The sequence below is a fragment of the Callospermophilus lateralis genome, chromosome 13 (assembly GCF_048772815.1).
Source record: "Callospermophilus lateralis isolate mCalLat2 chromosome 13, mCalLat2.hap1, whole genome shotgun sequence".
Classification (NCBI taxonomy): Eukaryota; Metazoa; Chordata; class Mammalia; order Rodentia; family Sciuridae; genus Callospermophilus; species Callospermophilus lateralis.
In genome coordinates, this window is record NC_135317.1 from 24,699,741 (window position 1) to 24,988,098 (window position 288,358).

The following is a 288,358-nucleotide window of genomic DNA, read 5'->3' on the forward strand; positions in this document are numbered from 1 at the left end:
TTAAAGCCCTTAATTTTAGTTAAACTCCATTTAACTAAATTGGAAAGTATACGACGTGTAATTCATTAAGTTGCTTAAACATTTATTAAGGGCTAAGAGCAGGCAAAATGCTAGAACTTAGAGATTCAACACAGAACCAGATACAGTGCTTTGAGGAAATTCACAGAGTAGAGAGAAAGGTGAGTCAGGAACCAGAACTTGAGATATTGTGGATAGAGAGAGGCCTGGGTAATCCCTCCAGGTGTTCTGAGTGAATGAAGGAGAGGGAAACAGACTTCATGTCTCTCAGGGTGGTGGTCAGGACTGGATGATGTAATAAAACGTCGAGAGGTAATCAATAAAAGAATCTGGCCCACATGCCCGCTTCATGAATTCTAGTTCACGTGAATCCTCCTTCCTTTTCTCCAGTCCCTGCTGCAAGGCACTCTGTTGCTGGAAGATAACGAGGTTCCCGTCAGGGACCCTGGTAGAAATGAATGATCAGTATTTTAGGACCAGAGCAGGCCCTGTGTTGCATTAACCTCATAGCTTCCCTCCTGACCCCGTCCGATCATTCTGAAAGAGGAGTCACAGTCTCTCTCTACAAAGGGTCTGTGTGATGATCCTGACATGTGCTCCTGTTCCCCTATGTCACAGCTTCCAGAGGGGCAACTAAGAATATTCTGGACTTGGAGACACTTGAGTTCTAATCCCGATTCTCTAATCTTTCTGATCATGGTAAATTACTTTTCTAAACCTTGTTTTCCCTCCATTGTAAGTGGGGGAAACGGTGGCCCCCTCCAGGAATTGTCATGGTGGTTCAAGGCGGTGATGCATGGGAAGAGCTCACTGTTAGCTGAACACCTACTCCATGCTGGATGCCAAAGATACAGGAGAAGAGGGGAAAAACAGACAGAATCACCTCCACAATTTATGGTATGTTAGTGATGAGAGCCTGGAAGGAAAGAGGAGAGGAAGCAGGGCTGATGAAGAGCGAGGAAGGCGTTGTCTGTCTGAGTAAAGACCCGAATAGGAGTGCTTGGCACCGGCAAGCCCGGGCTAAATTTCAGCTCCTTTATTTTTTATTTTATTTTTTTTGGGGGGGGGGTACTCCCTAGTACATCCCTTGAACTCAGGGATGCTCAACCACTGAGCCACATCCCCCACCCTAGTTTGTGTTTTATTGAGAGACAGCGTCTCATTGAGTTGCTTAATGCCTCGCTCTTGCTGAGGCTGGCTTTGAACCTGCGATCCTCCTGCCTCAGCCTCCTGAGCCGCTGGGATTACAGACATGTGCCATCACCTCTAGGTCAGCTCCTTTATTAGTGTGCATTTTATCCTGGGTTTCTGGAGGTGGAGCACCTGTAGCCAACACATCACAGAGAATGCTGATTTGAGATGACTTGGATTTGTCACACTTTGCTCTTGTGATGAAATGTAATTGTCATCTGCCTCACCTGCGTCATTGGCTGCTCTGATTTCTTTTCCTTGTTCCTTAAGCAGGTCTGTCTGAATTTTCTTTTCTAAAAGCAAACGTACATCGTGCCCTCTGGGGTGATCTTGCCCAGAGGACCGACTAAACCTTTGCACGTTTCATAAGGGACTGTCCCCATAAAGGGATTACTTTGTTTCCCACAGTTAATTTCTCATCAAATGCTAAATTACATTAAAAGGGTGCTGTGTTCCGAGCGGGGCACGGGAAGTCACTTGCTCAAATATGGTTAGTGTTGCTAATGGGATTTGCAGGGCTTGCTTGGAGGGTGAGACCCTTAGACTGTCATAAAAGTTGACATTCTAAATGACAACAGATCCCAGGTAGAAACATTCAGTGTCAGCATTCTTGTTTAGTGAGCTCACATTAAGCCACAGTCGGGGGGCCAGGGGCACAGTGGTGACAGTTGTCCATGGTGGCCTAGGAGATGAGAAGACAAGAAGTATTCTCTCCCATCTCTCCAGCCAAACAAGTTCCCTGAATCCCTAAGAAGAAATCATTTGATCTGCTCTTCTCTTCTGTGTTCTTTGCTCCCCTTTATTTTTCATGCCCCTCCTGCTTCAGTTAATAATTGTGAAACCCCCAGGCACTGAGGATGGGACCAAGCTGGGTGAGGCTGACAAGTCACTCCACTCATTCAGGTCTCAGTGAATGGGAATGAGAACTCCTCCCTGGATGGAGATCATGGGCTGAGCAAAGTTTGACGATACCAGGCATCAGCTCTCAAAGGCTTCTTGGAAAGCTGAAGAGACAATTTGAACACACAGATGTGGAGAAAGACCACACAACCAGTTGCTAAGGTGTAGAGAACAATGATTTCAAAACAGATGATGGTTCCACAGCCTCTTCCCTCCCTGACACTGAATTAGCATAAGAAGGTTAGTACCTGGCCCATGGGGCAGGGGGTAAGCTTCTTTTGTATCTTTTAAAAATAGAAATATATTTGTTATCTCTTTGGACAATAAATGACTATAATAATTTTGTAATTACAAAGGCAAATTATACCGTGGCAATTTATTTTATGTTTTAGGGTTTTTAATGCAAACATCAATACACATTGCTTGTGTGCATGCATATGTATTCCTTACAATATTATAATATTATTTGACAACCTAGTCTTTGTATATAATAATATCTCACAGTTTTAGGAAACGGCTACAGAAAAACCTTTCCCGTCTGGGTGTGGTGGTGTGCTCCTGAAATCCCAGTAGGGTGAGGAAAGGTTGGCAAGTTCAAGGCCAGCCTGGGCAACTCAGCAAGACCCTATTTCAACAAATAAAAAAGGATGGGTATGTAGGGTGTGTAGCTCAGATGTAGAGACCATTGGGTTCAATCTCTAGCACTGCAAAAAAAAAAAAAAGAAAGAAAAAAAATCTATCCCTTTGGTTTTAATAGTTGCATAACGTTTTAAATTTCAAGGTTAAAAAAATGAATATTTACAATTCTAACACCTTTTAGAAGGTTATAGGATGACAATTTCACCAACAGTTCATTGAAGTGTGACTCTATAGAGTCTCACTGCCAACAGGTGAGGGACCCTTTCATCTTTGACAGTTGGCTAGAGAAATAAAATCAAAGCTCATCAATTCTAATTTGAAAATTTTGAATATTAAAGCTGTTTCATGTTTACTGGCTTCTTAAATTTCCCCTTTGAATTACTGGTCCATGTTCTTTAACAATATTTTTCTTTCAGGAGTCAATGTTTTTTATGCATTAAGAATGACCTGTAGCCAGGCACAGTGACTCATGCCTATGATCCCAATTAGTTGGGAGGCTGAGGCAGGAGGATCTCAAGCTCTAGGCCAGCCTGGGCAACTTAGTAAGAACCTGTCTCAAAATAAAAAGGGCTGGGGATATAGCTCTGTGGGAGAGTGCCCCAGGGTTTAAGCCCCAGAACCACAAAGAAAAAAGAATGATTTCTTAGGTTGGATGCAGAGGAGTATGACTATAGTCGACTTAGTACTTGGGAGGTTGAGGCAGGAAGATCGCTTGAGCCCAGGAGACACTGTCTCAAGAAAAAAGAAAGAAAAATTTGGTTATTAATTACATTTAATCTTTGTCATAATAGCACAAATACTTTTAAAACTTTTAAAAATTTGTTTATTGTGCCTTTCAAAGCTACTCTTATTTTATTCTCCCTTCCTGTTATATAAAGAGTACCTTTTATGAAAATATTATCTTGTTTTGGTAACCATTAATTACTTTAACTTTCCAGTCTTTAATTATTCTTGAATTTATTTTGGCTGTTGTTATAAGTGTGAAAAGTGGATACAGTGTCTTAGATAAATAAAAATGTAAGCATTTATTAGCATTTAATTATTTTAAAACATCTGCACATTTTCTGTCAATCTCACAACAGTGTGAGATTTAAACAGGCTCAAAATGATAAAAAAGAAAATGTACTTTCGCTTCCAGCCATAAAAGAGGAGGGGCATGAAATCAGTCTCCCTTCCAAGCCAATAGAAAAGAGGGCAAAAAATCCAGGGCACACTTAGGACCTCCACACGCAGTCGCCATCATAGTTGATTCATGAGGTGGTGCCTGTGATACCTGAATTTCTGTCTGAAGGCTTCCAGCTAGTTCCAGTTGGTAGCTTGAGTTCAGGAACACCAAGATGGCAGAAGTGGGGTATTAGAAGGATGCTGCTGGAGGACAAGACAGGGAGATAAGTCATATTCCTGTTTATGACAAGTCCCATCACCATGACTGTGGAGGGCCACAACCAGGTTAAGATGGCGCCTGGCAGTATGCCAGGAGGAGTGGTTTGTGAGTCAACGCCAGCGATCCATTAAGATGATGAGGATTCCTCAATGACTGACTGCTGTGTCTAGATGATGTCAATTAAGTTAAGCTGTGTGTAATTAGTTGGGTATATGTGCCTCTGCGGTCCGGCAGAGAAGTGGCTCCTGCTACTTTGGGTGCCCGCTACTTTGAGTTCTCAGTTCCTGCTGAGTTCACTCGCAATAAAGTAAGTTCCTGCTTCAACCTTCAAGTTGCTTGTCACCTCTCGGTTATTTTGCCCAGCCGGACTGCGACACATGACAACTCCCACCCCTGATGACTTCTCACCCTGACAACTCCCAACACAGGTTCACTATGTTAAAATGACCACTGGGGGTGAAGTGGACAGTATTCTAATTCGATTTTCTAAGGTAACCAGTGGGGGAAAATTGGACAATATTCTAATCAGGTACCAAAAGGTAAACACTGGGGACAATTGGGGTAAGGTCTTCAATCAGATAGGGAAGAGAAGGCCTCACAGCTTAGTTTGTAAGATACTCATTTCTAGACCCAGGAGCCTTGAGCTCTCTCTCTTGCTCAGCCCACTCAGCTCTACCTGGCAGACAGCTACCTCCGCCTTCACTTTCTGTAAATCCTGACTTTGCCCGTTGCTTTGTGTGTCTTCCTCTATTCTTTATTCAGACACCAAGGACTTGGACCTCAACGGGACACCCGGATGATCACCTGGTCTGGTTTCAGCATTTGGAGAGTCTGTGACCAGGGACTCACTTAAGTACCAGGGAAGCTGGGATGGTTGGTCCCTTCAAAAAAAAAAGGAATTCAGAGTCCAATGACCTCACTAAGTCAGAATCCAGAGGTCTGAGTTCCAGGGAGACCTAGAAGCTAGGATTTATGGAGTAGAGGAACTGAGAGACAGAGCTACGCAATCCCTGAGTCTTGATGGTCTCCAGGCTGCAAAAAAACGTGTGCAATTGTTAGTTGCTGCCACTCAGGGTAGAGAGCTGTCTATGTCAAGGTGCAGCATTCAGCAGAGACCACAGAAAGGCCGAGACTTGGGAGTGGAGCAAAAACTGCCCAAGAGCCCCAATTCACCCTGCAAGAGCTGGGACAGGAGCTTCAAAAGCATCAGGAAGCACCTCCAAGGAGAAAGGAAAACCTTCCAGAACACAGGGCCCTGCTTTGCCTTCCAGAAACCCCCCTCCCTTGCTGACGGCATCACCTGCAGCCCAGGTAGCTACTGAACCCGTCTGCATCCCCACCTCCCCACCTCCGCCTCCCCCGCTCCTTGCACTCCTCCATACCTTAGTAAGGTTCTGTGTTGTCTTGGCCTGGAAGCTCTTGTTCTCTGAGAATACAAACACCTGGGTTCAGGTCCCATCCAAGGTCCAAGAAATTTCTCCAACAGCTCCTGCCAACTCACTCCTCCTTTCTCAGTAACTTCTACTTCTTACCAATTCTAATGGACTACTTTTGTGTATTGATTCATAAGCTCATCTTTATACATTTGCCCTTCACTAAAACATGTGGTTAAATTTTGCCTGTCTTTTTTTTTAAAACGTTATAGAAGTAGGATCATAAAGAATCTATTTTGTTGTATGTGGCACCTTTTACTCAGTATTATTTTTAAAATATCCATTCAGAGTTTTGCAGGCAGCTGCAGTTCATTCATTTTTATTGTTCCAAGGCACCCTATTGTAGGAATAGGCCACAACTGACTTATGGGTTCTGCTAATGATGGATGTATGGGTTATCGGCAGCTATTACAGACAATGAAACTATGAACACCTCTGTTCACTGCTGTCTAGAACAATGTGTTTCTGAGGGTGTACAACTGAAAGTGGATTATCTTATTTAATCTTTATCTCAACCAAATGATCCAAATGCTATTATTATCCCAAAGAGGCAGACAATGAAGTAGGGTCACAGAAATGTTAAATCACTTGCCCACGTTATAGAATGGGGTATCAAATCCAGCCCCGCTGACTTGAGGGCCTACTGCTTCATAACACTACCACCCAGTGTCCCATGTACCCCCGCCACAAGACTGATTCTACTAGAGAGTGATTGATCCATAGGAAGCTTTGTATTTAGGACAGTGCTTTGCACCACCTATAGTATTTCACATATACTAATTAAAAGAGTGAATGGCGCTCCCTAGATATTTTAGAAAACACTATCTTCTTGTCCTTTTGCCTTAAACAAAATATACATGGGGGTGGGGCAGGGGAGTAGAAACCATTCAGAACTAAATTATTTGCTATTTTTAAACTTGGAACAATGAAAATGCTATGTTTTTCCAGCCTCTTACCAGATGCTGTGGTCCAGTCTATCTTATTACTAGAAAAAATATGTAATGTTTTTAAATACAAGGGGCACTCTTAAGAGATTTAAAAAATAAATAAATAAAACTTGTGCAACAATCAGCAGAGAATTCTAGAGCCTGAAATTTTATATTAGAATTCTCCAAATATATGACCCAGAGAGAAGATATATAATGCCCTTATTATGTACTGTCATTTTTTTCTAATTGATCATAAAATTCTTGAACATAAGAACACAGTATCCTTTAATTACTTTTTTTCCAAATTGTACCTAATATGTAGTAGATGCTCAATTAATGCTTACCAGGCTCAAGGGAATTCCAACTCAAGTGGGATTTATGTTGGTTCCTTAATAGAAGCTGGCCCACAGTATCATTGTATGACAGTTCAGATTTTGTTCCAAGAATTATTACATTCCTTTTGTGGAGGTTTAAGTCCCAGCTCTGTCCTATAATCATGAATTATTTACCCTCTATGAGCCTTAGTTTTCACATCTATAAAATGTTATTCTATAATGCTTGACTCATTGTGAAATTTTAAGGGTTAAATAAGGTAGTATATGTAAAGTTCTCAGAATAAAGTCTAGTATACCCTGGATGTTAAATCATCAGATCATTATAATTCTCATTTTACAGCTGAAAAAAAAAGGGGGGGGGAGAAAGTAGTGAGTTTAGTGTTCCTGACCTAGGTCATGTAGTTGGAAGCAAAACAAACCAAATATTAGATCTCCTTGATTTACAGCCTCTTCTCTCTGATGAATTAAGGGAGACATAGCTATCTGTACCCTCATCAGGGACCCCTGTCCCAAAAGCAAAAACGTGGTGTGTGTGTGTGTATACGCACACACAATTTTATTGTTATAAAATAAAATAATATTGAGATATTGACTATAAACAAGCCTTAAATTAGGTATAAATTAAATATAATTAATTTTAACCACTATCAAAATTTGTCTGCTTTGAAAAGAGTAATCAAACACCTAGGTGAATGTTCGTACTGAGTACTGACTGTGTTTCCAGGTAGCTGCCTCTGGATGAAGGATTTCAGGGCCTTGAGCAAGTTGGAGGTCCTGCCCTGGTGTTCTGAAACCTGTCTGAAGACACTGTCTTTGGTCATCATCACTTTTAAAATGCTTGAGTTTGGTGCCAGCACTTAATAATTTTGAGATTTCATGTAAACACCGGGATTTCTGGTCCCTCTTTGAAAAATCAGAAGTAAGGCACCAACTGGTCGCGTTCTTGCTGAGAGCTGGCTGGAGGACATCCGTGTAGATGTGTCCTCAGGTCCCCAGGTCAGGAACACTAAACTCACTACTTTTTCCTGCCTGGCCCCTGGAGGCAACTGAGCTTGGATCCTAGCTTCCAGGCAAATAACAGGGTTGGGACCTTGCGCAGGCAACTGAAAAGAATCCTGAACGCCACTTCCCTCCTCTGGCACCGCTGGAACCCTCACTGCAAGTTGCTGGGCTTCTGTTGTCCTTGTCAGCTGTTTCGGGGCCTGGTCTGCTTCCTTCTCCAGGACTTCTGCCCTGGACACTGGTGTTCTTTCCCCCCACGTTAGCATAGCACACCACACTTTGTAGGTACAGAATGTTTTCACTGCTTGAATTCAAATTATTTTTAGGTTTATTATAAGATGGGTTAGCTTCACTTATGGTTATTAAATGTTTCATAAAATGTTTTCTTTTCAGTTCATTTGGATAGACTATCTGGGACTCTTGGGACTAATTGGACTAATCTAATCATCGGCCCATTCACCTGTTAAAGCTGCCTGTTTCAAGTGACTCCGGTGGACAGGTGGCACACAGAACACGTGCCTCAATTATACAGTTATGACTCAATCAATCATAACAAACAGAGAGTGGACCAATTTGCTGTAACAGTTCTCACTCTAAGCACTATTAGTGTGTGGCCTAGGACAAAACAGACCTCACATTTACACCTCTCCAAATTCACATCTCTCTTAGCAGCAGGGGTTTATGACAAGAAGTCCAAGGGGATAATATGCAAAACATTTTTTTCAAGCCATTTGTAAAAAAAAAAAAAATAACCTAAGGTTTCACTAGAGACTATGCAGAAGAGACATTTAGATATGTCAACTAACAGCATTTTGGGAATTGTAGCTTAAAGGAACCCCATGCCAATATGAATTTTGACATAAGCTAAAAAATCTCATTTCTAAATAGTCTGAGTTATGCAAAATTCAGTTCCATTCTCGGAACATTTATACCACCTGCTGCCTGGAAGAATGTTCTAAAAGGTAACAAGGAAAGACTTTAATGAGAATGGCTCTGTATGTTGAAATTTAAGCACATCTCTATTCTCAACACACAAGAGCCACAGATTAAAAAAAAAACATAAGTAAGATATGGATGAATAAAAAATTGAAAACATCTCCAAGAACCAGAAATGGTACAGAAGGACCAAGTGAAGAATGTGAGTGGGGCCAGAGGCCAGAGACCCCAAACAGTTGTAAATGGAAGCCCACTTCTTATGGAAGAAAGTGGTCCATGAAAGATGGCATGGAAGCCAGGCTCAGAGCTGGAAGTCAAAGGCTGAGGTAGCCATAAAACTGAAAAGGATGACTGTCACAGACAGGGACCCCAGTGGAACAGGCTTGGGGAAGCAGGTGAATGAAGATAAAGTTTAACTACTGGAAAGTGAACCAGGCTGACCCTTTGCTTGGTGACTGGATAATCAATAGCCCCAATGTTAACCCTGTTTCCCTCCCAGACAATGTAAAGATCTGACTGTTTACTTGGCCTATGGGATGAATAGAAGAACAACAAGACCATCAATTAAGCAAACAGGAAGGAAAGAGAAAGAAAAACAAGTCTAAAATAGCATCTCCCAGTAAAAGTTATCTTGCAAACCCAAATTCTAAAAGCATAAAAAATCATTTCATCCTAAGGAAAACAAACAAACAAAAAGACCAAAAAATTTAGGTTGAAAATCCCTTTTAGCTGAAATCATTAGTGTTTCCAGATAGAATATTAGCATATAAAAATGAAGGAGCCCCAATAATAGTGAACGAAATATAATAGAAAAAGAGACAGTCAAAATTATAAATGTTTAGGAAATATATTTAGCCAAATGCACATAAGCTTCATTCAGAAAATATCACCACCTTATTTAAGGATATATAAAAGACATAAATAAATAAAAAATTATACTGGGCTTCCATTTACAACTATTTGGGTCCCTGGCCTCTTCCAGATAGATTCAACAGGATAAAGAAAGTCAATTCTCCCAAAGTTTTCTATATACTTAATGTGATCCCAGTCAATATCCTTACAGAGTGTTCTATGGAATTGAACAAGTTGAGTCTACAAACTGTAACAAAGAATAAAAGAGCAGAATGGCCAGGAATAATAAGGGAGGATTTCCCTTATCGTGTTTCTCGGGTTGTTATAAAGCCATAATCGTTAGTTAGGGACAGACAAACAGAAGAAGGCAACAGAGCACAGAGCCACACACAAACCTACATGACATGTAAACTGGAAATGTGACACAGTAGGGAAAGGCCAGGCCTAGGACCTGGCACAGGTGGGAGGGGAAGGCCAGGCTTGGGCAATTGAAATAGAGCTGAGCAATCTCACTACCTTGCATCATACCACTTCTGTAGTCATCAGATTGACAATAAATAAAACCACTGCCAAGTGTCAGCGAGGACGCAGAGCAGGGATGATTCTCCCATGGTAGGGATATGAACTGGCACCACCATCCAGGGTAACACTGGCAACGCAAGAAAAAAAAACAACAACAAAAAAAAAAAAAAAAAAAAAAAAAACCTACAGAAATTGAGAAATCTTTAAACTTTTACAATAATAAAGAATATCTTTTTTCTAAGAGTAAAGAAGATTTCTTAAATTTTTTTAAAAAAGCAAAAACCACAAAGAGATTGATACATAGAAATACATTAAATTAAAAATAAAACTTCTAAATTGCAAAGGACAAAATAAAGAAAAAAGACAAAAAGAGATGGGAGAAACCAAATTGCCATCATTAATAATTAATATGGGATTGAGGCCAACACGTGATTTTTAAAATATCCCTTATGAATCAGAAAGAGGAGACACACGGTGAGAATCAATAAAATTTATGGAAAGGTAATTTACTAAAAATAAAACCTGAGTGGCTGATAAGCAGATGAAAAGATGCTGAACATACCTAATGGTCAGGGAGATACAAATCAAAATTACATTGAGTTACCATCCCCACTGGACAGACTAACAATAACTGAAAATTCCGCTGATTATGGACAAGGACATGTGGTAGGGACAACTCTCATGCAAGACTGGCAAGGGTGTAAACTTGTACCCCAACTGGAACTAATGCTGGCCACACCCAGTAAAGTTGGAAAAGTATCTGTTCCCAGGTCCAGCAATCCCACCTGGGGAGGTGTCCTGCAGAGACACTGCTAACTGTCTTCAGAAGACATACATAAAATGTTCATGGCAACAGTCTCTGAAATGTGAAAACCTGGGAAAGGTTTACCAATAGAAGAATGAATAAATAAATCGTGATGTATCATTGAAATTTATGCAACAGTGAAAACTCAGTGAATTAGAGATATGTATATTAATATGTATTAATGTCATAACCATAATATCGAGCAAAAAGAGCAAGTTCCAATAGGAAGCAAGAACAATAAGATGTAACACTAACCCAAAATGTAAAAACCCATGAAGATAGTGTAACATTATGATGTTTATATTCAAATGCAGCAATATAAAAATCACAGGAAGCTGAAGAATCAAAATCAGAACAGTGTTTATTTCAAAATATAAGGGAGAGAAACAGAATCCAGGAGATCAGTGAGAGAAAGATATAGAAATGTGAAGCAAAACTGGCAAAATGTCAATGTTTTTAGAAGCTGAGTGAGCAATATATATGCATTGTCATATCACATGAATTATTTAAGTTTATTTAAACATTTAAAATAAAAAATGCTAATACATAAAAATATTAACTCCACCTCATGGAACATGGTTGCAAAACAATAGTGAAAATTTTTCAAATGGTATAAACAACTTGATTTCACTATTGTGTTATAAATGTAGATGAAAAGATGATAAAAGTGTAATTGAACATAATGAGATAATGGGCAATTTAATAACATCTTTTACTTCCCAAATTTTCTCTAATGCACACATATTACTTTAATAATCAGAAAGAACATTTTTTATTTTAACCTCTAACCCATTCCAGAAAGGCCTCATGTTAGGAGCATCCCAACTGCAGAAGGCTGGGAGGTTTCCCAGGCTCCAGCTGACCTGTTGAATGACACCAAAATATTCTGTCATTATTACTTGTACATTGTGTATATAAGTAATAATAGCTACTTTCAAAGGCCTACTGTTTCTGTTGAGTTCCCTAGAAAACTGACCCCAAGAAAAAGTTTACAAACTTATGTTTCATTGGAGGGGAGGAAGCTCTCCCAAGCTAACAAAAGTTAGGCATGGAAGGAGGGAATCCAAATGCCAATTATGCATCATGGAGTTGGCCCTGATTCTGTCAGAAAGCACAAGTACCTGCTCAGACCCATGGGATGTCTCTGGACAGACTGCAGACAAAGTCCATCTGGGAGAGTATAGAGAGGAATTTATTTACTGGCTGCATCCTGCATATCAATGACCGGTTTGTCCCATGAGACAGTAACTCCTTAGCACTTCCAAATTCTGTCACCTGAAGCAGCCACAGGGTATACCACCTTGCTTCAACTGGGTCCGTAAATGACGGGGCAGGGGTGGGGGAACCTAAGCTTGGATAGATCAGGTACGGTGGGTTCTGAGCACCACAGTATGGTCCACAGGAGAGAGGCTAAGCGGGAGCTGAAAATGATCTGGGGGGAAACTAATACAGCTACCAGAACTGGGACAGGAGGTAACAGAGGCTGGGTCTGGGCTCATAAAGCTGCAGTTGATGCTAAGGGAAGCTGGAGAAGTGCAGGCATCAACACAATATCGCCAGTCCCTAGGCACTCAAATGTATTGAAACTCTCTTGTCCTTTGGAAAGATGCCCTCAGTCTCCCCACCCCAAGAAGGGAAGCACAAGTCCAGTTCTTCAACGTGTTAGCCAGTCATCCTCTCTAAAAGGACATACAGGTTAGGAAGCCAAGTTCCTCTTTGTCACTGCAAGTCTCATGACTGTAATTAAAACTCATCAGTTCTTTCTTCTACCAAGCATTTGGGATTCACCCTTGGTCAGTTCACTGACCCGTCTGGATTCTAGTTTGGTGGAATGATCCAGACCTTTATACTACCAAAGATTCTAGGCTGTCTTGCCTGTCTTTGTTCAGCCCTGTGTCTCAATTCCCTATTCAAAATTACTAGTGACAACATGAACATATGATATGCCCCAGGGAATCCCCTGCTTCTGACATTCTCTTCCCTGTCTCCATGTGTAGCACCAACCTTAGCTCCTCATAGTAAATCAGGTGCATGACTGTATTCTTTGCTTGATGATCCACTTGTCTGAGAAAGTCAAAGAAGCCAGGGGTAGTGCCTCAGCTTGCAGTTCAATGGTACCTTGTATCCCACATGGCAAACAGTCAACAAGTGAGTCACTCAATGGTGATAGGAGCCAATCCTATTTCCACTTTTTGGGTCCATCTGCACCATTAAGCTTTGGGGAGCATAGGACTATACAGGAACCAATAGTTCAGTGCAAATGTTAAAAGCTGGGAAGATGGCACCCGACACCTACAGCAGTTAGCCACTGCACTTCCCAACTGATACCATAGCTGTTCTCTTGGTCAATCAGGCTGACCACTTCTGGGTGATGGAGTACATGTTGAGACCAGCTAATCCCATAGGCATGTGAATTATCATAAAATCCCATAATTATGCAAATTTATTATGAATAGGATTAAATAATTACTGTAATATTTTTGCCATAAAATGGGTCTCTTGACTTAATGCAACACTGTGTAACCTTGTGGATGAATTGGGCATTGTGATCCTCAAGCAGCGAAGACAGGGGTGCTGAAGTCAGAGAATGCAAACCTTAGCAGAATCTGTATTAGTCCCAATAAAGACAAATTACTCTCCTTTCTAGGGTGAAAGAAGTTCATTGCAACAAGAGGCGACTGACTGGCTTCTTCAAAGAATGATTCCATGATAAGGTCCTAGATTTTGGAAAATGGGATGGTGAGCTGAGGCAGTGGCTAACTCAACCTTTTTGAAAAGCTCATGCGATTGGGCCCATGTAGAGCGTTCATTCCCATCACAATGGGTCCTCTCTCTTTGGGAATTCATGCACAAGCAGTGAATGATCCCTGAAAGACACTGGCCGACAGCCTCAGAACAGATTATCCCAACCACCTAGTTGTTGAGATCTGCTCTGTAGCAGATTCTCTCTTGGGAACGTCAACATCAACACCACACACAAAGTTACAAAAAGATTTTTCTCATTCCCATTGGTACACTCACTTATCTATTTTGAAGCCTTCTTGTCCCAGTTTTCTAGTCTTCACTTCCAGACCCCACGGATCAGCCATCATGTCATGGCCCAGGAGTCAGTGTTACTTCCGTACTTTAAGCCACCTCCCCTTTTTCATGAAGTGAATGATTGAAGCTATTGCTTAAACCTGTACCTGCCATTATCCTTTAGGTCTTTCAATATATTGGTAATTACCAACATATCCCATGGACCCACCCATGAACCATACCCTAGTCCTTTCTCTCGCCCTCCACTGATTGGTTGAAGAGGCTCCCTCATGAAGCCATGGGGTGAGTTGAGGAATAGACAGTAGTTGGCACTGGTTCATAACTACGGGAACCTCTCAAGCCTGGTGTCTAATGCACAACTGCCATCACACCTGGAATGCCCTTGTTCTTGTTTCTTGTCTTTTAACTTGATAGATCCTAGAGCCCATAGATCGTGGTGAGTATTTCAGGTTGAAAACTCATGTGGTGTTTTCAGTCAGAGCCTCTCAGGGCCCTGAAGTATCCCAGAGCTTTCAAACATAAGAGTGTTTGTCTTTTTCTTTTCCTTTTCTTGCCACGGAAGGCTTGAACTTATTCCAGAAGTCTAGAAGTCTTCTATCCAGCCCTACTAGGGATGTCATACGTAATCCTTACCCACTGTGGACAAATACTGCTCCTTTGACTCTGCTGGGTTACAGGTTTGGCAGTGCAACCTGAACTTGCCCGAGTCCACCTTCCCCCAGACCCCACTTGATTGGCAGCCTTCCAAATCATGCAATAAATATTTCAAGCCATTATATTTAGGTGCATATGTGCTGTCTCCAAACTGTGCCACCAAGCATTATACCCTTCTTACAAGTAAAAATTTGAAAGTATAACCCATTCTTCACCTTAGAGGGAATTTCTTGGGGTGCCCCTAACTATAGGACTTCTAAAATCTTCATCAATGGGACAGATCCCTAAGTTTTGGTGATGTTTACCTTCCACCCTCTGAAATGTGTGTGTTTTGCCAAGATTCCTGCTCACCAAGTCCAATTGGCATGCTGTCATTGGTACCATGGACCAGCCAAATGTGAAGATGGTCAACGGGTGAGCCTACTCCTAAATCATACGGCATATTCATTGTACTTCTAGCCTTTGCCCCTTTCCTCAATAATATAAGGACAGGCTGGCATTTCCATCTCATTTACTGCAGGCCCAACATCTGGAAGTCATCTGAGGTAACCATTAGACTGGCCCCAAGTCCTTCTTAGAATGCTGAATTCCAGGTCACAGGTGAGTGCTCAGTATTACAAATGTTCCCACACTCAGTCTCACATCCTGTCCTACTGGTTCTAGCACCCTCATCAACACCCACAGTGTACATTAGCCACATCCTGTAGTTCTGTGGCCTTTGGACTATCGTCTTAGATCAGGGTTTGCATTTCTCCACCTGGCTCTGCTGAGACCTAAATCTGGTTGCTGTAGAAGCAATAAGGAGTTAAAGGGAAACACACCTTGAGAAGAATATCATTTTGCAAAAGCATCTGTGTCCGGTGGAGCTGTTCTATGGTGCAGTCAAAGGGAGTGTTTCTGTCCAGAGAAAGTGGTTGTTTCTTCCAACCAGGAGGGTTTAGAGAACTTGAAGTTCAAGATTCTTGACTTATGTAGTAAGTGACCCATTTGGGTTTCGAGTTTTTAATTTTTATTATTTCCCTAGCAGGGCTTTGACTATGGATACCTGTCAAGGAAACATGTTTTTGTTTGTTTTGTTTTTGCAACTCTGCTGTTCTATAACCAGGTCCTGGGCCTGGTTTTCAGTGGGTCTTCCTTCTGGCTTCATAAGATGAAAGAGTCTTTGAAAACTGCCTTTGAGACTCTTGAGGTGATAAATTGCTTCCCTAAGCCTCTCATTTTCCTTTTTGAGGATGCCAAATACCATTTCCTACACATCACCCTTATTAACATTACACACCCCCCACCATAAGCAGTGGCATGTAATCTCCCACAGCCCTGCTTTCCACCTGCTACTTATTCAAATTTGCCAGAAGCAAAAGCTTTAGTGATCATGACACCACTCAGTGTCTGACTGTGCTATTCATTACTTATAAAGAACAAAGGTGTCCGTCCCTGTGACTTTCAGACCGGTGGCAATGATTCCAGATTTCCATCCTCATGGACTGTTCTCTAGAAAACTTTTAGTATCAACTCTCTCCTCTGGAATTCAAAAGATAACCCAGTCTCAGGCAAAGTCTTTATTGTTGTATTTTTGGGGGGAACAAAATACCGAGGCAGCAGAAATAAGGCAAAGTGGAAATTGAGGCAAGGTCAAAGGAGTGCAAATACAAGGTGGTATACTACAGTGTTGGCCTCCGCTTGTGCAAACACAGGTAGCTTCTCCATCAAGTGAGATGTCGCAGGACAGCCATACACAAGCACCGTCCAGGGGAGACAGGAGGGTTCTCTCGTCCTTCTGGATCCAGGTGGATACTCCAGAACTTTAAGTGCCTCTTACCTATGAGTCGTCACCCACCCTGCTGGTCAGTTGCTGGAGAAGTCCATCCTGTTCCCAATGGTGTATATTTCAGAAATGATGGGTAGTAACCAACTCTCAAGGGTTGGATGGAGTGTGGGTGTCTTGGGTGGCCCAGGCTCCTGCTGAGGTGGGCATGAAAGACACAGTGGCCAGGATTTTCTGATGAGCAAGCGGCCAAGGAGTTGATGGTGCCTGATGAAGCTGGACACCTGACTTGGCTACCCTACCATGTGCTAACACTGCTTAGAATCATGCAGTATTTATTCAATATCTAGTCTTGCTATCAACCACGCATGGAGGTGTAAATATCTACCTTTTCCAGAAAAACTGAGGTTTGTGTTACATACCCAGAAAGTGGTAAAAAGTATTCAAGCCCAGCAATAAGTGCAATATTTGCAGTCTTCCTCCTCGCCATTATCCTGTTCACTCTCTACACAAACTTACAATGTACACCTAACTGTAGTATATCCACCATTCCAAAAATTCTCCCCCCCCACAAGAAAAATATGGCATTATTGTCACAAAATAAATACTTGGGGCTGGCTGGGGAGGCATGGTGGCAGTGGTCATCGTGTGTTGGCCTCATTTCAGAATAACGAAATAAAGCTTTATGTTTATTACTACAAATTGTCATTTAGTTCTATCAGCGAAAGAACACTGAGCAATATACTCTGACGCAATAGATGAGTTAGGTTATATGGGCTGTGCTGGGGCTGACATCACAAAAACCTCTCGGTAAAATTATTCCCTAATAAACCTTCTTGGCTCATCTATTATTTTGATGTAGAATTTTCATCTCACTGATAAACAGCCTGGTCTCATGTGGACTCACCCAAGGTCATGTCCTCCTAAACAATATTATCTCAGTGTTGTCTCTGGACCTCCAGCAAGGATTATGTTCCCTCAAACTTAAAATAGACACATCACAAACCCTAGGGTAAAGGGGAAGTAACCCTAGTGAACTGAAGGTTGTACAAAGCCAGGCCAGATGGCAGAATTTAAAAGTAGGTTTTTGCTTGCAACATGGAAAGGTAGTTTGTTTTGTTTTGACTCATTCAATTTAGGATCTGGAAAGGTGAAAGTTGCATTTTCTTTTATTACATAGTCCGTGCTTAAACTTCTGTTCTCAAATATCTCCAAGTACAAATAGAAATGCAAGGACCACACTGGGCTATACAATCCTTTATCTATCTGCTCTGGTACATTTGAGAAAATGAACAATACTTTCCTATTTGCCTTCCTTAACTCTTCACTATTTAAAAATGATTTCATAATTAAAACAAAATAAAAACTTCCATATGCACAACTTGATTGTGAGCAGGGAAAAATAACACATTTAAAGGGAGCTGGCGCCATGGCACATGTCTATAATCCCCGCAGCTCTGGAGGCTGAGGCAAGAGGATCAAACCAGCCTCAGCGACTTAAGGAGGCCCTAAACAACTCAGTGAGACCCTGTCTCTAAATAAAATATAGAAAGAGCTGAGGATGTGGCTCAGTGGTTAAAGCACCTTGAGTTCAATCCCTGGTACAAAAAACAAAAACAAGTAAAACAAATAAGAAAACCCAATATGTAGTTAAAGGGAAAAGTGAAGTAAAATTTTGGAGACTGTCTGGACTGAAGAAAGGAGAAGTGACTTGGCTCTCGTACCTGCACCACCTGGGTGCCTCAACTCCCTCCCTCCTTCCTTCTGTCCCTGGGTGGTGTCCCCCTAGTGGTGAGAGGAAGGAGTGCACTCCACCACAACAGAACCCCGGCAATGGGGCTCAGGGGCAAAGGGATCTCTTTCCTTTCCCACTTGGATGCCAAGACCTCATTTGACAGGAAGAAGAAAAGATAAAGGTAAACACAGCTATTTAATTATGGCTTTTGTAAAAAAAAAATCAATACTTCTACTAAAGCACCAGACAATTATAGGGAAAACGATATCACTGAAATCCGGATGGCCAGGGGTTGTCATGTGAGGATATACAGTAATGTCTGAACAACAAAAAAGAATAAATAACCAGTTGCTAAGAAGTGTCTTTGCAAGGTCACACAGGACTCTGAGAGCCACGGTTGCTGACAGCCTAAAGACAGATGTTTATTTCATGGCAAAAACAAAACTTCAGAACAAAACAACTGTGACACAGACTCTGAACATAATATTCAATAACCTTCAACATGAAGACACAAACACAATCACCGAATTTATTTTTACTTTATTAACAATGTGGCTTACAATTTTTTCAAGTAAAAAGGGTTTATTTTTCATTTAGAATAAAAATTAAAATATAACTCTGATATAGATTTTCATTTATTTACATGAAAACATATATACAGAATACAATCTTACAGCAAACTAACAGCATGCCCTTCGTCCTGCAAATCTCAAAAGTAAAGACACCGATTCTTCCCTTTTATGCACCAAAACATACACAAGATAGAAATCAAACCCCAATACAAACTATTCGAACGGGAATGCAGAAAAGTTAACAGGGCTTTCGACATTCACGATGAGGGAGTTTATGCTTCTAGATATATCATGCTAGCTTCCACTGCGAACAACACATGGGATGACTATCCTTGCTATTATTTAAAACATTTGCCTCACACTCTCCATCCAAAGGGAATTTGTCCTGGAATGTTCCTTATTCTTCAGTGAGTCTCTCCAGCCCACGTGAAGCGCTCACCTGCCTTGGTGACGGGAAGCGATCTGCATGCTCACTGGTGCTGATCCCTCGCCACCAAAACACAAACACACACACACACACACACACACACAAAAAAAAAAAAACCCCAGAAGACTACAGCTCTGGAAGCTGCTTGAGTTATTGTCTATCATTTAAACTAGAGCCAACACCCAAAATGGCAACCAAGCATTAGCAATTATCATTTTTAGATAATTTTTTGTTGTTGTTGTTGTTAAAAACAGTTAAAAAACAGTACAACTTGATTTTATCATCCCATAGTTTGGATAATTGGAAATCACTTTAGTGATGAAAGCTACAAGAATTAATCAAACTTGGAATTTTCACCAAATTAAAGGGAGTAATTTTCAGAAAACGCTGAAACAGAGATGAACAGTGAATTAAAAAAGACAACCACTGAACTGTATGTAATAGGTGCCAACACAGCTTTCCCTTGCTGTTGCTATATCACAGAGACACGGGCAGGATGGACCTCTCTACAGACTTGTTCCTTACACACTACAGACATCTGAATTTACTATTTTTCCTTCCAAATAACTGCACACCCCATCACAGCTTTCAAGGACAGAATACAGAGTAACTGAAGCCTAGCAGTTACCATCCTAACCCAAAAGCAGCCATAATGTTCAACCCACAATGAGGAACCTTAACCCTACTGTGCTTTGCTTTAGTTCTATATACAGAAATAAATATAAATGGGTATTCTAGAAAATAAGTATGAAAACCCCTAGTGTTTCCAAAACTTAGAAAGGGGTGTTTTGTATAAGAAGGCAAATCCAGCACTTGCCTTATACAACACTCAAAATTCTATGAGATAAATTAGCAAATAGACCAATCTTCAAAAGGGCTGATCAAAATCAACCTAGAGATTGTACTAAAGGTCAGAGGTGGCAGTATTGGGGTGTGAATCATTTTTAATTTATGGAGCAACAAATCAAAGTGAACACAGGAAATGATCTTTCAAATATGATCAAAGAAGGTAGAAGAATCTAAATTGCTGTACAGCTCAAATACTCTGTTGACTCAAACTTGGATCAAAGGACAGATGACTTCTCGGAGCCCAGGAGCTCCGTGGTGAAAAAAACTGCTGCTGAGAACCAAAGCAGCTCCATCATGCCGGTGGTACCCTGCTCTTTTCAGGTTGGTAGGTTTTTTTTACAACATCGTACAAATGAGTCAAGAAGTCAGGGTCTGAAACAAGTGCCCTTAGCTTCAGGGTGGGATTGAGCGATGGACTCTCATCACTACAGCTGAGGTGGCGTTTGTTTCTTGGGTTGCTTACGCGGTACAGCCTGTGAGGGGTCTGCTGGGCCCGCCTAGGAGGTAATGAGTGGCGTGATGTACACACAGCCCAGGTGCATACAGGAAAGGATTTGGTCCCAAAGGATGATCAAAGAGAGATAAAGAAACAGTGCCATCCAGGGAAGGAGCAGGGTTCATCGTCTACTGTTGTTTAGACCAAGACATTTTTGGCTTCTGGGCAGTGGTGGCATGGGGGTATATGAGTAAAATCCATTTTTGTTTATTTTGGGGTTTTTTCCTGCCATAAGAATCAAGGACACAACACAGCAAAATACTCCTTGGAAATTGGTCCTATCTTTAAGAAAGAAGCTGGTGAGAGGTGAATCCAGACAGAAATGAAAACCACGTTACAATTCTGTGACAGAATTGCTGCTGATATGAAACACGGCACCCACCATGGTGGAATCCCTAGAGAATCCAAATTCATAGGGACACGGTCACTCTCAGAGGAAAAGCACCTCCTTGGTCCTCAATGTTTCCCAGCTCTCCTGGAGGGCTGGGAGATGGCACACAGACACCTCCATGATGGCTCCAGGGTGACTGAGCTCGCTTCTGCTTTGGTCACAGCCGTCTCCTCAGCATGTGGACACAAAACTGAAGTACCACAAAGAGAGAACGAAGTTAATCTCCAGGTCAAAGGGATAAGGAGAGTCTTGGATGGTGAGCTCCTGGGAAGCAAGAAGTTTCCCCCAAAGCAATGGTGGCTGCTTCCACCTTGAGCTTCCTGATGGGTGGTCCTCTGGCTCTCTGGGTGAGCTCAGGAGACTCCAGAAGATCTCCTTACTCTGATGTAGCACCTCTTCTTCCATGTCACTACTGGAAAGGGCACAAGAAGGTGACTTTTGTTCTCAAAGTACAATATGATGCTGTAGCCACGTGTCTTCATCCCCATTTCAAATGCAATAGAAACAACTCAGCTTGAAAGGGCCCCAGTTAAGGATCATAAAGGAGCGAGCACAGAGAAAATGTCACAGATCTTGAAATAGACACCCTTTCCAATCACCGGACCAAGTTTGACTCCACAGGACTGAGCTCTTAAGGCCACAATAAGGTGGCTGAGAAGGCAGGAGTGGGAAACTGAAGAGAGGTCAAGGCTTTAGAAGTCAGATATCCTACTGCAAACTGACCATCAATCACCAAGGACATGTCCATCCTCCAACACCACATGGGACTCCTTCCATCAGAGGTCCCCAGGCAGGTCCATTCACCAAACGTTTAAAACTGGAGGGTAGAAATCAGCTACAGGGGAGGCTAAAATATGTGTCTTCCATTTTCATCTGTAACTGTTACAGAATATCAATAAAGGTTAGCAGGAGTAATTGAAGTTCAACCAATAATCACACCTTATAAATGTCACTGAAATCATGAGTAGCTAATGAGCCCACCGTGCCAAAGGGAAAATATCAACACAGTTATTTTAAAACAAAACAACAACAAAGTAAAACAAACAAAAAACCTAGAAAGGGACAAAGCCTCTGTTCACTTCGGGACAACATGAAGATATGGTTTCCTTGCGTAAGTTTAAAAAGGCAGCAGGCAGCCACATCAGAGCAGTAGTCCCTTTGGGTTGCATGAACATATTGAATCATCCATGAGAACGCACAGAGGTGCTGGGTATAAAAGGACAGCCAGCTCTAAGAGCCATCAATTTATCTGCAAGCAACTTAGCTGATTTAACCAAACTGCTCAAGGGACTCCATCCTCCTCATGCCTGAAAAAGTCAGCGTGGAGTGAGCAGAAGAAATGCTCCGAATGACCTGCTGCAGTAATCCTTCTAAGTGGAGGTAACTAGTTCACCAAATGCTTCCTTCAGACCTCTTCCCATTCTTGCTCTCTGAAATTGTTTCCTTCAATATACATTTTCACATTTCCCTAAAGCAGTCACTCACAGACCTTTTTAACATTAAATCAGGATGATGGTGATAGTGTGGCTCTGCTTGCCTTCACAGATGTTCTAGGCTTCAGTCATTCAAGGATGTCTTTTGATGAGATGCCAGCCTCCTTTTGTCCCCCCCTAGACTTTCTAAAAGGCACCTCTGATAGAGATTTGGATGTGGAGGTTTAGCATGTCTTTTTAGATCGATATCCTGAAACATCTGTGTCCACAGCTGTAATGGAGAAGGGAGTTATCACCAAGATCAATCCACAGTGCCATACATGACACTAAACCAGGGCCACATGTATCGACAGGAAGCATCTGAGAACAAGTACAGCAAAAACTACTGGCAAGGTGTTAGGAATCCTCCTTGGCCACATATGCACCCAGCCCAGCTTTCAAAGAACATGGGCCTTGGGTTAGGAAAATGTGATCCCAGGAAGCTGCCTGGTTTGGGGTGGGAGAAAGGCCAAACGTGGATATCCAGAGCAGTTCTTCCATATCCTGGCAGGGTCTGATGCAGAACTGTAATTATGCTCTGTAGAAGTTACTCCCGTGGGACATCAGTGTGCTTTCAAAACACGGAAACATCAAATAGGCTGGTGGATGAGGGAGGTGCCAGGCTCTGGCTTCTTGGTAATCCTTAGTGAGTGTACCACTTTATATATCCTAGAAAAAAATCAAAGTCTCAGTCCTGAAAACCTTCACAAAGCATCACAAAAGATCACAGGCCAGGTCCCCAAAGGTGGAGTCAGTTGGCATACTGGGCGTAGAAAGCCACTTTCACTCTCTCGATCTGATGGCATAATTTGATGGCGGGTCCCAGCTTCAGCTCCATGCACTCCTGCACTGTAGGGAGAGTCAGCAGGAGGAGCGCTTGGCCGTCAATGTCCTGCCAGAAAATAAAGCCAGGTTAGAGAAGTGGCATCCCGCACCTGGGGCGCACTGGTCACATCAGGCTTCTGCCTGGGGCCAACTATGGGAAGGTGCTACTCTTGTTCCATCAAATTCTGGAGAGATGACTGTTTAACCTTTGTGTCAGTAAAATACTGTTTTTGCTAAGAACATTTTCGTTGCTCTGAAATTCACATGCCCACCCTGGTGGGTATAAAGAGCTCAAGTGGGTAGGCTGCTTCACACATTGCTTCCAAAGCAACCTCTCTCTTGTCCGGGCCAGGTCCTTCCTCTACCAATTTGAACACTAGAAAAGGGCTCTCTATCAAAAATGAAAGCTCTCTAACTTTCCTGCCAAGCTCTGACATTTCACCATCAGGATGGCTGAGAAGATGTTAAAGATAGATATGCCAACCTCACAGCATGGACCGCCACAGAGGACAACACACCCACACTGCTCTGTGTGACACACCCACCCAAGCCACCAGAGCCCATGGAAACAGACAGGCTCTATGCCCCCACAGCCATAACACTACACCCAAAGCCATCACATAGCCAAAGAAGCTATAAAGAGATGACTATGGTACTCAACTGGAACCAAAGCCAATGAAGTGTGCCAATCTGACACCTGGAGAAAGTCTTTTAATGTACAAGCCACCAAGCTGGTAGAGTTAATGGACCTACAGATGCACAAATATCACCATAGGGACACAGGAAGCATGAAAAAGCCAATGCTTCCAGAGGAGCACAGTAACTCTAGCAACAGACACCAGAGAAAAGGAAAGTGATGAAATGCCTGAAAGAGAATTAGAAGGAAACTCAATGAGATACAAGCACAAACAGACAAGCAATTCAATGGATTAGGAGAACAGTTCACAATATGAATGAGAAACTCAACAAAGGGATACAGTTCATGAAAAAAAGTCAAGTCTTCAAGCTGAACAACTCAGTAAATTATATTAAAAATACTATTGAGAGCTGGGCGTAGTGGCCCATGCCTGTAATCCCAGAGGCTGAAGCAGGAGAATTGCAAGTTCAAAGCCACCCTCAGCAACTTAGTGAGACCCTGTCTCAAAGTACAAAATAAAAAGGGCAGGGGATGTGGCTCAGTGGCTAAGCACCCTTGGATTCAATTCTCATTACCCAAAACAAAACAAAACTGTTGAGAGCTCCAACAACAGACTAGATCATGCAGAAGAAAGGACTTATGAACTTGAAGATTTGTCTTTTGAAATAACTGACAGACAAGGGTGGCGGGGGAGAGAGGGAGGGAGGGATGGAGGGAAAAGGAAAGCCTCTAAAACTGATGGACATCATTAAATGAATAAATATTCAAATAATGTGTATTCTAGAAGGAGAAGAGAAGGAAAAATACATAAATAGTCTATTCAATGAAATATGAGCTAAAAATGTCCCAAATCTTAGGAAACATATAAACTTTCATCCAGGAGGCTCAAAATACATCAAAAATCCAAACAGACAGAATTCTAAAAAGAGTGAAAGTACATTCCTTTATTACATTTAAAGAATCCCCCACTAGAGAACAGATTTCTAGGCAGAAACCTTATAGATCAGGAGGTAAAGAGATGACGTTTCAAAATTCTTCCAGAAAAAAAAAAAAAACCCTGCCAACCACAAACACTATAATAAGTTATCTTTCACAAATATAGAAAAAGGGGCTTCCAAGACAAGAAAAAATGGAGGACTTCACCACCACCTTACAAAAGATGCTCAAGGGAATCCTATGTCTGGAAGTAAAAGGAAGATGCACACACACTCACATTTACATACAACCAACTGTCCAGAGTAAGCTGCTACTTGTACACAGGACCATTTGTTCATCGATTTTATTTACCTCTCCTGTATCTACACACAGGGTCCCATACCATGAAGATATTCATGAAGTCATCGTTAAATGTAATTTGCTACAGGAAGAGGGGCATGGAGACTCACTCCAAAGCCCTGACCTCTACTGGGGGAACATCTCTGTCTCTTAGCCAGCTTGCTTCCTATGATACATAGATGCCGTTTGATTGGACTATTGTGCTTAAACTGCAATCTGCTCTGCCTATCAACCAAGAGAGTCTACAAATTCTGGGGGAGGGAAGTAATCTCAAAAAGACTGCAGGCCTGAGGTGTTGATATAAATCAGTGGAAGTAAACTGAGCTCAGCATACCAGAATTTCTGTCACGTGGAGAAGTTTTATGCCCAGGGCTTCCATAAACCACAAGGACTTAACAGTCATTTAACAGTACATGAGCATGAGATTCAGACATCACCTATCAGTGAATTTCATACCAGAGTTGTTTTCCTAAGCTAATGTTTTATTTGACTGTCTTGAAAATATCTAAGGCAAAAACAGAAGTGTGTATAAATGGCAGCCTGAGAAGACTGATGTCAAGAGTAAGCATAATTTATCATCCAATCAGGTTCAAAGGACTAACAGTAAGAGCAAAAATAATTTGTCATCTGATTAGATTCAAAAGCCAAAATACTCCCTAATAAGTACAACAGCAAAAAGATTAAACATTAACTTAAAAAAAGTATCAACATGAGAGTAATTTGGTATTTTAAAATCACAGATGAACACTAGTTATGAGGTATGGTGCTAGGCACCATGTCTCAACAAAGAGCCCCTGCCCAGCCAGCAGCAGAGAGGCAACACTGTTGGTTTCAAAAGGTCTCTGCTCTGCTGCTGCAGGAAGAGGGTGAGGGAGAGGCCACACACCCTGGTGTGAACTTCAAGCTGAAACAGAAGTGTAGGGAGGCCATGCCTTTGAGTACAGGCCCACCCCTGGCCCCCCAAAGAAGCCAATTTACCACATGGAAAATCTGGTGCATGTGGTACTAAGAAGTGAGGAGAAAACAAGAACTGAATGGAATTCCTATCTGCAGGAAGGAGATTCCTATCTGGAGGGATTCCTATCTGGCGGGGGGCTAAGGCCAAACCACCTTGTTTGTTACAGAGTTCCTTCATCCTGGCTCCGTCTGGGAAGAATTAACTAAAAATTGGACCAATTATAAACAGGGGGAAAGTGGTTAAAATGCAACTTGTCCCTATTGAGCCACCTAAGGGCCCAACCGCTGTCACCTCTAGGTTTTCAACTCATTTTCTGTCCTCACTAAATGACGCAAAATAGAACTCCTGGGTATTACCACTTTGAAAAGACCATGCCACCGAGAATAAGCTCATGTTCCTGATTTCCACACTGCCTGCTGGAAGAAGCCAGGTTTTTTGTTTGTTTGTTTAAATATCTATTTTTTAGTTGTAGATGAACACAATACCTTTATTTATTTGTTTTTATGTGGAGCTGAGGATCGAACTCAGGGCCTTGCACGTGCTAGGCGAGCGCTCTACCGCTAAGCCACAACACCAACTTTGAAGTCAGGTTCAATGGCTGACTGTCAGTGGTTCCCTGCTGGGGTTGTGGAGAGGACCCTGGAAGGCCTCGGGGACCTCAGAATCGTGGCTGACAGACATGCCTACCCTGTGTCAGACCTGCTCATGCTGTGGACTACATGTGCCCCACTTAGTCCACCTCACAATGGGCAGGAAGGGAAACGGGTGAATGGAAATAAAACTGGGCAGAAGAGAATACAGGTGTGACATCCCCAGCCATCAAGGAACGAGGGAGGGATCCCCCTACACTCCCCTTTACCTAGCCTTTGTGATGGTTTGGAAGAAGTTGTTTTTTCCTCAAAGATTACACAAATACCCCAGATTTCACACTTGACTTAATTCTTACAAATACACTCCTATAGAATTCAGAATTGCTAGCAGAACACTCATTACGTTACACTGGACTACTAATTTTAAAGACATAGAGTATAATAAATTAAACAACACGAAAGCCATGCTTAGCATGTGGCACATTCACATTTATTTTGATAGAGCACTTCATTTAGGACTTGGCAGTTCTTCAATGGAAGTGCTCAGGTCAAGAGAAGAAAAAAGAGGAGGAAACACTCTCAATCGCAAGGAGACTTATAAACAATCTTAAATTTTTTTTTTTAAAGTAAATCGCTAATTTTGTCAGTCTGCTTATTGTATGTGAGCAGACTAATTCACAAAAGGTGAACGAATAGGCAAAACACTATTTAGAGTTTTGTGTTGGATTTTTTTGTTTGTTTGTTTTAGTTATAGATGTGTGGATTTTTACTACATAATGTATATGTTTACAGCATAAAATTATAGAGTATAGATTTCCTAAGAGGTTGCCATAACGTTCCAGAAATAAAAGGCGTGTGTGCTGTTAATGGGGAGTTTCTAATTTTTGCAAACGCTCCTGGAGATTATAACAGTCTGTGAACTGACAGCACCCAGGGGAGGGAATGCACACAGCCGTCAGCATTTGCAGACTGTGATCTCTGCACACTGGCCAATCAAGCCTTCGGGCTCCTTCTAGTTCCTCTCAGAGCTCAGATAAATGCCCACAGTGACCCACCAGAGGCATCACCACATCAGAGCTGTGTCATCTGGGCTAAAAGATGATAGAACAAATTAGTAAAAATTAGTAATTAAAGGTCTGATGGTACAGAAAAGGACTCAAGTGCCCACGCACTTCACACAGCCCAGCGGGCAACAGCTTTTTATTATAACAGGTGAAACTGCCTAATGTGAAATGTAAAATTAAGTGGAAAGAAGACTCTTATCAACTGAAGCCTACCTATTTTTCTCTCTCAGAAGAGGAAGAGAGTCTGAATGAAGGACCAAGCTTTTCACTGACGCTAGAAGAGTAGCTGGAGGGAGGGGGCCGACTGCTTTAGTCGACAAGCAGGGATGTGCCTGGCACGTTCCATGTCTTTGAAATGTTCTGAGATACTATTTGAAACTGGGCTTAGGATTAGAAGAAGAGAGGACTTCATACCAGTGGCATCTTAGCCTTTCTCTCTAACCAGCTTTGCTTCACTTTCCTTTACTAGGATGTATGTATACAAGGTATGGATGAGCCAGCCTAGTAACCTCTCCTGGTACAAATGGTCTTGAGCTCCCAAAACTTGGAATCTAGAAGTGAGACAATCAGTCCTTTGTTCTGGCTCAACTGAAAAATATTTCTTAGTTAAACGTGGGCACTGGAAGCTAAATCAAGAAAAAACAAAAACGAAACTTAATACCAATACAGAATGGACCACATTCCAAAAACACTTGTAGGACATCATGAAGCATATAACAGGTGGTCAATATTGTTGAAAAAATAAGTGAGCCAACAGATACACATTAGCATATTAAAACTGTATAATTGGCATTTGTCACATATTTTAACAATGTTTTTTTTCCTTTCCTTTTTTTTTTTGCGATGCCATCATGAATCCTGTGAAAGTTGTGAACTTTGCTGATTTCATCAATTTAAATGGTATTAACCAGCCACAGGGAACTTATGTGAACAAATGGGGTTTTCAGTCTTCTTCATATGCAATAAAATATTCCCTAATATAAATAAATAAATAAATAAATGCCGGACAGGGAAATGTTGCACTAGGCAATGAATTTCACAGGATTTCACCTATTGCTTTATTTTTGATTTTAAGACTAAGGCAAAGCTTATCACAAAAACCCATTACCTAAACTCCAACACAAAATTCTCTATTTGAGTGATTTAATAAGGGACAAGATCATTATCCTGGGTTCTTTAGGTCAAAAAAAAAAAAAATCGCTCCCAGTTTATCCGCTCTCAGTGTCAGCAAGTATCAGCAGGCCAGGAGGGAACCAGCCCCATTCATTCCTTCAGCCCGAATTTATCACAAATCTGCAGAAGGTTCCAGGGTGGATCATATGGACTAGTCCACCTCCAGGACTTTTCTGGAGAAGTCTGAATGTCAAGAAATACCCTACTTGAGGGAGATGGGAACTGCATTAATTTGCTTTGTACAATTCATTACAACATTGATTTTGGAGAAAAGTGGGAAATTCCCTGGGTGCATGGGAAACCAGAGACCCTTCCTTATTTATTTTTCTGATTTAATGCTTGAAAAATTCTCTTTCTAGACTGTTGGTTTGTTAAATCTAAAAATAGACTGGATGAACATATCTTCAATTTATTATATGGAAAACAGTATTTTTTTAACACAAGTTCTGAAAAGACAGATATTGATTACACTGTGGAACAATGCAAGGATTTCAATCAATTGAGCCACAGGCTTACACTTGAACTTTTTAGACAAGGCCAGAGGCAGAAGGATGCGAGGTGGCTTGTGATTGGCAGTTTGCTTTCAGATTAACTTAAGGGAAAATGGAAATGAAAACCCTTTTCTTGTCAGGGCACACTGTCACCTATCTGGCTGTTTTAGCCAACTACAGCCATTTCATTTGCTAGGTTACAAACTCCTTTCAGGTCTAGACTGCACCAATGGATTGTACATTTGTCCATCATAATACTATAGGTTCTAAACTGTTTTGTGATGAAAGAAACGTAGAAAGTAAGCAAACAGTGATGAAAATAGAATTAACCTGAACACAATGGACAGAGGGCTTCCCCTCAGAAAAGGTCCAGCAGACACACATTTCCCTATTCTCTTGCCAAGCAGAACTAAGAGCACTGGCCATTATCTATAAACCAAATAGAAGGGATCTGAATGTTGGAAAGAACAGGGAAGACTGGCTGTGACCCCGGGGACCTGAGTTAATGACCCAGTGCTGAGTTTCTTGGGTTTTTTTTGTGTGTGTGTGTGGTTATCATTTGCTTCTGTGAGAGCCAAAGATGCTTGAAACCCAGATTTGCCAACAGGCACTGAAAAAATACTTGTAGAACTAATGGCTCTACTGCAGGAAAAGACCACGGGGAAATCTGGTCCAGCCCACTCCCCACCAGGTAAGGCCCAGCAATCAGCCTTGACTTCCAGTCCATCCAGGCTGCAACCAGGCCCCCAACACCCCAGCAAGGTGACATTTGAGAAGGACAAGCAGGAGTTGGATGTTTATCGCTGCTGGACAATAAAAGGCAAATCCACCATTGTGGGGTCAGTGTAGAATGAAGGTAGGGCCTGGACTGCCACAACTCACCTTCCCTCGCCCTTGCCCTGCTGGGTGCTATCAGAAGAGTCTCACCCCCACGGGGTCAGTGAGACAGTGAGGAGCAGGAACCAGGCTCTGGGGCCTGGGAACACCCTCACAGGGGTCAACTGCAGCTGAATGGGCACCTGAAACATCTGTCCCCGCCTAGCAGTCGTGAAGAAGCCAGGTAAGACAGGGTGTTCCTTTAAGATCTGGAGTCTCACATGAACCAATAACTACACAGCCAGCCGCCATACCTGTTCCTGAAAGATCTTAGCCAAGGGAGCACAGTCGGTCAGCTTAATGAACCTCACCACGTCGGTGACTGTCCACTCCAACGGGTTGCTCTCCAGGACGAGCCTTCCCTCCTCCTCCTGTTTGGTTTCCTGCAGGGAAAGCAGGGCGGGGACCGTCACTGCACACTGTGTGGCCGGTTGGGTCCTTCTAACGCTGTCCTGGACCTGAGTCATCACCGCCCTGGGTCTCTCCTGGGCACCTGAACGAGCCCAGAAACTGTCTCTGGGGAGTTTCCTCACAAGTGTCCCAGTGGTGACTTCCCCCGCACCTGCAATGATCCCTGTGCCTTCAGAGGTTAGATACAGAAAGGCCTTGACAGCCATCCTGAAGCCCCAGGTCGGGAAATCTTGGGCCTGCTTATGGACGAAGCATCTGTTTAGATAAGAGGATGCTAAGGGGACCCTGCTCCTTTCCTTCTCCTGGCTGGTTTAGGGTGCTGAACTCCCTGATCTTCCTTCTCTTTTCATAATCATAAGCTACAGAGAGAAAGTGCACAAGAAAGCCAGCTGTCCTTCAGGTGTCTGTGATGGGGGGGGGCCAATGACACATACCACCTGAACAGCTGCCATCTGCCTAGGGGAGGCCTGATACACGTTTTATGGCACCACAGAGGTGACCCCTCAACAAGCAGTGGGAAGCAAAAAGCAAGTTAGGAGCAGGAGACGTGGAGATGAGATTTGGGGCGCCCAGTGTTCAGAGGGACCTGGAGCACTAGACCCTGCCCTCTTCCTGACTAGAAGCCCTGGTGGAGCAAAAACCTTTCAGAAATGAGGGTGCTCCTCCAGTCCTTGCTCCCTTCTCTTGCTTCAGGACTCACTCTGCCGAGGTGACATCAAAGCCTTTGACCCCACCAACTTGGGAGTTTCACCAGAACAGCTGCTGCTATTCTGCCTGTTGTTTGGAATAACAGCAGATTGAACCCAGGGGCTCTAGCATGGAGCCACAGATCCAATCTTCTTTGGGACAGGGTCTCGCTACCTTGCCCAGTCTAGCCTTGAACTTGTGATCCTCCCAAATCGCCCCTGTGAACTCGTGTTCCAGGCTCTGGGGCTCACCTCAGGGCCCTCAGTCTTGGCGACAGGACCCTTGTCCTCCTCCTCTGCAGGGGTGGCCTGCACCACGCGGCCCCTGCGTGCCCTCTCCACTGGCCGCCGCGCGGGCTCTGGGCCGCTGCGCAGGGTGACCGCCCTCCGTGGCCGCGTCGAGGGGACCTCGGCCGACGAGGTGTCGGTCTGGTCGTCTCGGAGCTCCGAGCCGGTCTCCTCACTTGCGGTGTCTTCATCCAGCTGGTCTGCGTCCTCCTCTTCACTTTCCTGGGAATAAGAGGAAAGCTTTAAGTGTGGGTGTGGGTGGCATGGGACTCGCTGAGCACAGCAGGATGGCCTGCGCCATAGGCCACAGTGCAGGCTCAGATCCCAGCACAGTTTCCTCCCCAGGACAGCCCGTGCCAACCTGTGCCAGGTTTCTCCAGGGACACCTGACATTCCTCCCATAGTTTCGAGGTCAGTGTTTGGTGGCCCTTTCCTAGCCAAAGCAGCTAAGCTGTGTTCACCAAACAGGAAGGAGGGTACTTATTTTGCAGTTTTATCCATTCTGCCCCAAGGGGGGCCATACTTTAAAACCCAATGTTGGCAGGTGCTTCTAGTTAAGCAGACGGTACCTCCCCAGAGCCCGCAGTTAGGTCCACAGCCGAAGATCTCCGCTTCTTCTGCACAAAAATGGATTTTCGTCGTTTCCTTCTTCGGGCTGGTTTTGGGTGTCCACTCTCAATGCTGCTTTCCCCAATCGGGGGCTTAATGATCTTCCTTCTCTTTCCATAATAATAGGCTACGGGAAAGAAAATTTAAAACGTTTTAGGTTGCAGACACACACACCCACCCACACACACACACACCTGGACAAAGGAAGAGAAGAGGAGGGGAGGCAACTGCTCTGGAGAGGAGGTAGATGGGGGAGGAGGAGAGAGAGGAGAGAGAGGAGAGATGGGAAAGAGAAACCATTCTCACGTCCCAAATCCCAAGCAGGCATGGCAAGGCTGGTGCAGCCTCTTAGAAGCAGGTACAGAGGTCAGAACTGGTTTGACTGAATGTAACCAGAGGTCAGTACATTTTGGGGGGCCTGAGAATTAGACTGAACAACTCCTACTGTTCTGGATTCCATCAAAATACTGTTCTGCACTCCTCTGGCTAGAGCTCAGGTTCCGTCTGTAGCAATGTTCACTCTACGACCACGTAAGGAATCTCAGGACTTTGAAGTTTTATAAAACCAGATCCAGGATCATCTTCAAGTTCAGCTGCATTTAATTGAGTTGTAATAGCTGCTCCTTCCCTCCTGTTCCCTAGGTCATATGAGGAAGCTCATTTGTACGCTAAAATTCAAGACCAAGTTTCACCCTCATCATTCCTCATTCGGGAGTGGCTGCACCTAGTGAATCCTTGCCATAGAGAAGCTGTGGGGATGAGTTCTTCAGGAAGCAGAAGATATGAACCCACCTGGGTTCTCACCCAAGACTACGTGGGTACACTGAAATGGGGATCATTGCGACAGAGCATGGCTAACCTTTTGTAGAAACAGGAGTGGAAGGCAGATGCGTGTGCGTGCACAGGGAGAAAGGAGGACATCACACCCTGAACAGTGCCTCAGATACGTCCAGATTCCTGGTTCCCACACCCAACTGGACGAGTCACAGGTGGCTGTGGCTTACAGAGTACTGGCCACACTATGTGGGTCCCTGTCCTCTCCAGTGGGGGCTGGAATGTGGGCTAGCAGAGCCAACTGCCCCTGGGATGACAGAGAACTGAGGGGAGCTCAGAAGCTGTTTTGGGGGTTTGAGATATCAGAGAGGGAGACGTCTGGAGTGGCTATCAACATGGAGAAGGCCACCAAGACACAGGAAGCACAGGGCGGAGAGTGACTGTCAACTCACAGCAGGATCACTGAATGAGATGGGATTGGCAGAGGCACATGCTACCAGTCGGGAAAGTGGCACCAGGTTGAATCCTATATTACAGTGGAGAGGCAAAGGCAGCTGGGGACAAAGAAGCAGGGTACAGCTGCTCCAGAATCCTCTAGTTATGGTAGCCCTCAGAGAGTGCTGAGCATGTGTCTAACCAGAAGCTGCCACGACAAGGATTCGCAAGAAAAGCATCAAAAGACCTCTTTGTCTTCTCAGCATAAGGATAAGAGATGAATCTGGGTTCCTGAGCATCATAAATCACCAGTTTATTTTCCCAGCCACAGAGCTGTGGAGTAGGTGATCCATGGAAAATCCAAGACAGTACACACCCTCTCCTTTCTCCTTTTCCAAAGCCTGTAGATGACAATCCACCTTGTTTTGAACTGACCCCATCCCTCCCTCGATGCCAGGCTAAAAACACATAGGAATCTTCCAGAGCAAATCTTCAAACAATTTTCCAGAGCAGCTCCTATGAAACGCTACTCAGAAGGCTAAAAATAAATAAAAAACCAACTATATTATGCTGCAGTTCCGGCTTATGGACCAATGTTGTTAGGTTTTATCATCATTTGTACTTACTGTATTTGGTTTTGGTATGAATGGAACAGTTCTCTGGGCAGTTTCCAGAAATCAGCACAGGACTAAACAGATTTGGACAGCATTCTAGTTTGGCACAAACTCGTCGGCAGAAATTTGCTACTTGGTCAGATGTTCGTACGATCTTAACCACAGCCCTGTACGTTTTACCTCTGTACCTAGAAAATAAGGAAGGGAAAGCAATGGTAAAATCAAATGATTACTAGGACCAGCATATTCCAAAGCCACTTCGTTTTCTAATAACAAAGAATGCTGTGTGGTTTGCATTTTATTGACTTTTATATACTTCCTTATGATCTCACAAAAATATTTTTTAAAAATGCTCATGAGGGTACACAAAATTCGTGGCAATGGTGCTAAATCTGCAGTAAGGACTTCCTTATCGTTGTGCTATATATAACATCATGCCAAAGACCAGTAGTGTTTGATACATACCTAATCAGCATGGTCCTCAAAATGAAGTTCATGAAATCTAAAGGATATTTTGCTGTTGCTGTATTTCATTTTTGAACAGCACAAGTGCATATGGGATCATGATTCTGCTTTGAAACACCATGTAAATTCAGAACACTGAAGTGACATCTTTGCCAAGACTGCATATCACCTTGTTGAAACGGGGGACAATTTCCATTATTCATAAATGGCATCTGTGCGGAATGGTGATAGGTAAGCAAGGTCACATTTAAAAGGAGAGAAACACAATGGATTTTATGAGAACAAAACAAAAAACAAAATCCAGCAACTGCAGCACAGACACAAGATGAGGAGACCACACAAGGATTCCTGGCACTGCAGGCGCCCCACGGCGCATGGCTTTGGCGGTCACAGAACCAGAACAGACCTCAGGGGAATGACCAACAGGTACAGAAAAAGCTTCTGTGTGTCAGGAGCAAAAATGGGCACTGAAGTCTTTGGGAATTTAAGAGTCTTTATTTTGTATATCAGGAATAATGAAATTCATTTTTCCAGTTAAAGAGAGAGAACGAGAGGCAGTAAATTTAACAGAAGGACCTCACCTAAGACACCTCATTCTTGTTAAGGACTGAACTCCGTCCCCTCCAAATTCATGTTAAAGCCCTATCTCATGCTGCAATTGTATTTGGAGATGGGGCCTTCAAAAAAATTAAGGTTAAATCATATGAACAGGATGGACCCTAAAGCAACAGGACTGGTGTCCACAGGAGAAGAGGAGACTCTACAGACATGTGCACAGAACATGGCCATCCACAGTCAAGGAGAGGGCCTCAGGAGACACCTGCCTGGCTGACTCCTTGACCTTAGCCTCCCAGCCTTCAGGGTATGAGAAAATGAATGCCTGCTGCTTATAGCACTCAGCCTGAGCTTACTGTTATGGTGTCTGGGCTAATACAACCTCAAGAGGAAAGGGAGGAACAAGAACAGGGACCCCTAGACAGCTTGTCACCCACAAAGCTGCTTCTCCTCTGATCATGGCTGCTGCCTGCCATGCACTCTGCCCTTTCTTGGTTTATATATTCTACAACAATTCTCTAAGGGCTTCCTTAAGTATTTTTCTCTTCTCTTCAGGTGAAGAAGAGTCTAGAGTGTAAATACTGAAGTTTTCCCAAAACTTTTCTAAGGCACCAGAAAAATGAGACCCAGAAACTCAAACCCCTTTTTCCTTACAATGAACTGAATTAAGGGTATGAAAATCTTACCATCCAACTAACATGGCTTACAGAGATGCCATCTTTACTGTCCTGGTGTTTAAATATTCTCTTAGGGTCTTCCCTATGACCTGGTGGCAGCAGAGGAAAAGTGCAACAGATATTGTTTAACTACAATGACAAATCCAGGTTGACCTTCCTCCCTCCTCCCCACCCACAAACACAACAAAGGATTGGAGAGTGTAGATGCTTCTGAGATTTAGATACTGTCTTCATGAGCTAGCTGATCTTCACCTGCAGGAAGGAAACCTTTCTCCCAAGAAAAACATCAGCAATGACTAGCCACAGATCTATAGAAGGCTGGTTTACAAACAGTTCCTGGAGGCTTTACCCAGGATTTAACAGAATAAGAAGCACAGCTGGAGACACAAGCACTTGGAAACCAGTTTCGACCACCTTTCCGTACGTTTTTAAAGCTATTATGGGCACAGAATAATGGTAAACTTTCCCGTTGGCATGGGACCACTGGTCTTTTGATTGTTTCACACTCACTCAACACGGAGGCCACTGACATGGCTGCACCAGAAACAGCTGTGCCCATGAAACTGTCCTTGATGTGGATCCCAATTTTCAAATTGAAATCCTGAGCAATTTATTTTGCAGAAAAATAGTACATAGTGGTTGGTAGCTTTGGCAGATAAAACATTTGTGCTAATTTTGGGGAAAACAACCGGAATTGAGAGGGATCAACCTCCAAGGTAGGCCCTCAATGCCAAGCAGTAAGGTAAGGACCTCAAATCTTCACCTAACCTTCTGGTCTACCCTGGAAGTTGATTCCTCTTGATTTTGGTCGTTTTCCCCCAAATTAGTACAAATGTTATTTACCAAAGCTATCACGACATACTGTTTGTGGCATTTCTCACACTGGACAACTCAGGTACCCAGCAGTCTGTGACAGGACACAACAGGAAGAGCAGGAAGTTAATTTGTGCAAATCTGAGTCTAAAATAAGGAGACCGTCATTTCTGTGACTTGCTGGTCAAAAAAAAAAAATAAGTTCAAGAACCTTGATCCGGTTCACAAAGAACAATGTGGTAGTAGACATAAATAGAAAAAAACTGCTACTGAGTTGTATTTCAGCTTTTTTTTTTTTTTTTTTAATGTCTTTCTGGAGTCTGGAAAAACTCATTTTCCCCCAATAAATCACTTCTTAAAAGTTTCAACAGGAAAAAAAAATTAGATTCTAACTTGAAAAAACGTACTTTATATTTATTCAGTGGTCTTTCATATCCCAGTACCTCTGCCCTCCTTTTCCTTTAACTTCTCTGATGTGCCAAGCTTGACTTTCTATGGAGTAAGAACTAAAAAGCCATGCTTTGTAGATAAAATCATGCTTTAAATCCTCTGGCCTGGCACAACGGTTGATTTTTCTCGGACCTCTATCAATCCTACTGTAGAAACCTCCCCATCCCTATCCCTGAGGAGGGTCTCTAGGACTTGCTTTTGGGGAGGGGGAGTTTTTGCTTTTGATGCATTTCATTCCCCCTCCCCACAAAAACAGCACAACTGGGTGAACACTGTATATCCCCCCATGTTGTGGGAAATGAAGAACCAATGGGTATGTTTTCCCTTGCAGATTTATCCATGACGTGTTTGGCGGTCCAAGGGCTCTGTTTAAAAGAGCTCAATATCAAGATTCTTAAAGTCTCTTAGAGAAATAAAATAATAAGACATTAAAAAGCAGGAGAAATGTAAACACCAGGTCAGATGTCAAACTGTGGCAGGAGTGCTCACAGAGTATCAGATACTTGAGTTGGCCAAGCCTCTGGGTCACAAGGCCCTAACGGGTGCAGTCACCTGTGGGAAATAGGAAGAAGGTGGCTTTTTCCCTCCTTAATTTGGGGGATGGTTCAGCAGAAGTGTTTTAGAAAATGAGAATTAGAGCATGGCTTACAGATGACAGGTGACTTTCCTCTTCTGCGCCCTCCCTGCACAACAACACTGTCTAGGAGCCGTGGTGCCCCGGTGGTGCAGGACCCAGCTACGTGGCCAGGATCCCCTCCCATCAAGAGCGGTTGGCAGACAGCCTTCAGTGTAGCCCCTTTAGGGCCTGCCTCAGCTGACACTCCACCGGCCTAACCCTGCCGCCTCTTGTCCCTTTTCAAAGGTGTGGGTCCCAAGGGCCTCCTTAGGGCAGTGCAGCCTGTGTGGGAGACACCCAGCCTGTGACAGGTGGAAAGCAGGCCACAGATGGAGAGGAGGCCATCTGCAAGCAGGTAGAGTCCCCCTGAGCAGGGAGCAAAGTGGTGAGGACACTGGGGTGATCTGGGCCCGAGGAAGTAAAAACAAGTCCACTGAAGCTGGCCTGAGCCAGGTTCCCATCACCAGGAGCAGAGCTACAAATATGGAAAAAGAAAAGGCTAAGAGGAAGCTGGCGTGCTGGGCGGGGACTGGAACCTGGATGGGATCCTGACTCTAGCATGGGTTAGCAGGTACATGCACATCAACACCCTAACTCTGTTCCCAGAACCAGGCAGCAGCGACACCCGAAGAGCAGTGAGCATAGCTAATGCCAGGTCTTAGGTTCTAGAAGCCATTTCACACCCATCCCTTGACAATAACGCCCCCACCACAAGGCCACAAGAAAAACTCAGGCTCTTTGAAGAAATGGCTAATTCCAGGACTGGGGACAAGAAAGAAGATACATTCTGAACATCTTGTTGGGTCAGAAAGAAAATGCGTATCAAAGAATGACAGAGACACACTGAAGGGACAAAAAAGCCAGGTGAAGCTGGCTCCAACTGGGGCAAATCTAAGGCAATCTGAGAATCAAAATAAGACATGATAGTAATGGAGGATAATACGCTGGGTAAACAGCAATCCACCAATCACACCAAGGAAGTAACGAATGAGCTGGAAGTTTGCGGGGAATGGCATCACTGCATAGCATCAAGTATCTCCCCACAGATGAGCTCCAAGTTGGAGCAGTGTGTAGACATCACTAATTAAATGATGAAAGTAAACATCAGCAGGATGAGACAAATGTGGATGGTGTGCCACCAGGAAAGAGGCACCAAAGACTGCAGCCCTTCTTATGTGATATGCCTTGGTTAGTAAAGCATATGTGATGAGGTTTGGGGGGTTGATATGAAGGCCTAACACCATTTATTCTCAAGCTGATCAGGAGAAAGAACAGTACCTTTATTCTGTGTTTGTGATTTTTCTGTAAAATCCAAATGAACCCTTGTTTTTGTAAGCAGGACATGCGCAGAATACAACCCCAAACCACATGCTGATACCACCCGCATGCACTGTGGGTCCTGAGAGCAGCACACATGGGCCACCCACCACATGGCCCAGCGGGGCTCGGCAGCGTGCAGAGAAACATTCGCAGCACCAAGTCCTGAGAGGAGGAGGAGACAGAGGGAGAATATCAAGAGACCCGATCGATCAGAGGACTGCCTGGTGTGAAAATCATCTCCAAAGGAGGAAGGAAAACACAAGAAACAAAGGATCATGGGGCTGGGGATGATGCCTTTAGCAAGAGAACAGAAAGGACAGGAGGAGGGGAGGTGTCCCGCTAGGAGACTCTTTATGTCCGACAGTCCTCAGACAGGAGCTCCTGCCCGGATTGTTAGAAGATCCTCCACTCTCTCTTCTTAGCATGTTAGCATTCTGAGGTTCTGGAGGATTCTGGAAGCAGGAAAGTCATCTCCTTTCACTACAAACTGAGCACATAAGGAGATGTTGCGTCAGACTCTGGTCCGTGTGGGGACCCACTTGGATCCCCAGAGTAACTAGACAGATTATTTAAGCTGACAGATACAGAAAAAGAGGCCTTCTGGGAGCGTCTGTTATCTGATAGCAAAAACTTCTGAGGAATGAGGTCGGCCATAAATCCCCTCTTTGGGGCAGCTTCTACTCAGAGAGAGACAGCAGGAGTAGACCCACCACAACCCCGTCTGGAGGAACTCCATGGCCACAAAGATGAAGAGCCCACTCACACCTGCGGAAACAAGCATTATCTCGCACTTTCTTATCTCCCATTGGTTCTCTGACACAATTTCTCCTTCTCAAAGAACTCTGTTTCCTCTTGTAGGGAGAAGCCTTCTGTGTCCACTGCCTTGCCCTACCAAGGCAGCTCTTTGACCCGCTCCTGAGTGTCCCTGTGCATGAACACAGAACTGTGTTCATGATCCTGACTCCAGCAAGGGTTACCAGGAACATGCACATCAACACCCTAGCTCTGTTCCCAGAACCAGGCAGCGGCGACACCCGAAGAGCAGTGAGCATAGCTAATGTCAGGTCTTAATGCCCCTCCACCCTCCCCTGCCTCTGTTGCCAGTTTAATCCATGGGATTGCAGTGTCTGAACCTAACAGGGTATAGGAGGAGGTTTCCCCTCTCTGATATCAATAAGGATGTCCTAACCAAATTTTAGGGATTTATTTCCATGCAGGAGGGTACATGGCAGAAAAGAGGGGGCAGAGGAAGAGGGAGCTGGAGGAGTGGCAGGTTGAATAGTCTCCTCTCCTTCCTACCAATGTGGATGGGATAAGGATCCATTCATAAGTGACAGCACAGTCCAGGGGGACAACTGCAGTGCAGCCTGGGTTCCACCATTCGTCTTTAGGATGATCCCTTACCAGGAGCGATTGGCAAGACCTCCCAGGTAGTGATGGGGTGAGGGAGCGGAGGTCGAGGCCAGTTCTTCCACTGAGTTCACATCCTCCTAGGAGGAGGAGCTAAGGGACAAAGAGACCTCTACTGACCCTGCGGGAATGGGGAGAGGCCTGGTTGTGACTTCCTTCAGAACAGAGCTTTGACTTCATGGTCTCATCTTCTTAACCTTCCCACTCAGGGCTTCTGGTTTCTCAGCCTCATCATACAGAATAAGCTTAGAAATGTCTGCTTTGCTTCTCTTCCTTCTTCTCTGCTGCCTGCTTTTCAAGTACTGGGAACTCTGTGCCATAAATGGGGTACTGTGTTTATTTTAGGAGAGAGTCATTCAGATCTTCCTAAGCCGATCTGAGTTTGAACCCAGACATAATGTGCCACGACCAGAAGAATTTAAGGACACACACAGGGAACTGCCTGCTCTTCCATCAGACCGGTCCACCTGCTCACCTCACCTGAAGTTCACCACACACTTTTCCAGGGGAGCAAACCATACCATCTGAGCCAGCGGAGCTCACATGAACAGGTGAGGAATACTTTTCACACAAATCACTTTAAGGCCAATGTTACATCTCACTGTTCATATGATATAGGCCTGAGTAAAGGCCAAAGAAAGGGCAAATAAACAAAAGTACATACAAAATTTGCCATTATTCATGAAAAGAAAGAAACCAAATATTTCCAGAGCTGACCATGCCCCGTCTTGAGATGATTTTTAAGTAAAAAATCTGACCTTATCTCCTTGCCTAAGTGACAATAAAGTCTAATTTTCTTGAAATGATAACCAGCAAATTATCCCTTTAAATGGTCTGAATATCTGTAACAAAGGACTGGAAAAATCTGTGAGGCCTTTACCTGGCTTTCATGCTCAAAAGCATTTAAAGCACAGCTAACACGGTCTTCTTTTTTTCCTCAGAAGATTTTATAACATGTTGGAAAACACTAAAACGTCTCTAGATGCATGGAGTTGGAAGGGCTTTTTAAAATCCCCCTAAGGTATAGCCTAGATTTCTCCTAAATTCAAAACAATGTAGGCCAATTTAGAAAACCTAAATTCATCAGAAAGAAGGAAAATTTCTCCTTCAGAACTACACAGAACCCACTTTTCCCTTTGCACTACAGCTAGTACTTTTTGCTTTCTGATCCATGCTGAGGACTAATGATATGAGAAGAGTCCTTCCTTATAAGCTGTCATGGTTTGGAATGCGAGGTATCCCCCAAAAGCTCATGTGTGGGACAACACAGGAATATAGCAATAAGTGAAATGATCAGTCATGAGAGCTGTGACATAATCAGTAGGTTAACCTACTGATGGATTAATAATTTGAAGGACTACGGTACTGGGTGGTAAATGTAGGCAGTTAGGGTGTGGATGGAGGAAGTAGGTCACTGGGGGTTTGCCTTTGGGGTGTATATTTTGTCCCTGGCACCTTGCTCTCTCTCTGCTTCCTGGAGCTGAGCAGCCTTCCTGCTCCATGCCCTTCCACCATGATGCTCTGCCTCGCCTCATCCCCAGAGGGATGAAGTTAGCTGCCCATGGACTGAACCTCTGAAACCATGAGCCAAGATAAACTTCCCCCCTCTAAGGTGTTCCTTTCAGGTATTTTGGTCACAGCGAAGCAAAGCTAAAATGTATGACGTTCAAATACTGCAAGAGTTTCCTTTGTACCGTGGAAGGTATGGTTGCTTGGATAAATAGAAGCCAACCGCCAAAGACGACCATGACCATCCATGACAATGTTAGTTTTTATTACATTCGCAGGTCAAAACCTTTTCACAGGCACCTTGTCAAGTAATTTTTTTTTTTTTTAAGGAAAAATCCATCAGCAGTCCCAGACAGCAATCACGCTGCCCTGCAGACTGTCCTCAGCCCTGGCTTCCTGAAGACACTCCTTGTAACATTTCAGTTCAGCTCTCACGACCGACTAAGACAACAGCTGCCTTAAATGCAGGTCGCCCCTCTGCTCAGTTAATTTATTCATGACAGAAAACATCTCTGCCTCTCCGCTTGGAGGGGAAGAAGCCAGCTCGCTCTCCTCCCATTTGCACCAAAGAAAAGAGCAAAGTTGTCACGATCTAAAATGTTGTCATTTTCCATCAGAAGGAAAAAGGTGACTCAACATGCAGGGTTGTCACAGGAAGGCCCCTGCTGACTGTAAACCTGTCATCATTAGCAGCTGCTGGGAAACGCTGCTAGGATCACACAGTCGAAACCCCATTCAGACATCTCCTCATTATAAGTTGCTGCGTAAGATTCTGCTATGAAACTTCCTGTCATCTCCGATATGATAGGTAATACGTTGCCTTTACAATTCAGCAGAGCTGGATTTCACCGCGTCTGTTTTGATTGTATCAGGCTGGATTTAATAAAAGCTCTGATCGACCTGGTAACATAAAAATAAGTGCCAACACTTGCGAAATGAACTCTCCCTGTCACTATGGTGTCTGGAGCAAGTTTCTGGCTGATTCAGGAGCAGAGCTTCTCATGGGATGGAAGACCTTTGTGCTTTCACTATTTCCATATCCTTTAGGTGTGTCTGGACTGCACCGAACCATACAGAAAAGACTTGAAACAAGAAGAAAGGATATGTGTATAAACACTGGATTAAGATGTCCACCATCACCACTGACAAAGCCTTGGGAGAAAATGTGCTTCAATGGCTGGTGACCCCCTCAGAAAGTAGGAGAGAAAGGAATACTCAACAGGAAAGTACTTGGTTTTCTCTGAGCTATCGACAAGGCTCATGTGAGTCTCTCAGGAAGGAAGGGATGGTGACATGCAGTGACACCTTTCACTAGCAAAATCACACTTTATACAAATAAGCCCTCACCTTACTGACGCGTATCCTTGTAGCCTTTGTGATTTGGCAGAGTCCCACTAGCCCTTACCTGACTTTTGCAGAACCTAAAATAATTAGAGCTGTTCTACAAAGACACTGGGAATACAGAGTGGGTGACTGAGAAGGAATGGGGAGATATAGCGAGCTCACTATCAAGAAAACCATCTCTGGCTGTCCAAATTATGAAGAATTCCTCAGTTTTCGCTATGAATGTGGCAGGCACCTTGTTTAAACTTAGATAGATATACTAGAGCCATCAAAAAGTGGCTCATTCTTCCAAAGAAGCATCATTTCCTAAATGCTATATATCATTGATATTTTAGGATACTATTAAAAGAGAAATCAACCAGTAATATCTTCTTTATTGGAAAACCATAAATGATTATTAAACTCCAAGCAATTACTGAACATTAAGTTACCTTGAGAAATCAATCTTTTCTATGAACTTCTCAGTAACCAAGTTCAAGCACATTGATACAGTTTGTGCTCTTGTTTTCAGAGGTCAAGAAACTTTAAACAAAGCAAAATCTCACCTTTCCAATTAGCCTGCTTCCAAAGAAAGGAAAGTTACCCAACTACATGTCAACCCAGAGCCCACTGCCACTTTATTTAACTCAAACTAAATAGATACATCAGTTCCTTCTATTGTTAAAAATCCTCAAATCCCACTGTAGAGAACCCTTGCATTTCATACAAACTCTGCATAATATCAAAAAATATCAAGAGCTGTTAGTGAACATGACAAGAAGTATCCTTTCTTTATAATTGTTTTTCCTGTGAACAAATAATCTATTGGCTCAGAAATAAATATATAGTTTGAGTGTGTAACATTAAAAAAAATTATGTAAGCAAATTCCTGTTTCACTTTAGAAATCCTAAGCCGTAAGGCAACTATAAAATACAGCAAAATCACTAATAAATCTGTATGTAGCACATAGAACTACAGAATGATGGTCTTCGGGTTTGTTTTCAGTTCTATAAAATACATCAAAATGAGAAATGCCAGGTTTCACAACAGCAGGCAAAGTGGCAGCAAATTAGCAGAACCCTGTGCCCGAGGATTGAGAGCACTTACTTTGCTTTCAGCGTCTCCTCCTGGAAATTCCAGTGTGGATCTTCCACCAGTTGCAATTCCCTTAACACCCTTCCAGGCTTGTAGGCTGCGTTGATTATCATGCTAAGAACCTGTTGGGGAAAAGACATCCTCAATGAAGTGCAATCATGGCCATTCCTGTTGAAAAAAAAAAGGCCACACCCTGACACTTCAAAGGTGTTCACCCAACACCCCATTAAAGTGCTGTGACCAAGTCTGATAGAACACACAGAGATAGAAAGGGTGCCACATCCATTCATCTGCTGAAGGACACCTAGGTTGGTTTCATAGCTTAGCTATTGTGAATTGAGCTGCTATAAACACTGATGTGGCTGCATTACTGTAGTATGCTGACTTTACTTTGGATACATACCAAGGTGTCAAATGGTGGATCCATTCCTAGTTTTCTGAGGAATCTCCATACTGTTTCCCAGAGTGGATGCAACAATTTGCAGTCCTACCAACAATGTATAAGTGTACCTTTTTTCCCACATTCTCACCAACATTTATTGCTACTGTATTCTTGATAATTGCCATTTTGACTGGAGTGAGGTAAAATCTCAGTGTAGTTTTAATCTGCATTTCTCTAATGGCTGGAGATGTGAAAAAATCCAATCCCAAAAAGCCAAAGTTTAAATATTCTCTCCGATATGTGGATGCTAACACACAACAAGGGGGCGGGGAAAATAGAAGTTTGGTGGATTAAACAAAGGGAAGGGAGCTAGAAAAGGAATAGGAAAGACAGTGGAATGAATCTGACATAACTTTCCTATATACATATATGAACACACTACAATGAATCTCCACATCATGTACATCCACAAGACTGGGATCCTAATTAGAATAAGATATACTCCATTTTGTACAAATATGTCAAAATAGACTCTACTGTAATGTATAACTAAAAAGAAACATTTTTTTAAAGTCATTTCAATATTTATTAGCTATTCTTACTCTTTTTTTTCTCCCATTTTTTTATTGGTTGTTCAAGACATTACAAAGCTCTTGACATATTTCACACATTTGATTCAAGTGGGTTATGAAACAATTTTTTTAAAAAGGAAAATAAGGATGCTGCATCCATCTCCTCTGGCTAAGAAGGTGGGAAGGGCTCACGAGACGGGGGCAGGTGTTTATTAACTCTTCTGGCTGTGGAGAAATGGAACATCTTCTCCAAAAAGCAGTTCATTATTCTTCAACAGGAGTATCTTCAATGGGATAGGTTATGGAGATTTCATTTTATTTTTCAAAGACATATTTCATAAGGAACCAATGAAACTGAGACAATACGCTTAGGCCAACACTTCCAGAGAGACTTCAGACGCCCATAAGGAGGGTAAGAAATCATTTGAAATCCATTTAATCCTGGCCCAATCTGTACATCTAACACTAGGACAATTCTCTAGGAGAAGTGGGTGTTTTCAAAGGTAGTCTGAACTATCTAGTATCCTGCCTCCTCATTCCCCTTCATTATTTCCCTTCATTATCCTATTATCCTATTCCCCTCATTCCCAAGCTCCAAGTCCAAGGAAATAAGAATGTGGTCACTGCCCATTATGGGGGTCCCAGAAAGACCAGGCAGTTCCAGTCTCAGAGTCCCAACAGCAGGCTCTGGGGAGATAGATGTTCCCGTTAATCTTCAATGGGCTTCTTTAATGAAGAGAATGGGAACTCAGACCCCTTGGGCACTGTGCCCTATTCCAAGGGCTCCCGCATCTAAGGCAGGACTCTGCCAAGGCGCTGAAAAGCCATGAGGCAGTACAGGCAGTTTGGGTGAGTTTATGTCTTCTATATTAGAATAATCATCTGATTCTCTTCATTGTCTGTACAATTTAAGAAACTGAGTTTAAGATAAATTTAATTAGAACTGCCTGCAAGAATGCACAAAGTGTTTATCAACAGACAATAACATTTCCACAGATTCTTTTCATTGTGATTAGCAGAGAAAACCCCAGAGCTACATTTTATTTGCCGCATATCGCAATGTATTTTGTGACTATGAAAAGAACACGTCTGCCAGAATCCAATTCAGCCTGGGAACAGGCAGCAATTAAATTATAAAAAGCATTCGATATTGAATATTTTTTCCCACGGCTTTTCCTGACATCACATCACTCATCTCCAAATTCAACAAGGTCTCTATAAAACACGGGAATTGTGAGCTGTGTCGTTTGCAGGTTCGTGACACCTTGAGGGCATTGCAGTTATTCCACGAAAAGAACCAAGTGGGCAGTGGCTGTCATTACCTGGAGCTTGAGTGAACCACCGCACCTTGCAAAGCATGAGATACAATTCAACACGCTCTTGATCAGGGAGTCGCAGGGAGCCTGCCCGCAACTGACAGGGCCCTGGATGTGAGCATTGAAGAGTATACCCAATAAACCAAAGTGAACAAGTCAGAGAGGAAAGTCGAACTGAGCACAGGCTTCTCATTGACCCTTCCACCTGTATCTATGTTTCTAGTCCTGCATTTTTGGAAATAAACTCTCCTTAGAAGTTCCTTGAGGTTTTTATAACTCCCATTTTTAGAACAAAAATTTCTCAAAAAAAAAAAAAAATAGTCTGTATGGTAATTCTTCAATTCTCAACCTACCCAAATCCAGCTCCACACACCCACACAAAAAAAGGCTTTGGAAAATGGCCCCAAGAACTTCATTGAGCAAATCTGGGTAGTGGTCTCCATCTCTCTGGACCTGAGTAACCCCACAGTGTCTCCAGAGGGCCAGCCCTGCATACCCCTGGTTCTCCCGCCTTAGCTCAACCAGGCTCAGAAAAGTGGGTGGTGGTGAGGGTTTGGGGCAGAGGGCAGGATAATGAGGCGGAAGGAGGCCCAAGAGCACAGGCTTGGGTGCTGTTGCACCAATAAACCAGGGACTTCATACTGCTGGATTCAGAGCAGCCATAATACAAGTGGCAATAGGAGGTACCCAAGAGACTGTATTTTTGAATTTGTTCAATGAATTTCAACATGGTCCCAGAAATTAGATAAAACTATTCTGTTTACCTAAAAACTAATTCACTGCAAGAATTTACTTGATCCCATCTGACCTATGTGAATGGAGATGCCACTGATTTTCATCACTACAAAGTCCCATTCTGGGGGTGATGAGAAAGTTCAACAAGTCTAACTTGTCTTCTCCATGGGAGAATAATAAAGAGCCATAACAGTAAAAACTCTGCTGCCCTTTTCTTTCACCAATTTTGCAGACATTATCTGGCATGATCACAGACCACGCATGTGTTACCGTTGGCGTGCGCCCACGAGCATGGCACATTGTTCTTAATGGGTTAGCTAATGTCCAGCATAAACTTAAGACACCAGCAACAGAAACAACGGAAGACCTCCAAGAGGAAGACCTCCAAGAGGCATCTGTGTTGGATTCTGACTGAATGGGGTGTCAGCTAGGCAAGACTTTTCCTCCGTCCAGTATTCCCAGGAAAGTTCCCTGGTGTGAGACCACGACTCCTCCTGCCTCAGTACCAACTCCCTCCCTTCCACTGATAGACACATGGCTACCTTGAGGAGTGACAGCCATCCTCCTCCACATTTCCATACACACATTGCTGCTCTCTGGGTTCCCACATGAAGGGCTTTCCAGTTAAAAATAGAAGTTAAAAAGAGAGCCACCCTCCAAAAAAAAGTGCTCAGAGAAGTAAAACGAAAGAGAAACTAAACAAGCTATCTCAGAACTCAACCAAATGTGGGGGAAAAAACAATCAAAACAGAGAGATTGAAGGATATACCTTAAAGGATGAGCCATGTGGCAAAAATATGAGCTACAAACACCAACTGAAGCCAGATTCTAAACTGCTTAGGTCCACTAGAAGGTTCCAAGGTAGGGTAGCCAGAGCTGCAATCACTTTACCTCTTCAAAATGGCAGAGTGAGACCACCAGGTGTTAACACATTATGGTGTGGATATGAGGTGTTCACCAAAGTTCTTCTCAATACAGGAATATTCAGAGGTAAGTGATTAGATTACCAGAGCTGTAAGCCAATCGGTCCATCTTGGTTTGAACCGACTGAGTGGTAAATCTAGGCAGGTGGGATGTGGTGGAGGAGTAGGTCATTCGGGGTGGGTCCTAGAAGGGCGTATCTCCCCACCACCCTCCCCACCCTCTCTGCTTCCTGACCCCACCATGAGCTGAGCAGTTTTCCTCCTCTGGGCTGCCACATCTTGGACCCAGAGCATTGGAGTCAGCCATCTATGGACTGAGACCTCTGAAAACGTGAGCCCCAAATAAACTTTTCCCCCTAAGTTGTTCTAGTTGGGTATTTTGGTCACAGCAATGGAAAAGCTGACTAAATAAAAGCGTACAATTTGTTAGTTTTTTCGCCTAGAGATGTTCCTTTCTTAGACTCCAGAACCCAGGCTTCCCAAAAGCACACTTACAGGGCAGCTACCAGCTCAATACATGAAAAAGTACTGTGACCCACATGGAAAGGGATTCCTCAGACTCCCTGCTTGAATTAAAACGATACACATTCCCCGCCACACGCCCCCACTGTCACATGATGCAAAAATCTCATGATCCTACACAGGTATATAGTTTGTCCATCTTTTGGGGACCCTGACATCCTGGGCATGAGAGAAGAAGGATCTGGGATGGAAATGGATGGCAATGATCCCACTGAGCCTACAGGTTTGGTTTATGATAAACATCATTGCTGACATCTATACCTAAGAGGTCCCCACCCTCCATAAGCCTGGCCCCACACATCTCATTAAATGTCCCAACACTTGAGGGACAGTGCTCCAACCTGAGTCCACTCGGAGGAGAGGCTACAGCTGAATGGATGATCTACTGACTCTATTCCCACCTTCTACCTCTTCTTGAGGCACCCACTCTAGAATGGAGGCCAGACATGGACTGACCTCTGGCTCCATCCAGACACCACTCACACACATGAAGTGAGTGGAGAGACCTTGGCAATCATTCTGCCAGGAGCTTCCTCCTCTCCAGCACATGGCCTTCTCAGATGGAGCTAGGACCTCACTTCACAGCCTGCATCCAACCTCTCCAGGGAGCACTCCGCATCGCGCTCACAGACGTTATCTAGCTCTAGCAGGCCATGCAGAGGGGTAGGGAAACAAGCCTCACTTTACATTTTCCGAAGAAACAAAAGTGTTTAAATTTCTAATACCATCAATGGCCCAGAAAAACAATGTACTCTGACTTGGCTTCAATTACCTCATTTTCTTTAAACAAAATGGAATCTGAAGCTACGCAGAGGTTCTGGTGCTGAAGGAAGAGCATTAGCATAAATATTGGCTTAGTGGAACTTTTTCTTGCACTCACAGAACTGAAGCAAGCACTTGCTTTTTTCTTTCTTTCTTCTTGCTGCTTGCATTTTCTAAACATCAGCAAAAAACCACTTTTGTCATCAGAAAACTGCTCTGGCCTGGCTTTTAAGTTTGGTTGCTGGCACCCATCAGAGAATTGACGAGGGGTAACTATTTTTTGATTTGAAAAAAATCATTTATTAAATTAAAATGGCAAGCCCCTACAGAGAAGCTGAGGCCAAAGTCCTGTTGTTTGTTAGCACAGCTAGCAGATAACAGAGATCCTGTTAACAACTGGAATGTGCTACGCCAACCAGGCTTGCAGCCAACTTCGAAGAAACCCACCCATTCACTGTATTTTCCCCTTCTGTGCCCCTAACCTGTCACTCATAACCAACACAGGCAGACAGCATGGATCAGATAGCAGTCCATCCCCTGGCCATATCATATTGAGGCAGAAATTTTTATGCCTAATTCTGGCTTCATTTCTTTTTGGATGGAGTTTCCTAACTGCAGGGTTCTTCATTCTGTACCAATGTATACAGTTAGGGTTAACCAGTAGTCCAACCATTTTGGTACACCCAGAGCAGTGCCGGATATGCTGCCCTAGCCCACAATCACCATTCTCTCTCTCTCTCTTTTTTTTTTTTTTTTTTTTTTGGTGGTGGGGGAACAGCTGGGTACTGGGGATTGAACTCAGGGGTACCCACCACTGAGCCACATCCCCAGCCCTAGTTTGTATTTTATTTAGAGGCAGGGTCTCGCTGAGTTGCTTAGCGCCTCACTGTTGCTGAGGCTGGCTTTGAACTTGTGATCCTCCTGCCTCAGCCTCCCCAGACAGAGAAACTGAGGCCAAAGTCCTGTTGTTTGTTAGCACAGCTAACTGGGAATTACAGGCACCACTGGACCTGGCCACCATTTTTCTTCAGCTATGAATCTATTATCTATGGAGTCCACTTGCTACTCAGAATGAGCACAATCCACAATGCCTCGCTGTATTAAAATGAAAGTAGCTCCAACCTGCTGCTGAGTAAGTGTGGCCAGGGCTATACAGGACTCTCAGTGTAGATGTGGGCACTGCCTGTGTCGGCCCTTGGCGTTCCATTCAACCATGGTGCTGAAAGTGTCCTTCCCGCCTTTCCATTCCTTCATCCCCCAGACCCTTGATGCTCCAGCTTTCCCTACATCTGCAGCAGGTTACCGTGTCACTTTCCCACTCACTGGATGTGACCCCAATGCTATCTCAGCGTCTACGTCAGCCCTTGTCGCGGCACGTGGGACACACCAGTCACATTCCATTCATCTGCTCATCTTTCCCCTTGGCTGGAAGCTCACTCAGGGATGGGACCACCTGTCAAATATTCTCTGTGCAAAATGCTCCCACAGAAATAATCACAATAGCCCAAAAGGTCCATTTCTCACAGGTTTCCTCTAAACCACAGCCCCCACATTCTCCCTCAAACAGACATGTCTTCCAAATATATGGAAGTTTTTGACTACTAAGACCACCAATGGCCTCTGACCGTTTCTCTTTTAAGAAAATGACACTTGAAACCACAGAGACGTTCTTGGGCTAAGGGAGATGCTTCAGCATAGGGTCACTCTCAGGGGTCCCTGTCACCCAGAGCTTCAAGCCCATGTTGCCTAGAATGCTTCAGAAGGCCTCTCACAATGGGCCTCCTCTGATCTGCTCGGGCCTCACACTGAAGCACGGGGCTGGCCAGACTCCCTTGTTTTTCTCTTCAAATGTAACATACACTTTTGTATCTGTTACTTATCACCAGAGTTAAGTCCCTATCCTCCATACCTGACCTTCCTTTGCCAAAAGGTCACCCATGTGACCTTGCCTTTGCTGCACAATGAAGACTATATGTTCTCTGTCCAAGCCAGATCTAATGTCACCTGTCATATTTTTATCACTTCCTCCCCACTCTGCTCCCATCTCTCTCCAAAAAATCCCTTCCAGTTGGCGGCTTTGCTTCACATCATCTCTTAGTAATAACATGAAACCCAGAGAGAGACCAGAGGGGGTCTGTTGTTGAACCAGTAGCTCAGACAGCACCTGGCTCCTCAAAGTTGCTTAACAAACAACTGTCCCATAGATAAATGGACTGCTGCGGCCACAAAATTTAAACAAAACAAAAAAACATTCATTTGGGTGTAGTAACAATAAAGGGAGCCAATCTGACATCCTCTTTCTCAAGAGAAAGCACCAGTATGCAGGAATACAGAGAAGAGAGAGACTTGCAAGAAGAGTCCAGAAAACACCTGGGATTCCTAAAGCACCAAGGCGAGAAGACCTCTGACATCCTCAGGATCTGCCTCTATCTGCAGGTCACCTCCCAAGGTCAGGAGAGAAATGGGGAGCCCCTTCCCAGTGACGTGTGGCCCCAGTTTTGCTGGACAAAGCCATGGCACAAATGTCACTCATGTACCCAGAGACCCGTTAAAGTGCCGTGGAAGAAGGGGATAAAAAAGATCCCCATGAGCCATCCGAGGACCCGGCTGAGGAGCAATGTGCTCTCTGCTGCCTCCTGAGGTCCTTTGTGCCTTTCCAAGCTGGATCTTCCTTGAGAAGCCCTAGCTTCTCCGCTGAAGCCCTCGCTTTACTCCTTGTCCTGTCTTCCCAAAGCACTTTACTTAAACCTAGTGCCACATGTCCCCAAATGTCATGGGAAGAAAGGCAGTCTGCCAGGCTGTGCACCTTTCATGGGCAGGAACGTCATTTGTTTCTAGCTGTCAGGCCTCACCATGAAAGCCAGGAGGTGCTGGATAAATGCAAACTGAAGTGACTCAAATGTCTAGTGCCTCCTTACACCGCGCCTGGGGCCCACAGGTCCTGTACACATGAGCTGACCGAGATGGTGCCTGTGTTTTACCTCTTTAAGAACCAGCACACATTTGCCGGGCCCCACCGACTGAGGTAGCTCCGCGATCCTGCCTTTGTTCAGGTAGGGGCCTGAGAAACACCGGTGGTTGATGAACAGCTGCGGGCAGCAGTACTTCCCATTGACGGTTCCTGCAGGGGAGACAACACAGCAGAGGCTTTGGATCTCATCTCTGGGACTTGGGGGACAAGGAGGCACATGCTTGATCTGCTAGTCAGCAGAGTCACCTGGAGTTGCTGTCCGGGGTCTTGACTGATGGGACTCCAGAGTTATAAAAGAAAGGGGACTGTGAAGAATCAGGACCGCAGGGCCAACACTGTCGGAATCCTAATTAGGGAGCCTCACTCTGTTCCAAATTGTGACACAGTGGAGACAAACAGATGATTTTCTTCTTTGGAGAAAGGGGCAAGGTATCCTAACATCAGGACGTTTTATAATCATAATGATACCTTAAAAGTTACAATGATTTTTTCCACCATACACACAAACTTCACTATTGACTGGGCAGCATTCAAGACACCGAGAGATGCAAAGACTACGACAATGTCAACCCAGGCATCACGCAGCTCAAGCAGAAACACATGTCCCTCACTCTGGCTTCAATCTGCCCTGTCCTTAGTCTTCCAACTTCAACAGTGATCAGGGCACACTGTTGATCTTACTCTATCTAAAGATGCCATAGCAAAAAGTAGAGTGATCAATTGATAAGCTCTCACTCTAATGTTTCTTGATGTTTATAAACAGAATGAGGTTCTACTTTTGGCTAAGAGACTCCCTCTCACTCCAGCTCCTGCCCCAAGCTAAGCTACACCATTAGTGGTATTTCTGGACAAGTACTGCTATTAATTTGGGATGGCAATGTAACAGGAAGACCTGTTTTCATAAGACTCAATGGGTAGGAGGTAGAAATGCTATTCTTCTGGATATAAGAGGAAAGGGGTGAAATTACCATTGTAGAATATGAAAGCGTAGCTGGTATGGTTCCTTTAAAATCATTTTGAATTCAATATCACAGGCAAAATCAAATTCACAGGTGCATTTATACATAAATTTTTAGTAGAATTATGCTGTCCAATCCTTAAGAAAACAATTTTTAGTTAAGTCTACTCATAAAACTGTTCTGTCTACAAAGATAAGTTCAACTAATAGGACTCTTCCGGGGCATACAGCTTTTAATCCTGGAATTCAGAGTGGATTTCATTTTAGCATAGAAAACAAAATTCTTAATCAAATATGCAAAACCATGTCTACTGTCAAATAGTAGCTCACAGAAGACCTTACAACCAGCTCTTCAAACTCAAGGTTTTAACAAAGAATTCAAAAGCCAGTGGGGACTTAAGGAATAATCACTAAGGTGAAAATTCAAGTGATACTGTGACAAAATGTCAAAACAGGAGTGCCTACCGATGATATTTTCATCTCTTTCCTGTCCTGCATGGACATCCAAATACTACACAGTACTAAGCTGGCTCCTAATCCCAACTAGCATGTGGATCCTTTTCTGCAGATCGGGAGACCTCTCTAGGGCTATTGGCCAAGAAACAGAAGAAAAGAGGGAAAGCTACATTAGTTTAGAAATTTTAAAAAGGCAGCTACCTATTAATGAGTTGTACTAGAAAAAAGGAGAATAGACTCAAAGTTGAGAGATACTCATGGAGACCTAAAAATACACTCATGTCTCCATTCGCAGCTACAAACTGGAAGGGGCAGAAAGTCCTTGATGGGACCCACTTACCTGTGGAGTCCAGGTGAGGGAATAAGCAAAGGTCATGAGGTATTTTCTCAACAGGCACTGTGGATGGCGATCTGTGGATAAAAAGAGCAAACTACCATGGGTCACAAGCTTTTGAAGACACAAGTACATTCTAAAGTTCTCAGAATATAAAGTGAATATTCCAGAAATCTAAGACAAGAGCATCATAAGATAGGATGTGTACATAAGAGTGTTCCGGAAAGACCAGATAAAAAGAAAAGTTACTCTCAAATCCTTCTTACGACCCGAAAAAAGCAGAAGGCACATCTGCCTCTGAGTGGCCGTCACTGACCATGAGTTTCTTCTGGGTTGCTGCTGGGCATGTCTCTTGTCATAAAACTGTCATAACAGCTTCAATTTTATATTAGACAAGAGAAAAATACACTTACATTTAATTAAAGTCAGACTTTTCCTCTGTGATGACTAACTGAAAACCACTTTCTACTAACTTGAGTTTCCTGACTTCCGTGAATTATGGCCACACTAAAAAGAAGAACTTAGAAAAACCCTATAAACGGATGATTCCTAAAATGTGAAACAGGCTTACTCTAAAAGAGCTCTGTTATAGTTCAGTTTGTTTGTTTGTTTATGTACTCATTTTGCGGTCCTGGGGATTGAACCCAGGGGCCCTGTACCACTGAGCCACATTCCCAGCCCTTTTTACTTTGTGTTTTGAGTTAGGTTCTTGGTAAAAATTGTCCAGACTGGCCTTGAACTTGAGATTCTGCTGCCTCAGCTTCCTGAGTTGCTGGGATTACAGGCATGAGCCAACATGCCAGGCTGACAGTTCAGTTTAAAAGATGTCAAATAAATATATTTTTGAAACATCGCCTTTGGGGGAAAGAACTGAGACAGGTTTCACAGGGACCTTCAGGCTGGCCGCATGGAAACTACACAGTTGAAAAGCTTCATATAATCAAAGAGGACATCACAATCGATCCTAGAGTCATCTACAGCAATGATTCTCAAAGTATGGTCCCCAAACCCACAGTGTTGGCATCACCCTGGAACTTGTTAGAAATGCAGAACCTCAGGCTACCCTAGACATCCTGAATCAGAAACACTGGGGCTGGGACATAGCAACCTGTGTTTTCCCAAACTCTCCACATGACTGCCACACGTAAAGAGTGAGAGCCATTCATCCATAGACTGCAAATTTGGATTCAATTGTGGGTCTATCTATTATTAATCTCTTTACTTCATGTTAGGTGAATAAAATGGAGTCAGGTTATGAGCCTGATACACTATGTTTCAGAAATAAATGCATAAAAAATATCTACAAAACTGTTATTCAAATAACAATGCTGCTCTTGCTCAGTTTCACTGAATTTAAATTTAAACCTAAGTCTGTGAGAAACGCTGGTTGCAGTTAACTTTCTATCCGTATATTTTTATTGATCTAATAAAACACAATTACTTGCAATGGAATGGACATTTTGTTATATTTTAAATATTTCACAATATATATAATGGTCAGAAGCCAGTTACAACTTTTCAGAGACATACTGCTGCACATCTACTCTCGCCCAAACCCTCTTTCCTCCTAACAGTACAAGTGAAATGAGGTGAGGGGCAACCTACCTTTGTTCAATAATTCAAAGTCCAGGATCTTTTTTTCACATGGGAATCTAATTTAATCTTCACAAAACCCTGAGAAATAGGCATTTACAAGGGGGGCTACTGAGATATGGAGAACTATAGCAGCTGACTCATGTGCACCCAGTGGGGAAGCAGCAGAGTCGGGGTGACTGAGTCCGTCCTTTGTTTCCAGTCCTGGTCATGGCTGGAGAGGTGGGGAGGAAGCTCCACTTCAGGGAGAGAAGCTGTGCTTCCAAACTACACTGTCACACAGGTCCCTGAGGGTACCCAGAGTCAGTAAGTAGGTTTGGGATGATTTTCGGGTATGCTGAGGTGAAACAGAAAGTGAGCAATGACAATCTGGACCACAAGTTCCTCTGGGAGCTGACACTGCATTTTGCACACAGTAGGTGCACAATAAGTAATAGCAGCTACACTTTGACTGTCACTTTTACTCCACACCACTCTTAGCTACTCTCTAAGAACAAGACAAACTTCCTATCCTCTACAAAGAAACTTTACAATTTATCATACAGATTTGGAGAAAAATGAAAAAAAAATCAACATACTGTTTTTCTGGCTGCACAACTGCAATCTTTCTCTTCTTTTGGGCTATAAACAGACAAAATATAGGAAGAGAAAAAGAAAGTCACATTGTTAGTGGGACAGATGCATTTTTAAAAATGACAGTGTAAAGACATGCCCATTTTAAAGTAGCACTTTAAATACTGATGAGTTATTGTAGTCAAGCCACAATTTTATATTAATTTCTTCTAGCATAAAACAAGGAGTCATCAGACAAGAGATCTTAATAGAACCTGGTGCATTTAATCTTATCACTACGCTGGCTACTTTATTTTGAAAGGTGCTTTTAATAAGAAAGAAAAAAAGAGTACATCAGTGTACTTGTGAAGATAAACTGTTGCAAGCATGATGATCCAGAATGATTTCTCCCTCAGAAGCTGTGATAAGGCAAATAATGCTACACTGACAGTGTCCCCCAGATGAGCCCCAGAGGCCTGCATTTAAACTAGAATATTGAATTACTGGAAGAAGAAGTAGTGGTTAACAAATACATCTAGTCAAATATTGACATAAATCAGCAAATAATGATATTTTTGGATAAGAACACTTACAGTTTATATCTCTATCCAATTATATTTCTATATTACTACTATCACCTTAACAAAAATAGACCAGAGCTTTTGGCACCTATTAATCTTGGCTCAGATAATCCTGTGTCTTCCGATGTAAGCATAAATTAATTCCACCAATACTTCAAAAGCTGTGAGAGTCTGGCAGGATAGAGTCAGAGTTTGCCTGCTCACAGCAAAAATGTATGGTTAATAAATGAATGCAAAAATTCATTAAATACTCAATAATATCTTTACCTATTCTTGACTTTATTTGGCATTTGATTCTAGTTGTTACTATAAAAAGTATAAATTTTTATGTTCTCCAAGGTTAAAAAAAAGGAGTTATAGAATGACTTGTCTAACTCAGTCTGGGGCTGAGGGTGGGAAGCCTGATTATATGGTAGCCTGGTAAGGAGCCAAGCACAACAGAAAAATAAAGCAGAAACACTACAATGTTTCATCCAACATGTGATTTTGCTTCAGAAAAACTGAAAGCACTTGCAGCCCCCCACATCCATGTGCAAGAGGGAGGGAAAAGATACAAGATGCTATTAACTCTTATCTAAGGGTAAACAAGGACAAAAATGACTGAGTTCAACCCCCTAGCAGACCTCAGGGAAGATATTACTTGATAAGTTCGATCCAGTTAGAGTTTTATCTTCTCCTCACTTAAAAATATTTCTAATCAATGAATGTTCTCTGAATCTTAGGGACACACTCTCCCCACTTATGATGCAGATTCTTAACCAGCTCCGTAGTGAGTAAAGCACAGCATTCTATACTGCTCTTGGTGAATATGGGGGGAGGGAGACCCTTCCAAATCTGTGGACATCAGGGATGTGAAGCCCACTATGTGATGGAACTTTGTTCACAGCTATGTCTGGGGAAGAAATGGAAGTTACCATAGAACAGGGTGCTGGGGAGAAGTAGAGATGGCATGCAAATTCCATAAAGAAAATATCGGAAATGCAATCTCTTTAATGGAAAGGTGAAGCCCACAATCTTTGAGAATTCATAACCTTTGATGTGCTTTAGGGTGGGATAATAAATGCAAAGATTTATTAGGATTTTGAAGCAGTACCATCTGAAGATAATGACCTAAAATAACATTTTAAAACCACTGTTGTATGTATTAAAATGTACATGAGTGTTTGTGTGTTTGTGTGTCTATGTGTGCATACTGCTGTATTGTTCAACTATCAGCACTGGTTTTATTTGGTATTTCTGTGATCACAAGGATGTGAGTAACACACTTTTTAACATACAGTTGAAATCTCACTGACTAACTAGTGCTATGAGTAGGTTCAATATTTTTAAGTATTTCCGTAAATTATTGGACTATGTATGATTCCTTTACAGGAAATTGCAAGAGAAATATTAGATCTTGCTAAGAAATGATAATATAAAAACATGGTATCTAATTTAATTTTTATCCCATCAACATAATGGATTGCACACAAAACCGGAAGTAAAGATTTAAGATATATCTTTTTTTTTTCTATTTATCTCTCTGGGACTCTCAATGGCCTCCTTACTTGGATCGTAAACCTGTGGAATGCATCCAAATGTTAATCTCATGCACATACTTGAAGGATAACAGAGAAAAAACTGGTGTTATTTGGGCCATCTAAAATCTTCCTCTAATTTTTATGACTTTCCATACAAAATTACCTAGCTATTCACCAGATCACACATTATCCACCATCTATTTAGCTGGACAACACTCACAGACTGTTTTGTGTGGTGTCGTCAAAGGGTAAGAATTAGCTTCACACCAGCCCACTGGGAAGATATCCATGGATTCCACATCGACAATGACCTCTGGCACTGGAGTCTGCAGACCTGCAGGGAAGAAACAAAGACAATAAGTACAACAAAGAAACAGAGGAAAATCGGAGAGCATCCCTAGGACTGAGAAACATGGTCCTTCGAATGTTAAAAAAAAAAAAAAAAAAAAAAAACTATAGCATTTCAGACATGACTTTATGGAGTCTATAGTCTTGAGATAGATACAAATGTTCAAAATTATACAACAGAGAACAGATAAGGGAGTTCCAAAAAAGTGGGGGTTTGGAAAAGAGAGACACTTCCCTCTGAAAATTGGGAAGGAGAAGGACTTGGGAGAGACTGGATCTGAGCCAAGTGCTCTGGAAGGAATAGTGCCTCCTTCTCTAAGGGCAGCTATGAAATTGAGAAAATGAGGGAGCTTGGGGTGGGGGCCACAGGGCACACATGTAAGACACCATGCCATGTTTCCCCCAAGTCCAAGCAAAGATCACCTCAATAGTCCAACATGACAGCTCAAAGCGGCTGCTGATTGATTCCAGTGATTAGGAGCCCAGCCTGGTGAGGAGGCAGTGCCTCCAGGGAACTTGTTAACTTCCCAGCTTGACCTGAGATGCTGATTTTGAACTCCACTGATTTTGAACTCCGTTTGTGGTCTGCAGAGTCTGGCCAAGTCACACCAAAGTTGTTTATGCAGGAATGTCTTTTTAGGGGGATCTGCCCAACCACCATGTCCTGTCTCATAAACCCAATCATGCCTTGTGATAAACTGGCATCACAGCCAGGAAAATAAAAAGACCAGAAATCCGTATACAACAGCAGTGTACGTTTCAAGGAGGGCTGGCTACACAACAAATTTGGAACCCAGCCCACTCGTTATAAGAAGAAAATTCTATCCTGGATCAATAGTTCTTAAGGAAAAACATGGCTAGAGAGAAACTCCTGAACCAAGAATCAAAAGAGCTGTTTATAGAGAGCAATTCCTGGGCTCTGACCTCTTAATCTAGTATACTTTGGTTTCCTCACTGAGAACCAAGGTGAAAACACCACAGTAAACCCTGTTAGACTCCGTGTCACCACGCCTCACCTGATAAATGTGGAATCACCCCATCCCTCCCCCCATGAAATTATCATTTCAGGAAACTAACTATACAAGATGGTCCTAACAGCACTGTTACCACCACGACTCCTGTCTCCTAACTCCTCACCCTAAAGCAGACACCGTGAAAACCAAGTACGTTATTTGGTAAGGACAAGCTGCTAATTTAGTGTGAAAAATCAATGTACTGTTGAATATCTAGGACCCCAATACATACATGTTATCATACGTTATTCTGATTTTGACTGGTTCTCCAAGAAACCAACCAATTTTCTACATGCTTAATTCTATAATTTCAAGGATATATAAGTTAAAGGAATGGAAAAAGGTTTATAGGGCTTATTTCTTAATGAAGTGAACAGAAATCATTTCTGACTAATATCATAAGATTTGGTCAGTATTGAACCTAATTGCTAAAGGAATCATCAAGTCAACATCAAACAGTCGGTTCAAATAGACCAAAGGTGAAGATGCTCCCTGCAGCTTCCAATGTGGCTGTGACTGCCCCGTCCTGCAGGGCTCCCGAGTCTCCAGAGGACCAGCACAAGGGCCCAGCACCAGGTTGCTTCTTTCTTAGCTATGTGATCATTTTGCCAACAGGTTAAATTCATTCACCAAAAATGTTTGTATTTCCAGATTTGTGTTTAGTTACAAATAAGCTTTTCAATGACATTCGAAGCAGCACTTCAAAAGGAAGCATATGGTGAAATTCAACTTCAAGTTCCTCCTAAACTGTCTTTCATCTCTAATGTTCTTCTGGTACAAACATCACATCATATTAATGCTTTAGTACATACTTACATATGACGAATGCATTAACAAGGCCACTTACTACAGCTGTTTTACCATCTTTACAATTGTCTGATCACGCCTCCCATTCAATTGAGCTTAGAGAGGCCAGCCACCCTTTTCTCAAGAGACTTAATAGCCCTGCTTCCTTCCAACCCAATCTAGCCTATGAAGGCATCTGTTAAGTGAGAGTGGGTAGAAACATGGGTGATTTAACAACCAGGAAAGTTTTCCCAACCCCCAAACTTTTCAAATCCCATTCTTATTTCCTTGAATCAACCTTATAAACCTAGATAACTCTGACCAGATTCAGAATAATCTTTAAAAAAAATCATTATTTTCCAAGTTGGGGACCCAATAACTTACAAAATCATCCATTAAAATGAGCACAAAGCTCCTCCTTGCTCATTCCAGGATACATGCAAAGCACCTAGGCAAAACTGGATGTGTCACTAAAGATCAATTCATTTTTATCATTTTATAGGAAAAAAATCCCTTACGAATAACTCAAGATCATACTCAATCTTTGTCTAAGCTGCACCCTATCAGTACAGATTCCACATGTCCAATCTTATCCACAATATTCATCTCAAAATTAATTAGGGAACTGAAAATATTCTTCTATGGGAAAATGTATAAAAAAGTAGGGTCTGTCCAAATGATGGAATGTTCCCCAGATATAGAAAAGAATGAGAAACCTGTGTATAGACTTACATGTAAACATCTCCAAGATGTATTATGAAGTAAGAAAAAGTATGCAAGCAGAGTGTGCGCTTACCTATTTAGTAAGGGGGAAGTAACATATATTCATATGTCCATAAAACAAACCTGGAGGAAAATGCAAGATACTAACACTGGGAAAGGAACCATGTTGCCAGGGAATAGCGAATCACAGAGCAGGACGGAGAATATGACCAAAGATACTTTTACTATTTGTGTGCCTTTGCCACTTATCTATTTTACAGACACAACCTCACAACCTCCAAAATGACAACATCACAACAAAAGATATCCAGAGAAGAAAGGAAGAACCCTGCACATAAATGTGGTATTGCCACGGAGATCAGACTAATAAGATAAAGTTACCATTAAAGAAAATAAAACTAAACAACAACGAATCATTGCACTGCTACAAGATACTCTACACTCACAAAATAAATTGACAAGAATATGACTTTTGTGAGAATCACAGTGGAACTTTAAAATAATCCTGCTTTTTCCCATCTTCAGAGGATTTTGTTCTTAATTCAGCAAATGACAAAGTTCTCCTTGTCCTTGCTGTTGAAGAGGCTTTGTATGAGAGATCAACCCAACCAAAGACACAGAGCAGTGCCTTCAGGTCAGTGACCTATTCTAGACAGAAGGTTAGGATGAAAAGTGGAGATGACCTGGAAGGACACTTCAGTGTGTTCCCAGGAACACAATTCTAGCCGACTCCATGCAGTTATATAATTACCTCACTTTCAGCAAAATCACAGAGGAGAGGGCAAGCGGGGATGGGCTCCAGAGTAAGATACTACCAGGTGCCATGGGCAAGAGAAATCGGAGGGTAGAGTGGCCCAGAGTCAACCTCGAGGAAGGAAAATGATTTTCATTTACTTTGGTAATGGAATTGGAACAACCTCTTCATCTCGTTTAAAAGCCTGGATGGAAAGGAAAGTGAGAGTATCGAAGGGAACGAGCCAACTTGTAAACTTCCCACTGCAACTCACAGGGTACGCCAAATGCATGCAGGCTCAGGAGTGAACAAGAGAAGCCTGAGGAGAATGAAAAGTGGGTCTGACTGTCCCAGAGAAAGCAAGGACTGGGTGCTGGACACCCTGCATGCCGCTGCCAGGCTTGTTCCCTGTACAGATGCCAAATTACCAGTCAGCTTTCAGAGCACCCCCTTGTCAACCGTGGAGCCCAACTCCTAAGGAAGAAGACACGGGTAAAACTAACTGGCAAGATCAAGGTATCAGAGGAAAGATGGTCTGAGAGCAAACAAGAGAAGGGAATAAAAGGTGTCTATGTGGGGTGTGTGCATGTGTGTGCATGTGGGTGGAGAGAGCCAGAGACACTCCCACAATAGCAAACACTTAGAGCAGTTACTGCACACCAGACACATATTTCTCCATAGGTTTGAGCCTCACAACAATGCTTTTTTTTAAAAAAAATAAGGTCTGTTTTCATCTCCATTTTATAGATGAGCAAACTTGAACTACAGGAAAAGATGATCCAGTTGGTCAGTGGAAGATGCAAGATTTGAACCTGGACAATCTACCTGAGAGCCTTAGAAGGCATGAGGTGAGTAGTTCTAGTTTCTTACCCCTGAGTGGGGCTCTCCAGCATCTGTTTCCTTCCTAGGAGATCCCCATGTCTCATGTGTAGAATCCCCATATCAAGCAGAAGAAAGAGTCAGATAACCCTGTCTCTGCAGGAAGGTGCACAGGTTCAGATTCTCTCTTCAGGGCTCTGGAGTCTTGAGAACGTGGTCACCTAAAAGTCACATTCATCACAATGGCAGCTAGGAACCTCAAACTTTGTTTTGGTTCCTCTGTCAAACCTCTGGAGAGGTGAGGCCCCCAGCCTGTCATCCACAGCCTTACAAATAACTCATGTCCTGCTGAAGACAGCCAGAGCCAGCTCTGGTCCTGGCCACAACAAAACAAGTGTGGTCCTATTAACCATCTCTTCCCCAGTCAGCTCCTGCTCTGGGGTCACATTTTTCATCTGTCCACGTAATACTGCAACAGCCTAATCTGAGGAAGCAGTTTCTCCCACAAATGTTTCCCAGAGGCCATACCTCTTTTGAAAGATGTTAAAACCACCCACGCTGGCTTGAAATATAATTACTTTCCCTTGTCTCATTTTTGCAAATGTATGCAAAATGCTTATTAACTACCTAACTTCTTCACAAATTATGGGAAGGCTTAATAACAGGCCGTTGATTTTCCCTCCTCTCCTAAACACAAAAGATTGGGTCAAATAGGTATTTCTCAGCTGAAACACCTTGCCTGTTTGACCTATTAGAGTTGTTTAGAAACTCTACTGTGTGTAAAATTCATGAGGGAGGGTGGCTTGGAGGTGCTGATTCCTAGCCCTTGCTCCCAGGGACGTGGATGCCCCCTCAGGAATGTGTATTTTAGCAGGACCCCAGTGGATTCTGATGTAGAGGGTCTTTCATTGAAACCAAGCCAAACATAAGGAAAAACTGATCAAGCGGTTTTTGAATTTCAGCCTCAAAGTGTAAAATATCTCACCCTCTCAAAATTCAACTGGAAAAGCGGCATTTCTTCAGAGACTGCTATATCTTAAAACAGCATTTTGTTCAGAAACACACATTTACTTACTCCTCGTGTCTATTCAGTGAACATTTAGTAATCAAAGCGCACACGATGTCTTGTAGCGACACTGCTGTGTGAGATGCTAATACAGGAAGAGCCCTGTGTAATGGCTCAGAGCACTACACCAACCTCGTGGAGCTTAAAGGCACAATGAGAGGTCCTTCCTGATGGAGCACAGGTTCCTTCGGGGCAGGAGATTAAAAATGAGTTGAGCTCACTCCACTTCCACTGACTGAGGACTTACTATGACATGCCGACCATGACTTTCAACACACCCAGCCAATCTCACGACCGTCCTGGAAAGTAGGTCTTGTCATTATACACATTTTATAGAGCTGTACAAGTAAGAAGAGAGACTGGGTGAACTCAGAAAAAACTCAAGACCCTCCCCCCAACCCAGGACACATGGCAGTTAAATGCCATGCCATGGAATTTAGACTTGAATTTGTAAGAAATGTTCTCACTGAATATTACTAGGAAGGCATGAGTGTATTTCACAAAGATGACACTCAGAGCCCCAAGGAGATGGCAGAGGAAGCAGTTAGGATACCAAAGGGATTGTGAGGGCGAGGGGATAGAGACCTGAATTGCAGCGTGGTAGTGAAAAGACAACACACATGAGATCAGGACCAAGTAACAAATGTGTTATGAAGGGTCCTGGAAGAGCAACAGTCAAAAATCATTTTAGAGCTTCTAACTCGGAAGACTTCATGGTTTCTAACTCGGGTAGAATAATGGTCCCACTGAGCCAGGCAGGACGGTCAGGAGGAGCAGAGGCAGGGTTGTATTTAAACCGATGCCCACGTGGAGGCATCTGCAGGGGACACGATGGGGTGATGAATGTGCTCACTGTCAGTGTGGGGTACTCGGACTCGTTGACAGAGTGGCCATCTGAAGTCACGGAGAAAGTGAGGCTGTGCAGAGGGGTGAGGAAAAGGACTTTGAAGAGTCCTGAACTAAGAACGAAGGTGAAGCCAAGAAAACTCATCTAAGAAGGGGAGACTGAGGGAAGCTAAACCTGCCTGGCCCAGGATTCTTGAAAAACAGGAGGAGAGACTTTGAAAGAGGGCCAATGAAGATCAAATGCTGCTGAGAGGACAGGAAATATTCCAGAGATGATCACAATGACAACAGAGAGATTTAAAGAGAAAAAAGAGAGAAAAAGAAAGCATCACAGATTTAAAAAAAAAAAAAAAAAAAAGAGAACCAACCAACCAGAGCAAGAGATGGAGAACGCACTAACTCTCTTACATAGACGTAAGGAGGAAGCCCCAGCAGCCTCCCACCATCCCTACCAGGAACACAGGTGCAGAAACCCAGGCAGGGCAGGCATGTTCTCCTGCCTGGGGTCTTGCTGCATTCCAATCTTTAAGGGTGGAGAAAAGGAATGCGGCACCATCCCCAATACCCTACAGACTTAGAGAGCTCCAACATGCTCCTGATGGCACTGGAAGAAATCAGGGACCACACAGGCACTGGGCCATACATGTACTGTGCTCGCCAATGTGGAATGTGAAGTTCATGATACACCAATGCAATTCCTGGACTCTAAAAACGTATCGCCTAAAGCTATATGTAAGCATGAATTCATAGACTGAACTTTCTAGAATTGCTTTGCCAACATTGATCATGAAAATTTTTTATTTTCTCCAGATTTCATTTCATTTCACTCTGTCAACAAATTCTTTAACCCTGACTAAGCCACAAGCCTCCTACATGCTGATGAGGTGGCCAGGTTTTGAGAATCAAAAAGACCACATGACAGGTTATTATATAAACTAACAGTATGTAAACATAAAAGCGTCATTATTAGTAGCAAATCCTGCAAAGAGGTGTCCTCACACAAATGCTGTATGATTCCATCCATACAAGGTCCCTAGAGTAGTAACTTCGGAGAAACAAGAAGCAGAAATTAAACTCCACTTCCTTCACCCCAGTTCCTGGCAGGAAGGTTGCCAGGAACTGGGGTGAAGGAAGTGGAGTTTAGTTTCATGGGAGCAGCTTTAATTCTGTAAGAGGGAACCTCTGGAGGTGGGCGGTGGTGATGGCGGCCCAACAGCATGGACATACTTGATGCCACTGAATACACACTTGAAAAAGGTTAGAAGGTTAGTTAACATGAGGAACTTTACATCACGTATACTTTTACTATAATTATTTAAAAGTAAAATAATGGTGTTTGGGTTTTTTTTTCAATAAAATCTCTCTGTTGTGGAACTATGGATAAAAATCTGACCTAGTCAAAGGTCTTGTTGACCTACTGCATTAACCCCTGGAAATGCAGGCTGCAATCACTGGGTCTCCTTTGCAGTGTAAAACGAAGTTGTGCCTGTGTATGCACAGGCAGAGCATCCCTAATCTGAAACCCTGAGATCAGAAACCGTGTGAGTGTTGTCATGACACCATAAGTAGAAAATTCCACACCAGGAATCTCTATTTCTTGCACGAAATTATTTAAAAGAACATATAAAATTACCTTCAGGCTATGTGTACAAGAAACATAAATGAATTTCATGTTTGGATTTGAGTCCTATCCCTAAGATATCTCATAATGTACGTGGAAATATTTAAAAATTTTTTTAAAAACCCAAAGTCTGAAACACCTCTGGTCCCAGGCATAAGTGTTACACTCCATCTGTGTTTAGTTATGTGTCTGGTAAAGTGCAACTCACGAGAGAAGCTAAGGAAGGCAACACCGTGATGGGAACTCTCCTAATGGAAGAGAAAGAGCCTGTAGCATGAGGGAAACATTTGTGCCATGTCTGTCCCATGAGAGAACAACCTGGAACAAATCCGAAGTTACTTGGTTGAGAGAAGGTGGAGGCTCAGGTATGGGGGCCAGCATGCACTGCTGCAACATCCCTGACCCACGTTACACGATCACGTCCTGACGGTAGACATGAGTATCTACAGCGGAAGGCAAAAATAAGAGAACCGCCACCTTGTCCCTAAACACCAACCCCCAGCACCACACACTGCCCTTCCTATGCATGCTGTGTCAGAGCTTAAAGTTCCTCCATATGGACTTAAATAACACAACTTTAATCTCAGATCCTTTATTCCTTGCTTCCTTTTCAACAACAGATCCTTTATAGATACCTATGAATGAATGAACTTCAAGAAAAGTCAAATATGAATGAGAAATGATCATTTTAATTACCTAAAGTGTTAAGCCATGTGTTGAAAAGACCTCAATGTAATGCATAAAATAATGAATAAAATTGTTAAAAGTACATTTTAAATTTTAAGTGTCAAATAAATGGTCTATTATCAGAAAAATAATCATCATATAAAATAATTTAATAGTCACAAAGTGACCATAATGAATTCCTATCATTTTAGCCCCAGGATTGTTATTTTATATATTATAAATATATACATATATATAAATTATATACAATTTTATTATTTATATGTACCTATAAAATAATAATAAATAAATACACACATAAAATAACAAGAAATAACTACCATTAAGTTGTCACTTTAAAAGGCAAATTCTCAATAAAGGTGAAAAACAAAATAGAACCCAAAACGAAACTCAAGCGAGGCCAAGCAGTGAGACTGGAATTTTACCTTATCTGTGCATGTTTTTTTCAGTGATGAGACAGATGCAAGATTTTGACCAATAATTCCAGATGATATTCAATAAGCAATATATAATATTCAACAGATTGTTCAAAACCCTTTTTAAAAATATGAGTTAAGTTCTGAAACACGAATCATCTGTTTTCTGAACTGTTTCCTAATGTTAACTCCTTTTCATTACTGCACAAAGTACTCCAGAGAGTAAGAAGAACTGACGTGAGCTGACTTCCTTTTTTTTTTTGCTATAAACCAGAACTTTATATTCAAAAAGGAGAAATACTATCAAAAAATATTAAAAACATATTCAACATTGGCCAGCACTCTTTTTAAGAAGTGGGAAGCTCTATGGTCCTAGCGGATAAAACAACTGAGAAAATTACAGAGCAGCAGACATGAACCCCAGGCACATCTTAATGGCTTTGCTAGTTTCTCCATTTACAAAAATCAGGACACTCTCAGTGCTGTTTGTGTTAGGTAATTAACAGCTGTAATGCACACTGAAAGTAGAAACTGCTAAATAAATAAAGACTGCCAAAGAATTTGAACCATAATGTGCTAAGTAATAATGATGAAACATAGGCTTCTAACTTTATCGTTTTTGTTTTCAAATTAATAATGCAAATAAGACTGATCTTATTACCATGGCTCAGCACAGTGCTAGAGAGCAAGTTGGCTTTAGGGATCAGAAATCACAGAAGGGATCTTGTGTCTCCAACAGAAGATGACTCAACTCTACAGGCAGCAATGAAGACATTCACGTTCTGTTCCAGTTGCTACAGAAATACCACTATTTTGCCTGTGTCTATCTTTTTTGTTCATTCCAAATAGAAGCTGCTCTACTTGAAAAATCCACTAAGCAATCAATGTTTTGAGAATTACCATCTATTTCACATTGATTGTGAAACCCTAAACCACATCAGTGCTTTAAACTATGTTCTGGGAATTAACAACACAATCACATCTAAAATGACCATTCTCTACATTTTCCAATCTATTACAATATTTATAAGTTTGCAGGAGCATCTGAGAAGTTTCTGTGCATTTTTAGACTTGCTTACTAAGGAAATAAAGATGAGAAGAGATCAGGATCCATTTCTAGACCTTCCCTCCAAACTTCACTCTCCACTGGTGATATCAGCACTTATAAGAGTTAAACTATGCTTAGACAGGAAAGCTAAATATTTTACTACTCATTAGCTGTTCTTATCTTTTGCATATATATATTTGAAATAACTACTGAGTTTTGTGAAATTAAATTAAAAAGACCCCAAAATTACAGAAATCATGGAAAAGATGGGAGAACCTTAGATATTAAATATATTTTAATATATACCTGGAAAACATGGTCTTCTGCCTAAATCTAAAATCTGATCAAGGTTCTATTCACCAAAAAAAAAAAATAAAAAAATTTTGCTTTGTGAATTTTATGAACACTTATAAATAAACTGTGGCTATAAAGAACAATTTCAACATCACTGAAGAAATAAGAGTAAATCTTGTTTATTATCCATTTGGGGAGAAAGTCATCCCCCAATAATATTTTGAGAAAAAAAATTAAAGGTCCACAGAAGAAACTAAAGTAAAGGGTATTATTCACATTAAAATGCAAACATATAATTTTATTCTCATAATAACCAAGACCTCAAATACCATTTTTAGTGACTCATATTAATTTAATTGTGACATTAGCTTTTATAATCATAGATGTAAAAAGACCACTGTGTTCCAAACATAATTATCTCACCAGCATCTCATTTCACAAAATTATTAGTTAAGATGAGAGCCTCTGAGTGAATTTATATTTGATTTGTTTCACTTATTTAAGAACACTGAATAATTTAAGATCTGTTTAAATACAGGGGAAGCCACGCGCTATCCGCCACCCTCCTCCCTGAGAGTGAATGTCTGCACCCTGCTGTCTCCAGACAGGCCCCAGCTCTGCTGAATGCACACCAACCGGGCCTACCTTCCAGATGAAGCCACATCAACCGCCCCTTCACGCTGACCACAGAGGCCACACAGAGTTCTCCTGGATTCCGGGGGTTCACGGCTTCCAGTTTCATGTTCTTTGTGAAACCCCGACTGAAGGACGTCTGAAAGAGAAACAGAACCGGCACTGAGACCAGAGCTACCCCAGAAGATAAGGGCAGAGCACGTCGGGTGGGGATAGACTTGTGCCCTCCTCTCATCCCAGGACAGGAAGAGGGCTGGTCTGCACATTCACTGTTCCTCCCATTTGTGAAAAAAGAACCATGCATGTTTCATTCTGGCACTCCAGAAGCTAGAACTCTGCTTGGCAAACAGTGGGCACCTGATAAATGAATCAGGATATGAATACACTTTTCCCAGTTCTGCATGTGCCTTTACTTCTACGGGATCACGGATACACACATCATTTCTCCTGATTTCCTATATTCCTTGCTAAAAATCATACTTAGGCATATTTGAGGTTGTTGAAGTGGGCACATGGAGTATCCACCTGGCCTTGTTTTCTTTGAAGACTGTCCTTTAACATGTCTTACAATACAGTGGTGATGGATCTACACCCCACCCACCCATGGTTTTTAAAATCTGAAATTATTTTTATTCTCCCTCTGTTCTGTTTATTCATATTTGCTTCCTAAATTAATTTTTGAAATTTTACCTATGGTAAAATTCACTCTTTGGGGTGTGCTATTCCCTGAAGGTAGGGCTGTTAGACTAACACAAGGCACGTGTCTATAGCCACAATCAAAGGACAAAAAGAACAGTTCCTTCAACCCCCAAACTCCCTTGTGCTGACCCTTTGATAATCAGTCCCTCCTCAATGCTCAATCACCAAACTCTTTTTAGTTCCTATCAGTTTGTCTTTTTTTTCTTACAGTGTCATACAAATGGAACCATACTGTGTGGAGACTTTAAAACCTGGCTTCTGAGAAAAACTGCATTTGAGATCCACCCATGTCACTGCATGAGTCAATAGTCTGCTCCATTTTATGTCTGAGTAGTTTATATAGACATACCTTGCCAGTTAAGGCACACTGGAGCCCTTTCCAATATTCAGTGAATCTGAACAAAGTTGCTATAAACATTCAGATACAAGATTTTGTGGAAATGGAAGTACACTAAGCTGCTCGGGTTGCCATAACAAAACACCAGAGACTGAGTGGTTTAAACCACAGAGAATTATTTCTTCATGGTCCTGGAGACTGGAGGTTCTCAGCTTGTGGGTGCAGTCTTCTCCCTGTGTCCTCAGGGGTCTTCCCTCTCTGTAGGTCTGTCTCCCAACTTCTCTTCACTAAGTCATACTGGATTAAGGCTCAGCCATAGGACTTCATTTACACTGATTACTTGAAGATCCTGCCTCCACATTATGAGATACCCAAGGGTAAAAAATAATGAGTTGTGGGAGGATGCAATTAAACTATTAACATTAATTTTTCAATTCTCAAGAAATCAGATTGTGGACCACATGGTAGATGAATGTTTAATTATTTAAGGCACTGTCAAATTGTCTTCCAAACTGGCAGTGCTATTTTACATTCCCCCAGCAACATACTGCTACAAATACTCATTGGCACTTGGTGTTGCAGGCTTTTCACAATTTAGCCATTCTGCGGGATCTAGTGGCACCTCACTGTGGTTTTATACTTGGTTTATCCTATTGAGCAATGATGCTGGGCATTTTTCTCCCCATCTCTTTGTCTTCTGGATAGCTTCTTAGGTGATGTGCTGCTTTTTCTTATTCCACTGTGTCTCCAATTATACATGTCTTATTCCTCACACACCTGATATTTCACTTGTCATTTTTTCTCCTTGCCAATCTTTTTCTCTCTATTCTTCAGATAATTTCTACATTCAAGGTCATGGATTCTTTCCTTTATCATCTCCATTCTGCTATTAATTTTGATTATTGCAGGTACTGTATTTCTCAGTTACAGAATTTCTCTCTCTTTGCAATACCGAGGATTGAAATCAGGGTCACTCTACACTGAGTTAAATTCCCAGTCCATTTTTTTTTTTTTCTTATTTTGACACAGTGTCTCACTAAGTTGTTTAGGCTGACCTCAAATTTGCAATCCTTCTGCCTCAGCCTCGCAAGTCACTGGGATTACAGGTGTGTACCAGCACACCTGATTCAAAATTTCTCTTTTTTGTATTTTCTACTTTTTCTTTAGGAATTCCTATCTTTTTATTCATAATGAGGATATTTTCCTTTACATATATGGTTCTCAAACTTTAAGGTATATCACATAATCATGTTGACAGCTTTTGAAAAAGCGGACTACTGAGCCTTCTCCAGTTTCTGATGCAGTTGATTATAAGTGGAGGTAAAAAATTTGTATTTCCAACAAATACTCAGGTGACCCTGCAGCTACTGGTATAGGGACCACACTGAGAACCATGTTCCACATCACTGAGCTTAGATAGTCACAGGAAGGGTTTTCAATATTTATCTGCTACTTTCAACATCCGGATCATGCTGGGTTTGGTCTGTATATCTTTCCTATTGGAAATGAATCAATTTTCCAGTCTTTCCCTGTCTTGAGCAACTTTGGATTGAAACTTGTACATTATAAACATTATGGTATGGAGACAGTGGATTGTGTTATATTCTCACCAAGGATGCCAATTTTTCAAAGTCCGTCTTGAGAAGCAGAAAGCTCTCAGTCCTGTTCTCTTGCCCTCATCTAGGCTAGTGGGGTCTGAGGGATGATACCATATGTAATTGTCCTCATCCTGGCACAGATATGATTCAACCAAAGAGAAAAGGGGCACTACACACAGGATCTACACTTTCCCCTCTTGACCGTTCCCGTGGGAAACTCCTTTCAACTTCCAGTACCTATGATCACCCAAATTCAACAATATGCTTCACCAGTGCAAAAGACTGTGAGGTCTGCATCCCTCTGTAGCTATCCCGCACCTCACCAACTCTGGCTGTTCTCAGAATGGGACAAATGGCCACACTGCTGCTTCCTTCTGACCACTCCCCCTGACCACAATGGCCTATTCTGATTTGTCCTCCACTGCCCCCATATGGGGTTTTTGGTACAGTGTCCAGTTGCTACCTACAGGAGGGTCAATTCAGTATGAGCTCACTCAGCCAATACCCGAAGCAAAACTCCCTCCTAACATTATTTTTAAGTAAATATGAAAATTTTCCCAATCATTAGCTACTATAAATTCTAATAGGACTGGAGTTGTGGCTCAGTAGTAGAGCCTGGCATGTGTGAGACACTGGGTTGGGGTCTGAGCACCACACATAAATAAATAAAGGTCCACTGACAACTAAAAAAAATTATAGACAGGCAGAGTGGTGCATGTCTATAATCCCAGTGGCTCAGGAGGCTGAGACAGGAGGACGGCGAGTTCAAAGTCAGACTTGGCAATCTAGGAAGGCCCTAAGCAATGCAGTGAGACCCTGACTCTAAATAAAATACAAAATAGGGGTGGGGGTGTGGCTCAGTGGTCAAATGCCCCTAAATTCAATCCCCAGCCCAGTACTCCCCGCAAAAGATAAGTTATAATAGGACGGGTAATACTCTCTAAACAGATCTAGTTTGAAGTACATAAACTAAGGTAAACAGGTTCCTATTAAGCCATAGAGACTACATATTTCTGTGACTCATGAAAAGGAATCATTACCTGCCCTTCATTAAACTTCAGTTGAAAAATGAAATTATTATCTTCATATAATCTGAAGAGAAGTAGCTATTGTATGTTAAAAGATCAATTTGTCCCTTTCCAGAGATATTCTCGGTGGGCTATGTTTTTCTCCAAGTCATCCTGTCTCATCCACACATGTGATGTATTGAGCTTCTTTCTGATAACACAACTCGATAGCTGCCTGAAAAACCTCTAAGTAAGTTAAAATGCATTTTATTCTACTTAATAAGGGAAAGCTACAACCATGCAACCAATTTTCACTTCAACTCGATGCTTGAGGGTAATTTAAAGGATCAATAGCAAAACTGTTACCTATGAGTTTATTTTACTAAGCATTTGGCTGTGTCGATCCGTTTCCTAACTGCCTCTGATTGTTAAACATCCCGGGGGAAATGTCTTCCATGCATCCAATTCCACACCAGCTCCCTTCCAGCACACATGAGATGTGTGATTAAAAAATGAATTCATAATAAGCATTCCATTAAGGAGCACGTGGAGCAAGCTAACAAATTCAGCAAAGTACCAGTAATGCAATGCATATGCCAACAAGCAGACAACAATTCTGTCTGTTAAATAAACGGAGAGCCAGAAACAAAGGCATTCCTAATGAACACGGCAGCAAATTCATTACAGCAGATTTAATATTGGTAGTTAAATCCTGGATCAGCTCAGAAGTCAACTGGTGATGTAGCTACTTGTTCCACCATTAGAAGCCGCTTGAAGGACTCCAGGCTGAATGAGAGCAAAGGACAAAGAGAAGCTTCGGTGGAGCACCACTGTCATGGTGGAGGTGCTCCCTAACCACAGAAACAGGGGCAATGTATTTGCTTCCCAAAGAGAAGAATCAGGGAAGGAATATTTCTCTTGTGAGGTAAGAAGCACAATCTCAAACAGGCGTGGGAGTGATACAGGGTGTGTCCACAGTCCTAATGAAAGGTGGTCAGGCCAGTGGATTCTGAGATAGTGACAGCAGCATGGAGAAAAGTCAGGCAAGGCGATACTTGACCTAAGAAGCCTTTGGACCTCCCCAGCTGCAATCCTCATGGGCATGGCCACATAGCTGTCCCCACTGACCACATACCACACAGTCATTGACTGCTACAGAGAAACCGATTCTGTGTGAAAGCAATGACAGCCAGCGGAGAGGCCAGTTAGTCATTTAAGGGGCCCTGATTTCCAGTTCCCACCTCTGCCACTGAGCTGCTTCTGTATTTATGAGTACAAGTTGACCCAGCCATCGACCCACTTAATTTTTCAAAATCTGCATTTGACATATGCTCAGTTTTGAACTTCTAGTAAGCCAACACTCTCCCCTCTCACTTTTCCTGTTCTGTGATCCCTGGCGGTCAAATCACCATAGGGGAGGCAACGAGTCAGCAGCACCTTCAGAAACACGTTTCTCCTTCACACTGCTGTGTCTACAGGTTCCAAGCAAGAGAACTATACCTTTTGTTCTTAGCCTAGGAGATTAATGTTCATCACTAACAGTATGTTACACACACCAGGTATCTATTTACACTTCATTTTTAAGGTAGATAATATTCCATATTCCTTGTCATAGTTCCTAAGGTTGATGAAGCTTAAATGAATAATTTTATAGATTATTTTACAAGACCACATCTTACGACTTATTGCTACTTTATGTGTCATATAAATCCTATTATTATGCCAATAATCTCTCTTTGAATAAGTAGTTTAAAGTAAGCAGAGCACAAAACTATTGAACTTGAATCTTACTAGTAATCAGAGTATTTCATAAAGCAATCAAGGGGAAAAACATTATTTTTTAATAAGCCTTAAGAGCAAAAAAAAAATACTTACCATGTATCATAATACATGGTAAGTGTACATCTAATGTTGGCACAGATGGTAGCTGTCCAATATCTGTCCTCCTCCTTCCACAGCATGGAATGGCAGCTGGGAAAAGAAACCCAGGACCCATTTCTTGACTTCACTTAGCAGTCCAGAGACAATTCTCACCAACAGAATTGTTCCAGGCCACTGTGCTTGGAACCAGGACCTCAGCTCCTAACCTTTTTCCCTACCTGCTTGTAATCAAGTGACCAATGGAGCCCAAGACTCCACTAATCAGGAACACCGTGGACTCCTCCTTAAGCAAGAAATTGACTTTTCATGTGTTCAAGACACGGTACATTTATGTGTCAATTTGTTACAAACCCAGCATTACCCTAACAAATACACAACCTGAAAGAAAGATTACTTTTCAAAAACAAAAGTTCCGTGATGCTTCCGTTCCATGTGTAGTACTCCAAAATGGTCCATCAATAGAAAGCAAATTATAAAACTTACTGTGAACAACATCTATGATTTTAAAAAGTAGCTAAGACAAAAGTTTCTTACGTTTCTAAAGCAGAAGGGAGGTGCTTCTTCCGCCCCATGCTGCTTGTGATAATCCGCCCAGTCAAAGTCCTGGCCGGAGTAACCTGTGAATGATGAAACACAGAGAGCCAACGTTAGCTGAGCCAAATCCCAGACAAATGCTGAACCTTAGCATGGGTCAGTGGTTGAAATCATAAGAGGAGCAAGTCTAAGTCCTGAAGGATGAGTCCTCAAGCTTCACAGCATCAGATTTCATGAGGCTCAAATGAAATATTTTGGAAAACGCAAAACACCTAATACAGGCAAGGAGTGCCATCATCACAATGCAGGACCTGAAACCCACTGAAGAAGGGGGAACTTACCTGCTGCTCTGCGGGACACCTGCTGGCAGGTACAGAACAGCAGAGAGAAGGAATGACACAGAACATTCTTAAGATCCATTTTGCAGAAACAGACAAAGATACCTCCCTTGTATAAATGCCAAGAGCACAGCAACTTTACTTTCAGTATCTTCAAAGAAATAATGAGCATTTATTGGGAACAAATACAGTTGGGAGATAGTTTTTAAAAGAATAAATGAAGAAAGAGCAGAAGACAAACAAGGAGACAAAGCCCTCAAAGACACAAAAGAAGAGGAAGAATATAAACCATGTCGTGGAACTGAACTGCAAGGACAAAGGAAAGGGAGAATTGGGAAAGATGGGCCTCTCTGGCTTGAAGCTTTGGGGGGAAATTGGAGATTCTAAGGAAAGGGTTTGAGAAATGACCATTCACGTGCACTGAATTTAATTAAATACAGTGTGATTTTTCTTTCTTTTACTGACTTCATTTCTGGAGGAGAGGGGGTTGCAATTACACAGTGTGTATCCATCACGGCAACCACAGAAGACACGGGAGGAGATGAGGGGAAGCAGCCCTGGCTCAAAAAATGAGAAAGACAGACAGGGAGGAAAAGGCCTCCAAGTCAAGCCAATGAGCCAACGCCAAGGAAAAGGGGTGAGGTGCTTAAACTTCTCCAGTTAACAATGGACGGAGGTGGGAAGTACAGACCAACGGTGGTTAAACTACAATGTGAGCAACGTCACTGTCATACACTTGATTCGGTGTACTTTCTTTATTAGTTGAAGTGAGTGCAAGATAAATCCATCAGGGACTTCTGAAGTACACTTTTGACACTAGTCCCCCAATTTCTCATATCCATAGTGTCATAAACCCCACCACTGTAGATTCACTTCATGTTGAGACTTTAAGTTACTAAATCCCCACAGGTGCAGAGATTCATTAATTACAGAAATTATTAAAGGAATTCAAGATATGGTTGCCAAAACAAAAAGATATGCTCCCAAAACAAAAGTGTTATTTTCATTAGCTAAGTTCAATTTACTGTCCACCCCTCAGCCCAGGATTGCAGGGAGAGCTATTAACCAAGAAAATAGCTCTCCTCTGGTTCCAAAGACTGACCTCTGACCCACCCATGCCCCACTGACCAGCAGCAGCAGGAATGTCCTCATTTTTCTTAAGAAATCTATTTCATTCTACAAAGACTGACAACTCGTTTCTTTCAACAAAGTGACACGATACTTCCAAATACTATATTCTCTTTTCAGGTAATTTCAAAGTGGTTCCTGAAGTTCTTCTGCCTATGTTTCCACTAAAGTTTTTCTCTTCACACTGCTCCTCCTGCTAAATGGCTCTTGCATCAGAGGTTTCTGGAAGGGACAAAACTAAGGTACTTCGAATATTTTCACACAAGGCTCCCTCTGGCTGTCAGACTCTATGACTCAGATCTGCCATTTCTAATGATCTTACTCTTGCTCCCTAGGATTTTCTTTCCATCTCTTTGTGGTTAATTCTTTTCTTTTACTAGGAGAAGAGTGTAACAGGGTTAGAAACATCCCAGCTCAATCCATGAAGACCAGGTGAATGCCCCCAACACCAGGGTCCCATCTGCCTGGCAGGCTGGCTTTGTAAGGGTCAAGACCTTCTTCTGTGTCTCCTCCCTGGACCTCTGTTCCTTCCTTGGTTAATTTTGTGAGTTCATGAAATCATGGGTGCTAAACAGATATAAAGTAAAGCATTTTCTGATACTGATATAACACCACATTTGGATATTCAATACAATAAATATCTATTCAGATAAAACTTTCCAACTTTCTGTCATTCTATTTCCTAAATATAGACATTTAGCTGGGTTTTCTGCACCAGCTTCTAATGTCATGTTCCATGTTTGCCTGGGTCTACATTCAACCCTGCATATGCCCAGGCCCCCACAGTGACTGTGGGGAGCCATTTTTAATCAAATAATTTCTAGATATAATCAAGTCTTGCTGGGTACAGTTTAGGCAATAATTAGTGATTCTGCCCCCAAAACTCACTATTTTCCTTGAACATTGAAAAGGCTTAGACTTTTCCTCCTCCTCCTCCTCTTAGGGACATTTATTCACTTCATCACTTAAAATTCCTTTCCTTTGGGCTGATAATGAGCTCTCTTTGTAAGGCATTTTTTGTGACAGCTCAGAAAATAACTGCTACATAAAAACAAATTGCTGTGGATCGTATAATAGAGACAACAGGGGTCAATTATGCTCATTAATCAACAAAGACAGAACAAGAAGTACTGAGGCTTAACTGTAGCCAGGAAAACATGTTTTAAACCTGGAGGGAGGGAGGAAAATAGCAGAGGGGAGAAGAAAATAAAAGGCAATATACCCCCTTAGGCTATTAAAATTTGCAACAAACTGCTAGGGGAGACTGTTGAACCACAACCATTAGAGTTATTTTAGCTTTTATCAGTGTTTATTCTAAATGAAGTTCCAACTGTTCCAGGTCCAAAAGGGATAAGGCAGATGACCCATTTTCACATGATATAAATGAATGGTCATAAACCAGCTCCACTTACAAACATTACCATCAACTGTGCAAATGGACAATTCTTTTGAAAAACCATTTGATAACAGCAGTAAAAATATCCAAGTCCTTTAACACAACAAATTCACTTCTGAGAACTTATCCCATAAACAGGACCCTAAAATCTGAGAAAGGGTGATACATTAAGATACTTATGGGATTATGTAATAACTTTCCATTCAACAACAAGAAATGATGTGAGACTTATCCAAATGCACAGGATGTCACGCAGGCATGAAATTGCAAAGAGCATATTGAAAAAAATCACTAATGAAAAAATGGTTGTTATGCTTTAGATGTGAACACTGCTGCAAGCTTACATTGAATTACTAGATTTATATAAAAATATGTGAGGAAAAGACCAGCAAAAGTGTTGAGAAAAACTTTAATAAATAAATATCAAAAATAATTGTTTTAGGACTGGGGATAGCTCAGTTGGTAGAGTGCCTACCTTGTGTGCACAAGGCCCTGGGTTCAATCTCCAGACCACAAAAAAAAAAACAAAACAAAAATTGTTTTGGACTCTTGGTTACTTTTTTCTTTGACCTTTTTGTATATTCCAAGTTTGCAATAATGATTATGAAATTATTTCAGTAATAAAAGTCAGATGAAAACATGGCATCTTTGCTCACTTTCAGCAGATAATCAGGGCACAGGTCAATCAGTGGAGGGGTCTGTCCAGCATGTTGAAGATCCCAGGGCTGTCTTTCCTCAGCAATCTGTCTTTGGATTTGCTAACAGAATCCAGATTTTCTCTGGCATTGGTTAGGCCCCTCCTTGGCACTGGGCAGTGAATCTTGGCTATTCAGAGACCATCACAGTGCCCCTGGCCTGTGGCTTGGGTTAGGAGTTTGGAAAAAGTTTAAGGAAAGATTTCTTTCTCTAATAAGGGAGACATACAGGACTAAAATTCTTGTACCAGGTGGCTGTAAAAATAAAGTGTGCAATTGTAATAGAAAATAGGAAAAGAATATCATTTTTGCCAACTACTGGATTGGCAAAATGAAAAGCATTAATAAGACATCACATGCTAAAGGTTGCTGGGAAAGAGGCCTTTATGCATTTCTTCTTGGAAAACAACTCAAAACACGGAGACAGGTGTCAATTTCATTATAGGTGTCATGGGTCAGAATCTTCAAGAATGTGCCCACCTCCAGCCTACACAGCTGCTCCTTCACATGGTCCTTTATTCAAATCTATGGACCTGGCACATGCTATGTACAAGGCAGGTGTTAACACGTGGGATATAGAAGTGAAAAAAATGGCAAAACCCCTCCCCTAGCAGGGCTCACCTGCAGTGAGGGGAGACACAGTAAGCATCAGTTTAAAAATCCAGATGTTCCCAAATGCTAAAAGACAAAGTGCAGAAAGCACACAGAGATGGCTGCTCCTGTTAACAGAGCAGTCAAGGAGCCTCCCTGACAAGGCGAATGGTGGCACGGGTGTCCTGGGGCGGAGGAAGGAGGCATGCAGCTCTTTGGGGAAGAGAGGATACCAGACCCAGTGCAAAAGCCCAGGAGTGAGTCTGGAGTGTTCATGGGTCAGCAAGAAAGATGGGGAGGCTGAAGCAGAGGGAGGAGGTGAGAACAGCCAATCTATGCTGAGGTCAAAGGGGACAACCGTGCAAGAGTTTTATATATAAAGATGACAACTTAAAACAAGAGCAACAGGGGAGTGTTTGAACAATTCACCTACAGATCTTGGGAGGCACCATATTTAAAGTCATCAATATTTTGGCATGACACATCTTAATGACAAAAGCAAAGTGTGAACACATAAATTAATATATAATGTGTAAAATAATGAAGTAGGTATACAAAGTTGTATACCCAAGGAAACAGAAACTGGGAGGAATACATACCAAAAGTTATTCCATCAAGATAGAATTTTAAGAATAAATTATTAGATTTTTCTATTTTTCAAAGTTTGAAGGATGAATATGTATTAGTTTGTGATATAAGAATTCTTTTAAAAATGAACTGAAGTCCAACAAAGTAGTAACACTTCCTAAGAGAAGGAAATGTATTTATTCAAGAATTCTTCAGCGTTTCGTATCCAATTTGCTGAACTGGTTAATTGGTGTTTTGAGGAAGAATGCAAAGGGTATGGACTCTGACTTCTCGAGCAGGAGACTCCCCCTCTGACACCCATAGCACCACGGAGCGAAGGCAAGGGTGGAGAGAGGCCTGGAGAATGAGGAAGAAAGCTCTGGGGAATCTCACCCAAGAAGCTGAAGAGCTCTTCTACACTAGAGAAAGTTTCCTTTGTTAAATGTTAGAACTGTGAGTGTAAATAACAAGTCTCCTTAGCTTGTAGCTCAACCTCCTTTTGAAAGGAAATGTGATACAACCATCTTCAAACACCAGGACCCAGATACATAGACAAAAGTTAACACAGCAGAACCCACCTTCTGGGACCAGGTTCCCAGTTCTGCTCAGAAAATCTCACCAACACTGGGCACCTACCTGCTCTATGCACCTCACTGACCTAAAGCTGATCTCTCTTCCTTTCAAAGGCTTGGTTTGGAACAACCAATAGTCCCTGAATACCCCCTGAAGCCACATGCTCAATGGCAATACTCGTGGGACAAAAGGGAGAAAGATCATGCAGAACTTGCTATCATCCGGCTGTTTGCTAAAAAAAATTTTTTTTCAGTTGTCAATGGACCTTTATTTTATTTATATGCAAACTGAGAATCAAACCCAGGGCCTCACACGTGGTAGGCAAGTGCTCTACCACTGAGCCACAACCCCAGCCTCTGGTTGCTAAAACTTACAAGGCCCTCTTGAACTCTTCCAGCTACCTCCATATTCTTAACTGACATTCAGTCTTAAGCCTTCCTGATGGGGCAGGTCTACATCCACACATTCACTCACTTCCAACTGGGCTGTTCTTTTTATGTTTACAGAATAAAGCAGAGAGAAAAAGAAAAAGAAAAGTAAGCAAAGAATATGGAAACAACTAAATTTAGTAGAAATAGAGAAAGCTTAGAAAGTAGCCATGCTACTTCCTTATCTTTCAGAGAATTATGTTGAGAAGTATTTAATACAGGTGATGATGTGACACTTAATATCCTTCTCTGTCTGGGAGCAAGCAGAATGTGCTATTTTGAATTATAACCATAATGTTAAGAGATACAGATATGTCACCATGGATAGAACTGAACATCCAATAAGTATCAACTGTCACCAGAAAATGTCTTCAAAATACTAAAGAATGAAGAAGTGAAGAAGAGGGAATCAAATTGTCAACAACCAATAATATTTTCAGGTACTAAAAATGATTCAAAGTTGTACTCTCCCAGCTCTTTTCAATTAAACTGACTGTGCTTGCTTAGCACGCACAAGACCCTGTTTTCAATTCCCAACACTGAGGGAAAAAAAAAAAAAAAAAAGAACTTTTTCTGATTAGGAACAAATCAGAAATATAGACACAAGACCACATTTCAAGACCAGTAACCATGTGGGCAAATCTAAAAGTCTTCTCTCCACTACCAGAAGAAATATAATTTTAAAAATTAATTACATAGCAAAACTCAAAAATGAAAGAAAATCAGCAGATGCCAAAAAACTACAAGGACTCAGAAAGTCAGAGCTGAGTAGCCCAGGAGCTTCCGGGGATTGGGGTGGAAGAAGATTGGGCTCAGGGAGAGAGCAGAAGGACCCCTTGCTGCAGAAACCACCCCAGCACCAAGCAGCCCAATCACTGAAACAAGAAAGCAACAAAGATTGCCACTACCTGCCTGCAGTTCTGATTAAGGGAGGGAGTCAAGAAGGAACCATGGTGTGCTCCTCCAAGGCAGCTGCACATGGGATGCCCTGTCTAATTTCACAATTCCACATGGTACCATCTGAGAGCTAGTGCAAGACTCGGCCATCCATGCTCAGAATAACCAGGGATATCTTTATGGAGCAGACACTGTCTCTGGTGCTGGAGATACAGTACGAAACAGAGATTCTAAAACATAATTCTTCACCCTGTCCTTTCCCATGGGCAAACGGAGTAGGAACAAATGCCACAGAAAGTCCTCCAGGGTAGTGAAAATGCTGGAATACTGGGCGGACAAATGGATTCCTTCTCCCCACTTTTCCTCCCAGAAAAGCGACTTTTCTTTTGAAAATTTAAAGAACAGACAAAAATACAGTGATGATATAGAATATTTGAACAATTTAATTAATAAGCTGGGTCAAACCGAATGACCTGACAGTAAAATTAAAACAGCTAAAACAAACTCCACTGTCTGTAAGTACGTATCCATTACCCAGGCAGTCGTACCCAGAAACAGTAGCCCCGGCTAAATCAATAACTGCTAAAGGAAATAAATTCAAGCTCAATAAAAGACCAACAGCACCAGCTGCAGAGGGTTTTACAAGCTTGTTTTAGCAAATCTAAAGGAATCAGATCATCTATATCTTATACAAACATGCTCTTGAGAAAGCTTAGAAAGGTTACTGGATAGGAAATAAATACATAAAAATCTGGGTGGTGACAGAAGGGGACAGAGCTTCAATTCATTTGACATTCAATAAATATCTAGCAGGTGCTACAAGCTATTCTAGCCACTGGGCGTGAGTGGGTGACCAAGGGGGGTTAAAATTTCTCTCTTGCGGAGCTTTCATCTTGGTGGGGAAATAAAGAACAAGACAAAAGAGTAAAATATATATATATATATATATATTCTTATTTGTATATTATATGGCAAGAAATTCTGTGGGGAAAAAAAAAGTGCAGGGAAGGAGATAAAAATAGTGGGAGTAGCAATTTGTTATCAATATCCTATAAGGCAGCCCAAAAAGACAATACCAAGAAGGCACAGTACCAAGTCAAGACTGAAGGAGGAGTACTGAGCCGGGAGCTGGGGAGGGCATTTGAGCAGAAGGAAAAGTAAGTGCCCGGGTTTAAGGAGGGACTGTGCCGCCATGACATAGGGGGGGACCAGATGGGCAATGGATATCACAACAGCTAGGAGGTGCTGTCTGTTGTCACAGTCATGACCTGGACTCCCAGTGAGCCTGAAGACACTGCAGAGTCCACGCAGAGGAGGGATGGGTATGATTGATGTCCTGACATGATCAGTCTGTTGAAGAAAACAAGGGGCCACTGCAGTAACCACCTGAGACCCAATGGTGACTTGGGCCAGGTGATCACAACAGCACACATCCTAAATGCTCAAAATGGTGACAGGATTCATCAGATGACTCGATACAGGATGTGATAAGTGGGAGTGTCAAGGAGGACTCCGTCTTCAACTTTATCAATACGGTTTTATTCTACTTTATAAAAATCTGAATCCCACATGGCAAAACGTTAGCACCTTTTCAAAGGAGTAGGGCCATGAGTATCTATATATTTTTTTTCTGTTCCCTTTCTGAATAAAATGGATGGCAAAATGGACTAAGTCCATCAGTAAGTGACTGAAGCTTTTCTTTGGGAAAAGAGAACAGGGATTAGCATTGACTACTTTGTATTCTGATAATAATTAAGCACCTTGACTTCCTAAATTCCACTAACAGTTTATGTGTCCATTAAATGGTCAACCTAACAGTTATATATGAAAGTGCTAAAATGAGCCATTGACTTTAGCCTTTGCTCCAACATTTTACAACAGAAATTTAAAGGCTGAACATTTTCTACAAAAGATCCCCCTGGGTGGAACGTTTCTTCCTCTAATTCTGCAACTAATCTTTGATATCACCCACCATGAAGGTTAACAGAAAAAGTTAAACATAGCAATTCATGGTTGATGACCTATATACCTTTTTGCTTAGTTTATTTATGTATGTCCTTGTTTAACCACCTGTCATGTAATACTGACTTGGTGTTTACTGAGTTTAAGCTAATGAGGTAAAATCTCCAAGGTTCTGTCCTTGTCTTAACAGGAAAGCACTTGCTGCAGAAAGTCCCCTGGGAACTGGGAACTTCTGTCCACTCTACCTTAGATGTCCAGTCCCTAAGGCTGGGGCAGGATGTCGCATATATATATATATAAAAGTGGAAATAGAGTCAAAATAGTGCAATAAGTATCTGTGATCTTTGCACTTCTCTCTCGTCTGACACCAAATATATTGCTTCCTCTGCTGCTTCCACTTCATACCTTTTGGAGATTAGGTATGAAACATATAAGAGTAAAAGTAAGGAGGATTCATGGTTTTCACAGAAATCTAAAAAACATCATACATTCCTAGAAAACACACACCTGAGACTATCTGAAATCATTTGGCAACATGCACAATCAACCCAACATATTCTAGATAAAAACCTCACAATTCAAGTTTAAAACAACAAACTTGATTTAAAAGCTTCTACTTCCACACATTAATAAAGCAAAGAAAGTTGTCTGAAAAATTCCACAGCAAGCTTCCCAGGCCTCATGTTGAGATAAGGTGAATAATAAATTACCCCAAAAGGAAACTATTAAACCACACTACAAAATCTACCACCACCACCTCTAATTTCTTACTCACTTTAATTACAAAAATAAATATATTCCACTCTCATGAGAAGGGAAAGGAGCTCAATAAATAAAGCCACAATTGTATCATAACTTACATCGGCATTTGGAAAATGAGTCCCTAGGATTATAATTTGCCAACTGCTTTGATATAGAGATTATTTCCATCATGTAAAAGTCATGGTCCATTAACATCTGCTAGTCAGGTTTAGGGCCACCAAAACTCCCCCAGAATTACTGAGGAGAATGGAGTTTATGGAGATTCCAGCAACAGAGAACAGCAGCAATGTGTGAATGTAGCTATACACCTACAGTCCAAATGACCCTCTATCTCAGATTACAAAAATCACTTAACACAACCGAGCTTCAATTTCCCTAAATAAAAAATGATTGGGTTAAAATGATGTGATAATATCTGAGATCCTTTTCAGTTATTAAAAAAAACCTTATATTTTCAATAATATGTTTATTTTTTCACAGGGAGCACATTTATTTAGTTCAAAACTTTTTAAATTCAGAAGATTAAAAATAGCATCATAGTCCCTTGGTATCCATAGGGGATTGACTCCTGAACCCCAGACAGACATAAGAATCCATGGGAGCTCAAGTCCCTATACTAATAATGGCTATATTTGCGTATAGCCTAGGCACATCCTCCTGCGAACATTAAATTGTCTCTAGATTATTTATCATACCTGGTGCAATGTAAATGAGATGTAAATAGTTGTCATATTATATTATTTAGGGAATAATGACAAGCAAACAGTCTGTACATGTTCAGTATAATTTTTCCTAAATATTTTTGACCCACTGTTGGTTGTACCCAGAAATACAGAGGACATGGATGTGAAGGGCCAGCTGCTCTCCATTAAAGTCCCACTCCTATTCTTGCTCCTTCTGCCCACCTCCATACGCCATAAGCCCACACAGAAACAACAGCTCCAGCTAGTTTACTGTGCAGTATTTAAGAGATTTCTTACAAAAACATGAGCCAAGCATGGTAAAGTTCTCTTACTTACTTCTTCTCTAACAAGAAAAAAGAAAGGTATTATGGTATACTGACAAAACTTTTACCATTCAGTGCATCTTGTAGAGCCTTCTATACAAGTACATAGATTCCTTCATTATTTCCAATAACTGCATAGTGTTCATTAGATGGATATCCAAAATTCATTTAACCAATATCCTATGGATGAACACTTGGATTTTTCTCCCTAGTCTTTTGCTATTAAAAATAATGTGGCAAAAAAACTTTTTATGCATATACCTTCTGTATAGTTTATTCCTCTAGGAGAAACTTCCAGAAGTGAAACTCTGAGTCAATGGGCAAACGCATATCCTCGGCCACCTTCCACACAGTTGCACCACCACCTTCACCTGCACAGTGACGTCTGAGAATCTTTGGTACCCTGCACTCATCAAATCTCAATGCTTCCTTTCTTTCTCCTTTGGACTTTTGCCTTCTCTGATAAATATGTAGCATCTCCCCATGATTTACACTTGTATTTCTCTTATTATGATGAGTTTTGCATATTAATCAAATATGATTCTTTTACAGAGTTTTAGTCTGTTCATATTGCTTGTCCATTTTTCTGTAAGTTTCTCATCTTTTTTCTATTGTTTATAAGTAAAAATTCTATTGTTTCAAGAGAACAGTCCCATGGCCTGACAATTCCTGCATATTACCAGTGGATCCTGAACTAATTCTATGTATCACTTTTTAAATGCTTTAAGGGTTTAAAGGTTATCCCTGAGATTTTTTAATTGGCATTCACTAATCAACCACACTGGATTTGCTAAAAATAACCTATCACATCCACAAAAAAAAAAAAAAAAAATGTTCTTTTTCTTTGCAAATACAAAAGGCATACTTCATTTCCTATAGGGGAAGAAAGAGCTGGGAAGGCTGGATGAAGACAATTTCATCCTTGGATGACAGAGAAAAAAACTGGTAATGGTAGATATTATGAGGCATAAAAAAGTTGAAGACATGAAAATATTGGATTTTATAAATACATTTGTGCAGTCCTTCCACTGCATGTTTAGCAGTTCAATTACATTAATATACAACAATTTTCTTAATATCATAAAATTCAAGTATCCAGACAGGCACACCTATTTCTCTAGTAAATATCCAAGCTATATATCAGCAATCTGTCTATATACAGTTCCTAAGAATATATTTAAAGGGGCCGGGGTTGTGGCCCAGCGGTAGAACACTCGCCTAGCATATGCAAGGCCCTGGGTTCCATCCTCAGTATCACATACATACATAAATAAATAAATAAATAAATAAATAAATAAATAAAATAAAGTTATTGTGTCCAACTACAACTAAAAAATAAATATTAAAAAGAACGTATTTAAAAACAGTGAGAGCTGTGAAGTCTGTGCCACAGTGGATGGATCCAACTGCCAAACACTGATATAAACACTTTCCCTTTTTATATTCTTAAACAGATCCAATTCCACCTAACTAGGAATTTGCAAAGTCTAAACCAGCTGCATTTTAGATATCTAGAAAAAGTCTCCCCTGATGACAAGGGACCCTTCCCCACTCGTTTCACTGAGGAAGTTAGGAAAGAACAAAGATGGCCCCAGGGGCTTTCCAACTTGGCAGGAGACCTGTTGCTGAGAAAGTACTTCTTATCTATTACAATACATCTCTCACATAGGAAAGCCGTGAGGTCACATTAAAGGATTATAAAAATACCTAGATTTTATCATTTCTTTGACTCTACAGAATACCCAGGACTGCCAAAGGTACCCCTGATGACAGTCTTGAAAACTAAGGACATGATCTGGCTCAAGTCCAAAAGGGCAACACACATGGTGGGCTCATGGACTAGGGTCCTCCCCTGGCGTCAAGCACAAACTCAGGGGCCAGGCCTCCTGCCTGCTGCCCACCATCCGAAGGCCCTTGGACATATTATATATAAACTCTCCATGACTAAATTTTCTCGTAGCATTAATTTGAGGAATAGATGAGTTACACATTTAAAACCATGGCTGATAAGCAGCATTTTGTGGAAGTTCACCATGTAATCACTAGACCACATGCTATGATTATGCATCTTTAATCTAAAGGGTCAGCAGGAGAAATAAAAATATCCAGAGGCATCTTTCTACTCCATGGGAGTGAGTGTGGAGGAAAAAGGAGATAAAAGCCCAAAAAACACAGTTGTGCTTCAGATAAGCTTGGCGTAGCCCAATTAAATGATGCATATGGCACAAGACAGCCACCAGGCAAACAGAAACTTACCATCCCAATACAACTAACTAACACAGGAAGTAATCTGATCCCTAGGGATTCAAACATAAAACTCTTTTTTTAATCTGAAAGTGTCCATTAAAATCTCCCCCAAGTAAGTTTGTTTTTCTACTCTTTTCCCAGGTCTCTCCTATAACTTCCTTTACTTTTCTTCTCACACTGTCATGCTTCATTTACTGTTGTCCTGCCTCCATGAACCTCAGACCTGAAGGGGACAACAAGCCATGTTATTAAATGACAAGGTACTACTTGGACAGATCAAAGTGTGATTCTTGGATCCCAATCTAAAACCTTTTTAATGCATTCTGACTCCCAAGCAAATGATTTTAATGTATTACAGCGTCAAATTGATGTATATCCGAGAGCAACTGGGCCCTGGGGAAAATTTGATGAGTTGAAAATAAAAATCTAAAGAAATGTTTTATTAGCATTTTGTTGCACTTATAAAGCCACTTCTCAGACACTTTCAAGTGCGTAACTCAATCATTTAGCAACACCGCATCCTCCCTTTACCATCACACAGGAGCAGCAAATCTGCAGACGCAGGGTCACTAGTGGAAGAACTGCAGCTGACAAAAGTGGGCTGGGGAGCCCAAGGGCACACACTACAGCAGGGGACAGGCTGAGGGACACCTGCCTCAAGCTACCCAGGAAGAACACTCTACTTCTCTGCACACAGACTCTCTATAGGGCAAACTTCTCCAGGTGACCAACAGCATGGCTTCAATGGCAACAAGACACCATCTGGAATCACCAGAATCTTGCAAATTTTCACAGGATACAAACCTTTGGGAGGAGTGAGGTTGACTCCATTTTTAAGGCACCATTGTACTGGCAAAATCCCCAAAGAATCCGCATGGCACAGCATTGAGAATTTACTAGGTTCTGGTCTTAGGTCATCAATAGTCACTTGAAAAAAATGATTGTTAAAAACCTGAAACAAAACAAAAAGCCAAAGTTAATCCCTTGGTACTTCATATGTAAAGCTGGCACTGCTTCCAAACAGATACGTCATCAAATTGATGGGACAAAAGCTAAGACAGGCGCTGAAAAGCCCAGCTGGTTTCTCAGTGTCAACAGCAGGCACCAAACTTCTCACTTCAGATCATTCCAACATCGGTAAGATCTGGCCAATGAGATTTCTAGACTCACCCTGCATCGGGACCCTCCAGAGACCCCACCCGAAGCCCAGGGGGTGATCACTCCTTGGAATACTGCTTCACAGACTACGATACCCCATCCCCCTCTCGCTAGTCTAGTAAAACTCGCTGTATTTTTCAAGGTGCAACTCAAATGTCAATGCTACAGGCCTGGCTGGAATAAACAGCCCCTGCTCTGTGCTCCCAGAGCATGAGACACAAAGTCTGTACTAAGGATCCTGGTTTCTTTCCTGGACTAATCACTTAACAGTCTCCACCAACAGATCCTAAGTTCTTTGAGAACACAATGAACTGATGGCTCTTTGTCACTCATCAAAGTATGTCCAAGTGCTTTGTATAGAGAAACTGAGTAAATACCCAAGGAATATAAGAGAAAACATCAAAGATGAAAAAGGAACAAGTTTTGCTGATACAACCAAGAAGAGGGCAAAAATCAGATGGTCCCCCACACTGAAAACCATGGTGGGTTTAAATCCCTGTATGTAAAGCAGGACGGAAAAAAAGACTGCTTTCCCAGCTCAACAGACATTGACTGGTCTTTCTTAGGCAACTTTAACATTTTTACTAATCTATGGTACCGAGCTTATAAAGTATTTCCTGGGAGTAGCCAATTTCGAAGTTAAACAGGAGCAGAAAAGCGAGTTTCATTCCAGTTCACAGTTCCAGTTCTAAGCCTTTGAAAAGAGCAAAGGATCCACCATGGCCAGCCTTCCCAGGGAGGCCATCCTGACAGTCTTATTTAAAATTATATCCTCCCTCCACCCGGATGCTCCATTAGCCCCTCCCTGATATGTTTTCCTCCTCAGCAAGTTACCCGTAAACACTACATTTATTTATTCATTATTTTTGTTTATTGTCTGTTTTCCCTCATTAAAATACCAGACTTTGTCCACAACCCATTGTCCAGAAGAGTGCCTATAAATGCTCAGTAAATATCTGCAAAAATATTCTACAATGTTCATACACAGACACTCACACATTAAAACAAACAAACAAACAAGTAAGTTTGGTGGCAGGATCTCTAGGCACACAAGACTGCAAAGGCAGGCACCAAGGAATCTCCAAAACCCATTAAAATGCAGGTTCATGTGGGCACACACATCGGGGTTCACATTCCCAAATGGTCAGAACCGCTGGTTTGTGTTCCATCTGGTCCAGAATCCAAAGGTCTCAGAACCAATGCTAAAGGGCAGTTAATCAAATTGCTCAAAACTGCACAGCTCCGAGCTTGCAGAAACAGAAACCCAAATCCAGATTGCAACTCCAGCGCACTCTCCTCTCATCAATACAGTCCACGTCACAGTGACGCTATCTTCATCCTTTGTCAGCATCTCACCAATGTGGGACACCAAAATCACAGTCCCACTGGACTGCTGAAGGTTGGTCATTGAATACTGCATCTGCCACACACTTATCCACATTCCTGTTTTTTGCTTTAATATTATTTACTCACATCTCCAATAGCTGTGCCATAAAGAAAAACCTCGGCGGGGAGGTAGGGAGATAAAATTTTCACTGTGATGAGTCATGACAGCATAGTGTGTTATAGTCTCAAACACAATATTCTAAAACATTTACCAGTGTTTTGAGAAAAGAATCTAGTTATAAGTATCTTCTACACCAAGAATGCTCTGAGACCACACTGCATGAAGAGGAGTCTTAGGCCTGGGAAGCTGTGTTTCAGGGTTCCAAGGGATGGCTCAGCACATGGCTCTATTTAGTTTATTCTGTAATGCCAGATAAAATTGACAGTGTCACCCCGCAGAATAAGGACAATGTGCCATGTACCCAGAGAATGAACATCAACCTCTGCAGCAATGAAGGCAAATTCTGGATAGGTTTCAACAAGGTACAACTCTTCATCTTTGAAAAAAATTTTGAAGACTACCAGAACCCCAAAAGACCATTTCCAATAAAAAGGTTTTTAATAGATGATGCACAAATGGGAAGGCATTGTGTTTCAATCCCAAGATCTCCATAAAGCACAAGGCAATAATTTTTCCTTAAAGAACTCACCTTAACAGTCATAAAAACAATTTGTTCACTAAAGGAAAAGATTAGAAAAAAGGAAAATAACAACTCAGGATCTTAACTACTTTTCACATTCTATAACATACCCATCACTGAATTCCTAAGATTCTACCAAATCATAAATTTAAAAAATAACGCAAATATGCTGAAACACTTATCACTCCATGAACAAATGAGGTTCTATCAAAAAACATTTAAATATAATTTATTTTTGAATCTTTATCTCCTCCTTCTTAAAAGGCCACGTATGAGCTAAGAATGCTAAGTTTGATGGGTTTTCCCACCATTTGTAACGGAATATTTAAGGTAGAAACATGCATTTTAAGTTTTAGAGCAGGTGATGTCATGGAGAGATTTTTTATTAAGAAGAGATATTATAACCTTAAAGGCCAATCAGATCATTAAAATGCCTCTACATGAGAAAGTCTTTCATTTTGGACCCGAAAGTCTCAGAAGCGTGAGTTTTCCTTAAATCAGTGGAAGCAGATGAGCAAAAAAAGGGAGAAATGCTGGCTCATGGGGAGCTGAGAATTTGCTTCCCAGCATTTTCAGGCATTTTCAAAATAGAAATAGATCCTATTCACTCCTACCCAGACAGGAGAAGTGAGTTAACTCTTATGCTGACGACAACATGCAACTCACCAGCAGACAATTAGCAGAAGGGAAATTCAACCTATCTCTTCTAAGAAGAGGCACCTGATCAGACTCCCTCTGCCCCTAGGAATCGAAAGAGCTTCCAACAGGACTGGACTGGAGGGACACCAATGTCCCTTTGGCTTATCTGGTGCTGCGGTGTATTCTTGTGTGAGTATATTTCATCTGCTTGGCATGGAGCCGATTCACTCTGGGGGTTAAGGCCAGGAACAGAAGAGCAAAACCCACCTTAGTCACTGATGCAGGACAGATATGAAAGGGCTCACTCATATTCACTGTCTCTAGCTTCATCCCAACTGTGAAGAAATGGCTTCGCAAGTCTGCATGATCCTGCAGGGAAGAAGACAAAAATATTGAAGGCACTGGTACTGTGAACACAGAGACCGTCTGGGTGCTATCCTTGAGCATTTTCTTGGATTTCTAAAAGCTGATGGAAATAATTAACCCTCCCTGTTTCAAATTTCTAATTATTGCAAGATACTGAGGATTTAATTATTTCTGCAGGCTAAATTGCCTTTCCAAGGCACGCTGTGACCACGCTGAGATTTACACTAGGAAAAAAAAAAAAAAACTCACGTTACATTGCTTTGATCTTCCTAGGTCCTCTCAACTGAAGCACAGCAGAGTAATGGAGGCAATCAGTCATCTTAAACACAGCAGGGGACTTTTCAGAAAACGTGGCCTCTTGCTAGGGGAGTTACATCACAGGGCATCAGTGGTACCTGCTGGGGGATGGTCTGTCCCCCTCCTGCGCTCCTAACTCGTAATGGCCTTACCAGTTAGGGAGCCCATGATCTTGGAGCTGTGTGCACAAATCCAAAGATGCCCTGTAGGACCAGAACCTGACTTGTACTTAATAAAGATGAGCAGCACCCCTTTGTAATAGACGCCTGACAATTTTATGAGGCACTTGCAGTAACCTGGTGTGTGAGACCTGGGGCTTCCCTGTCTTATGAAGAAAGAAATTTCAATATTCACTTCAGCTACACAGAATAGATGAGGATGGCTGGACTCTGGATCCAAGAATTTATCTTGCTGAAATGGAGGTCACCTCTTAACTCACACTCTGAGTATAAAGAGTAGCCAATAAATAAATGCATTTGCAGTCTGTCCCTGAGAAAATAGTGGCTGCAAATAAATCTTGTTATTTCCAAACACATTAGTTGCTGAGAAACTACTACTGTCTTTTATCAAAAAATCCAAAGTGAGTTTTAATTAATTCATTGATGTCATTCTATACCCAACTTTGAGGATAGTAGAGAGCACATTTGTGCTATCCCTGCTCCCTCCATCCTCAACCCCAAAAGCTGGTCAATACTGTCATCCAATAGGAGACCAGGGAAAAGGAAATGCTGATAAAAGTCTCCACTGCTTTATTCTTGGCCAGAGAAAGTACAGATTATAAACACCTACAGAACCACAAAGACCCTTTGACTTTTCATGTCCCCATAGCAGTCTGCAAAAATCTTTATACACAAAGATGCACAATAAATTCTGGGTCTGAGTGAAGTAATTAATGCCACATCCAGGGAGGGGGTTAATCAGAGCAAGAAGGAAGGTAGTCAAATACAAGAAAAAAATGAATCAAAGGAATGAGTGCATTCTACACCTTTATAAATTCCTTAAGAACTTATAATCAACACTTTATAAAAATTATATGCATACGGAAAAAGCACAAGGAAATTTTCTTAGGTGCCCATAATGACTTTGTTTATGCTGCAACCTTTATAAATTCTTTAAGAGCTTACAATCAACACTTTATAAAAAGTTGTATGCATAAAGAAAAGCACGGGTGATATTCTTAGGTGCAGGTGATGACTTTATGTTGCAAATAAAATCTTTCTTTTTGAAGGTGGATGGTGAAGGCAGGTCAGAAAAGAAAAAGAATGAGAAGCCGCAGTCTAGGGAGTTAATACGTCTTAACAAACACCAACCATAATGCCAAGGCAGGGCTGTAAACCACAGGTGTGGAGGCATAAGAACTAAAATGAAAATGACTAATTGATGTCTGAATTAAAAGATTAAAATTTAAGCTCCTATCAGGGATCGACACCCCCAGTACCTACCAGTGGGAACTGAGTCACATGCTTGGGTTTTGCAGGTAAATATATTCCCCTTTTTGAAGCACAAAAACCTTTAACCTTTTATTCTAAAATTATAAAACAAAAACTACCTGAGCCTACTCAACAAATTTAAGCAATCAGTATTACGCCATCTGATAATACAGAAATCCCTAGGGCACTAATGACACTGGCCAGGTGAAGGTGAGCCACTTCTCAGAAGCCCTTCTGTTTCCCTCTCTGTGATGGGATGTCCTGATGTCACTCTCTCTCAACACCCAGAGCTACACACCTAAACCTGCTTCAGGTCACTACTCACAAGAACTGGTCCCAGCTCCTTGATGGCTTCCACTCCAGGGCTCTCCTTGGAACTTCTGCCTCTCACAAGTCCCTACTGGAGGGAGCCCCCACCATCGTGCACCAGCGATCGAGGCTTCTGGTCTACCTGTTGTCCTGCACCAGGTCCAGCGTGCACACCTGCCCTATTTCATACACTTTTGCTTTGGCCTTTGCTGAGTGGAGTCAGCTTTCTGAACAGAACTGACCCACCTCCCGAGGCCCTTTCTCAACCCCAGCTCTCAGTTTGGCCTGGATCACTGATTTGAAGTCATTCACGGCCAAGTACAGGTGGATGACCTTGAATATTCACATATATCTGTACTATCCTATTAAGTTTGAATTTCAAATTTCATAAATTAATACAGTAATTATAAAGTACATTCTTGTATCTTCCAATCCTCATTTTCACTTTCTTAAGGTCCTTTTTTAATCAACCTTGAAAATAATAATTAAAAAAAAAAAATCTTACTGGACCAGGTAGAAATCCCACCAGTTTCAAAGGTAAATCAACAAAATTGAAATTTAAAAAATTCAAGACTAAAGATACATAATGCCTAAGAGTTTGACTATACCCTCTAATATTTTTGCTGTCCGTGACCAATAATGCCAGGAACTTTTTACTGCAGAAGCAGGATTAATATTTTCTAAAGAGGCTCGCCACTGAAACTTCTGGCCACTAGAGAACTTTTGAAAACATGGAAGACGGCTATGTCATATGTGCAGTGCTTCTTGGCAGATGCCAAACTATCATTTGTGGTGTGCAGTCCATCCAAGAAAGACCACAATAAATATTTATTAAATTAAATTGCAAGTTGTGGGAAAAAAATAGATGATCTCTTGACATCCACTCTAGTTCTATGTTCTACCATTCGTTCATTATAAACCATTGGGGACCACAGAGTAGGCTACTAGGTGTTGGAATGGACACTCCAAAAACCTAATTTGTCCAAGAAGGAAAAGACAAGGAACAGCTAAGGAAGACTAGGCTAGAAGAAAGTTCAGAAATAATTCTTTCTACTTCTAGCATATAAAAACTAAATGTCATTGTGATTATGGCAGTCAAAGGACTTATGAGGATGAATCTTAATTTGAATTGTGAAAAGCATGTGACTCAGAATGATAAAGAGAAGACGCTAGGCCACACGCTACAGCACATGCCTGTAATCTCAGAGGCTTGGGAGACTGAGGCAGGAGGATCGTGAGTTCAAAGCCAGCCTCAGCAACAGTGAGGTGCTAAGCAACTCAGTGAGACCCTGTCTCTAAGTAAAATACAAAATAGAACTGGGGATGTGGCTCAGTGGTCAAGAATCCCTGAGTTCAATTCTTCGTTTCCTCTCCAAAAAAAAAAAAAAAAAAAGATGCTGGAGAGAAAGCACAATAAATGCAATCAGGGAGGCTGGAACTTATGTACCAGATAGAGACACCCGATTGTGATGGAAAAGGCAAAAGAAATCACTGGGCACTTCCAAGAAATAGCCACATTTATGACATCTGAAGAACTCAACACCAGTGAATTTCCAAATTAGTCAACAGGCAGAGTTGTGCAAGTTCTGTGCATGTGTCTAAGCATCCATATTTGTATGAGAAAAGATGTAGATTTTCTCATTGAAAAACAAGTGTAATCACTGCCAAGCCCTCTACATTGGGCTGTTAATGCAGTCCGAATACATGTGTTCATTTACACAAACACCCAGCAAAATCATCTTCAACGCAAAGGAAAGAGGGTTCCTGGCTCCCGAAGATGAGTCACAAAATCAATTATCTCCCGAGAGCTAATGGAAATTTCACTGTGGTTTGAAAGAGACATTCTGGTCTTTGCAAAGCTCTAGAGAATCATTCACACTTCCCAATGTCTGTATCACAAATGATGCTATTCGTGATATGGGGACACATTACTAAACCCACAGTACATTTACAAATAGCCCATCACATTCAAGAGATACTGTTTGCTTACATGCACTGGAGTCCAGTTAAATTGCTTACTGAAAAACTACTTTCCTATCATAAATGCCAGCAATGCTATTCCCAGCTACACTCATGGCTACCCATTTTTATTTTTGCCCTAAAATAGTTTTTATATTAATCAAAAGTAAAATGCCATACATTTTATTGGAGGGCTGTCTTACCAAGCAATCTTACTAATCTTACTAAAATTCTTCAGGGAATTGCCTTCAGTGGAATGACATGGTAGAAGAGAATCTATTTACGTAACTTCCTTTCTCACAGGGCTCTTTGGCCACACTCCCTCCAGGGTCTAAGTGTTCTTCACTCTCCCATGGGACAGTTCTGTGACTCAGCATTAAGACTAATTTGAACTGGTGTATAATATCAAGCCGGTGGGAGTGAGGACGGGGGACAGGCTGGGCATACTGGCAAGCACTTGCCCTACGGTATGATCTTCCCTTCACAAAGACTGTGGGGTACTATCCATCTTATAGTGAGGAAATTAAGTCACAGAGAAGTTAAGTTATCTATGCAAGAAGAGAGTCAAGGTTTAAACAAGCAGTCTGACTAGCCACCAGACTATATCATGGACGGGGAAGTAAGGAACAAAATAAGGATTTTTTTTATTGGTAATTAATAAACATAAAATTTCTACAGTCTGTAGGCTCCTATAATCTTTCTTCAAAGACATTTACTACCAAGTTGAAAAGTGGCAGCTCTCAAAACTAATCATTTACTTAGAACCTTCCTATTTTGCTGTTAATTCATAACATTTCTTCAATGGCTTCATAAAAAAGCATGTCAGAGGAAATTCTGAAATAAGAAGTTATATCCTCAAAACATTTTTAAATGGCTAGTCACCAACAATTAGCAAATACCTTGCTGGGTGCAGTGGTGGCTCATGCCTGTAATCTCAATGGCCCAGGAGGCTGAGGTAGGAGGATCGCAAGCTCAAGACCAGCCTCAGCAACTTAGTGAGACCCTGTCTCAAAAACTTAAAAAGGGGAGTGGCGGGGGGGGGGGGTGCTGTGGCTCAGTGGTAAATGCCTCTAGATTAATCCCCAGTACAAAAAAAAAAAAAAAAAAAAAAACCAAATGAACAAATATCTTTACTGCTTTCATGTGCTGGCATAGTAAGCAATAAAGACCAAAGCAACATGTGGAGGAAAATATCTCTGGCCCCTCATAGATCATTGCTTACTGATGTGAATTTCCTCCTAAATTATCAATGATAGTCAAGAGAGCTCGATCTGATCTATGTGGCTAATCCAGTACATGTGATTGGCTGCAAATCCAAGACCAATCTCAATCTGTGTATCAAACATGACATTGAACGAAGACAACACTATATAATGTGCTTCCTGACTTGGAGAAGCTTCAAATGTAAGCTTAGGAAATAACTGAAGAGTGAGAAATGTGAAGCCTCTCCCTGGGTCAAGACGCCTGGGCAAACCACTGGAGGTGGTGTTTGGGCTTCACAGTGCCAGCAGAGGTCTTGCCCTTCCCACGTGAAAAAGGAGGTCAGGAGGCCCCCTCACCTCCAAGCATACCCTGGGTGTCCGAGCTACACACGGGTCACTGCTGCTATGAGCATCAGCCACAGGGACATCTTTGCCTCGAAGGGGGCTGCCATCCCCAGTAAAGGATGCTCCCTGATTCTGCAGAATCCAACAGCTATGCATGAAACACGCCTGACGTGGAGCTGCCCTGAGATTAGGGGTTGTGGGAAAATGGCACCCCAACTTCCCTGGCTAGATGCCAGGGAACATCAAAGGTCTTCGTGACACGCACAAGCTACTGCGTGTGCTCGCCTGGGGGGGGGGGCAATGAGGATTACTAATGCAGAGAGAAGAAAGAGACCGAAGAGAAGAAGTACTTGTGTCCCATGCGCCCACTTGAACTTCACTCATCCCGCTTCCTGCAGGGACTTGAAGAGCTGCAGGTTCTGCTCTTAAAACGTAGTATGCAGCTATCACAGCCTCCAAAAATAGGTAATGCGCCTACTCGTCCCCACTTCATTAGACAAACATATATCTCACGTGACACAATTAGGAAGAATGTGGCACAGGAGAGAACAAGTTCAAACTAATTAACACAACAAAATTAAAATGTACGCGATGAGGATTTCAATGTAAGAAAAAACAGAAAAATCTTAGCTGTGCAAAAGCCAAAGTCTTAAACCTGACTTCCAGAATTGAAGGCTGCAGGCAATTTTCCTCCTGGTGGTAGCATCTGAACGTCAGTCTTCAATTCTTTGGTTGTCCCTTTTTGCTTATGGTAATTAAATGGACAAAAGGAAATAAAATGGACAAAGAAACAGATAGGCAATTCACACATCCCCAATTTTTCAAGGATGCAAATCTTGTGGCAGATTGTACTTACACAAAAATACTGCACAGTATTATTTTTTTTTCCAGTTCCAACATGCCAATTTTGGGGTCTACTGGGAACTCAAACATTGCACAGACTTCTTTCCAAGACCTCAATAATTTGCATAATTTCTAAGACTAGGCTTCAGTGAAGTCAAAGGAAGGTTTTAATTAGTATTACATTCAAATTGATATATAATGAACTACACTTCAATCCCTTTATTCACATCAGCATGATATGTCATGCTAAAAGAAAAAATCAGTGCCATTTATCATACTGTTCCTCTTTGTTTTACCAATGACCTCGTGCTCATATATTCATTAGAAAATTGCTCTCGTAATATTAATTTCATCAAAAAACAGACATTAAGATGCCAGCATTTATTAAATCAATAGTATTATTACATTCCAATTCCATCATGCTGATTTAAATTTAGCCAGTGAAATATTTACAACAAGAATGTAATAAAAAAATCTATAAGCTGAAAAGTAATAAGCTTTTCCATTTTTTTACTTAGAGCTGTAAATAGCAATTTTATCTACTTGTGGTAATTCAATGATGTTAAAAAATAGCAATGAGAAATACATTATGATATTCTGTACTTCAACCTGAACCACACAATTTATAAAAGGTGATTAAGCAAGGCCTATTTCACAGTAAGTCCAAAGAAAAATGGTATCAAACTGTTTAAAGAAAAAAAACAACCAGCAAAACAGGCAATGAGAATATCTTTCACTGATTAATGCTAAACATCTTTAGTAAATGGCAAGGAATCCACCCTTCTTTCCAGCAGAGCTAGGGAGACCCAGCGCCCACTTGGGCTGTTTCCGGGGGGGGGGGGGGGGGGGTGACAGTGATTCTGCTGTCACCTCCTCCTCCCTCTTAGTTAACTGGCTTCCAACAGGCCATGGAGCCTCCTCAGGTTCCCACGGCAACACTCTGGGCAGTGCCTGAAAGAGAGCAAAGCGGAAGCTGGGGGGCCAGCTGCACACCCCACCAGCAGACTGTGGTAGATGCAATTAGCCAGGGTCACCCCTTCTGCTGAAAGCCCTAACTGCAACCCCACTGTTGTCATGGAAATGGGACTCAGGGTCTGAGCTCCCTCCCTGTATGCAGACAGCACCTTCCAGAGAAAGGAGGAAACCCCACTAAGCTGCCTGATGCTCTGCCCCTTCCAGCCACTGATGCTGTGGCTGCAGAACACAGGCACTCCTGGAGGATGCTCTGCCACAGAGAGGGAGGACTCCAAATGGGAAGGACCCCAGAGCTAACAACAACTGCTGGGGTCTCCAGAGCCTCCCTGGGCACAGCTGCCCTGTGGTGCTCCAACCTGCCAACCTACTTCTGGTTGAGGAAAGTGTTCACCCCCTAGACCAGGTTTCTCAGCACTGGTGCTATTGGCATTTGGGGACCAGATTATTCTGTATTGAGGAGAACTGTCCTATGCATGGTGGGATATTTAGCTGAATCTACAGTCCACTAGCTGCTAGATGCCAACAGCACCCCCACTCTGAAAATCAAAGTGTCTCCAGACATTGTCACATGTCTCCTGAAGGGCAGATGCTCTGTACCTGTCGTTAGAACCACTGCTGGCTGCTCTTTTCAGCAGTCTTGAGCCCTTTCTCTGCAATTCTTATTGTTGGGGGCAGTGGATTCCCTTATGGCTTACACTAGGTTGGGCAGGGGTGTCTGTCTTTACTTGTGAAGGCAAGGGGAGGGATGAAACGTTCCTCAGGGGCCACTCCCAATCCAGGTGGCTGCTTTGCTTGTTCATGGGTTGAGAAGGATGGCTTATGCCTTGTGCATAAGGAACTCCTTGCTGTCATGGAGGATACCTGTCATAGAGTAATGTTTGCCTCACCACCACCATCATGTGCACACTAAATAGCCAGCAACATCAGAAATGACCCAGGCTCTTCCTGTCCTTCAACACCATTACTGTGACAGCTTTCCCAGTCCAGTCACCTCATGGTCTCAAGATGGCTGCAGACATTCCAGGAGTCTCAGCCAGCCAAAATAAAGCACAGAGGAAGAAGAGAGAGCCACCTCTCCTCTGTGCCTCTTCTTATAGATTTCAAATACCATCTGGCAAAGTGCCTCATCATTTTGCTGACCCAAATAGGCAACAGCCTCTGCCTAAACCAAATCACTGTCAAGAAGAACGGGGCATCTAATCCTGGCTTACACCAGTGGTTTTAACTTGGCAGAAGAGAACTGTTGCCTTCTACGGTGCTGGTATCAGCACAGGGCAGAGATGTTTGTAATTAGGACAATAAAGAATCATCCTGTTCAAAAGGCCCTTGTTGAAAACAAGGGAAGAATGAGTTGATGAACATATTCAAAATCAAATATGGTTTTGGACAGGCAACACTTAATGCTCTCAGCCTTCATCTTCTGGTTCTTCGTTATAGTAATAATTACTTTGCTCCATCTTTCAATATCCTAGTTTATTTTTGAACTCTAGTAAAAAGCAAGAGAAAAAAAAATAAAAATAAAAGGACCTTGAGCTTCAGCTAGGTCTGTGTTTGAATCCCAGTTCTATTTATGAGCTCTCTCTATATAAAGAAGGTCAAGAAATCAACTTCTTTGAGCCTTGAGTTCCCTCGACCTTTACAGTAAGAACTAAAAACCCACCAAGTCAGCTTACAGGAAGGACAGTGAGATAATGACATGGCAAAGGCCCAGCAATGTCTGTCACCCTCTCGGGGCTCCATGATAAGGAGCGATCATCAATACCACCACAACATCCCACGTCCCATGGGATAGCAATGGTGGCGTTCATGGAACCACACCGGGCTTCATGAACGTTTTTCCTTCTGGGCCTCTGCTACCATGTCAAGGGGTCTGAAAGGGTTAACACACATTCTCAGGGTGGGTGACTTATCATGCAGGAAGCCGGGATTTGTAATGATGCAGCTGGGCCTTGCTCTGGTTCCCTTGATACAGACGTGTAAGTCAAGATCACCAATAAGAAGACAAACTTCTCCGGATTCCTTTGCAGACTGGAGTTACATATGTTACATACGTACGCATGGCTGGGGGATTAGTCCTGCTGTGATCTGGAAATCCTGCAGGTGACCCCAAGTGGGGAATCTTGTTAAACATTAAGATGTTTTAAGTCAAGTTTCTGCTATCTCGAACCAATAAATATCCATATCGAAGTTTATCTCGCTTCTTTAGGCTGGACTTTTTGTTATAAAGAGGTCTGAAGACAAAATCAGAGGCAGTTTGGACCCTGTGCTTGACTTTATGACATCCAGACCAGGAGACTCAAGGCAGAATGGCTATGTGTGGGAGTGAGGAGAAAAACCCAGGAGCAATGACTTCTGCGCATCTCACACCCACTAAGCAGGCCAACCACCAGGGTGCAGGAAGGAGCACACCGAAGGCCAGGTAAAGTCCACATTGCCCTGTGACACGAGGTCCTCATGTTCCATTAGATCGTAAGTCTCTGAAGACCTAAAGTCAAAAGGAGGAACTCAAACTTCCTTTCCCACTGGTTCCCCTGCCCAAGACACTATTTGCAACTGCCAACTCCTGAGAGGTATAAAGCACCTTAAAAGCACGGCCTAATCTGCAAAGATCTGTGTGCATTTTGGGGGGGAATGGGGGTGGGTAGGAATCCCTCCATATAATTTTTATTGTAGCTTAAATCTACAATAAAATCCTCCCTAGATGAAAGAATTGCCATATCTTCTTAATCATTCCTCTTAATGAAGACGAGAGTTTCAATTTTAAAACATTGAAATGTGGCACAAGCATCACTTGGAATGTTGCCTAGTTTAATATACAGGAGGTTTTATTCCCCTGGCACCCCAACAACCCATAGGCCACTGCGGGAAGTTCATGCTAGTATCCCATCTCATGCGAATATCATATGGCCTCCTCCACAACCGCGGAAACTGATCCAAGTCACAATTACTGTGGTGAACAGAAGCCGCTGGGGAGTGAAGAGGCCCAGAGTGGACAACAGAAAGTCGACTGCAGCCTCCAGTCTGTAATGTTCAGAAGCAAAGACAAGCCACCATCAGCGAGACAGCAGGCAGCAGCATTCAGCCTGTGGTCAAGTGACTGTCACAGTGAACTCTTTATGTACATAGATTTTGTGATCTTTATGTTTATTGTTCGACCACAGATGCCTCCTTTATTATGCCTCTTATAAGATTTTTTCCAATACCCATAAAACGAGATGGCCACCGTGGCCCTATTTTGCTATATAGTTCACATGCTTCAGTTCAAAACCCCAGAACACGTTAAGAATAAGCACCAACTAGCTCCTCCTTCCGTCCCTCTACGTAGCAAAGCACAGGCCCTGAAGAAAATCAACTTCTCTGTCATCTGCCGTCCCAGAGATTCTGTTCACATGCTTCTTGGAGTCGGTAAAGAAGTAAGAACCACAGAAGTGGGTCGTGTCTCATAGGCCTTAAAGAATCTGAGCTTCCAGGCTCCACGAGAGGGAATCTAAAGGTTAGGTGCACAGCACTGAGGTTCAGCATCAGCCTGATGTCGGGTGAGCGACCTGCACCCTTCTTTAAGAGAACCACTGGGCCATAACTTGGTGAAGAGATACGGATCATGTGTCCCACAAACATTCACAACTCAGTGATGTGGCCAAAGAAATGAAGTCCTGTCTCCAAATTCCAGGAGAGTCTAAGAATCCCACCTGAAGGCCAAGTTTACTATTGCTGTATTGAACTGCTGAGCAAGAGAAAAGGAAAGCAGGCACCTATGAAACTGCAAGCTCATACTCCACTCACATCCTCCCCTGCCCCTGGCTATACCTGACAGAGGGGAAGGAAAAACTCTCTCCCTTTGCCACACTTAACTCTCTCTGGCCTCAAACCCAGGTCTCATACAGAAGAGATTCCTTCCTCAGAATCAAACCTACAATCACACTGACAAGTACATACATACTTCAAAGCTTTAAAAAAAGAACATGATCCAGACATGGTGGCACAGACCTGCAATTCCAGCAGCAGGGGAGGCTGAGGCAGGAAGATCTCAAGTTCAAAGCCAGAAGCCAGCCTCAGCAACAGTGAGGCATTAAGCAACTCGGTGAGACCCTGTCTCTAAATAAAATACAAAATAATAAAAGGGCTGAGGGCCCCTGAATTCAATCCCTGGTAAAAGAAAAGAAAAAAAGAAAGGAAACGCTGGGCTGAGGTTGTAGCTCGGTGATAGAGCACTTGCCTAGCATGTTTGAGGCACTGGGTTCGATCCTTAGCACCACATATAAATAAAAAAAAGGTACTGTGTCCATATACAACTAAGAATATTATTTAAAAAAATGCTAAAGAAATCACAGCCTCACTGTTGCTGAAGCTGGCTTCTGGCTTTAAACTCGGGATCTTCCTGCCTCGGCCTTCCCTGCCTCTGGGATTACAGGCGTCTGCCTCAGGATCTTCAGCATGTTATAAACAGATTAAACACCCTTAGCAGAGAATGACATTAATGTGGGTTAAAAAAAAAAAAAAAGCCCTCATCATACAGCATCTCCTTTCTCCACTTAGCCTTCCCCCAGGAGGCCCTTCTCTCTGCTTGTGAAACATTAAGAACAGGGAACAGATGCCAAGAAGAAAGTGTCATGGGTGCAAACCTGAGTCACGTAACCACACTGCCATTAGGCCAAGCCCTTTATCTATAGATTTCGAGGACATCGTTTAACTCCTATCAGTTACAGAGATAATTTTGGATCTGTTTAATAATTATGTCAAACTTGACAAAAACTGAGCTATCCCAGGACACCAACAGACTGGGCATTTCATGGAAGTGCAGTCAGACAATGTCAGCCACATGACAATGGACTCATGCAGGGCAGTGGTCCCGGATCATGGTGGAGCTGAGCATCTTCTTCTGCCTCGGGACATCATAGCCACCGTAATGACAACATACAACACGTCAAGGGTTCTATGCCAATGCTGCTGTAAACAAACCTACTGTGCTGCCAGGTGTATAAAAGTATAGCGCGTAAGACTTGATAACGACGATGTTCCTGACTTACGTATTTACTATATTATGCTTTTGCCATTATTTTAGAGTGATACTACTTCTACATATTTTAAAAAAAAAAAAAGTCTCCTGGAAAACAGAGTTCTGTGCTCCACCAGCAGCAGCAGCCCCACATGTCTCGTATTTACTGCAGCCCCTGATGGCACAAGAAGGCCACGTCAAGTGACCTGCACCACCTCAGACTGTGTAAATAATCAGCTGGCGACACACTGCCTAGACACACCCTCATCCCCAGGGGAGGACTGACTCTACTTGCAGCTGGTACTTCCTCCTCTGTGAGTCCTGACGAATGCAAAGCCTCAGTCCCCAGGACCTCCCTGTAGCCACGTTACTGACAGGGAACTGGACAGGGGGCAATAGTGGAAGGACACAGAGCTCCAGCATTGGGTGTACACATTACATCAAAAACCACATCTCTCCTCAGCTTCAAATGAGAGGAAATTACCAGAAGCACTGGCCACATCTCATCCAGTCTGTTCTAATATGTACCTGAGGAATGTGTCAGGCTAGGGAAGGAAAGCAAAACAGTCCAGAAAATAGCGGCTGGAGAGCAGAAACCATTCACACTGCGCTAAGTCTGTCACCCAAACCAAGTGCTGTTTTGAGCATATTCCTAAAGCTTGTGCATCTCCACTACCTGTCCAATGAGGAAATGCACTATAATCGCACATAATTAGCTTCTGAAAGACTCAAAAGCAATAATAAGAAATACAGGCTTTAAAAAGAAAAAATCCGCGCACAAGAGTCAATATGAAGTCCATGTTGTAGTCACTTTGAGCAAGATGCAAAACCTGGACGAACGAGCTGCAAGTGGTGGGATTCTCACACTGAGATGTTTTACCTCCAACCCAACCCTAACACGCTCCTCTGCATTTTCCACTCCTTCCCTTTCGGAGCCTGGGGTCTCTTTAGCTGATCATGAAGATGCAGCTGTCACTGTGAAGTCACTGTATCCTAACTGTCATCTAACGACTGAGCCCTTTTCTTTACCATGCAATCATTCAGAAGCACTCACGGCGGACTTAGTCCATGTAAATTATGCCAATGACCTCTGCAGGCCTTCTATTCTTCCTAGGTGTTTTTTTGGACTTACTTCTTCAGTGATCTATTCAAGAATATTTATGTCCCAGGCATTCTTCAAGACAGTAGGGTAAAGCAGCCATAAAAATAACCACTACAGCCTCGCAGAACTTACATTCTAACTTGAGGAAGTAGATTACATTTTAAAAGGTGCACATTAATACATAACAGGCAGAGGTAGGAGAACTATGAAGAAAAATAAAGTGGGGTGGCAGGTACAGCTCGGCATGCTGTGGGGTGGCACAGGGGCCTGTATCTCTGATTTTAAGCAAACCTGAAGAAAGTGACAGAAGGAGCCATGCAGAAATCGAGGGGGTGACTTTCTGAGCAGATGGAGTATTAATACAAATGCCTGAGGCAGGAGCACGTGGGTGTTGAAGGGACAGCAGGGAAGGGGCAGGGGGCAGCCCAAAGCCAGCACCTGAGAGCTGCAAGGACAGGGGACTTGGAGAGCAGTGGAGGTCACACATGGAACCCAGCACATCACACACCCCAGGAAGGGACAAGCAAACGAGGGACAAGATCTGACTTCTGCTTCAAAGACTCGCTCTGGCTGCTCTGTCAAGAACAGGCTCTAGGGTGCAATGACCAGAAACCAGGAAGTAAATTCTGAGACTGACATAACAGCCCAGGAGAGAGGTGGCAGCTGGGATCAGGCAGACGGGAGTGGGTTTGGGCCACTTTGAAGGGAGAGTCAAGAGCATTTGCTGATGGATGGAACAGAGGGGGCCAAAGGCTTCTGACCTTCAGAAGGACTGAAGACTGGTCCTTGGGTGGCATCTGAGAATGTGGCTGATAATTTTATCCCTAAAAGGACATAGAATTTTTTTCCTAAACACAAGAATGACTCACTGTGCCTAAGCTGCTTCTGCAAACAATAGACATTATACTAAACACTGGGTTTCCTTCTGGGAGCTGTGAACTAGGAAATGTGCCAGGCAAAGGGTGCCTACGTGACCAGACCCTTACAAGAACCCCCCCCCAACACCCCCTGCCCCGTAGGACTCCAGGAGGATGGCCTGGCTTTCTGGAGTTCACCCCATGCACCTGCACCCTTCAGGGATTTACTGTGTATCTGGTGCCGTAGTAAAGTATAACGTGAGGAAGTGACCTCTGGATCCTGAGAGTCCTGGTGGGTCATCAATGAGGGGCAGGCATGGAGACCTCCCAGCAGGAGGGCCAGGAGGACTTCCAGGAGGGTGCCAGGGGTGCTGACCTCAAGCCTCAGTGGTCTTAATCTATAGTTCCCGGAATCCACCACAGATCTCAAAATAGCTGATTTGGAATTTCAAACCCTCTAAAACCTTCAACACTTTTTAAACATAAAGAACTTTCCCTTCTTTCAGGGATAAAAATGGATCACGGGTTTCAGTGGCATCCCAAGGCTGGCCCTTCCTTCCATCCTGAGGCCCAGTGATGAAATGATGTTAGTAGCAAAACCTTTGCTTCCTGTATTTTTTCTAGTGTTCTAAGGAAAAACTACGTGGTTTCTGTTAACCGGGGAACGAGGTACTACTTTTGATTTGTAGACCTGTTTGATGGATATGGGAGTTTCTCAGTGAAACCTGAATGATTTAGCAGAGGTAAACTGCGATTTAGAAGAACAGCAGAGAGCACAGAGTAGCAAGATGTACTGAGTCTCGTGGGTGCCGGGCACAGAAGGAGCACACAGCATCAATACCAACACTCTCTCTCCTCTGGTTTCATTTTTAAACTTATTAAGTTCTCTCGAACCTCTCAGTGGCAGTGAGAGACCACAGAGACCCTGAGGCCACAGAGACCCTGTTGACCAAAAAGCTGAATTGGGCCTTAATAACTTCATTGTTTGAAGACAGAAACAATCCTTGAAAGAAACCTCCTAGCAGCTCTTTACAAAAGACGAAAATAAAAACATCTTGCTGCAATGGGGGCATTTCACCTTAGCAGACATTGATGAGTCAGGTTAATCACCTGACGGCTGAGGCTGCAGAACAGGTAGATGTGACTGTGTTGAGGAAAGGTTCTGTCCACACTTGGGTTCCTGAAGCAGAGCCCTTGGAGGCCGATTCCTTTGCTCTGAAAGCTGACAATGAGCCATCTGTGGCCAGGTGAAAATCCAATGAGATCACGGAAAGCACAGAGGGGTTGCCTCTATTTCCTTATTATTCACGAGGAGTAAATTAGTACTATTATAGAGAATGGTTTTGGCAATCTTTTAGGTCTCTAAATAATGAGGATGATTCCTAGGGGGAACTTAGTATTTATTATTTTTAAAAAACAGGTGTTCGCATCTCTGAGGTTTTTCTTTTTTAACCCATTTTATCAACTATTTATATTTCAATTAAGTGTATGCTTTAAAGATTATTTGCATTTTCTGAGTGAGTCAGAACTCCCTGAAAAATGCAGTGTTCAAAAGGTATTTGGAATGCTCTCTCCAATCAAAGGTAAATAACAGCAAAAATCCTAACTCTGAGCTTGTTTTTGCCCTATTTCTGTTTGTGTTCAGATAAAAGGGGAAGGGTGCCCACCGATTTGATCTGACTTCGTGTAAACATGGATACACACACGTGAGCGCAGCCCCTGTGTCAGAAAATGCAGCATAATGAGATTCATTCCATCAAAACACCCGTCTTATCTAAAGTGTAAAAATAATAAAAAGAATTGCTTGGAAACACTGCTCGTTCCTAGCTATTAAATGTGCTTAGCTTTGACTTCTGTCTCATAAGAGCTGAACACTATGGCAATTTTCCATAACAAATGCATCTCAGATGATTCACTGCTGAATTCAAACGTATATTCCCTTCCACCATAATGAAGAAAATAAAAGTCTGTCTCCCTGTCCAGAAATACTGATGAGCAGTGATAAAATAGAAAAAAAATAAATAAAATTATATATGTGTGTGTCCGTGTACTCTATTTTTGGACCCTACAGAGGAATACCACTTGCTAGAACTTATAAAAAGAGAGAGAATTTCTCTTTTGTTTATTCATAAATGAAGCAACTACAAATATAGTTTGATATCATTTCATGCAGTTTCTCTGAATTTAATTACCTTCTTATAAATACAGGAACCCAGTAGAGAATACTAGCATCTGATTTCTTAAATTATTGAGCATAGATGCAATGCAGTGGAACTGGCTTAAAAGTGTCCCCTAAGAGTTTGCATCTACCTGGAACCTGTGAATGTGACTATGTTTGGAGACAGGGTCACAGGATGAGCATGGGCTAAAGGACTGCTGTCCTGAAAAGGGAAGGGAAATCTGGACAGGAACACAGAGAAGAGGAGGTCAGGTGACGATGGAGGCAGCACACAGAGTGAAGCTACCACCAGCCAAAGAATGCCAAGGGTTCAGCAGCCACCAGAAGCCAGGGCAGATTCCTGGGACTGTCTCGGGGCCTGCAGGTTGAGTCCCATCCAGCTGACACCTGAATCCCAACTGCAACCTCCAGAGTACGGGAGAGTGAACTCCTGTTTTTCACACCACCCAGTCCACCGTCATTTGCTACAACAGCCTTAGGAAACTCAATGGTCATTCCCATGGCCTCCAAATTAAATATATAAACATTCACTGCCCACTTCTCTTCCAAATTGAAATAAGAAAAATCATTTATAAAAGTATCTCACAAACTTTAAGACCACAAAATATCTAATGCAACCAAGTTTCATTTACAAAGTGCCTACACCATACACCATACACCCTGTGGTGGGCTAGGCCCAAAAGTAATACTCAATATCTACTCTTAACGACAATGCTTAATTATGAACAAATATTGAATGAGATGATAATTTTCATGTACTTTATCAAAATAATTGTGTGAATTCTCATGGGTGAAAGAAGAAGGAACTGTATTTTGAAAAATATGAACAAACTATTAAAACCCAGAAACAGGTCAACAGCACATAACACCTTTTGCAAAGAATAGCTGCTTCATAAATATTCAATAAATTAGTTAATTTTTAATTAGAGATATATCAAGATTATTAATGCTTGTACCTTTGCAGTCTTAGTATTCACACTTTTAAATAACTGCATATCCAATTAATCTATAACAACTTTAACTCAGAATTTTTTAATGCAATGAATTAAGTACATATGTCCATTCAAAAATGAGTTCATTTATTTGATGAACCTTTATTAAGTACTATCATGGGCAAGGAATTATGTTTTTAACACTGGACAAAACAGATATGGTCCTTATCTTATTGGCACTTCAACGGGAAAGCAAGATGGGTATTACATAAGGAATCACAGGAATGACTGACCACAATTACAACAGAACAGGAGGCCGAGGGGAGGCTCACGCTCATCAGGGTCCAGAGGCCCTGGAAAGGACTTCTTTCTTTTATTTGTTTTGTCTACTGGCACCTTACAATTGTACATAATGGTGGGCTTCACTGTCACATTCCTACAGGCCTGTAACACAATTTGCCAATTTCAATTCTTTAGGAAACTTGTATTTGAGATAGAAGGCTGAGTAAGAATTTAACATTTGAAGAGCATTAAAAACAAATAAACAAACAAGATGCCAGAGTGGAGGCAGCCTGGTTCCCCTGGTACCCCTGACCAGAAGAGACACTCCATGACCCAAGACTACAGAGGAAGCACCACGAAACCACGCCAGGCTTGGTAGGTCTGAGAGAGGTGTAGAAACTCCAGTTTACCCCTGTCCAAATGACAAGTGTTTTAAATATGGCAGTGTCAGGTTAGGGTGTCAAAAAAAAAAAAACAAGTCCATTTTCTCTCTCTTTCTATACTCCAACCCAAACTATAACATATTTAAAAAAATAAAAATACACAAGCCAACTCAGCAACAACAAAGGTATGGAGAGCCAAACAGCTGATGACCAAGAAGGGACTAATTTAACATATTCAGCAAAGCCAAATCGAGGCCTTCAGCAGAAAAGCCGAGAGCTGGCCCAATTAATATTGCAGAATCCTCAAAGGCTCAGGAGCCAGTTTCGCAAGCTAACAGAAGCTCATAAAATAAGAACAGAGAAACTGTGTAGGAACAGTCAGACCCCAGAGAGTCTCCCTGGGCCCACTCTAGAAGACCAACACCCTGTCCCCATCCTCTCCATAGAGGACAGAAACATGTAAATTTTAAGCATAGTTTTTAAAAAGGGTTAAGAACTTGGTGATCCATTGAAGTTGGGATGTTCCAGGCCCTTCGTTCTCTGCACGTGCCTTCAAGAAAATTGTACCATCTGGAGAAACATCATTGTCAATGGTTTTTCCCAAACAAATGCTAAAATTAATCTTGCTGCATTTCCTTTTGTTTCTTTGGTAAGGGGCGAGAAGATGAAAATGAGACGTACGTTATAGAGAAAAACAGTAACTTCAACAATTTTACCAGCATCTTATAACATAGGTATTTAAGAAGATTGTCCTAAAAATAGCAAAAGGAAACACACAATTTTAAACATTCTAAACGCAAACTGGTCGAGAAGGTTGCACTTTTAACAGCGGGAAAGGGTTTGAGCGTACAGCACTCCTTCAACAGTTTGCACTTGAAAGGAGGGGCTCAGCTGCTGAGAACCCACGGCTTACCTTGAACACTTCCATTGGAAGAGGAAACTCTGCAGCAACAATAAGGGATTTTTCCAGAGCACATTTCCACTCAGAGGTCATCTTCAAAGGATAGATTTCTGTATCAACAGCAAACCACAGAAGAGTTTAAGGACTGGAATGTTCTGCCCGGTGGCTCTTTCCTGAGTTTATCAGGCCCCAGCACCCTCAGTCTGCCACAAACAGTCACCTGCTAAAGGGATTTTCCAAAATTAAATAGCAACTCAGGATTCTGCTATCAGAGATGAAGAATAAACTTAACAGGGCTCTTCCTCGGGGAACAGTTGTACGCATTTTGTGCGCATTTTGTAAGTAATTTAATAGCATTAATCACATTAGCCAAACCTTTGGTCATTCATGGCCCCCAAATTCCATATATCGCCAAAGATGTACTAACCACAGATGAAGAACTTATTATCTGATTATTTTCTAAACTCTTGTCAGGTTTTTGCAGTTATTACAACATATTTTTCACTAAATCTCTAAGCTCTCGTATGCTAAAAATAGTCCCTATAAGTCAGAAAATTATTAAAAGGTAAATTAAAATTTACCAACCAAGTTTCATATTTACACTTGAAATGTTGCGAACACACCACATGTTGCCCATATTTTTTCCCCAGGCAGTGGGGGAGAGAAAGATTTACGCACAGAGGTTACACAGTCTGAATGCAAAATTAAAAGGAAAAAAATTGTTGAGCACTGTTTTTACCTATTGCTGAAACTGCAGGGGGATTTTATGGCCTGATCTCAACAGATTTAAGACCTTATCAAAACAGGATTTGTAGGCGCACTCACTGGAAGTAGATATGTTTATACCTTCACTATATCAACCCAGCTACTCCAGACAGACAGTTAGGATACGAATATGAATTTAAGCACAGTTAAAAGGCAACATTAAACCTTTGGGCTATATTTTTAATTTCTTGCATGTCTGCTTTTTAGCAATGGAGCCATATATTTGAACCCTCAGAGCCTCTGGACTCACCTTGAGCACTAAACTTCTCTGTTTGAGCAGTTTATTTAGTCCTTTCAGGACATAATTACAGAACTAGACAAGTTATCAATACCCTGTCCCCTGCCATTGTTCATTACACAGAGACACACAAAGGGTGCTGCTCTAGGACAAAAAAATCCCCTACTTGTGTGCACTGTCCATAATCCTTTCTAGCACTTTCTAAAGACTTCCACCTTTGGCAGAAAGAAAAAAAAATTCCCAATTCAGCATTTCTGTGACAGAACAAAAAACAGATGTGACTCCTCTCAGTAGTATCTAACATATTTAAAGACAGACAGTGGAGCCTCAGCAAATGCTGGAGTGCAGAGACCAAAAGAACCACCCCCGACTGGTGAGAGGGACACTGAGGGAGATACTGTGGCTTCTCACGGAGTCCCACAGAGTATGCCAAGGGACCAGTCCACAGAGCTCTGAAATTGCTCCCTGAGGATGAGGAGGAGAGTCTCAAACCAGGGGCACAGCATCAAAACCTTGGTGCAGGGGAGGCAATGCAGAGGACTGCAGGAAGCAAAGGCCAGAGGACACCAGCTCAGCCATTCCAAGAGGGTCAGGAGAGAAACAGCACACAAGGCACCAGCAGCCCCTCCTCAAGGGCAGATTCACTTTTCCTGCCATCTGCAAGTAGGGTGATGGGGAATTCAGTCCACACATGGTAGGAAAAAGGATCAGTTACGAAAAACAAGGGGAATTTCCAAAGTCAAGAGCAAAGAAAATCTGAGAACACAGAGGATGAATAAAAGGAGAGGTTCGGTCTACCACATTGGCACCCTTCACTCTCTTGCTCTGTGATCCTGACCAGTTATACCCCTGACTGTGATCTCTGAGTGGGGAAGGGTGTCCTGGAGACAAGAGAAGGCAGAAGAGTGGTTAGGAAAATTAAAAAAAAAAGACACAAGGCCAATAGAAAGGGAAACCCACTATGACCTGGGTTAGATCCATGCTACCAGAACTTGGTGCCGAGATGCGGCAAACACCTGCAGCACTGTCATGCCCCTCCAAAGCCAGTCTTGCAGACTGGCACTGGAGGCCTGGCTGCCAAGTCACCCATTCAAAGCTGACTCCTCCACCATGGGATGCCACTTTTCTACCTCCACAGCAGAGACACATGGAACAAGCAGCCCCAAGCAGTTCCCAAGATCTCTGCCTCTGTCCTACCAGCTCATGATTCTCCACCTTCTAAGGGTATTAAGTCCTGAAATGGAATCTAACTCTACAACCAGGCATCCTTCCTCTCTCAAAGGTGACCCTCAGCTGCAATTCTGCCGTCTGCACAACACCTGCAGAGTGGGACACCTCGGAGAAGCAGGAAGCAGAGAACCACGGTCCCTGTGCGCGCTTCACAAGATAGAGCCACTCTGGTTACACCAGCAAGTTTATGGACAATAAATAACACCATTAAAAGAACATAAAACATTTTCTTAAAATGATCATGCTGCAGGTAATTTAATGGAGTGCAGCATCCCAGTTCTGTTTGTAGGGAAGTTGTAAGCAATTAAAATGTGTCCACACTCATCTGGAACTAAAAGCCTACAGGAAAACGGGGCGGTCTCCTTTGGTGCAAGTGTTTGGCAAGTTGTTTCCTAGTAGCACTGCAGGAAGCAGGAATGCACAACATAACCATGAATAAATAAATAACCACAAATAAACTGAGGCCTTGAGGAGGGAGCCCATCTTGACTGGGCCCACCCCCAAGCCCCCTCTGTTCCTTTCTCCTCTACCAGATGCTGCCAGCAAGGAACAACCACTATACACTTGGTAAGAGAAAGCATCCATTGGGAAATATTATAAACTGAGTATCTGTACCCCCAAAACTTTATATGTAGAAACCCTAATCCCCAATGTGACAGTATTTGGAGAATGAGCCCTTGGAAGGTGCTTAGGGTTAGGGGAGGTCATGTGGAAAGGGCCCTCAAGATGCAGTGTCCTAATAAAAAGGGACACTCAAATAAGAAGCTCACTCTCAATCTACTATGTGAGGACCCAGCCAGCACCTGGCCATCTGCAAGCCTGGAAGAGAGCTCTCACCAGCCTGACCCCTCTGGCACCTGATCTTAGATTTACAGCCTCCAGAACTATGAGAAAAAAATATCTGCTGTTTAAGGTGCAGAGCCTGTGATATTTCGTTACGGCAGCCACAACAGACCCATACTGAAAGCAACAACTCATTATGGACTAAGAAACAACTTAGGCAAAAAGCATTGAAGTTATACTCAGAAACATCCTGACTCTGGGAACTATTTAAAGCAAGAATTATAAAAATTTTTTAAAGAAAGTTTAGAGAAGGCCTTGGAAAAAAATAAATATGGAGAAAATTTCTAGCTTCTGCAAGAACATCTAAAACTCTTATGTTGCTTTCCAAACATTCAGAAAGAGAAAGGAGGTGGGGGCCACCTAAGGGACCCCTGACCTCAATGTCCTACCAAAACTTTCTGGGAAACCAAAGCATAAGCCTCTGATCACAATGGGTATTTCTAGAAAATGCCACTCGTTGGATGTGCCTTATACGATTCAGCAGCCCAGCAAATGAATAACCATCTTCTGTCCCAAGCACTAGAACGCTACTTCCCCTGATTCAGGCAGGTAAGGAAAGGCTCAATGATATATATCCTCAGAGGTGGACACAGTGTATAAAATCTAGTTCCTACAGAGTCTGAAGAGTAACTTCCCATTATCTGTTTCTACCACCTCTACTGAACAGTTAAGAAATATTGTACCCTTTAAAAAGTAAAATGGGTGGTGGTGGGGGGGCGGGGAGTTAGGATTATTTTTAACAGCAGCAGTGGTACTGAGGGGGAATGAGGGTCCCTTAGAGCAGGGATCAGCTGGCACGGCCTGCCCTCCAAGTAGGGCCAAGAGCCACCCACCTGCCCCTGCCACCACCCTTTCAACTCTGATTCTAACTGCCAGTTGATGCTGGAAACTTAACGGCGTTTGGGAGTAACAAAATTATTCTAATATTTCCTATGCAAATCTGCAAATTTTAATCCTACCTATATTTCAGTTAAGGAAATAGTGCTACACGTAAGTTGTACAAGTCCCATTGGGACCTGAAATTAATTGATGTAAATCCAAAGCATCAGCTTCTGTTCCCATGCGTAAAACCTAGGTAATAATTGTCTCTCTTCCCAGGGGTGTCATTTTGCTGAATGAAGCAACAGAATCTAGTTTTCATCTTGTAACTACCGTACATGAGGAACTTAAAGTGCTACTTGGAGTGTCTTTTCACCTCTTATTTTCTTTCCCCCACAGACAAGCTTTCTTGTTGACAATTTACGTGTTGAGGAAACCCGCATCTGATGTCGACTATCGTTTTTAGGTGTAGAGACCCTCGTGATCCCGGCATGATGTGAAATGGACAACTGTAATCTAGAAAATTCTAAGACAAATAAGCAAAATTTAGTTTTATATCCTGAAGACATGAAATTACCTAAAGAGGGAGAGCTCAGGAGCAAGTATTTCCTAATTTTCTACAAGGACACTTTCCATTCTTGTGTAAGTATGAGTTCCAGGATTTCACAGGGAAAAAGCATGACAGAACACCAGAAGCTACCAGGAATTCTTTGCTTTGCTGTACACTGTTACACAGCAAGGCTGTCTTTCCTCTATAATTTATAAAGCAATTAGGTCCTGAGCCGGGGTTTACACACACGCCTTTCCCCACAAAGGAGATTTTCCTCCCAGCCTGTGAATCCCAAGGCAACCTGAGCTCACATCTTTACTCATGATGTGGACAGGCCCTTCATCATCATCCAAAATTACCCAGGATATAAAACTCGTTTTTGGCTGCTTCTCTAAACACTGAGGACAATACAAATATAATAAAATACTGGGTGACATGTCTACGCACCTGTCAGATTTAACACAGAGGCAAACACAAGGGGTCCAGAACCAGGAATCTTTTGGTTAAAGAACTTGAGTGACAGAAGAGGTAAAACACAACTCCTTGCCTTCGGGTCTTCAAGGCAACACCAGCAACTGCTAGAGGATAACAGTTTTCTGGTGATTCTAATCAAGCCAAGAGCTAAGTGGTTGCTTGGAATACATAACATTGACCATAAGGAAGATCAAAAATACATATTTCTTCCTTGGGTATCTTTAATTGCACAAGAAGCCAACATTTTTATTCTGAGGTTTCCCATCAAAAGGTTAGGAAGACCAGTATGAGTCAGCAAGAGCATGAACTGGAATAAGCATAGAACCTGCTCCCTATAAGCTAGCAACCCTGGACAAGTTAACTCTGGTCTCAATTTTCTCTGCTATGAAACTGACACCAAACATGCAACACTCTTTTGGAACCAAAATAAACAACACAGAAGATGCAAAATCACCTGGCCCATAGTGAACACTCAAGAATGGTTATTTTTTAAATACTAAGATTTTTGACTAGTTAGATATGTCAGAAAGCATAATCCACGATTCTATTCCATTAAGCCTATGCAATGTCACTTGACACTGCATTTAAAGTCATCTAAAATTGATGATGTGACAGGAAAATAGCATGATGATCCTCTTAGTGCTATTTCCTGGTTGGAATGGATTATATAATGAAAAGCAAGTAGTTTGGCTACTCAAACTGGGTGGATGGGTAGAAGGATGGATGGATGGATATGTATGAATAGATAGATAAGCTGATATGGATGGATGGATGAATAAATGGATGGAAGGATGGATGGACAGATTGATGGATTTAGGGAGACGATAGATGGTGTGGAACCTACTTAGTCTCAACAAAATCCTTGAAGAAGAGAGGGGAGCACATGCTCAATCCCAATTTATTACATCTTTCATTTCTGAACCACGACTCCAAAGGAACTAGACCAACTTCCCTAGGGCTTCCAACATTACTTTCTTCTTTGTGAATGCTATCGATCGAGGTCTTGGATTTTATTCCCCGTAGAAAGCATTCTGAAGTTGACATACTTAAAATTCACATGATAGCACAGATCTAATAAACGTCCCAGAGACACATCCCAGAAAATATTACAACTTTTCCTAAAATACTTCACAGTAGCAAAAGCTTTGGCCCTTACCTGAAGGTGGGTCCATTCTGTATTTATTCTCTTGACACCAACCAACTGGTCGAAGTCTGTAATCCAAGTAAAACAACCACTGGTCATAGGATTCAGTGTCCTCCAATCCCACATAGCGAAGGCGTAATCTTCCTCCAACATTTTCAATCACACTAACTATCCAGTACTGAAAAGGGTTCTGAGAATCCTGAAGTTCTATTAAGGAATCAACTGTAATGAGGTCTATAGGGCCTTTCCCTCGCAGAGGCTGTTTAAACAGAAGCAAAACTCCTTATTTTAAACTTTATTTTAAAGTTCTCATGGAAACAGATGACAGCAGAAGATAATATTTTTTCACACCATCATCCAAGCTATTGGCAAACAATCTGGTGTTTCCCTCCACCCCCATCCTCTGCACAGCCCTCGCCCCACCCCCTTCCCTTTCCTCCCTCACACACATCCACGTACCCGGTGCTGTACCCAGCAACAAAATCCACAAACAAATAGAAAACAACAGTTTGTCTTAGGTTTTCACCAAACAAATCACCCTTCACAGATAAAATTGCATTCACAAAAAATTACTGTGCTTTTAAGAAGAGTTATACTCAAATTTGCCTGGAGCTAGAAAAAAACATGGTAGCAAAATGTCTACTTTTCAAATAGACAGATGTACCTCATAGGGGGCTATAAATTTTCACCATGACTCCTCAACAGAGTTTTCTTAAAATGGCCACTATTCTCAGCAGGCAAGACTCTCTCCCCCTTTGCTTAGGTGAGTGGAGCACCACGTGTAGAGGTAATATATCTAATTCACGTGATGGTCAGCTAAGTGCAACCATTATGTACAGTTATTTCTACATTTAACCACTTAACCTGATAATTGGTTTGGAAAATATATAATTATTGTCCCTTCTAAGGAACCTTCTTCGCATACATTAACATGTGAAAAGGGTGTTTGTTCAGTCAGCCTAACAGGCAGATACCTTTTAAAAAAATTCACATAGTAAGACAATTTGAAAGGGCGAACAATCATCATTTTGATTTGTTCACCAAACAATTAAAATAGCCATTAAGATAAACAAATACATCAGGCAAAAATGGTCACAAAACAAAACCTGCTGTGTAACAGTGCTACTGTTTTGTTTTGCTTTTTCTTTTCTTTTCTTTTTCTTTCTTTTTTTTTTTTTTTTGAGAAGGTGGAACATTAGGGTTGAAGTAATAATAATGGCACTGTCAAAATCCACATTTAATTCCCAGTCATTCATTAAGTTTTCTCCCTTCCAGGGGCACTCTTAAAGCACATTTGGTAATTCAATAATTACTTATGACACAGAATCTTTCTCTTGCCGTTTCCTTATACATGATAAATATTAATGTTTCATCATAAAATTCTTTTCAAATGAACCATAAAGATTTCAGTTTAAATGTTTTCTTCAGCACCTTGAAATTGCCTTAACTATATTTAAATACAGTCAGCCTTTTCTCCTTTCTTCCAATGAGGGAAGCTAGCTCCATTATTCGTTAACACGGGCATTCCCATCTTGGAGTTACACGTCTGAAGTGGAATACTGGATGGAACCACTGCTCAGTGTGCCCCAAGAGACTGCACAAGAGCACACACATGCTTAGGCATCACCTATTTAACGATTCATCACTCTTGTGATTTTATTGACATTAACTAATAAAGGAGAAAGGCTCAAACTTATAGGATAGTGAGGAGGCATCCTAACATAAAAATGCATTCACATAGAGCAAATTTTCCACTCACTGACTGTACCACAGGGTACAGATTAGTTAACACCATTCAAATCCATCACCTAAGTGATTCAGCACCAAACAGGAAGTGGGGCTATATGCATAAAGATATCTGTGTCTACGCGTGGATCTGCAGAAGGATATATGCAGAGGTGCCATTTGGGACGGGATGCTTCAGAGATATAAGAGATGTATAATAACAATACATACACCTTCCAGCAGGTTGGCAGGTGCTGTCCGCGAACCAGTCAAATCATGTATGAGGAATTCGGTCCAGTCTGCATACTTCTCTTTGATTGCTGGCAAGACAAGGGAGAATAAAAAACATTTGAACACATCAGTAAAATATCAAGTAAACTTAAAATCACTGTAGTTTTCTGTATGTTGGTGTTATTTTGATATATCTTTTTCTTAATTTTAAGCACTATGCTTAAGCAAAAAGTTGAAATCACAGGTCTATCAGATGACCTACCTTGCCCACAACTGGTCATCTAAAAGATAAAAGAACCTGAAGTGCTGAAGTCTTATAAGCTATTTAAAAATCTTAACTGACAACAAGATTCCAAGCAGAAAGAGGCCAAGAAGGAATGGAGGAATTAGAGAAAATTGCCATGGGAAAATAAAGCCAGGCCCTGAGTTATGTAAAAGGTTGATGGGGTAGGATAAAAAGGGTTCTTTGGACTGAGAGGAAACAGCATACTAACAAGAGGGATAGAAATGAAACAGAAATGGAGAAAGAAAATACAGCTAGCTACTGGACCAACACGGCACAGTCCAAGCCTGCAGGGCTGGGAAGCCTAGTGGAATTGACAGCTGAGAAGTGACACTGACATCTGAGAAGCAGGTCATTTCTAGAAATACTGTAAGGGTCTGAAAGGAAACAGAAGACTCTAAAAGCAGGGAAACTGAGGCTGCTGCTGTTATCTAAGTATAAAAGTTACAAGATCCAAAACAGGGTGACAGCCTGTGAGCAAGGAAGGACTGCATTTGAGACAACTTTTAAAAAAAAAAAACTATCAGACCCTGGAGGTTGACATCCTATAAGTGCTTAGAACACAAATGTACCCTCCCGATGACTCTTCCACAGTACAGGTCTCCAGAGGCCTGGGGAGACCCTCAGCCTTCATGGGCAGCAGAAGGCAGAGCAACATGGTTCCTTGGATTCCACTAACTCACACCGTGATGCTGAACTTCCTGGGAGAAAGATAGCAAGCCACAGGTGAGCTGCCTAGGATCCACCCAGTGTTCAACTGAGCTTCTGGTAATGGTCCAGGGACGTTAGGTATGAGGTATCCCCCAAAAGCTCATGTACAAAACAGTGCAAAAATATTCACAGGTGGGAATTCACCTGTGAAAAGATTCACAGGTCAGTCAAGGGTGAGGCCTGATTGATGGAGTAATCCACTGATATGAATTAACTGGTGGGGACTGTAGGCAGGTAGGGTGTGGAGGGTGGAAGTAAGTCCTAGGGTTGTGCCCTTGGAGTTTTTAGTCTGTCCCAGGTGAGCGGAGGGTTGCCTTGTTGCCAGCTTCTTTCCTCCGCCATGCCCTTCCACCATGATGTCCTGCTCACCTCAGGCCTACAGCTATGCACGGACTGAACCTCTGAAACTGTGAGCCAAAATGAACTTTCCTTCCCTTTGTTGATCTTGTTGCGTCTTTTGGCCACAACACAAAGCTGACTAAAACGAGGTTTATGTGTAGCCTAAGTCCTTCAAAGGCTTGATGTAACCTCTTCTAGCTCAAACCTACAGAAAGAGAGTTATTACAGAGGGTGGAGGTGCAGAGCTGGGCTCCAAAGCAGGTTCTGCTATCACTGCATGTACAACTTAGGGAAATTTCACTCCATTATTCTCATCAATAAATAGTGCTTATAGGCTGCTGAGAGTATTAAAGAAGAAACACACACAAACAAAATAAAACCATGCCCAGCTAACACTAAGCAATTAGTAAAATTTCATCTTGGTTTATTGTAAGTATATATTAGATGATCACATATTTCCACCATGTATTTATTACTCACTACCACAATTCCCAATGGAAACCTTCCACAAGCCGAGGCAAGACTGTTATCAGAATGAGGCACAATGGCAGCACTAACATGCATCTCCATCAGTATCTGCCCATCATCCAGGATGATCAGAGTCTGAGACAGGCACCAACACAGAGGTTACTCCAGCAAACAAGGATGGAAAACAGAGCTTTACGCCCACCCTCCACTTGTAAGAGCAGTGCGTCCATTCATTCTTTTTTATCTCTAGGGTTTCTCCCAGATAAAATACCACTGTCCTTATTTTAGACATACATACTTATATGGAAATAACTTTTGGGGCAAAAATATCACAGCTTTGTACTCTCTTCCATCAGTAGCAAATGTAGTAATCGTATTTCAATGTTATTCCTTTTATTTTGTGGGGGGTTTTGTTGGGTTTTTTTTTTTGGGGGGGGGGAGTGCTAGCAGGGATTGAACGCATAGGCACTCAACCACTGAACCACATCCCCAGCCCTATTTTGTATTTTATTTAGAGACAGGGTCTCACTGAGTTGCTTAGCACCTTACCATTGCTGAAGCTGGTTTTGAACTCACAATCCTCCTGTCTCAGAACTGCTGGGATTACAGGCGTGGACCACCAGGCCTGGCTTTGTTATTCCCATTTTAAAACCAGCCTTCTTGCATAACTAAGATTAAAACATTAAAAGCAAATATGTACAAGATAAATTAATTAAAACTTTCACCTACTTTATGCTTTACAAAGACCTTTCGTTGACTTTATCTATTCTGACCCTGGTAACAAGGCTATGAGGTGGCTCTTCTTAACTAACTTGTAACCAAGTTCACAGAAAAATCTAGGGTCAGAGCCAGCCAAAAACCTCCAAGTATTTAGACCCTAATCTTACATCGAGTCTTTCCTCTAGAAATGATGACTCTCCAAAGTTTTTGCAAAAAGTTAAATCAACAAAACATAGGTATGATGGAGATATCATGAAAACAACTGTCTACCCATAAAGTTTCAAGACTGGGGCAAAATATACAACTGTACCCGATATTCATTTCACATCTCTTTAGAAAAGTACAGGTCAAACAATAAGTGGTCCTATGCAGTCAGAATTTACATCTACATCCTGTATGAGAAGATCAACTCGCCTCTCAAGAGTTGTTCCCATGTGCACATAATTCAAGTTAACATTTAAGTTAAAAATTTCTTAATATGCAAGCAGCAAAGACACGGTGCAATGCTAAAATTTAAATTTTGAGAGTCCCAGCAAGACAACACTGGAGATGGTCTGAAATTTACATCTTTCAAGCCCTAAGTTCCAGAGGTCCCATAACTTCCCCTTAATATGTTTCAGTATAAGACTCTGAAGCAATCTTTTATGTGCCGCAGAATATCTAGATAAATTGCTCTCCACGGAAAATGTATCTATAAAGCTATAAAAATACATGGACCATTTTAGGTTAAAAAATAGAGATGAAACAATCCTCAGAAATTTTGCTAATGTTGAAAGAAAACCTGCTTCAGTCAATTTTAGTTCTCAGAGCTCAATTTTCAAACGTACAACAAACCTACTAAAATAAATATTACCCTAAAATGAAAACTAACAAAGTTCTATTCAGTTACATAAATAAAACTCTAGTTTATTTCACAAATACTCCATTTTGAGCAGGAACTCACAACACATGAAGGAAACAATCATGACCTTGAAGTTCAGAAAAAGAAAACACAAACACATACATATACTTTTTGTGAGGACATTTGGAGATGGCTCCAAATTCCACAACAACTTCATTGGGATTGGAAAGCTATATATACAGCCTTAAGGTTACTATCATTTTTCAGAACCTGAAAAAACATCACTAAGGTTGGACTTCATCCCATTAAGCTAATGTCAACAGAGAGTCCAGGGAGTGTCACCTCTCAGTGATGTCCTCTTCTACAGAGACTGTCCCATGGGTACGATGCCCATTCAAGCAGACCATGAACATGAGACCTGTGGGGGGGTCAGGTGGACCCACATCAGCCCGGGCTCCTCAAAGCCATGCCCCAGTCGAACAGAGAAGCCCACCACAAAGGTGCCTTTGTACTTATTCTGAAGACAGGGAGGAGAGTGACAATGAAGAGCAAGGCCACTTTCACTGGAACACACTTCAGGCAACAGGGAAGGGGCTGCAGTCCACCCATCTTCCGGAGTTTAGACCCACTGAATTTTTCTTTGTTGCTCTTCTCTCCAGGAGAGGTTCTCAACCTGTTGACTCTAGGCATCCCACGAAACTGGGTGATTTTCAGCCCACCTGGGACTGGGCCTCCCAACTTCCTGCTCTTCAAAGTTAACAAGCTTCAAGAGATCCCAAAGTGCCTCCTAAGCTGCAGCCCCCAAATCCGACTGGGTGGCAACCGCCCCCCACCCCCACCAATAACTTTACAGTCACCAAGTCCTCATTAGCTTTCAAGCTGCCAGAAATACTGAAATGTCTGTTCTGTGCTGGTCCCCCTTTGACTCTGTGGGTTTGTTGGTCTTTGCATTTTTCATTCCTTTACTCTCATGAGGAAAAGGAGATAAATAAAAGTGTGCAGTCCATGGAGACTCCTGGTTTACAAGAGAACTAGACCCTACAAAGAGATGTCGGGTAGCAGCCTTTGGCTTGTCAGAAAAAGACTTTTTAACACTGACCCAGCTAAAGAAAGAGGCGGCAATGGTAGATCCTGGATTATAAATGGAGGCACTTCCTCCTACTATGAAGAAGGCTGCAGACTTCCTATGGAGACTTTCAAAGAAGAATTTGTATTAATTTTTTATATTGTGCTAAAATTAAATTGTCCCTACAAGCAGAATAAAAGGCCATACAATTATTTGACCGGATTGATAAGTTCCTACTATGTGCAATGGACATTATTGATGTTCAATATACTACAAGCATTCGTATCTTTAATAATAAGTGTAAGTCAGAAAAAAGATACGATTCCTTAGAACTCAACATACACAGATTGTTGGAAGAAAAGTTTTAATTCAATCTGTTAAGACTCATTCAGTTTTATAAATAAAGTTATATGATTCCTAAAAGGAATAGTAGCATTTAGTTCTAAAAAATAGAATTTAACAGACATCTTAGAATTGTTGGAAGCAAGAGATAAATCTCATAGTGATGACCCTGTAGTGAAAGAAGAAAAATAAGTGGTATAAGACTCTCAGAATAACTGCAGAATTTGAATATTTAATATTTTTGCCATGATCATTAAAACCTTGATCCATATTTACACAGACCCTTAAAATGGAAAGTCTGTACAACCTCTAAATTGCTTGGAGTTTACCTGCATACTGGGAATGAGAACAGGAGAGTGGTGCTTTTTTTCTTGAAATTAGCTTATTATGGGGTCACATATGACTTTTGATGACAATTATTTCATGGGGTCAAAGGATTAAACAAGAAAATAGACATAAACTTCCTAACACTGTTCACTTGGGCACTAAGTCTCAAGACTTATAAAAAGTGAAGTATCACAGGTAATATGATCAATCTTTCCCTCTTCAGTGCACCCAAACGTTTACAGGGCACACCAAGTTTTCTCTTAGTGAAGCAAATACGAGGTGTTTTAAACTGATGTCTTCATTAAAGGCTAACAATTTCTTGCAATCCAAAGTTAACTTTTAGTAAACCTATGAATGGGTCATGGTATAAAATTACATTCTAGAACATAAATCATACAGCAATATTTCATCATTTTGAAGAACTATAATGAGAGTAAAAATTCCTTGCAGGGCATTCTAATCCCCTCTTTGCCCCTCCCTGACTTGAATGCTAACGGTAATTTTGTCACCATGATCACTTCTTCAAATAGATGCAAACTGGTACCAAAATTAAATATGTCTTATGGAAAATAATTCCTAATGTAAACTATCAGGAGAATCCAATTCATTTTAAGCTTCAATCTGCTTCTTCTTGTTCTTATAAAATTTATCACTCATTATATGGTGGAAAACACCGTGGCTAAACTTGGTAATTAACGCTCTTAACAGAGTAGGATACACTATACACAAAGATCATTATTCCAGTTACTGACTGATGCTTTTTATGAAAACAGGATCAATGGGGAATAGATAATACAGTGCTCACATCAATATGAAAGTTCAGACACACGGTTACTTATTTACTTATTATTAAAATTTATACTACAGATCATTCTGCAGCTTCCAAAGTCTAGACATTTTCCACACCCAAATAAAACTGTTCTTCTCTATGTTGTGCACAAGAGCACAGACAAACACGAAAAGCAGGGTCCTTGAGATGGTCACAGAACTCAGTACTCACACCAGATTCCCACATTGCAACTGGGCAAGCAGAGGCCCCCGGGAATCCACTCCTCATCAGTTCAGTTATTCCTATAACTTGTGCAAATGTCACATCTTAGTAAAAGTGAATCCATTCTAATGACTGTGTATTTCAACAAGCGAGTACCTCAGTACACTCCCGTTTGCATCGATGTATTTGTGAAGGGAAGTGAGAGGCTGTGTAGCTTTTTTTTTTTTTTTTTGGTCAGCTACTCTGCACTTGCTTCAGTGCCCTCTCTGGGAGCCGCAGCTGGGGCCAGTCCTCGCACCAGGGGACACAAAGTGAGGTCTCACTTCCCCACCAGCACTAGTATTTTCAGCACCTTGCATCTTAGACATTGGCATAGTTATCCATGGGAAAGTTGCAGTTATCTGAATAACAGGCACAGCCACCACAGGGAGGAAGTAGAATGACATAAGGCAGTGAAAGGACAGTTCCAACCACATGATTACTTGACCATGACCAAAGCAAGAGACTGCTGAAACCACTCAGCCAAGAGCTCAGCAAACATAGGACCAGGAGATGAGAGTGCCGGGATTCTGTATTTAAGTCAACCCAGAGAAACGGAGACAAAGATGCGTACCAGAGACTGGGACTGATGTGGATCAAAGGGGTACAAAGTTTCCCTTAAAAAGGAGGCATACAGTTTCATCGTCTACTGCACTGTTCGGTGACCACAGTTAGTATGGAGACCATTAATACTAATGCACTGTAAATTTCAAAATTGCTGGAAAAGTAGATTTTTAACATCTCACACATAAAAAAAAATTTGTGAATAGATAAGGTATAGGACACATTAATTGGCTTCATTTCATCTTTTTACAATGAATCCACTGGTGAAAACATCACATTGTACCCCAAAAATATATCCATTTATTATTTTTCAATTTAAAATTTTAATTAATTCTAAAAGCCATGAAAGAAAAGCCAATGCGATTTGCTGATGTGACAGATGAAAAGTAAGAGGTGAAGATGTCACCAAGACTGCCGGGTCAAGAGATGGAAGAATGGAGCTTCCACTTACCTCGCAGGGCAAACTCAGGAGAAGCTTAAGTGCAGGGCCAGCTCTACATATGTTCATGCCGCAATGACCACAGGACATGGTGTCATAGCTGCTCAGCTGCTGTAACAAAGAAACCCAAACACTCCAAGGTGCAAACACAGTGCAAGTTTCACTCTCTCCATACACTCCCAAGGCAGGTGATCCAGCGTGACAGGCAGCTGGGCTTCAGTAGGAGTGGTGGAGCCTGGGTCCCAGTGGTCCTACCATCCTGATACAAGCAAGGGTGAGGCCAAGCTGCTCAACCCATATTCCAGCCAGGAAGCAGGAAAGGAACTTAACTGAAGGGTGAGTACTTTCCACCTCATCAGTTGCACATAGATCACAAACAACACTTGCCCTGGTATTCTGTCACCCAGATGAACAGCCACACTTAGCTAAGTGCAGCTCTAACTTGGATTACAAGAAAAGTCCCAAAGAAATGACAGGAGCTCTCTGGGACAGGGAGCAAACTGGGTTGGACCCAGTGGGAGGGATGGAACCTCGTTTACTCATGTTTGCCATGCAATGATGCTTCCTCCTCCACCTGGGTCAGGGTAGTGCCACAAGAACTATTTCCCAGGCTTTTATTACAAGTGGGGAAAATCTACAACATAGGAGGATCCCTCACCAAAGTGCCCACTCACACATTCAGCAATGCCTCTGAGAGAAGAATATGGGGACCCACGGGACCCCATCTTATAGGGGCCTTCTCTTTATAGATTCTCAGTCTATGCATATTTCCCCTTTCCTCCAGTGAAATTGCCTCCTAAACCTGTAACATATGAGGTTATAAAATGTCTCCTAAACCATAATGCACAACACAGAGACCTGATGGAACTCACTCTGCAGTATCCACATATCTACACCAGCGGCACCGAGTCCAGGTAAGTCGATTACCAACTGATGAGAGAACCTCGAGAGAGCGATCGACTTTGACAGAGGCTGCTGACAAATGAGTAACGTGAAGGTTGACATTAGGCTTTTTATTTTATAACCAAGCTCCTCCAGGATTCATTCCTAGGAGCAGAACTGCAAAGGATTTACCAGGTACTGACAAACTGCTCTTACCATTTAAACTCTTCATCATCGGTACACAAAAATTCTCATTTCTGTCCATCCTTACTAATATTTCATCTGATCAGACTTCTTAAATTTTCACCCATCTCAAGCATATGAAAATATTTGTGACTTTGGTTTTCATGTTTTTGAGTATCAGCACAGTTTGATATTATTACATGATGATAATTCAGGTTCCCCCTGGGAAACTGCCTATTCACATCCCTTATATGTTCTATAGACTCAACTTTTTAAAAAAAAAATTGATTTGCAGGAACTCTTCATATATTTTAGTTATTCTTCATTTGATATAGCATGACTCTGACTTGGTCCAGTGTTAAGCATGAGCCTTTTACAAACAGAAATGAGATCTTATCACTCAGTGTTATGATCTCAGGTGTACCCCAAAAGCTCATAGTGAGACAATGCAAAAAGGTTCAGAGGAAAAATGATTCGGTTGTAAGAGTCTTAACCCAATCAGTGATTTAATAGCAACAGAGATTAACTGAGTGGTAACCTAAGTGAAAGGGTGTGGCTGAAGGAGGTGGAAATTAGGGTGTGGCTTTGGTGTATAGAATTGCATCTGGAGAGTGGAGAACTAACTAACTCTCTGCTTCCTAATCTCTTGTGAGCTGCTTCCCTCTGCCACACACTCCACCATGATGTTCAGCTTCACCTCAAGCCCCAAGGAATGGAGCTGGCCTTCTATAGACTAAGACCTCTGAAACTCTGAGCCCTCAAAGAAACTTTTCCTCCTCTATAATTGTGCTGCTTTGGGTCCTTTAGTCACAGCAGTGAAAAAGCTGGCTAAACCACTTAGCTACTGACTCTCAGAATAAATTTCAAACTCCAAAGACTGGCTCAATGACCTTGGTGACGTGGCTGCTCTCCACTAGTCCTCTTTGCTCTTGACCCTGAATTCCTCAAAGATCTTCTCTTCTAAGGGGTCTCCTAAGGACTCTCCTGGAGCTCCCCCAGACCCCCTCTACCCCTCCTCAGCTGAATCGGTACTTCCTTACTGGTCCTCCCTGATGCCACACACTAGCATCTCCCACAGACCCAAATTCTTCCCCTTCTCAGACATATTCCAGGGTTTAATTCCACATTTGTGTTCACTTGTCCACCATTTCCAGGGGTCAATTCCAGGAAGCTACACACAATTCAGTCCCATTGTGTGCACAATTCTATCCCAATTCCTGGAACAACAGGCATATGGTAGGTAGTTATTGAATTTTGACACAAGAAGGAAGGAAAAATTGAATGGTTTTTGTTATGATGTAGATAGGGGACGTCCCTCAGAAGCTCCTGTGTTAATGCAAGAATATTCAGAGGTGAAATGATTAGACTTCATGAGCCATAAACGGATGTGTCCATCCCACTTTCAATGAACTAACAGTGATAACTGTAAGCAGGCAGGTGAGGCATGGCTGGAGGCAGTAAGTGGGTCATGGGCCATTCCCTGCAAAGGTGCATCTTCCCTGCAGCCCCTGACCCACTCTGCTTCCTGACCTCATCATTGCTCCTACGCCAGAGCAATGGAGTTGGGCATCCGTGGACTGAGACTTCTGAAACCATAAGTCCCAAATGAACTTTCCCTCCTCTAACTTCTTCTTTTCAGATATTTCAGTCACAGCAATGAAAAGCTAAGTCAAACAATTTTATAAACTGTATTTGTTTTACTAATCTTTTCATGAAATAGCACTTGCTTAATTCAGATTAGGAGCTAGTTGCCATAAATATTATGCAGACTTTTCATTAAAATATAATTTAATTCAATGTCTTATCAGAAGTCTTTAAAAATATTCTGGTATTCCTTTTGTTTCTTTCTGCTTTGTATTTGCCAGTTTTTAACTGCATATATATGAGGCAGATTATCATTTACAATGTTAGTTCAGCCCATATAGCCTAGAAAACCAGGGATTGATCCATTTAATTAATCTGGCACTTAATATCTTGTAAGATAGAGACAACACTCAATATCTGTCTGATGTTTTCCTTCTGCATGGCTGACACTGTCAGTCCACTAGGTAACACTGGTTCTGTTCACTGTAAACGAGGCAGGCACTCAGGGGTCACAAATATTCAAGGTCCTAAGAGTACCTGAACCCCACAGGACCAAGTTCACCCTTCTCTGATGTTCCCAAGAAGTTCTCAGCACTAACAATAACCACGACATGCAACAGAAAATTCATAAAAGACAAGACACTATTTATGACATTCTCAAAGTATAAGCCATGTAACTCTGGGCACAAAGTAACAAAGATCCCAAAAGATAAATAACTTCTAAAACTATTTGAAGAAGTTTAAAGCCTTATCATTGTTCCCTGGTCAGAGAATTTTTATGAAACTTCTCTCCTTACACAGTTTCTCCAATTCTCCTCTAGCCGCCGATATCTCACTTTTATAGACATTTCTGCTACTGCTTTAAACATTTTTCTTCTTTTAAAGAATCTCCTTCCAAAAAGTTAGCCATCTTCCCCACCACATAGGAAAAACTGCCTACAGGTCTTTTCCTAGATCCCTCTGCAGAGGAAACTGTCAAAACTGAATCGACATAGCACATGAGTCCAGAGCTCCAAGCTCAATGGAAGAGTCACTTTCTTGTTAAAGATTTTATTCTCTTAAGTCTCTCTTTTTCAAAGCTGATTTCTTTCTGTAAAGTTTATTTCTTTACTGGAGCAAAAGTGCTTCCATTCAAATTTCCCCCGATAGTCTCCTTAGGGATATGTTTTAAAAAAAAAAAAAACAGGCTTGCAAAAAATTTACACTGCCCTTCACATCTATCTGATTAAATGAGTCAGTCTAGCAACGGTTTTTGCATTGCTGTCAGTGACAGTTAACTTCATATGTCCACTTGAATGTGCCATGGTGCCCAAATATGTAGTCAAACATCACTCCGCATATTTCTGTAAGGGTGTTTTTGCATAAGATTAACATGTAAGTCTGAACACTTTGGGGAGAGAAGACTGCCCTCCATAATGTGAGAGGGTTTCATGTGATCGTTCAAGGCCTGAATAAAAGAAAAGACAAGGGCTGGGATTGTGGCTCAGCGGTAGAGCGCTCACTTAGCGCAGGTGGGACCCGGGTTCGATTCTCAGCACCACATAAAAATAAAGGCATTGTGTTGAGTCCATCTACAAAAAATATTCTCTCCCTCTCCCTCCCTCCCTCCCTCCCCCCCCCAAAAAAAAAGAAAGAAAAGAAAAGACCAGCTTCCCAGAACAAGAAAGAACCCCCCAGCAGATGACCTTGGGTCTTCCTCCACAGCATCAGCTCTTCCCAGTTCCCCAGCACATGGTCCTGGGACTTGAACCGTCAATCTTCCTAGGTCTCCAGCCTCCTTGCCTCGCCCCTTAGATATACAACCTGCCAAGTATGTGCGCACTCACACACACACATACACACACACACTGTTATAGTTTGGAGGCAAGGTGTTCCCCAAAAGCTCACATGTGAGACAATACAAGAAGGTTCAGAGGAGATTATTGGATCATGAGAGTCTTAACCCTGTCAGTGAATCAATCCCTGATGGGATTAACTGGGTGCTGGCTAGGCGGGGTGGGGTGTGGCTGGAGGAAGTGGTTAAATGGGGGCGTGGCTCTGAGGTGTATTTTGTATCTGGAGCTGGAGTCTCTCTCACTCAGCTTTTTTATCATCATAATATGAGCTGCTTCCTTCTGCCACTCTCTCAAGCCATGATGTTCAGCTTCATCTTAAGCCCTGAGGAATGGAGCCGGCCTTCTATGGACTAAGACCTCTGAAACTGTGAGCCCTCAAACTTTTCCTTCTTTAAAATTGTTCTGGTCAGATCCTTTAGTCACACAGCAGTGGGAAAAAAGCTAACTAAAACATACACCCTCACATACATCCTAAGGGGTCTGTTTCTCTCTAGAACACAGGCTTATTGATACAGCATCTTATTACTAACAATTCTGAATGTTCCATGAACCAAAAAAAAAAAAAAAAGGACAACAAAAACAGTCAAAGAAAAGTGGGGGGAATAATAGTGACCAGTCATCAGACAGTTCTTGCAGGTTGCATCTTCAGGAGTGCACCATAAGAAGCCTGTGATAAACTTGTGCCCACTGAGAAGCCACCTGAGACAGGAAATGACGGGTTCCAGATGGTGCTGCCTGAGCTGGAATTCCAGCTCCATCCCGCAATGAAGGGTGACATTAGAAATGCCTTCCAGCCTCTCTAGGTCTGTCCTTATCTGTAAATTTAAAATCCTTTTTTAAAACAAATCAAATAGATGTTAATTGAGAAGTCACATTTTTATATTTCAAAGCTAAAACCAAATAATTATCAGTCATATAAATGCTTCAAACAGGAAGAGAATTCAGGATTTCAACCCATTATAACTCCAGCGTGTTTGCTGGCTTGATGACCCCAGCATACTCCACACACCCCGGAGAATGGCCAGGTTCAAAGGTCACCCTGACACTCGGGCATTAGAGGACACCTGCAGCACATTTCCGCCCTCACCTTCCCCGACACCCCCAGCACACCCCACATCTCCCACCCTGAGTTCCAGGGGTGACTGATAGTTCAATCCAGAGGGCTCTTATTTGAGCCCGAAGGCTGAATCCATCCTGGGTGAGGCTGGCAGTGGGGTCTTGAGAGGGTCGCTGCTATTGGCTGCACACTTCACTCAAAATAAACCATAGTTTGCCCTTAACCAAAGGGCGGTAGAGACTAAAACCATTAGAGCTCTGGGCCACCTGGAGAGGGCTGTTCTCTCACAGACACCTCTGTCCCCAGCCTCTGCAGGATGCACTCTGGGTCAGCACCAACGTGTTCCACACTTTCAGCTTCTACCTGGAGTCCTGCTGCAAACCCTGACTCATGCCACCACTTGTGTCTCTGGCACATGGCTCCAGTCTAACATGCTCACCCAAAGCCCGACAGCCAAGCCAGCTCTCAGACAGGCCCATTGCTAAAGTGTGATAACCACTTATTATATCCTCTTAACTTGCCATCCACATGGGCTCCAGGGAGCTCAGGAGCCCACAAAATGGAACACAAACTGTGTCTATGTGTATGTGTGTGCAAAATCTCATCCAAGAAGCTTCCCCGGGTTCCTCAGATGCTCAGAGAACTCCATGACCCTTCAAAAGATGAAGAACTACTGTACAGAAAAATGTTACTACACCAAAATACAGCTGGGATGTGACCACCAGACTGCAAGCGCCCTGAAACTTCACGCCCTACCGTACCCTGTGCCTAACACAATGCCAATCAACGTTACCACGCAACTCTCCTAGGGAAAGCAATTTATTATCTTCCCCCTCTCTACACAGATACTAAAATTCTGATTCCAAAATCATCTATTAACTGTTCTCCATGTGCCAAACACTGTGCTGGCCATTTATGGTCAACATTTCCCTGGTGCTTTCAAAGTGCAAGGAACTGGTTATTCTCATCTCCATTTTGCAAATAAGACTCAAAGAGATTAAGTAGGTCTGTATTCACAGAGACAAATACCTTCAAGACTGTGTCGGCAAGGGAGATGACAGGTGCCTGCCCCCATTTCTCTGGGCTCCTGCTGAGCCACTTTGCCCACACTCCCAGTTGGCCTACAGCTTCCAATTGGGCTGGGCGCTTCTTACTCTGCCTCCTTATCAGTACTTAAAAGGACCACCCTCCGCCTTCATCCACCAGGCCAGGCACAATGTGCTCCCTCAAGGCACACATGACATGTTGTAGATCTGCCCCACTGTTCACCTATACCCTCCTTCAGATGGTTTGCTCCATGAGGGGGGAATGCCACTCTTGGTTCAAACTTCCTCCCCAGACCCACCATGGTCTCTGGTGCACAGAGATACCTAATAAACACTATGTAGATGAGTAAATGTGTTTTTAAGAATGTCAAGTGTAACAGAGCACTGGATTAAGGATTAAAACACTTTCTAGACCTATTTCTGCCACTGTTTACAAATTCCAAGAAGGTTACATATATCCTTTGGAATTTGATATTACAAAATTAGAGCATCCCTTGAAAACACACATGTGCAGTGTCACGTTTATGTCCCACAAAAGTCCAGATAGTTGGAAAGGAAATAAATACCAGCAAGACATGATTCCTGTGCTCCAGGAGTTTGATTAGGAAGACGGCATGTCAGCAAGGAACTCAGAGGGAAGGAGGGAACCACAGGTACTAAAGAAGCCCTGAGCCCAGGAGCAGGGGTGGCTTCTTACTGGAGCCACCTTAAGAGCTGGGCCTTGGGTGCATTTGGCATAGGTGTATGCAGATCAACAAGGTCACCTACGGGTGCTCTGCAGGCAGGAGGTGAAGGAGGAAGGCTGCTTGGTCCAGGGACTCTTCCAGATGTTCAAGTGAAACGAAGGACACCTGAACACATGAGGCAGAGGAGGAGAACCCCTGAAAGGAGATGCCCCAGGAGTCCCAGGAACAAGTCCAGGCAAGGACAGGTCAGTAGGCCCAATTGACCCACAATGGCCAGGCCTGAGCGGCACCTCCAAATCTAATCACCAACCATTTGAGACACGAGTTTCACTAGGGGTGGTGAAGGCAGCACTGGGAACAGGTGACATCACAGAACTGACATCAGAGAAACGGATGCCACTTCAACAAAACAAGCTGAAGCCACCACTCCCAGCTGAGCCATTTACTTGCTGTAGCTGTAGAACTGATATTTCTTGAAGTAAGTTCCCTGAAAGCTCACTAGCATCCCAGTCATGCCTCTCTATCCTAGGAGTTCTCGCCCGGGCCCTTCCTAAGGCTGAGAAGGGAGCGTGACCGAACAGATCTACCTATGAACAGGGAGCAACATCACTGGGTTAGAACTGTATTTAAAATGGGGCTGAGGGTAGCAAACATCAAGAGCTAACCCAATACAGGTATGAGGTCTAGAACCTCACGAGGAACTGAGGAGACAGGAACCTGGGGAAGATGGGACATCTGTAAAACCTTCAACAGGCCTCAGTCATAGGTGGGTGGACGATTCCAAGTCCATCACATATTGTCTGCTCAAAAACAAGCCTGGCAAATGACCTCATGGCCCACCATGCAACTCGCCTCCACTTCTCCACCTGCAGAGAGTGCCTTCACGATTCTGACCAAGATCATCTTGCTTATAAAGCAACCCCATCTCCTTCTTTCCAATGTTGCTGCACAACCTTCAACCACATATGTTACTAGTTTGCTAATAAGCCTCTTCCTTGTCTACTCGGGTGGTTGAAATATTTCAATAATAAATTCAGCTCTCATAGTTGGAATTTATCTTCAAGATTTTAATATCACCCCAGCCTTAGTACTTGCCTCAATAGGGATGCTGCAGGAATCAATGAACAGTAACTAGTCACCCACAAGAGAGCAATGCTACTCCACGGGCTGAGTACCTCAGCAGGAGCTCTCAGCACCAGAGCTGGCAGTGACTTGGACCCTGGACCCTTGACCCTCTGTATGACCCAGGTGAAGTTCCTGGCCAGGACAAACAAGGGTTCTCAGGGCTATAATGTTAGGAGAGATACCTGGACAAGTAAAGGGCTTGATTTTTGTTGTTATGAGCAGGAAGGTCTACTAAGAGTGACCAATTATAAGGAACATTCCAAAGTGCTGGAATTGTGATTCAAAACCATACATCAGGTTAGTATTAGAGGAAAACAGTTCAGAAAGAATAGAAATTATGACCTGCCTTCCCATGCAGTTTAGGAAAAAGATGACCAGCCACAGTGCTTAACTCAATAGCTGCATTTGGTTTACAAGCTGTGGTTACAACGAGAGGCAGTATATCTGAGTCTCTCTCTCTCCCTCCCTCATTCCCTCCCCCCCATATATATATATATATACACATATATACATATGTGTGTATGTGTGTGAGTGTGTGTGTGTGTGTGAGAGAGAGAGAGAGAGAGAGAGAGAGAGAGAGATTTCTTTTTCTTTCTGCTTAAGAACTAACTGGAAATTTTGATTAGGTCCCTAAGGCTCTGTCTTCTGCAATTCTTAAAGCAAAATGCTACAACATTTTGTAATGTATCACAAAATACAACTGAGTACATCACGTGATATTTCAACAAAAATTTTGCAAAAGGGCCGGAATATATAAAAGAATATGCCACTCTGGTGCTGTAATTCATTTTGAGTGTTGACTATAAATTCTGCCTGCTTTATTACATAAACAGAATGCATTTGGATTATTGCATGTGGCAGTTCTTGAAAAAGCCAGCTGTAAACAGAGCCTGGACAAATTCCCTGAATTTTCTTCTATCAATTACACGAGATCAAATTATGTTTGTAAAAATGAAGCTTTACTACTAACAATTATTTTTAAGCAATGAAATGTAACAGATATTAACTTATGGTTTTCTTCCTGTTAACACTAAGACCACATTAGATGAGATTTATAGCTGTTTAACAAAACAAAAACTATTATGTCAGGCTTGGAAGCAGTAATTCATCGACTTATATGGAGCAAACAATTCATGCCAGATGAGTGGGGAGGAATAAATTTCCTACTCATTTTGTAACCATTATTCCTTCCAACCAGGGGAAGATTGGGCAACCTCAGACTCAAAAAAAAAAAAAAAAAAAGCAAAAATGGTGTACTAAAACAGGTCCCTGTTTATACATTTACTCTAAACACAGTCTAGAATATGCTGGCCCAAAAGTCAAGTTGGGGGCAACTTCTTTCAGCTTACCCAGTATTTCTATAACCCCATCACAATTAACCACTGAGATTTAAAACCAGCCTCAAGTTGCAATAATATGGAAAAACATCTCTTTCCACAACCCCTTCTCATCAAACTTCTTATACATTTTTAAAATATTTTCTTCATGAATAGAAGGAAAAGAAACACGATTAGTCCCATCTCAGTTATAAGCAGTGATACAAGCACAGTTGTACAGAAAAGTCAGACAGGAGCTGACCCTGCTGGACCACAGGAGAAGTCAGATTGCATAGCGATGGAGAAAACAGAATTACTGCCTCCTTTTTCCACCTCAGTCATCTTTTATGCATGTCACAGAGGCTTAAGAGGCGGTGCAGAGAGAACGCAGACATGGTTAGAGAAGTGTTCACTACATAGATAAGGCAGGGCCCCAGCAATGGCTCATCTGGGCGGGGGGCGGGGGACAGCGAGTAGAAAGGGCCCAAGCAAATTGCTCATGGATGGACTTGGTTTCTCACTGCAGTTTCACGGAGGCTCTGCCTTAAATTGGTTTTGTTCCAAGGGACCCTTAATAAATCAGTTTCAGAACTCCCTGACGCATTTCCACTAAAAGTAATGTTGCAGGAACACCCAGAGTCTACAAAAATAAAGTGGATAATATCAACTCTGCCTAACTATCCTGCACATGCTATCCATCCCAAGGAACACTTCAATTCTGAATATTCAGGTCAGAAGTCATTCAGGAAAGGAGAACGGAACCTCTCTTACAGAACAGAAAAGAAGAACAGATACCCCCAGGTACCAGAGCATTACTAACCCTACCAAAAGAGGTGGTTCCCACCTTGTATGTGGGAAGGCAGCTCTCCATGGCAGTCAGCTCCTAATTATGTAAGAAAAAAGAATGTGTCCTTTGCACCCCTGCAGGAACAGCTTCATGAGCACCAAGAAAGAAGGCTGGATGGGCAGAGTGACCCTTCTTGCTTTCCTTTTTAGGGATGAAAACAAGAGTGCCCACTGCTAGCTCAGATTCCCACTCTCTATACAAACAGAGCACCTATGTTCATGAACGAGATATTGAAATACAAGTTCTTTTAAAAAAAATTGCAAATACAAAAATTCTACACGTTACTGAATCTCAAAAGGACAGCTTTAAGGAAATAAACTTCAGTATTATAAATTTGTTTTATTTCATTTATTTACTAAATAACTTCAACTTGATTCATTTTCCCACTGACTTAGAAAGATGGTCAATTATTAAAATACACCTATATCTTAACATTTAAAAGATCCGAATTATGACTATAGGGGTCAAAAAGAAGCCAGTAGAACCAGATGAGCCACTGACAAGTTCCTGGAGTAAGCCTTAGCTAGAGTGTCACCCGGGACAGCAGCCTTGGCAAAGCACAGCTGTGAGCAAAAGCCTCTCCACATGGCCTGAGTCTGCAGGGCCCAGAGGTGACAAGTGTCATCTACAATCTTGAATGGCTGGAAAAATCACTACTTCGTGACATGGGAAAGTTATATGAAATTCAAATTTTAGTGTTCGTGAATGACTGCCAATGGCTTCTCTGGTGCAGCCACAGTGCACTGGGCAGCTACAGCAGAACCAGATCACCCACAAAGCCCAAAATATTGACTCCAGCCTTTCAGAGGGAAAGTCTACTAATGCTTGCTCTAAAGGTCCCAGAAGACAGAGGCATTAGAAGGGTGGGAGTCGGGGATCAGACAGTGCGCATGACTCATCAAATAGTTATCATGATCCTCTACTAATACTCACCATGAATAGAAACTAAAAGGAAAAAGAAAAAAAATGTATATATATATGTGAAGCCAAAAAGAAAAGAAGACAAAGAGAAAATAAGGACCAATGACTAAGGAGAAAAGAGAAACATTATCATTGCTCCGATATACTCTGTACAATGCTATAAATTGCTAGATAGTCAGCGTCTTATTACCCAAGTTGAAATTAAAAGTGCATGCGTAATTTTTATTATGTAGGGGAAAGGGGGCACTAACTAAAATTACCAATCCTACATCCTCATGCAAAAGCATCCCAATGACAATAGGCAGTGAATATATGGAATACCCAAGGGCAAAATTTCTTTGAAGTCACAACTTATGTAAAAATATTCAAGCAAGCAAAACTCAGAAAAATGTAAAAGATAGCATGTGCATTAACTTTTAAAAAAGTAAAATATGAGAGAGTAAGTCTTACAAAAGGTATAAGATCCTCACCAAAAAAACAACAATACTTTATGGAAAGATTATTAAAGAAGTTATAAATAAAGGAAATATATACTATGTTCATGGATTAGAGAATGCAATATTATAAAGATATTAACTTTTCTTAAAATAATGTAGTCAAAGCTGTTCCTATCCAAATAAGTTTCAACACATTACTTTTATAGAACTAGATGAGACAATTTTAAAATTCACAGAGACATATTGTGACAAGAATAGCCAAAACACTCTTTTAAAAAACCAACAGGGTGGGGCTAGAGTTGTGGCTCAGTGGTAGAGTGCTCATCCAGCATGTGCGAGGCCCTGGGTTTGATCCTCAAGCATCACATAAAAATAAAAAATAAAGATATTGTGTGTCCAACTACAACTAAAAATATTTTTTTATTGGTTGTTCAAAACATTATAAAGCTCAAGACATATCATCTTTCATACATTTGACTCAAGTGGGTTATGAACTCCCATTTTTACCCCAAATACAAATTGCAGAATCACATCGGTTACACATTCACATTTTTACATAATGGCATATTAGTGACTGTTGTATTCTGCTACCTTTCCTATCCCCTACTATCCCCTCTCCCCTTCCCTTCCATCTTCCCTCTCTACCTCATCTGCTGTTGTTCAATTCTCTCCCTTGTCCGCCCCCCCCTTTCCCCTCACAACCTCTTATATGTAATTTTGTGTAACATTGAGGGTCTCCTACCATTTCCATATGATTTCCCTTCTCTCTCCCTTTCTCTCCCCCCCACTCGTCTCTGTTTGTTAATCTTTTCCTCATGCTCTTCCTCCCTGTTCTGTTCTTAGTTGCTCTCTTTATATCAAAGAAGAAATTTGGCATTTGTTTTTTAAGGATGGGCTAGCTTCGCTTAGCATAATCTGCTCTAATGCCATCCATTTCCCTGCAAATTCCATGATTTTGTCATTTTTTAGTGCTGTGTAATACTCCATTGTGTATAAATGCCACATTTTTTTATCCATTAATCTATTGAAGGGCATCTAGGTTGGTTCCACAGTCCAGCTATTGTGAATTGTGCTGCTATGATCATTGATGTGGCAGTATCCCTATAGTATGCTCTTTTAAGATCCTCAGGGAACAGTCCAAGAAGGGCGATAGCTGGGTCAAATGGAGGATCCATTCCCAGCTTTCCCAGGAATCTCCATACTGCTTTCCAAATTGGCCTCACCAATTCACAGTCCCACCAGCAATGTACAAGTGTACCCTTTTCCCCACATCCTCGCAAAATAAAATATTTTTTAAAAAGAAAAAAGAAACAGGGCTGGGGTTGTGGCTCAGTGGTAGAGTACTTGCATGGTATGTGTGAGGCACTGGGTTCAATTCTCAGCACCACATATAAATAAATAAAAATAAAGGTCCATTGACAACTAAAAAAATATTAAAAAGCAACCACAACAACAATAAATGTGGGAACTTGCCATGCAGATAAAAAGTGGTGATACTATAATAATTCTAAAGGTGTGGTTTTGGTAAAGGGAATAGACAAAGCAGAAATACAGAAACATGATGGATGGTTACATCCAGAACCACAAATCAGTGGGGAGGGAACAGACTTTTTGATAAATGGTGCTGGGACAACCGCTTATCCATATGAGGAAAACTGAAGTGACTCTTGTGCCACACGCTTTGCACAAAAACCATTTCCTGCTGAACCAAGGACTCAAACATTGAAAGGCAAGACCATAAAGCTGCTGGTGGCAACAGTGGGAAATGCACTCTCGCCGACCGTGTGGAGGAGGGAAGGAGTCCTTCCTTGGACAAGGAGCACAAGGGGTTGACAAATTCAGTGTAGTCAAATCAGGAGTTTCCACTTAACAAAAAGTCACTAAGGAGAGAGCAAAACTACAAGCCACAAACTATGAGAAGGAATGGGAATTTCTGCTATAATGTCAAATGAAAGGCTCCCCATTTGGCAAAATCGTGACTGAGGATGGAGGGAATGGTGACAATATGCACTTCCAGGACAAAGCCCAAGCCCAGCATCACCAAGATGAAGAACATGAGGCGAATCCCAGCTACTCCTGAAGCCGGCCGTGGTCAGCTGTGGTCAGCTGCTTTACTTGGTGTAAAACATCAATATCTTACACTGTGAGGACGAACATGCCCTACTTACTGGTAACACGTGATTCTCACAATACAGAAGCAGCTCGCACTCTCAACTAATTGTACCTGAAATATAGAACCAATGTAGGATTAATTAAGAACCCCTGCGAACCGGTGAAAAGGGAAGAAACAAATGAGAGAATGGGCAAGAGGCTTACACAAGCACTTCACAGAAAAGGGTATGCAGATGGCTAGAAAAATGTGAGAAAAGACCCTGGAGCGCAAGGGGCCTCTTCCAGCCAGCTGAAGACCCACCTAGAACAAGTGAACAGCCTTCCCACAACAAGAGGCATCTCCTCCAGCCTGCTCACCTGAGCTGGGACATGTGTCTTCACCACTCTTATGAAGGGACTTCACGAACGTGCACTGACTGACCTACAACCACTGACATACTCCAAGTCTGGCCCCGTTGCTCCGATCTATGGTTTCATCAACTACATACCCCTGTCCCAGGTCTCCTGCATCAGGTTGAGGTCCGAGGACTGGTTCTTACCAACGAAAAGTGAAGCGATGCTTTCTCCCAGCTCTTTCCCATCTGCCAGCTAAAAGGAGAGAAGGAGATGGCCTTAAGATGGCAGAGCCACAGGATGAAAGCACCTGGGCCCAAGAAAGGTTGTCAGTTCACCCCAGACTGTGAGATGAGCAAGACTACAGTTTGGAAGTGAAATGTCCCCCCAAAGGCTCATGTGTTAAATGCTAGGTCCCCCGAGGGGCACTGGGAGATGAAGACCAGTGGGAGGTCCTTAGGTAGTTGGGGGCGTGTCCTCCAAGGTAAGGAGGCCCCGCCCCCTCCTGACTCTCTTTGGCTCAGGGGGTGAGCAGTTTGCTGGGCTTCCTGCTCCTCCGTGATGTGCCAACCTTCCCAGGGGCCCAAAGCAACGGGGACACTTAATCCTCAACTGGAATCTCCAGAATCATTGGCCAAAACAAACGTGTTCTCTTTTGTAAGTTCACTGCCCTGGGTATTTCATCACAGGGACGTAAAGTTGACTAATACAAGCCCGAAGCTGAAATGCAATAGCCCCCAGAAACCCTGAGACTTCAGGGGGCTCAGTTTCAACAGCCAGCTCGATTCCCTGTAGGCTTCCCCTAGACATCCACCCTAACACACTTGTATAGGAAATATATCACCACTGTTTTCTATTGCTAAAATCATAATTCATTAAAAGAATTACAGCCTCTTATGCCCACATAATCATTTCTGCAAAGGTGGGTACGGTATCTGTAACCAGGAGAAATCAAAGCTCATTCAGGCAAGAAAATCAGTCAAGACCAAAAGAGCTCAATAAGCCCTTTCAAACCCAGAGGTTTAGAGCAGTTTCTCAACGCCAGCACTACTGACATTCTTTGTTGTGGGGGGCTGTTCTGTGCACTACAGATGCTCAGCAGTATCCCTGGACCCTACCCATGAATGCAATAACACTCCCCCGCCATTGTGACAACAAAAACCATCTCCAGATATTGCCAAATGTAACCTGGCGGCAAAATCGTCCCAGTTGGGGACTAATGGTTTAGACAGAGCACCTGGTAAACAGTTTCAAAGGCACATGTTAATTTAATGACCTGACTCCTATCTAGCCAAATGCCACAAGTGCATTTGATCCATAGAAACATCTTTCCAAAAAGCACACAGCTCACTGCTCCAGGCCAGAGGGGAAATGCCCATGCTGGAACAAGGTGCCAGGAGCTAAGACCTCAGTCATGAGATGACCATTCCAAGGGCTGCCCCACCTCGGGCCCACAGTTACTGTGCCCTCAGTAAATGCTCTTCAGCTTCAAAGCACATCCACTTATGAACACTGTCCTGGCTGGCCAAGCAACAACCGCACGCACCAGACAGTGACCGAGGGTCATTTACAAACATGCAATTTGATATGCTAAACACTCTCAATCTAAGGAAAAACAACTAGTGATGAGACTGATAAAAAGACTATTTCACTCAGGAATCTCTGACATTTACCTTAGGCAAGGTCTGTCTGACTTTTTTTTTTTTAACCCTCCTCAATGGATTTTCTTTAGAATTTTCTTTTCCTAAGATTTAATATCGGGTTGCTGTACACTTCCTGATGCAGTCTAGCTCTAGAGAGGAAAAAGGTAGATCAGATTTTTTAAGGGAAGGATTTTATCCAGGTTACAAATTTTCCCTGGTCAAAAAAAAAAAAAAAAAAAAAACTAATATTTAATTCTAAATTAAGGTGGGGGGGGACCTCATTACACAATCTGTATAATTGTACACAGGACGAATCTCTTCTTCCCCATCTATCGTATGCCTGAATTACCAAGAACACAATTGCCCTCTTTGAACTTGACAGAATTAATCTTGAGCTGAACATTTCTGGTGCCTATTTCTTGGTAGTTTATCTTTTTTTGTGGCAGTCAGGTGGTTCAACTCTCCTTTGCAAACTAACTGATTCTTAGGCTGATGGTGACTTGTCATTTTTCTACCTGCAAATTCATCAGCTAAGAATGCAAAGTGATTTTTAAAACAGAATTTGGCTAATAAATCCATCATATCATCCCTCGTCACCCAAGGGCGAGGAACCCACTCAGGTTTATCTTGATTGACTCACAACTCCTCCAGCAGTCGCTCAGCTACACAGAGCAATAAATGATCTCCCTGCAAGCCGCTGTGACGAATCACCACCCTTCAGTTAGAGTCAATATCCCACTCACACCCTGTTGACAACAAGAAAAATTCAGTAATAAGAAATGGCTTTGCTTTATCTGGGCTGAAGATATATAAATTACAATCAGATTATGTAGATAAAATACATGAGCTAAATCTATCTGCTGGAACTACACTTGTCATAGCACTTTTTAAAGCCTCTAAAAAAAAAAAAAAAAGGATTTATGTTAGCAGACAGTTGAAGAAAAAGGCTAGTATAACTGCCACTGAAGAGATCATTTGTAACTCATCTGAATTCTTTTCACTGTAGAAATGACTAGTTTAAGTCTTTTCATTGCCCTGGGTCAAAATTTTAAAAACTTATAAAACTTGGACCATGCTTAAGACATAAGCAAGCTGCACAGTTTCCTTCCGGTCCTGACCTGACCATGGCACCATGGGGCCCTGGAGGGCCAAGGTTGTGGCCATTTCCACAGCAGTCCATCTGCTCCTGGGGAGACTGGGTGAGTGGGAAGCCCATCATCTGCCTTTTTACAGGGTGCAGACAGGAGACAGTGGAGCAGCACAGAGCGGGAGAACGGGGTTGTTCAAGCCAGGAATAAAGTGGATTTGTAGAGAGAAGAATCCGAGAAACTTTGCCCTAGATCCCCAAACCACACAATAGGGCAGAAATGACCTGCTGTTTAGCCAACACAGGGCTTTCTCTATGAAAGACACGTGAATAATTAGCAAATCAGCAGGCTGGAAATGCTCTGGAACTGCTGTGCTGGACTTAAGGTCACTTTGTTCATAGCTGACCGGGGTCCTCGTAAGGGGTGTGGCATATCCAAATGGCATTTACTAAACCTCCCAAAATAGAAAGTGATGCTGGGGTTATATTTCCCTATGGTTCACCATAAAGCCCTGAAACTGAGATTTTTAACTATCTGCCAGGTCAATGTTCTACACAACCTCATTCCAGAGGAAGAGGAAACACTGGGCAGACTTCCTGGAATTGGAGGCTGTCCCCGTTTGGCTGTGTCACGTGGCTGAAAAGCCCTCTCTGCCCACGTAAGAACAAAACCAAATGAGAGATTGGATTCTGTTCCCAAGTCAGACTTGAAGACACTACCACCCAAAGTGTTACCCTCACAGAAACCACACACCACCTTGGTGCACGCGCCAGCCTGGCAGTGAAGTGTAAAACACTGTGAGTTCTCACCATAGCACCCCGGATGACAACAACCCAGGAGGGGCAAAGGCCGATGTTCACTAAATACACCACGTGGCACATTCACGACACTCAGTAGCGATGAAGGGAAACGAGGCCCACCCCAACTCCCAAGGTGGACAGCCCCCACAAGCCCCAGAGCCACGTGGGGCAAGACCCTGTTTTTCTCACTTCAATTTCTAATGAAAAAGATCTTCACGAGACCATCTTTGTAGAAATAGGATAATATCCCCCCTGAAACGTATATCTTCTCAGCAGTTATTTCTGAGAACTCAGTTGAAAGGAAGGAGAACTTCTTGCTTTACATATTTATCAACTGTTCTCATTTCAACCACTTATGCCATTTTTTTAAAAGATGAAAAAATAGGGCTGAACCTCCATCGAAATTATTAATCATAGACGTAGTAACTTTCCTATGTCTATATCATATATGGACAAAGGAAAGTTACTACGTTCATGATACAACAACAGTGAAACTCCACATCCTGTCATAAGAATGGGTTCCTAATTAGAATAAGTCATACTACATGAATGCATAATTTGTCTACTGTCATGTATATCTAAAAGGAACAAATAAAAATTTTAAAAAGGAAAAAAATTATTAGATTCAAATACGCGTGTCAAAACATTCAGTAAGCATCTAACTGGAATCGCTGTCTGTTAGGTTTCTGTCTTATTCCCAAACTGAATGTGCCTTCAGCAGAAGAAAGTAGGGACAAGTCCCTCACTGAGAGGCACAGGGCCAATCAAAATGTCATAGTTAACAGTTTGTTTCACACTTTCTCAGCTGCAAAATGATGTCATCTGCTAACTATGTATCAGTTACAGAAAAACCCACACTACCAGCAGGAAGCTGCAGGGCTGCCTCTACGTTGTGGCAACCCCACCAGGCCGCAGCTCCAGGCCCGAAAACAACCAGCAGGTCTGTAGGATTTCTCAACGATTCTGTGATCTGGACTCGGATCTCGAGCACACTCACCGTGAGACCTAAGTTAATTATCCCAGCCTTTCTCCAACTCTGGCACCCCTAAAAGGCGGGGTGTTATACTACAGGATGCATGAAGAACCAGACCTAATTTACCAGCCCAAAAAAGTGATGTGGGGACACACTTTAAGGGCGATTGCGGGAATCAACCTGGTCACATTCAAACATTCTGGGTGTATCTGGTAAGACAAACGTTTGGTAGGTAGACTGGGTAAAGCAGATTGCCCTCCCTAATGCAGGTGGGCCTCATCCAATCAGTTGTAGGACTGAATACAACAAAAAGATCAGCCCTCCCCGAGTAAGGGAGACCCCTGGCACTGACTGCTCTCCGTCTGTGACAGTGGCTTTTTCCTACCTTTGAATAGAAATGAAATACCGTCTCTTCCAGGGTCTGGAACCTTTCAGACTGAACTACACTGTCCATCCTTCTGATTCTCGAGCCTTCAGAGTAGAACACACACATCACTTCCCTGAGTCTCAGGTCACCACGGGTCTTGGGCTTATCAGTCCATAATCACAGAAGCAGATTCATTCTCACAACCCCTTTAAGCAGCGTCATTCGGCTCGTTCTGGTTCTCTGTAGAACACTGACTGATACACATGCTGAGTGCTCTGCAACTGTTACTAACGCAGGCTGCCCAAGTCCAGGATGCACAAATTCCTAGCTGTGTGACCTTCAGCAAGTTCCTTCGCTCCTCTGATCCTCAGCTTCCTGATCTGTGAAACAGGGACAATAACAGTCCCCATGTCATAGACTTGCTGTGAGGCTTAAAGTGAGACATATAGATACCACAGCACAGAGTGTGAGCTCTAGGAAAATGTGTGTTGTAAGTAACAAGATGTTCGGGTGCAGGAGCACACAAACATGGACGACGTATACCCGTGGAAAACTAGAAGCAACGAGAACTAGAACTTCCCAATTCTTAGGTAAACTGGAAGCTGTGTTTGGCCTACTTAATTACAGAGGGAAAGATACTCAGGAACATGCTGAGAACAGATGGCAAATCTCCTAGGGGTCCAAAATGCATGTCCTCCCTCGGCAAAACCCATGTTTATGCAATGCTCTAATTAGTGAATGGACCTGTTGGATTTTTATCAGAATGGCAAGAAAAACAGCAATGTTGATGGCTGGGGTAGGGCAGAAAGAAGAGCCCAGAAGGACTGCGTGCAACTCCAAAAGAGGCCAGCAGGAAAGACGTTACCACCAGGGGATCCAACCAGCACCCTGGGCCGGGCATGAGTAGTACTGGGGCAGGCAGAGGCTGGTCAGCCCAGCAAACCTGAGAAGGAAAACGCACCAAAGGTTAGTGATATCCTCGGGCACTGGAAGGCAGACCAGGAAACACTCAGAGCAGAGATGGCACTAATTAAGGAGAGGAGTCCAGGCAGGCCGGGGGGTCCCACTGAAGCCCCATCACCTCAGCACACCCTTCTCTCTGTGATTCTGCAGCAGACTTAAATCCTGCACCTGCCACATACTGAGTCAGGCACCTGAGCTCTTTGCATAGTTCTATGTTTAGTCTCCAAATAATGAACGGTGTTCATGTGTAGATCAATAAGAAACCCACAAAGGTCACCACCGCGGTGCCTAAGGTAGCCCACCCTTTTGCTGCCTGCTTAGATGCTGCTGGTCTGCCAAGGTCAAAGCCATGTGCCTCACTTCAAGGATTTCTCCACCATCACTCCAATTTGGCTGCTCCCAGGCAATGCTCCCATGCACCTCTCTGTGGTTCATGGTCATAACAGGGAGGCTGCTGATAAACTTGACAGACATCACATGTACACACCCCACACCACCAGCACACACACGTGCCTGTAAATTCCTTAAACACAGGGAAAATGTCGACTTGGTTTTGTACTGATAAACCTGGTTTCTAGCGTATGGCTCACAGAATTCCAAGACTACTATTAGATGAGCAAGTACTTCCTTCTACAATTCTGATCCTGTAATCTCCATCCATTCTAGTCTTGATAGACCTTTGCCAATGGACAAGGTTGCTCTTCCAAGAGTGGGCTTTGTCCTGATCCCCAGGGGACTTCTCCTGAGTCTGCTCAGGGGATCGACTCACACTAAACTTGGGGAACAACCCCTTGGGACAGCTGTGGGAAGCCTCGATCTCATCGTTAGAGAACAGAGACAACTGAACAAAACTAAACCTATGACATTTAAGATCTCCATTGTCAACAGAAGCTTCTCCTTTTGACACCAGGTAAAGCTGCATCAAATATGGAACAAACAGGAAATGAGAACACACAGATTTCCTTAACTCTACAGACAAGTTCGTGTGTTCGTGCGAGATGAACAGGGATGAGGTACTCGGGTGGAAACACGACAGATACTACACAGCTTTGTGGGTGGCCATCATGGCTGACTGTACTCGGGCTTCCATATTTACTGATCCTCTAGTGCTAATTCAGAACATTGTTTGCTTTCCTAGAACACTTTCCCTTCTAGCAACAGCATTTGTTTCTAGGAAGTCATGATTTAGCTCGTTTATTATGGCATGACAAATTACCCCAAAATTTCATGGCTCAGCAACCAACATACCACTGCTTCATGTGGTTTCTGAGGACCAGGGATCCGTGAGCAGCTTAGTCTGTGCCCTGACCCAGGGTCTCTAAAGAGGCTGCAGGGACCTCCGTCAGGTGCAGGGCCGGAGACTCCACTTCAAGGCTGCCCACACAGAGGCTGGCAAGTCCAGGCTGCTCACTTGCTGTTGACTGGAAGCTTCAGTCCACGGTCAAGTGAGTTTCTCCCTAGGGGTGGCCAACTGCACCCCACTCCCCAATACCTCATCGGGGCTGCTGACTTCCCCCAAAGCACCAGATTTAAGAAAGAGGAAAAGCAAGTACCCAAGGCAGAAGCCACCACCTTTTTATGACCAAAAGTTAAAGGAACAAGTTTAAAGTGTTAAAGTAACCAAGTGCTAAAGTGACCTCTGCCAAGTCAGTGAGTCCTGTCCACACTCCGGGGAGCACTGGACAGAATGTGAGCACCAGAGGGGACCCACGGGCCATCTTGGAGGCTCCTACCCCAGGTCTTAAAGCCTCCGCAAAAAAGGAAATTCATCGCAAAGGGACTCTCTGAGCAACTGCCTTCCTCAGAACCAGAGTCCCCAGGCTGTGACTGCGGCCATGCAGCCAGTGGGACCTATAATTTCAAAACTGGGTCATAATCCACAGGCAGTCAAGGAATACATTCACTCTGTCCTGGATGACTTTTATATTTTTTAAAAGGAACAGAAGGGAACAGAAAATGTCACTATGTACATTGGTCTGTGAGGGCTGCCATCACATAACCAGACCCATGCTGGGCTCTGGCAGAGGGCACCAGGCAGTCTCAGACAAGAGCTGCCACACAGTGGATTATTTAAACAAAGAAGAGGTATTGGCCCAGTCAGGAGACTGCATCATTAGAAAACAAATAAAAATGCACATATGAGCAATATTATAATTTCATGTCCATGCTGACCTTATCAACAGAGGAGGATGTGAGAGACCAGCATCAGGTCCCCCATTTAAGCAAAATACAAATTTTTGTATCAAAATGACATCACATATTAGATGTCAAGTCCTATTAAATTAACAAGGAAAGGAAAGAAGATCTCTGGTAAGAATGACGAGGACAAAAGTGTTCCTATGGACAGAAAAGACACTTGATTTTGTTACAAATTCCTGAGGATCAACTAGCAAGTCAAAGAAGGCCACAATGCAATATCATCCTAATCACAAGTAGTGGATAATCCAACATCATAGCAGGACTTAAGAAAGACACGCATCATCTAAAGAAAAAAAGGCTTTGAGAATTACAATGAATACTCACTAGCTAAATACTGAATTTTGCAAAACATATGTGCAAAGTGGTCCTGTTATGTGTAGGTCTGACTATTGAATTCTGGCTGGTGCCAGGGAGGGAAACCTGCACTAGCAAATCCATGGGGTGCAGAGGTGACCTGCCAGAATGTTCTGGCTTGTTTCATGGATATTCTCTGCCCAGAGATCAGGGTTGATCAACTGTCTCTTTGCTCCGGTAAGAAGCTCTCTTGGACATTTCTTCCTGATGAAACTTTAAAACCACAGGTATGCTACGTATCTCTTTATGCATCTGTGCTCTGCATATTTAAAAAGTATTATTTTTTTGCACCTCTTTGGGGACCCCACTTGGAAATGCATGACCTGACTCCCTAGGAGAGCCAATGCCGAAGTACTGGGCTGGCTGCCATAAATTTTCCTGACAAGAAAGAGTTAAATAATACTTGATTTCCATCAGCAGGCACTAAACACAGTAATTCCATTGAATATGTCTTGATCCACAATATGACACATCAACCCAAGAATACCTACTCAACTTAATCTTTCCTTCAACAAACAGCCTAGATGCTGCGAAAGCAATGAGAAGCGGTAAACATTCTGGTCTCCACATCCTCCCATTTTGGGCTGTGGAGAGGAACAGCCGATTGCAAATATGTTTTATATCAGACAGTAATAAATGCAAAAGGGAAAAAAAAAGGATAACTCTGCCAGGGTGGGCAGATTGAACTTGTACATTATTCTTCAACGTCAGTGAAAAAGTGACACTTTAGCAGGGAGTTTAAGTGAGAGAAAGACATGCAATTATTTAAAGAAAGGGTGTCCCTGATAGAAGGTATATCCTGTGCAAAGGCCCTGGGGTATACATGAACTTGCATGTCTGAAGAATGGAAAGGAAGCTAAACCAACTACCATAGTCACAGTAAGAACTGCAGCAAAGTCAGGTATGTAAGGGCAGAATAGGCGTGGGTGGATTCAAATGACACAGAAAGACATTTTCAAACTCGGCATCTCAGAATTCAAGGCACAATAATAAATATATGTGGATTAAAAAAACATAAGTCTTCTTGTACAGAAGTTACCAAACCAAAATTATTGAGCTCACAGTGGTCCCAGGATACAAACACAGAGCTAGGAACCATGCAGCTGCCTTTCTTCAAATCCTAGCAGCGATTATTTCCTCCATGTCTGCCAAAGCCTTATTTTTGCCCATTCAGGCAAGATGAATTCAAAGTTTAAAATTGAACACGGTCACAATGCTGCAAACATGGGTTACAGGACCATGCTTTACTTGACCTTGACCTTGGGAAAAACAAACATCCTCACGAAGCTAGTCTGATTTCTGACTATCCTAAATCCCCAGAGTCACAGGTAGCTGCTGAAGGTACATTGTGAAGTTCTGTCCTGGGTGCTGTCGTGGGTTTATCCTTTGATAGTACATAAACTATAGGAATTAGGCTGGTGTTGAGAGACAGGGAGAGAAGAGAAGGAGATCAAAGCGTGACAACCCCAAGTCGGCATGATGAGTTGCCCTCTTGACTTGACTGCATCCTCATACATGGAAGTCCGTTTACAACCCTGAAACTTGTTTTCCTCTCCTATCAAACTCGACGTCCAAGTGTGCAGCTGATGACTCTTACAATTAATTAGTGACTCACTTTTATCTAAGATCCTCTTATGATGTCTTCACCAGTGCCCTGTCCTAGTGCAGCAATGAAACAGGCCGGGCCAAATGGTTGCAGCCACTTGTTCTCCAACGTAGACAACAAATCAAGGGAAAACCAGGGTGGGAGCACCGCTTCAAAAAGACGGGAAGAAATGACTGGCACCTGGAAAGCTTCTTTCTTGTGACTTTTTTTTTTTTTTCTGGGAGAATTTCTGAAGTATTTTCTTATCAAAGAAACCGTCTCACTATGGAAAGTAAGAACTAGGGACCATACAGCTGCCTTTCTTCAAATCCTAGCAGCGATTATTTCCTCTGTGTCTGCCAAAGCCTTATTTTTCACCTGTTCAGGTAAGATAAATCTAAAGTTTAAAAAAATTGCACAGAAAAACAGAAGTCGACTTGCCAAGGGCTGGGATCACGACGACACGTGGAATCTCTCTTCAACCTCCCGGGCTGTTCAGATGAAGGCAGGGACTTCTGCGGAGTCTCCCCCAGTTCCTCAGGGGCTGAGGCACGGGGGGTTCAATGCACAGGTTCAACACGTGGGTCCTTCTGATCACGAGGTCCTTACTCTACTGTACCGTGCCAATTCCAAACACCATTCTTTACTAGGAGATTTAAATTACTGATTCTGTCACTGCAAACCGCCCTTTTATTCAAGAGTCAGCGATTCCCATTTGAGAACATAGTAGACCTGCCAAGCACCCAGTTCCTCCACTGGTTGGATAATGAAAGAAAACTAAATAAATCATCTACGAAGCAATCCTATTCAAAGCTTCATTGGACATGCCTCTCCATAACCGAGCTCCCTGGAGACCCAGAATGCATTCTTTTTAATTAAAAATATGACAAGTTTTATTACAGGATTACTCATATATAAAACAAATTAACAATTTTTTGATTAGAAAGGAGGCTCTCATTTAAAAAAGAAAATGTCTATCTCCCTGTTTAAAAGGCCAGAGTAACCCAAAGTTTCACGATAGCATTTTTGAGCATCCTCTCAGTGGTTCCGAGTTAAACGGCATGGGAAGGATAACGCCCAGTTTCAAGGTGCTCAACAGAAACATCTGCAAAGCCCTGAGTAAGCAGGCAACCCTTCTTCCTTCAAATCCTTTAACACGAGCATTTGTGTATTTCTTAGGATAATCACAAGATTTGACCTCTAATTCCTTACGGCTCTGCCTTGTCCACTTCCAAAGACATGTTTTAAACTGTGACCTACTTGAAGGTAGGTTTTATTACTCACCTGAAGTCCTTTCCAGTATGTGGCACTGAGTCTTTGACAACTAAAATAGGGCAGCTCACATTTGCAAAGCTTGTTTTTAGAAAAAGCAAACTGAACTCAATGTCATAATAATTTCAATTCCCCCAACTAATAATCAGTTCTATACAACTTCAAAATCCCAGTGGGATTTTTCAGGAAACTTCACCAAGAACTATGAATAGTTGGAACCAGTACTTTCAAAACTTTGTCACACTTGGGCACACCTGGAAAGTGGTCACATTGGTATGCATATCATACCAGAGGAGGAAGGTTCTGGCTGAAAGGGATAAAGCCTGAACAATCACTGCTGTCTACACGGGAAACCGTCCCAGGTGAAATGGAGAACCATAATAATTCTAGAAATTCTAGAAGAAATACATGAGAAAAAAAAATTTATAAGCTTGGAAAAGAGAAAAAAATTTCCATGAAACAAACACACAAAGAACACAAACAGAACAGAGCTAAGGGAACAGACCATGTTAAAACGGGCATGAGGCTGTAACAAGGAGAAGAGCAACGGAAACCCATCAGGATCAAACACAGCAAGATTCCCACGAGGAATCAAGGAAAACCGAGAAAAGCTACAAGACACCATTTCCCATGTATCTGCTGGCAAGAACCAGGCTCCTGCAAGTGCCTCACCACTAGGAAAAACAACTGTCTACCACCCTTGCAGAAACTCACATATAAAACAGAAAACCCACCCAAGAGTATGCTTTAAACTATTTTTTTTTATAATGCTGGACACTGGGGAAAAACTAAACTTCTACTATGAATAAAATTGGTGAGTTTCAATATAAGCGTAGAAAGCAAATTGAAGAATTATTTGTGTCAACAGCATTTATGTAAAGTCTTAAAACATGTAGAAATAATGCTATGCATTATTATGGGAAAATGTACCCGCAATATAAAACATGTATGGGAAAATGAACACCAAATTCAGGGCCGTGTTACCACTCAAGAGGAGGAGACTGGACACATGCGGAGGGTGGGCTCAATGTGACGTATGTTGAAGTATCAGAATGTGATAGACCTGTACAGGAGCTACACAGACTTTGTTTTTTGTGTATTTTTTTTTTTTAACCTCTGAACCTCTTCTTTACATTTGCTATCTCCAGAAAGGTTTTTTTTTTTTCTAAGCTTTTAGGAAAAGATGCATAACATTGTCTTGAAATGATGACAGACATATCAGAAGTGTACAAAAATTTATATGAAGATAGGTTTCCTTTTTTCTCCCCAAGTCCAGTGAGTAGACTCTAGTTCCTTCCACCATAATGTACCCATACAACAGAATTCTATATATCTTTTAATATTCTATGCTTCCATCAGTATTTATCGCCAAAGACATCCACACAAAGCTGTTGCAAAGCAGGTTCCTGAACAGCAACTCTAGCTGGCCTCCATGAACCTAAAACTATGTGTGTGTGTAAGTATGGGTGTGTGTGTGTGTGTGTGTGTGTGTGTGTGTGTGTAAGTATGGGGGAGCGGGTCTCAGCCTGCATACGCCTGGGCTGTAAGGAAAGAAAATCCCCAAGTGACAATAGTGGCAATCTCAGTCTGGTGATGTTTTGTGAACATTTTACTTCCCTTTTCTCCTTTCCTGAATCACTGTACGTCTTACAGTGAATATGAGTCATTACTATAACCACACACAAAAATATAGACATCTGGCTTTTTGTCTGTAGAAAAAGGTCTCTGCAGGATACTGAGTGGGTCAGAAAATAAAGGTTTGCTGAAGAGCACAGTGAGTGATAATGCAGTGTCGGAAAACAATGGGACGAGGACAGTAAGAAGTGACAGGGAAGCCGGGGGCGGTGGTGCATGCCTGTAATCCCAGTGGCTCGGGAGGCTGAGGCAGGAGGATTGCAGGTTCAATGCCAGCCTCAGCAACGGTGAGGCGCTAAGCAACTCAGGGAGACCCTGTCTCCAAATACAACACAAAATAGGGCTGGGGTGTGGCTCAACGGTTGAGTGCCCCTGAGTGGCCCGGTACTCAAAGAAAAAAAGAAGAAGTGACAGTGAAAAGGACAGGTGGGAGGAAAACCCAGTGCCTGAGCTCATGCTGCAGCAGAGGATTCCGGAAGCCATGCCCTGCTGCTCTGTCTAGTTCTGAATTACTTCTCCTAAGTGCTGAGTTCACCCAAAAGCAGACAAGGCCACTCTCAGTGTTGCTGATATCTCTTGGAAGTGGCTGTTTTCATCACCTACAAGACCCCCTTGGTCTAATGGTTCGCTTGGGTTGCTATAGAACACCACCAACTGAGCGGCTTCAACCACAGAAATCCACTTCCCCCAGCTCCCCAGGCCAGAAGTCCAAGATCAAGGTGGTGCTGGCAGGGCAGGTTTCACTCTGTGGCCTCCCTGGGTTGATGTGTGGCCCCACCTTGCCATGTGTATACATGGCCGGGTCTTTGTGAGCTGGGGACTGGGCGTGGTCTCCAGTCCTTGTAAGAACACTAATCCTCTGGGCTATCGGAACCACTCCTGTGAGTAACCTCATTTAACCTAACTATCTCCTTAGAGGCCCCAACCCCAGTACAGTCACACTGGAGGTTAGGGCTGCAACTGAACTCAGGCGGGGTGAATACCCAGGCCCAGCATTCAATAAAGCAGAAAATAATGCAATAAGGAGGTTTTCCTAGGAGACCACAACACACGCCAGGACCTCAAGCCTCAGTGCACCTCCGTCACCGACTCTTCTGTGAGGCTCTGCAATGTCTTCCCACACCATTGGAACCAAAACCTCTCCATATGGCACTTGCCAGTGCTCCCTGTGACTCCAAAATGACGGACAGTGGGAACAAAAACCTACCTTCACATAAATTTTGTCTAAATCAATAAAATGCCCTAACTTTGAGATACAAGAAAAAAAAAATCAGAAGATGGTTTATAATAAAATAAAGTGTGTTTTGTCTATAAATGCTCAGGTAGGTGCCACTTAGCCAGAGGGCAGAGGGTGTGGTCTAAGTTTCTTTCTACTTCCAGCAAACAAGTGACCCCACAGTAGCAAAGTGGACAGAGCTGGGAAGGACTGCTTCTGGGTGGGGTTTACTGTTCCAATGACAAAAATGTGCTCAAGTGGCTTTAGGTGACGGTTACACAAGTTCATGAATATATTAAAACCTCTGACGGATTAAAACCTTAGACGGATGAATGGTGTGGTACCTAAATTATATTTCAATAGACTAAGAACAAATACGGACAGTATTCAACTGAACATTTTTGTACTGTTCTGAAGAGGAGGGCAAGTGCAGTTGTGTGTAGACTCTCTGATAAGCAAGCACGGCAAATGCATGCTGACAATGTGTCGCATGTACTCAGGTATCAGCTGGGCACTGCGGTCAGTGGAAGACGGTTTGTTTTCCAGGATTGACCGTTTTTGCTAAGATTACAAACAAAATAAGAGCCATCTCTGCTTATCTTAGCGGGCAGCTGAATTGCTGAAAAATTCACACTATACTGCACAAAGATGATTTAGAGTTGGGATTAAGTTTCAGGCTCTGTTAGTTACATGAGGTTTTCACCTTTTGGAGTAGCAGAACATTCCAAGATGACAAGAAATAATTCCTTATACACAACTGTCCTGGGCATTGCAGGACATATGGCATCTTAGCCCCGGCCCAAAGAAAAGCCAGTAGCACTAATTCTCACAATACCCCAGTTGCTCCCAAGCTACAGTACCCCTGGGAATTACTGCTACATCTTGCTCCAAAGCTTCAGCTCTGAATTTGTCTCTGAAATCAGTTTGTTTCAGATTTAAGCTACAGTTCTAACCCACAACAGTCCTGGAATGCCAGGTAAGTAGTTATGAGGACTAGTAACAGTTTGCATTTTCGTAAAACAAGTCCTTCAAAGCAGACTACTGAATTTCCCCTTAATTTTCTCAGCACTGCATAACAATTTATTTGTTCTACTCTGTGAGCCTGGGTTTTTGAATGGTGTAGTCCAATCTCTACAAAGTGAACTGGAAAATGAAAACTTCACCTCTCTGCCTCTATGTAACCACTTTAAGTCAGGCCTTTGTCTTCCTGGCCCCAATGAACCACACCCTCCTATTCTTCTCCAAATATGCTCCTAAAACCAAACCAAGTTCCCTTTGGCTCTCCTCCCTGGTGAGGGGGCGGGGGGGGGGGGGGGGGGGGCTCCATTCTCCTTTCTCCATGAAATTCTCTGGGTAAGATTTGAGAGAGGTAACTGGAAATACCGAAGCGTGGGAATGTTGCTGGGCCCTAGTAACTACGACAGGACAGTCCCCTCCCTGCCATCCGTCACCTGGGGATACACAGTGCTTTCCTTTACCTCTCTGGATGTGGCCACCAGCGGCCAACGGGAAACCAGATTTTCCTTACAAGGAACTGTTCTCCAGATACCTCTCTGACGTCAACAAAAGAAATCACCAGAACTGTCTCTTTGCTCTCTTTCCTATTTTTTTTTTTTTTGGTATTGTTATTTTATTATACAATAAAATCAACCTTTGGGGAGTATAAAGTTCAATCACTTTTAACACATGTGTAGATACTACCAACACATCAGGATACAGAGAAATCCCATCATCCACCAAAAAAGAGCCTTCATTATCTCTTCAAAATCCCCACCTCCCTCTATCCCAAACCCCTGACAACCACTGAACCTGTTTTTTTGCCTGTGATCTGTTTTGAGTTAATTTATATAACGTGAAGTGTACGTCCTCTTCCACTTGTCTGCGTACAGCCATCCCATGGCAGTGTTTTAAATAAAGCAATTTCCTCTTTGATGAAGTAACTGCAGTGCTGAAACCCTAATGGTCCAGAGGAAACTCGCTTTCTGAGGTCTTCTTCCTTTTATGCTTAAAATACAAAAAAGGCTTCTCCAAGCACAAAGACATATGTACCTTTTTTTTTTTTTTAATGTTGCCTTCACTGATGATTTAACCCAGAACCGAGCTCTTTGCATAGATTTGTGATTTTTCTGCCAAGCAACTTCTTTCTAACCTGTCACAGCAGGTGTCCCCTTTCTGAAGACCTCTGAAGTACCTCTGACCGTCACACACTTACCATGGGAGACCCAAACAGACCACGAGCCTTGGAAGAATGGAAAGCTTGTGTCCTCTTTCTTTTCCTCCCCAAAGTGCCAGCCTGCTCCTGAATTCACAACAGGCTAACAGGCACAGATCCATTCGATAGAACAGGGTTCAAAAAGTCCAAAAATGACCTCAAATAAAATAATCACAGCGGCAATCAGACTGTCAAACACAATGGCCAAGACCAAAATGACAGTGGACAGGGTCAGACCAGCTGCTGCTGCTTGGCTGTGCCTCCACCCAAGTAGTAAGCAGAAAGCGGTGTCCATTCCCACAGGGAGGGCCTCAGGAGCCATGCTTATGCACTGGCATCCTGGCATGGAAGAGTCCAAGGTCCTGCTCAGAGCCCCATGAGTGGTGAGAAAGGTGAGAAATGTGTGTGGCCAGTCACAGAGCCCAGCTTGACGCCTCAGGGGAGAAGCAGCCCTGAAAGTTGTAGCAGATAGTCACGCTGCGTAACAAGCAGGCCCGCCATTTAGGACCCTGAAGTGCCCTCTGCTGCTGCCCACAGAGACCTCCATCAGAAGTTCTGTCAGGGCACAGCAAGGCTGGCTCCTCTCTGCTCTCTGGGAGGACTCTAAAGCTCTGAGTAATCTCAAGGCTGGCCTGAGGTCACTGAAGGCTCATTCTCCCCATGTCCAATTGGAAGACAGGAATACTGACCAGAGTACCTGGTTATGGCCTCTGTGTGGCCAAATGAAGTTGTACATGTCCAGTGGTAACTGAAGGGCACTAAGGGCAAGTGTCCAGAAAACAAGGTGACAACTGCATTGCCTTCTAACATGGTCTTGGAAATCAAATGTGGTCACTCAGGCTGGACACCAGTGGTCCCGAAGTCACAAACCCACCCGGATGCAAGAGGACGAGACACAGATCCCTCTGAAGCCACCTATTACCAGCCCTGGAGCTTCCAGCTACTAAGGTCTGAGAAGCCCCTGGAGAAGCCCGTTTGGGGTTTTCAGGAGCTGACAGAGTTCCCCTGTGGCAACCTGTGTCCTGGGATCACCCTCCAGTGCTGCGATCTCTCCTCATTCTGCCCAAGGAAGGTTTGTGAAGGCCTGAGAAGGCCGGCAGCTCTTCACAGCCCCCTTACAGCTGCATAGAAGCCCAGCCCTCAAGATTCTGCTTTTGAACAATCTGGTAGATGATTCAATACTCTACCGCTTGCTTTATAATATTTCTCCTAATAACAGCTAGTTCCACAGCTGCAATTAGGAGACTCCCATTAAAACCATCCCTGTAAGGCCCACCCTCACTTCAGCAGAACCCTACGACCAACTTGAACGGCATCACCTGACTTCTGAGGAGGCATTGAGTTAGTTCTGCACAGGGGCCTGTGCTGAGCACATCAGCACCCACGGCCTGGGGGACAACACCACCACCCTCCCACACAGCCCACGCAACCTCCACCCAGGGCCGCCGGAGGCCTACAGCATCATCCTGGAGGACACACCATGTTGAACAGTAATCACCATAGCTGGGAGCACCTTAGATAGCATGGGTCTCATCCTTCTCTCCCTCCCTTCCCCCTCCACTGCCCATCTCTGTCTCCTTCCCTCCCTTCCCCCTCTGTCTTTCCATCTCTCTCCCCATCTGCATCCATCTCTTCCTCTATGTCTCTCTTCCTCCTTCTCTCCCTCTCCCCATCTCTGCCTCTCTGTCTCTATCCTCCTCCCCTTTTCTTCTGACTCCTTCTGTCTCCTTCTCCTCCTTCTCTCTCCCCCCCTCTCTCTCCCCCCCCCATCCTCCTTCCCTAGTAAATGGGCCCATTTATCTTTTCCTGCATCCACAATCTCTGACCCATCAGGGAACAGGGTAACAAGGACAAGGTCTCTTGACTCTGACATCTGATGCCTTCTCCTCCATGGGACTCATTCTCCTGCAGAGCCCCCTGGGGAGGGTTCCTGGCAGCAGTCTGAGGTCTTCTTTAAATCCAGCTACACCCAGGGCAGGGTCAGCACGTCTAGAGAGAGCTCCTCTCTCTCCACGCCTGGTCCAGGGCAAGGTTAGGTATGCTGCTCTTCCTTAAAACCTCTCTGGTTAACATTTTCTGTGCGGGCTTCTTTGGCATTTGTACTCTGATACCAGAACTCCAGCCTATCCGATCCTCATGAGAAAGCATGTGAATGTGTAGAAGTAAAAATGGTGAATCTTCCACAGCCAAAGATCCTCGCTCAGCCTCCGCACGAAATGAATTCTCAACACACTGTCTAACCACACATGGGTGTCCATCGGTCACTATTAATAGGGAAATTTACTGAAATTATTTTCAACTCTACAAGTTGACAAGAAAATCAGGTGAAAAGTAAGATCAGTCCAAAAATCTTGGAAAACAACCTTTAAATGTATTACCCAATTATGCCTCTGAATCAAAGGTCATTACCTTATCAATACAGAATGTCTAAATAGGAAAGTCACTTTATTTCATAAAATCCAGGCATTTTCCCAGGAGGGGATGGGAGACTGGAATGGGTTCCCCACATGAAGCACTTTCTCAGAATAGTGGGCATCTCAAAATACAACCTCATCTACCTGATCTGTTCTGGAACACTGTGGATCTTGTCTGGCAGGAGAGCGTCTTTTTAAAAGATCATCTATTATTCCCAGCCCAACACTGGGAACTTATGATCCAGTGGAATCCTCCCACTTCACAGAAGTATTTAGGACCCAAAGAAGCAGGGCTTTGGATTCATGTGGGACCCTGTGTGAGATCAGTGAAAAGAAGGGAGACCACAGCAGTGTTCCCAGGAGCTGCACGTCACCTGTCTTTCCTGTGGAGAGGGGGGTCACTCGCGCTGGCTACGTGAACTGGTTCTCCTTGCCAATGGGCCACTAAAATGCTGTGAGTAATTATAGCTTTGCCCTGGGCTTGTAGAGCCGAGATTTTTACAGCTGATTCCGTTTCTTTCAAGTTTTTTCAGTGGATGAACTTTAGGGTAAGACTGGTCAAAAGGGCATTGAATCCACACTCAAATGCGTGAGAAGGGTGCACCCATGACACGTGTTATTAAGAGATGGATGTTTACACAGAAACAAAACGAGGCAAAAGAAATTCAAAGCAGTGTCATTCATAAGAAGAGCCATTTTAAAAAGTTCTAACATGTATGCTTATTTGCTTTAACTGGGGAAAAAAAGGTTAGAAAGTGTTCAATAAGTTCGCTTCTTAAATTAAACTTCTATTCATTCACCCTTGTAAAATAACAAATGTGTGAGAAATTTTAACAACTTTCACATCCCCCTGCTAATAAAAATGCTTTTATGAAACACAAGCCCAACTGAAAACAAGTCTACTAGGCCCATGGATTTAATTCCCCTGGAAGAGAAACCATTTCATTAGAACCTGAGCATTTCTATGAAGTTCTATCACAAAAATGTACCACACACCCAAACAGAGAACAGACCCGACTCTGATGTCAGGACTCAGGACACACCACTGTGTTTTAACAGCAGGAAGCCCTCAAGAAAACAACTCCAAAGGGGCCAAAGAGAAATTACGAAGTGAATTAAGGAAAATAACTCTCTGCTTTAGATTTATGATAATGCTATCAACCTAGAGAAAAATAGAAAACTGGCAGAAATAAAGTATAGAGAAAACAATTCAAGTACCATCTTCTAAACCCAATAACTGCTTCAAGTCAATCTTGCAGGACATAAAATATAACTTTCCCATGTACATAAGTGAATCCCACCACCATCTACATCTGTAAGAATGGAACTCTAACCAGAATAAGATAAATCCCATGCTTGTATAATTATTTCAAAATGGGTTCTGCTGCCACGTATAACTAAAAGAAATAAATTTTTAAAAAAATTAATAAGTAGTACCTAGCACACAAAAGGCATCTATGAAATATCTAGTGAATGACAATAACTTTGGGCCTTGCCAACAGGAACTTCCAAAGCAGAGTGAAGTATCCATAATTAACACATCTAGAAGCTTCTCCACAACAACTAACTTCCTGTCGTGTGTCTTTCCATCTAGTCCATATCTTGAGCTCTCTCTCCTCATCCTCTCTCCCCACTTTCCTTCCTTGCATTCCTGTCTGCTTTTCCTTTTCATGTCTCATCTTTAAGACTGGAAGCAGGAAGTGCCAGTGTTGTAGAAACACTGGAAGGAAAGACATGGGTTTTGGAACAAACAAACAAATCAAGTCTGAGAGAAGCACTCGTGAAACGGACTCTTCACACTTTAGCTCCTTTGAAAATACACATTCTGTGTAATGATCCTGAGAATACAGCGGTAGACACAGGCCTTTGTCCCCCAGGCTCTGAGGGCAGGTGGCTTCCTGCAGGAGATCTGTGATGGAGGAGGGCAGGATCACCACAGGTAAGAGAAGAGGAGAGTGTGATCTCCAGCCCAGCCAGCTAGTCACCGTCACACCCGCTTGGCTAGGAGGACCCAGTTCAGAGGTCCCCTCTGCACAGTACAATATCTCTCAGCCATAAAGAAAAATGAAAACATGGCATTTTCTGGTAAATGGATGGAACTGGAGACTATCACACTAAGTGAAATAAGCCAATCCCCAAAACCAAAGGCCAAATGTTCTGATACGTGGATGCTAACACACAATAAGGAGAGGGAATAGAAGTTCACTGGAGTAGATAAAGGGGAATGAAGGGAATGGAAGGGGTATGGGAATAGGAAAGACAGTAGAATGAATTGGACAACTTTCCGATGTTCACATATGAATACGTGACCAGCGTAACTCCACATCACGGACAAAGAATGGGCATCTAATTAGAGGAAATTACACTCCATGACTGTAGAATATGTCAAGTACACTCCATTGTTATGTATATCTCAAAAGAACAAATTAAAAAGATACTCTTTAGGAAAAAGAAAGAAAGAAATGAAAACCAGAGGCAGAGCCAGAGTGTCCCCATCATCAGAGAGAAGAGAGGGAGGAACGGAGGCGGGAACATAAACCACCATGATCCGTTTTTCAGATGTTCAAAAGAAGAGGGGAAAAAAGGAACTGTACTTTGGAATTTAGGCAAAGTTCAGGAGAGCTGCATCCCTCTGCCTAGAGGAGTCAAGCTCAGAGAAACAGAGCAGAATGGGGGTGTCATGGAAGGAAGGGGAGAAACGGGGTGTGATGTTTAGTGAGTAGAAAGTTTCAGAGGGGGAAGATGAAAAGATTGTGGAGCTCAGTGGTGGAGATCACGCAATGTGACTTTTATATGATGTTCCTGGGCAGCACACTCAAAAAAGGGCCAAAATGGTAAACTGAATGTTGTATATATTCTACACTTAAAATTTTAGAAAATAAATAACCCAACATCTTGCAATTCAATGAAATCCCACTGTCTTAGGATTTTTTCCTATATGAAAGACAGACACAGTTCAGAGGTACGATCTATAGAACAACATCACTGGTGACGCCAAACTGCCACATGCTTCTAAGTGAGAGATAAGTGCTCTATCATTTACATGACAGAGTAGCAACCTCAGGTTGCTATGAAAAACGTGCTGATCGCCACAATTAAAACCTCAAATAAACATCTTCTTAAAAACATAACACCCTTAAAAGCATCTTTGGAGATATAAATATTTATATAAGCTGCACAGAACATTACACATGAACCTAGAAAAGGATCCCATCCTGTATAGGACTTGTAGTATCCTGAACCAAAGCCTAACCCAACCTGGAAATGACACTTTTTGCACCTCAGACACAGGATACTGTATTCCTTGCACTAGAAAGTCGTGGAAGTAACCTGAAAGCAAGTGGCTGGGAATCTGAGCTATGACCCTCCATCCTTCCTGCTTTACCCTATCTGTACTCAAAATAATTTGACCCTAATACTCAATGGCATGACATATACTCAGGTCTTTCCAACACACTGTAAGTTGCTAAAAATAAAATACCTCAAAGAAAGGTCAAACACCTCTTTAACAAATATTTCACCTGTGAGCATAAAATATCAGGCAGACACGTATAAAAATTGAAGTACTTAAAAATTCAACCCATCCTAACTCATTTCCAACAGTTTTTAAAATTCTAAATCACTTGTACATTAAATATTGCCTTGAAATAATAAAACAGTGTAAAATATGTTAATTGAGTCATAAAAACCAACTTTCCTGCATAATTATATTTTACTTCTCGCTGGTTTCTTCACACTAGAATTTGCTGAAGTTCCATCTGGACACAGGAACAACCCTGGGTTCATGCAGGAGTTTTACAGAACATGAAGGTCCATAGTGTCAGTGGCCTGGCTGACACGGGGACATACAGCAGAAGGAAAATAGACACTTGTGGGTCCTAATGGCAGAGCCATATGGCCGAACACCAGAGAATGTGTAATTTTATGTCATGTTATGTCAACCAATTGAAATGCTGGTGCTTTGGGCAGGAGCAAAGGAAAGCTGGAAACCGGATGTGGAGATACCAAGACAGTCAATGATCCGGGAACTGAAAGAAGAAAGGTCAGGGATCTGATGCAGGAAGCCTTCAAATGACAAATGCAAGAGGTTGTGAAAAGGGTGACAGGAAAAGACCACTGGATGCGGTACCAAGTGACCCAGAAGTGCAATTTCAGCACAATAAAATCGAACACCAAGAATAAGGTGAATAAAAAGGAAGTAGAAACACAAGATTCCAGGAGAAAAGGTCAAGACACCAAGACAAGACAATTCACCATAAGATCCAACTATTTACAAGGCTGTTACTTTCTGTATCCATTAGAGTTAAGCCCATAAAAAAGTCCATTTCTTCTCATGGATGAGGTAACGTGTGCACTGACCCGGTATGTTCAGTGATGTTCATCTGAAAGCTTGGAAATATACAAAATGACCACTACTCAACGGTCCTATTAACTTATGGATATCTGTTCAAAACTACTGTTATGAGGCTCAAAGATACAAAAAGAAGGTGGCTCCCCTTCATGAGGACAGGGTTGCTTTGCAAGACCATCATTTTAATCTATTCCAAGGTCTGGCCTCCAGCACAGCACCGGGGTTCAATCTTGTATGGCGCCCTAGTTACCTGTCCTAGGTACACGCAGTTTTCAGTCTTTAGCACCTTTGAATACAGTTGTACATGTTTTCAGTTCATTTCATGCTACATCTTGAAAAGTTGCTTGGAATGTGAACCCTTGCCAGCATGGAACCCCAAAACCTAGCTCTTCCTCATCTCACAGGGTTAAGATTGCACTCTGATCAGTTTCCCACAGAAGGTCTTAATGCTTTTATGTTTCCATGTCAAGGTCAACCCAGTCCTGCACACGTATGTCCTCCAAAACCAACTCAATTTCTCCCACCATCCAGCAATGGCAAATGTCAAGGAAAGGTAATGGGGACCTGTTCTGAGCTCATCCACCAAGCAAGAAAATCAATTCACCTCGCAGAGACACTTACCCCAAGAGAAGCGTTCTCGCGAGAGTTCAACAATCAAGGAGTGCAAGAACTCACTGGAATTATTCACTTTTCTAGTGCTCTATTTCCATTCCCCAACTCACACGGCTCACCCCATCATTCTTACACCATTCTTCACCAACTGCTTTACCCTTGGAGTTCCAACCAACAGGCTCTTGTAGGAATTGCTGGATAGATGGTTTGCTTAATTTTCAATTCTCCATAAAGACTGAATGAGCTTTTTACTTCAGACTTACTTTCAATTCCACTCAAAAAAGAGTTTGAGCTTTCATTAATTCTCTTTAGGAAAAATAAACAGGCAGATTCTTGACTTTGGAAAAATTCAAGAGACTATTTCACTCCTCTTTAAAGCAACAGCAATTTGAGTGCAAAATAAAATTTCTTCCAACCAGAAATGTATTTTTTGATTGGCAGAATATCCAGGATTTTCTTTAATAGCTCTCGAGCCTGCTTTAATTCAGAGCAGTAATGCTCATTATCCTTACCCCTTGTCTCATATTCTCCACAAATGAGAACGGCTGGGTCCTTAAAAGTCACCAGACATAGAATTTGCAGGATCTGAAGTCAGTTAGGGCTGCATGCTGAAGTACCAGGTCACCCTCAGGAAGATAGGCTTTATCATTCAGAACGACCACTGGATAAATTACCTTATACTGATGTAAAAGGCTTCATGAAATAAGGCTTAGAGAACCCTCTATGCAAGATGCCCCAAGCGGCGTGAGGGGAACAGGTGAAAAGCAAAGGGAGATCCTAAGAGCCAAGGTAGGTGGGGTCAGTTGACAGAACTGGCAGTAATGAAACAGCTGGGGGAAAGGTCTTCAAATGGTTCCTTGGGGAGAAGACAGATAACCACACAGCAGAAGCTTCTGAGTAGCCAGAACATGAGGCTTCCTGTTCTCAGGGGCCTACCTATGATCCCTCCTTCAGGAGGAACAGGCGAGGCCATGCCACCCACACAGCATGAGTGCCCACAGTGAGTTATGAAGGGAGGAAAGAAGGAGGGAGGGAGAGAAGGAAGGAAGGAAGGAAGGAAGGGAGGGAGGGAGGAAGGAAGGAAGGAAGGAAGGAAGGAAGGAAGGAAGGAAGGAAGGAAGGAAGGAAGGTTAGCAAAATTACTGAGACAGAACTACCATATTCTTCAGGGCACACAGAGGTGAAAGGCAGGCACTGTGGACTGGCCTGGCTTGACGTAACATTCAATTCATTCTACTAGAAAAGCAAAGTCCGTGCAGATATCCAGGGCACATCCCAACCAAATGCCAGGGCCCATGCCTCTGTGATAGGGTAAGCTCACCTTTTCTGCAGCAGGGATCTGACTGCTGGAACACCCCAGGGCAGTTCCATGTTTTCTACTCCTAAAAATGCCTCTAAAGGAAAGCAGTTAAAAATAGCAACCCTAGTATGAGTAGGCCATCAACCCACCTAGGCAATGGATGAACGTTCCTTCAGACTACCCTGGCTCACTCCAGGATCAGAGATGGCATGTCCCTCTGTGCACACTAAAGATCAGGGCCGACTTTCTTGGCCCCTTGGAAATGCAAAAGGTTTTGATCCTAGGCTGCTCAGCCACACAAAGTCATTCCAACAGCTCAGCCCACACTGACTGTGTTTCAATCTAATATTCATTCTGGGTCTACAGAAGAAAGAAACAAGCAAAGTCTCAGCCCCCCAAGTCATTATTTAAAATACTGAAAGAAGAGGACTCTTTTTCGTTTGTTTTAGTTTTTGTCTGGTTTTAGGATCCTGATTTAATTTCAGTTTTTATTCATTCAACGTTATTTTTTGAGGAGGTGGAAGACTGCATTGCAGTTGACTTCCACCAGGAAAGTATTTTCCAAATCAATTTTTGGTTCTACAGCTTAAAAACCATTTTGTAAGCAAACAGAGATCCCTTTAAATACTGCAGCGTTCTTGATTATTCTATACACACATGTGCAGAATTATCTTTTAGAGGCACATACTAAAATATTTACAGATGAAATGATATGATGTGGAAGAGCTGACTCCAAACAGTATATTCGGGGACAGTGGGTGGGCATATTAACCAAACAAGGCTGGCTTTGAACCTACGGTGGGTGAAGCTGGCAAGTGAGCATACGAGGTTCACTATGTGTTTATTCTATTATTGGATATGTTTGAATGTCTCATAGTAAAAAAAGTTTTCAAAGCAGGATGAGGGGCATTTTGCCACTCGTAGAAAAAAGGAGAGCTTCAAACCACAGAACCAACCTGTTGAGCCCCAGCGTAGCTGAACATGCCAACCCAGAGGTAAGCACTAGAAGACTTTCCACATTAATTCCCTTTTTTTTTTTCCTCCTTAAGTCCATTTGGTCCACAACTCACCACCTTGTTAGAAAGAATTTATCATGTGTTCACTGAGAACACCCCAAAGCCTCCAAACGAAACAACCCACACTGGCAACTTGACACCCGTCAACAGGGAACTGCAGTGCCTATGTGTCAGCCAGCACATGACAAGCAGTCTGGTACTATGTGGGGCTAGGTCACATGTATCAGCCGACTATCAATGTCAGACACAGAGATGCAAGTGTGACTCATGGCATGAAAGGAAAGGAACACCCCCACACCCTTCTAGAAGTTAATGGGAATGAGCCCACAAAATCAGGTTATCACTTAGGAATAAGTGTTTCAGTTACAAAAGAAAATGTTTCTTTACCTAACTTTCCATCTAAAAAATGTAATCATAAATGTCCATGTTTCCTTTACTCAAAATATTAAGAAATAACTGCTTGAATGAGGTAAAAGTTTGGTGCAAAATTAAAACAGAAGCAATGACATGAACAATTACATGTCTTCCAAGGAAACTCGATTAGCCTTTCTTGGGCGGGGAGGGAGGGTCAGACTATGTCAGAGTCCAAAAAGACACTGGGTGGCACAGGAAAACCAACATTCTCCCTTAGAAGCACACCATGGGGACCATGGGGACCATGGGGACCATAGGGACCATAGGGACCATGGGGACTGGGACTGCGGGGATAAGAGGGCAGAAAACATGATTTTATCCCACAGCTTCTTCTCTGGCAGCTCCTCTGGGAAGATGAATATCTTGGCAGGACTGTTGTCTGATACCTCCTGAGAATTCAGGTTGAGATGAGATGAGAAAAGGTTCATCTTTACTGTTACTCTCATCCACTGACCCAAAGATCATAGACCACACCCAACTGTCCATATACTCCTGAAGGAAGCCACGGTGAGTTTTAATGTGATTAAATGAGTCTGGAGCCTTTCATGCCTCCCTGGTCTAATCCCTCGTCCTATTTGTGCACACACTGAGCCGCGTCATGTGATGAAAGGAGAAATATTGTTTGTCTTCATGTCTCCTAATACTCAAATGTTAAGCATTTTCCCATTTTCATGGGTTGGGAACATGGGTTCCATGTACAGGGGGGCCACTGAAAAAGAAAACAAGGAATGGAGACAGTTCTCATTTGGTTGTCCTGTCTGTGACCTATAATTAATTTCTTATGAGCTGTGGCACATGGATAAAGATGATAAGAGCAGGCGGTGATGGGATTTCAGGAGATCAGTAGAAGAAGAAGATCCAAAGGAGAGCAAAGGGCTTATAGAGAGGTAGAGCAGCAGACTCTGGAGGGAACAGAAACTGCTAAAGAAGAACCAGAAGACTTGAGGACCCCACTTCCTGCCCATGAGGAGACCAGGTGACCTCCCCTCGGGGTCCCCAGCAGAGACACTAAAGAACATGCCAGGGTCTTACAGAAAACAAGCTGCCCATTCCAGAGCCTGTGGGTTCAAAGGACCTTTCTAAGAGTCTTCAAATCCCTTCAAGGTCATTCTTGACTCTCTAATAGATAATCACCTCCCACAGAAATAAGAAACTGCAGTTCAACAAACTAGTAATTTCAAAAGTCTTTTTTACATTCTTCACTCCATGACAAAGTTTACAACTTCAGGACAGTCTAAGTGTCAACAAGGCAGCCACACCTATGGGATACAACTCTAACCTGATGTTCTGTCTTTTGCCTGAATGACAACTTACAAGAACTGGAACGCAAATCCTGTGGGAGTAGAGACTTCATTTGTTTAGCTCACATTAGTCTTCAACTGTCAAGAAAAGACCCTGATACTGTTAAATACTGAATCAATCACCCCTGCTCAGCTGAGCACTCGGGTTCTATTATGTTTTAGGTAAAAATAAAGCATCAAATGCCCCAAATTCCCGAGCTTCTGGCCTAACCTTGAGCCTCATACTTGACCAAACACATATATTATACACCATGTAAGTTTTGCTTTTATCCCTTCTTGTGAAGTATTTGCCTAAAAATATTTTTTTTATTCTGAATTCATTCTTTTTTTAATTTTTTTATTAGTTGCTCAAAACATTACAATGATCTTGACATATCATACATTTGATTCAAATGGGGTACGTAATCTTAATCTTATTTTTCCACGTGTACAGATTGCAGGATCACATTGGTTATACAGCCACGTTTATACATAGGGCCATACTAGTGTCTATTGTATTGTGCTGCCCTTCTATCCCCCTCTCCCCTCCCCACCCCTCTTTCTACCCAATCTACTGTGACACGTTTCTCTCTCTTTTTTCTTTCCCCTCACGCCAGCCATCTTACATGTAATTTTGCATAACAATGAGGGTCTCCTACCATCTTCTGGTGCAATTCCCCTTCTCTCTCCCATTCCCACGCAACTCTTGTCCCTATTTAATGGTAATCTTCTTCTCATGCACTTCCTCCCTGCTCTGCCTAAAAATATTTTAGTTAATGGGCTCATCTATAAATTATGATGAGCTTTTTCCTCCTTTTTTGGACACTTTTAGGATATTTTTGTCCCCAGAGTTTTAGAATTTTATTGATTCACCTGGTAAGCTTTTTTTTTTTTTTTTTTTTTTTTTTGTTCTCTCATACTCATCTGAAACAGCTAAAACAAACAGTTGTAACAAACAGTTACCTTTGAAAAAGAAGACATCATGTAGGGTGCAGGCAAGACACAATTTTTAAACGAGTCTTTTAGAACTGGCTCTTGCAAATATTGTGCACCTAAAACATTCATCTCTTTAGAAGCCAGAGAGGTGGGGGCTGCATCTTATATTCTATCAAGAGCTAGGGAAGTTAAAAATCTAAGGTCTTCAATTAACTATAATGTGTTTTGACTCCCAAATGAAGGGAGGAAGATTTTTACACATTTCCTTAAAATGTGTTCCAAGGATGAAATACTTATCCTAAATTTTTTTCTTTTCTTTTTTTTTTTTTTTTTTTTTTTAACTAAATGAGTTAGAGACAGACGGTTTCTCAGCGCTTTTGTTCCTTGCTCCCAAAAGCAGCCTCCCTAGCCCAAGGGGACCACAGCTAAGGAGAACAGCCCTGGGTCTTCCTATAACCAGAAATGGCCAGGTGGTAATCTTGCCAAAGGTGACCAGTTGGCACTGGATACCCTGGGGAATGTGAAAGAGAATCAATTCCTACCATGCAGGTAGGGAAGTGGCAGGAAAGGACAATAATCCCCCCAAATTAATGTGGGCCACAGGAACATAGGGTCTTCGGGAACAGTAGTTGTAGCATAATACACAAATTACTCAATCCGAGGCCTCGAATCAGCTATAAGCTAAAAACCCTAGGGCAAAGGGAAACTTTGTGAAAGAAAAATTAGAAAGAAGTAACAGGAAAAAAAAAAGGAGATCATTTAAATTTAGAAGAGAGGGGGGGAAAAAACTCAAAACTGACTACATCTCTTTATTTTTAAAAACCACTTAAAATCTCTACAATATCTGAGCACACGGCTTTCATCTGTATATAGAATAGAACTGTACTCCTCTAAATGTAAAACAGTTTCTTTTGTTAGTAGGAAAATGAGTTAAATTGGGAAACTAAGCAGGCAAGCCATCTCAAAAAAAAATTAAATTTGATCTAAACATACTGTACTTAAATGCTAGAGGACTGCTGCCAGCTATGTTAATAGAATTTTTAATTGACATTTATTTGCTGGTTGGATATTTATGTTAACATTCTCCCTGCATAATCCTTCACAGAAATCCACCCAAGAAGGGCACATAAATACACATATTTAACTGAAAGAGCCATTAGCCATACTTATGAATTTGAAGATCCATGTACATTAGGGATCTAAAATTAATTTTGATGTGCTAACAAATTGCACATTAGATGTACAGATGAAGAATGTAAAAATGAGCATGGCTTTCATTTCACAAAACAAATCTGATTAAATATTACTCCAAATGACACTAAACAGGGCATATAAATCATCCCTTTATCTCTACAGGACAAAGAAAAAACCATTTAAACAAGAAAAGAAGTTTTTAATACATTTTATTTTCTTGGGAGATTTTCAAAGAGTTTTGTTCTGCTTCTGTGGAGGACAAGAGGGGAAGTTTGTGTGGATTGGGGGAGTTGTTTTGCTTTGTGACGCTTCAAAAGATATTCACCACATAATTTTCTACAAAGCAAGCTGAACAGATGCTAATGGAACAACATAACTATCTATTGTGAAAAAATAATAATTACAGATCATTTTAATGGCTATTACTTGTTCCTATTATCTATGATGGGCTTTTGGGGGGCTCTTAGTAACCATTGTGTAAATATGTCATTATGGGCTTTTTAAAAATTTACATTGTTTAATCAACTATGCTTAACAGCTCGTTGGTTGATAAGAGGTAATCAGAAAAATAATCACGAAAACCCTTAAAATCATACTTCTCTTCAATTCTTCTGCACTCCTGATTAAATCTCTTTAGAAAAATAGGCTGGCCACTGTGAATTCTTGCTATGTGCCCTCGGAGCATTTTAGGAGACACACTGTTGGGCATTCGGTATTCTTCTATCCTCAAAGCTTCTGGATGTAACTATGCTTGTGCTGCTCTTTGGAAAGAGGCATACTCTTTAAAAATGATGGTGAGCATTCCCTTCTGGAGGGAAGAGCAACTTTTCCAATACCAATGCCACTTGGCCTGGTCCGAGTTGAGCTCTCAGATTCATCTCCTGCATGGAAGACGCTGGACATGGCTGTTTGTGCAGCCTCTGGACCTCAGGGTCTTCAAGTGCTCAGAAGGGGTAAGTACGTCAGCGTCTCATCACCATGAGAAGGAGGAGACACCCACAAAGGAGCTTATGACCTGAGAGGAAAAGAGCCTGGCAGCACATTCCACGGGCCAAGGGCAACTGCCAGCCATTCGCCACCTCTGAGCTTCCCCTCCAGCTCTGAGGTCCCAGGAATGGACCCCATGAAGCTCCCCATGCACTGGACAGTTCCCTCTTGTGAAATCACAGCAAGGGGAAATGCAGACCCCATCCCTAGCCCCAGAGATCACAAATGTAAAGATCATCTCAAACAAAATGATTCCCATTCAATAAATGCTGTGGTGGCTCAATCTCCAAACACCCAGCACACCTTTCAACTGGCCCTGAAACTCTGTGAACCTCAGAGTTTAATCCCCAAACAGCCCCAGCTCTGATCCCATAACCTTCTCTTCATGTTTAAAGCGTACAGAGCAGCACAGTGTCTGCAGGACGCTGCAGGACTCTCCTACAGTCCTTTTTTTTCCCCCCACCTTTTACCTGCTGGTCTGGGACCTGCAAAGTTGACTCCACTGATGTCCACACCCAAGGACCATATATTATACTGCCAAAGCAACCTTCACCCAGATTCTAGGATGCCCTGTGGAAGCCATTTCTCAAAGAGGTAAGAAGGCCACATCACTACCTCGTGACTACATCCTGAGATTACACAAGCCACTGAGACCCAGGACCTGGCGGTAACACAGGTGATCAGTGCAGACACCTCCCAAGCTCTCTCTTCCCGCCTACTCCCGCTCCATGTGTTGAGGTTAGGGTATGCCTTGACTCCTCTCTAAGCTCCCCAGCCTAGAACCCATTCCTGTTCTCTGAGCTAGATCTTTTTCCTAGGGGGGGGGGGGCCATAATCTGCTGCTTAGGATCTTGTTTGTTCTCCCAAGCCTGGAGCATGAGACGTGGATTCTCCATCTGGAGAAAACATCCACATGATGGGACCCTCCCAGGTCAGCCTCCTTCCATGACCACGGCAGCTCTCCATCATCTGTCCCTCACCTGCTACATCATGCCCTCTTCCCAAGAGGCTGTGAGCCAACCAACAGCACACTAGATCTTGAAATACCAAAGCTGAGTTTACCTGTGTGCCTGGCCACTACCTCCAGGCTCACTTAAGTTGACCTAGGGCTTTACCAGTTTAAGGAGCCAATATAAAGACTATTTTATTCTCTAAGCATCATAAAAAAGTTCCACCATAGTTACAGTAATAAGACATCTCAACTCCCAGAGCACCTAACTTTCAAACAATGACAGGTTTTTACAGTCTTTTTTCTCCACATCATATTCCTCCATCCTGAAGTTAGCCTACCGGGCAGATAGAAAATAAATTAGGAAACTTTTGAGAATTCAGAGTCATGTAAACCTATTATTCTGCTTTACTAAGTAATAGCTCACCACCTTTCCAGTCTTCTCTGTCCTCCCCTTCAATCAGCTGATGGCTATCATTTATTTGTGATACAAGTATATATGACTAGCACCTGTCTTCCCCTGCTTCTAATCTGCAGTGTCAAATAAGAACTAGGTTCCAAAATCAGATAATAAGACGGCAGTATATGCACATGGTAAGATTAAAACATCCTCCAACACATGCCAGTGCTAACTGGTCTTAGTTTAGTTGTTGTTTTAGCTCAGAAGCTTTGTTCTTTTTCCGTGTAACAACAGCTAAAAGGTGATGTGCAAGGCGTAAGAAATTAAAAAGTGAATCAAATGCCAGCTTTAGCCAGAATGAGGAAGAATGCTCTAAGGAGTTTGTACAAATTCCACTTAATACACAAAATGATCAAGGGACCACTGTCTTTATCCCTCATGAGAAGACCGAAGGTCACACAGTTTATGAATGCAGCTCCTAGTCTAAGTTCACACATTTCATTAAAGGGCAGCAGATCCAGCCTGATCATAAAATGTTCATAAGACCCTACTTTTATTTTACAATCAGATGAGTGAGACCATGTACCTATAAGCAAGCATAACAAGGCAAAAATAACCATTTCAAAGGTGGTATGACCAAAGTTCTGAGACCACTAGGAAAAATAAAGAGCAGTTCTTTGTCCATATTGTGGACGGCAGATGAGACTGAGTGAGGAGTCCAGCTACGGGAGGGCAGGTGCCACCGCAGCTCTAAAGGGCTCCCCCTTGCAGAGGGCAAGGGACACTTCTGCTCACACCTCCCTGTCTGTAAGGGCTGTAAGGGCTGCCAGGGTCCCTTACATTTAAAAACAGAAAAGGAAAAATGTGATGCTGTAGGTTCCTCCCACCTAATCCCACCTGGTCTAAACTTTGAGAGTGCTTACTATCAAAGCAAAGTCTCACCTTGTCATTGAGAGAGCAAGGCCAGGTATCATCTGCTCATTGTAAAGATGAGGAGGGTGCCATGCAAAGAGACCAGGTGGCTTTTCCAAGGTCAGTTCAGTGATCAGCAGAGCTGAGCCACCAGCCCAGGTTGCCTGATGCTCCGGAAAAGCACTCTTACTGCACTGCAGGGAACTCAGTTCTAGAAACACCAACGTTTAATTTAAGTATCAAGAGTGTGGGGCTGGGGATGTGGCTCAAGTGGTAGTGTGCTCACCTGGCATGCATGCGGCCTGGGTTCTATCCTCAGCAGCACATACAAATAAAGATGTTGTGTCTGCCAAAAACTAAAAAAATAAATATTAAAAAATTCTCTCTCTCTCTCTCTAAAAAAAAAAAAAAAAGAGTGTAAACCATGGGAACCTTTCAGTTTGGTCTCTGGGCAATCACTGTAGAAGTTAGGGCTCAGGGTTCCAGGAGCAGCCTAGTTTGCAGCTCTTGTAAATTTCCACAACAAGCAAATAGTCCTTTAGAAATGTTCAACATAAAGACATATTTTAAAAACTCAATAGAAAAGAAGTGATGTCTCAGACAAGCTCCCATCCAGACAAGGAGAGTCCCATGTTCCCAGAGATCAGAGTTTCAAATTGAGTTAATTCCGAAGCCTCTTGGCAAGACAGAGTGAGACAGGGATGAGCCAAAGCAGAAATGACCAAGAAATAAATCAGTCCAGTAGGAACTGAGCAGCCACATAAAACATCCATTTCCAAAACCAAGTCCATCATCACCTGAGTACCTGCCACAGACCAAAAGTTGACAATATTACAAATGTGTTTCACTATATCCAGTGCTCAATAATGGCCATTTCATATAGTCGCACCAAAAAACATCAGCTACACAGTAGGACCTCCGTAAATAATTATCCATTAAGTGACATGAAAATGTTTCCATTTCTATAGCAACAGTAATAAAGTTTGCAGATCAAAACAGCCACTGGGAAGACTGGGATGTATCTTGGTGGTAGATGCACATTTACCAAGTGCAAAGCACCAAAAAAATATGAAAATAAAAACAGATGCTGGTAGCCATGGGAAAATTTCTACCCATCAACCTCTTTCTGCCAGCTCTAGTATTTCCATAAGCAAAGAAGGGGAGGGATTGCAAATGTATTACCAAAGGAATCCAATGACTTAAATAGAAAACTCGGCAAAAGCTCAATTACGATAAATTTTTCCAAAGCCCTGAGAACTTCTAAATATCTAAATTATAAGAAAAAAAAAAGTTTTAATGGGTGAACAAGAAAAGCTGAGGGTAAATGCCATCTGTGCTAACTGGTCTCCAAACTTTCTTGCTTACATGCCCCTTTCAAGAATTTTGAAAAACTAATACACCCCTTGTATTTTCGATCTTTTTCACTCATTTAAGTAGTTAAAAATATGTAATTGCCTGCGTATTACAAATAAGACATTTTGAATGAAACTGCTGTTATCACTCCCACAAACATATACAACATGAGTTTTAAAATATGTGTAAACAACGGGCGCTACTTGATCATCAATCTAGAAGAAGTTCCTTGTTCTCCTTGAAATTCCAACCATGCCATATCCCTAGGCTCTTCTCCTAATGCCTGTCCTTTTAGGTACAAGAGTCTTTTATGGCTCATCCCATCCTCCTCCGCAACAAAAAAAAATATGTAGGGGTTGGGATGTGGCACAGTGGTAGAGGGCTTCCTGTCAAGCATGAGGCCCCGGGTTCCAACCCCGGCACCGCCAAAGAAAAAGTAGGATAGAATGAAACTTTTCAAAAATTTCTTTACCATAAAGCAAAATTTTTCTTCTGGCTTTGATTAATAAAAGTATTACTGTCTTCCTCAAAATAATACAAGCAACTCGATGTGGTGTGATGAACAAATAAAGGTGAACTGATGTATCGCCGGGCTGTGGGTGGGAGGGCAGGTGTGACACTGATTCTGGGCGTCGGTGACAGGGACCCAAAGGAGTTTACACCTCAAGGCAATGCACAGGGTAGCATTCTCACCATGGGAGAAGAAAAGACTGGGATCCAACAGCTTACAAACTGGTACAGCTGGAGGCAGATCAACCTGATGTGGCAAACAGGACAACAGAATGTAGAAATCAACCCTCCTATTCTACCCACACCCCAGGAACCACATGAAACCCCTTAACAGGCCCTACGTTGTGATGGGGCAGGGAGCAAGTGCCAATAAATTTATATAAGTAAAATAGAAACTTACATAATTCACAATTATATCTTTATTCTAAGAAATTTATTCACCTTGCCTTCAACAAATCATTATCTAGTTAAAAATCAAAGTTTTCATATAATGCATAGTAACAGAAATCACCTAAAGGATTAGAGATTGTATTTATGCCTAGTGTACATCATCTTCATATTTTTTCAAAAAAAAAAATGAAAACTGAAGAAAATGTAAATATCAAATATTAAATCACTGTTGTTTGAAAAACCTGTTTTCCTTCTAAGTGTCCAACTATTTCAAATATTTTATTTCAGTATTTTAAATTACAGACTAAAATATATAAAACACAAACTATAATTTGTGAATATCAAACTTTTGATCTAAAAACAAATAAAATCAAATATTTATGTAGTTTTTTTTCAGAATTTAACCTCATTAAATGTGTAAAAAATAAAAAATAAAAACAATGCAAATTCTAGCATTCAACATTCAGCCAGCTGCCAACATAAAAAAGCCACAATTGCACTTCATCCGTATAATTCTGGAGCTGTATCTATGCACACAAGAGTAATATGACTTAGTACTGTAAAGTGTTTTGTTTGATTTTATAAAACAAAATTGAATTTTGTATAATACTGTAAAACATTCCCCAGCCAATATATACAACACATTTCTCACTAATAACTAAGAACCTCTGAAGTCACAAGATGGAACCAAAAAAAAAAAAAAAAGGTAACATGGCTCTCAGTACTATCACAAAGTTGTATGTATTTTGTAAAATAAATCTGTTATATTTGTGCCCTCTTGGAGAAACGATTTGACCATTCATGATCTTTCACTCTGACAATGGTAATGCCACAACCCACAAATTTACAGGCTTCAGACACAGCTGCCTTTGTTCCAAGGCACAAGAGACACAGAGAATCGTGTCCCCTGAGCCTGAACAGTGTCAGTCACAGGAAAGCGGCTTCAGTGGTAAGCTGCCCTGGGCCAGCCCTAGGTATAGATCTGAGCAAGAGAGCTCTGGGGTCCTTAATGCACACAGCTGAGTGTGCTGTGATTCACTGCACCTGGAAAAGGTAGGGTCCATACCAGAAGTCCCTACTGGTGCAGGTGTGGTGCTAACCTGAAGACCACCCACCTGCTGTGACTTCTCAGGGTGGAGAAAAGGCCTCACTACGTTAAGGTGCTGCCCTCTGAGCTCAAGGAGACCCACAATGAAGGTGCATTAGCGACTATCTTTCTAAACACACGTCACAGACTCCATACACAGAAGGTCACCTGCATTAGCATAACCTCTCCTGAGAGGGTAGCAAGGGGCTACGCAAGTCGACACTGAACTTGTGTAGGACCATCAACCTCACGTGACGGTCTCACTGGGAAGCAGGCAGTGAGCCTATAAGTCAATGTCCCTGTCCCTTCTTCCCACCTGTTTCACATGGGTTTTCAAGAGAATCTGACCCAACACGTCACCTGCTATGTATGCTTTCTTAGACATCAAAGATAGTCCATGCTCTTACTCTACAATCTCTCAGGTTTCTATCAGAACCTTCCATTCAGAGAATCTACGTTCTGAAATATCAACTGAGTCTAGATGTGATGACAGGTATACACAGTCCTTTCTCACTCTCCAGAGTCAGCTCACCTGCTGACTCACGGAGTCCACCTGTGATAGTTAAGTGGCTGTGTCAGCACAGCTGGGCCACGGTGCCTGGACAGTTTCCTTGAGGGTGTCTTTGGATGAGATATGTATTTAAATCAGCAGACTCTGAGTGAAACAGACGTCCCTCTCTAATGTGAGTGAACCTCCTCATTCTGCTGAAGGTCCAGGTAGAACAAAGGTTGACTTGACCTCCCCTACAAGAGAAAGCCACGGACTTCATCTGCAACCTTGACTCTTCCTGCTTCGGATGTAGCCAGACTTTGGGCTCACACTGAAATTCTTTCTAATTCCCTGGCCTACTGAACTTCTCTGTCAGATTTCAGACTTGCCACACCTCCACAATCGCAAAAGCCAATTTCACAAAATAAATTTCTTCTATATATCTATACATCCTACCAAGTCTTTCTAGGGAGAACCCTAACACAACATAGAACTCACCCCTGAATCACACCATGTTAGCTCCCGGGACTTGGAACTCAAAGTGAGACTCAACAAACTCAAAGATGATCTAGACTCAGGAATCACCTATGTGCAAACCAATCATTCCCTTAGAGCTGATGTAAAAAGTAGACTCTCCCTGAGGACCAGCAAAACTGAGGGCTCAAGCTTGAGGAATGGGCCCTAGAGCAGATATGGCCCAAAATGAAACTCGGCATGGCCCTAGAGTGGAGCCATGGCCCAGGAATGAAAGCATGGACCTGGGATGAAAGCATGGACCTGGGATGGAGGCATGGTTCTAGTGCAGGCATGGACCTAGGATGGAAGCATGACCTGGAGTGAAGGAACGACCTGGAGTGGAGACATGGCCTTGGAATGGAAGCATGGACCTGGTAAGAAGGCATGGACCTGGGATGGAGGAATGGTCCTAGAGTTGGGGCATGGACCGGGGATAGAGGCATGGTCCTAAAGTGGAGGCTTGGACCTGGGATGGAGGCATGCTCCTCGAGTGGGGGTATGGACCTGGGATAGAGGTATGGTCCTAGAGTCGGGCATGATCCTGGGATGGAGACATGGTCCTAGAGTGGGGGCATGGGCCTGGGATGGAAGCATGAACCTGGTGGACCTGGGATGGAGGCATGGTCCTAGACTGAAGGTATACACCTGAGATGGAGGCATGGTCTTAGACTGAAGGTATACACCTGAGATGGAGGCATGGATCTGGGATAGAAACACAGTCCTAGAGTGGGGGCATGGACCTGGGATGGAGATATGGTCCTAGAGTAGAAGCATGGTCCTGGGATGGAGGCATGGTCCTAGAGTAGAAGCATGGACCTGGGATGGAGGCATGGTCCTAGAGTAGAAGCATGGACCTGGGATGGAGACATGGTCCTAGAGTAGAAGCATGGACCTGGGGTGGAGACATGGTCCTAGAGTAGAAGCATGGTCCTGGGATGGAGGCATGGTCCTAGAGTAGAAGCATGGACCTGGGATAGAGACATGCTCCTAGAGTAGAAGCATGGTCCTGGGGTGGAGGCATGGTCCTAGAGTGCAAGCATGGACCTGGAACATCAAGTCATGATGACAGACTTATTAAGCACGGGAGAGTCAGAATTGTGTTCAGAAGGTCAGAGAAGGAATGGTACTGGGAGCAGCTTAGGAGTCCATCAGACTAGAGGAAGGTAAGCAGCATGACAGAGAGTGGAGAAACTGAGCTGGGAACTCCAGACTCAGAGTGAGAGAGCAAAGGAGGACAACGAGGCAGAGTCAGGGAGAGAACCGCCATATGTCCCAGAGGCTGAACAGCAGTGCCCACCGGGATTTGTTTATTCAAAAATGACGTGAGACTTCCCTTGCAGCCTGTACACAAGGATCACTCAGGATAGTCAAGGGTCCACCCAGAGCAGGAACTGGGACCAGATGGCAGCTGTGACCTTCATGAACATGAGGCCACTGTCATCTGAGCAGGTAGGGCCAGAACCCCTCAACAGAGAATGAGGGATGGCAAGGGATGAAGGAGCCGGGTGTGACCAGGGCTCTCACAGCGGAGGAAATGAGAGTTAACAACAAGGACAAGGTGTAGACAAGCGGCCAAGAACACACACAGATCGAACTCACCCTCCTAGTCCACACAAAATCAAACACATGCTCGATTTAAATTACATATGTTGCTGGATTGAGAAGCAGGAGAAAATAAATTCATTTATGACTAGCGCTAAAAAGGAAAATCTTCTAGTCACTGCTTTGTGCTTACAGTTTTCATGCAGCACAGGAAAACCCAAATAGCATCTGATACAATTTACATAATTTTACATAATTTCATGATTACCATTCGGCAAAGAAGTTCCAGACCACAGCTCTTCCGTTTATTTGCCGCCAAAAAAGACAAAATGGAAAACATTCTGGGCAAGTGGCTTTCTACCCTATTCTTAAAACTCACAAGAAGCCAATTCTACAACTTGTCTCCGTGACATGTTCCTAATAGAGCAAGTCTGCCCACTCTATCTAAAATCTTACTGACAGAATTTAATCAATAAACAAATACTGACTGTCCCTCCACACACACACACACACACACACACACACACACACACACATACACACACACACTTCTGCTCTCCAAACACTGATATCACTAGGAGAAATCACCCTCAGTTTAAAATCTACTGCAGGTGGTCTATCCTGGGAACAGCCACATTTTTTTTCCATAATATAAAATAAAAAGGCCCCAGCCACCTTACAAGGTTGTTCTGAGGAGAGCAGTAAATGAAGTACAGTAGGCACACGATAAAAATTATTTTACAGAGAAAGTGTGTTAATTGGAGAGCTATGGCACAAACGTGGCAAAATTCATGATCTGTTTATTCACTGTGCAACACAATGATAAAGGGAGTGTGTGAAGTACAGAAATGTAAAAAAAAAAAAAAAAAAAAACCATAAACACCAACCAGGGACTTACAGGAAAAAAGACTACAGTCCTCCCATGCACACAAAGGGATGCAACCCAGGACCCTCTGCAGATGCGAAAATCCCTAGGTACTCAAGTACTTATGTAAAATGGCATGGCTGTGTTTGAAATCACCTGCAGATCACAGCACTTTAAAATCATTTCGAGATTGCCTGTGATGCTGTCAACAGTGGTCATACTATATTGCATAGGGGATAATGACAAAGAAACAGAAGTCTGTTCACATTCAGAACATATGCAACTTTTTAAAAAATATTTTCCATCTTTGGTTGATTGAATCCAAAGATACGGCACCTGGACCACAGAGACAGAAAGCAAAGTGCACTCATTTTTTAACAAAGGGTTATTCACCAGAGGTCTCTGATTTATATGAGGACCACCAAATCTGCCTCTGTGTGTGTGTGTGTGTGTGTGTGTGTGTGTGTGTGTGTTTTCTTTTTCCTTCCACAGCCTAAGACACAACTTCTGCAGCTTCTGTTCACAGAGCCTATTTATTTCAGAGCCTTTTCATAAATCTCATTCATTGCATGTGTTTGAGTTCTTACGTTCAGAACATTTTTTTTTTTTGTAGTTGGACACAATACCTTTATATTATTTATTTAGTTTTATACAGTGCTGAGGATTAAATCCAGCGCCTCACATGTGCTAGGTGCATCTTTATTGGGATAGTGGCTCAGCAGTAAAGCACTTAGGTTTAGAACATTTTTAAGCCAACAGAGACCTTGGGGACAAGAGCGTTCATAGAAGAACAGGCCTCTGAGTTCAGAGCTGGATGGAGCCCTAAGGTCACAAGCTCCGAGATCCACATGGGGATCCCTAACTCTCTTGGCTCCACGTTTGACATTCAGTGCAGGGACTAGACAGATTAAAAAAAAAAAAAAAAAAAAAACCAAGGGGGAAGAAGATGTGAAGAACAAATAGATGGTCATCTAATGAAGTGGTTGCTCCAGGAAGCCACACCGTGTACAATTCAGATCCAATGTCTACACCTTCTCTTGTTTTCCAGAGATGCAAATAATCCAAAATTTTAAATAACTCATTTGAAAACAAAAGATATTGAAATTATTTCAGAGCATGTGTTTAGATCAAAACACACAAACATATACACATACATGTTCACCCACATGACCAGGTCCAGCTGGCCTACACCAGTGAATGTCCACATGGCCTCTCCACCAGATCAAAGAGGATTCAAAGCCATGTGAATTGTTTTAAAAGGTCCATTAAGTGCCTACAGAGAAAGAATTCTTGTGTTTCCTTCTTGTACACACCACTGTTTTTAAGAATGGCTTTCTGACAAAGGGGCACTAACTTTTTAAAATATGTGACTTTGGTTTACCGACTGTCATACTTGTCAAAAACACTCTACCCTTTCTTATACCGATGTTTTTGTTTTTTCTCTTTATATCACATTATCTAATATTGAAGGAGTCTCTCTCTTCTTCCCTAAGTGGTCAATTAGGATTAAATCTGCTCTCCAAATTTTTAGTATATACACTAAATTTTCTTCTTTAATAAGCAAAGACAATTATAACCTAAGACCTCCAAAGACAACAATGTGATGGTTTAAGTCTCATTAGTATTACTAAAGTGCCATTTAAATAATAAAATATAAATTACAAATCAATAGTCTCATAAATCACAAATTCTACTTCTCAGAGTCCTCAGGTACATAATGGTTGCAAACTGCCAAGTCCTGTTGTCTGGGGGCTTTATGGTCTCAGGTACCACCTGCCAGCATCTCTCCCTTTACAGTCAACTATGGTAAAAACAGCAACTCCCAAAAACAGCCCTTGGACCAGGCTGCAGAAGTTGGCAGAATCTACCCACATAACATAAGGCCAATCTTCACACGTTCTCCTCACACTTCATGAATAAACATTCCTTTATTCAAATAAGTTATATATTAACTAACTCCAGTAATTGTGATTCAACTTTGAATGGTAAATAGAGTCATTCTGGCAAGACTGCAGAGTTTGCAATGCAAATTACAGAAATTTTAATAATGGCGAAAATAAAAATTAGTGGCATGATTCCTAAGGCAGTGTAATTCCAATACTTTTTACTGCAACAGTAGAAAGCGCACATAAATACTTCTCCATTTATAAGCCGAGGGGTTTTATTTGGATATGCATCATCACACAGATTTACCTGCACTCTCGTCTAGGAGCATCTTTTCGGCGACTCAGGAGGCGCCAGCTAGAACTTCAAAGCTCCCCAACCCCTGACATTAAGGGGTAATGTTGCTACTTCTCGATAAATAACAATGAAACAGTCACTGGATTAAACGATTTCCGTGCATTATCACCATAAACAATAATTATTTGGCAGTTGCCCTTTGCAAGCTTTGCATGTGCTTATGAATAAATCAAGCCTTATTGATTTACTAAGTCAAAACGTTCTACATTTTGTTCCACTAATAAGGCCATAATCCCCCACGGCACTTAGTGATGCTTTAATGTAAAATGTTCCTTAATACTTTTGATATGAAAGATTAGTGCCGATTAGCCCCCAGGCAGGAACACTGCTCTCTGAATGGCAGATTGGCCACGGAACCCAGTCGCTCTGAATATGTCCTTGTTAATGGAGTTCCCTGACTTGCTGATGGGAATCACATCGCAATGACATACACCGGCCCCACTGCTGCGCTATTTTTCCTTCCTCATAACGTTTAACATAATAATGACAACTCACATTAATTCAATGATGAAATTAATCTAAAATAGTGAGGCAGGAAAATATGGAACTGTAAAGGGTTCTATGTGCCCTGTAAAATTATCACCTAAAATAATAAAAATCACTCTCAACACAGTGACTGCAGAAGACAGGAGACCAAGGTGGACATCCCAACCGGTCCTGAGGGTCTAGAGTCCACGATCTCAGCTGGACAGGAAAGGCATCCCCTCCCTTCTCGAATGTAGTACCCTCTGGGTTCCAACAGGGAGTCCGAGACTCTACTGAGGGAAATTCTACCCTGGCATTCGTGATAATTTTTATCCTGGTTAATTTGTTCCTCAGTCAATAAAACTTCATCATCCCCCAAAGGAACACACAAGAAACTTTATTTCTGGTTGTCTGGACAGATTCCGGGGCTAGGTGTACATGCATCCTCAAGGAAAAACGAACTCCATTCTTTAAGCATAAAATAGGAACACCAGCACCCACCCCTGCCTCCCTTCCTCCCTTCCCTCACAAGGATCATAAACCAAGGAATTTCATACTGGAAAGCTCTACAGAGATTCTATACTACAACCCCTCATTTCAAAGATGAGGGCAAGCTAAGAGAGGCCAGCCAGGCAACACGGTGAGACCCCACCTCAATTTAAAAAATTTAAAAAGGTGAGAACTCTGGGTGCGGAGGATTCACCCACAGAGCTAAGTGAATGCAGAGCAAGAATTCGCATCTCTGATCCAACCACAGTGCCCCTTCCTTTAGGCCACTTTGATTCCTGGGATCTGTAGTGAACCTTCTCTATCACCATGGAGCCCTCCTCCCAAGCAGAAGCAATAGGTCAGAGATTGCTGTATCTTCGTATTCTGGGATGCCTTTCAGGTTTAACCACCCAGAGACCAACTAGGTACAGTAACAGAATTTACCACTATATTAGCTCTCTAAGAAAAACCACACAAACAAAAACCCCTGTTCAAAAAATAGATTCCCCTATTCCCTCTGGAACAACTGCTGCCTCTGGTTACAAAGCAATAATTATCCTGTCCTACAGCAATCAATAAAACCTCTTGCCCCATGAACCTGCTATTTCCTGACTTTGTTCTCTGTACTAAAGATTTCCAAGTCTCATTGATTATCTACTAAATTTGTTTTAAGTTCTTTCAGAAACAGAGCTGAAAGGAATCCTCTAGTTAGCATAAGTTGTTATTGTTTGAACAGTTTGGTCACATTAATGGTTTCCCTTTTCCTGGGGCTTTCCATTTTTTTCATTTTTGAATTTGTCATGTTACAGGCATCCGCATCTTGACTAATAGCAGAGCCTGTAGGATACAAATCTGATGATGCTTCTGCGGCTGTGGCTGCCACCGCATTTTTCTTCCAAGAGAGAGAAGAATTGATGAATAAACTGTGTCTTCTCTCAAGCAACAACATGGATTTTGCTGCATGAGCCCATGAGCTCTTAACACTCAGTACCACTGAACTTCCACAATAGTCAGCAGAGCAACCGTTATACAATACAACCATCTTAGATCCTTCCCAAGAGTCAAACTTTAAAAGTACATCACAAATGAGATCAGCAACGAGGACGGGATATGGCAGGGCCACGGCCAGGGGTCCAGCCTGAGAGAACCCTCTCAGGCCTCCTCTCCATGGTCCTCCTCTGAGCTCCTCTCCTCCCAGAACACCCAAGTGCCCAGTGTCTGTCCCTCCTGAGTGTGTAGGGCACAGCTACCTGGCATCTGTGTGCAGAGCTAGGGGAGAGGACGGTCTCCAATTCTCTAACTAGAAGAAGTACTATCCCCATATCCATCGGTACAATTCATTCATTGAAACATTTATTCTACAATAGATGAGAAATTATAGGAAAAGTAAAGAAGCAAATGTGACATTGTTATCATCTCACCTCAATGGCAGTTTTAATTCAAAGCCAGATCTAAAAATGATGCCATTTATGACCAACTTAGGCTGGGTCTGGGGCTAAGTGCCTCCTTACCCCAGGATGTGTGGGTGCAGAGATGGAATGAATGGGAGTCCAAAGCCAGACCCACCATCAACCATTCTCCAGGGCTCCTATGAAAGGTCCTCCTTGAGAGGGATGAAAGACTGGGCACTACTAACTCAAAATGCAAGGAAGCAGGATTAGGCAGTCGGCGCACTCCCTGCCCGAGCAGTGACGGTGACACCTACAGAAGCAGCATCTCCACTTTCTTCAGGGGATCACTCCATGGCTCACTCAGCTGTCACTGAGAACTCCTCACAGGGCCACACAGGTGCTCACACCATGGGGCTTACCATCCAAGGCCATAAGACGGCCTGGACAAAGACCCACACACTGGAAGGACAACTGGATCTAAACATCTATCAGCTGATGAATGGAGAAACACAATGTGGTAGATCCACAATGGACTGTTATTCAGGCTTAAGCAGAAAGGAAATCCTGATGTGCTACACAGCAAGGGTGGGCCCTTGAGGAAACCAACCAAACGAACAACTGTGACATAGCTCCACTATGTAAAATGCCAGCACAGGGAAAGTCCACAGAGACTGAAAGTAGATGGAGGGTTGTGGGGAGAGGGGACGAGGAGTGACTGTGGGGGAGCAAGAATGTTCTAGAAGCAGATTATAACAATGGTTGCACAACCTTGTAAAGACACTAAAAATCACTCAACTGTATTTTATGGTATGTGGATTGTATTTCAAAATTGTACCCCCCCAAAAAAAAGCGTGGCTGCAAAGTGATCAGCACTAAGGGCCCCCACAACTATGGGAGCACATGTAGGGTCCAACCTCGGGGTTAGGGGAAAGAGGGAGGAGCTGAGAGCTGCAGAGAAGGAGGAAGAAGGAGAAAATAATTTCCAGGCAGAGGAGAGAGCACAGGCAAAAATGCAAGGCAAGGACAGGAGGAAGGCCCTTTCTCTTGTTCTTCAGAAACAACAAAGGCTCCAGATGTCAGCAAGGCCAAGGTGATGGATTGGACCTTGACAAAGTTCCGGCCATTTTTATCACTCCCTCCTTAGCAGGCTATTGATTATGCATAACAAAGGTGATACAAATAACAAAAAATTTAAAAAAATAAATAAAACAGACTGTTACCCCCAGGCAGAAAAACAATGTATCAAACCCTTAAGAAAAAAAAAAAATCAAGTTCAAATTGCTCTGAAGAGCTAAGGCCATTGCTGATATCATGGTTACTTCTAAACCGTATGTGTCACCTCAAAGGAAAAGCAGGCAGTGGGCACCAAGAGAAGGTGACACATACTGCAGAGGGGACTTTGAAAGCCTTCTGCACTGGGGCTGTGACACAGAGCAGGATGCTGAGGGTCAGGTCCTAGCTGGGCTTGGTTTTTCACACCTACACAACCAGGTGAGTTTCAACACCTCTGGAGTACACAGCCTAGGCTTCCCAGCAGGGTCTCTCAACCTCTGCACCACGGCAGGCGGGGGCTGGCCCTGCTTGGTTGAGGGGCATCCTGGGCCTTGTAGGAGGGTTAGCAGCATCCCTCTAGATGACAGCAGCACCTCCCACCCGCCAGGTCCCCTAGCAAAACTGTTTCTGGATCTTGCCACATGTCCCCTGGGGGCACAACTTCCCAGCAGGGAACAAGTGACCTCTGTCCTAGCCCTTGAAGGATGACACTTCTCCAAATGCTTCACACCCTCAGACCTCCTTACAACCAAACCCATTTAAAACTCAGAGAAGAGTGTGTAAGAGGCTCTACAGTCCTGTTCAACCTGTGGACTCTCTGAAGCAGAAGGAAAGCCAATCACTAACCAGTCACTAAGGAGAAACATCCTTTCAGCCTTCTCCTCCCTCCAAAAGCAATTTGAGGATTAAGCTCCCATGTTTTCACCTTCTAAAGGCCACAGTTGGCTCAAGGGTCAGGACCAGCCCTGACAAGTGAAAACACACCCTTACCCCAGTGCCGCCCCCCCCACCTCCGCGATGAAACCCAAGAAGCAATTTTTAAAAAGCTAGTAGACTTTTGCACTAAGTTCATTCAGCATTTTCTACCAGGTTCTCTGTGCCCATCACAGTGACTTCGGCATCGTGAAGGGCAATCCCGTGTAAGCCAAAGCCGTCCGTATGTGGGCTCACCATCTGGGGGCATCAACACCTTGTTGTTCTGGGTGCACCACCCTACGGGGTGCAGATCCGCTATGACCACATCACACCAGAAGTCAGCCCTGCGGTCCTCCCCATAACCACAGTAGCGCAGAAGCAGCAGCTGCCCGCAGGTGGTGATGATCGTGGCCACCCAGTAGGTGTCCGGGTTGCTCTTATTAGCCACCTCCAATTTCATTCCCGGCTGGAAGTTGCTCTGAATGCTGATTTCAACCTTAAGGAACAGAAACAGGAAAACCATTGTTAACGCTAGATACTCACTTCCAAAACATGACAAGAACTGCCAGAAAACAGAGCACGTGAACACAATATTTCTGTGGCTGTAAAACAGGAATGTATTTGTCTAAAAGAAACATAATGCAAACTACAAATGAAATGCTAACTCTTCTAGGTGCCACGTTTGAGGAAAGAAAAGATAAAACAAAAGTAATTTCAGGGCTAGGGTTGCGGTTCGGTGGCAGAGTGCTTGGCTAGCATGTGTGAGGCACTGGGTTGATTCTCAGAACCACATATAAATAAATAAAACAAAGGTCCATTGACAACTAAAAAAAAACAAAAAAATTTTTACAAAAGTAATTTCAGTAATATTTAATTTCTCCTATATCCAACACATTATTGTTTAACATGCAACTAATACAAGAAAGGAGAAGGAGGTATTCTTTTCTTCAAATTGTTCAAATGAAGGGTCCCAAACCTACTCTTATGTTCTACGCATGGTCCACACCCAGATGTGGGCTACACTACACACTTTTCCAATATTCAACAGTTCTGTGAGCCAGTGGATTCTGATGGACTGCCCCAGCCTAGAGTATACACTTATTTTTGTCTCCTTTTTTTTTTTTTTTTAATAAAGGGTTATACTGCACTGAAACACCAGCTTTTCTCCTCCTTCCTCCAAAAAGAGTTTTCCAGGCTTGGAGGTATCAACATTCCAAAGCTGACACATGTGCTGCTTTAAGCAGCAGGCACTTAGAGGAGATGATGGAATCAAAAATTTCTCCTCTCTGGGTCTGATGCTACTTTTCCCTTAAACCCGGCACAGAGGCCTGGGGAAAGCCTGGACAGAGGCCCTCACTGCTGCCAAGACACTCTACTGTGACTGTAAGGGAGGGGAGAACTAGTGAATCAAGGATGGGGGTGACTCCTGGAGGAAAACTAAGGCAGGCCCTCCTGGTACAAGAAGGAAGGGAACTTTGTCAACCAGCATCTCTGTCCCCAACTGCCTTAAGGAAACTGCCAAATCACCCTAGCATCTCAAGGTGCACGTGTTACCATGGCTTTTGCAGGACATTATCCACTCTATGCCAGGAAAGCTCATTTAGCACTTGGGCCAGATGTGTTAGCGCACACCTGTAACCCCAGTGACTTGGGAGGCCGAGACAGGAGGAGCGAGTGTTCAAAGCTAGCCTCAAAAACTGAGCAAGGCCCTAAGCAACTCAGTGAGATCCTGTCTCAAAATAAAACATAAAAACGTCTAGGGATGTGGCTCAGTGTTCAAGCACCCCTGGGTTCAATCTGGTACCAAGAAAAAAGGAAAAAGAAAACAAAAATATTCAGCTGTTGGGTTTCAGTAAATGGCCACCATCATAATCAACTATAATACAACGAGCCCAAATAGAGAAACAGGAATGCCATGTCCCTTTACAAGGGCAAACAAATCCAGGAAAGTCTCAAGTCCTTTTCAAAAGAACTCTGCACCTTCAAAAAGAATTAAATGTTTTTTTTTTAAATAAAGAATCAAAGTTCTGGCTTCCTCGTTCTGTAAGGAGCCAAAAAGAAAGTTAAAAAGTGCCCCAACCTGCTTCCGAACATCAGGTGAATCTCTGTCCTGAGCCCAGGGGAAAACAGATTTCTCAGAGTAAAATTTTCATTTACTAAGACAAGAGTCTTGCCTAAGAGCTTGGGTCTTAAAAATCTCATCTTTTCCTTGCTAATGATATTGAATCGGTATTTCACACCTAAGCAAAATTCTGATAGAAACTCAACTTTTTTTTTTTTTTTTTTAATTTTCTGGGACTTGTCCTCTGATGAACAGGCTATGTGCACTATTCAAAGAAATACTGTTAATGAGAATGATCTTCGGATTAGATTTAAATGCTTTCAGCATATTTATGGTTAGTTTTCTCATTTGATTCATCTGCCCACAGATGGCTATAAAACGTATGTGTCCTTTCAAAATAAAAATATCAGTTCACGAAAACAATACACACCACTCCACCTACAGGGAGACATTATGAGTCCCACCTACTTGCCTGGTTTGGAACTTCCTCATCTCCTTATTCCTAAGAAACCATGCCTGAATTTCCTCTTTTCTTTCTTCTTCGAAGCAGTTCAATACTTGGCCTTTGCCCTGCACACCACCACCACCCCCGCCCCTGCAGGTCACAGGAAACCAGCTGCTTCACTTACATGCTTGAAGGATGTGTGAGGAGCCGCCCGAGCACCTGTCTCTTCCAGATACTCTCCCCAGTTAAAGCCGATTTCCTCCAAGCTTGAACCTTCTTCTGTGGGGGAAAAAGAAAGGAGCATCAATACGAGGGCAGAGGATGGGAGGCACTGGCCTTTGACCGGGACCAGAAAACCAAGAGATCAACTCATTCAGTGGTTTAGGAGGACACTGCTGAATTCTTTGCAGAGCTCCAGTCTGTTGACTGTGGAGAAGGTGACCAAGGAAGAAAACTGGCCAGATCCTGCTTTGACCCCACCCCCAAAGCCAAGAGTAACCTTAGTGTTCTCAGCAAATGAATGAGGCTTATCTAAGGCTGATTTGCTACAAGGTACTGTATTTGTTTGAAATTAACCATGGTAGACACCCCAGGCTTTGGGAAGGCTGGAGAACGGAGGAAAGGAACATTCAATCACTGAGTATACCAATGATACATACTGACACCAACCCTATCTGCCCAGTGGCTGCATCCTGTTGATGCAACTCTCCTTGACTGTTAGTGCCATAAGGGATGTTAGAAACAGGGACTCCAGCAGGGCAGGGTGGCACATGCTTCCTAGCAACTCGGGAGGTTGAGGCCAGAGGATTACAAGTTCAAAGCCAGCCTCAGCAATTCAACAAGGCTCCAAGCAACTTAGCAAGACAGTATCTCAAAATAAAAAAATAAAAAGGGCTGAGGATGTGGCTCAGTGGTAGAGGAGCCCTTGGATTCAACCCCCAGTACCAGAAGAAAAGAAAAGAAATAGTGACTCCAGTGACATTTGAGAAGAAAGAAAATGGAGGGTCCAGGACTATGAGCCACCTGGAAGCCAGCAACAGAAATACAGCAGCTGCCAGACACTTCTGATGCCCAGTTATGGACATGTCTCCAGCTGGGAGAGAGCTCTAAGGGCCACTCACACCAGTTTCTCCAATCACAAAAAAAAAAAAAAAAGAAAAGAAAACTACAGTCAAATGCACAACACAGGTCTTAAAATCATGACTTTTTTTTTTTTTTTTTTTTTTTTTTGTACTAGAGATTGAACCCCAGCCCTTTTCATTTTATATTTTAGGACAGAGTATTGCTAAGTTGCTGAGGCTAGCCTCAAACTTGCAATCCTCCAGCCTAAAACTTCTGAAGTCACTGGGGTTACAGGCATATGCCACTATACCCTGCTAAAATCAAAACTACTTTTAATTTGCACAGCTGTACAAGGTCAGGTGCTAACGGAAATCAAGCAATTCCCGAAACATTTGAGGCTGCATGTAAGACATCATTTGTATAATTGAAAAGCACCAAGTAATGCACTGTAAAAAGTAGATGGCATAAATGTCACCCCAAAGAGCTCAGAAACTGTATACATTATTTGAATCCATTTGCAAGGCTATCATAAGGAAAGAACATACAATAACAAGAGCTGCCCAAATATGCAAACAAGAACTTCAAATGTATAGATTCTCTTCCACAACAATATTCAAGGGATGCTGATGTTCAATCCTTCTATCTTTTATAAGCAAGAGCCAATTTCACTAGCCAAGGGTAAATACTGCTTTCTAACATGCTGATTAGCATAAGAGTACTATATCTTAACAAGTGGCCAACCAAAGAGAGCACAGTTTTATTCTGGAAAATACTGCAGAGTGGCACCTGAAAACTCTGTCCACACTACCTTCTCCCCAAACAGTACTAGGCATCAATTACTCAATCTTGGAAAGCAGTTTCCAAGGCACGAATCAGATATCAACTCAGCACTATGGGATTTGCCAAAATCTCCTCATGCAGTATCTGAGGACTGCAAACCTGCTGGAGACAAGAGTCCAGAATGTCTTCTCACCCTACTTGTCTGACCTCAGTCACACCCTGCCTTCCTGCAGCCCCTGTGAGCTGTGAGCACAACACCACTATGGGAACATCCTATGAGCCACAGTGAGCTTGGGTGTCCACACTAGGTGCCCAGTATAGCATGAGATCATAATCCTGCCAAGAACCTGACAGATGGCTATTCACAGAAGAGCTAACGGAAGCTCAAAAAGGTTAGAGAATCACCCAATCACAGGGTGACTCAGAGGCAGAGTTCAGTGCAGGCCTCCTGATTAGGAAGCTGGAACTCTTTTTTTTTTTTTTAATTTTTTTAATATTTATTTATTTTAGTTCTCAGCAGACACAACATCTTTGTTTGCATGTGGTGCTGAGGATCGAACCTGGGCCGCATGCATGCCAGGCAAGAGCGCTACCGCTTGAGCCACATCCCCAGCCCCTGGAACTCTTAATAACTGGTTAAGTCCCAAGTTTTCAATTCCATAAATAATGCAATGAAATTTACACAGATGCATTAGAATAGGGTGGAAAAAATATTCTAGAGCTTATATATCCTATACGTACATAGGATATGTATATATCTATATATTCACATATATATGTATGTATATATATATACATACATATATAGACACGTACTTATATATATTCAAATGTTTTCATCTCTCACCTATTTTCTCAAAAGAACAGAATTCTAAAAGCATAACATTTATTTTTGAAAGGCACCATAAGTGGCAGATTTGTTGCCCAAGTGAAGCTGTTACAGATGTCCCATATCTGGGACAATAGGACTTATTGGGTTAAGAGGCCTTCCCCTCATTCTTCTGCCTGCACTAGGCCTCAGAAGCCTCCACCACCTCCACCCATTTATCCGATCTGTGGAACCCTCCGAGGCCAACCGTAACCGTGTTGGGGAGCATTAAAACATTCCACAGCCAGATGCACCCGATGCGGTAAGCAGGAGGCAGTAGCCACTGCAGAGAGAAACCAGTGGAGAGTCTGGAACCTGCTTATGAGGAAGAAGAGGAGGATCTGGGAAAAGACGCTGGGACTCAGCAAGGGAGAGTCTGGCATTGTAGACCCTGAGAACAGCAGCTGTGGAAAAGGGAAGGGGCTCTCTTGCTGGGCGGCGAAAGAGGCCTGGTGAACCTCATCGGGGTCCCTGGCCAAGAGTGGGTGATTTCACCACTTCAGATCAGGGCTGCCAGGGCTGGTTTCTCCCTTCACCTTTGAGACCATTTGTCGCAGTGTTTTAGCCTTCATACCATTCTAGTCTATGCTTCGTATTTTACCAAAAATATGTTTCCACCAAATTTAAATTTATTGCAAACTCCATTTCTAGTCCCTCCTCAGGGAGCCAGCTGTGCGCTCCTTGGTGCTCGCTTGTTCATTCAGTCAAGCTGCCCAGGAGGTTAGATGGTCCACTGTGTCTCCCCAGCAGCCAGGGAGGCAGTAAGCTCGGCCACTCTGCTGGCCTAGGGAAAACACTTTGTCAAATACCCCAAAAGTCAGACCTAGAATGGGACTTTAAAAATAAAAACCTTACACCCAGCACTGGTAACCTTAACCATGCTGTTTGAACAATAAAGCCACATACAAAATTAAGGGTTAGTCATAATAGAGGCTTTAAAAAACTGTCCCACACAACCCTGAGGCCAGGGCTCCCCAAGCAGCTGGTTCTCCAAAGACATTTCAATGAGCAATAGATAAACACACACCGTGTTTATGAGGAGAGGTCTCATAAACCCAGAGCAAATATTTACAGCTGATCCATAAACCTCTTAAACCCATAAACATTTTATCAAGGAAACTCTGACAATCTCCCTCCACCATAAATGAACCAGCAGGGAGGCACTTCCCATGATGTCATGAAAACCATCTATGAAAAGCCACTAAGAAAATTTCACAATTTAAGAGAAAAAGCCGGCACGTTCATTAGTGGTGATCCAGAGTTCTAGAAAACAGAAAACTATTTGTGAGACCAGAATATTCCATAATGAACATAAAAAGCCGCATTAAAAGCAGGAGAACAAGTGACCTTGGGACGCAAAATGCAGTTAGCAAATAGCCCATACGTCTTTTTCTTAGGTGGTAAAATCTTGGGTTTGAACAATTTTACATTCTGAAATGAGGCTGACTTCACAAGGCTGAGTACTGAAGCCTGTAACCACCACCCAATGAAGAAACTGAGAACCGGCACCCTTCAGAATGAACAGAACCTCACTGAGGACCTTCTTGGGTGGTGTGTGTCTGTGTGTGTGTGTGTGTGTGTGTGTGTGTGTGTATTTTTTTTTTTAATGTGGAGAGAGACAGGAAGAAGACATTAAATCTCTTTTATTTCAAACTCAACAGCCAGTTCATTTCGCACTACATAAGGTGTACAAAGTAGTGCAGCTGCGAGCAATTGTAGGAACCAAGGCCCCCTGCACTCCAGGAGGGACAGTCATCAGAATGCAAAGGTCCTTGTGGCTATCTCAGATGGCCACAGTTTATCTAGGAGGGAAGAAAGCAAAAACCCTCTTCCCTGGGGAAAGCAGCAACTCTTCAAAAGAGCAACTCTTTAGAAGATAGGGAACAATGCTGCCAGGTCACAGATCTGGACCTCAGCATGGCAGTCCTGGCTTTCTCTGAGAATGCTGACTTCTTTTCTTCCCAAACACAAGAGCCTGTGGCTCTGCCGTTAGTATATTCCCAGCACCAAGGAGAAAACAAGACGGAGGCAAGCCCTCCAGTGCCCATCCTTCTGTGCCCATCCTTCTGCTCTGAGGCTTGCCCAGTCTGAATATGCAGCACACTTCATCCACAGACTCCACCAGGAAATTACACTTACCAAGCCTACAAAAATATGTCAGGGAATGTATTTATCACTATGTCAGCATATTGTTCTGCTTGCTGCTAGAGCAGCCACCAAAGTCGCCTAGAGTTCCCATGATCGGGTTTCCGGTGCACTTTGCTCCTCCTACAACCGGGAGGAGGCTGTCCATCCTATGTGCTGGAAATGCCTGAAGTTCCTGGGCTATTTCATCTACCTGTGCTTATTCCAGTGATATAATCCGTGTCCCTGGGAGGAGAAGCAGTTTTATATTATGCCTACTGCATTTGCAGGACTTGGGTATCCATTACTGATGCCAACCAGGATTTGAATTTTCCTTAGGAAAAAAATTCAAAATTCTTTTTTTTTTTTTTTTTTTTTTTTGGTTAAAAAATGTCAGTTTAATGACAGCTGGGGTGCAGAGTGGTGGGAATTGAGCAACAGAAAAAAAAAAAAAAACTAGTGAACAACCAGGTTAGGTCTTTCATTCTTTGACCCCACACTTTCCTCACAGAAGGCTGCAGTCACTTAAGTGAAGTCACTTGCTGGGAAGATGAAGCCCAATGTTACATAACACGGGGAGAGGATAAAAGAGGAGTGGGAAAAAGAACCAGGAAGAATGTGGGCTGTGCCTTGTCCCATGGGTGCGGGGATCGGATTCCGGCCAGCGCTTCAGAGCGCCAGTTCCACAGCCTGAGGATGCCTGACATGAAGTCCTGCTTCCAACCACCACCCGTAGCTTTACCTGGACCAGTTTCTTCATCATGGAAATGTGGATGATCAAAGCAGTCACTCCTCTGCTTGTCTAACTAACACACACACATAAAGGACTCGAAATGTTGAGTGTCTTCCCTATGGTCAGAAGGCAAGCTCATAAGGGTCTGCCCCTCATTCACAGTCCATGTGGAACCCACTGAAGAACTCTGTCCTTCCCTTCTCTTGGAGTGGCTAGCCCACAAATCTCATCAGGAAACTCTTCCCAGGGAAAGACCCTAAGCACTAAGACTATACCCGGTGGGCCCCAGAATCAAATGTCCCCACAACTGATTCTAGAACTGACAATATTTTATGTATGAACAGGATGGCAAAAAATAATAATAATAATAAAAACACATGGGGCTGAGGGTATAGCTCACTGCTTGGTTGCCTAGCATGTGTAAGGCCCCAGGTTCAATCCCCAGTGCCACAAAAACTAAACAAATAACTTGAAGACTTATACTTGACTCTGTTGTTCGATTTAAATGCTCAAAACGAGATTTGAATTTCTAGAATGAATTCAGCCTCTGCACTCTACAAAGTTTCAGACCCTAGTTTTAAATTTGTAGCACCATCTTACCATGCAAGTGGGTGCACATGGAAATTGCAAAAAGAAGTGACATATTAGCCACACTAAGGGGCAAGGGGGGTATCTGGCCAATGTCTGAAATATGTAATGATCATTTAGAATTATTTAGAAATGCTGTTTTTATTAAGCATATGAGCATCTTGTATGTTTTAGGTCACCCACCACACAAGAGCAAGCAACAAATCGGGAAGGAAGTATATATGACAGGCTTCTGGCCTGGAATCCCCTGGCCAATGAATCCATCCTCGCTCTAACTTCCCATAGTTGAAACCATCCTCAAGGAAATGTCGGTACAAACAATTTTCTGACAGCAGATTATCATTGATGAGGTTCAGAATCTGCTCAGGCAAGAGAGAGTACGGAGAGATATTGAAGTTGCATGAAAATGAAAAGCCAATACACAGTTGGCTTTTAAACAGTTTTGAAAGCACACCACTGTCAATGGTTCAGCAACCCATGTGATGTGTGCAGATGATACACTACGAAACCACAGCGAAAGCTCCGGAACTCCAAGAATGGAAAATAACCTCACTCGGAAAATGCAAGAGAGACTTTTAAAAGGCACAAATGGCTGGGTGTCCCCCTTATTTCAGGGGCCTCCAGGTTTTTTTCCCGGTAAAGATACAATTTGAGAAACTTAATCTAATAAATTCAATGACACCAAGCAATCTGTCATTCTGTCATTGACTTGTCCAATCAAACTGTGAAGACAAACTTCTTTAGGCAAATGGTCAAATCTCTCACTGAGTTGATGAGCAACACTATTTATGTGAATCCACCACTGCAGGTGTTTATGAATCACAGGGCTGAGCTGTCCATAGTTAATTTGCTGCTATGTATAAATAAAGTATCCTTTTCAAATGAGCCCTTTAGTGTGTAAGTACTTAGAAACAGACATATTTCTAAATCCACTAGTTAAATATTAAAATCCATTCAGAGGTTGTCTGGGGATGGGGGTGTTAGTTTTTTGCTTTTTATCAGATTTCTTAAAGGAGATAACACTGCCACAGAAAAAAACATATGATGGGAATCTCTTTCCCATCACACACTGCAGCCTCAGGGATGCACTCATCCTGCACTCATCCTTCAGAGAGCCCTATGTCTGGGCAGATTGGGTTCTCCTGTCCCTCTGTGGCTCGGTGACAGAATTCTATTTCCCAGCCTGCCTTCCTGGGGCACAAACATGGGACTAACTTCTAGTTGAAGGGTTCTGAGCAAAAGTGGCATCTGTCCCTTCTGAGCTAGAGCAATGAACTGCTGGCTCAAGACGCGCACACTCCGCATGCCTCCATTGTGGCCAACCCTGGGTGCTCTGCCACCCTGCGCACAGGGGCTGGGTGGAACACTGCATCAGGATGTCTGCTAGACACGGTGTCATGATTTAGAAACACCAGTGGCTGAAACCACTGAGATTAGGAAGGGGGCATCACCCCCACCTGCCAGCCCGTTCTGCCTAGTACAGTTGAATTCACCTTCACCCCAAGTTTAACTTGAAAGCCGCTGCATCCTTAGGAACAGGAGGGCAAACCCCAGGAACAGGCAGAATTGTGGGCTCTAGAAATACTGCCCACATTGATTCCAGAACATTTTGGGAAGATATTGGTCAAGAAACCAAAAGCCAGAAGGATGGAACAAGCAAAGTCCTACCTGAATCAAGATCTCCGTTGCCATTAGCTGAGCCAACGTGCTTTTCTGGGGGGGAAGATGAAGGGTCCTGCATGCTGGAAACTGGCAAACTGTTCTCCATGCCTAGTGAGTAGGTGTCTTCTTCCCTTAGTTCATCCTGCAGTGAGAATTATCTAAGAGCAACCAAAAACAAACAAAAAAAAAATCAGAGCACTTTAATTACATTAATTACATTGACTTATTTCCAAGTCTTATAATCCCATCAGAGTTGCTAGCAACTCGCAACACTAGGATGCAATGTCATATTGGTAACATCAGGAATGCAGACTACCGAGTGCATCCCTACAAAGTCAACAACAAAGTTCAGAGCATAGCAAAGCCATCAGTTTTCTAGAGGTCATACTAAGAGGGACACATTTCACCAACAAACAGAACCCACGTTTCAATCCCCAGTCCACCAGGGTGGAGTGTCACTCCACGCATGGGTCCTGCAACACTGTGTCTTCACTCATGAGTCATTAGTACTCTGCCACCAAAACCAGTTCTGGTACCAACATTTGCAAACAGTATGCTTTCTGCCATATGGGGACAAGAAATGGGGACAAGAGGTTCCCTGTAATGGTACTGCCATTCCTCACTTGCATTCTGATATGACTGGCAGAAAAACAGAAAATATCATAATCAGTTCCCACAGAATTCTACAGTCGATGCTCATTTATGTTGCAGCCTAGGAGACTCCAGGAGCTGTCCCTTCCAATGAGCATCCTGGCCTGACTCTGGTGGTTAGACACAGCCACGTGGGATTTTATCGCTTTTATTTGTTCAATGTTCTCTTTCATTTCTCCTGTAGATAAAATTTTAAAATCAGAAAAAAGGCAAGAACAGATGAAAAAAGGAAAGAACATATTATAGAGTACCCATAAGGCATCTTTAAGAATGCCACACCCTTCTTAAGGCACACATACACGTCTTTGGTGCTATTTAGTTTACTTTCCTAGAAAATATTTTGAGATTGTATCAAAATCAAAGTTCATAAGAGGGTTCATCATTTGGTGGCGTGGCAAGGAAAAAGGTGAAAACTGCTGCCAGGAAGAGACTAGAATACCAGGAGCCCAATCCTGGGACTTAGTTGCTTGCATGTTTAACTCTCCACCGGTTGCATATAACCTACTACACCAGTCCAAGCATCTTCGTTCTACAGAGGTAAGTTCATGATCACTTCAATGGAAGGTCAATCAAAGACACAGGGCACCTGTGAACAACCACAACCTCTGGGCATGGGGGCTGGCCATATTTTATCACTCTGAGATGAAGTCAGCATCAATAATATATACACAACTTAAATTAGGGCTGTCCAGGAAATGTGCGCATGTGGGTTAAAGGCAGAGCCCCAGGTGCAAAATGACTCCTTGGCTTGCTTCAAAACCACCTGCGATAGGTAAACACCATGCCTAGGACCCACTGATATCACCGTGGCACCATGTGGGAGAAAGCAAGCCAGGACAGTCTTTGTCTCATCTCTCTGGGAGCTTGTACCTAAAATAGGGCCAAAAACTATGGTCTACACAGAAAAGACTTGAACCCAGATGGAAACTGGGTTTGCTGCTTAGTAAATCAAAAATTAAAATTACCTCACATCCCAGGTGGGTCACCAGACAAGCTCAATTTCTGAAAGCTTACATAGAAACATCACCAAATACAGGAACCTACTGAATATTGAATATAGATGGGTTCTGAGATTATTTAAGAGAGGACACTGGAAAACAAGTCATTTATTCTTGAGACTGGCTCACTTCACCCTCTGGGTATTGGCTTCCTAACATGACCCACATGAAGGTGGACAGAACAGCACTGTCCCAAGAGCTTTCCTTCAAGACTCATCACGACAGGAACACACGAATGTATAGACAGCGACGCCCTCTTCCACAAAAATGAACCCATCTGAGCTGGACATAGTAGCACATGCCTATAATCCCAGTGGCTGGGGAGACTGAGACAGGAGGATTGCGAAGCTCAAAGCCAGCCTCAGCAACTTATTGAGGCCCTAAGCATCTTAGAAAGACCCTGTCTCAAAATAATTTTTTTTTTAAAAAAAAGGGGGGGCTGGGGATATGACTCAGTGGTAAAGCATCTCTGGGTTCAAATGCCCTCCCCCCAAAAATTTGAACCCACTTGAGAGGCAGGCACAGAGGGCAAACATCACCTAACACCAAACGCCAGTGCTCAAACCATCTTGGAGGAGCTCATGTGCTGCACCTTGTTTCAGATGCTTCCAGAGATCTCCTCCCATATGTCTGCACACGGCAGACCACTAGGGGAACAAGGGCTGCCAGGGACTCACAGCTCTGTGTCCTGCTTGGATTTCACAGTGGGTGGCAGTACCCACCAGTTTTATCCCTATTGCCATTGACAATTAGGGAGCAGTCACTGATGAAATCTACAAAGCACTTGTCCTCCACTAAGCCAAGAACTGCTCATGGGCTCATGGGTGCAACTGAGAGGCAGAGCACTTGCCTGGCATGTGCAATGCCCTGGGTTCCATCCCCTGCACCACAAAATTAATTAATTAATTAATTAATTAATTAATAATTACCTCTGGACAAGCAAGTGCTGGTAATAAACAACATGTGTGCCTTTAATAAAGCATCTGATAGGTGCTGACATCACCTGGCCACCAGGACGGACGTGATAGTAGTAGGCTGTTAGTTCACAGGTCTAAGAAGAAAACCCAAGCCACTCGGAGTGGGCAGAGGGAAGGGAGGAGATACAGAAGTAGAACAGAAAATCAGAGAGGGAAAATGCCCAGAGCAACTAATGATAAGAGGAAAAGAAAAAGTCAAGTAGGAGCCTAGGCTCAAGAGACTCAGAGGGTGGAAGATACTAAACATGGGGGCAAACAGCGTGGCAGATCCTCCTAAAACATCCACAGGACTGTGTGGGCAAGCAGCATTAGTGCCATTCCCTCCAAATACTTGCTGATCCTCTATCAGTGACAGGCACCATTCCAGGCACAAGAAGACACACAGAACCAAACACACACAATAAAACAAAAAGCCTGCCCTGGTGGATGTCACATCCTAATTGAAAGAAAACGCCAATAAATGTTCTTAAAAATTAGTAGATTATATGGTCTGTTGGAAGCCTGGTCAGTACTATAGGAAAATATAAGGCAGGAAAGGGGACCAACTGAAGGCCGCCAATCATGCAGATGGCTGTCAGGCAGGACCATACAAAGTGATGCTCGAACAAAAGCCCCAGGGTGAGATCAGAGAAGCGGCTAAGCCCAGATGAGAAAAGTGCTTTCCAAAATAAGGACAGAAGCTGCAGGCCCTTCTGCAGGCAGGGGCAGTCACTGCAGGATGTCACTGCAGGGAAGGAGAGGATCCCATCTGTCTTGGAAGAATCACTCCCTCTCCAACAGCCACATGCAAGACAGACAGACAGGGCAAGGCTGGAAGGATCAGACGAAGCTAGGAAGTGCAGGCCAGGATTCAGACAGGGAGAAGAAAACACATGCAAGAAGCATCTGGACAGTATCATCAACAGAACATGGTGGAAACAAGCCTCACAGAAAACGCAGTCTCTTCCCAGCATGCAGCCACCGTCGCGGGAATAAATGACTTCACTTTCCACAGCCAGCTCTCAGCAGCTAATGGAACCATGGAAATAGGTAATTCCGGAGGAAACATATTAAATATGAGAATGACAAACCACTTCACAGAAATTTCTATTTACTCTCCTTTTTTGTAAATCCATTTTCTTTAAATGGGATATGGTGGGGGCAAGTCTTACTGGTGACAATTGTTCCCTTAAGCTTTGAAAATGAAAACAGGGTATTTTGTTTTGGGGGTGCAGATCATTGGTAAAGCTTTTGACTAGCATGCATGAGGGCCTGGATTGGATCCCCACTGCTGCGAGAAGAAAAACACACACACACACACACACACACAAATACTCCTAAACATGATATTTTAAAAAGCAAATCCTTTTCCTAACAACAATATTCCAAAGAGGCTACTTTTATTTTTTAAAAGATGTACATTTCCTTTTGATTGTGTGTGTGCCTGTGTGTGTGTGTGTGGTGCTGGGGATTCACATGTTCTACACCAACACTCTACAGGCAAGCTACATCCAGGCCGCCTATTAATTCATAAAATATACTATCTGTGATCTCAAGACCAAAAGTAAACGCATCTACTAATTAAAGCAGGATTTTTTTTCCAAAGGCACACAGAGAAGGTTCAGAAGGATGGGCTTCTAAAGGGCAGCTTCCTGCTTGGACAACACAGTTGTGTAAACTGTACTACAGGCTCCTCGTCTCCAAGGCTGGTGAACAACAGAATTACAGCATCAGAATTTCTTATGAAAGTCACCTGACCGAGTAAAATGAAGGGAACTCTGGAGTCCCGTGGCCACTACCTCACCACTGTGTGACATAAACAAATTGCTTAGCCTCTCTGTTCCTCAAATTCCTTACCAGTTAAATAAGGAGGCTTACTTAGACTCAATCAAAGGTCTTTTTCAAATCTAAAATGCTTACAAGATCTTGCTAGCACTCATTGTATATTTTCTCCATCAGAACCCCCATTTATCTGAACCAAATTTCATAGAGTAAGACTTCTCCCCTCTCTGTGCTAGCCTGCCTCCTTCTTTCACCTGCGGTGTATTTACAGAACACAAGTTACTGCAGTCTGGCTGGGCACAAATCACAAGCCACTCAAGCAGGAACAAATTTTATTTCCGGAACTCCACCAGCACACACCACACACGCTCCCCAGGAACCTCTCGGCTCTACCCCCGGGCTCCACCCCCACTCTCTTGGACCCCCTGAGAACTCAACAGGAACTCCAAAGTAGCGGGTGCCCAAGGCAGCAAGAGCCGCCCTATTGCCAGACAGTAAAGGTCTATATACAATTGAATACACAGCTTAACTAACCATCATCATCTCAATGGCTCACTGACAGTCATCTTTCAACCATTCCCTCTGGCAAAATGCCAGGCTTCACTGGGCTGTGGCCCTCAACAATAAGTAATTTTTAGCAAAGACTAAGCAGAGCCTTGTTAGGAAGGAAAGGAGTGAGGAAGAATATTCAATGGATATTACTCTAAAATTAATCAGAAATTGTAGGGCTCCTATCACCTCTTAGCTTTCTAAAACTGCATGGTTCAGTCTGGGAAGCACTAGCCACATGTGGTGACAAGCCACATGAAAGATAGCTAGTACAGTTAGTATCTGAATTTTAATTTTAATGAATTTAAGTCTAAAGAGCCATATGTGGCCAGTGTCTGCTGCACCACCTGGTCCAGCTGTCCCACTGTATTGATGAGCCATATTTGAGAGATGGTGACATGTCTTTAAGAACCAGCAAGTTTTTGCTCTCTTAAAATCTTTTAATTTTACTTAATAATGTCAACGTGGTCAAAAGAGAACACAGAAACTTAAAAACTGAAGACGCTTCCAAAGGAAATGTAGTTTCCCCCCAAATATTCCACAAATGATTTGTGGCCAATTTCCTAGCATAATAGGCTTCTATTCCATGGGATGTCCTTACATATCCACACAAGTTCAAGGGATTTGAAAGGGTCTTAAAAGCTAAGTTGTGTGTGTTACGCTAAGACCATTTCCTTTTCCCATTCATTTGTAAATTCAAGAAGAGCAGTCCACCTGAAAAATGTCATTAGGCACAAAATTTTTCTGTAAGGGGGTGGGGGAGTCCATAAACGTAACTATTAATAAATCAGTTGAGTATCAATGGCTTCTATGACACTTATGAAAAAAAAGGAAAAAAGTTTGCTAAAGTCTTTATGACTCCTCGGTGATCCAACCCTTTATCCACCTGCGTCTAACCAGACACTACCGAGAGGTAGCCTGGGACAGTAAAGTAAGACGCTGATTCAAGTGCACCTAATCCATCACTTTAAATAGAACTCAGGGGCAACAATACAAACACCACACAGAAAGCCACCTGAATGAGTGGCACAGTGAAATCTCACATGGCTCTTAAAAGAACAAGTGGCATTCCACTTCCACTCAGAGGCTTTCTTGATGTCCACCCAGGTGGCTGTAAAAGTTGCTTATTTTGGCAAACGGCAGGGCACACTTCAGACTTTTTCAACAATGTTCACTTTTTCCTTCCTATAAAAGAGCCAGTCTTGAAAGATATTCTGGGAACCTAAATTATACAAAGAAGTAAATTAAAATCACTCAGAACCCTAACAACCAGGAAAGTCACTTTTACAGCTATGATACCTCCTAATCATTTCTCTGTGCATAATTTTTGTGAGTTCTCATAGCACTTTAGAATTCTAGTTCTTTTCTTTTAGGTTCTGGCATTTGAATCCAGGAACACTTAACACAGAGCCACATCTCCAGATCTTTTTATTTTTTATTTTGAGATGGGAGTCTTGCTAAGTCGCTTAGAGCCTAAGTTGCCAAGGCTGACCTCAAACTTGAGATCCTCCTGCCTCAGCCTCCTGAGCCACTGGGATTACAGGCAGGTGCACCATGTCCAGCTCTAATCCATTTTTCATCTAGCATTACACAGAAAGTATTTCCTCATGTTATCACAATTCTTGGAGAATAGGCCTTGAAATGGGGGTATAATTTTTATTATGAGTAGGTTAAGTCTATTTTCCAGGCCTCTACTACTGACCATTACGTGGTTTTGGTTTGGGTTTGGGTGGGGTCATTCTCCTTAGCCATAAATCCTACATCTTTGATGTTTCCTTAATATGAAGCTGGATATAGGATCACAACAGGGAACCACAATCAAGTCTTATGGCATATCCAGTGAGAAAGAGATGTCTTCACCCAGTCTCTGCCCAGCCAAGAATAGCTTCCTCCACCTTTTAATCCGATATTTTAGTGACAGCACCCTCTCACCTCTGTGCTGTATTTTAACTTGAGGTATATTTTACAGATTTTTATGAGCTATAGATATTTCATTTCACAAAACTATTGTCATCATTTCTCCAATTTGCCCTGGAGTGGTCTCTTTTGACACAGAATGTTAAGTGTGGTTTTAACTTAGTCACATCTACCACTTCACTTTATTTCCTCTAAAACTTAGATTCTTAAAAAAGTCCTCCCCAACTCTAAGGATATCAGAAACCTCACTCTTTGAGATTTCAGGTTTTACATTTAATTTTTTTAATACGAGGTGAATTTTATGCTCACATATTTTTTTGAGCTGCACCTCTGAGTTCCTCCTTTGCCCCGCCTCCCTATCCTGTGGGGTGCTTATATCCTGTCCTTATCGGATACTACATTCTTACATATCCAGGGCTACATTCCAGGGCACCAAACATTCACGTAACTATGAGAAAAGTCAGAGAAGTAGAACTGTAACTAGCGTATATAAACCCCTTCTTTAAGCAATAATTAAGCCTGGGGTCGTTTAAGGTAGGTTTTTAGAGAGACAATGATTTCTGCATGGCTGAGGAGGACAAGCCCTAATACCTTTATCATCGCAGCACATTCTACTGTGAACAGAATACATCTTAAAGTGCACACGGGCAGAGTGTCAGAGTCATTTTCCTTTTTCTCCTGTGTCTCCAGTAAGGAGTCACTGGCTACCCAAAAGACACTTCCCAGCTTTCCTTGCATTTAGATGAGATCAAGTCTTTAAGCTCTAGTCAGCAGGAAGTTTGCAGGACTAACATGCTGGGCTGCAGGGTACAAGGGGCAGCCCAGGGTACTCCTCCAACAGCAGAACCACCTGGAGAGCAAAACAGGTTGCTGCCCCTGCCCCACGAGTTTCTGGTTCCCTAGATCTGGGGTGATGTCTGACCACCTGTATTTCTATGAGGTTGCCAGGAGATGCTGATGCTGATCCAGGGACCACACTTTGAGAACCACGGCTTGCTACATGGACAGCAGAGTATATCAGAATTTTTAGGAAGATGAACGTAATTCTTCAATCACAACATATCTACCACAAGTACACTAGAAAACATAGTATTTCTACTAGTTCATTTGAATATGAGGAAAGCAAGATCAAATCTTCTAGAAACAGTTTTGCAAAGGAGCCGCCTCGTAGGATGCCAGTAATCTCCATATAACTGTTTTAGAAAATCAAGCTTGGCTAGACTGCTAGGCAGCTTTCTCCTGCTGTGCAAAAAATACCTGAGATGATCAACTTAAAAAGATAAAAGGCTTGCTCATGATTTCAGAGGCTTCCATCCACAGCTGCTTGGCCATGTTGCTTTGGGCCTGTGGCAACACAGTATACCATGGTAGGAGCAGCAGCCTCAATTCATGGCTGCCAGGAAGCAAAGAGAAAGATGGGAAGAAGCCAAGTCCCAATATACCAATATGACCTTCAAGGGCACACCCCCAGCAAACTTCCTTCCTCTCACTAGGCCCACCAAACAGCCTAAACCATCTTGCTAAAGTCTCCATAAAAGTTCAGTAGAGTTACTGTGGTAAGAACTGATCGTGTTATTCTGGCTAAGCCAGTCTCATAAGAGGTCTAAGTACATGGACAAGTTATTTTTTTCCCCAGGCTTCAGTTGTCTCAAATATAAAAGAAAAGGCATCAGGTAACTTCAAGGACTGTTTCTCATTATTCCCTTCATGGCTAGCAGATGATTTTTTTTTAATATCCTACATATATTGCCGCAGTCCGGCTGCAGCAGAATAAGGGGGGGGGGGGGGCGGTGACGAATAACTTGTGTACGTTGATGCAGCAGGAATGAGAGCCGTTTATTGTAGGATAACAGAGGTATTTATACATTTCGCACAGCTTATCTTAATTAGCATAAACTAGATACAGCAGTCAACCAATAAGGAATCTCCACACTTAATGGCTTGCTTTTGTTACTTCACAAACCACTCCCTCTGGCATTTGGCCAGGCGCCATCCAGACTTGTTTACAGACTCTAACAATATATCTGCATATAATTTTAAAAGCCAAATAAGTCTAAGACTTGTACATTGACCCTCCCCCTCTGAAAAAAAAAGACCAAAAACACTCCCTGCCCTTCTCTCCCCTCCCCCACTTCCCACTCCCTGAAGCAAGCACCTCCAACTCTCTCACTGCTTTGACCTTCATCTCTCTGACACTGAGTAACAGGCTGCTTCTCAATTTCTTGGTCTCCAGGTGATGCCCTACTAGTCATGCCACCACCTCCCCTCCAACTCCAGGCTCCCTTCCCTCCTCCCAGACCTGACCACAGTTCCACACTGCTAGATGGGCCTCTGATAGATGGGCCACAGACTGCAGTCACTCTTCCTGTCTTACCCAACTTTTCCCTGGAGCTAATAGATGGTTCGTTTTCCCACATCTTTGGTTTTCCACATGCTTATCACCCATTCCAATCCAAATTTTCCAATAACTGTCTCAAGTTCCCGTCCATAAATTAAAGTATATAGGTATTTTCTTCATTTCCGTTTGAAGCAGCATCTACCAGGGCCTCCTTCCTGCTCTAATCCAGACCAGAGCTTCCATGCCCGGAACACGGGGTGTAATCTTGAGACTTCACTTCCCCTCCTTTTTATGGGATCTCCTGTCTTCCTCCCTCTTGGTTCTCCCTCCTGTTAGAGCACATTCTCCAACAACAGTTTCCAAAGAAAGGAGGTATGTGCAGAACCTGTGAGGCCCTTGTATGGCTAAAAATGTCCTGGACCTATTTCCATATTTTAACCAATAGATAAGATGAGTAAAGAAACCCTAAGTCGGAAATAGACCCTGCCTCAGAATTTGAAGGGCTTCCGTCCATGCCCTCTACCTTGCATGGTGACAAGTCTGATACCGTCCTAAGTGCTGGATTTTTTTGATGGCCAGAAATCTTGGAAGGCTGTGTCTAGCGGCAATCTACTTGCTGGCTGTCGGGCGCTGATTGACTGACTCCTTTTAAACTGAAATGCATGTTCTTCAGTGCTAAGGGATTTCACGAAGTTACTGCTGATTTCCTCATCTCTATTTTCTCTTTCATTCCGATATCCCTTCATTCAAATGCTGGGCCTCCCTAATTTCCCCTAGTGCTGTCTATCACTTTTATCTTTTCACTCCATCATCTGCAGTATTTCCTCAACTTCTCTCTGGCTCTGATGTTAATGTACTTTAATTTCCAAAGGCTCTTTTGAATTCTCACATTATCCTCTATCACTCTATCCTACTCTTGTTAAGTGTCTATAAAATAGTCTAAGCTCCTTCCCCGAGGCTATGATTTTTTTTTTTTTTTTTTAAGATTTTTCTTTTCTGTAGGAAAAGCTGTTTTTCTCCCTTCGTTAGTTTTGGTGCCCACCTTCTATGTGAGCCGCCTGCCTCAGCAACCGGTAATATTTTATTGTCACCCTATGTTTCAAAGTAGGGAATGGAAAGACTGAGAGAATCTTCACGCACTGCTTGGATGTGGCTGATTATAGGAACCACAGTACAGAGGCCTGGAAACCCCAGTCTAGTGACTTTAAGTCTCTGCTCTTTGCGTTGGGTATTTGATCAAAGTACCCAGAAAAGGACTGTCCCATATTCCAAAACAGAAGGACTGAATGTCTTCCACCTACTGCCACTTCAGAATCAAGCATCCTGAACACACAATCAGTTTCATCCCCAAGATTAACAAATACAGGTGAGAAGAAATCAGCCTCCCTCTGACATCCAAAACAATAAAGGCATAGCCAGCTCCAACTTCAGATCTGCAGGTCTGAGTCCATAAATGATCTTCTTTCTGTAACCCAGTTCTAATACATCACTGTTCCATCTTGATTTCGTCTCAGTAGACAAAAGTGTCAAATTATTATTCTGCAACTGGAATCATCCAAACTCAGGTGGAAAAGTGAACCATCACTGTCTGGTAAATAACAAAGCTACTTTATTGCATTAGAAATCGCTCCAGTCTCCACTCATCAGGGCAGGTTCCCAAAGGCTTCCTGCCTGGGAAAGGCTCACTGCAGACATACCATGACGCCGGCCTTCCAAACTGGTCTGCCTTTAACTAGCGTGAGACACTGGCACTTTTACTAATTAATAATGTGCTCATAATTTCAGGCTTGCTACCTCACAGTTACTATTTTTCATTGACTCAGAAAAAAAGATAATATTCTCCCAGTAGAAAATAAAATGTGAAGTCTGAACTCAAAGCTTGTGAAATTCCAGACAGGCTCTGGCTGCCCTTGGAAATCGAGCATGTCTAAATCACCCTGAAAGCTGCCTCATTTCACACTCCAGGAATTTCAAAATGAGCACAGGAAACCTCATCTAAGACCTTTCAAAATATTTCAATCAAAATGGAAAATCACAAAGGACTCAGAAGGATGCACAATCAAATTTTGGACCAAAACTGGATCCTGGAAAAAATCATGACTTCCGTTTTCCTAAGAAGCACGTGCAAAAGAGCCGGGAATCACAGGAGTCTCCAAAAACCCAGATCTGAAAATAACCCTGAAGATAAGAAGCAGTGCTGAGTGCCAGGCACTGTTATCACAGGCTTCCTTCTCCGCTCACCTCTCACAGATCACTCTGCTAATAACGCCTGAGTAAGTCTCTCTGCCAGTCTCACCAGCCAACTTGGCCTTTCTAAGAAGAGACAGGTCCTGCCTCATTTCATCACCAGGTGAGATGAACTGATTGTTTGGGCGGAGGTCCCTGGAATTTTGCCATCCACCTTATGCTCAGAGCTTGATTTACCTTGATTAGGACAGCAATTGACTCGCCATTTCTCAACCAGGCTCCACTGGTTTTTACTCAAAGAAGATTGAAATCCCAACACAAATTGCTGCCCACCCCCATAAGAAATGCTAATTTTTGACCATCAGATTCATACCTCAATAGCAGGAAATAAGATATGTTGGGGATAATAGGCATTTGAGGAGTGAACACCAGGGCTGGAGGCAGCACCTGTTCCAGCACATTCTGTGTCCTCTAATCCATGGTTTTCACTGGCACCTCTTAATCTCCCCCTCAAACAGCATATATTACAGGGAGTGTAAGGTGAGTTCGATCAGTTGTTCACAAAAGTGCAAATTAAGAAAAATAAGAGCCTTTCACATTACTTACTCAAGAGGAAAAAAAAAAAAAAAAAACACCAAATGCTGACCAGCTGTGCACTACCTTCAAAGTGCATTTATTTATTGATGATTTATCTGAAAGTTATTTATTTGCTATAAAGAAGAATGAGGCTGGGAAATACCCGATTAAATACTACTGCAGGTTGAGAAAACCATATTTGAAATGAGAGATATTCCAAAGGCCAGAAGTGTTTCAAATTTTGCATCTTTTTTCAGATTTTGAAAGAGTTGCATATTCATAATGCGTTATCTTAAGTGTGGGACCCAAATTTAAACATGAAATTCAATTATGTTTCATAAATAAAACACCTTACATAAAAAGCCTGAATGTGATTTTATACAATATATTTAATAATGTTTTACATGAGACACAATTTTAGAGGTAGAATTTTTTCCATTTGTGGTATCATACTGGGCACTCAAGAAGTTTCAGATTTTAGAGCATTTTGGACCTCAGAGTTTTTAGATTAGGGATGCTTACAATGTATACAGTATCAAAAGTAACCAAAGTAGCAATCTAGGATTTCTTGTACCAGAAATTTCTTAGACCAGAAATTTACATCCAGATTTAGGTAAGCATAAGACAGCTCAGTCATGGGACCTTATAAAAGGAGCATGAGTTTTAGAATTAGTACAGATGTCATCACCTGAGTTCCGACATCTTGGACAACTCCAAACAGGATCTCCCCATTACCTACTGTGACTGAGAGGAACATTATAGCATCAACCCAAGCTAAGTAAACTTCATCCACAATAGATCTGTGTCTATGATGCACTACACATAACACATACAAGTCTTTTTGGTAAACTAGACCATGTGTTGTGTATATATGGTCAGGAGAACTCAAAATGTTGGGAAACTTACAAAGAAGTCTTCTATAAATTAGACAAGCATGGATAATGTCTAGTAATGAGCAGTCAACTTTCTGGGTAAATTTTATGAACTGTTCAAGACAAATACACAGAAACAGTGTACAAGATACCAAAAGAAGCACTTCCTCACTCAGTCACCCAAAATCAACAATGAGAGGTACCAACCCTCCTCTGCAGCAATGGTCAGAGAGCAGCAGCTCCGGCCTGTAGAGGTCCACAGTCTAGCTGAGAAGCCATATAACTGGAGGGCATGAGAGGTGTTTATTTTATGGAGGGCATTTCAGGCATTTATTTTAATGCCAAAAAAAATGAACTTACATCAATTTTTATAAACTATACCACTTAAATGAATAGGAAGTTTACTCTCAGCAAACTTAAAATTAATTTAAAGTAAATAAAAACATTTGGAAAATGTATAGGACTTTGCGGGTGACAGCAAAGATAGAGTTACACAGTATGGTGACATCACTTACCATGCAGCAGCAAGCATGAGCCCCTGGTCTTTTAACCAGGAGCAACACTGTTCTCAGCTGCACACCAGAGGGACTGTTCTGGAAGCTCTTCACATCTCACCTCCCATTCAAGCTCATCAGAGAATCTGGGTTCTCCATTCCCTTCCTCATTAAAATTCCATGTACAGGGTAAAGGGAATGATATAGCACAGGGGCTCAGGAAGGGAATGTTCACCATGGCCCAAGCTGGATCACTAAAGATTTCATGAAAGAGGTGGGTGTGAGTTCGGCCATGAGAAGACTACAGAGCTCCAATGCAGAAAGGGGGCATGAGGAGTCTGAAGTGCCCAGGCGAGGCAAGGGAGAGAGGTGAGGTCAGCCTCCAGGGTCCAGAGCCTCCACCCGGAATGGCCAGCAGACATCCAACAAAAAAGAGGACAGATGACAAATGGCTCTAAATGCCCAGGCTGGCTGTTGACAGATTTCATCTACTGGACTGTATAAACCCACTGTAGTTGATGGTGGCAGAGGCGGGAAAGGAGTGTCCGGTATTCAACAGCTAGTGGGAAGAATGCAGCACAGTTTTGAAGACAATAAAGGACAAGGACCCACCCAAGACTCCCAGACACTGTCACTACTCCATATAGAGCCATCTCCTCCTCCCAGCAGAACATCAGCACCTCCACTGGTGTGTTCCACTCCACCGTCAGTTATTTTTCAATAATAGGGCTATAGAGAGTCAGTGAGGGAAGAGACAAGCAGAGGAAAGACAAAAGTTGCTCCACAGCCATCAAGTCCTATGAAAATGACGGCATCCAACTGTTCGCCTCTCCCAACTCAAAATTGGGGACGCACACTTGGCAGGGATTAGATACATGAGGGCAGGAGGCCTCAAAGGCTCTTGAAATCTGTCAGCTTCAATAGGAAACCACCAGCAGCTGCATTCTGCTGAACTCCTTTTTCTTTTTAATTAGCACATGGACAGAATGCTTCTCAGAAGAGCTGGCCTGGCTGAAGGCCGCCTCCTCCCTCGCTCCCTCCTCCACTCAGTTCAGCAAAGCCCTCTCCTTGGAAACTCGCCTGCCCCAAGTAAATGCCTCAAAAATCAACATCGCTGCATCCCTTAAAACACCTAAGACCTAACACCTTTCTTACACTGTTGGGACTGTAAAAGATTTGTCTTCATTGGGTCGAATGGAAAAGTAAGGCCACAGGTTGCAAGTGAGACGAATAAGGACAAACCATGCAGGATAAAGTCTGCACCTCCTAACCACTATATTCATGTTGACCTGTCAGTGTAAAATCCAAGCAAAGAAATCCAGGCAGCAGCACTAGCACAACATGATCCACCTGACAGCTTTCAAGTGGCAGGGGTGAGCTTTAAACCTACCAATTGCTTACAAACCAAAGAATATACATTAGGAAGGAATAACTATGGCTAAAATATAAGCACATGAACTTTCACTTAGGGAGTCAATACCAACAACATTAATTAATAAAAGCAGCAGGCTGCCTGCAAAAGTACATGCTTGCCCTCTGAGTTTCTTATCCTCACGACTATTCTTCACCTCTGCCTTCCTCTGCAGGTTAACCATCTCAGGACTCAGGATCAAGCCCTGTTCTCACTCCACAACTCCTTCCTAAGACTCTGTCCCACTTCTCTGCCTTTAGAAAGGCACAGCCAGTTTCTTACTTACAGAAACAAATGCAACCATCACCCCAGTACAAGGTCAATTTGGGCAGTGTGCTTTTCGTTCTATCCTCTTTTGCGGGGGGTGGGGGGGTGGGGGGGACATCCTTCTACAGCATTGCACCAGCAGTGGGGTGGGGGGCGGGGATTCTCCAAGTTCTCCCCATAAGCAACGCATCTCTTTCAGGCATAGTAACAACTTCTCAGCTGCTTAGAACAGTCTCCTGCAAACTTTAACTGAAGAGCTTTAGCTGAAGAACTCTAAAGTAGGCCACGCACCAACTGGTCCCATCTATATCCAGTGGCAGATCCCTTTTACTGTTGCATGCCCAGAGAGTGGCTCTGTTGGTACACAGGCAAAACAACTGCTATCAAATATGTAACATTAAAATCATACCCACTCAGAGGAGTAGCGGCTTATAGTGCAGCCATGGCCAAGTCCCAGAACCACACCATACACAACCAATTCCAAAAATGGCACAGAAATGGCATCAAGAAACCCCGACCACAAAGATATGAATCTCTTAAGGGGGCAGACCCCAAGTTGCTGAGAAATATGCATTTTGCCAAGAAGCACAACAAGAAGGGCCTGAAAAAGATGCAGGCTAACAACGCCAAGGCCATGAGTCACATACCAAGGCTATCAAGACCCTTGTAAAGCTTAAGGAGGTTAAGCCCAAGATGCCAAAGAATGTCAAAAGTTTGGTCGCTTTGCCTTGCTTGCCCATCGAAAGTACGGGAAGCTTGCTTGTACCCACCTGGCCAGGGATCACAGTCACTGCCTGTCAAAGGCCAAAACCCAACCCATGCCAAGATCCAGCTGCAACTCCAGCTCCAAGATCAGCTCCAGCTCTAGCTCCCAAAGGTGCCCAGTTCCCTGCAAAGGCTCCATAGTAAATGCCTCTGTGAATGTGAGGACTGGTGTAACCCCCTGAGTCCCTATCTACAGGGACTGGTGTCCTCCTGTGTTGTTTGTATAAATAAACCCAGAGGCAGGAAGAAATATATATATACCCACATATATCTTCACTCAGAGGGAAACGTCCTTTCCAATCTGGAGATGAAGAAAAAGAAAAATGCAGACTCAAATGTGGCTTCTGCAATCGGTAAGCGTGTACCGTTAGAGATTTTTCTTTAATAAAAAGTGTATTTGTCACTGTAAAAGTAAACATGACTTTTACTTTTTAAAGCTAGTTTTTAAGATATATATGCACCGACCAAGAATTGTATTAGGCCATTAATCACAAGGAAAATCAAAAATAGGGGAAGTTAAAATTAAAGTGACTTAGCCAGGGCCACACCAAAACACTCTGAACTCTTGGGCTTTCAGGATGTGGTTCATACTAACCATCAGGCGACAGTTTAGTGATGAGTTAGTGATTAGTGATTTAGCATACTTCCTAAAATAAGGTCAAAAGGTGACTTTGACAAAAATTCAGCCACTTGATTTGGCAACATTGAACTTTTCCTCCAGTTTAAAGAAGTTAAATTAATTTCCATTCACATAGAATAAAGGCCCTTCTATTCTCCAGCCTTATAGCCTCAGGACAATCAGGCCAGGAAAGGGGTTTACAACTCACCCACAGGGCAGGCACAGGACTGTGTTTACATGGGGCTCCCAAAAAGGACAGTGTGTGGTTTTTGTTTTCAGTCTTCTACATGAGAAATAACCCAATAAAAGGCCAAAAACTGCCACTGATCTAAAAGATGGTCCTTGTCCGTGGCGACACTACTTATGGGGAAAACCCCAGCTCTCCTCCTCGGCCTGCTTGCAATTTTTCTCCACCTCCCCCAGACTTGCGGACTTCTAAAACTTATTCTTGCCCACATTTAGTGGAGAAAGAAATTGATTTATATTAATGCCACTTATTTTATAATCAAGATGCAATTTCAAAAATTCAACACATTTCAAATCTTTAATGGTCGATCCTTCTGGCGATAAATGGCCTCTATCCTCACCCAGGGGCACAGATAATTTTCAATTCCTTTAAAAACAGTGATTTAAGCTTCATTTATTTAAGAGCTCCACTCTACCAGGATCATTTAAATTTAACACAAAAAGAAAATGCTCTAATCATACTCCATTTCAAAATTAAACACTAATGACAAACTATGTTTGTATGGCCCTATGTAACCTATCCAAAGACTCAATTTCCTTATCAATAAAACAAAAATCACAGCAACCACCTATAAAGATTAAATGATTGAATGCCATTCACGTTCTAGGCACAGTGTCTCACACATCAATCAAAGATGCCAGTCACCCTCTCAAGACAATGAAATACACCAGGACTGAGATCCCAGCTCTCTTACTGGATTCATCCTCCTGGGCAGATTCCTCCAGCTCTCTGAAGCCTCAGCCTCCTCTATAAATTGGGGGTAACAAAATTCTCATTAGAAAGATGAAATACAAATATAAAGCAATAAGAAGAGTGGCTGGCAAAGAGAAGGTATTTAAATAAGCAGCTGTTATTTTTATTTCTGAAAGTATTTGAAGAAGGACTGGGGTTGTGGCTCAGTGATAAGAGAGTTTGCCTAAGCATGTGTGAGGCACTGGGTTTGATCCTCAGCACCACATGAAAATAAATAAATAAAATAAAGGTATTGTGTCCATCTACAACTAAAAATATTTTTTTAAAAAAAAGTGTTTGAAGAAGATGGGTACACTGGCCCACGCCTATCATCCCAGCAACTTGGGCGTCTAAGGCATGAGGGTCACAAGGGCAGCTTAGTGAGACTCCGTCTCAAAATTTAAAAAAAAAAAAAATATATTGAAAAGGGCTAGGGAGATAGATCACTGACAAAGGAGACTTTGTAGGAACCTGCACCTTGTATTTCATACTCTTATAAAGTGGTTCAGTGCATATGTAAGTTTTGATTGAAGTGGAGAAAAAAAAAGAAGAAAAGTTGCTAAATTCAACAGGAAGTAGAGAGGGTACACTTTAATATCTTTTGTATATTTTTCCCAGCCACTAAAATGCAGGATAAAATTCACTGGATAAAAACTTCCCCTCCCCTCATCACACAAGCCCCACACAGCTCTTGTCTAATCACAGCTGCCAACATTATCAGCCCTACTTTGCACAATTCATCAAAGGCTTTAACAACAAGTGGCTGTATCTACCAAAATGTGTCCTTTCTGTTTTTTCAGGGAGGGAAGAAAAAAAAAAAAAAAAAAAGAAGAAACAGAAAAGCACAATGGATCCTTTCTTTAATCAGTATCCAAAACATCTATCTCATCACACACGGGGAAGCCTATCAGTGTGGTCTCATGGATAACACAAGGACCCTAACTAGCAGTATATAGTGAAGCATTAGCACTCAAGAATTCACCACAGATGTGTAGCGTATGGTGGTGTCTTTTCTTTGAACACGGATGAACTGATAGTACAAAACCAAATCCTCATTAATACGTAAGTTCTAACCAGAGCATCTTTCCTTATTAACAGCATACGATACTGTCTATTAAACGTTCTTGTTTACACTAACTTAACATAGCCAACACATATTTTAGCCAAAAAGCTCATTTTCCTTAAGAAGTGTCCCAGGAAATTATTACTCTTACAAAGAGAGGAAATGCTGCTCAGTGGACAGATTCAAAGACATGGAATGGAAAACCTTGAACTTCCCAGAGGCCTTTTTCTCTCCAGGGTTACCAATAGGCTACAGTCACCCACCTACACTATAATATTAACCAATGATGTCTAAACACCTTCCTGTCTGGGATGGTGGGTGCAGAGTGTTATTTGGAATGGGCCCTTCTAGACCTAGGGATTAAGAGTAATCCCGTGAGATATTTTTTCTTGGCTTGCATTCAAAGAGACACCAGTTTAACTCAACCTAGGCCACGTGGCCACCAGTCAGGTATGAAACTACACATGCACAGGCCTCAATTTTCTTTCCAGCCCACCTTTTCCACAATACAAAGGAAAACGTGGCCTTGTGTGGAGCTTCCAGGACTTAATAATAACAGCACTTTCCTTCTGCAGTGAACTTCACCAGTTGCTTTCATAAGCATCATGTCACACAACTGTCACCTATGGCCAGTCATATTTTCACTATACTCTGGGGACATGAGTCCAGAAGAAGTATCACAGGGGCATGAAATTCAGCAGAAATGTACTGAATCACACAGGGTTTTGTCTGTTTGTTTTTTTCCCAAAGAGAAACATGGAATCACTGAGATTCCAATCAAATCTGGTTGTTTTGTAAATAAGAATGCTGAAGTTGCTTTCAGTGGTGCACACCTGTAATCCCAAGAGCTCCAAGCTAAGGCAGGCAGATTGCAAGTTCAAAGCCAGCCTCAGCCTTAGGGAGGCAGTCTTTAATTAGACCCCATCTCTAAATAAACTGCAAAATAGGGCCGAGGATGTGATTCAATGGTTCAGGTCCCTAAATTCAATCCCGGATACCCCAAAAAATGTTAAAAAGCTAAAACATGTCCCAGGTCACACAGCTAAACATACCATCTCTGAAACTAGAAGCCAGGCCTTCTGATGTTCCCCTCTCTTCCTTGTTGGATCCCCATACCACCAACCAAATGCACACATTGAATTTTTGGCTTGCTGTACCAAGAATAACTTCCCTAAATTTTTAAATTTGTAGAATGGGACAATAAGTTGCTGGCAAAGTAATGCAGATTTTAAAATAGTTAGAAAAACCACAAAAATGTCTAATCAATTACAGATCCCAATATCATTTTGGTAATAATAAAAAAAAAACTTTAGGAGTTCCTAGGTTAGAGCAGAATAAAAACACCTCATGACCCCCCACCATTACATGAACTCTAGAAATTCCAACTAGTGAAATACAAAGAGAGGAAATGTTGTCCAAACCTATTATGCCAGAACTGGAGGTCATTCAAATCTCAAGTGGACCTTTCTTGTTAAAATTACTATTTTTAAAGGGGAAAAATATTTCACTCTGATGAAAAACTTATTAACCTAAAAGTGTAAGCTCTGTAAAGTTTGAATTTTCATTACATGGACTTCTCAGATCCTGTCAGCAGCCTGTATCAACTAAACAATCTCATGGACTTGCGCTTAAAAAGATGTCTCCGTCACTTAATATTTCTTCTGAGTCCTTTAGGGGCACTGGTGTGTAAAGAAAAATGAAAAAAAATGCCACCTTAGTGGGCAGAAAAGGGATTTGATGAGCATTTAATACTTCCAGAGAAGTCTTACAAAAAAGGAACAGGGAAGACACAGGTACCTAGCCTGCTTTCCCTTCCACCTTCTTGTCAAGCTAGTCATTTATAGCTAGAAACACGTAAAAAAAATAAAAATAGTCCACCATTTCTGCAACAACACACGAAGAGGAAAAATTCTCGGACCAATTACTCCCATCATTAGGGAAATGCATCTCCCCATGGGGTTGCGTGCTTGAGGATCAAGGTGCCAGTATCCCAACTGGAAATGGGAAATCTTCAGTTCTCATCTCAGCAGGTCTTGGCTAGCACTTATGGAGTGACACACATCAAAACAGGGTAAGGGGGTGCTTGACAGCTCCTTTCCCTAGGATGGGGGCTGCTGAGACCCCCTGCCTCTGGGCAGTGTTTCACACCCACTCAGGAATGGGTCCTTTAGGGAGCAGTAACTTCGGGCGAGGGCCTGGAGTCTTAGGGTGCGCAGGCATTTCTCCAGCCCCCCTCACAGGCAGGAGGCTTGGTCCCAGCAAACGGGCTAAGATAAAGATCTGCGACAGTATTTATTTATGGCAGGGAGGAAGCAGTGTGTGTGCAAATTTAATGCTTAGTAGGGAAAAAGTAGCAGATCTCCTATCTCAAAAGCGAGCCTGGCCAACAATTCCTTCTGACCACCAAGGTCTCTTCCCTCTCCCTCCTCCTCCCGCTTACCCGCTCAGTCTCTCTCCCCACCCCCAACCGCCTCCCCAGGAAATGAGGCCAAATTTCTGAGCCTGTTTACGCTTTTCCTCCGACCTGGTGGAACCTGGATCCATTCACTCCGTGTAGACACGCCAATCGGTCCCCCCAAGTCCCTTGGCTACCATGCAAGGGCGGAGGGGTGTGGGAGAGCCGTAGGCTGCGTGATGGTTCCGGATCCAAGCGTTGCGGGCCCTCGTTGAAAACGGTTTCCCACCTCTCGGCTCCGGATCCGCCGCGGCTGCGCGGCTGGAGCCCTCCGAATGCTGCGCGGGGGGCGGCGCGCGGGCCGGGGAGTCCAAACCCTCACACTGCACGGCGAGATAAGGCAGGCGAAGCAAGGGGGCGCAGGGATGGGCGAGAAGTCCGAGGACTGCACGACGGGGCAGCGAACGTCGCCTTGCCTTCCCGGAATGCCACCCAACTCTAGAAACCCACAGATCCCGAAAATTCCGAAAGCGAAACTGCGAGCAGGTCTCCAGAAGTTTGGGAATGGTCTCCCAGGCTTCCTGGCGTCGTCTCTGGACTGTTGGACACTGAAAACGCAATCAAGGACGAGCAGTGGCCATCGCTCCGCATGGCGACCATTCACTTCCCCTCGTATTTTTATCCCTAAAAGTCTCCAGTCCCAACCGCTGGAGCACCCCAAACCCCCTCGGTGCTGGGGCGGTGGTCGGCTGGGCTCCTGCAGCGTCTCAGTTCCTCCCTCCTCCCGCTCCTACCCACAAAAAAAGAAAACTTGGGCCCTTCGAGAATCCTGTGGAATGTTCTTTGTAATCGACTGTATACTCGCGTCCACCGCACGGCCCGGTGCAAAATCGTGGGTTTCGGGAGTTGGAGTGGATTGTGCCCCTGTCAGCGGCGACGTCAGGAGGACGAGGGGAGGGGTACGCGGCTGAAACTGCAGTTTACCAGGCAGAGCCATTTTAGTATGGTCTCCACCTCAGCGGAGCCCACGGAAGAGCTTGTCCCCGGGAGGACGCGCCGAAGCGCAGGCTGGAAGGGCCGGGTACGCGCCGCGCGCTCCGTCCCCAGGTTGGGGGGTGGGGGGGGTGGTGCTCTGGGTTCGCGCGTCTCCAATCGCTCAGCCTCGCCGCCCAGGTGGGAGGGAAAACCTGCCTTAGGGTCTCCAATCCCGGTGCTGACTGCCCCTACACCGCTAGGGAATCAGACCCTTCGATCCCACAGCGTCCAGCTAAGTGACCCTGTAGCGCACCCCCTCCTTGTGGGCCCCTTTAAATGCCCCGAGACCATGTTGCTGCGGTAACTGTAGACCTAGCCAACACTGTCCTTTTAACCATCTCATTTAAAAACGTCTCCAAGCACTTGGCCACTGCACGATCGGAAGACGGTTCCCTGGACCTGCCCCTGCCTAGCTCTGGAGAAACCGTGCGACCACCGCGTGGCTCCCGTCCCCCTTCTCGGGTCTTTTGCGTTGGCACAGCCGCTCGTCCAGCGCACGGCCGCTGCGTCCTGGACACGGGCGACCCCTGTCGGGGACCTCCGTTCCTAACTAAAACGACGTTCCCGCATTCCGGGTGACTCTTCTCCGAGATCGGGTTTGCGAGAGTTCCTAAAGACTCCCCTAACTGGGTCTGGTTTTGTGTCCAAACTGCATTCCCGGATCCTCCCAGGCCCAGTAACAGGGCTTTTCCAGAGCACTTCGCAGCCTATTTACACCCCAAGGATAAAGCCTTGCCCACGCTCCCGCCAAGACTGGAGGCGCCCCTCTTGGCTTGCCTTCGGTGCCCAGCCTGAGCAAGGGAGGATTTCCTCCCAGACCGCTGTCCCTCAACCCACTCCCCACATTCCCTAAAGCGTCAAACCCAAAACTCAACAGGGCAAAAACCTCACACTGACCCTAAAATGCCTTTCAGTTGAGGTCCGCGTGCCCCCACCCATGTACTCCTGCACTTTCGTCCTCCGCCACCCGCAATGGTCCTTAACTTCCCACCCGAGCGTGAAGCAAGAGCCCACCACTAAATGCAGCCCACACAAAATCCCACTGACGTCTGCAGCCCCATTGCACCCAATACTCTGGACAGTCCTTTTAATAAGCACTTCCTTGCTCGTCTAATCGAGGGTTTACTCGCACAGGATCCAGCACACAGAGGGAGAGAGCGAGCTTGTCTCCTAGAAAGCCGAAATAAATCATTCCGTCTGCCTTCATGTATTTTGCACCACGTGTCAGCAGTTTGTCACGTCAAATCGTGGCAGGGTCTGGTTCCGCGACGCACATACAAACATTTAGGGTGGATCTCTGTAACACCTCCCCCCGGCAACTGCACCTACATGGCGTGTACACTAATCCACAGACACCGGTGGCAGTTGCGCTTGGATGCCCTCGTCCCGGCTGGAGGCACCCCTCCACCCTTTACCCTCTAGCAATGGACTTGACACACAGACTCTAACCACGGAAAAAACTGGGGCAACTCGTTCCTTTTCTTTTTTCCCACTTAATTCGCTAAAGCGGCTCCTGGGGTAACCAAAGAGACTCAAAATTCAGGCGTGGCCACTTCAGTTGGGTTTTTTCCCACCTCAAAACCTTTATTTTCAGTTTTTAAAAGCCACCTTAGCCCGCCATATTGAAACCGGCACCGTGTCTAAAGACTCCTTCCCCGCTGTTGCTGCGCTTCCAAGAAACACAAGTACAAATGGGGCTCTGGAGGTGCATCTGGCCACCCGAATCAACCACTTCCCAACCCAAAGAATCTCCCTTCCCTGGCTAATCCCCTTCCGCCGCTTCGGGTCGAAATCAATAAACATATCTAGCAGTTCATACAGTTGCTTTTTGGAGAATTTCAGCAAGACATATGCATATTTAAAAATAAACTCCAGGGCTTGATTGGGCAGTAATTTTGAGAAGAGGTCTGATAAGAGCAGACAACAGGAAAGCCCCAAGTGACATGATATTACTTTAAGGGGGGAAAAATGAACAAAAAGATCATCCTCGCTGGAGCACGCTCCGAAACTACTACTGACAATTTCATTTCAGTGACACAGGCAAATGCCTCCAAGGGGCGATTCCAAATGTCTGTACGACGTTTTTCCCCTTTGCTGATCTCCAGTCTCCCTTCCCCACCACCTCCTTCTCCCCAAACCTCCAAACACACACCAAAAGGGGTCTCGCGTGCGGAAGAGACTGGGGAGCGCAGGGTAGTAGCAGGGACTGCTTCGTCGCTGAAAGGAGTGCACAAACGAGAAGGGTGGGTGGCGGGAGGGGACAGGCTGCACCCGGAGGAAAGAGGGCACTTTGCAACTCTGGACCTACTCCCGCACGGCCGGGCTTTTCAGAGCCCAGGAGTCTCGGGAGAAGGCGACAGAGGAAGCAAAAAAATGACAACCCAGAGCGCAGAGAGGAGTTTGAGGCTTCGCTCAAGTGCTGTCGCTTTCTTCTCCAGCCCTTCTCTTTGGCTGTTTTTCTCCTTCCTCCCCCAACACCCACCCGGCTTGCTTAGTCTTCCCTTTTTTTCACCCCGCGAAGCTAGCAAAAATACGCTGACCGGCGCACTCAACCTGCGGGCCGGAGGTCTGATCGCGGGCGGAGGGCAGTAGCTGGAGCTGGGTCCTACCTGATGAAGTTTGTTCCGCCCTCGGCGGGGACCCTGGCCCCGGAAGTCTCCGGAAAAGGCGCCGGCCTCGCTCGCTCGCCCGCCCTCGCCTCCTTGGTTCACTCGCTCCCTGCCCGCCGCCTCCCTCGCGCGCCGGCTCGGGTCCCTCCAGCTCCCACTACAGCCTCATTCCAATATGGCATCCTCTCTGTGCGCATGCCCGGCACTCTTTTTTAAGATTTTTTTTTTTTTTTTTTTTCTGTGCAGTGAACTCCTTCAACGACCTTTTCCAGCGCTTGCAAAATGTCTTAAGCCAATTAGCCTGCAATTCGTGATCGACTCCTTCTTCTGCCCCCGTCGCGACATCCCCTCCACTCTTAAGCACACAGACACCCTCCCACGCCGGCACAATTCACGCCACGCGGCTCCCTCCAGCCCTCTCCCCTCCCTCCTTTCCTTTAGCTCCCTCCATACACGATCTGTAGAAAGTTCACATTGCTAGCATTTCCGCACACCCATTTCAGCGACAACTGTACAAACTCCACATTTCCTTGGCCGCTGTTTTGTTTTCTGGTTTGCGATCCCTCAGTGGACCAAGTGCACAAACTTGCGCTTTATCCGCCCGAGATCGTTCAAAGTGGGGAGAAATGCAATCCCAAGAACAACTCGGCCCCGCCCGCTCCACCGTCTCCTACTATTAAATCGAGACTCTCTATAGGGATTTTAACGTGTCTAGATTCTTTGCGAAGGACTGGAGAAAACTGGGAGAGGTTTTCTAAGGGAACTTGCCACAAGGACCAGGAAATTAAGTTGGGGCTGTCCGAGAGATCTGCCTGGCGGGACTCTGGTAACAGGGCTCACCACGCGTCTCCTGGGGCACCTGGTCAGGACTGGTTCTCATCCGGGGGGAGAAGAATCCCTGCCCGAGCCCGAGGTTGGGGGAGGGGGAGAGTGGCCCTCGGCCATCGTCTGGAGTGCAGCCCGGTGTTGGGCTGAACGTCTGCGGGGCTCGTGGACATTTTGTTCGGTACATGGTAGAAGGACACAGAGGAGCTCCCCAGGCCTTGGGCACAATAGCTGGGCGAAGTCAGAACGAAATGTCCCCATAAGGAAAAGCTGGCGACACCCTGGTAGGCAAGAGCCACAGTTTAGGAAGAGGGCTTTGCCTTAACTGGGGAGCAGCTGGAAGATGCTGGTGTGGGGCTGGATTATATTCGCCTAGAAAATAGAGAACGGACACTTTTGCTCTGTAAAATTCCCCAGTCTCCGAATTCTTAGTCCAACTATTTCTCTAGAACTCCTTTCGCGGTAAAACCCCGCCTTTCCCCCAAACCAGAGAGTCTCCGAGGCACCCATAGGTTTTCCTGCCTTCCCTAGCTCTGCCAACCCACTATGGTCCACGGGCCACCTCACTGTGGTGCCCTAAGGAGAGGTGGACTATCCAAAAGGTTGGAGATGGCCGGTGGAGTGAGGGAAACAGATATGATGGCTCAGTACCGGTCTCAAATAAGTGCTCTCTCTGATGGCTGGACCTGAGCTGATCTAAAAGAACAACGGACAGATGTGCAACACTCTGCGACCCACCGGAGGTCACTGCCAACAAAAAGATTGGAGGAACGGGGAGATCTAGGACGGGTGGTGGCAGCCACGAGGGCCCACGCACCACCAGTCTAGAGAAATCCCATCTCCTTACATCTCTTTGCGACGTCTAAAGCGCCTTCCCTCCACCAGTCACTCCTCCATTTGACACAGAAGCCACCTGAGACCCAAAAGAGAGCCACTAGGTTAAGGTTGCGTGCTGCGCGGCACAGTTAAACACCAACGTTACCCCCCCCCCCCCCGCAGCTTCCCACTGTCCAACTCTTGGAGACACCAAATCGTATCCCTGAGCTCTAGCCGCCTGAAGTTACCAAGGCAAAGACTCCTCAAATCAACCGTCCCCGGTTCCTGCACATGAATCTTCCCAACTGTACCCCGGGAACTGCCTCCTTCAGAATCCCGAGGTGGTTCCGGTGGACCCTGATGGACTAGCTGTGAGCGACTTAAGAATCCAGAGTGTAAGCTCCAGACACCCTACGGGACTCTAAGCCCTGGTCAGGTCTCAGACACCCATCTTCTCTTCTCGCTCCTTCCACTCAGTGGGAACCGCCAGGAGGGAGAGAAGAGGGTGGAGGGGAGGGAGAGGGGACAGAGTCATCCCTCAAGGACATACAGCGTGGAAGTCCCAGCCTGCAAACCAGCCTTGGAGACCCGTGTCACCGCCTTACGCACTGCCCAAGCACAAGGCGCGCCGCGGGAGTAATGGCCCTGAGCGCAGATCCTCTGCTCCAACTCCCTGGAGCTCAGGCTTGGGGCGGTCTGAGAGCGTCGGGAGGCGCCACTGGAGCGTGGGTCTCAGACCGCGGGCCTCTCTTCTGGCCCAGGGGCTGGATTCCTAGAGGGCTCCTGTTCCGAGGGAGATGGAGTTTTTCCTCTCCAGGAGCTGTGCGATTCGAGCTGCAACCAGCCATTGTGCGGTCTCCAGTCTTGTTTACCAGTTTTAAGTCATTGTTATGCACGGAACGTTATTTTATCAAAATAGACACAAATGCAGAAGAACACCTGATCCCAAACTCAATGACTGTATAAACATTATTCTACCTGATTGCTTCAATATAGTTGAGTAGTCTCTTTATACAGTTAGCACTCAGACCCCAGGAAAATTTTTCCTGTGGGTCTAGAAAATGTGGTGGAGGATGTTTGTTTATTTATTTTGACCTATCGTGATTAAGAAATAAAATCTTGGAGCCACAGACACAATAATTGTAGTGTCATCATAAAGCATCTCGACATTGCTTATTTTGAACGATCTCAGAGTTCAGTTCCCATCTACTTTTTCCATTGCTTTTTTTGCACGTGACTTTTTGAAGATTCCTTGGCTTTATGTTTTGCAACCTCCCTCCAATCTCCTTTATCCAAGGACACCAATGAGGCAAATGAAAATTGGTTAGGAGATTCTCTGAGGCAATTAAAATGGCCCCTTCATCCCACTCCAATACCTTCTAACTTTTATTTTTATTTCAGAACCAGACACTTTAGGGACATATATAACCAGATGTGGGATCTACCTTAAATCTATTAAAAAAGAAAAAGAAAAAAAAATCTATCATAGTCAACCAACAATCGAGCACTGGTAAAAACTGAATGTTTTTGCAAAGTAAAGAATTCATAGGGTACTCCAACTCAGAGGAAGTTAACCTTGTAAATCTTGTGATTAACATGAGATTTCTCTAGGTATAGTTAACATTTGTTGAAAATATTTCCCCAAATAAGTCTTTGATCACACCAACTAATTATAAATGTGATTACATTCCTAAACTGTGGTTAGATCATGAATTTTATCATTTTCAAAATGCAGCTATAGATCTAATTTATGCCTTCAAAGGAACTTTGTAATTCTTTTATATAAGTGAGGCTAAATTATACAAAATATTAAAGTCATTTTGTTAATTGTCATATATGTAGGTACTATTCCACTTGTTTGGTGTTACAGCATAAAATAGGAACTTAACAGTTGAAAAGTTTCTCATAATTTGTGTATTCCTAAGTATTATATTATAAAAACTTGCAAAAGACTTGAAAAAGTATATGTGTACTATTTATTTTATTTATATGAGAGACATGTGATTAGTTAAACCTTGTTGCATTATCTTTATGCTAAGAAAAAGGGTTGTTCATGTGCTCATACACAGTCCATGTTTAAGTCATCACTTCCAACCAAGAAAAGCAAATTTCCTAAAAAAGATGAATCAGTGTAAAAGACTTGAATATAAAGACTCTCTAGTGAGGTATTAAACATAGTAGCGTCACACAAAAGCAGGAAAGGGGGGAGGTAAAAAAACAAATATTTGAAGAATTTGTGTAATCTTTTCTTTACTAGAGGCGTTAAACCAAAACTTGTTTTCTTTTAGCCTACATAAGATAGTATTTTTCCATTTACCTCCTAAGGTCACTAAGAGTAATCTAAACATACACACCTCTGTTATTTTTTTACCCTTTTTCCTTATCCCCTCTCCCCAAAGTCTTTGGCCAATGTATGGGACTCCAATGACCTCTGTCACTTCGTCATCGGTAATGCCTGTGGTTTCTCTGACCTATTCCCCCACACACACCATGGGTGAAAGGGGGAATTCTACAAAGTCTTTTAAGACCCTAAAGAATGCTTATCAATCTGCCCACTAAAGTCACAAATTACTTTCTGTAATATTCTAACACTAACTCTGCCAATTCAATATAGCAAAAATGTAAACTCTGGGGTCACAGAGAGCAAAACAAAATCAAGTAAACAAATCTATAGGAAAAGGATGTTAGGGACTTCTTTACCCCACTGTCTGGCAGTGAAGGTGTTGCTCAGGTTATATTTGTCCCTCATTTAGGTTACTATTATGTCTTTACATTTAATGTATGTCTTTTGAGCTGCCCATAAAAGTGTCTGGAGCTGAGTTGAAAATACCTGTGAGAGTCATTCTGAAAAAAACCTGAGGGAAAGATGGCTTGTTGATATGACTTAAAAGGTCTTAATGAACCAGGCAAGCTGGTGCAAGCCTATAATTCTAGCAACTCAGGAGGCTGAGGCACAGGATCACAAGTTCAAGGCCAGCCTAGGCAGTTTAGTGAGGCCCTTAGTAACAGCAAAACACTGTCTCAAAATAGAAAACACAAAGGACTGGAGATGCAGCTCAATGGTAAAGCACCCTTGGGTTCAATTCTAAGTACCCAAAGAAAAATCATAGTTCTTAATGAGTGTGCTATAGTCATGTCTTGTGGTCCACAAAACCAGAGAGGTTTCTCATATGTTTCTAGAAATTTCAGAAACTCCCTATTGCTATTACTTCTCATAAGACTGAAGGTGTTTCAGCTTTCCTTGGCAATAATGGGGGGAAAAAAACAGCATAAAGGGCATATTAAAAATGCATCATATCTGAACTCTCCTAGGACATTTATTCAAAGATGGTTTATTACAGATGCACCAGTTTTGACTAATGGCTTCTTTCTGTACTAAGGAAGAACAAGCGTCCTGACACAAAGCACTCCCAACTTCTGTGGCTGCTGGCTTGTGCATATGGGTGTCCAGTGGCATGTACTTCACTCAGGAATTTTATTCTATGTACAGCATAATATTATATACCTTGGAGCTTCCTTTCCAGCCCTTTTGCCAGCTGGAGTTCAGAGAGGTGAAATGACAGAGGTCATTAAATGGGTAGTGCAGTGTAAGGGCTGGCTCTAGCCTTTCCTTCCTCTCCTCTGTCAAAGACCAGTGAAAGAACAGGGTGGGGGTGGGGAGTCATTTAACACCTAATTTGCACCAAGACTTTATTCTCGGTATATTTACATACCTGATGTCATTTAAATATTTCTAGTTTATAATACATATAATCTCCCTTTTAAATGGTGTGAAACTGGTGTAAACATATATGCCTTTATGCCTAGGCTGACTTCTGACCCACTGCCACTGTCACTGGAACATGGTATGTCTTGTTTTTTGTAGTGAAGCTGGCATTGTCTGGAGCCATTTACATTCTCTCATCAAATCCATCATGATCAAAGGTATCTGTTGGCAAACACACACACCAGCAATAAACACAGGCAGTTCAGGTCAGAGATGTGACTTGTGACTCTGGAACCATTTTTCCTCTATGTATGTTCACTGGCCTAGATGAGGTCAACTTTAGCAGAGTACAAAAGTATAAAGAGTTCCATGACTCTTTTTTTTTTTTTTTTTTGGACTTATAAGGTAAAATAGACTAAACAAATTAAAACTAGCAACTGACATCTCATATCAAAAAGTCATTTCATGCAGAAGAACAATGGGCAACCTACGTGCACTTTAGTAAATTCCAAATTATGATACATGATGATGTATCAGTGTCGGGCACTGTGTAACTCCAGCCTCAGTCGTTTCAAAATCCCCAACCTGTTTGTTTTCACTGTATAAATCACTATTTATTATCATGATCAAAAAAGTGACAGTTATTAGATCTATAAAGACTTGCTTTGCAGTGCCATCTACTGGAATCAAATATTGACTTGCTTTCAAATGTTTCTAAATAGCTTTTGTTTTTTTTTTAATGAAAGCATTTTGGGAAACACAGGTATCACTGGGGAGGGAAGAATGAGGTCCATACTGTATTTGATTATAGATGATGCTTTGGAAGCTCTAATTATTAAAAAAAAACTTAAATATGATCATACCAAATCATTTATCCTTTGAATGGTAATTATATAGACCCCTGGATCAGAACTCAAGGACAGGATGGTTTCTCGGCCTTGTCCTCTTCAAAGCGTAGCTCTGCTATTTTTTTTTTTTTTAAGTCTTTCATCCAAGTAACTTGCATGTTTGTTTGAAAAGTAAAATTTCTTAGCATTCTTTAAAATAAATCATTTAGACTAGTTTAATGGAGAGCTATGAATTTTTTTTTTCTTATCCACTTGCAGGTGTCTTTGAAATGGATATAGGTTGATGAATTCTTGGAAGAGTTACCTTTATATTCATATCATGAAGAGGAGGAACTCAAAGATTTTTAACAGTTTTCCAAACCAACTTCTTAAAGAGGTAAATGCTTCAAAATTAGATACAGCAGGAAATTAACTAATCAAAAATAAAAACAAACCTCTGCTTACATTTACTCACTCAACAAATAGACATCTTGTGTATCAGACACTTCCAGGATCTGAAATACAGTGAACAAAAATGCCAGAGCCCTGATCCATGGTACTTACATTTCGTCAGGGAGAGACCAAAGATAAAGGACTATATAATGTGTCGTGTGGGGGATTAGTATGATGAAAAATAGTACATCAAGAGAACACAATAAGACAGAGGAAGAAGTTCATTGAATTAGACAAAGGAGAAGGAAGGGAAGGGAGGGGGATGGGAATACAAAGACAGTAGAATGAATCAGGCATAACTTCCTTATGTTCACATATGAATACATGAGCAGTGGAACTTCACATCACATACAACCACAAGAATGAAAAGTTATACTCCATGTATGTATGATACGTCAAAATACATTTTACTGCCATGCATATCTAAAGGAACAAATTTTAATATACATATGAATTTTATCACTTTTATATATATATATATATATATATATATATATATATATATATTTTTTTTTTTTTTTTTAACTAGAGAAGGTCGAAAGTGGCAGCAATAAGGGGAAGGGGACTGGAAGGGAGTCCAGGCAGGGACATTTGGGCAACAGGCTCCAGGCAGAGGGAGAACAAGAACAATGGGACCAAGGCAAGGCTGTGTTGGCTCCATGAGAAATGAAGGATAAATTATATACAAGCTGGAAAATATTAATTTAACAGCATAAATTGAAACTGTTAACTTGAACTTCCAAATTAAACGAGGAGTACAGTACTCTCAGTGGGAAATCACAAGCAAGTGATCAGTTGGAGCCATTACCTGGATTACAACAAACTCAAGGGATCAAATCCCATTCCCCTGACTTTTATCAGATTTTTCAGTTGCATGACTGTAAAGGTCATCTGGTCTACCATCTCCCTTGTGCCCGATCCCTCCCTGTTATTCCCATGAGAGGTCATCCAGTTTCTGTTTAAACATCTCACTCCTATTCCCTCCAGAGAGAGCTCATTTCATCTTTGGACTGCTCTGATTCAGCAAATTCATCTTTACAAGAAACAGTTCCTCTGTTTTTTAATGTTTGGGAGACTTGAATGGCAATGGGGGAAGGTAGAACCGTCCCCTCTTCACTGGACAGGTGGCAATCATGACAGGAGCCAATGCAACGGGGCTTTTTCCACATGTCCTAGGACCTGTGGTCTTGTAGCTGACTCTGTAATGACTTTGCAGTGAGTGTCGGGTCTGGAAATGAATCCAACCATCATCATTCATCACTGATGTCACCTACATAGAAACTCAAGGGCAGATGGTTTCTGAGCCTTATCCTCGTAACAGTGAAACTGTGTTTTTTTGAAGTCTTTCAACAACAGCAATAGAGTAGTTCACTCAACTGAAAACCTCAGGGTTTAGCCATCTTATCAACTTTCATTTCTTTCTTGGTTTATAATTATGCTGAATCAAAAATCAATTGCCAGGCTAGGGACAAATTTCAGTGGTAGTGCACTCACCCAGCCTGCACAAGGCCCTGGGGGTTCAATCTCTAATACCACACACACACACACACCCACACACACACACACACACAAAAAAAAAGTTAAAAATTAAAAAATCAATTGCTCAGGAGAGGCAGAAATGAAAAAAAATGTAGAAAATGTAGTTACAAACACATTCAAATAGACAATATAGTAATTTGCTAAAGGCAAACTTCCTTAGACTAAAGAATGAATAAAACAGTGAACATTTATTGAACACATATTCTATACCAAGCCCCAAAGCTAAATATGTATTAATTCATTTAACCCTACAGTAAGCCTATATGGTGAACAATGCCATTGTCCCTGCTTTATAGACAAAAAACCAAGGGCCAAGAAAATTAAGCATCCTGCTTATGGATACATAGCTAGTGAAAATTAGTAACAGAATTTGAACTTGGGAAGCCTGGCTTCATGCCTAAACTGCACTCCCATTATGAAAATAGAGATCCTATAGACTAAGATGATCTATGAAATGGAAGACTGAAGAACTTGGGTCATTTCTCAAGGGAAGAAAAGGCTAAAATGAAAAAGAAGGCCAGGGGTAACTTCATGAGAACACCAAGTTGATTATTTTTAATGGGTTGAAAATTGATGGAATTGTAACCAAGTCCTTAATGAAATAAAATTTGAGAATAGAAAGTGAAGAGGATATCTGGAATATGACAATAGTAAGAGTAATTTTTAAAAAAAAATAATTTCCAGTTTGCATATTGCATGCCAGGCTCTGTATTAATTTGTCTTAATTAATCCTCGTAAAATCCTATGTGGTAGTTACTGTTATCATATCCATTTTACAGATGAGGAAACTACATCTTGGAGAATTTAAGTAAATACTTAAGACAGCTGGTGAGTGGCAGAGCCATTACATAAATTATAATACTCATGTTATTTTAGAGCCAAAACAATTGTGTTGATTGAAGTTTGGGCCACACTAAGGCACTACTAAAACTACTCATTATCTTTTTTGTCAACGTCACCAGAGGCCTTTAAAAAATACCTGATTCTGTGGATTCCACATCTGTCCCTCAGGCAGTGTGATAAGAAGCCAAGCTTGGAAGCCAGAAGGACTTGCTCTTAAATCCCTGTTCTGCCATCATTAGTCTTCCTCTCTGTTTCCTCTCCCTCCCTTTCTCAGTTTCTCTGGTGAGAATAACTATCCCTCAGTTATTATAGACATTAAATTTCTGACTTAGAGAGATAGCAGGACTGGCATATAATAGAGGATTAAAAACTACGGGTGCCAGAAGTTGTGGCTCAGTGGTAGAACCTAGCATGTGTGAAGCCCTGGGTTCAATTCTCAGCACCGCATATAAATAAATGAATAAAATAAATGTCCATCAACATCTAAAAAAAAATCTTTTAAAAAAATAACTTGTTCTAGTTTCCCCATCTCTCATTTGCCACCTGTTCATAAATTCTACTACAAGCTCATAACATTTTTGAGTTTGTAATTAATAATTATATGTTGAACGACTAAATCAAATTGCATCCCAAATTCGTTTTCTATATGATCTTGTGTCCTATGTGATTCGGATATTGGCCTTCTTACTTTCTTGCTATCTTCTCCCTGTGTTATTGCTCACTAGCTTTATCTTTCTTAAAATGCAAATAAAATATCCCAAAACAAAAATGTGACTAATGACTGATTCACAGCATATTAAAGGGCCTTAAGTTACATTTTACTCATTGAAAACAAAGCCTTCAAATATACCAATGCAAAATTACTTTTGGGAAACTAATCTTTGGTAATCCCTACAAGTATAACTAATTTTAATGTCCAATTGGAAAAGCAGATGATGGCACTATCAGTATGTTCCTAAACTAATTGCTTTTAAATCACGTGAGATGGATAGCCATAGAATAATACTGTACCCCAAAGTAGTGGAGAAAAAAAAAAGAAGAAAGAACAAAGAGACTTGAATTTGAATCCCAACCATGTTCCTCAAAAGATCTACCCTTTCTGAAATTGACATAACTTTTTAGTAGAATTGAGATGAAATTAGGGCAATATATAATGCCCCAGGGACTAGTGCAGACATTTGACTTAAAATACTTTATTTTTTTTTTTAAAGAGAGAGAGAGAGAGAGAGAGAGAGAGAGAGAGAATTTTAATATTTATTTTTCAGTTCTCGGCGGACACAACATCTTTGTTGGTTTGTGGTGCTGAGAATCGAACCCAGGCCGCACACATGCCAGGCGAGCGCGTTACCACTTGAGCCACATCCCCAGCCCGACTTAAAGTACTTTAAAAAAATTTCCTTATTCTTCCTTTTTTGTTTAATAATAAGCTAAGTTTCCAATTCTAGTTCTAATCAGAATAAAAAAAAAAAAAAACAGAAAAAGACTATCTTGGAATTCAGAAGTGGAAGAAGCTAATAAAAGTCCCAATAATCAAATTTAGTCTTGTTTCATGTGAATTTGAGCAACAACCTATTTTGACTAAGATAGTCCCTGGACAAAATGACATTGATAAAAGTACTTACATTGGTCCCTTCCTCCCCCTGGGCATGTTGCAAGGCACAGCTATATTGCAGTCCATGTCTTTGTATGTCATTGTTGGCTCTATTTCAGTTATTGTTTTAGGCACAATTTGCTGTCATAGGTGTACCTTTATGTCAAAATGTCAAAATGCTTTCAAATCATAGAAAGAACAGAGCTACAAAATTTCAGTATGACTGATATTTCTTGCAAGTGTTTTGTTGGTGTGCCTTAATCTGCTTTAAAAAAAAATAGAAAAGTAAAAGAAGAAAGAAAGAAAATCTGTAAAATCAGGAAATTCTTGGAGACAGAAATACCTTCATAATTTTTTCATTCTTGATTCTAGGTAGTAACAGTCATGTTGAATGAGCTAATATTTTCCAGATTAAAAAAATACCAGGTATTTTTTCTTCATTCCCTTGGTCAAGTAAGAGAAAATTTTTAGCAAAATATTAGAAGGGGAAAAGTACATTATCTAAAATTCTGAAGCTGAATTCGATACTTGTCACAGGAATTTGTTCATGGAGGGTACGCAATAGGTGTTCACGGGATTAGTTCCTGGCTTTGGCAATGAATGTAAGCTAGGCAGTAATATGTCCCCTTTCCCCTGTGTAAATGAGTGTGATAACATCACGTGTATTCTTTGAAAGATCATATGAAAGTCATTACAGTTCTGTCCCTTTTTCAGCTTCTGGGAAGAAAAGGGACAGAGCAGATTTTGTTTTTTGAAAGCAAAGGTTGTTTACATAGCTCCTGAGTGACCCGTGTCCTCCACAAACTCACTGTTTGCTCTCTTGGGGTTTATTTGCCTGGGTCACTTCACTGTGAAGCAGGGGGAGGCATCCTGCTGGCAGGGCTCAGGGATGGGCTGATGGTGCTTTTCATCAAAAGCTATTTTCAGAAACTAGATTTTAGTGATATAGCAGTCTGGGGGATGCTGAGGTCTGCTGCGTGACTCTCAAATGGGGAACACTCCTAGAATAGGAGAGGAGACCACAGAGTCTTTTTCATGCCTGCCTCTGCAGCAGCCCTTCGTCAGCTTCAAATAACAGTTCAAACGTGTCTTTGCTCTCTGGAGCCTCAGCCCTAGCTCTTGTTGGGAGGACACTTGCTAGTGCACATCTCAAAGCCACATCTCAAAGCAACCTTGATTGTGCTGCTTTAAGAAATAAAATGTGCACCTTGCTTGGCATGTTTAACATGAGCAGAGAGTTCAGAGGCAGGGGTTTTCCACTGCACCAAAAATGTAAGCTGTAGTACTGTTTTTGCCCTAGAATGAGCAATGAGGGTAGCCCCTTCATGATTTCATGTTCTTTCATATTGTGGGATTCTTTAACTTTCACCTGACATTCAACATCATGACTCTAGCCCAAGAATTTTAATGGCAAGAAGGTCACATGCAGTCTTGGAGGGGAGCAGGAACAGCAAGGAACTTGACAGCTTTATCATGAGAGAAGTGGACATCATACATTCATTCAACAATGGTATACCCTTAGACCACTGGCTTGGGGTATAATCTAGAAGCAAATAAATGGTACCAGTGTTATACCTAACTTCTCTGCCTTCTTCCCACTCTTGCAAAAGTGTTAGTGTAGTGGGTTTAGGAAAGGCGGCTATGTGTCAACTTGGTTGGACCTTGGTGCCCAAATATTTAGTGAGACATTATCCTGCATGTTTCTGTGAAGGCGTCTTTTGGATGAGATTGACATTTAAATCCGTGGATTTGTAGTAAAGGAGATCGCTCTTCCTAACGTGGGTGGGCCTCCACTAATTAGTTGAAAGCTTTACTAGAACAAAAAAAGACTGACCTCCCCTAAGCATGAAGGAAATATGCCAGTAAAGGCTTGGAACTTGAACTGCAGCTCTATAGATTTCATGTGATCTGCACTTACTTCTATGTAAAGCAGGAATGTGTCCAAGTGCAACCCACCTTCTGAAGACTTAGTGAGAGAGGGAGGTGCTGGTTGTAGTCTAGTTTACAAGTACACAGGAGCTCATGAAAAACTGACACTTTGCCTTAGGAAAAAAAAAATTGTTTGATCCTTGCCATTGATTCTTTAAAAATGGGGAGGGAGATTCGAAGGATTTCGGGGCAGAGCTGGAAATTGACTTCCATTTCCCTCAATATTTCCACATTTCAAAAAACAAACAACTTTAAAGCGCATTTTTCTCATTTTTTCTTCTTTTGCAGATTTCCAAGGAGATTGCAGGCAGTATCCCAGTCTAATCTCATTAATTACTCAATTGTCCTTTCTGATTATAAGGCTCCATTCATACACTAGACCTTATAGAGAGTGGATCCTTTGTAAACCTCATGGGTTCTGTGAGTTCTGACACCCCTAGGGGACATCAGAGCTGAGCTGGCTTTGGGTGTTAGTTCAGGTCTTCCCGGTAACTCTGCTCAGCAAGGGTTAATTGGTATATCACTCAGGAAAGCAGGATCCTAAATTTTAAAAAATGACAAACTTAAATACAAAAAATTTGGCTTCTCATTCAATTCAGTTAGAAATATCTCCACATACATGTCAATATTCCCCCAGGGCAAGCCATGTTTCTTCACTCCATTTATAGGTAAACAAAACTAGAGGGAACGAGAGCATCAAGTGCCCCAAAGGTAACTATTAAATAGCTTGTACATGCAACAGTGGAATCTAATAATGGAAATTTCCCTGCTAGCCAATATCCAGTCTTTAGTAAGTCTACATAATCATGAATTGGAATTATAATGTGAATAACACAGAATGTAGGTTTACATTCGTCATTCCGTTCAGTCTTTCACCAGTTATATGAGCTTAGATGAGTGATTTACCCTCTTTCAGTCCATGTTTCCTCATGTTAAAAAAAAGAAAGTCAAAGACAGACTGCCATGAGCCCTTCCAAATCTCATATTTGTCATTTCTCTCCTCTACTCAGGTGCAAGGTGTCACTCAGGCTTAGAGATCTGAAGAGCTGTTCTGAACCCCTTCAAATTCTACCCTCTCACCATTAAAATAAACATTAGCTATTTTAACATGAACTGGTTATGAATCCATTAGCAGAAATAACTCTAAAGCTGCTTCAAAGATGAAGCAAGGCATTTCCTTTGGAAAAGCAGAGAAATAAAAGCAAAATTCAACCAGGAACATCAATCGTGATTTTTTGCCAAGACGTACATAACTTCATCCCTCCTATTTCCCTACCTGGCATAGGACAGATGGTGCCACCAGTGAATGTCCAGCAGTCCTTCCAACCATGGGGAGGCAGGAGTGAGTCTATCCCTTTGATGCCTACATTTTAACCACAGTGAACTGCTCTTCCATGGAGGGAGAACTGGGGAGTTTCTTTATACATACTCGTTTCTTTATACATACTATGCTTCTTTTAAATCTCAAATTTATGTGTATATCTGTGCCCAGCAGTTGAACTTCTAGTATAGTCTAAGAAAATAAAAGTTACATAAATATGTATGTACAAAGATGTTCAGCACAGAACTGTTGAAAACTCTCATCTGTAGAGGATTGACCAGATCAACTAAGGTACCTGCATACAAATATAGACATTATAAATGTTCTAGATTAATTTTTGACACTAGTGTTATTTTTAAAACATTGTGTAAGTATGATCTCATTTTTGTAAACAAAATACATTTATAAATCCTTAGAATCATAGACTCTGATAACATAAATATGAAAATGTAATATGATGACTAATTTCACTTTCTGCTTTATAACTTTCTGTATCGTGTAATGTATTGATGACATCATGCATCTTAATTTAGGAAAAAACCATTTTAATAGACAATACTTGCATATGGTGTATAAAGGATATCAGAATAAAAAATAAATAATGTTTCCCTCATTTCCATATTCCCTCCCCAAATTGTCTTATCATTACTTCTGTCTTTCCTGATCTTTCTGAGATAGTCTATACTTTTCCATATATTACTTTTATGATCACAAAAACAATAACACTAGCTCCAACTTGAAAAACAAATTTTTCAAGATTATAATTAAGTCTTTAAACAAAATGCATGAACTGAGTTATATAATATAGCTCCTTGGTTTTCTTTCTTTCTTTCTCTCTAGAGCATTGGACAGGAAAAATCTAACATATTATCCAATTCTCTGTTAATTGTCTTTCTTTATTATATTGTGTTTCCTTAAGTACATCTTTTTTCTTCCCCATAAGTGTGCAATACAATAATTAATGAACTATTCTAATTTCTAATACTTATAATTTATCAAGATTTTATATAAATTGTGAGGTTTTATTAATGCTAGGGATTGTAATGATTGTTAAATAATGGCTTGTATACAATAAGCAGGAAATACATTTGTTTCATTGACAAATCAATGAATATGGTTCAAAACAAGATTTGACAGTTGATTCTTGAGCAGTAATGTGAGCCAATAGTTATTGTACTCACTGTACCAAGTAGATTTCTCAGCACTTGACAGGAATTACCTCACTTAGTCTTCTGAACAGTTCTATGAAAAATTTCCATTTTTTTTTTTATAAACAAGGAAACCAAAGCACAGAAAGAGCAAGTAACTTGCCCAAGATCATTACATGGAATAAAGGGCCAAGCCAGGCTCCAGACCCAAGCAGCCTGGCTCCAGAGCTTGTTCCTTATATTGGTGTGTTAGTGAGCTTTGCAACACTGTGACCAAAAAACCTGACAAGAACAACTTAAGGAGGAAAAGTTTATTTTGGCTCCCAATTCCAGAGGTTTAATTCATGATGGGCCGAATTCATTGTTCTGGGCCCAAGGTGAGGCCGCACACCATGGTGGAAGGACATGGTGGAAGACCGCTGCTTCCCTCATGGCAGCCAGGAAGTAAAGAGAGCAGGGGGAAGGGGCTGCAGGGAAGATGTGCCTTTCTAGGATACACCCTCAGTGACCCACCTCCTCTTGCCGTACCCCACCTGCCTACAGTCACCACCCAGTGCATTCCAACTAGGAGAACTGATGCTCTCATAATCTAATCATTTTACCTCCAAACATTACTACATTGACACAGGAGCTTTTTGGAGATGGCTTAAATGATGACAGTCAGGAAGCCCATATTTTATAGAGGATAAAATAAACATGAACCCAGTACTTTCATAAGGCACGGAATGCTGTCCCAGGATAATTACCTTACCATCCCAGCAGAACTGACACTCTGAAGCTCTCAGCTCTTGGGCTGGCCATCCAGACTACACTCCCTCACCTAAATACTTTAAGAGCTGCCTTGTTTGCAGGTGACAAGTCCAAGAAACTGAAAGAAAATATAGCGAATATTTGTCATTTAATGAGGTGTTAATTGAGTAGTCAAAGACCATTAAAAAGTATCAGAGGGAATGTGGCTGGAAAGTGAGGTAATTACATAAATCCCTGGGTCTGTGGTCTTCAACTGAGCTGAGTTGAATTTATTCTTTTCCCAGGTTGTGGTTTTTTATTAAACTTGACTACATCCAACATCTGATAGACATTCCAAAGACACTATAAACCACTAAAAGCAAAACCTAAGTTGGGCCTTTTTCAAGGTCATGAAAGAAGACAAGATGAGAAGTAGTAATCTAACCCCTGTGAACGATGCAGGCAATCTTTGGGTCACCTAAAGAAGTATCTTACACAGATGAGAAGGATGAATTACCATTACCCGAAATGTGATCCTCACACCAGCATTACTGGCATCTCTGTGGAGCTGAGTAGAAACGCTGACCCTCAAGCCCTACCCCAGAGACCCCCTGAATGCAAACCAACATTTTAACAAGATTCCCAGAGGACTCAATTGCAAGTTAGAGTTTGAGAAGCACTAATCTAATTTAATCCCCTTATTTTACAGGTGAAAAAAATGGAGTGATGTGATGGAGGGAGTCTAACTCACATGGCTGATTCTTGATACAGATGAGATTAAAGTCTAAATGGGAGGGATGGGGTTATACCTCAGTGGTAGAGCTAGCCTAGCATGTGTGAGGCACTGGATTTGGTCCTCAGCACCAAATATAAATAAATAAATAATAAAAGTAGTATGTCCATCTACAACTAAAAAAAATTTTTAAATAATCTAAATGGGACACTGTAAATGGACGATACGGTGCTGTTTTACATATTGTACAGTGGCTCAGTGACAATTTTGTGGCTTTAAGTGGAATTACAGGTGATGCTGCACTGGGAAGGACTTCCGATTTCATGTGCCCACTTGAACTCTGAAATTAACATACCCCTCACCAACCTTAGACCTACAAACTCTTACTATTTCTTGGGTAGAATGTATTCTCTTCGTAACATTAGTTTTTTTTCCGGCAGTTCTCAGGTGCAACCTCAGGGAAAAAAAAATTTTTTTTAGGCTGTCTTCTCCATGATATGATAATTATTACCATATTTAAAATGTAATCCCCTTCTAAAAATATAAATGTTAAATGCAACATCTTAGCTGTACACTATGATTACCCATCATTTCAATTTCTCCATTGATTTTCCAAACAGTTTCAAATCAGCTAGGTACTTGTTAGAATTTTTTTTTTCCTTTTGAAAGAAACATTTATATTTCCATCCTGGGACAGGTCAAACAGTTATAGATTATTTAAACAAGGCTGGTCTCCATTCGAAAGTCTTGGGAGGGGCTAATGATTAATTAGTATTTATAAATAGATTTTAAAAAATGGAAATAGTTCCCTGGATGGTAAAGATAGTTACAGTGTACAATAGTAAGCCTGAAAATTGTGATGCATGTTCCTTTGTATTAAGGCTGAATTTTTATAAAATGTGGTTGATAATCTAATTTCAGCAGCCTACATTCATATCCCAATTATATAAGAGAATCCTGTTGAATGGGCCTTTAGTGTGTAACAGTATTGTGCACATTTCCCTCTGTGCAAAGGATTCACCTATTATTTTTTGAGCTCCTTCTGTGCACTAGAACTTCCACTAACATTATCACACAGACTGTCCAATCAGCTTTGCCTCTTGAATTGCTCATGAGTTTCAAGTTTCTAAAATTGACGATTCCTCCTCCAAGACTTATTTCAAACACAGTTGTTTTTTTTCTTGCTCACTGACATATTATCTGAGAATCCCTAATTTTCTATATTGTTACTGACCCCAGGACTGGAAGTTCACCCCACAGGAAAACCAACGTCTGAGAGAAGATGGGAGTTTTGCTCATAAACCAGTTGTCAGCTACAGGAGCTGAGGGAACAGTTAAAGGATAGGGGCAATGGGGGAGAGGGAGAGGCTAATAAAGGGGGAAATATTCATATCCTTCCTGAGAATGGGTGGAGACTTTCCAGGAACTCCGTTACCACCTCTTATCATTCCTTTAAGACCCAGTGTTTCCAGTCATAGTGGCATGCAGGTGTCTTTACCCTTGAAGAGGGAGAGAGAAACTAGGCAAGTTCAGGTAAAGTCCACCCTATAGTTCTGGGCAAAAATTTCTCAAATGACCAACATGCAGAGCTGAGTAGAATCTGAGCCAAGAGTCAAGGCAACAAAAGAGACAGACACAACATGAAGGCAGAAATGCCAAGCGTTTCCACCCTGTCTCCATCTACAGGCCCAAGTGAAGAGTGAGGTTTTCTACAAAAGCAGCCTTCCAGTACTTGAGGGGACCATTATAGCCCACGTGGCAGAGGTGTGATCTGCTGCAAAGTCAGTGGGGCGCCAGTCATGTATTGCCCAGCTGTGTGACCTTCAAAACTGGTGATTATTATTTTATTTGGTATCCGGGATGGAACCCAGGGATGCTTAACCACAGAGCCACATCCCCCATCCCTTTTTACTTTATTATCTTGAGACAGGGCCTCACTAAATTTCTGAGGTTGGCTTTGAATTCGTGATCCTCCTGCCTCCGCCTCCTGAGCCGCCGGGATTACAGGTGTGCACCACCATGCCCAACTCCAAATTGGTTATTTTTAGTATTTTTATGAAGAGCAAGTAAAACTGGAGGGTTTACTTAGGATTTTCCTCAGTAACACTATGGCTTAAATATGATAAGGAGTGTTGGAAAAAATGCAAAACCTGAAGCATTTCTGGGACCCCCCCCACCAGGTCCACCCCCATACAAACTTCCCTAGTGGGTCACTGTGCAGATCTATATCAAGAGGACGTATTCACGCCACGCCAGGCCATGTCATAAATCACATCAGAGAAGGGATTATCATCCAGCAGTGGAGCTTTCAGGGTCTCTTGGGAAAGAACCCTTTGACTTCAGTTACTTGTTCTTCGACAGCATGAAATGTGATATTGCCCACTACCTCATCAAAGCTACAGGTTTTTCCGCACAAAGTGGGTGGTGTGTTTCTAAATACTCCAAGTCATCTTGTGAGCAGGAGTTACCAAGCACAAAGTGAAGCCAAGCGATGGGAAAGTTCCATTTAAGCTGAAGACATGTAGACAACCACCTAACTACCACCAAGGAGAATGGTGATGGTGAATCTGGCTGTTGGGATCTACAAGGAGGATGAAACCAGAGTGCCTGAAGCAATAGTTCAATGTCCGCTATGGTATGGAGAAGAGATATTAGAGGCACAAAGAAAACACAGGACATCCACAGGTTTGGTGTTCATTACTAGAAGCTTTAGTTTTAAGTTTCAATTGAACTGCTTTCATTTCATTCAGATTTGTGGTCTTATTTGATTGAGATTTTACAATACAAGTCTCAGTCTTGCTGATGGCCTGGGGCCTAAATCCCTCCAGGCTCCCTCCAACTCCCTTTTAATACCTCTTTTTTCACTGTATTGTAGTCTGTCTGGTAACATCTGTCTTTCTGAAGATAATCAGATCCCTTTGGTATTTTTTTTATTATTATTCTTCAATAACTTTCACAACGTTTGAAATCTCCAGTCACAGCTCTTTTTATCTCCAAGGCCTACGTTTTCTCTCTGGAAGTATTCTCTCATAGAGATCTTAACTTTCCTTACAGATGTTAATGCATTCTCTCCCTAGGAAATGACTGTCCCTATTTTGCATCATTGGGAAACTAAGGCAAAAGTTGCATGACATATCGTGAAACATCAAAAGTTGTGTAAAAACTTGGCACCGGAAGCTATTTTCCAGACATAATATTCCCAGAAAGAAATTGTATTCTGAACTTGAGATAAATAATGATGTTCCAAAAAATCAAATCGTCAAGCATAGAGGAGACCTGTGTAATTTTGCCTCGCTGATTACAAACCTGAAGAACAAGTTATTCTTAATGAAGATTTAACCACTAAGACTCATAGTAAAATTCATATTTGCCAAGATTTTATTGCCATGCATATAACCACACACAGCAGGACATTTAGTATCCTACTATGAAGTGTTATTTGAAATCATTAAAACTAAACTGCACCTGTCAAAATAAATCAACCAATACATTTAGTGATTCAGAATCTATGACTTTTTATCTCTTCTATAGACTCATTAATTCTTAATACTTTCTCCCATCATGACTATTTAATTTTCCAAGAACTCCTGTCCTCTTAAAATAGTGCCTTAAAATGAAACTGGGTATTTAGTGCACAATTCTGTCTTTGGATTCAGCCAGACTGGGCTTTGTCACACACAGTGTGAGCTCCTAGCCCTGCTATATGGTTTTCTCCCCTATAAAATGTTTTTACAGCTTTATGCTATAAAAGTCAATCCAGCTGACAAATCTTGGCTGTTGCCTTTATGTATGTCTGTTTGATTTAACATGCTTCTGATTAACAATGGAGTTTCCTGATGCTGTCAAAATAAGCAAGGTATTAAATGCCTTTCTAGAAATGACTGTTCCTTAAAAGAGAGATTAAGTAAACAAGCCATTCCTGCTGGTAAAATAATTGATTATGTTGTTGACTATTTAATATTATGTTTAGCCAGAACTCCCTAGGGACAGATTATTACATTAGCATAAACAAAGAGAGAGCAGTGGTACTCCATGAGGGAAGCACATGAAGAGAGAGAGAGAGAGGCAGATATTTGTGTTGGAAAAGAGGAGAACAAACGCTTTCCTTGTTGAAGTAACCAGCAGATCAGATCATATGGAAACATGCCACTAGTTTTGGAAGCTTATCCTTGCTATATTTTAAAAAGGACCTAAGTGTTTTATAAATAGTTCCAATAGTTCTCCAATGAAGTATGCAATTAAGAAAATGTTTTGGTTAATAAAATTTAAAATCCTAAATCCAGGAGGTAGAAATCTAATCTGACTGTTTTTTTTTTTTTTTAACTTTATTTTACATCGTAACAGTTCAGTTTTATTTCCACATTCTGGTGACAGTCCGGGAAATCTATTAACGTGTTTTCCACGGGCTCCTGAGGTAAGAGCATCATAAAGAGAAATCGATCTATCTCCAGGGTTCCCTGGCTGAGTTAGACAGAAAATATAGTACTGAAAGATTCTGGACTGGTCACTCCATGATACTCTGATTATATGGGTGTGATGTATGGATGGTTCTGAGGTTTTTTGAGCATATGTTTTCATTTTGGGATTAGGAGACATTTGTTTCTTCTTTTCCACTGGATTTTGAAATAAAGAAGCAAATGTGTTAAAAATCTACTATGTCCTCCTTGTCTATTTGTGAAAGCAAGGAGTTTTTATAAATATTCTCTTAGTGAATTCTCCCCCATGGCATGGGAAGAAGTCAATCATCTGCATTTTTTAGCTTAAGGAGGAAATTGAGTAAGTTTTAGTCATTCACTCGAAGCCACACGACTAATAAGACTTTGCTGATGAACTTCCATCTCCTTGATGGCAAAGCCCTGGATGTTTCTGAGCACAGAAGATGCCAACTCTAAATGCAGACTGGAGTCCCCTGCTCATAGTCTCCCTTCTTGGGATACCCAGGTGGGAAGGCTGGCACTGAGGAGTAGGTAAGAAGGAGGGCTAAATGACAGGACACCCAGAAGTGACAGGAGCCAGCCTGTTGAAGAGTTCTCACGCCCATCCATCAGTCCACCTGTTGAGATTATCATCCAGCACTTACTATGCCAATACCATCCTGGTTCCTCCCATTTTACAGGGAGAACAGCTGGCTGAATATCAATTATCTCAATTTAAAGGCCTACATTTCTTTTTATTTTATTTTCTTTTATGATTTTTTTAAATTTGTTTTAATTAGTTATACATGACAGTAGAATACATTGTTGCATATTAATTACACAGAATAGTAGGTGTGAGGTATCCCTCAAAAGCTCATTTATGAAACAATAAGAGAAAGTTTAGAGGTGAAATGATTGGGTTATGAGAGCCTCAACCTAATTAATGCATTAATATCCTGATATATATGATATAGGGTGGTAACTATAGGCAGATAGGGTATGGCTGGAGGAGGTGGATCTTTAGGGGTGTGTTTTTAGGGTATACATTTTGTTCCTGATGATGGAAAGCTCTTTTTGCTTCCAGATTGTCATGTCCTGAATTACATTCCTCCACCAAACCCTTCTGCCATGTTGAGCCTTACCTTGGGCCCAGAGCTACGGAGTTGGCCATCTATGCACAGAGACCTCTGAAACCCTGAGTACCAAATAAACTTTTTCCTTCTCTAAAATTGTTCTTGTCAGAGATCTTTTTGATCACAGCAGTGAAGAGGCCAACTAAAACAGTGGTTTCATAGTGGCACATTGGCACATGCATACAACATAATTTGATCAATGTCCTTCCAGATACCTCTCTGTACCCTCCCCCACCCACGCCTCCCCTTCTACCCTATTGGTCCCCCTTATACTTTCATGATGCCTCCCCCACCCCCCACGAGTAACCCCTTTTTTAATTCCTCCAGGTTTAACTTTCTTCACTGAGTTTTGGAGGAGACATCCCATCATTTCCAAGTCTGAGAACTGGCAAGCAGCAGTGGGATCTGCAGAGTGGCCCCTGGTCAGAAGAAGTCTGGCTAGAATAGAGCAGAGGGGAAAGGAAGCAGGTGAAATCAAGACTGGGATCTGAGATGAGAGAAAGGTGGATTGAACACTATAAGAAGTCTATTGTGTAGCTGGTAAAATAGCCGTATCCCATCCTTGTGGCAAGATGTGTTCCACAAGATGAGCCCAAGCAGAGAAACAAGGCCAGAACAGGGCACAATGATGCTGGGTCAGAGTAGTGGCTTAAAGGGACATCAGTCCACTGGGCAGCTAGGAGAATTAAAGTCAGCATGTGAAAGAAACCTACCCTGGTCTTATGGTAGACTCTCAACACTTCTGTTTTTCCTTCCCCTTTCTTTCCCTTTCAGCTTCCTATAAAGTAGAGGGGGGCAGTTGCTCATAAAACTGCTAAAAATCCCTCTGACCCAGCCACATTGCTTTCAAATGATGAGTCATTAAATCAGTGATATTTCTAGAGGGATGCTCTAAATCCAAATGCTGCCAGATGTCCCTTCTATTCAAAATGACTCGATGTTCATTTGTGCACATTTTAAATTTTTTAAAGTGATCTCATCTGTAATGATTTATTCAAGGATAGAAATCAAAGCTAAGTTAACTTTTTGACTCAGGAAATCAACCTTTTAAGGAAATAGATGTTTAAACCATTATAAATCCCTACCATATTTTCTGAAACTCAGCTTATATCATGAAAAAAAAAGCAGAATTAAGTCATAAAGTTGAGCCTAACAGTATTTCTTGCCCTATTTTTCACTACATGTTATCATTTACGTCAATGACATGGTACAGGCCTTCTTGTTAAGCCCTTTCCTGCCTACCTCTAGTACTAATAAATGACCCAAGATTCAATATTACTTATCTTAGAAGCTAGCACCAAGGTTCTTATTAATCACTAATAACACTTCCTGCTTGGATGAGCTTCTTCCGGTGCACTAGCACAATAGATATAAACATGGGTCATGACCAGATATTTATGGCATAGGTTCCAAAGCCTCCTAAACCCAAGACACACCTCTTTCAGAACTTGAGTTCAGGCTCTTAGATGGTATATTGGAGAGATCCAAGATATTGAAGATGGTGTCATGGATTCTAAATCCAGTCCTGAAATATATTGGGAACTTCTTTTGTTAGTTTTTCCCATCTGTAACATGGGGACAGTAACACCAACCATAGAGAATGTTGTGAGGATTAATGAGAATAGCACCTAAAAACCAGGGGTGTAGCTCCGTGCTAGAGTGCATGCTTAGCTTGTGCAAGAGCCTGGATACAATTCCCAGCAAACAGAAAAAGGAAGAAAAAAGAAAAAGCATGTCATATAATTAGCCACCTAATAACACAGACACCAGAGCTAATCTTTATGAAGCATCTAATATGCTTAGAGAACTCAGTATAGAGAATTTAGATGACTCATTCAGGGTCCCATAGATGGTGAATGGTAGGTGGGGATTCCAATCCTGGTTGGTATAAAATGATTACATTTTAGTAAACCCATAGCAACTGTGAGATTTATAAATGAGTTGGAGTTTTAGAAAGGAAACAGCCATATGTTTATTATAAATAAAAATATAATTTTTTAATCTATAAATGAAATGACCTTAACTTGAATTCCTAAAACCAGTGTTTGTTTTCCCAGACTGTATTTTTCTGGAACCCACTAATTCCAATTTTAGTAAGCTGTATCAAAAAGCAATGTTATGACGAGGGTGGTGGGATCTATCCAGAGGAAGTAGAGGTGGCTTTGGGAAACTGTAAAAATCCATGCAATAAATGGCAGGGCAGAGTTTGGGACTGTCATCTCTATTTGGATTGTGACATAACCATTGAGAGTCATCCAAAACCAATATCACTGGCACGCAGCACTGTAATTCAATCTCTGGCTAAATTTTTAGTGGCTGTTGTCAGTTTGTTTCTAGAGAAATTATACTTAATTATGTGAACCATGTAGCGGGTATTTGTATACACTTATTATTTTTTTTAATGGAAAATTGTTAAGCTAACTGAATGGGGCCTGGGACCATTACAGACCAAGAAGGAGACATGGTATGGAAGAGGAGAAGGGGAACTTCCTATGAAAAATGAGAAGTTTAATGAGATGAAAATGGAATCAACGTGATGAAAAGCAGCACAAACCAGGAGATTAGGGGAAGTGCTGTTAGTTCCTTGTCTGTGTGCTGGAGGGTGTTAAGTATTATCATCAATTGCATCCTGTAATATACTGGCTACTGGGGTCTAATGTCCACTTTAAGCAGTATCGAGAGCTGGAGCAATTGAAAGATAATAAGAGGAAAATGAGTAATGAATCCGTTTTATTGTATGCTGTAAATGGCCTCCATTGAAACAGACTGTGTTTAGACTGGTAATAAAAATGAGTGATGAAGGCAGATGTTTAACATGGAAATTGGTTCAAGCAAGGAACATATTTTTCTGTTTTAAAAAAACCTCACAAATAATTTGGGGTATGGAGAAATTTCTTGCTTGGAAACTTTCTGCATCTCCTGTACAGTTTTTATAAGCCTTGGCAAGGTGTGTATGGGTTTTGGTTTTTGTTTATGATTTTTTTTCTTTTTGTGGCTTAAAACATTGGCAAGGGCTATAACAGTAGCTGAGGAATGTAAGATTTTATTTGTTAGTTTGTCAGCTTTGGTTAGTTTTTCTCTCTGCTGGGCAAACACAGGAGAGTTAGGAAGGTTGGTGTTCATAAAACATGTGACATTTCTTAGGTGTCAAGGATCCTACCAATGTGGAGGCATGTTATTCAGATCTTCAAACTGTGGCTTGAGATTATTATTCCAAAAATGTATCAGCTCCTCTTTTTCTCTCTCCCCAAAAGAAAGAAATCTATTTTCTTACCTACCACAGTGTAAGAGTCTCAATATTGGAGTTGCTCATTTCTGGCAGTGATGGTTACATGCCCAGCACCCTTAATAAGACCCTGACAGAGACCCCACAATGTCAATCCTACCCCACAGGATAGGATTGCCTCCCATTTTCATTTTAGGGATCAGAAAACTAAGAGAAGCCCAATGACCTGCCTGCTAATGAGGAACAAAGCCTGGAATTCAAAGATGAATTTGATGAGTCCTGGAGGCTTATGTTCTTTCCACTGCTCTCCGCTACCTATGGGAGTTCTGGTCATGCATGGCAGTCACCTAACTAGAAATGGTGACAATGACAATAGAGAACATGCCTCCCGGCCCACGAGTTGGTGAAGTTCTCTGAAGCGGGCTGGGAGTAGAGCAGGCTGCTTTTGCATGCAACCCTAGGTCTTTGTCCCCCCAAGGCTCAGACCTTTGCAGTGGCCTCTAAACATATTTCCTGGTTTGCTTTCATGGTGGAAAAGCCCTCCCATGTACTATAAAAGAAACTGATTGGGAAGTTAGCAAAGAGTTTGCAAAATGGGACAAAGGTAAATTAGAACAGAAATGGGGAAAGGAGACTGTAGGGTCCCTCTCTCCATTTCCCCCCTGCCACTAAGTGATCCATCAGTGCTTGACCAGTGTAATTTACACTTTCAATTCCTAGAAGCATCCCAAGAAAATAGAGAAGATGGCAGGCAGGAAGGATGATTCTTACTACTCCCAGGTTGCTCCCTCTTTTAAACCATGTATGCAGTCTCCTTGGTTTACTTGTGCTTCTTGGACTCAGTAGCAGATTGGTGAGGGTACTCTGTTCAAGGTAGCCATTGCTTTGGGGCCTGAAGAGGCAGATTATAGTTCAAATCAGTAGTTCAAAAAAAAAAATGAATTCCCACTTCAAAGCAAAATTCAAAACAAAACCCAAATCCCTTCTGTTTTAGATATCTGCATCCCACTGAGCACTTTACTATGTTAGAACTCAAAGGCTCCCCAAACCTCTGTAACCGCTCCTACAGATCAACTGTGACTTTCCAGCATTCTGAAAACGGCACTCACTCCAGGAATCCCCATAACGTGTAAAATATTAATAAGTCATAAACTGGAAATGAAATATAACTGCAACTGGGGACAATCAATCAGTTTCCTATAGCCAAACAGTAAGCCTGCAAGGAGATTTATGGAGACGGATTATAGTCGAAATGTAAAAATCAGCAACAAAACCCTGAACATTTGATCTGACCCCAGGCTGACTGACCGTCAAGCTCCCTTTCCATCTCACTGTGTAATAGTGAAGTGACCTCAGTGGGACCGCCCCGTATTCCAGCTGGTGATCAGTGCCTTACTTCAAGGGAACAGGGATTTGATTTTCTTGTTGTTGATTTTGTTTTGCACCTGATTCTGCTGCCCAGTCTCCATATCCAGGAAATGACTTGAGCTCCATTTATTCAAGCTTCTCCAAAACAAACACAGCTTTGAGTTTGCAAGCAGCCGTGTTACCTCCCTGTCAAATGTTCTCCTGATTAAACTTTTCTTAAAGTGCTTGATTAGTTTGCAGCTCGAGCCGAGCCGTTCTTGGTCTTGGGATGTAAAGGAGTTGAGGTGGGAGGGATGGGGGAGGTATCTGCTGAGGACACTTAGTGAGGGGAGTCCAGCCTTCGGCTCAAAGGTTGCAAGTCAACCTGGAAAAGAGCTGGGTGCACGTGGAAGAAATATCTGGGGCCTTAGTGCTCACACAGTAAAGTTTAAATCATGCTGTGGAGACGGGGACAGGGGTCAGCTCTTACAAAGGCCATCCATGGCTTTGCAACCCATTATTTATTTTCTTCCATAGCCTGAAGAAGTCAGAATTTAAATATCCTGCTCAGCCAAAAATTCAAACAACTTTCAGGCGAGATAAATGGAAGGCCAAGATGTACCCTTCCCAGGTGCTGAGCCCTCCAGGATGTCCTCCAAGGGAGAAAGAGAAGGTAGGAACCAGAGTCCTCAATTGGAGGATATTTCCATCCCAGAAAGTGGGTACTTTCTTAAAACATTTTGTAAGAAGACAATCATGCAATCTGGAATATGACTTTGTTTAAATTCCTACCCTTACTTTAAACATTTATACTCATAACTTTCTTCGAATTTTTCTTTTTATTCCCCTTAAACTCTTAACTTTTGTTGTGCTTGTTTTTTATATTTTTCTTTTTTATTATTATTATTAGTTGTTCAAAACATTACAAAGCTCCTGACATATCTTATTTCATACATTTGATTCAAGTGGATTATGAACTCCCATTTTTACCCTGTATACAGATTGCAGAATCACATCTGTTACACATCCACGTTTTTACATACTGCCTTACTAGTGTCTGTTGTGTTCTGTTGCCTTTCCTATCCTCTACTATCCCCCCTCCCCTTCCCTTGCCTCCTATCTTCTCTCTCTACCCCATCTACTGTAATTCATTTCTCTCTCTTGTTTTTTTTTTCCTTTCCCCTCACTTCCTCTTGTATGTAATTTTGTATACCCCTGAGGGTCTCCTTCCATTTCTATGCAATTTCCCTTCTCTCTCCCTTTTCCTCCCACCTCTCATCCCTGTTTAATGGTAATCTTCTTCTCATGCTCTTCCTCCCTGCTCTGCTCTTAGTTGCCCTCCTTATATCAAAGAAGACATTTGACATTTGTTTTTTAGGGATTGGCTAGCTTCACTTAGCATAATCTGCTCTAGTGCCATCCATTTCCCTGCAAATACCATGATTTTGTCATTTTTTAGTGCTGAGTAATACTCCATTGTGTATAAATGCCACATTTTTTTAATCCATTCATCTATTGAAGGGCATCTAGGTTGGTTCCACAGTCTAGCTATTGTGAATTGTGCTGCTATGAACATCGATGCTTTTTATATTTTTCAATTGAAACATTTCCTACATCTGCCTGGGTTACAGGTAATCACCTTATCATAATAGCCAGGATTTTCCTTGGCTCTTCAATGTGACTTTGTAAGTAGGAAGGAGCAAGTGGCAGAAGCTATGATTCAGGCTGTAGGTTCTAAAGTAGTGGTCTATAAAATTTTTCATTGGATCCTACCCAAGCCTGTAAAAGTAAATGAATGAAAATTGATGAAGCCTAAGCTTCCTATTATTAAGTGCATAATTATTTATTTTTAGAATATGACCATGCACTATTATGTTAATATGCTAGGAGCATAACAAAAGATCCCAGAAAAGGTGGGAGGTAGATTTTTAAAAGATGAGACAAAAATAAATTAGAATTTCTATTTCTATTTCTCCATATACACAATTTAATTTAATCAGAAGGTCCATTTTTGGGAAAACCATTGATCAAGTGAAACGGAAAGATGACTTCATAAAAATATTATCTGTGTTTGGAAGGGGGAGTGGCTTTTCCAATTGTATTTGTTGCCAAAATCCACAAACAAGCCAAGAAAACAGAACTGCTCCCTGGGAAGCCAGTCTCAGCCTTTCTATCCTAAAATATAGTTAAGCCTGCCACGTTGCTACAGTTTTATTTTCTGTGGCAGAGAAAGCTGCCTTGGTTTACTGGTCTTGTCCCTTGGTGGTTTCTCTGCAGGATGGGGTTGGGGACAGATCAGCAGAGCATGAAGCGCTGCAGAAAAGCCCCGTTTCTAAGGAGATGCTGCCTGCACTTAATGCCAGCGCCAGCCCTTCCCTTCCCTCCATTTGTCTCTGCCTAATTGAACTCCCGTTGGCTCTGCTCCAGCACAGTTCTGTTTCACCTACTGATAAATGGTCTTGCACTGTCCAGTTTTAGAGCTAAACTAACCCCCGGAATGAAGCACTGTTCGCCTTCGCAGTGTCCCTAGTGCAGAGCCCCATGCAGCAGACAATCGATGCGTATCGCAGCAAATTGGCCGAGTTCAGTAGTTACGGGCTGGAGCAGCAGAGACACAGATATGGAATGGCTTTTCTGACAATGGCATGGCCTTCCCCAGACTCACTGGGGAACCTTGTTTGAAGTTTTAAGAAAAAGAATGGGGCTTTATTGTAGCTTCTTGCCAAAGCTCAGGAGTTCTGAATCATGACCTGGGTGACCTCATCAGGTAAACCTCTCTCCACCTGAATGAATAAGATGACATTTGGCATAAAATTTAGGGTGTGAATTTATCGATCCATAGATAATGGGTGAAACCAGAAACATGCATTTAATATATTTTTATGAGCCAGTATTTCTACTGCCAGTGATCACAGAAGCCAAAGCTCAGAGCAGCAGGAATTCCCTGGATGATCAACACCCAAGTTCAGATGAACCCAGGTCCACAGACCAACTCGATCTCTCTGGCAAACTGAATAAGCATTAGGATTGTTATTTTTTAAAAAATTAGTAAGTCTAAAATATTGAATGTGCTGTTATGCTTTTCCTTTTTAATTACATCATTTTAGAAGAATTAACAAACTTAAGCATCAGCATTTTTCAAATAAGGCCCCAAAAGGAAAAATAAATAATATAAGCCTCTATAGCAGTCAGTAGACAACAGAACCCACATCTTTATTCCCAGAGCAAAGTTTTCTGATTCCCAAAATGCAGCTACAGTTCATGCTATATGATGTCCTTTCTTTCTTCTGGAATAACTGCTCAACCTCATCCAAAGAGAAAAGTCCACTTACATTTTTTCAAAGCTTTTATGACTACTAGCTTTTTTTGCTGAAGTCAGCAACGTAAGTTATTATCTGATCATCTCTAAGAAAGAGGCTTGCTAAATTTACTAACATTGTGAGGTTATCAGAAGATTCTGCTAACTTGCATATCTCAAACAGTAAATTGTCAGTAAATTCAGTTTCATTTGTCAATTGATTCACACATTGCTTCTCCTTTCTAGAAGGCTCAGGAAGGATTTTCAAAAGGGAATATAAGATGTCTGGGAGAGAGCACCAGGCAGTGTAAGTCAGTTAGTGATAAACATCACTCCATGTCCTATTCCATAATAGACTTCCTTCACTTGTGAAAATAACACAGTCTTTGATACTAAAAAATTCAAATAATAATATGGTTTAAAATGAAAAGAAATCCCCCTCCTATTCCAAACTCCTAGTCCCACTCCTCAGCAGTTTCTTGTGGGCCTTTTAGATATTAGCCCTATAGACACACATTCATCTTTTTTTTAATACAAATCAGAACATACAAATGATATTATTTTATGCCTTGATTTTTTTACTACTGGTAACATACCTTAGTAATATACCTATATCAGCACATGTAGCTCTCTTAATTTCCTTCAAGAGCATTCCACTGAGATGATACATTATAAATTTTTAATCAGCTTCTATTATGGATATTAAAATTATTTTCAGTTTTTGCTCTAGCAAACAATGCAACAATGGTTATGCTTTTATGTACATTTTTCAGCATATTTATAGTATGCATTCCTAGAATTGAAATTTCTGGGTCAAATGTTATATTAATTTTCTAATTTTGTTATTCATCACCAAAAAACACTCTAAGTTAACATGAAGCCAGCACTTCTAAGGCCATTATGTTAATTCACACTCTCATCCACGGTGCATATGAGCTTGGTTTCCAGAGCCTTGGTAGCTCTGAACTTTGTCAAATTGAAAGATTAAAAAAGTGTCTTAGTTTGACTTATAATTCTCAATTATCAGTGAGTTTGAACATCTTTTCATGTTGGTTCTCTGTTTATAATGATTTTTGTATCAACTACTCACTTTTCTTAATTTTCTTTTATATTATGTGTAAATATATCTCTTAGTTTTTAAAAAGTACACTTTGCCTTATGTTTTGCAAGTATTTTTTCTCAGTTTGTCATTTGTTTTGATATTTGTACTATATTAAAATTTTATATATATATATATATATATATATATAGAGAGAGAGAGAGAGAGAGAGAGAAAGAGAGATTGATTAAATAATTTTTCTTTTTCTTTTTTTTTTTTTAAAGAGAAAGAGAATTTTTTAATATTTATTTATTTTTTTCGGCGGACACAACATCTTTGTTTGTATGTGGTGCTGAGGATCGAACCCGGGCCGCACGCATGCCAGGCGAGCACGCTACCGCTTGAGCCACATCCCCAGCCCAAATAATTTTTCTTATGGCTTCTGAGTTTCCAAACTTTGGGTCTTGCTTTGGAAGGACTTTCTCTACTCCAAACTTATAAAAACAAATTCTTCATATAGTCTTCTAGTGACTAAAAAAATTTAAATGTTTGATTCAGACATCACTTCAGAAGGGCATGAAAGACCTTTGTTTCCATGGTAACCCAGAAACCCCCAGAGCAAATAAAAATCACACTTTCCCAAGGGGTTAACAAAGATCAAGGAACAAAGGAAGGCTTAATGAACAGATTCTCAGAGAAATGAGCTCGTCATTGGTCAAGAGACGGTCAGGAGCGCTCCGTTCCTGACTAGAGTTTCTGATCTAGGTATGGCAGGGTTGTCCTCCTTAGAGAGACTGGTGGGAGGAGAAGGAATCAGCTGAGCTGCAGATGGCGGTGAAGACTGGAGCGGTGGTTTGGATTGTACAGTGCTTCAGTTGTGAAAACAAATAGGCCAATAACTCACATCCGTCTCTTACCCTCAAACTTTGACAAAAATGCATCAGTCAAGAAGGGGCTAAAATGTAGAGCAGAATGATGACGGCAAAAGAGTCCCACAATGCTTGGATTTCAAAACCTTATCAAGTTTGTGCCAAAAAACCTAAAAGTATAACATGGAAAGCCCACAAGCTCAAATACAGATAATAACCAAAAGACAGCAGTCGTGAGACAGTAAGAATAGGTTTTCACAAACTGATTAAGCTTCTGTCCAGATCCAGGTCAGACCCGAGAAGAAATTGCGTAGAGGAAAAGGGCCTGCATTCTCTGGGAAATAAAATAAAAGTATTATCATCTTTCAATCTTCATTATATTTTCAGGTGCATAACCAGAGGCAAAAAAATTGTAAAAAATGCAAAGAAACGAGAGATGCTGATTGATAATCAAAAGAAAACATAGTCAATAGAAGCAGATCCAGTTAAACCCAGTTAGTGGCATCAACAACAAGATTTTCTAAACAATCATTATAAATGCTTCTAAGAATTTATAGGAAGAGGTGGGTAAAATGGGTAAACACAGAGATATTTCAGGAGAGAAAAAGGAACTCTAGAAGGGCAAAAATGGAAATTCTAGGACTATAAAATATAATATCTGAAATAAGAAATTCACTGATGGCATTAACAGTAGTGTAAATCTTCAAAATAAAGCATTAGTAAATTGGAATCCAGGTTGATAGAAAATATTTCATTGAATCAGAGTTTTTAAAAAGGTTAAAAATCAAAGGAATTGTCAACAGTGGGAACAAGGACTGGCTTCTCATCACAAGTGATGCAAGCCAGAGAACTTTGAAGATCGGAAAGAAAAATTATCATCACCCTTGAATTCTGTTGGCACAGATGGGCAAACTAGATATAAAAAAGTCACAAGTGTCACCATCACAAGTAAAAAATGACAGATGTCCGGTTCTGAGGACACAAAAAGATGTCTGGTCCCCCTGAGTTCCTGCTGGGTCATTAGTGCTGGTGCTGTGTCCCAGCTGATAAGAAGTCATTGTTCTTTTTTTCTCTTGAGTATCAGCTCTTCAGTGGCTGATGTATCTACCTGAATCCTTTCTTTTATGTTTTGTTGTTGTTTTCTTTTACTTGTAAGGACACCATCATCTAAAATATATGAAAAATCTCTATATGCCTTGCAACGAGAAAGAACAGAGTTGATATAATTCCTCTAGCCATAGAAGGTTTCTTTTTTAAAATCTTTAAATATATTTTTAGTTGTAGATGGATACAATACCTTTATTATTATTATTTTTAATTTTATGTAGTGCTGAGGATTGAAACTAGTGTTTCACATGTGCTAGGTGAGCACTCCACCACTCACCCACAACCCCAGTCCCAAAGAAGTTTTCTAATCTAAGATTTGGATAATTTAACATTTGTGAATATTAAAAGAATTTAACAAATGTTACATTTATTCAAGAATTTCATAAATGTTAATTTATAATTTAAGGGTTTAATTAAATGTTCACAAACATTTCATTTTAAAGCACAGAGAAGAATCCAGTACAAAAAGAGGAAAAGATCACTAGACCATATCCCAGGGTCTCAGACCCCTAGGAAACTATTTTTCCTCATTGCACATGGTAACTAGCTAACTTTCAATTAAAATTGTGAAAAACTTCACACACCCTCTTCAGGAAGAATTTATTTATTTAAAAAAAAAATCAGAACAGATTGTTTGGCTTTGATGAGACAGTCCAAACTTTTTAAATGTAGAATGTAGACAGGTGTCCTTAGGGGAAAGTCAGCATACAGTAAGAGAGAAAAGGGCAGTAAAGGACTTTTCACTACCTTGTGCATTCTAAGCCAAAATGAGTTTCTAAGAATCTTTTTTAACTTACGGTGAGTGTAATAAACTGACCCCTGGTAGTTATCATTTAGCAGTGAGCTTTATCTGTACCTTGTATTCAACAAGTAGCAGTGTAGCTATTACTGGAAACTCACCATAGGAGACTTTACCCCCGCCCCCCCAATAACTCTGGAAGTGGTGGGATGTCCCTACTTATTTTTAGAACATTTCTTTTAAAAAATGTTGTTTAGACTTTACCTTCTGCCAAGAACTGCTGTAAAATTGGAAATCCTTCCTTTAGCTCTCAGACCTTCCTTTTATGCACACAATAGCCAAGTACAAAGTTAAGGTAGTTTGGCTTCCTGTCTCTTGTCTCCTCCTCTCTGTATTGGTTTTGTCCTCGTGTTGACAGGTGTCAAGGTTGTCAGGTAGATAAAGCACTTCCAGGCACTACCCACAGACACAGCAGTGTCACCTGCTATGTCTAAACCAATCCCAGCTGGGAGAATTGGACTTAGGTAGACAAACTAGAATCTATCACCTTAAGGTAGGGATAGGCATCTCTCCTAAGGTATGTTTTTGTAGAGGAGAATTTATTTCTCAATGAATTCTGGGCTCTGTAGAAAGGAGAAAGGGTTAATGGATATTAGGCAATTTAAAATATACTCTCCCAGGTGCATTTTTAAAAATTTTTTTATTAGTTGCTCAAAACATTACAATGATCTTGACATATCACCAGGTGCATTTTTAAAAAATTTTTATTGTTGGTTGTTCAAAACATTACATAGTTCTTGATATATCATATTTCACACTTTGATTCAAGTGGGATATGAACTCCCACCAGGTGCATTTTTTTAAAAAATATTTTTTTTAGTTGTCGATGAACATTTAATTAATTAGTTAATTTATTTATATTTTTTTGCTGAGAATTGAATCCAGTGCCTCACACATGCCAGGAGAGCACTCTACCACTGAGCCACAACCCCAGCCCTCCCAGGTACATTTTTCAATGACTCGAATTATTGCTTTTTAACTACAAGTTACAGTTTGTTCATTATTAATTTAGTTTGTTATGGATTGTTTTACTAAGTCTATAATATGTAGTCAAGCATATTTTCGTCAACAATATTTGAACTGCAGTTTTCTCATAACTAAACTTAAAGATATTGAACACTAGGGACCAAGAGTTAATTTTCCCTCTCTTATTGGTGGAGCAAACAAACTCACAATGCTCTGCACTGTCATGAATATCCCCCCAATTTGCTTTTATCATAACCATTATTATTATCAGAATCTTTCCTATAAAAAGAGGAAAAACAGAAAGTAAATGACATGTTCCTCTGTGGTATGCTCTTCTGCCCACATGGGCACAGAGGTTTGAGGCTCTCTGCTCTGCATAGGAACTCCTCTCAGCCTCTCAACATCCTTCTGCACCACGATGGTCTCACACAGGATCATCTGTGCTTATTCTTGCCTTAGAGTGGAGGAGAACCAGCTTCTCAGGAGTGTCTTCTATCTGGAATTGATAGAAACAAGGTGGCTTTATTCAGCTGACCTTCTCTCACTTCTGTAATGAAGTAGAAAGAAGGAGACTGGGAGCTAAACACACAACCGTTCTGGCTGGAGTAATTCCAAGCTCATCAGTGCTCTCATTAGGCATTAAATTAAAATATTGGCACTTCAACTGCTCCTGCCACAAAGTGCAGGCCCTCATCACGTCTTACTTAGGTTACTCCAACTGCTCCTGACTCCCCCTCCCTGACTTCTCCAGTAACATCTTGCACACCATTGCAGGAGGATCTTTCAGAAACATGGATCTGATCAAGGCAACTCCCTGCCTTTGATCCTTAAAATGATTTTACCAGATGAGTGGGCACCTGCCCTTTGAGTGCTGGCTTCTGACTATCTCTCCAACCACCACGCTTGCTCCAGGCCCAAGCAGGATTCCACTGGGCATTCCAGATTCACAACCGGCCATCTCATGGGGTCTTCAACATGGCATGTGCTTCCTGGCGGAAAAGCCTTTGTACGCATCACTCCTCTTCTAGAATGTTCTTTCTCCTTTGTTTTCCTGTTAAATTCCTATTTATCCTTCAAAATCCCATCCAAACACCACATTCTCTAAAACCTGCCCTTAACCTACTAAGAAAAATTATTTGCTTGTTTCTGATGTGATATTAGTACTGTTTCAAACTGTGCGCTTCAAAGTGAAATTATCCAGGTTCAAATTCAGGTTTCCCCATTTATTGGCTATATCACCTTGTCAAGAGTCATACAGAATTTGGGTTTTTTGTTTTTGTTTTGGTGCCAGGAACCAAACCCAGGGGTGCTTTATCATTGAACCATATCCTCACCCTTTTTAATATTTTTTCTTGTTTGTTTTTGTTTGTTGGTTGGTTTGTTTTTAAATTTTGAGACAGGGTCTCACTAAGTTGCTTAGTGCCTCGCTAAAACGCCGAGACTGGCTTTGAACTTGCGATTCTCCTGCCTCAGCTTCCCAAGCGGCCGTAAAGAATTTGAGATTTTATCCTATTTACAGACAGCCCAGTTAGCCTATTGCTGTTTCGCAGATGCTGGCAGAGGACTTGAGATTTCTGGGTCAGAAGACTTTGTCACTTAGGACCAAAGCAGCTTAGTGAGCTTCATTTGGGTGTCTCCCCTTGCCCCCAAGTCTTAATAGTGGTGACCAAGGGCCCATCCTGGATGGTAGACATGAAGTGGACTGCATTCCAGGAAAGGAACACTGAGCTTGGAATAAACAAGCTTCCCTTTGCCCCGGGGGAGCTGTTACCTCAGCTCTCAAGGTTTCTTGATGCAAATACAATTCTAAGAAACAGCTGAAGAGCAGCCAGGGATCATGAAAGAACACTTGGGATTCATAGCTTGCCTCTCCCAACAACCTTGGCCTTGTTATTTAACTTCTTGGTACCTTATTCTCCTTGTGTCTTCAGTTAGGATGATGATGATGGTGGTGGTGGTGGTGATGATGATATAATATCTGCATGATAGGGACCTTTTAAGGTTAGAAGAGTTAATGCATGTTCAGTTCTTAGGTGAGTTCCCTCCCAGCCTAGAAGTAGTGATCAGTGAGTACCAGTTATTCCCACTAATCCTCCAGTCTTCCCCTCCCAGCAGCCACATATCCTATTCGTAGCTCTTTCCCATCTTGTAGCAGGTATTTATTTACACAAATACCTTCTTTCCTATGGCCTGAGAGCTCCTGAAGGCATATTCATCTTTGCATCCCAGGTACCAGGACTGAAGAGGCAATTTTTGAATGAAGGAATAAGTGAATAGTTTTCCTGTATTTCAAGCTGTGTGATCTAAGCAGAGCCCCCTCTCTATAATTTTGGTCAAATCTGAGGACTCTGAGCTCTCCAATTATTTTGTAGGAAAAAAAGCCAATTTTTTTGTATAGTACTCTTTTTTAAAGAATCATAGGGAATGGCCATGTGTCACCAATCTAAGAAGATCAAATGCTTCCTTCATTAAATGGAAAACCATCTTTTCTCATCTGTTTCCATTTCTGTCAAATGGGAATTACAATAGTGTCTACCTTGTAGTGATGCTGGAAGGATTGAGTGCACTGATGTGTGAAATATACTTAGACAAGCACTTAGCACAGCACTTAGCACAAGTTAATTCTGTTCGCTCTTTATGCCTCATCAGACCCCATGTCCTCATTGAATCATTGCTTAGAGGTATTTCAATCATTTGTGATACAGAAAAGACAGAAATGAGTTTGCACTGTTATGGTTTTAATTCATAAAACAGGGTTATCTGGGGACAAGAGTTGGGTGGATCCTTGTTCCATAGACTGCTACTCAGAGAACAATCCAGGTTAATCCACAATAGCTGACCAGACCTAATGAGCCCCTCTATTCAGACAGAAGCAACCAAAAGAGGTGACCCAGCATCTAGCACAGATTCTCGTCTATGACAGGCAGTCAATAAATCTCTGAAGAATGATAAAAAGGGAGTGCATGAATAAATGAAAGAGAAATGAAAAAGTCACTGAAACTATTGAACCTGGTCATCAGTTCATGGACTTGATAGGAAATCAACACCCAGTGATCTTTTTCTGAAATAAACCAGGCTCCAGATGGATGACTACTTCTATTATAACATCAAATGCTTTCAGCTGAGTTGCCTGAAATTATGGTCCTTCTCCCCACTTCTTTGACTGTGTAAACTTTGCTGAAAAAAAGACTTCCCTGTCCTTTGGCACCACGCACTGTTTTGTTAGCTAGAAAATTCAGACTTTTAATTGGTATGTGCTTTACTGGTCTCTGGTGTACAATAAATAGCCAAAGCCCCTCTCACCCGAGAAACATTAGAACTGAGAAATGCTTATGGCCCTGTGGGTGAGATGAGATTGACTACAGCTCTGTGCTTTCTTTGGATTTCCCAACAAGACCTGTGTTGTTTCTGCAACCACAGTCTTCTCGAATGGGGATTTCACGCAGGGCTGCTGCCAGCATTCCCTCAGCCCGGATGACACACACCTGCCTGCTGGCCTGAGCGCCACTGCGTTACTGCTCTTCTCAAGGGGAGGCGAGATAGTAAGACTGACAGAAAGGATAATTCAGTTAATATGGAACATTCTAGAGTGGAAATTCTAGCCCAGTCTAAGCCTACCTGGCCTTGTTAAATATGTTTCTCTCTCTGTGTGTGTGTGTGTGTGTGTGTGTGTGTGTGTGTGTTATGCTTTGGGTCTAGAACATTCCCCAAAATCTTGTGTGTTGAAAGCATGGCCCCAATGCAGCAATGTACAGAGGTGGGATTTTAAGAAACAATTGAATTGGGAGAGCTCTAACCTCATCAGTGGATTAATCCATAATAATGTGGATAGACTATTGGGAGGTAGGACCTAATTGTAGAAAGCAGGTCGCTGGGGTCACGTCCTGAAAGGACTTCACTTCTCCCAGGCCCCTTCCTTTCATTCTCTTCTTCCTCTGCTTCCTGGCTGCCGTGAGCCAAGCAGCTTTCCTCTGCCACAATGTCCTGCCTTGGATCAGCCCTGGAACAACGGAGCTGGTCAACCATGGTCTGAAACCTCTGGAACCTCTGAGCCAAACTTGCCCTCCTTTAAATCGTTTATGCCAGGTCTTCTAGTCACAGAGAGAAAATAACTAATATAGTATTGTGTCTGTTATTTTAAAAAAGTAAACATATAAGCCGTCCCTCCCTATTTATGGATTACCCATCTGTGGATTTGACCAGCCAAGAAACACAAATGCTCAAACAATTTTTTCTAGAAAGTTCTAAACATGTCTAGTACCACATGTCTAGTACCATGCTAAAAGTGGATAAAGTGAGGTATAGGCTTTGTATTAGAGAGAATCTAGTAATCTAAAGATCGTTTAGTATGTGGGAGAAAGTGCTAGGATATGTATGTTACATACAGATACTGCACCATTTATGTAAGGAACTTGAACATCTGTGGATTTGTTTATCTGAGAGGAGTTCTAGAACTAACTCCCCATGGACACTGAAGGGTTACTCTTTGTTCCTTTAGGTTACTCTGTGTATGTGTGTGTGTGTGTGTGTGTGTGTGTGTGTGTGTGTGTCTACTTTCTACAGAATACATACGATAATAGATAAGAGCAACTAAAAGAGACTTTATTGTTTTCCAGATCAAGAAGCTAATACATCTAAAATCACAGAGTTCTTCAGAACGGGCCCAGGATTGGCTCTTGGTTGTTCTGATTTCATTTAGAGCTCTTGTCACACTCTAGCACAGATAGTGGGTAGTTCCTCTTCCATGTTTCTTGTTATGGTTCAGATATGAGGTGTCCCCCAAAAGCTCATGTGTGAGACAATGAAAGAAATGTTCAGAGGTGAAATGATTAGATCATGAGACTGTGTATTAATCTGCTGATATAAATTAACTGGATGGTAACTGTAGGCAGTTAAGGTGTGACTGGAGGAAGTAGGTCACCCGAGGTGGGCCTTTGGGGTTTGTATTTTGTCCTGTGAGCACAGCTCTCGCTCTGCTTTCTGGTTGTCATGTCCTGAGCTGCTTTCCTCTGCCATGATGTTCTTCTGCCTTATGTTTGGCCCAGAGCTATGGAGTCAGCTGACCATGGACTGAACTTCTGAACCAAAAATAAACTTTTTTCTTCTCTAACTTATTTTTGTCAGGTCTTTTGGCCACAGTGATGAAAAAACTGACTAAAAATACCTCAGTGTTTAAAATTACATAGAATGAATTGCATCTGAAACGGTCTACATAAAAAACTCAGGTGCATCTTCTGAAGAATACAGTATGCACTGAGAACTAGATCTTCAGAGTCTGTGAAACCAGAAGCTCGTCAGAACATTGCTAGAGGTTCACGAACTCCTTCATCCTCTCCTTGGACATAAAGGAAGACTGCATTTCCAAAAGTCCTGTGCAGTTGGTTGGGAACCCATGAATGAGTACTGGGGAATGGAATGCATGTCCAAGTGGCCTCCTCTGCTGGCAGGGTGGGCCACACAGCACCCATGTTGTATTCATCTTCTACAGCCTCTCCCTATCTGCATGCTGGGAGCAGAGGGCTCTGAGATGTGAGGACTACACATCGGGCTGGATTTGAGGAAGAGCTGCCCAGCAAATTTGTGTAACATGCAAATTAATTTATTTCAGCAAAAGAGACAACATTCGTTTATAAAGCCACGGGGGTTTTAGAGCTGTTGCAGAAGCATATCCAACCTGTCAGTGCTCCCCCTCCCATATCCTTCAGTACGCCTTAGGGATCTCCTGCAGCTTCTGTCGGTGGCATCCTTACCTAAGCACTGGGTTTCTAACTTGGGGCTTTCTCTGGCCATAGCAGGCTGCTTATCTTGCAGGTAGACAGGAAGGAAGTGGTAGGAAATTAATGGCTTTAGGAGCAACACTTAGCAAACATGGATGCGAGTTGGTGGGTAAGTACTTCAGCTTCCTTTCCCCTTGAGAGAACATTTGTCAAGTATGCTCTGCTTGCTCCCTCAGGGTCCTGACAGGACTAACCCCAGTGGGGACTTTCTCTTTGGTGTCGGGTGTGTGTTTCCCTCCTTCCCCACTCCCTCCCCCTGCTTTTGGGGTTCACTTTTCAGATAAACTCCCACCACTTAAGTCCTTGTCTCAGTGCTCTCTTTTTGGGAGGCCAAATCAATATGCGGAAGATAGCATTAATTTCCCTCAGATTGGAATAATCAAATTGATTGAATAAAGCATACGGTCTAACAAATTAGGATTATCGATTCTAACTCTGTCTGTAGTTCTAGTACATAAGCCAGTAAGTTAGAGAAGTCTTCTTTTTCTAATATTTGAGGGAAACTGCAAGGATTAAATTAATCTTGCGATTATTTGCAAATGTTATTATTTTTAAAATAATAAACAAAAATACATCGTTTTAAAAGAGCATTCTGGTTACGAAAGAAAAACACATCCTGTGTTTAAAACTTGGAAAAATAGAAAAACCCAAATAGAAAAGGAGAGAACTGATATCATCCCATGATTATTTTTAAAGTTTAATCGTACAGCTTTTGGGATACTTTTTGTTCTGTACCTATGTGTTTGAACAAAATGAAATCACATTGTATAAATGATACTGGGACTTGATTTCTCATTTCCCAAGGAAAAAATCTAGCACTTTCAGTAGTCACCCAGGTGTACCTTAGGGAGTGCATGGCCATTAGTCTGCAGGAGACACGCCGCCTACCACATCAGCATTGTGCTTTTTTCTATGCCAGGTCTACTTGGTGCACTAAAATCAAAGCCATTCAAAGATCAGAGAGAATCTTTATTTACTTATCAAATTCGATGGGAACAGAGATTCTCTTTTTTTTTTTCCCACTCTGTCATGTCCAGAGTTTAGAACAATGGTTGGCACAATAAGCTTTTTGGTAAATAGATATTGGATAAATGCATGAATAAACAAAGCATCTGACAACCGCTAACTGACGAGATTAGATCAACAGGAAGCAAAAATCGATGTTAACTAAGAAGCACTTTTATGAACACCAGGTTTCCTGAGATGACCGCTTATTGCATTTTGTCTACTTTTTTCCTTTATTCATATGCCAGACTTTCCCTATACCCACAACAATCAAACACTGCTATTCCATAGCAACCAAATGCCCTGACCAGGGAGCTTTCATTTCCATTGCTGGGCTCTCCCTTCTCACAATGATACATCCGTGTAAATCATTCACGCCAAGTTACATTTGTCAAGATGTTCGGGAGCCCATTACAATGCTGTAGCCTAGATTTTTATCATGGAAACTTGCCCTGTTGCTGATCTGCATCTCCAATAACATGGCCACATGCCTGCCATTCAAGGGAGGCCATGGATCTACTGTCAAAGGGCTGATGGCCAACAGTGTCACCAGCTTTCCACGTTCTGAAGTCATGAGAGGCATTGAAAAGAGTCTCCAGCCGGCTCTTTGTCTTCTCTGTGGTCCAGTCAAGGTCTTTAGGACTTATTGGCTATTGGTTTCTGCCTGTTGAGAGGTGCTGAAGGAGCCTGGGAGACTCACCCCCATGACCCCTCCACTATAGTTGTCACCATCTGATGATTTGGTGATTTTCAGAAGCTACTGGTTGAGCTGGCTCTACATTGAGCCTGTGTCTCTGAAAGTTAGTTTAAACATTTATATTTTCACTGAAGGACAAGTGGACATCCCGTCTTTGGTAAATTGGCTGCACCAATGCAATGCTCCATGTCTGCTATGTTTCACACACCTTGTGCTGTGTTGGGGGCAGACAATAGGTGTGCTCAGCTCCCATGCAGGCCCTGGAATACAATATGGCACCTTATTTTTAGGTGGTATCTGCCATTTCTTTCTAGGGAAAAAAATAACTTCACAGCCTAAACTTAATGGTGGAAATCCATGGGGAAAGGCAGAAGGTACTTAGGAGAATAAAAATCTATCAGCTGCTATGTCAATAATATAATCCCCATGATATCCATCTTTGTAGTTCCAAGGAGCTGTCACAGGGTCTTGTAATGGCCATTTATTTACTCAAAGTGAATTAAATTGAACTGAAGAGAATAAGTCATCCATGGATATATCCTCATGGTTTGCTCTGTATTGTTTTGGAATAGGTGTAGCACACTATTAAAATCCACAACTACAACCCTGAAGAAACAAAGGAAAACAGTAATTTCTCACCTATCTGAATTGAGATGTTCTTGGTAGTTACTCATGGAGCTGATCAGTGTCCACAGGTATAGTGTTCTGTATGGATTGCTAACTTGCAATACTTAGAACTGGGTCGAGGGAGCTCATGGCCAGCAGTGTGGAGCCACAGGAGGGGCCCAGGAAGTAGAACAGAGATCAAGAGAGCAAAGCTGGTAGTCGGTGACCCCACCAACCCCTGAAATGTCCCAGGCCTCAGTTTCTTCATTCCTATAGTTAGATAACTGCAGAAGAATTGTCAGGTTCTGAAACATTCTGCGGAAACTAAACAGAGTAATAATATACTAAACGGAGACATTTAGAAGTAGGTAGGATAGAGAAGCCAATCTTTAATAATAAATACATTTCATCAAAAAAATATCTTTGTGGGGCTGGGGATGTGGCTCAAGTGGTAACGTGCTTGCCTAGCATGCGTGAGGCACTGGGTTGGATTCTCAGCACCACATAAAAATAAAATAAAGATGTTGTGTCTACCTAAAACTAAAAAGTAAATATTAAAAAAAAAATCCTTGCATTGATATCATGACCTGGGGCAAACAGCTGACATAGATGAAATGCTAGTAAATAAGAAATGATTTCCAGTATAATACAAAATGGTAAAGCATTTTTTAAATGATTTATGGCCTGCTCCTCCAAAAAGCATAATGGGAAGAAGTGCCATCTGAAAATCTCAGTGAGACCATTTCCTGTGGAAGTGACACTAGGTAGCATCAAGGAGTCTGTGGCATATCATATCTGAATACCACACAGCAGGCCACTGCTCCTGAACAATCTGTCTGATGGCTTGGCTAGTTCTCTAAGCTGCTCCAGGACTAGCAGGATGGCTTCCAAGTTTTTTTGCCAAAGTGACTGTAGAACTTTAAAACAGATCATCCCTCTCTTTGCCTACAAAACACTTTCTTAAAAGTACACTCTTGAACTTTTGCAGGGTCTGCTAAAAGGGAAAGGACATTGCTCTTTCTGGAAGATCAGGGTACCTGGTTCCAATCTCTCAACCAATGTATCTTCAACATCTATCAGGTGCCAGGGGAATCCCCGTGTCACACAGTGAGAGAAAAAGGAAAACCCTGTGTGCGCAGAGGGCACGGTCTAGGACGTGAGGCTGGCAGGTGAATTACCCAAATGAACCCATGTTGGTAAGAATAAGAGCCATAAGCATAGGGTGCTCTGTGCTTTATGGATTTGGGAGATTTTCACAGAAACTCTTCCAGGGGAAGTGTCCGCCATACACAGAAGGACCAATAGAAGTATGGGGGTGGGGTGGGAAGGGTCGGCCCTCTGAAACAGTGTTCCAGGTAGTGCTACATAAGCAGAAGCCCAGAGGAAGTCAGGACATCCCTCTGACCCATGGCCAGATTTACCACAGCCCTGGCCTCCATTTCCTTATGTGTCAAAAGAATTGAATGAGTTGATGATCCCTTTCAGATATGAATTGATAAGAAATTCTAACACATATTCTGCATAGCCCTCCTTTGGAGAACTAATTCATTAAAATGTTTTCTCCTATATATATATATATATATATATATATATATATATATATAATTACCTAGCATGTGTGAGGCCCTGGGTTTGATTCTCAGCACCACATAATCATATATATATATATAATTTCTCTCTCATATATATTAATATATATTTTCATATATATATAAAACACAGAATGTGTTAAAATTTCTTATCAATCAATATCAATATATATATATATATCTATATCTATATATATATCAATATCAATATATATATATATATATATATATATATATATATATATATATATGATCATTTACAGTGTGTACCTTAAGAATTAAAATTAGAATCACTCTAAAACCTGATGTAGCAGGAGGGAGTGGGAACTAGGTGCCTGTGTGAAACAAAGTGATTCATCAGAGTGTAGAACATGTTTAAAAACTTTAAAAACTTTGTTTCACTTTATAGAACAGGGCATCTGCAAAATCATCAGACAAAATATTAACAAAGTGGCCAGAGAAAAGCTCTGTAGGAATCCCAAGGGCTTTGAGGCACAGATTAGAAAGGCCTATGCAGCAGGCAATGTGTTGGTGTAGGATGCATGTGCTCTTCTTCCTACCCTGGAAGGTATGGCCTTGACTTCAAAATGGCTCCTTGGAAAAGTGTCAGAGAAGCAGCAAAAAGCCATAGTTGAAACTGTGTTGTGGGGCTCTCAGGGAGGAGAGGGCAGTTGAGAAAAGGGAAGAGAAAATAGACTTGGCATTTGGGTATCCAAACAGTGAAAACAGGACCACAGATAATGTGGGGTTTCCCCACCGTCCGTGTCTTGCTTAAAAATACAGCAAGCCAGGCTGGGGTTGTGGCTCAGTGGTAGAGCACTTACCCAGCATGTGTGAGGCCCTGGGTTTGATCCTCAGCACCACATGAAAATAAATAAAAATAAAAGCATTGTGTCCATCTACAACTACAGGAAATATTAAAAATACAGCAAGTCTTCTTCAGACAACAATCAAGAACATTTAGAGCCTACAAAATAAGAGAAAATCTTTGCCACCTGCACCTCAGATAGAGCATTAAACTCTAAGATATATAAAGAACTCAAAAAATTTAACATCAAAAAACAAATAACTCAATCAATAAATGGCCTAAGGAACCAAAGAGACAGTTCACAGAAGAAGAGATAAGAATGGTCAACAAATATATGAAAAAATGTTCAATATCCCCAGCAATTAGAGAAATGCAAATTAAAACTATATCAAGATTTCATCTCACTCCAGTCAGTATGGCAATTATCAAGAATACAAGTAACAATAAATATTGGTGAGGATATAGGGAAAAAAGTTCACTCATACATTGCTGGTGAGACTGTAAATTGGTGCAACCACTCTGGAAAGCAGTATGGAGATTCCTCAGAAAACTTGAGATGGAACCAATTTGACCCAGTTATTACATTTCTTGGCATAATAACCAAAGGACTTAAACTCAGCACACTACAGTGATATGGCCGCATCAATATTCATAGCAGCTCAATTCACAATAGCTAAGCTATGAAACCAACCTAGGTGCCCTTCAATAGATGAACGGATAAAGAAAATGTGGTACATACACACAATGAAATATTAGTCATAAAGAAGAATGAAATTATGGCATCTGCAGGTAAACAGATGGAACTGGAGACTATTCATGCTAAGTGAAATAAGTCAATCCTCAAAAATCAATGGCCAAATTTTCTCTCTGACTCTGATATGCGGATGTTAACTCACAATGTGGGGGGGTGGGAGTGGAGGTTCACCGGATTGGACAAGGGGGAATCCAGGGAAGAAAGTGGGAATGGGAATAGGAAAAACAATAGAATGAACTGGACATAACTTTCCTATGTTCATATACAAGTACACGACCAGTGTAACTCCACATCACATACAACTACAAGAATGGGAAGTTATACTCCATGTATTTATGATATGTCAAAACATATTCTAGTGTCATGTATAACTAAAAAGAACAAATAAAAAGACACAGCAAGCTTGTGGCTCTAAAAGCCAGCAACAGGGAAGACAGAACCAAGGAGAACGAACTTCTTGGGCCTCACAATCTGGCCCTGGGGGTCTGTTCCTGGGGCACTGAGTTGTCCTGGATGGAAATTTTTGTTCTTGGGCTTGAGACCCCTTTACACCAAAGATTTATGTTGATCTGCATGGTACAACTACAAATGTCAAGGATTCTGTTATCCAGACTCCTTGAAAATGCTGGCACTACTGTGTTCGTTATAAAGCAATGGTTCTGTTTCACCTAAGCTCCTGGAGGAGAACTGGTAGAAGGCATTCTGCTCAACCTCCAACCTCCAATGTACCAGCCTCACAGAAGTCTTCATCAGAGCGCTGCTCCTTTCTAACGTTGAGTTACACACCATTTCCTGTCTTCACTTAACCTCGATCCATTGCAAACATGCTCAGCAAAAGCACTGTTTCAGTGAGTGGACAAAAACCCTTAAAATGTGTGCCCAGTGCTCCTTGGGACTTCCAAACTGTTCCTTTGAAGGGATTTCCTTGCATGAAGGTCTTCAGTAACTAAGAAAGTCAGACATCTGTGGATTTAGAGCACATTTTCCCCAGGGACAGATTCTTGCCCTTGATCCCCTGGAAAGAAATTTCATACGTATGATTCATTCTTATCATTACCCCACGAAAGAAAGGCTATTATGGCATAAGCCCAGTACAATCAAATAGCCTTTCACCTGTGATTATTTGTCACATTAACATATAGATTTTTTTCATCCAAATACATTTTATCATTTTTCCCCATCTATAATTCTTACTCTCTTCTCCATTATTAGTATAGATTTTTAATATAATGATTTACGCATTCAAAAAGTATAGAGAATAATGTAATAAACACCACTGATTTGAAGAATAAAAACACTTTACAGATAAACTGAAGTCACCTGTGTACTCTCCACAGATCCTCTTTGCCTCCCAATGCCATTCTGCTCAGTGTGGCAAAATCATCCTCTTGGGTTTCTCTTACTAATATATATTAGCAAAATATTATAATTATCTTGCATGAGTATTTGTTAAGATAAAACTGTCATAGCAACAGAAGCTAAAACATACCAGCTTAAATAAAAGGAATTTATTTCTGCTCCAAATGGTCCTTCAGACACCTTCTATTTTTTTCTTTTGATACCCTGACAGCAACATCCCTGTTTGAAAGTGGCTCTTTCACAGGAAGGATGCCACAGGAGAATCCAGTGCATGCAGCTAATTGGAAGTTTCTATTTAAATCCATTTGCCTAATCTTGTCTATGTGGACACTCTAAATGCAGGGAGAGTGGGAAAAAGAAGAGAAAGGACTTGAGAGGGATGGATAACTCACAGTTTGACCAAATCAATGACATTATGGTACAAGCATTAAAATGTCATTTAAATAATATCACTTTGTAGGTAGCTAGAGTAGACCAAACAATGGCCAAAGAATCTGTAAATTCTGCCTTAGAAAAATGGGTCTTTTGGGGCTGGGGATATGGCTCAAGCGGTAACACGCTCGCCTGGCATGCGCGGGGCGCTGGGTTCGATCCTCAGCACCACATAAAAATAAAGATGTTGTGTCCACTGAAAACTGAAAAATAAATACTAAAAAAAAAAAATTCTCTCTCTCTCTCTCTTAAAAAAAAAGAAAAGAAAAATGGGTCTTTAAAAAAATGGGTCTTTGCAGATGTGATTAGGTTCAGGATCTGGAAATGGGAAGATCACCCCAGATTGCCCTGCTAGACATTAAGTGTAATCTCTCGTATCCTTACAAACAATTTTACTCATCCTGAAAAGGAGGAGGCTGAGATGGGAGGAAAGCAGTCACAATGTGCAGAAGCAGCAGAGACAAGAGCAAGAACTTCCCTGGAGCCCTGGGAAGGAGTGCAGCCCCCAAACATCTTGACTTTGGCCCAGTGAAACTGATTCTGGACTTCAGACCTCCAGAACCGAAAGAGAAAAATTTCTGCTGGTTTAAGTCATCAAATGTGTGGCAAATTGTTACAGGAAACAAATACAGTCACTGTGGTTTTCTTCTTTACTCGTGTAATGATTCTGGGCCTTTCCATGTCGTTACATGTACTTATCATTCACATTCTTCTACCCATAGTGTGTTAATAGAGTCTCGGTTTTCCTCTGCTTATTATTATTTTTTTAAAGGCATATAAAAATTCTTACACAAGTTGTCTGGTCTGTATGTGAAGGGTTCCTTAGGAATTTGTGTATCAAGCCACCTTGAGATTACAGGGTATGTGGAAATTGCCAAATTGATCCCGGAAGCACTAATTTCCTCCCAGCTGTAGCATATGAGCGCCTACCTGGTACCTGGACAACAATGGGCATTAAAAAACTTTTCTATCATTGCCCATCTGATGGGCGTAAATAGGTAGCACATTGTTTTTTAAATTTTCATTTCCCTCAGCAAGGTAAAGAAGCTTTTCCTCTTGAGCCAAGCCAGTCCATAAAAACTGGCTCAGTTTTGAAGACTGGCATGCATGAGGTTTCTCTCACTTGGGTTTACTGGCAGTGGACAAACCATCAGGATGAAGCATCAGTGACAGGATCCCCAGGGCACTGCTAGGAGGCAAGTCCTGATTGGGCCAAAGGTGCACACGCCTCGCTAGAGCTTTCATGGAAGACCACTAACAGGTTTTTTGGCATAATTTTTTTAAAAATATAGATTCGAAATTTTTTACTACTGACTTCGAACAAGTGATTTTAGATGTTATGACATTTTTCACATTTTTTACCATGAAAGATCCCCATTGGCAAATGTGATTGAAATAGCAGGAACCTGAAAGGAAGAGGCATGTCCTCAAAATAATAAGGCTAATATTGAGCACAGTGCAGTATGTGTGATTAGGAAGACAGATAAAGGCTGGGGGGGTGGCTCCATGGTGGAGCATGCACGAGGCCCTTGTTCAATCCCTAATATCACAAATAAAATAAAATAAAAAGAAGAAGACCGATTTAAAAGGGGGAAAAAAAAACTGAGAGGAAAGTCAAACACGATCTTACCATCTGTGATGATGACCAGAGCTGGTATTATTTTTAAAAGACAACATACTGATATTTTAACCATACTTGATCTTTATGAAAAGAAAAAGGGCAAGCATCTAAATCAATCATGTGGGAGACAGAAAATGCTCAGTTATGCTCAGATTGTAAGGAGGCCGATGTGTGGGAGAGAAGGAAGAATACCACAGGACACTCAGCACTCAATTTCCTTTTTTAAATTTGGAGTCCAAACATTCCTGAGGGACCTTTAAAATGTGGAAGGGATAGTGCAAGACTGAAGGCTTCCAGTACATTTTCATCTAATACCAGTATGACCCCCCAAAAGCCCGCTAGATCCTGGGGGTTATCTGTGGACCATCACCACAGACTTAACTAAATTGTAAGTCAAATTGCAGCTGCTGGGCCAGCTGTGATATGTTTGTTAGAGTAGATTCCACAGTTCTGGGCACACGGTACACAGTTATTAACCTGAGCAGTGTATTCTTTTACATATCTATCAGCACAGGAACCAAAAGCCCTCACATTTGCATGGGATGGACAACAGTAAGCACTCAGTCTAGCCACAGGGTTCTGCTAATTTTTTTTTTTTTTTTTTTTTTTTTTTTTTGCTTTTCATCATAACACAATTTAAAGGGCTGTGGACTGTCTGGACATGCCACATACCATCCCATGGATCCACTATGTTGGTGCACTATGTCGACTGGCCCTCATGAGAAAAAAGTAGTACTTTGCATAGTTCCATAAGAAATGTGCCTGGAGAAAGTGAGACTAAGCCTGAAAAGACCCAGGGACCTGCCACATTTGGGAAGTGAGCATGAGTGTGTGGCCTGGGTCATGCCTGGTTATCCTTGATACATTAAAGAACAAAATTTTGCATTTTGTTACATGATCCAGTAAGTTAAAAGCACAGTGCTTGGTAGGGGTACTTGGAAGCAGTTTACTTTGTGCTTATAATACTGTTACCACCTTTTTATCCAGAGACATGAAAGGTTCTGAGTGGGGCAAGAGCATTGATTCTGTAGCAAGTTCAAGCTGTAGTGCAAACATCCCTGATAGCATTAGGGTGATATGTAGTGGGGGAAAGGAACGATACAGAGCTTTGATAAGCCCCTATAGGACAGTCACTATGCACATCCTTAGAGTTTGGAACAAAGTCATACAATCTGCCTCAAGGACCCACACATCATTTACAAAGGAGTTGTGTGCTACTGAGCTCTGGTCAAAACTGAGCATCTGGCCAAGAGCTATCAAATGATCACACAATCAGGATTTATCATCATGATCTGGGTGAGTCATTGGGTCACATGATCCAACAGCAGTGGGCATCACTATAAAATGAAAGTTGCACATGAGAAATGGAAGTTCTCATGAGGAATACTAGGTTGGTTCAGCAGATGAAAATCAATCAATGTAACAAACTATATTAGGACAAAAACCACACAACTATTTCAATAGATGCAGTAAAAACATTTGCCAAAATGTAGCATCTATTCATGATAAAAACACTCAACAAACCAGCAAGAGAAGAGAACTTTCTCAATCTGATAAGAGGTATCTATGAAAAGCCCACAGATAACATACTTACTGGTAAAAAGATTAAACTCTTCCCCTGAAGAGCAGGATAACCTCATGACTTCTAGTCCACATCATACTGGAGGGTTTGTTCAGAATATTGAGGCAAGAAAAAGAAATAAAAGTCATCTGAATTGGAAAGGAAGAAGTAAAATCATCACTTTTCACAGATGAAATCATCTTGTACACAGAAAGTCCCAAGGAATCTACAAAAATCTATTAAAGCTTCTAAATGAGTTTAGCAAAGTTGTATGATACAGGATCAATATACAAAAGTTAACTGTGTTTCTCTTCATTAGAATGAACACTCTGAAAATGAAAATAAGAAAATCATTCCATTTATAATAATATTAGAAATATACTTCCGTTAAAGCTGAGCATGGTAGTGTGCATCTGTAGACCTAGCTACTCAGGAGGCTGAGGCAGGAGGATTGCTTGAACCCAGGAGTGTGGAGCCAGCCTGGATCATATAGTGAGCCTGGTCTCAAAATAACAATGAAAAATAAAAATAAAAATTTTACATTGATAAATTTAACAAAAGAACTATAAAACTCATATGATAAAAATGGAAGAATATCTTCTAACTAAACAAGAAAATATAGATAAGTGAGAAGATATCTTGTGTTCACAGATTGGAGACTTAATATTAAGGTGGAAATATTTCCCAAAATGATCTATAGATTTAACACAATCCCAATTTTGATTTTTTTTTTTTTTGCAAAAAAAAATTTGTTAAACTAACCCTAAACTCATGTAACAATTCAAGGGAGCAAAAATAACAAAGACAATCTCGAAAGGAGAAGAAAAAGTGGCAGGACTCACACTTCCCCGTTTCAAAACTTGCTGAAAAGCTCCAGTAATCGAGACAAGGTGGTACGTCCATAGGATAGACACACAGATCAGTTTAACAGAATTTAGAATCTGAAAATAAATCCTTAAATTTATGATCTACTGATTTTTGAGAAGTGTGCCCAGATAATCTGATGGGGGAAAGAACAGTCTTTTTGACAAATGATTCTGAGACAGATAGTTATCCAGATGCAAAATAAATAATAAATAAAAAAATTAAAAAAAAAAACTTGAGCCCACATTCCCCCCCCCCACCCCTATATAAGTGAACATAGGAGTGGTCGAAGACCTAAAAGCACAAACTAAAACTATAAAACTCTTAGAAAGAAACAAATGTAAGTCTGTATGACTCAATTCAGTCAATGTTTTCTTTCCTTCCAGCTGCCTGGATCACACAGCTCTGAAACTCTGTTACACAGTCCACACTTGTTACTCTTGCCCTAGGTAGAGCTCCAGATGCCATCATGGGTATATAGCTAATGTGTGGACATCTGCTCAGATGGCAGGAGAGCACACCCATGCACAGGCATACCCACAGGTTGGTTGTGACCACTCACAAAACTTGGCTGTTTCTCCAAAGTCTGGGCTCTTAGGGGAATGGGGGGTGGGGTGGGGGTTGGGAATCCTATGCTTGCTTCAATTTAGGTAGGGGAAGGAGGTGGTGGCCGGAAATGCTAATCTCTCTGAGTAAATCAGAAACTGTAGAGTCAAGCCATGCCGGTTTTCAGATTGTTTTAGCTATGCCCTAGAGTATTTAAAACAGAAATGAAACTTGGTTTAAAGAACTACCAAAACCATGTGGCACAAATGTTCTGAGGGTCTCTTCAGAGACTGAAAGAAACAGAAAAGAACCAAGGGAGGGCCTGCAACTGCAGGGGAGCCCTGGGGCTGTCCCTGAGGGCTGTCAACTCACAGCCCTGGAGCACAGGTTGGCGTCTAAGTGCTCAAAAGACCCATTCTCTGGATTTTAAAAATTGATATGGCGGCAGCAGCCCAGCTACACAAGCAACATAGAATTCTCAAAGCACTTCTTCTCCCTAGCTCTAGTACATGCAACCACGTATAAAATGAGCTACAATTTGTTGAGTGTTTCCTGTGGGCCAGAGCCTGTTCCAACAGTGTTGCCTTCATTGACTCCCTTACTCCTTAAAATGATTTTATGAGATGGATCCACTTAACCAAAAATGTAATTTGAAATCCAAAAAAGTTAAGCAATGTACCCAGAGCATAGAGCTACTTGGTAGAGTTTGGACTCAAGTCCTCTGACACCAGAGCTAGGTGTTTAACCCTCGCTCCCCGTGACAAAGCTGCCCAAATAAAACGCATGTCGCAAAATGAAATTATCTATTCCTGGGTATATTAATTTCTTACTGCTGCTACAACTAATTACCCAAAATTTAGTAGTTTAAACAACACAAATTTATTTTCTTACAGTGTCCAAGGTCAAAAGTCAGAAATGGGTTGCATGGACTAAAAATAACATGTCAACAGAATTGCAGGTTCTTCCTGAGACTCTATGGGGGAAAATGTTTCTTAACATTTTCTAGCTTTCAGAAGCTGCTTGCCTCCTTGGCTGGTGATCTGCTCCTCCCTCCCAAAAAGCAGGTAACTTCAACTCCTGTTTCTGTTGTCACGTCTTTTTTCTCTCCTTGACCTTCCTATCTTCCTCTTATATGGAATCTTGGGATAACACTGGGTCCCACAGGATAATCCAGGATCATCCCCCATCTCAAGTTCCTTAACTTGACCACGTCAGCAAACCCCTTTTGCTATTCAAGGTAACATGTTGGTAGGTTCTAGACACTGGGTTGTGGGCATCTTTGCAAAGGGTGGGGGGGACATTGTTCTAACACAGACAGGGAACTAATAAGCCCACAGTTTTATCTGCCTCATGATCCTTCAAAGAAGGAAAGGGAAGAGAAGAAGAACAAGAACAAGAAAACCAGGTTAGGGTTGAAGGTGGAGCTCAGAGGTAGAGCATGTATTTAGCATGGGTGCTACCTCTGGTTGAATCCCCAGCACCAAAAACAAACAAATTAAATAAATCAACAAAAAGCTCCAAAGGTTCACAAGTTCAAGAAGAGACTATCAGTGGTTAGTACAGTCTATTGACTTCTTCCTGGTGGGTTTGTGTCTGTTTCCTAGTCGGTGTATGCAAAATTGATGAAACTGAAAATTTTTATTCTCTGGCTGAGTTGGCTTTTATGATGAGCTGATTCACAAGCTACTTTAGTCAATTCTTTTTATGTGTATAGTCATTTTATGAGTAGTTGATCTCAACCATCTTTAGATCTGGGACTTCCTTATCACTTCTTCTTGGTTTCATACCATTTATATTTCCCTTATATCAATTTCCTATATTTTTACAATAACAGAATACACATTCTTCTCAAGTTACCTGGAACATTGTTTAGGAAAGACTATTTGTTTGGTTTACAAAATAAGTCACAATACATTTTATGATATTGAAATCATTCAAAGCATGGTTTATAACCACAATGTAATAAAACTAAATTAATAACAGAAGATCTGTAAAAGTCACATTCCTAAGTAACCAATAAAGCAAAGAAAAAAATCATAAGGGAAATTAGAGAATCTTTAGAGATGAATGAAACAGCTTATCAAAACATGGGTTGTAGTACAGGCAGTTCTCTGGAGAAAATTTATAGCTGTAAATGCCTATATTAAAAGAAGATTTAAAAAATCTTAAGTCAATGAACTCATTTTCAACCTTAAGCAGAATTAGAAAAAGAGCAAACTAAACACAGAAGTCAAAAGGCAGGCAATTAATGAATATTAGGATAGAATAGAGTAAATTAAATAGAGCATAGACAGATAAGAGAAATAGTTGACCAAAAAAAAAAAAAAAGTGCTTGAGAAGATCAACAATATTGGCCAAACTTTAGTTGGAGTGATCAAGAAAAAGCAGAGATTGTTCGGTTACTGATGAAAATAGAGACATAACTATTGACTTTACAGAAATTAAAAGATCATTTAAAAGTATACTATGAACTATTGTATGCCAACAAATTAGATAACCTGGATGAAATGGGCAAATTCCTAGAGACACACAAACTAGCAAAACTGATCCAAGAAGAATAAGAAAATCTAAATAGACCTGTAATATAAAAAAATAAATAAATTAGTTTACAAAACAAAATAAAGAAGAAAAGCAACTTCCAATAATGCAAAGAGGATACTGCTATAACCCAAATCAATTTTCATATTCAGTGCAATGGCTACTAAAATTCCAATCTCGTTTTTGTAAAAATGGACAAAGTAATTCTAAAACCCACATGGAATTGCAAAAGACCACAAATATCCAAGACCATCTGAAGAAAAAAGAACAAAGCGAGAGAATTCACACTAATTTCAAACTGCAGAGTTACAGTAATCTGTGTATGAGAGATACATTGGTCTATAATTTAATTTTTTCATAAGGTCTTTAATCCTATTTTTGTATTAGGGTAATTCTGGCCTCATAGAATGAGTCAGGAAGAACCCCGTTTCTATCATCTAAAAGAGATTATAGAGAATTAGTGTAATTTCTTTCTTAATTTGGTAAACTTCACAAGGGAACCCATCTGGGCCTGGCTGGTGCTTTCTGTTTTGAAATCTTACTAATTGCTGAAGGATTATTCAGACTGGACAGTTCTTCTGATGTCATTTTTTGGCAAATCATGTATTTCAAGGAATAAGTTTGTTTCATTGAGGTTATCGAATTTTTGTGTATAAGGTTGTTCATTGTATTTATTTTTTAGTTTTTATTCTAATTTGTTATATATGACAGCAGAATGCATTGCAATTCATAGTACACATATAGAACACAATTTTTCATATCTCTGGTTGTAAACAAAATATATTAACACCACTTGTGTCTTCATACATGTACCTAGGGTAATGACGTCCATCTCCTTCAACCATCTTTTCTACCCCCATGCCCCCTCCCTTCCCCTCTCATGCCTCTACCCTATCTAGAGTTTGTCTAATCCTCCCATGTTCCCTCTCCTAACCTCACTATGAATCAGCTTCCTTATATCAGAGAAAACATTTTGCATTTGGTTTTTTGGGATTGGCCCTCTTCACTTGGCATTATCTTCTCCAGCTCCATCCATTTACCTGCAAATGCCATGATTTTATTCTTTTTTATTGCTGAGTAATATTCCACTGTGTATATATACCACATTTTCTTTATCCATTCATCTACTGAAGGGCATCTATGTTGGTTCCAGTTTAGTTATTGTGAGTTGTGCTGCAATAAACATTGATGTGGCTGTGTTGCTATAGTATGCTGTTTTTAAGTCATTTGGGTATACACCAAGAAATGGAATAGCTGGATCAAAAGGTGGTTCCATTCCCAGTTTTCCAAGAAATCTCCATACTGCTTTCCATATTTGCTGCACCATTTTGCAGTTCCACCAGCAGTGCATGAGTGTGATAGTATTTCTTTTTAATCCTTATAATGTCCATGAGCTCTGTAGTGATATCCACACTTTCATTTAATTTCTTATAATTAGAAACTGATTATTTTGTTTTTCTGATTACTTTGGATTCAGTTCGATCTTTTTTTAATAACTTTATTTATTTATGTTGTGCTGAGGATCAAAACCCACTGCCTCACACATGATAGGCAAACACTCTAGCACTGAGCCACAACCTCTGGCCCTAGTTCATTCTTCTTTTTGTTTCCTAAGATGGAAACTTAGATTATTGATTTTAGATCTTTCTTCTTTTTTGACATAAGCATTCGATGCTATTAATTTCCCTCTAAGTACTACTCTTGTTGCATCTCATGAATTTTGATGCTTTATTTTCATTTTCTTGAAAGTACTTTTAAGTTTATCTTGAAGTTTCTTCTTTGGCTCATGTATTATTTAAAACTAGGTTGTTTAATATCCATGTATTTGGGGATTTTCTATTTCTCATTCTGCTATTAATTTCTAATATAATTAATTCCTTTGTAGTCTGAGAGTGGACATTATATAAAGTGAAGAAAAGATTTTTAAATTCATTTACATTTGCTAAAGTGTTTATTATATGCCAGGATTGGTCTGTCTTGATGAATGTTCCTGTAGGCTGGAGAAGGGTGTGTATTCCACTGTTGTTGACTGAAATAATCTGTAGATGTCAACTATATTAATTGATTGATGGTAGTGTTGTCTTCAGCTATGTCTTTTCTGAGATTATTTCTGCTGGATTCATTTATGTTGGTTATACAGGGCATTGAATTCTCCAACTTCAATGATGGTGTCCATTCATTTATTTCTCTTTGTTGTTCTGTTAGTTTTTGTTCACCTACTGTGATGCCCTGCTATTAGTCACACACATGTTAAGGATTGTTATAACTTCTTGGAGAATTGACCTCTTTGTCATTGTGTAAATGCCCTTCTTTATCCCTAATAATTTTTCCTGCTTTGAAGCCTTCTCTTTCTGAAGTTAATATAGTGACCCTTACATTCTCTTAATGAGCATTAGCATGATGTATTTCTATTTACTCATTTACTTTTAACATATATGTGTCATTAATTGATCTGTTCTTGGACCTTTTAACCTCCATATGTATTAATTAATTAATTAATCAATCAATTTGTTTATTTATATTTATTGCCATACTAAAGATTAAATCCAGGTACTCTATCACTGAGCTATATACACAGACCTTTAAATTTTTTGAGACAGGGTCTCACTAAGTTGCCCAGGCTGGCCTTGAACATGATCCTCCTGCCTCAGCTTCCCCAGTACCTGGGATTACAGGTCTGCAGTGCTGCACTGAGTCATATATGCTTTTTAAAATACTTGGGATTTTTAATTTGATAGATCGAACTTACAGATTTCACAATATTAAATCATCTCATCTACAATTATAGAATGTGTATTCATTTACTTATACCATCTGTATAGAAGTTTTATAAACAGTTGGTTAACTTGATCATTGTATATTTTATAGCTTTAAAACCATTATGCACAGAATTTTGTTTTTATTCCATTTCAAGAAGGTTATTGCTGTTTAGAGAAATTCTACGTATTTAATTTGTTGTTAACTAATCATCATTTTAAAGCTATTTTCTTGCTTCCAACTGTTGAGAAATCTCAAGCCATCTGAATCCTAATCCTGCATTACCAGTTCATTCTCTCTAGAAACTTGTAAAATCTTTATCTCTCTTCCATCTATTCCTCTGGTAATTCTATCCATTCTTCAGGATCCCAATAACCGGATAACTCCTTCATGAAACCCTCTAGGTTTCCCTTGCCTTCCTACACCCATATACATCCTCCACCACCACCTCATTACTCCCTTCACAGAAATTTGCATACTAATTATTTATTATAAATGCTCTCATAGTAATAATTTTATTCTTACTTTATGTGTTAGTCAGCTTTGTGTTGCTATGACCAGAATACCTGACAAGTACAACTTAGAAAAGTTTATTTTGGACTCAAGGCTTCAAAGATTCATCCAATGGTTGGCCAGCTCCATTTCTCTAAGCCAGAGGTTAGACAGAACATTATGGTGGAAGGGCATGATGGAAGAGAACTGCTCAGTTCATGGAAACCAGGAAGTAGAAAAACAGAGAGAGAGAGAGAGAGAGAGAGAGAGAGAATGCACAAGGAGCCAGGGACAAAATATATGATCCCCAAGGTGTTGAGAGCCACAGCCGAGTCAGAATGACGCCTGGCATATTGCCAGAGGGAATGGATGAAAGGTGACGCCAGCGAAACATTGAGATGATGATTTGAGTTAAGCTGTATATAATTGCTGTGATGCTGGATTGATTGATTGAGTTGTATATGAACCCTGCTCCAGGAATAGGGCAGCTCTGGGAATCTGCCTCGGGCACCCACTACTTTGGCGTTCCTGTGGAGTTCTGGAGGCAGGGTGGTTGTGGGAGATTGGGCCCGTGGAGCCTGGTGGAAGGAGTGTGTTCCCGTGTAGTGTGTGCAGTGCCAGTGAGAGTTGGGAAATAAGAGTTGCTGTTTGCACCTACAAAGCTTTGTGGCAGCTCGGTTATTTGTGCCCAGCCAGACTGCAGCACCAAGACATGTCCCCAGTGACCTAGCTCCTCCAGCCATGCCCCACCCGTTTATTGTTATCACCAGTAATCAATTCAAATTATTAATCCATCAGATGGATTAACCCACCAATTAGGATACAGCTCTCATAATCTAATTATTTTGCCTCCCTCATTAACACATGGAGCTCCTGGGGGACCCCTCATAGCCAAGCCATAATACTTACTAATTCCCAAAGGTCAGGAAGTGCTTGGACAAGAAGGAGTTCATTCTTTGGCACACTCATCACCCCATAACCTGCTTTGCAATGCGTTCTCTGCAATGCAGATTAGAAGAGAAGAACACAATTTTATATATCTCTAGGCTTAAACTGGGCCACAAATATCTAAACACACATTCTCAAATTCAGCCAAACCAGAGCTGTGTGTTCTAGAGAGGCATTTCAGTGGCCTTAATCATGAACAGGTTTTTCCCTGGCTCCTCTGAGTCTAATTAGCCAAGAACTCAACTGGGGGCTAAAACCACAACAGGGAAAATCATTGTGGAGTCTGTCTTCACAGCAACAGGTCACAACTGCTGATTTATGCCTCTTGGCAGGAACAATTGGTTCCATGCCAGGGGATACCACGGTGGCAGCCAAAGAGCCCACTGATGATCCCCAACCAGATCCACCTGACTCATCCCCCTATAAGCAGGTGCTCTGGGTCCCCAGCTGCTCTGGATTGGTATGAAAGGAGATAATCAGAATCTCTAGAGTTAATGCAGAGATAAGGGTCACCTCTTGGGACCAGCCAGAGCCAGCCCTGAGCTAAATCAACACATCTGATATTTGCCTCCCAACCTTTGCTCCCCTGTCTCTTGCCCAGAGCAGTTCTGCAGCCAAGTGTCTGGGGGTTTCCTGCTGATCCCCTGCGCTCTTCCTGGAGGTGGCCGGGCAGCCCGTCAGCCCTCAGGTTCCTTCCTTGTACACGCTGCCCACCTCACCCTTGCCCCCAAGGAAGGGGACTGCAAACCATGTCCTGCCCAAAGTATTCACATCAGAGTGTTTATGGGTACAGGTATCCTGAGGTCTCATTTTTTAAAATACTGGCTTCTGGGTACTGCCTTTATTTGGAAAAGTTAATTTTTTTCATGGATTTTTATTTTCTAGAAAAAAAAATGGGGGTGGGGAGAATGGAAGCTTTGGACATCTCTTGAAATTTTGTTTTGAGGTAAACTTTCTTATAAAGCAAGGCTGTTTTTGTTGGCAAACTAAAATACAGGGGGCACTTAAGAAGCAAATACTTGGGATAAAATGAACAGTTCTGACCTGAGAGCAAACAGAGGACTGAGGGAGACCAAGGCGGGAGTTTTTCCATCAGTAACAGAGATAGTTCCCCCAGCAATCTTGCCCCAACTACTGGAGAACTTTGAAATTGGCGTTGTCTTCTAAAATTACACATTTTCTCAATGTCTTTTGGACAATTAATTCTGCTAGGCATATAAAGGTTTTAAAAACTTTTACCAGTATCGTTCATTTCCCTGTAGATTAAATGTTTTTGATTCTTATTGCCCATCTTTACCAAGTAGAAACAAAATAAATTTTAGGGGGAAAGTTTTCCTGCTATGAAATACACCCAGTATCACCTACTATAATATTGTTGTCTGCCCAGTTAAAAACAGTCTCCCATGAATATTGGTGATTATTTTTGACAAACGCTTATTTAGGATTCTAGCTCTTTCCTTTTCTCCCATATAAAATCTGTGTCCTGGGACTGGGGTTGTGGTTCAGTGGTAGAGCACTTGCCTAGCATGTGTGAGGCACTGGGTTCGATCCTCAGCATCACATAAAAATAAATAAATAAAACAAAGGTATTGTGTCCATCTATAACTAAATGTATGTATATATAAAATATATGTGGCCGATTATATTTATTTTTTTCTTTATTAAAATATATTTTTTCTTATTACTTACATCATGCTGGTAATTACAGAAAATTTAGAAAACAAAGACCATGAGAAGAAAATAAAATTCCTTTATAATTTTAGCACAAGTAATTCCTATAAATATATATTACATTTTAGAAGGTGGGTCCTTTGGGAGGTAATTAGGTCACAAGGATGGAGCCCCCATGAAAGAGGGGGCCATGTGAGGATATAGCAGTAAGGCAACTAGCTGCAAATCAGGAAGAGAGCCCTCACCAGACACCAGAACTCCTGACATTTTGACCATGGACTTCCTGTTTCCAGAACTGTTAACAATTTTTTTGTGTATGTATAAATTGGCTGGTTCATGGTATTTCTTATAGCAGACAAACCTGACTAAGACACAATAGATTGAGTCAGACTATGACAGAGGCCTTTGTACCAAAGGGTGATGTAGAATCTAGGCTGGGATTGGTAAAATCCAAAGAATATGCTCCCTACAGATGTCATTTATGAGGGAGCAGAGCTTCACAAGTAGACAAGAGAGCTGTTCTAAAATAGAAAGGAAGACAATAGAGTAGACCTGCACAAGAAAACACAGGTGTCTGTGGTTGAAAACTGAGTAGCTCTGACGCATGATTTTCACTTCCAGCTCCCATGTGACCTGCTGGAGTTGGCATCTTTAGGTGCATAGGAGTCTTGTTTTGACCTGTTAATAATTGGTTTTTCTTTACCCATTAAAGTGGATTTTAACCACAGAATATTGACTAAGATCTATAATGTCATTTAAAAAAATTTTTTGTAGTTGTAGATGGACAGCATGCTTTTATTTTATTTATTTTTATGTAATGCTGAGGATCAAACCCAGTGCCTCACACGTGAAAGGCAAGGGCTTTGCCACTGAGCTACAACCCCAGTCCTATAATGTCATTTTTAATAGTTGCAGTTTTCTATTACACAAATACACCACAATTAACTTCATTAAATCCTAATTAGATAGGAAATTGTTTCTATTCCTTAGCTTCTAAAGAACACTATAATAAATACAGTTGCAGCTAAATATTTGCAAAGATTAAATTAAATCATTAGATGAGGAATTATGGGCTAAAGGAAATTAGTATCATTTATGCATTTCATTACCAATCGTAGTGTGTCTGAAAATTCCTGTTTCCTGTATCCTTACCAATATTAAGGTGATAATTTTTTTAAAAAAGAATAATTTTGCCAATTAAAGTAGGTGCAAATGTTTTCTCCTAATATTAATTTAGATTTCTTTAATTCCTGGAATTCTATATACTTCCTTTTTCCCAATTTGGAAATTCCTGTTCATGTCTTTTACTCATTTTCTTCTATTAGAGTGTTCATTTACATACTTTTGATTTGTGAGAACTATTTCTTATAAAATTAAGGATGTTAAAATTTTGATCCTAATTACTAACATACGGGATGAAAAAGGCAATATCACAACGGACATACAGAAATACAGAAGATAATTAGAAATTATTTTGAAACCCTATATTCCAATAAAATAGAAGATAGTGAAGATATCAATATATCCCTTAAGTCATATGATTTGCCCAGATTGAGTCAGGAAGATACACACAATTTAAACAGACCAATAACAAAGGAGGAAATAGAAGAAGCCATCAAAAGACTACCAACCAAGAAAAGTCCTGGATCGGACGGGTATATAGCGGAGTTTTACAAAACCTTCAAAGAAGAATTAATACCAATACTTTTCAAGTTATTTCAAGAAATAGAAAAAGAAGGAGCTCTTCCAAATTCATTCTATGAGGCCAACATCACCCTGATCCCGAAACCAGACAAAGGCACTTCAAAGAAAGAAAACTACAGACCAATATCTCTAATGAACATATATGCAAAAATCCTCAATAAAATTCTGGCAAATCGAATACAAAAGCATATCAAAAAAATTGTGCACCATGATCAAGTAGGATTCATCCCTGGGATGCAAGGCTGGTTCAATATACGGAAATCAATAAATGTTATTCACCACATCAATAGACTTAACGATAAGAACCCCATGACCATCTTGATAGACACAGAAAAAGCATTCGACAAAAGCATCCATTTATGTTCAAAACACTAGAAAAACTAGGGATAACAGGAACTTACCTCAACATCATAAAAGCTATCTATGCTAAGCCTCAGGCTAGCATCATTCTAAATGGAGAAAAACTGAAGGCATTTCCTCTAAAATCTGGAACAAGACAGGGATGCCCTCTCTTACCACTTCTATTCAATTTAGTTCTCGAAATACTGGCCAGAGCAATTAGACAGACAAAAGAAATTAAAGGCATAAAAATAGGAAAAGAAGAACTCAAATTATCACTATTTGCAGATGATATGATTCTATACCTTACAGACCCAAAAGGGTCTACAAAGAAACTACTAGAGCTAATAAATGAGTTCAGCAAAGTGGCAGGATATAAAATCAACACGCATAAATCAAAGGCATTCCTGTATATCAGCGACAAATCTTCTGAAATGGAAATGAGGACAACCATCCCATTCACAATATCCTCAAAAAAAATAAAATAATTGGGAATCAACCTAACAAAAGAGGTGAAAGATTTATACAATGAAAACTACAAAACCCTAAAGAGAGAAATAGAAGATCTTAGAAGATGGAAAAATATACCCTGTTCATGGATAGGCAGAACTAACATCATCAAAATGGCGATATTACCCAAAGTTCTCTATAGGTTTAATGCAATGCCAATCAAAATCCCAACGGCATTTCTTATAGAAATAGATAAAGCAATCATGAAATTCATATGGAAAAATAAAAGACCCAGAATAGCAAAAGCAATTCTAAGCAGGAAGTGTGAATCAGGTGGTATAGCAATACCAGATTTTAAACTATACTACAGAGCAATAGTAACAAAAACAGCATGGTACTGGTCCCAAAACAGGCGGGTGGACCAATAGTACAGAATAGAGGACACAGAGACCAATCCACAAAATTACAACTTTCTTATATTTGATAAAGGGGCTAAAAGCATGCAATGGAGGAAGGATAGCATCTTCAACAAATGGTGCTGGGAAAACTGGAAATCCATATGCAACAAAATGAAACTGAATCCCTTTCTCTTGCCATGCACAAAAGTTAACTCAAAATGGATCAAAGAGCTTGATATCAAATCAGAGACTCTGCATCTGATAGAAGAAAATGTTGGCTCCAATCTACATATTGTGGGGTCGGGCTCCAAATTCCTTAATAGGACATCCATAGCACAAGAGTTAATAACAAGAATCAACAAATGGGACTTACTAAAAAACTAAAAAGTTTTTTCTCAGCAAGAGAAACAATAAGAAAGTTAAAGAGGGAGCCTACATCCTGGGAACAAATTTTTACTCCTCACACTTCAGATAGAGCCCTAATATCCAGAGTATACAAAGAACTCAAAAAATTAAACAATAAGATAACAACCCAATCAACAAATGGGCCAAGGACCTGAACAGACACTTCTCAGAGGAGGACATACAATCAATCAACAAGTACATGAAAAAATGCTCACCATCTCTAGCAGTCAGAGAAATGCAAATCAAAACCACCTAAGATACCATCTCACTCCAGTAAGATTGGCAGCCATTATGAAGTCAAACAACAACAAGTGCTGGCGAGGATGTGGGGAGAAGGGTACACTTGTTCATTGCTGGTAGGAGTGCAAATTGGTGCGGCCAATGTGGAAAGCAGTATGGAGATTCCTTGGAAAGCTGGAAATGGAACCACCATTTGACCCAGCTATTCCCCTTCTTGGACTATTCCCTAAAGACCTTAAAAGAGCATACTATAGGGATACTGCTACATGGATGTTCATAGCAGCACAATTCACAATAGCAAGACTGTGGAACCAACCTAGATGCCCTTCAATAGATGAATGGATCAAAAAAAATGTGGCATTTATACACAATGGAGTACTACACAGCACTAAAAAATGACAAAATCATGGCATTTTCAGGGAAATGGATGGCATTAGAGCAGATTATGCTAAGTGAAGCTAGTCAATCCCTAAAAAATAAATGCCAAATGTCATCTTTGATATAAGGAGAGCAACTAAGAACAGAGCAGGGAGGAAGAGCATGAGAAGAAGATTACCATTAAACAGGGACGAGAGGTGGGAGGGAAAGGGAGAGAGAAGGGCAATTGCATGTGAATGGAAGGAGACCCTTATCGTAAATCAAAATTACATATAAGAGGAGGTGAAGGGAAAGGGGGGAAAATAACAAGAGAGAGAAATGAAGTACAGTAGATGGGGTAGAGAGAGAAGATGGAAGGGGAGGGGAGGGGGGATAGTAGAGGATAGGAAAGGCAGCAGAATACAACAGACACTAGTATGGCAGTATGTAAAAATGTGGATGTGTAACCAATGTGATTCTGCAACCTGTATTTGGGGTAAAAATGGGAGTTCATAACCCAGTTGAATCAAATGTATGAAATATGATATGTCAAGAGCTTTGTAATGTTTTGAACAACTAATAAAAAAGATTTGATCCTCACATATTGTATAGTTACCTCCTTTTAGTTATTTGCCTCTTTATATATATATATATATATATATATATATATATATGATATAAATTTAAATATATATTCTTGTAGTTGTGTGTAGAAATATTTCCCATATGGTTTAGCTTGATGTCATAACTAGAAAGTATGTTCACCTCCCTAAGATTATACAATTACATATTTTTTTTATTTTTAAATGGGAACACTAAGAAAAAAATAGTGAAATACCAGGACACTTAGAAATTAAAAACTTACATGGTATAAAATGAAGATACGAAGCAACATGTACTAAAATTAAAATAAAATCCATCACTGAACCATCTTTAAATTTTGGCATACTGAAAGTTACCAATTATGAAATCATTAGGAAAGGGAGACGATTTCATCTTAGCATAAAATGTATTCATCAAATGTTTCCACCCTGCCTGAAATTTGCCTGTATTACTTACGTCATGAAATATTTCTAGGGGAAAATAAACCAAAAAGATATTAAGTCATTCATGCAGCAAAGACTTTTAACTCTTTCCTTCTTTTCTGTGGATAAAATTACAGAGGCAGGGATGAGAGAATTTGACTCTGGTCCTCCCACCCCATCTGACCCCCACGGCTTTGTGTGGTGCAGTCAGGACCATTATCACCCGAATGTGAAATACTGTCAGCTGGTGCATCACGGATCACGGATGTGGCTCTTATCCTGCAAAGTCCCTGGAGACTCTGAATTGTTGGTGGCAGAAGACACATGCGGCCTCTAATTCACATGATTTTTTCTTATTATCTTTTTTTTTTTTTTTGGTCTTGTGGTTAGAGAAAGAAGTAAAAGAATACACCATAGTTTGCAGGAGTTGTCCCTAATAAGATCCAGCAAGGACCCAGGATGGGCAGCAGGGAGGAGCCAGCAGGAGGGAGACCCACATCCTGAGGGCATGTCGTGGACCAGCTGTTGGGAGCTGTTCTGCATCTGAAGCATTGTTGTCTCCTTACACAGACCAGGAAACAAGCCCAGCCAGGTCAAGCAGCTTCCCCTGGTCACACAGTGAGGGAAGGAGCCGAGAACTGGGAAACAGGATGCTGGAGATAACAGGAATTAGTTAAGACACTGTGAAGATCCAAATGTCATGTGAGCTGTGAGCTGTGTGGTAGGCAATCGCTTTCTAACTGATGGGTGGTT

At 42.0% G+C, this 288,358-nt stretch overlaps 1 protein-coding gene across 2 annotated transcripts; it reads right to left on the reverse strand.

Moving 5' to 3' along the window:
* Positions 1-18,672: 18,672 nt before the first annotated feature.
* Sfmbt2 (Scm like with four mbt domains 2) lies at positions 18,673-222,086 on the reverse strand. Of its 2 annotated transcripts, XM_076831791.1 has the most exons (21): positions 222,004-222,086; positions 197,547-197,698; positions 189,908-190,002; positions 187,472-187,712; positions 119,344-119,432; positions 117,400-117,646; positions 111,337-111,434; positions 92,234-92,335; positions 88,947-89,094; positions 75,553-75,635; positions 69,509-69,635; positions 58,684-58,797; positions 56,389-56,431; positions 54,224-54,294; positions 52,480-52,619; positions 44,299-44,408; positions 34,065-34,240; positions 32,190-32,356; positions 31,585-31,842; positions 30,490-30,618; positions 18,673-23,238 (listed from the first exon to the last, which is right to left on the reverse strand). In XM_076831791.1, exons 2-21 carry the CDS (start codon positions 197,644-197,646, stop codon positions 23,098-23,100), a joined length of 2,679 nt encoding a protein of 892 aa, XP_076687906.1. In that variant the 5' UTR covers positions 197,647-197,698; positions 222,004-222,086; the 3' UTR covers positions 18,673-23,097. The 2 variants fall into 2 exon arrangements, with proteins under 2 accessions (XP_076687906.1, XP_076687905.1); XM_076831790.1 differs by lacking the exons at positions 18,673-23,238; positions 30,490-30,618; positions 31,585-31,842; ... (10 more) ...; positions 92,234-92,335; positions 111,337-111,434 and having other exon boundaries at positions 117,410-117,455.
* Positions 222,087-288,358: the final 66,272 nt, after the last annotated feature.

Bases quoted from the DNA above. Each gene is read 5' to 3' on its own strand.
- Sfmbt2 (XM_076831791.1), bottom strand. From the start codon at position 197,646: ATGGAGAACAGTTTGCCAGTTTCCAGCATGCAGGACCCTTCATCTTCC. The intron at 111,435-117,399 runs GTAAGGGCCAAA...CTGTTGATACAG, and splicing joins CAGAATGGACCCACCTTCAG to AAATCTATCCTTTGAAGATG. The intron at 69,636-75,552 runs GTAAGAAACTTT...TTTCTCTTTCAG, and splicing joins CTCCCTTCTGCTTTAGAAAC to ACGTCCTTCAGTCGGGGTTT.